Here is a 288,358-nt window from a genome sequence, read left to right on the forward strand (position 1 = left end):
TGATTTGTTTAATTTATAGTTTATTTGTCTAGTAAAAAAAATTGAAAAATAATGATTCTATGTAGAAGTGAAACAATAGTCTTTTAAAACCAATTTTCGTGCCTAAATTTTTGTATAAGTTGCATCACTATTTTAACTTTAAATTATTTTTTAAAAATTATTATACTCGCTAATGAATTCAATGCATTAAGTTTTGCTTAATTTGGAATTCATTTGTCTAATGAAAAAATAATAATAATGATTCTATATAGAAGATAAATAATAGGATTTAAAAATAAAAATAAAAATTATTGTACTCATTAATAAATCCAATGCATTAAGTTTTGCTTAATTTGGAGTTCATTTGTCTAATGAAAATAATAATAATAATGATTCTATGTAGAAGATAAACAATAGGACTTTTCTACACTAATTTTTCTTTATAAATTTTTTGTATTAATTGGATCACTATTTAAGTTTAAAATTATCAATAAATTCAATACATTAAATCTTGCTTAATTTAGAATTTATTTGCCAAGTGAAAAAAATTGTAAAAATATTATATATATATATATATATATTAAAATAAATTTTGGTTTTTGACTTTTTAAAATTATCGAGTGCTATAACTTTTTATTGGTAATTAAATCGGTTCTTAAGTTTCAAATTATTTTTAAAAATTAATTAATTTTGTATATGAAGTATAGTTTGATTTGGAATTTATGTTCTTAATGAAAAATTTTTGAGAAGTCAAATTTTTTTTTTTAAAAAGCATACATAATTTGAAGGAATATCATATTTGAAAAAAATATTGTATTAGTACTAGATCATGAATAACATGAGACTTGACATTTTTTAAAGAGCTTCTATAACACCTATTGTTAATGTGTCCAAGTTTGTTACATTCGATGAGTTTAGGAGCTTGATTAAAGGTAAGTTCCCCCATAAGAGGAACTTTTTTTAAGTTTTACAAAAGTAGTCTTTTCATTCATCAAAGTTTCAAACTTATTTATGTAACTTAAACCTTTTTGGTCTCCAAAGGCTTTCCCATATTTGAGTCATGAAATATTTCATTTTGGCTTCCTAGATTCTTTTTGAGTTAATCTAGCTTTGAAGAAAAGTGTTAAACAAGGGTTCTCCTAATTATATTTTAATAATCATAAAACAAGGTTAAGTACAATAACAATTTTAAATCAAGTGCATTTTTCAGATTTTAATGATAATTTCCAAAAAAAAAAAAAAACCTCAAGTACCCTTATGAGAAATTCAAATGATATGAAGAAATAAATTACTTGAAGATTTAAGGTGTCTAGAAACCATTGTAAGATGGGTTCCATTTGTGCAATTAGGTCTAAATAATTATATGCACTTCAAAACTTTGTTTTCATTCATCCTTAATCAAGCTTAAAAATGACTTTTTCTTATTAAAATGGATGAATATGTATTTTATCTCAAAACCTTATATTTAATTCTTTCAAAGCTGACTTATAAAGGTTTTAAGAAGGGATGCTCAAGTTATTGGAAGTTTAAAACCCAAATTGGAAGCTTTTTTGCGATTTTTAGGTGCAACTGGTTGAATTGAATAGGATACTAGCTCAATTGATTAGGCTCTCTTGGTTGAGAATTGACTAAGCTTGCTCAAAATTTTCTTTCTCTTCCAATAACTAGTATCTAACCAATTATCAAGGTTTGGTAGAGGATTGGTCAAGGTCCAATTGAACCTTAAAAACACTGATGATCATCTACTGTGCATCAAATGCATCAACGACTAGTCAATCAGTCAAGGCCTTTTTGTGTTGTTTTAGAGGCCTGAGGTTGTTTGCTATGAATTGAAAAGCTTCATTGCATTTATTGATAAAAGAACAATTGCAATGATTAGATATATAACTACTTTCTCTCTTTCAAAGCTCTTCACCTTTGAAATTCATCCTAATATTCTTGTGTATTGTGACTATTAAGGGAAAGAATAAAAAAGGACACAAAATGGAAAGACACAATCCTTTTCAATCAATATTTTCATAGATCACAATCAAATATTAATAATATTTTATTTTATTAATTTAGAAAATAATATTATTAAGAAAAAAGAATTAAAGAGGACTGACATAGTCAATATTTCCATAAATTAAGAGCAATAAAATATTAATAATATTTTGTTCTCTTAATTTAGAAAATAATATTTATTTTCTTAATATTTATTATTCCTTTCTTTGTATAATTTATACTGCATTCTTGGATAAATTTCTAGAAAGAAATAATAGAATGAACTATTTCTATCAACAAATTATCAAAGTCTCTATGGTATTAAATCTAGGGGAGGAGTATCGAACTTAAGCCTTCTCCAAAAGTAGGTGAATGTCATAAAAGGCTTGATTACCTTCACAAACCATGTCTTCCTCTTCAATAATAATTAATTAATTTTAATATCCAAGCTTTCTAGCTCTTTGTCATTCTACATTACCATTAATATTCTTTTTAGCTTAATTACAATCATACTAAACACCACAAATTTCCTTCTATCGAGAAATAAAATCATCCTCTTAACTTGTTGGCTTCGGTATTCTAGCCTTTCATCAATGTTCTTTCTAGTTTGATTTTAATCAAGCCAAAAACCACAAATTTTCTACTATGATGAAATCAAATCATCCTCTTAGTTTGTGGCATAGTGTTCCTTAACATTTCTTAGGTAGAGTAAAACCTATTAAAGAAATTAAAGATGATGAGGGAAGCAAAAGTCATATCCTACGATATTAGTTATCAATTGACAATGATAAATTTGTCACTTCATGAGTTCTTGGAACCATGAAAGAAGACGTTTTAAGCATAATCATTGGTGTTGACATGGTGTATAAGGTATGAACTTCTCTTAAAGAACAATTGCTTCCTATACCAGTTGAAAAAAAATGATTTACTCAAGAATATTTAAGAGACTTTAAAAATATATGTGACAATCTCATTACAATCAAAAGTCAATTTTAGACTAAGACAAAGTTTGTCAATTTGACTTAAATATGTATGAATTTTTTTTTTCAACTACCATACCTTTCTAGCCAATTCATAGTAGCTATTTAAGGACATAAGCAATCACTCACTACAAAAAAGGAGAGAAAATATTCTTAGAGTATGCACACATTTTTATTTGGATAATATAGTCATAGTCAGAATGGTTGATAATGATAACTTTTTTTTTTAAAAAAAAAAGATAATAATTTTAAGTTTTTATTGAGTCTTTGTCAAATGATGTTTTTACCATCTTTTAAGACAAGCTAAGCATCCATATTTATTCTTACTCTAGCTTGAAAGGGCATATTAAGAGAAAAAATAAGAGATAATACAAAATAACAAGATATAAAATAATAGGACATAGAATGTTAGGCATCCACTTTAGTCAATATTTCCATAAATCAAGAGTAATTAAATATTAATAATATTTCATTGTCTTAATTTAGGAAATAATATTTATTTTCCTTATTTTTAGAATATTTATTATTATTTTCTTTGTATAATTCAAAATACATTCTTATATAAACTTTTGGAAAGAAATAATAAAATGAGTCCCTTTTATTGACAAATTATCAAACTCTTTAGTAAAGCTATATTTATATTAGGATCACAAACATTAAAACTCCATCTCTTTATTCTTTCTTGAGTGAAATCAACTTCAAGTTGGTTGAAAACTTGAATAGATTGTAGTACCCATTAGAGTCGATGAATTCAATTGTAAAATATCCCCAAAGTTATAATCTTTATCCTGATTTTTTAATTGTTTTCACAAATACACCGATAATGAGTAAAAATAGATCAATTGCATGAACAATAAAAATCAATTATAGAGAGTACATAGGATTTACGTGAAAAATCTTCCTAGAAGCCCCTTGGTATAAAAAACGATGGATGGTTTATTAATCACAAATAATCTATTAAATATGAGAAAAAAGTATACACATTTATATAACCAGATGTCCCTACTCTCGAGGGTCTTATACCGTTAGTACCTATACTCTTCGTTCATGTCCTTGATATAACACTCCTTGTGGTCTTTGGTGGATCACCTCGAAAACCATATTGATATTTTAATAACTTAAATCCTTGAACTTTAGACCATAAGAAAGTTAATTTCAAGAATAATCTTAAAAGATTGAGAGATGAAGTTCTTAGGTTATAGAAAATATTTATTTGAAAGCTGCTTGTTTCTATTTTTTTTTATTTTTTTGCCCTTTACAGAATATAGACAAAAGATAAGGCTGACAGACAACAAACTTTCACAAGGCTGTGACCATACTCAGTGACAGCCCAACTGGCAAAGCTGTCGCTTGAAATGAAGGCAAGCCTGGCAGAAGTCCGTGGTTGATAAAGGAGGCGTGAGCAAAGCAGTCTCACCGACTTGTGAGAATAGCATAGAAGTGGACCAGGTGGCTAACGTAGGGTGGGGTTATCGACACGAGAAAAATGTTGTCTGTTCCCGCCTTCCCGCCTAGTTGAATTCTTGACTGAAAGAAACTAAGAGAAACTGCGAGAAAATGGAAGAGAAAGTTGCAGAGAGGGAAATTGAGAGAAACATAGGGATGTGAAAGTGCTCTACGAGCTTCTCTGGAGATGGATACACCAGAGAAGTACCAGATCGCAACTCCTATTTCCAAATATGAGGTGATTTCTAAACCCTACTTTTCATTTTTTTTTTTCCTTTTTTTCCCCACTCTTCTCTTATGTTACCTTCCGGTCGCGAAGAAAATTGAGGAAAAGAGAAAGGAAAGAAAATTTTGATTACTGATTTTTTTTTTTTTTCTGGAGTATCTGGCAAACTGAACGAAATGAGCTATTTTTATGGCTCAATTGAGTGGGAGGAAAGTTTTAAGGTTTTAAGCTACATTTTTTTCTTTTCGATAGTTTTTCGGGGGATAGAACGGGGGTATTTTGGAATTTCTCCTGATAGTGTATATCAGTTTTCTTGGGGTTTTGTTTCAGTTTCAAGCTTCTTTTCCCTGTGATTTAGCTTGAACATTTGATGTGATTCTATGAATTAATTTATCTTTTGTTTTCTGTACATGTCCTTCTGATCGGAAATTTCCTTCAAATGCTTAATAAAGTTACTGGGTCTTTTCAAAACCACAGCCTTGTATGGGAGTCAAAAAATTATATGCATAGAAACTTCTTCATGCATGCTTGGTGATTATCTTGCAAACAAAATTTGTACCTTTTCTGTCTATGTTTGGTCTGGTTGGAATATTTGGTAGTTTCTTTAATGAGGTATTATACAAATAATTTCAAAAATACGCCTTCTGCGTCCTTTTCAGATCTCAGTTATGGTAAATATGGTCTTTCTTTCTTTAGTTGAAGGCAAATGTGTGGACTTTTGCTTAGATTTTGAAATCTATTCTCTTCTGATGATTCTTTTTTTATTTTTCCCATTGCTTAGTGGGTTTATAAGGTCATGCCCTAAAAAACAATCCTTATCCATATGCAGGATTCTCCTGTCTTTAATTACATCAACAGTCTCTCACCTATTAAGCCAGTCAAGTCCATACCCACTGATCAGACATTCAGCTCACTTAGTTTTGCATCTCCATCATCTGTGTTTACTTCACCACATATCAATCCCCAGAGAGAATCAAGGTTCTTAAGAAGGTAATTTAATTTCTCCATTTTTCTGCACTGAATTAAATTAAATCCATATTAGCTGTAGTTCATGGATTGACTTCATTAGTGTCTGTTGTTTTTGTTTCAGGCAACAATTTACAGACCCATCAAAACCTGAGTTCTCTCGCCGTGATAATGATGAAAATACAAGTGAAGGTGTTTTGGATGCTGTTCATCAATTGGATTATCTTGATCCAGGGAGTTCAGATACGGGGATTACTATAGATCCATCCAACAAAGACCCAAAATCAGATGCTGGCTTGCCACAATCCCTGAAATATGATTGCACTAGTCCGGAGGATAACAGAATTCCCCACAATGATATTGAGACAGAAACTATGCCAGAAGTGGCAATCAGGCCTGCTTCACATGTTCATTTTGTTCAAGGTGTCTCAAAAGAGAGACGACAGTCATTTGAAATTGAAACAGAATTACGTGGAATCTGTCAAATTGGGGAAAGTAAGGAAGCAGCAGGATGTGATTGGGGGAAATTGATTTCTGATGATACTGATCAGTTGATATTTGATTCTTCCATCAGCAAAGAGCATTCTGAGGTACAGGATCACAAAACAGTGGATCCTGGGACATACTCCTTTATTGCAACTGTGCTACAACTCCCTCATGATGAAATTGATGATTTACAGAAATCACAATCTATGGGTTCTGTTGATTCTTATGAACAATGTGAAACTGAAGAAACAGTTACTAAATCAAGAGATGTTGGAGAGATAAAAGAAACAGATCAAACACCAGCAGTACCTTCTAGCACTCTACTGGACAAACTAGTTGTTAGTGATTCAAGGGCTGAAGTGGATGACAAGAAGGGCAAAAAGTGCATGCAGTCCAGCTGCAAGGTAAAAAAGCTCAAGAGTATTTCTGTTGAAATATCATGAATACTTGACTTTGTTTAGTTCTAGAACAAATTGTTGACATCACAAATAGGGGTAAATCTTGAACAGGCTCTCCCTAAATCTTGTAGTAAAATGAACTGAAATAGAAGGTCAACTTGGGGAATCAAGCCATTAGTCAGCTTTTTTCATGACTTCATGGTTCCAAATGAGACAAGTGAAAGTTCTGCCATCTATTAATAATGATGTTGTAATGAACAAAATAGATTTTTTTTTTTTTTTGTTCTTATTTTTATTGTGAAGCTTCAGATGAAATTTCTTGGTTTGTCATACCATGTACATGTACTTTAAGTGTATTGCAAAATGAAAACTCCATTTAAAGTCAGGCAAAAAGATTTTTGTTGGAGCTTCTTTCTTCAGTCTATGATTCCATTAATAGCCAAATCAAAAGAAGCAGTTTCTTATTCTGTTCTATAATTAGGGGCCTAGTATATTATATATGCGGTAATTGTAATAAGGAGTACAACCCCTCTCCTGCTTCATTTTTTGGGTTTGTGTGTGTTGTTGTATTCTTTCATAGCTTTTTTTTTTTTCCACTCACTGTCGCACTGGTTATTATATTCTTTCTTCTCATACAACTTAAAGTGCCTATATTGTATATTTTGAACTCATATTCATTCATCAGTCAATTTATTTATTTTTGTTTAGCTTGGTTCTCAGCAGCAGCTTAGTATACGAAGGCGCTGTTTACTTTATGAGATGACAGGAGCTCATAAAAAGAAATTGATATACAATTCTGATAGTGGTTCTTCAGCCTCATCACAATCCGATGGTAAAGTTTCCTCTGATGAAAAGCAGTTCATGCCATTTAAGCCTGGAAATATTCATCCATCATCCATGTTAGCTGGAATTGGTTTGCACTTGAATGCTCTTGCAACCACTGCAGAGGATGGTAATAAAGTTGTTAAGCATGAGCCTTTGGCTTCTGAAAGGAAACCAATAAGTATGTCAAGATCCATCCCCTCTTTGAATTCTATGTCATTAGGTCAGACACCTCTAAACAAATCCTTGACTCCAGACCTTTTGGAAAGGGATTTAGTTCGATTTGACAGTGAAGTTCAGGCCACTGAAGATGCTTCTCAGACATCAGAATTTGGAGTTAGCGAAGAGTTTAACCATGGTAGTCCAAAAAGGAAGAGGTATATTGCCTATTTCTATAGGTGCAATTACTATTTCTCATCCATCTGAATTCATTTTTGAGTATCATGCTTTGCAGGCGCAGGTCAGAACAAGCTGCGGAAAATGAGGCCTGTAAGCGCTGCAACTGTAAGAAGTCAAAATGCTTGAAGCTGTAAGTTTATCACCTCTATTCACATTCATGTCCAAGGCCAGCATTGCTAGTTATTCACCAATTGATTGCAGGCACATCTTTTGCTAGTTAACAGTCCTTATAATATTTGGTTTTCTGAATCTTCATCTTAAAATGGAAATGCAAATTAGACATAACATGTAATCTAAACGTTTGGAAAAAATTTGTTTCCAAATCTGGTCAAGGGTTCAGCCTTTGACGCTCAAAGTCAAATCTAATTGGAACCAGATTTAGCTGAAACTTTTCCCCTGCTGGCAGCTTCCAATAGGGGGGTAATCATTGAATTGACCAGTATGCCTTCCCCTCCTTGCGATTAAGAACTCATGGTTTGTTGTTATATAGTTGGTGTTCTAAATTGATGTTTCATACATACATCTGTTATTTTTCATTTACTTGAAAGGTGGACAAATATGATGCTTTTGAAAATTTAAGCTGCAGTGGTATGTGGACTACACCTTATGGCCCTAGTGACCTCGCTTCTACATTTATTTAGCTTTCCCTAAAATGGGAAGAATCCATTACTATTGTTAAGGCCAATTATATGTTTATGGCAAAGCAATTGAAGTTGGTTGATGCTTTAATCAGAAGAAATGAGAAATGCCATACAGACAATGCAATTTTATTTTTCAGTTACTGGATGCAAAATTGATGACTGCCTTGATTTTCCCTTTGCGTATAGGAAATTTTCCAAAATATTTGTATGATGCCTGCATATAAGTCTTGAATTTATATTGCTTATAATCTTGTAAAAAAAAATTATTATGCCTCTAAACAGGCAGCTATAGCTCAAAAAGAGCAAGCAGATAGTAAGACAGGATTGAAACTTCATGCTTCCATTTTGATGTTGTGGACCAGGTTCAGAAAGGACTGAACTGACCTTATTCTCACCCATGAGTGGAACAATATGAACTTATAAATATTCTTCTTAAATTTCTTGTATTACTTATTCAGTCATTCCAAAAATGGTATTCTAAAGTTGCTTTTCAATTATGCATTATGATCATGGAATCTTATTTATTTCAATTCTGTTTGCTAGTTGTCTTGCATTGTCTGATTTATGTTGCAATTTATTTGTTGTCGCCATATCAATTTACACCATGAATGGTAGGTTTCATTCCCTATTGGGATTATGCTCAAATTTTTCATTCATGTTCTCTAATGCAGTTATTGTGAATGCTTTGCTGCTGGTCTCTACTGTGTTGAGCCTTGCTCATGTCAAGATTGCTTTAACAAGCCTGTTCATGAAGACACTGTCCTGCAAACTCGTAAACAGATTGAATCTCGCAACCCACTTGCATTTGCTCCTAAAGTGATTAGAAGCTCTGATTATGTTCCAGAATTTGGGGTAAGAAATTATCCCCAACTAAAATTTTAGTGATCTGGTAATTTGTCACTCTTTGATCATGAGTGCACTGTTTTTTTGCTCATGCAGGACGAATCTAACAAGACTCCAGCTTCAGCCCGACATAAGAGAGGATGCAACTGTAAAAAATCGAGTTGTTTAAAGAAATACTGTGAATGCTTTCAGGTTTTATCCGCTAGCTCATTCTTTATGCTTTCCATTCTTTTACCATCTGATATGGACTTAATTGGTTGTGTTTAAAGGGTGGAGTAGGATGCTCTATCAGCTGCAGGTGTGAAGGATGTAAAAATACTTTTGGGCGAAAGGATGGTGAGTGTTTATCTGCTGCTTTAAAGATGCAATTGAGATCTTAACCAATTGCACTACTTTCATTTATATTGTGACCCATGGAATTCCTGAAGTTAGTTCCATGAAGCTATCTTCCAATTAACGTGGACCTGTTTCCAACATGGTTCCTGCCTTTTTACCTATAAATGGTCTGGTATTATGTCTCTATTTGGCCTTTGTCATTACCGAGTTCTATTTCCTATAGCCCAAAAATGTATATTGCTTACCCTCTAAATGGACTCTTACATGGTTAATTCATCTTTTCATTTGGTTTCAAACTTTACCATGTTTTATTAGTAAAGCATCTAAATTCTCTTTCTGTTTATCTCATTCAGCACATGCAGTTTCTGTTTTAGACTTTTAGTTTTGCTTTTCATCTGATTCAACAGGAACAGAAGAAGCTGAACTAGATGAGGAAGAAACAGAAGAGACCTGTGACAAGAATTCATTGGACACAAGTTCACAGTATGATGTAGTCCTGAGGGGTGAAGAGGAGCATTCAGATCTTGTTCCTCCAGTAACGCCTTCTTCTGAGATTAGCAGGTTCTCGTTTTGTTATTTGTTCGTTTCTGTGTTCTAATTTCATTCTAAATTGGTTCTTAAAAAGATTATTTCATTTTTCAGACCTCTGGTTCAACTGCCATTTACACTTGGTGGTGGGAAGCCCCCACAATCATCTCTACTATCGGTTGGATCATCTTCTCAAATGTATACCAGTCAAAAATTTGGACCATCGGGTTTCATCTGCCGCCTGCCAAAGTTTGAGAAGCATCTTGAGATGATACCAGAAGATGAGACTCCAGAGATCCTGCAAGGCACTCTTGCTGGTGGTGTGAAGTCTACCTCTCCAAACAGCAAGAGGGTTTCACCTCCTCATCACAAGATTGGGTCAACTCGTGCTTGGAGGAGTGGAAGGAAGTTGATTCTAAGATCTATTCCATCATTCCCATCTCTCAATCCTTGCCAGGAGAGCAGTGACCGTTCCCCAGGAAAGACCCAGTGAAGCGCTTTCAATTTTCCTCATGAGGCTGAGGTTTGTTTTCCAGTATGTATATGATAGTACCTCCCCCACTGGTATTATCCAACTGTCAATGTAAAATAGAAATCACTCCTGAAGCACTTCTAGTTTTCTTGGTTGTTTTGTGAATCTAGTTGATAAAAGGCATTTTCCCTTCAGTATCTAGTTTGTGCAGAGATATGTTATGTTGTACCAGTAGGTTGAATTGAAGGCTTTGGTGTAATAATACTGTATTTTCTAGTTCACTACTGTAGTTGAGTAAGTTCTTATTCTATTATAACCTTTCTTTGATCTTTGGTTATTTGTGAAATTTGCTATTAGACACCTTTGTTGTGTACATCCTAATAGAGCTTCGGTGCTTGTGGAATCCCAAGGATCAAGTAACCTTGACTAACCAGGAGAAATAAGTCCCAACACTGGCCCAAAACATTGTTGCTTTGCCATTGATGTTTACTGTTTTGGTAAAAACACTCATCCTACTGAATGCATGTTCCCTGTTTGGCCGCCTCGCTTGTAGGGTGCCTACAAGATCATTCTGACTTTATACTAAGTTTCCTACACAAACAATGAAAAGCAAAGTAACAAATTAAAAATTAAAGAACTGTTGTAAATGAGGCGAAGAATCATTATTAAAGTTCATTTCATAAACTTTGATTTACTATGTTAAAGATGAGTAATGGAAGTCATTTGTAAAGCCTATAAAAGGTGCCACTCGAGTAAGTAGTTCTCCTGCTTCGTTTTGTTATTCCCTCCTCCTTTATACATTTTTTTTTTTAAGGTATTTATATATTTTTCTTTATTCTTCTTTATAATCTGCATTTTGCTTATTCTCATTTTATAATATATTATCAGCATAAATTGCTTTAAAGGTAAATTTTTTATCTTTAATTCGGGATTATTAATAAAAAAAATAGATATTACATATTTCTATTAATATTGATTTTGTTATATATAGTTAGAAGCTATAGGTAAATTATTTTTACTTGGTCAATTCTCATTTAATACCATCATTGCTAGATGTCATGTACAAAATATTATGTTGTTAGAAGCTATATGAAAATCATTCTTATAGTAAGAAACAATGTAAAAATCATTATAATAGTGAGAAATTATTTTCAAATTATAACAAGAAGTAATATAATGAATTATTTTGTTGGTCCTAGCCAAAAGCTATGTATAAATCTCATTTAATATCATCATTGTCACATGTCATATACAAATTATTATGTATACAAAAATTATTTTTACAGTCTGAAACTATGTAAAAATCATTGTTATAATTAGAAGCTATTTGTAAATTATAACTAGAAATTATGTGAAAATTATTTTAAATTTTACTTATAGCCAAAACCTATATAAAGATAATTTTATATTTTTCTCATAGCCTAAAGCTATGCAAAGAAAAGAAGTTTCATATATTGATATAACCCGAAACCACACAAGAAAGCAATTTCATTTTTTAAACTAATGTGTAAGGATTCTAGCTATACCAACCTAAGGTAATACAAATGGTTTCTTTTTGCAAATTCAAACTATATGAATGCAAAATATTTTTATATGTAAATATATAATAAATATAATAGAAAAACAATTACATATAAAATAAAATAGGGAAGAGAATGCAAACACAAGATTTTATAGTGGTTAGCACTATATAACCTACATCAACTCTCTTTTAGCTTCAATTTTAAGCTTGATGTTTTACTATATCAAGGCTTCTAACACAAACCTTCAAGCTTTACAATTAGATTCATTGGCTTCAATGGGTACTACAAAATTCCTCAAGAAAAGCCTCATTTTTTAACTTCCCAAGTGATACCTCACACTTGACAAACATTAACTAATACATCCCACTTAGATTTTTCCCTCAAGTGATACCCCATACTTGAGCTCACCTCACAAAGGTTACAAAAAATATATTGAATTAAACTTATGAAATCCTAATACAAAACTTAGACTCAAATGATATATGATAAACTAGAATTGAGGTGCACTAAAATGAATATACAGGTAAAGTGCAATAAAAGACACTCTCAAAGCTCAAATATATTCCAAAATGATTTTGGGATGTTAACCTTACAAAATAATGAAGTTTGGGACTTTTTTTTTATATATATATATAGAAGTTTGGAACCCAAATTAGTTGTCAAGCACAATTTGGGATTCTATGGTCGACCAACTAATCAAAACTGCTACTAGTTGTTGGGTGGCATAATGTGTAAATAGTGACTATTAAGTCATAAGAGCTCGATCGGTCTAACAACTTATTCAACTAAACCTCGACTGGTCAAGATTATACCTCAATCAATTGAGACAAGCTTTTGCCAATTGAAAATTTTATTGAACCAATCGACCTATTAGTTCAACTTATCAACTTATTGGTTCAATTGGTTAACCTAGTGGTCAACGACTTGTAAAAAAAAAAAATCAAAGGAGAAAGGGAGGAAATGATGTATAAATGACCTTTAATGACTCAAATTATTTCAATATAAAAACTTAAGATTGAAAAATCATTTTTAATTATGAAATGCATCTTGGAAAATAGGTTTTTATCCTTGAAACAATCAATCTCATTCTTTTTATAAAATCATTAAAAAATAACACATGATCCTAGTGCACCAACAACATGACAAAGAGATCTTATAGAAAAGTCTTGATTGATCTTCTCTTTAAAGTCCTCTTCTTCTTCTTGATTTTCCTTTGACTTGATTTGACTTTATATTGACATTTTGGAAGTCATCTTGCCTAAACACATTTAAAATAAACTATTGGTTCAAAATCTTATTTTGTTATCATCAAAATCGAAATTAATCAAACTTTAATCTCACATAATATAGTGTTAATTTTAAAAGAAAATACAAATCTCTCTTGATTATTAATACTAAAGTGAAAGTTGATTAAGAAAACAAGTCATTATATCATCGCAAGTGAAACAATATTGAGAATTATTAAGAGTGTGGTAACAAAGAGTATTGGTCACATTTGTGTTGTACACACAAATATTTAGTCAACTTTACTAAGTATCAAATGAAGTAAAAAGGAAGGGATGAAAATGAAATACACTAGTAATGATGGATTGGATCTAACTTACTTTAATATATATTGATTTTTTTAAATGTCCTAGTGGATTGATCTTCAAGTGAAGAACGTAAATATTTTTATTGATTCATAATACATTGTATATTGTCATTATTTTTATTATTTTCATTTACCATGTGTTTTTCCCAAATATTATTTATATATGAAATTGCATATGCTATTTCAAGATGAATGAGAAATATGTACATTTCGCAAATTGTGCAACCACTCACATAATTCTTTGAGATAAAAGATGTTTTTTCAATTTGACATTAGCAAATGTTAATGTTAGAACCATATTAAGTATTACAAACTTGATTAAAGGCTCTGAAAGAGCAGCAAATGTTATGTTACCAAATAAAACTAGATTTCATATATATGATACTTTATATTCTAGCAAATTTAGAAAAAAATTGCTTAGCTTTAAAGATATTAGTAGAAATGGACATCCTTCGAAAATTATGGAAGGGGACAATGTAAAATAGCTTTATATTACTTCTATAAAGCTCTCAGCTTTCTCCTCTAGGTTATATCATATAACCATAAAACCTATTAAGTCATATGTTGTTGTGAATTAGAAGTTCAACAACCCAAAAAATTTTATCCTTTGGCATAATAAGTTAGGTCATTTGATGTCTTCAATGATGTGTCAAATAATAGAATAATCGCATGAATATTCATTAAAGAACCAGAAGATTCTTTTGCCCAATGAATATTCATGTGTTACTTGCTCACAAAACAAATTGATAGTTAAACTATCTTTTACTAAAGTCATATCCAAGTTAACAATCTTTTTTAGAAAAAATACATGGAAACATTTGTTAATTTGTCTACCCACCATATGGACCATTTCATTATTTTATGGTCTTAATAAATACCTTTACTAGGTGGTTACACTTCTATATCCGTTCGACACACAATATTGCTTTTACTAGACTCCTTGCACAGATAATAAGATCATGAGTATGATTTCTAAATTATCTCATCAAGACAAGATGTCCTAAGAATGTTGACAAATTTAATTCTAAAACATTCATTGACTATTACATGTCCATTGAGAATGATATTGAGCATTTTGTTGTTCATAGTTATACCCAAAATGGTTTGGAAGAATTTGTCATTAAACACCTCAAATTAATCGTTCGACTATAACCAATAAAAACCAAATTACCTACTTATGTCTGGAAACATGTTATCATGCATGCTACAACTTTAATCCATATTCGGCCTACAACTTAGCATAAATATTTCCTTCACAACTTGTACTTGGAAAATAATAAAATCTCTCACTTACAAATTTTTTATTATGTCATAGATATACCAATTGCACCTACACAACGTACTAAAATGGGTTCCTAACAAAGACTTGAAATTTATGTAGGTTTTGATTCTTGATCTATTATAAGGTATTTTAAACCCTTAACAAGTGATGTTTTTACAAGTCTCTTTGTGAATTGTTATTTTGATGAAAGTATTTTCTCGCCATTAAGAAGAGAGAAGTTGATTCCAAAAGAAAGATAATAAATTACTTTGAATGCATCCACTTTGTCTTATTTTAGTCCTCATATAAATCAATGTGAATTAAAAGTTTATAAGATCATTCATTTGAAAAATCTTGCAAATTAATTACGAGATGCATTCATTGATACAATGAAAGTGATAAAGTCACATATCTTAGTTGCAAATACTCTAATACAGGTTAATGTCCATGTAGGTCAGTTAACAAATGAATTTAGATACGCCTAAGTATAGTAAACCTATCAACTCAAAGGACATAATGCCTTAGAAAAATAGAACATAAGGAAAACTTGACACTCTCGAAGAGACGATGAAAATAACAAATTGCTCTAAAATTAATGAACTCATAGCCCTTAAAGAGGCATAATAGAACAAATAACTCCTTAAAATGCATATATTGAAAAATAACTCAAAGATACAAATTGAACAAGTAACCTTGGAATAGGCACATGTACCTAAAAATAATGAAATCTCAATAAGTTAAGTATATAGGGGACAAAAATGAGATAAAAATAATATTGTTATTAATAACAATTTCACTTTTCAAGTAACCTTTGACATCATAAGAAATAATAAAGACCTTGAACTACAAAATATGGAAGAATGTCAACATTGAAATGATTAACCAAAAATGGAAAGAAGTCATGCATGCAAAATTAAACTCGTTCATAAAATTAGAATTGTTTGAACCTATAATCCAAACACTTGAAAAGTAAAGTCTATTAGGTATAAATGGGTATTTGTACGAATGTGCAATAAGAAAAATGATATTATAAGATATCAAGCATGATTAATAGTATAAGGTTTCCTACAAAGATCTTCTATCAACTTCCATAATGATTTAATTATATGATCAATAGTCTCTGAATGATTTGATTTATGGTTTATGATGTAGTTACTCTATATTTCTATGTATCCATAAACAAGTTAAAATCCTTGAAGGATTCAAAATGCATGAAGCAATCAAATCCTTAGACAATTGAAAAAACATTTTTAGTAGATAATCGCCTGTAGGATTTAAAATACATCAAGCAAATAATCACCTTAAAAAATAACTATTAGAAGAAGGATGTGTGAATAACTTCATAACTCTATGCAATTTCACTAAAAAAACAAAAATCAAATTTACAATTATTATAGTGTATGTCGATGACTTAATCTTGTTGAAACTCTTGAAGAGCTTACAAGAACATCAAATTATTTGAAAAATGAAAAATCATGAAAAAACAAAAAAAAAATCTTATCACTTTCAGACATACATAAAGAAAATCTTGAAACATTCTCATATGGATAAAAAAATAACCTTAAAATTCTTTGATGGTTGTTCCATCACTTAAAGTGAAAAAAAAAAAAAAAGAATTGTTTTGCCCTCAGAGGTGATTAAGAATCACTTGATTTTGAAGTATCATATCTTCAAATTGTTGGTGCACTTATGTATCTTGCCAATTGTATACATCCAAACATTGTTTTTTTGTCATGTATTAGTAAGATACAGCTCCACTCTAACTCGAAAATATTGAAATATTATCAAACATCCAATGCACCATCTTCGAAAAATTATTGATATGGGTTTATTTTATTAAAAAAAAAAAAAATATTACAATTACTTAAACATGTAAATGCAAAATACCTTTTAAACCCACATAAAGCTAGGTCACAAACATGATATATGTTCAATTGTGATGACGTCTTTAAATCATTCAAAAACACTTGCAATTTATGAAGCAAATTGTAAATGTATATAACTAAAATTTATGATCCAACATATTCAAAAAACATTGTACTATCCTTTATCAAAGACAACTTGATAATATCATAGGAAAATAATGTTGCATGTATTACACAAAGGAAATAGGGTTATATTAAAGCATGTATAAGCAAACACATTTTACCTAAATTCTTTTATACACAAACTCTAAAAGAGTTATAAAAATAATGTTTAACAAATACATTTAAATGATAATATAACAGATCTGTCCAATTAGGTTTTACTAACAAAGTTTTTAAAACAACTCTACCATACCAAGACCAACCTAAAGAATTACAAGAATATCATACTATTTTTCCTTCACTAACAACCACCACTCAAGCTCATTTATAAAGCCTACAAAACACTTTCCATCCTTTGTACGAATGACATCCCAAATAAGCATTTATCTTATTTTCTCCCCTCTTTTATACATTTCTGATACCATTTATTCTCGATTTATAATTTCCTTTTTGTTACAAATGATACTTTTTTAATAGCTCATGAAAAGGGTTTGAAACAGAAGATTATTAATCACAACCACCAAATCTCTTTCTATATCCACCATTTTTTCATTTTTTTCAAATAAAGTATAATTGTAAAAAGAGAGGATAAAGAACGAAAGAAACAGAAGCAAGGGAAGGGAAAGCCGAAGAAAAATGGGAGTTAAGGGTTAAACTCAGTGTGGGAAGGGGAAAAAAGGGCAATATCAGTCTTGTGGTATACCACTCAGGTTTGGAACCAAGCAGGCGGCAGCCATTGCCATTGCTATTGTACAATTGTAGTAGCTACCACTCTCCCATCCTTTGGATTCACTCATATCCCTTAACCATAGCTTCCCCGATTTTTCCAGCTATATATAACAGAGGTCATGCTTGACCTCATCAAAATTCAAAATCCACCACTGGTTAGGAGAGTGCTTTCACTGAGCCCCTGAATAGGGCAATTTTCTAATGACCACAAACTTAACATACCAGACACAATGCAGCATGATGATAATCTTCATATATTTTAACAAGTACTGACCACTAAAATCAAGGCATGGCTTGCTTTAACGGTAAAGAAGCTCCAGCACCAGAATAACAAAGATCCCAATAACAACTAGAAGGTTACTGGGACACGAGTCATTCAGCTGCTAACACTATCACAGGCACTAGAATAATTCTTTCAGTCTCAAGCATGAAATTGCATAAAAAGTGACAGCATCATAGTAAAAGAACATCATGCAATTGGCAGAAAATAGAGTTATATAAATGTAATTTATGAAAAAAGCACATGTAACCATGAAAGCAAAAACCATGTTCCATAATTTCTTTCAAGTCATGCTAGTCTGCATCTCAATCTCAACAAAGAAAAGGGCAAAACTTCATCTAGTTGAACTTCTAACTGAAAATGCCAATCCAGTCCGAAAATTTAATTAGGCTCCAACAACCTCAGTCTCAACTTCTGCTACTGTTTCCTCAGCTGGCCTCTCCATCTTCACACCAACATCTTCAGAGTAGTCACCATGAACCTACACAAATGCAATCCAACAAACAAGTTCAAAAATCCACCCAAAATTAGAACAAATCAATTTAAACATATTCAGTGTGTGCCTTTGCTGGGACATGGGGCCATCAGGTGCTATACATCCTCATGATGCAACAAACTAAGTTTTTCTATCAAAATAGGGGGCAAAATGGAACTCAAGGAAGGGTGTGTGATACATGCCTCCATCAACTTTCCAAGATCAAATTTGGGAGCTTTCAAGATCTTGACTTTTCGAATGAAGACATTCTGTAGAGGATAGATGCTTGAAGTTGCCTTCTCAATCTCTCTGCCAATCATCTCAGGGATGAACTTTCTCACCAACTCTTTCAGATCACAGGATGCGGCTTGGGTTGTCATAATCTCCCTCATCTTGCGGCGGATCTGCCATTAAAAGAAGTACCAGCATTCTTTATCAGTACCATTGCAAAGTCAAACCACAAGGAAAAGATAGAAGTTGAATGGAATTCCAACTAAACCTGACGGATCTGACTGGATTGGGCATATGAAGTTTTCTTGTTCTGGTTTTGACGCTTCTTTGTGAATGCAATGCAGAACATCCTCAGGGTGTAGTTATCTGTTGTCTTAACATCCACATGAGCCTCAATCAATGTCTGCCACTTGCGCACCAAAGACCTCAGCTTGTCTGTTGTAAAGTCCATTCCCTGAAATTATTAAAAAAAATGAGAAACCCCAATTTTCCTCTTTTGCATGTAATTAAAAAAAAAAAGGCTAACTGTCATGCTATGCCCACCCAGAAGTTTGTGAGGACATTCTTTCCTTGCACATCCTCAGCTCTCAGTCGGATCTTCCTGTAGGCATGATCCTCATCGTTCTGAAGATCAGCCAGGGAAATCTCAAACACTCTGTGCTTGAGCCCTTCAGAGGCAATCTGTCACATAATTCACATAACATATTCAGTAAACATATGTAATAAAAGGCATGTAAACGTTTTTCTTTTAGAATAAGAACAAATATTTCCTTAAATTAAAAATACTTTACAAACAAACATTACGCTATCCACATCTACTTAATTAATTGATTGATTAAGTGAAAGGCAAATCCAAAGAAAAAGAAAAACTTCAAGCTCTTTTATTAGGGCATCATCACTCACTGATCTACTTTGACACCCAAATAAACCGATAACTGATCTATAGATCTTGAGTTCAAACAATAAAAGAGGTACAGGTCAAAACAACTTTCCTTGTATATATTCCCAATTTATTTCTCTTTTATTCTTTATTCCAATATAACCAAACATAAAATAAATGCCCTGAACATGGTAGTTGCTATCGAATGAGACTTGAGCAGTTCCAAACAGAGCATAATGGTGGAACACATTGTACAGATTGCTAGAAATTTTTTTTATATCAGAATCCCAGAAGTACCGAGCATCCCCTATTCTACTCAGATTTATATAAGAAACAAAATGAAACTGAGTAAGCTAGTAGCAACATTATTCCACTCGCGTTAGACTCAGGTTTGAATAAACTTTGCACAAATGTTTGACTGGATCTGATGGTGTAAAGGAATAATGGCTTAACAAGAACCCATGCGGAATTATTACACATTAGGCACACAATAGCATCCACCGTGACAATTTAAAAATCTATAGCTCTCCCAGTTCAAACCCAAACTGAATTATTTTCACTCAATTAAAACTCTTGTTTTATCACCTCAAGCTTTACCCACCAAAGTTCACCTATCCTGTAGTAATCAAATCAGCCAAAACTGATTCCATAGCAGGTCAATCAGCCAAATAGGACTCTTAAAAAGGTATTGTTCTTTTATTTTTGCTTCCCATAACTTCTAGGCAATCAAACAGGCACCCAATAAAATCCCACAAATAATTTAAAAAACCCAGACTGGCTACAAATATACTCATATTCAAGGAACAAATATCAAACAGAAAAATAATAAATAAATCGAGAGAGACCTTGGTTCCCTGAGTTCTGCTAACAAGGGTTTTGCCAACATTTCTGACGCTGAAGATCGAAGGCGCCTTAATGTCATACCAGTCCTTCTTAGCAAAAGGGTCGGCTCTGCAGCAAAAATATCAAATCCGATGAAATCCAAATAACCACCAAAAAAAAAAAACAAACAAAACAAAACACGATAACAGATTTGAAACGTCAATTCAAGACAATGAAAATCAGAACTCGTTGTTTTTAGGTTTGTGGAACTCACGCCTTCTTCTTTCCTCCCTTTTTCCCCTTGGAAATCCTCTTGTTTTTCCTGAAAAGTCATAAACAAACAAACGTGAGATCAGAAAACGTGGGTAAAGAGAGGAAGCTTGGAGGGAGAAGGCAAGAGAGAGGAACGGACCCGACGGCCATTGTGAGCTAGCTAGGTCTAAGGTTAGGGTTTGGGAGCAGGGAGGCAGAGAGTGAGAGAGGAGATGAAAACCCTAATTTGTATGGCCTAGCCCTCGGGAGTTTAGGGTTTGCTTATAAAGGGATTGGGAATGCCTTATATGCCCTTCTTTGTATCTAAATTTACGAAAATACTGAGACCTCATTTCTTTTGTATAAAAATGCCCTTCAATAAATTTTCAATTTGTATTTTCTATCAGACACTTTTTGATAAAAAATTTAAAAAAAAAATCAAAAATAAAATTGTTAATCAAATATTTTCAAATAATAAATCAAAGCTAAAGAACTATGGTATTAAATGTGAATTCTATCATTTTTAACACTTCTTGATTTTAGAAAACATTTTTAATCTAAAAAATGTTTTTTAAAAAAATTAGATGTTTGAAAATTTTTTAAAAATACTTTAAAAAAAAAAGTCATTTATAAAGTAAAAAAAAAAATCACTTATAGTGTTTTTTTTGTAGAAACACTTTCAAAGAAAATATTTCTAATAAAAATATTGTCAAATATATTTTTACTTTAATATAATAAAAATTAGAATTAATAGATTAAATAATTCTTATATTCATGAATTTAACTTTTTTATGTTTTTTTTAAGTATAAATATTCTTGACTATTTCAAATATTTATTTGTAGATTTTAAAGAAAATTGTTGTTTTTACAAGAAAAAAATAAGGGTATTTTTGTCAAAATGTGATCAAAAAATGATAGAATTCCAAAATTAGGTTTCCAACTACCCTTTTACTCGAATAACCTAAAATTTATTTATAATAAGAGAATCATATTGTTAATCACTTCAATTTTATTTTACAAATAAAATAAAATAACAAGGATTAATGGGTTGGCCCAACTCAAATTAGATCAATGGGTTGGGCCCAACTCAAATTAGATTGTTGGGCTCAAATTGAGAATTCACCCAGTGAACTTACAATAAAATATGATAATATATTTAAAATTATGATAAATCACATAATAATGTGACATTAGTTGATTTTGAACATATTATATTTTTTTATTTTTTTATTAAAATAACTGATGGAAAAAATAAAAAATAATAATCAATAAATGGAATTTAATTCTTTTTTTTTTCATATAAAAAAGATAGTACTAAATAAGGTTTTTTATTTTTTATTTTTAAAATAATTTTCATTTTTTAATTAAAAAAAGGGATAATATAGAAAATAAAAATTATTTTTAAAAATAGAAACTAAAAAAATATTTTTAAACCAAACTCAAACATAAGATAGTCTTTATTCATTTAAATTAACATATTTTTTTAGAAAGTATATTTCTAAATAGTTTTTTGAATCATTAATGTAATTTTTGTTTATTTATAATTTAGAAAATAATATTAATTTTCAATTATTTATAAAAGAGTTCAAAAAACAATAAAAAAATAGTAAAAAAAAATGCTAAATAAGGGATAATTTATCAAAGGTAACATGTGAAGAGTAGTGGAATAAAAATAAGAGAGTTTCATAAAGGATAGATGTCACAAACACCACATGAGTTGGTACAATTTATTATTTAAGAAAAAATTTATAATATTTGATATGATAGGTGAAATGGGTATTTTCGTCCATAAGATTTTATACCATTGTCATCAATTAGAGTCATACGAGGATCTTGGGCTAATTGTTGGGCACAACTAGCCTAAAAGCACAATTCTCTCTTTTCTTAACGAGGAATGATGATTGGATCATTATTTTTACTAAATAATATTAGCATGTCATAGGCTAAATAATATTATTATTTTTCTAATAATTTCAAACTAGAATCCTAATCTTTATTAGACCCAATAAAATTTGAAAAAAATAAATCTTAGTTTAAATTTAACAAGAAGTTATTTTATTTAAATTTATTTCTCTATTTTTTTTGTCCAGAAAATGAAAATATACAAACTTCTATTTATTTTGATTTAATAAACTAACTTAATAACTTAATTTAAGTTATTAAATAAATTAAGTATGTTTAGTAAAATAATTTAATGATATAACTTAAAGTCAAAAACAACTTTAAATAATAAGTAAAAATAATTAACTCATTTTTAAGTTTGCATCCTCGTTTTACCTTTTTACGATTTCTTTTGTTATTCTACGATCTTTATTATTACTCAACCACCTTTGTCCTCATTATAATTTATGAGGATAAATATGTTAATTTGATCACTTAGAATAAATTTTAAATTAATTTTATTAAACAATCTTATTACTTAAAGTAAGAATTAAATAACAAATTTTAAGTCACCAATTTAAATATAATTTAACCTAAAATCAATTTAATTTATTAAGTAATAAGTATTAAATTTTACTAAACAACCCAAATTTTAATTGAGAGGGTATACTGCCAAGTGTAAAAAGGCTAGTTTTACACTTAAAAGGTACTTAACTGCCAAGTTAAAATTATAACCGTACTGTTATGAAGCACACATTATCCTAAATTTCCTGCTTCAAAATGGAAAGCAAACAACATGACGGAAGGGAGATTTCATAGACCATAATCCTAAGAAGTACATCATAACTTCTTCATGTTTAGGACTTGAAAAATCAGAAGAAATACAAGGAATTAATTAATATTTAATAAATATCTGAAACATTTGCAAAATCTCAAGTCATTTCTGCTCCAACTACCTTTGGATTCGGAAAAACCAGCCAAACAATGAGAAGGTTGCTTCTGTTAATGGTGAAGGGAATTAAATTTTCAAGCCTTTTAAGGCTGAATTGAGCAGAGGGAGTTTGGTGGGAGCTCTTTGCTTGTAGATCTTCTCCAAGGCTGTGGCTGCCAGTGAATGCAACTCTGGGCTCTCCTTTTCTTCCTTGTTCCGCCCCTTGGTCAGCTGTCCGATTGCAGACGTACACTGTCCAATTGGCAAGTAAGAAAGAAAGATGGAATCCAGAGACAGTCGAGAAAGGAAAACTAATCAGAAGAAAATGCCCAATTGAGATTTTTACATTAATCCCAAAACACCCACATGTGTGCACACATGAACAGACATAGAGACATAGGACCTTACCAAGCATATGCCAAAAAGCGCTCTTGTGTTCTTGCCCCCAGTCAAATCTATGGTAGATGCATAGTATTTCTTAGCAGTTTGGAGGTTTTCAAGTCCACCAAGTGTGTAGAGCACCTGTTGATCCAAGGAAAGCAACGCAAGAGGTGATCATCACGGTGGTTAAAATTAAAAAGCATGGAGTCTTTGACACATACTAAGTTGCAACCATACTATTCTTCCATTTATAGCAGGACACCGAAGTTTTGTTTCAGGTTTCCATGAGGAAAATAACATGGAAAAATGAATTAGAGACAGGCTATGCAATCTGATACTGGATGAAAATTGTGATGGAACTGATAATTTTCAATCGACCATTAGCTCCTCCCTGCCTAGGAATCTCAAATAAGGATGAAACCCACTCAAATTCTCCTAGCTTCACCTATTTATGCAAGCATGAATATCAAAATGTCCCAAACAGAAGATTAGGTTCTGCAATTGTCTAATCCTTTAATTTTTGGCCTTGGAGACTAAGGGTAGCAACATTTGTCCACCCGGTCCCACCAACCAGGTTCAACTGGCAAAAGGTCCAGGTTCAGAGAGTATCACAAATGGGCAGATTACTAAAGCTGTACTCTTTCCTATACTATAACCTGAAAACATCCATTACAAGACTACCATTTTTTGTTCCAGCCACTTCCAGCTCCTGATATTGAAAATTGAGCAAGGAAAAGCTTACTATTCTTTTTTGGAGCCAGGAGAAGCCGGTGTCTTTCCAGCAAAGGAAGTTTGGGTTCACAGGGCTCTCATGAAGTGGGTTTCTTTGTTTGGTGGTGGTGTAGAGGTGGATTCTTGATGAATCAGCTGAAAAGGAGAGGGTAGATCGTGGTGAACCATTGTTTTCGCTACAAGTGGGAAGACATGCCAATCCATCATATTCTCTTAAATTGAGATAAAGCAAAGAATGTTTGGCATTTTTTCTCCCTGTTTGGTACAGAGTGGGTGCTCCCCTTCTCAGTGAAACAGAGCATAGGGACTTTGTGAGTGGAAAGTGTAGAAAGGTTTGGAGATCTGGGCAACTGTATTTGTTTTGGACTATTTAGCAGGAAAAAAATGGAAGATCTTTTGAAGATGCAGAGCATTCTGTCCAAGTGCTTAAAGAATCCCTTATTTACCCTATATTCCTTTGGTCCGGATTCTATTCATGTGGGAGCTTTGTTTACTGGGGTTCATCACTTGGCTGGGCTCTAAAGGGAGGGTCTTTTGTTGTTTGCCTTTTCCTTTTAGCCTTTTGGCACTGTTTGTATACTTCTAGTGCTCCAGGGTTGCCCTCCCCCGCCCCCCCATTTTGGTGCTTCCAAATAATTTCATTTTTGCCTATCGAAAAAGGAAAAAAAAAAATTTGAATAACTGATAACATCGGATTCCAAAACAGAAAAGGATCATCAAGTACTGAAGGTGGGAAGTGGCCAGAGCTTGCAATGTTGTCAAACATAATGGCCATCATAAGCAAGCTCTTATGATGGACATGGTGGCAGGCATAAAGAGGTGGTGCATAGGAGGTTTCAGTTCAATCATTTTATACAACAATTTGAGACAGAGGCAAGCCATGACTCCAACCAGTTTGAGCATACTAACACTGCTAATGGTTCCCCATTTGCTTTATTAGAGGATTTTTATAAGTAGGTAGCAGGTGGTTGAGATTGCAGTAACCAAGGCATCTCCTTGTGCAGTGCTCAATGACATACAAAATCTAGTTTCTTTTATATCGCTAGAGTTTTTTCTGCCATGGTATTTTGCCCAAATACCAACTCTGATTTGGGATTGTATCAAAATGAAGAGAAGTTAAAGCTAGATGAAAATTTATACTTGGCTGTGCTTTGGTGTTTTTAGAATGAACAAGCAGTTTTATCATTTAAGAATAGGCAGAGCTAATAAAGGTGCAGCATGTTTTGCATATGTTCACTTGGATAATACTATATGCTCTCTATTGTGATTCCCAACAATTTTCTTTACCTTCAGAAATTATTTTCCATTTGACAGTTGACACAGAGAAACTACCAGAAGTTGAATTGCCACTTACCTCAGCATAGGCTAGGTGATACAGTGGAAGTGTTGGTTGAGATAATATTAGCTCCTCATAGCAGTATGCTGCTTGTTTGTACCTAATTTAAAAAGAACAGAACAATGTAAATACAAGGCAATACAGTAAAGAGGCAATTCAGTAGCCACAGATCTCTGCTCAAATAAAAACAAGAACAAATAACTCACATTTGCAGCGAGACATATATTTCAGCAAGTTCTCTCCAGGCATCATGATCTGCCATAAATCTGGAATAAAGAAAAAAAAATATAAACAACTCAGCCAAGCTTGTTTTGTTGAAACACTAGTAGAAAAAAAATTGACTCTGGGTTTCTGTCTCACGTTTCAAGATATTTATTGAGCCACTCAATTGCCCCAGACATATTGCCTTGTGCCTTTGCCATAGCTACCCTCCTCTTAAGTACTACCTGAATAAGAACGGATTGATCATTAGCATTAGGAATATTTCTTTATTTATTATGAAATGCCAGATTATATTACTTAAATGAGAAAATGAAACCTATTCCTGCAAAAACGAATGTGTGATTTCATAAAAACTGTGCTGACAAACTTACTTGATCAAATGGATTTTCCTCTAGAAGGCTTGAGTAAGCTTTTTCTGCCTCAGCCCAAGATCCCTTTGATTCAAGCAACATCCCTTCTAACCTGCCTGTGATTTCATGCCAAAACATTAATTTAAGCATAAAGGGTTAAAAGATTATTAAGATATTATCTACTCCAAGTTATCGTGATCCTTTGATAACATCAAAGGACCAAAATAAGTTTAGGACAAACCTACAATATCAGTCCTATATGCATTCACATGATACATGTTGGGCTTGGCTGAGCCCATTTAGAAGGTACTCCAGAACCATTGTCTAATATACCCACCAATACTGTATCTCTCCTTACTGGCAGCCTCAGCAAGGTTAGATACACCTTTATCAAAGACACGTCAGGGCATTACTGCCACATGACAAGATTTACTTTTACTATCTCCCAAGAACCATGAATGACAGCTATAGCATTTAGAGGTTCTAGACCATGGTTTTTCCACTTCTCATTTCTATAACCTTTCTAGGTTCATGAGAGTCAAAAAACCAAATAGAGACCTAAATCTACAAGCAGAGGAGATTAAAAACAAAATTTGAAATAGAGACAAGATTGGATCTCTCAAATCTTTGATTTTTGTTTGATGTAATAAAAACTTCAAAAAAAAAAAAACCCTCTCTTGGTTTTATTTGTGAAGAGGGTGGGAGATGGGAAGGATTCTATTATAAGTAAAGACTTCATCCAGTTGCTTTCAATGAGTTTATCGCTGCTTGATTTGAATAACAACAAACAAAGCCATGATCATGCATCACACATCACTAAATGATACACTCAAACAAGTGTATGCACCATCTTTCTCCATAAACATAAATACTTGGACAGCTAACTTTCTGGGCTTTTTTGGTTGAACTCACCAACCCTTTTACTCTCTGGAAATCTCTTCTGTAGAACTTTTATGCAGTCCTGCAAAAGATTACAGAGTAAAATTGTATTAGCATAAAGAATCTCATACCTAACTTTCTGTCCACCAAAATAGCATAATTAGATGAGTTTGACAGGCTAACCATAAAAACAAAAACATAAGTAAAGAAATCCCTGTCCAAACAAGGAGAGGACCAAGAAAAAAAGGATTATGCCAGAACAGGTTTTGCAGTAAATGGCTTTGCAACACTATAAAGAGAACTATGAGAACATTGTTCCTCAATGGTTCATCTTGCATGCTCTGAAGACATTAACATGATAAATGAAGTTAGCCTACTGCTCAAACAAACTAACGAATCTCCAATCATGACCAAAACCCACACTTGTAACCTAGAAACTAATTTGATCTGATAAATAGGACAGCATCCAAGATGCATGGGCAAAAGTGATATTTTCTGGACAAAGAAAGGAATATAATTAATAGACTAATGTGATCAGGGAATTATATGATGGGTCTATAACTTGTAGTCTTGTACAACAAAAAATTGAAGGAGAAATAAGTGAGTTTCTAAATAACAATACACATCCATTAACCAAAACTCCATTTGCTATGGAAATATCAATCATCCATATTTAGAAATTGGCCCCATTTGTATTTTGTTTGCCGACAACATAGCTTTACAGTTTATTCAGGAAAACATAGAGCATATTTGATTTTGTTTTTGATCTTACAGTTTCCAAGGATAGTTTTTTCAAAACAAGAATAAAAAAATATATAAATTAAAATTCCTAATTCAAAAACATGTTTGGTTAGAGAACAATTTTCAAAAAACAGATAACAATCAAAATATTAATTGGTTATAGTAATTGAGAACAATTCCAAAACTATAAAAACAAAGAAATTGTTTCGTAAAAGATGTTTTTAGAAGTTAGTTCATATTTTCTTAAGCTTTGCTAGCTTGTAAATTGATTAAGTTGCAACGTTTGAATAAATATTTGAATATTAACTTGGAGATTAGCCCTTTCATAATTTTCATTACTACAATATAAAGCAATAAATCATGAATGGTACATGAATATAATCATTAATAAAAAAAATTTAAAGTGGTGCGGCCTATAATTAACTATTGCTAAGTTTTTTTCCGTGGAAATTATCTAGGTTTGACTTTGGAAAAGAAAAAGAGATACTAGATTAAGAGAAAATTGTAAGTTATATACTTCTAAATATCCTTTAAAAAAGCATCCAACTAATTAAGAAATTGTTAGCTATATAAAGCTCTAGTAACTCACTCATTTGGAAAATTCTTCTCCTTAAAACTTTCAAGTTTCCAAATGTTTTTGACAAATACACTCACACACACAAATGATTATTCTATTCACTCCAATGAAAATCTTAAGTCTATAGAGGGAGAAAAAAAATCCAAATGTTCCTAAAATTCTTTCTTTAAGCTTCTAATAGTTCAAAAGATAATGCTCTGTAAAAGTCTATACATTTTAAAGACTTCCGCAATTAAAACTACTAAATTAGTTAAAAATTATTGTAGATATTATAAGATTATCAAACAAATTCATCTAGTATTTGAGTATAAAACACAAACAACAAAACCAAATTCAGATTTATTTTTAACTGTCATATCAAATTTGCCTAACCATATAAATTTGAAACAAACTTATAAGCCACAGCTGTTAAGTATGTAAATAACCAAGACAAGAAGGAAAAAGAATTCAAACAAGTGGAACTTAAAAACTAAATTTAGCATAAATAATCAACCTTTGAAAGAAATCTTTTTCTTAATTTATATAATTTATTCATGAATCTTGAAGCTTTTAGAAAAATTACAATATGCCTTTGAGACACTTTCACAATTTATGCCTATGAGACAAACCTTTTACAGTTTTCATTTGTTCAAAAAGAGAAAACTCTAAGTTACCTGTTGCTCCAAAATCTCTCTACTCTGAAACAAATAATCCTCAGTGAAGCACTCTCTTCCTACTGGAACTTACTTTACCTACAAAATTGACTTGCTCCAATGTTGCCAAGTATTATAAATGTCGTCAATTCACTTATTGCTCTACATGTTTTTAAGTATGTTTTCCATGTCTTTATCTAATTCTAAGAACAACTTTTGAAAAAAAAGAAAGAAAGAAAGAAAGAAAATCAATTTACTGTTTCTTGAAATAGTCTAATTTATAACTTAGTTTTCTAAAAACAGGAAATGAACACACTATTTTATTTTCTTCCTTTACATTTTCCCCCTTGAAAACAGAACAGTTCTCAGAAAACAAAACAAAGCCAAACATGGTCATAATTTTCATAGAAGACTTAAGTAGGGCTGCAGTAGAACAGCACTTAAACCTTGAATAATGCTGCCTACCATATCTCTCCTGGTAGTCCAAGGTCTAGGAGAGGTTATGGTTTTATGGTCTAGAAGAAAAAGAAACCAGCAACTGTGCCTTCAATAATTAAACCCAGACACTCAAAATTCAATTAACTTACCAAGCCAACTCAAGTAATAACTCCACCATTTCCACAGGACCCCACACCATATCAAACAGAACAAAAAACATTGACCACAGATCTTGGGCCATTGACAATGGACCAAAAGATGATTGAAGGTATCACAATTGCTTCTACTCATAAAACACCAATTTGCAAGATTCCTCACTCTCCAAATTAAATGATTGATTTTTAAGATCCATTCCCAAGCGGCTGCTGAGAAAAAGAAAGTCATTTTTTATGGTGCTGCAACCCACATATAACTTTCTCCAGTAGCCTATCATCTTCCTCTGAGACACAACTTTGAAGATTGATTAACTGAAAACTGACCATTAGCCATCTTTGCTTATCTTCCAACCTATAGACTTGGCCATCACTCCAATTGCTTCCACTGTTTATACATGCATATATACATACATGCATACATACATACACATATATGTGTGTGTGTGTGCGCGTGCGCGTGTTACTCTACCATCTCCAACTTCCAGTCCTTAAAACTCATAATGAACATAAGATTCTAAGTTTCAAATGGGCTTTGTCTTTGTCTACCTCCTAGCCTGCCATAAGTGTCTCTCTAATGTCCAATATTCTGGAGAAAGCAAGAAAGCTCACCTTCAACTCTTGATTTCCAAACCACATGACAAGCCAGGACTTCACTTTATGCTTGTTCCCATAAAATGAACTTCAGAAATCTTCCCATCCTCTCCTAATGCTCCTTCATAAACCTTTTCCCTATGGACCCTTCACCCCTTTGGAATCCATCCTTTCAGAAACCTCACCTTCAACTTGTGATTTCCACACCGCATGAAAGCATAACCTCACTCTGTCTGCTCCTCAAGAATTAACTTCAAAAAATCTCCCCATCCTCCCCAAACACTCTTCCAACCCATACAAACCCTTCAACTTCTCTGAATCTAACCCCCACTTCCCTCCATAATCAATCCCTTTTCATTGCAAACCTAAAAAATACATTTTTCTAGCACTTTTTTTTCTTTTATAGGTAAACACACAGATAGAAATATATTAGAAAAAGGGCACCTTGAGGCTAACCCAAAAGCATACAAGGGGTATACAAGAGGCGCCAAAAGGCACAAACAAAAGAAGAGGGGATACAAAAATCACCAGCCCTCAACTAGCTCCTAGCCAATAAAAAAAACTTAATAAAGGAAGAGGGCCTTCATTTACAACCGACTTAGTCCACATCCAAAGATTACATACAAAAGAATTTTTCAACCTATGAATCGAAAGCTCCTCATTATCAAATGCAATCCTATTTCTTTCCTTCTAAACCGCCCAAAAAGACACAAAAGGGCTACCTTCCACACCTTTCTATGTTTCTTGCCCATGTTAAAGCCGCGCCATCCAAGAAGGGTATCTCTAACCGAAAGAGGGAGGACCCAAGTAACGCCAAAAATAGCAAACAATAACTCCCATAAAACTCTTGCCCTGGTGCAATGAATAAGAATATGATCGATAGACTCTTCTTACTCACAACAAAGGAAGCATCTATTAGCTAGAATTCGTCCCCTCTTTTTAAGTTGATCCAAAGTTAGCACATTACCCCAAGAGGCTTCCCAAGCAAAAAAACCCACTTTGGTAGGAACACATGGACTCCAAATAATGTTATTAGGGAACTGAACAACTCTTCTTAAAACTAGAGCACTATAAAGAGATTTGACTGAGAAAATCACATCCTTAGTCTCCTTCTAAAAGAGGATTGAGTCTCCTTCCCCGGATTGTCAAAAGCAATCTCTCCACCTCCCAGTCATTAAAGGGCCTAGAGAACTTAGGGCTCCAAACCCCTTCCTCTCCCGAAGGATCCCACAACTCCACTAACCAAGCCTCTTTATAAGACGCAAATGCATACAAAGAAGTAAAAGAGTTACAAAGAGCAAAGTTCCCACACCAATTATCTTTCCAAAACTTGACATTTCTGCCATTCCCCACAGAAAAACAACTTTGTTTTGCAAAAGAGAGCCTTCCTTCCTTATTTCCTTCCATAAGCCTACTCCGAAGCCCTCCCTAACTTCTCTAGTATACCAACCCTCTTCTTCCTCCCCAAACTTCCTAGTAATGACATGCCTCCAAAGAGTCTCCCTTTCATTCACAAAGCGCCAGTTCCACTTACATAAGAGGGCCCTATTGAGAGTAGAAAGACATCTAACTCCCAAACCACCCTTCCTTTTGTCCAAACAAACGGTACCCCACTTTACTAGATGAGGCTTCCTCTCCAAAGCTCTCCCTCCCCACAAAAAATCCCTTTGAATTTTTTCCAATCTTAAACTAACCACTCTTGGCATTCGCAGTAAAGACATCAAATATATGGGCATATACTTGACAAAGTGTTACGAATTGGAGTGATTCTCCCTCCTTTGGAGATAAATTGCCTTTTCCACATGGCAAGCCTTTTCCGAAATCTCTCTTCCATCCCATTCCAAACGGCCACAGACTTGTGATTCGCACCCAAAGGGAGCCCCAAGTAAGAAGTTGGCAGCCTTCCCACTTTACAACCAACCTCAAGAGCCAAAACCTCCAGATTTTCTACCCTCCCAACCGGCAAAATTTCACTCTTATCCAAATTGATTCTCAAACCTGATATGGCTTCAAACTACATCAACAACCAGCTTAAGTACGCCATCTGATCTTGGGAAGCTTCACAAAAAACTAGAGTATCGTCAGCGAACAGCAAATGAGAGACCAAAACCCCATCTCCATTTCTTCCTTTTATCTTGCAGCCTGAAAGATACCCCCCCCCCCTCCCCTTTTCTCTCTCTCTACTCTAAGGATAAGCCTACTAAGAGCCTCCATCCCGATCACAAAAAGGTAGGGAGAAAGTGGATCCCCCTGACGCAGCCCCCTTGAACTATTGAAGAAACCCGTCGGGGTGCCATTGATCAAGACAGAAAACGTTGCTGTGGAAATGCACCAGTAAATCCAACCAATCCCCTTCTCCCCAAAACCCATACTTTGCATCCCGAACAACAAAAAATTCTAGTTTAAGTGATCATATGCCTTCTCTATATCCAGCTTGCACAACACCCCATTCTCATTCCGCTTCAATAAAAAGTCTATTGCCTCATTGGCAATTAGGGTAGCATCAAGAATTTGTCTTCCTTCAACGAATGCATTTTGAGCTGAAGACACCACCTTTCCCACTACCTTCTTAAGTCTATTAGCTAACACTTTTGCCAACAATTTATACAATCCTCCCATCAAACTAATCGGTCTAAAATCTCTAAGATCCTTCGCGCCTGCTTTTTTTGGGATTAGGACCAGGAAAGTGGAATTCAGACTCTTAACAAATTTGTCATGCTCATGGAACTCTTTCAAAAAACCCATAACCTCTTCTTTCACAAATTCCCAGCAAGACTACCAAAAGCTTAGAGGGAATCCATCTGGACCAGGAGCCTTGTCCCTGTTCAGATCTAAGAGAGCGGAGAAAACCTCTTCCTCTGTAAATACCTCCTCCAATCTAGTTGCTTCCTCAACATCAATTCTATTAAAGTCTAGACCTTCCATAGTTAGGTGCCAATCACCAGGATCTGTCAGAAGGTCTTGAAAGCTCTAACCACACCCCCCTTAATTTCTTGATCTTCTGTTAACCAGGTTCCATTTATTTTACTCTTAGACAAACAATTTCTCCTTCTATGGGAATTGGTCATCCTATGAAAGAAGCTTGTATTTCTGTCACCCTCCCTCAACCACACTTCTCTTGATTTTTTTTTCCAAGAAATCTCCTCCATAAGAACCCATTTCTCAAAATCCTCCTTTGCTTCCTTTCTAACTTCCAGCTCCTCCACTGATAAAGAACGCAACTTCTCCTGAGAATCTCAAAAATCCACTTTGTCCAAGGCCAATCTCTTATTCACTCCCACCTTCCCAAAAACATCCTTGTTCCAAGTTTTTAAGATATCCTTCAAAGCCTTTAATTTCTTTGCAAGGACGAAGCTAAAGGATCCACTGAAACTTAAACCTTGCCACCACCCCTTCAGCAGATCCTTAAAACCCTCCTCCTTTAGCCACATGTTTTCAAACCTAAAAGGGACAGGCCCCCTCCTCACCCCTCCCCCATCCAATAGGATGGGAAAGTGATTAAACATTGGCCTAGGAAGAGTACACTGCACCACCCCATTAAAATTTCCCTCCCAGTCCTCCGACACTAAAAACCGATCCAGTCTTGACATGGCTTGGTTGTTCAACCCTCCACTCCAAGTAAACAGGCCCCCCTGAAGAGGAAGATCCCTCAAGTCCAGATCATCGATCACCTCCGAGAATCTTCTCATTGAAGGAGACACCCTCCTTCCTCTTCTACGCTCATTAGGAAATCTAATCATATTGAAATCTCCTTCAATACACTAAGGGTCATTCCAAAGCCCGCGGATGGCCCCTAACTCTTCCCAAAAAAAATTCTCTATATCTTTTCAAAGTAGGACCATACACTCCTGAAAAAATTCATCCGAAACTATCTTCACAATTCTTGAACCGACAAGAAATGGAGAAAAGACCCACCTCCATCCTTACCAGCTCCAACACTCTGTTATCCCATAAAATTACCACCCCTCCAACTGCACTGCTAGCATTCAAGGCTCCCCATTCTAAAAAATCTCCCTACTCCTAGGCTTCACACCACCCCTAAAGACATCTCTGTCATTTTAGTCTCCTGCAGACAGACCAAATCCACTTTTTGGGAACTTATTAAGGCTTTAATTATTTTCCTCTTATTTCTGTCATTTACCCCTCGAACATTACAAGATAAAATCTTAATCTTCATTTAAAACACAAAGCTCTATCCCCTCCTCTTCTGTCCGGATCTTTCTTTCTGCTCACTCCATCATACTTAATTGAACATTCTAATTTTTTTACTTCCCGATCAAACCTAGTCAAACCTAAAGTTCCCCTCTTCTTGCCTTGATCTCTTCTATTTTTCAATCTTAGAAGCAATTTTAGGATTTCCCCTTCAACCCCTTCTATCGTGAACCCCAAAGATTTACTGAACTTTACCAGGCTACTTTCATCCCAACTACTACCAAGAACCTCCCTTTCCTGCAGTGCCTCACCAACCTCAGGCTTATCACCCAACAACTTTTCCCCCTCTATGTCCATCACCCACGAAGCCTAAAACCCAACTCCTTCAACAGTGTCCACCCCTTCCGATCCAGAAACACCCCCCACCACCAAAGCCTGATCACACCCAGATGAAGGAGTAGAAGAGAAGATGTCCCGATCCCCCCCAAAGATAGCGGGAAAGGAATCGTACCTGGATGCCTCGGCTGCCAACGCATCATCAGTCATCATTGCTCTAGCATTCACCGAGAAAACCTCTAAATCCCTCAAATCCCCTCCGTGAAAGCAAGCAACACCCTCATCCTCACTAACTTTAGCGCGCGATGCCTCCTCTGTAGCCCTAACTTCCATCTCCGCAACCTCAGAATGGGAATGAGCCCTATCTCCTTTTATCCCCCTTAACCCAAGCCCAAAGCCTATTCTGGACAAACCCCCGCAGCCCACTAACGAACCCTTAAGGTAAAAAGGCCTCTCTTCACAGCCCATCAGCCATCCTTTTAACAGAATGGGCCTTGACTCACTAACCAACCCATGCAGCGGGATCTCCACTAAGGCAGTCTCGTGGCTATCCTCCCCAAGCCCGCTTCTAATCTGGGCCTCCCAAAGAGCAGGCCCAACTTTAGGACCTTCAAACCCAAAACTATGGCCACCCACTTTGACTACTTCCCCTGCACCTTAACCCTTATTCCTTAGGTTATTTTCTCCATCAGTCACCTCAGGACCATGCCCCCTTTCAGCGGAGTCAAAGGAAAAGCTTGTAACACTTTTTGAAGAGCTTCCACAGGATGGCACAACTTGTACTCCAGTCTGCTCCTTGTACTGAACCTCCTTTTCCAACACGCTTCCTTTGCACGCGGCACGTGATCCTCCCCCTACTTCTTCTTCGTCCACTGAAGGCCCTTTCCCGAAAAGACTTCCCGCCGGCACCACCTTAGAAAACCAAGGCAGGGTTTCCCACCATAGTTGGACTGAGAAACACCCCGACCCAACCACAATCTGAACAAAGGTAGGCAAGTCCTTACCGACCACCTTCACCAACATTCTAGCCCATTGCAATTCTGCCATAGAATCCATATTTTCGTCCACTGCAATGAAACCACCACAACCATCACCTATCAATTTAAACACCTCACGGCTCCATAGGTGAAGAGGAAGACCCACCACTCTCACCCAAGCCTCGTTAGCATTGGCTCCATTACAAAAACACCCCACCTCCGGGTGCCATTTTTCCAAAAATAAGACATTATCTTTAACCCTTCTCTTCCCTCTTGCAAGAACACACTCGGCCTCACTTAACTACTCAAACTCAAAGAGCAAAAGGCCTCTTCCCAACACAACTATATTCAACCATCCTTTGAGGAGCCAAGCGTGAAAAGCCCAATTTTTCAGAAAATCCAACTCAGGGAAAGGAGTCGAAACATTTTCCCATCTACCCACTAAACAGCGATCCAACTGCTCTAGTCTTCCAAGCATCACTCTCCTTCCCAACCCCAACCAGACCTTATCTCCTAACCTACCCGTTTTCGATTTTGCTACATCTGCATAGGTCCTTGGTTCAAGATCCTTTTCCTTCTTAAGCACTTCAATGGATTAAAGGACCCTCTTTCTAGCACTTTATTCCTTATGTTCAGACTTCTAATATGTAAATACCCAGTTTTTGAGAGAAGACACCATCCCCACCACAACAAAAGCATGAATCCTACAAAAGATCCTTTACAACTTTTCCAATATTACAAAGCTGGAATGACAAAGGTGAACATGATATTAACCAACAAACTCAATAAGTTGATATTAGCAAGCATTGATTTTCCCCATCTGAAAATCTCCACCTCTTCTGGCTTGCCAACTGCTTCTAAGTCTTTTCACCAAATCTGGCACTATCTTACCTTACAGTGGCTCCTAAAGAAGCCTAATCAGGTAGAAGCAAGGCCGCAACCTTACATCTCAACCCAGCTGCTAACCCATTAAAATTCTCCATAATCCCCATTAGGATGATTTTGCTCTCCCAAAAAATGGGCCACAAATTTCAACCATGTTAATCTTGCACTCAACAAGATCAAGCATAGGGTCATAGGCAAGCTTGCCAGTGTGTCAAGCATACCCCATCCCTAGTACATGCATATGAGGAGTGACTGGGATTAAATCTCTGGTCTTGATGACCTTCTGAATTCATATTTGCATCTGTATTTTAATGCAACTAAACAGTTGCTCGTATCAAAGTTCACATGCAACACCACTTTCAAGTTATATCATGTGCAAGTGAACCTGTTCATGATGATGTTATAGCTTCTTTACTGGAAAATTCAACACCCGTAGAAAGACTTATATATCCTCGAACTATAAATTCATGTGTTGAATGCATGGACAAGGAGCTCTTGATAATTCTGGAAAAAGCAGATCAAGCAATCCAACAATCCTTTTTGAATTATTTTTTGGAGTGGATTAGAGGGTACATAGGATGTCCATGTTGGACTTTATTGATTGGCCGAGCTCTAATTGAAGTGGGAGAGTTGTTTTTTGTTTATCCCTTAGCCTTGGTCATCTTTTTGGCACCTTTTTATACACCATGTATACATTTACACACATTTTTGTTAGGCGATTTTAATATATTTCATATTTACCCATCAAACAAAGAAAAAAAATAAAAAAAGATAGCCATAAACCTACTGATGTATCATTAGCATATTGATTTTGTTTTTTCACTCATCCATATAAGTAATTATCTCATGTTTTGCAATGACAAATGGCCAGTATTAAAGAACCATATGCATAACAGAACTACATTATAAGGATATGACTTTTTAGATGCATTTTCTATCGAAAGGAGTCAAATGTGAAATTTTCAGTGTTCAATAAACTCAATAAAAAGGTTAGCAGTCACAAGAGCATCCAAATGGAGAAACTTAAAATCAATTCCCAAAGTAAAACTACAAGGAACAGGCTTCCACCTTTGCAACATCAAGACATTGGCAGTCCATAGCAGCAACTGCTACTTGCTCATATAGAGTCCATTCTACATCAAGAAATAATACTCATTAGTCTGAAGTTCAACTCAACAAAAGACGACTGCAAAAATAGAGTACGAAACTTGCAAGAAATAAATTTTCAACAGACCCATTTCGTGCAATAATTCACATATTCAGGTCTAGAGACATGCCACTTTGCACAAAAATACCAGATGCAAGAAACACATCTAACTCACCCCTCCTAGAATGACTTACTCAGACCAGCATAGGAAAACGGCCTTGTTTTACCCATTGTGTTAGTGGGGGACAAGTAGTTTTGTTAATCCTTAACTTTGATGTGCACCAGTCATTTACTTTATTAAAAATCTCCATGATTGTGGACAGTTCACATTCATCAAGAACAAAAGAAAAGAAACAGATTTGAGCAGCGTCTACCCATTAAATTCACCAAGAGTGTCAAACATGTCGTCTACAACTCCTTAAAAATCAAATAGTTTTTAATACTCTTTTGGCCTGAAAGACAACAAAGGACATTGCTAGATTATATATCCACACCAAATGATGAGGTTGCATTAGGTGGTGCAGAACCAAATTTAATTTAGCAAAATCTAGTTATGAGGATTTTGAAAATCTTGCTTTTACTATGGCATTGGGAAATTCTCCTAATTCCATTGGTATAGAAATCAACCAAACCTTGGATTTGAAGTTTTAATACTCGGTTCCAACTCCAAACCCCCAATATCATGCAGCCAAAACGCAGCCTTTACATACATACCACAATACATAAAGAAGTGCATCTATCCTATGATTATAACCATAAAATTTAAAATACTCTTATCTTTATAAATCGTAAATAATAATATATCAAATTAATAGATTAAAAGGAAAAACTACCATAGACCACTACAAGATCCAAATATTTGCAATTTCCATTCTCTTTTGGTGATTCTTTTTCATACTGAAATACAGATAAGTATCCCAGACAGTTAGATCAAAAATGAAGGAAACAACAAAAAATTAGAACATTGATTAAAGAGCATCACCATCACCCACAAGCCCTAGAATCAAAGAATCCACATCAGATACACTCCAACACATGTTAGTTAACAATAATGTGAGCATATCAAACACAACCCAATTAAATGAACCAAAAAGACCCAGACTAATCCGTTACAAAATCCATAAATTTCCAATACGTTGTGTTGAAAACCTCAAGGTTTTATTACAGACTTCTAATAGAAAGGAAACCCAATGATTAGAAACCCATTTCTAAATTAAAAAGGGACTGACATTCTTAAACATAAAACCCAAAGTTAGTGTTTTTTTTTTTCCACCCGAATTCCCAAACGACCTTCTTCAAATACCATAATTAAAGTGATAAACAAGTATGAAAAATCATCATATTTATACCCAAATCCATATCAAGGAGAGCCAATCGCCTACTACAAAAATTCAAAGTTCTCTAACTAAAATTCAAATCAATCTTCTGGGTATTATAAATTACCCCAAAAAGGAAAAAAGAAAGAAAGAAAGAAATCTCACCTTCAGGGCCAAGATTAGATCGCTTCTTGGGGTCGTTCAAAATGGACAACCCGTGCTTGAGAACCTTATCAGAACGCCTAACCTTGAGTTTGCGGACCAAACAGAGGTACTCCCAGGCGCCGCCTCCGCCATTATCGACCTGAATCTCAAGCCTGTTGAGCTCTGTTTCCTCAGTTTTCGTCACCATCGTCGGAAAATTCCCTGCACCCACTTTCTCTCTCCCTCTGAAGGGCGGCTTTTGGATCTATCGTTGGTATAGAGAGGCTTGACTAGGAGAAGCACTTTGTGACTCCCTACATACCAATTTGGTGGGACCGTTGTACCCTTTTTTTTAAATTTTATATAAATTCATAAATTAAAATTTAGAAAAATAAAAATAAAAAGTATTATTGAGTTTGTTAATTGTAATTAATTTATGGAATGATAATCAATTCCTCTTATACACTGTGTAAATTTCAAAGTATAGTTTGGTTGTCGAGAAATATAATAGGAAAAAGTAGAGGATAAAGAAAAAAGAAATAAAAGTGAAGAAAAATAAAAAATAAATTTAAAGTTGATAAATTATTTTTACATTTTATTTCAAAATCAATTCATTTATTTTTTGTAGTGTCAAACGAATAAAAACTCATATAAATATTGTCTGCTCTGAATCCAAATGAGATCTCGGGACTTTAAAATGCATTTACATTATCAAAATGAGTCTATATATATATAATGTAAAAAAAATTTATCTCCAATCCAATATGGTTTTTATTTGAGAGATGTTGAAAATTTAAATTTTTATTAAATTATCTAAAAAATTGAGAAAAATATATTTTCAAATAATTTAATTTATTATAAAAAAATTATATATATATAAAAATTTATTATTTTTTCTTTTACCTATTTTCTTGATTTTTATATTTTTTTCTTAATTATTATTTCTATTTTTTCACTTTTCCCATTTTTTTTCAACCCAACATAATCAAAAGAGTAATAGAAAAAAAAATGAATAGATGATCAAATTGGGAAGAGTAGATTTTGATTCACTAATTTTAAAAATATAGAAAAAAAAACCTCAACTCTTATAAATTAGTTTTATATTCATCCATTTAAAAATATTTTAAAATACTTGCACTTTTTCACAAGTAAAGTATTTTTTTTCCCTAGAATCACATTTAAATTTTCAGGTTAATAATACTAATTGACATTTTTTTTTATTATGAGAACCTATTAAAATAAGAAATTTTAAAATTTTAAAATACAATTCAAACTAAAGAAAACTTTATAATTAAAAATATAACAATAAAACATTAACTTTCACTTCGCTACATGACACTAGTAAAAAATATAGATATAAAAAAAGAATTGGAAATACAATGAGAGCCAATATTTTATTTTTTTCAAGATTTTTAGTTTTAATTATATTCAATTTTTTAAATTTCCTATTTTATTTTTTAAAAAATGTTGCATTTATATAATACAATGTATAAAATCATTATTAATTAAAAAATTTTAAAAAAAATTATTTATCACTTGAAGATCTTAAAGAATGTATTATATAAGAAAAATGTATAATATATCAATTTCTAAAATACTATTATCAAATTAAAATGATAGATTAATTTTTTAATAATTTTATTTAATATTATCAAGTAAAAAAGTATTTTAGAAAATAAATTTTTGACTTATGAAAAAGTACAAATATTTTAAAATATTTTTAAATGAATAAAAATAAAACTGATTTATAAAAGTTATGTTATTTTTTTTATATTTACTTTTCAAATTAATGAATCAAAACTCACTTTTCCCTCTCCAATTTGTTTTCAATCCTAGGAAAACAAAGAAGGAAAAGAAGGTTGAATAAAGGTAAAGTTATCATGTTGGATCATTCACATTAATATTTAAGGGAGAATTATGTTTTAGGGGTAGATAGGCCCCCAAATTAACAAAAGATCCATGTATAAATGATTGGTATCTAGCACATCATATTCTACTATTTTCCTAATATTAAACTAGTCTAAGCTAAGACTAACTTTAACGGTGTCTTAACCCACCAATCCCATGAAGCAAGCCCAAGCCTAAGCCTTGAATAACATGAGTTGGTTTTTAGTGGGGGTGCAACTTTAGCGGATTGGCTTGATCTAACCCAAACCTAACCCGATGCTCAGATGGGTTTTGATAATTATTTTTAATATTTGGATTATATTTAAATTAGGTTTTTTTTCAACCCAACTCACTTTTAATTGGGCTTAGATCAAGGTTTAAGCAACCGAACCTAACTCAAATCCAATTTAATGTTTTTATAATATAAATTCTTTTATATAATAACATTTATTTTCTTTTTAAATTTTTAAGAAAAATGATCAAATTATCTATATCATATACTTTTCATTATTTTAGAAATATATATAAGTTTATTTTTTTACTTTTTTTGTTGTTATCTTGAAATTTTGTATTATTTACTATTTAAATTTACACACACACATATATATAATTAAATAAATAAATTTAGAATCATACAACTCGATTAACCCAACCACTTAGAATTTAACTCATTCAACCCCAAATTCAACTCAAGATTAAAAAATTAAATTGGATTGAACTTGGATTTAGTGCCTCATGTTAGAGATCCAATTGAGTTAGTCTCATATGAATTGTTTTTTTAATTTAGATTGAATACATGTTAGCCATCAATCGGCCAATCCACCCTAATCATAACAATTTTTTCATGCTCATCATTACAAAAATAAATTGAAAAAGCATTTAGATATGCTTTCCAAGGATTCTAAATATTAAAGAAAAATATTTCGACATGTCTCAAAATCTCTCTAAATATTAGTTTTAATTAAAGAATAATATTTAATTAGAAAAACTATTCCAAATTTTTCTCACAATCCTTATTAATAGAGGGGGCTCATTGACTTTCAAAATCACATAAGTAGACACAAGAAAACTTCTATGCTCAAGATATCTTCGATCTAAGATCAAAAGTTTGTACCCTTCACGAGCGTTAGCCAAGCCAAAGTCCAATAAGGACCTAGCTAAGCTATAATCCAAGCCTAAGATCGAAACATAGGCCCAAGCCAAGATTCAAGTATGGGCCCAAGTCAAGCCAATCTAAACCCAAGTTCAGGCATGCCAAGGTCCAATCAAAATCAAGACCCAAGTCAAGTTTCTTATCAGAAGAATTAAGAGCACAAACCAAATTTTGCACCCCATTCAATTTCAAATTGGCCATACTTTTATTCGAAGAGTAATTTGTGATTACTAAAAATATAAAAACAATCATTATAATTTTCTTAACAAGTTTTTTTATAATAATTAAATATTTTAAAAAACCATACATTTATCTCATTAATCTTATTTTTAAAAATTACTATCATTTCACTTTTAATTTTTTTATATTTATCTTTCTAATTTTATTTAATTTTTAATATTTTTATTTTAAAATGTTAAGATACAAATTTGTTCAAAAATGGCTAAAATATAAAAAAATAATAATAGTGAAGATCTAATATTTTATAAATTAAAATTAATTTGATAAGATAAATTATTATTATTATTATTATTTTTAATAATTTTAATTATTTAAATAAATTGATATCAAAGGTTGTTACCACAAGTAATAAAATTTTATAAATTTAATCTTAAATAAAATATTTATATAAATCAATTTAATTTTTTATTTAAAATATAATAAAACATGTTTCAATAAAAGTATTTTTAAAATTTTAAATTAAATGAATATGAATATATTAAAGGAAATGAAGCTAATTTTTTATTTTAAAAAATTGATAAATATTATCTTTAATCATACTTATATCAATTATACGTACAAAATAACTTTAATATGTTTAATCTTATTTATTTTATCATTTTTTGAAAGTTTTTTTTAAAAGTATTTTCATGAATTTTGAACAATATTTTTATCAAAATATTCATTAATATTTCTCCGATATTTCCAATATATTCATAAAATCCAAGTATCAATATATCCATATTTACTGATATTTCAAATATTGGTTAATATAAATCCAACCCAAAAAGAGACTAGCAATTAGATTTAAGAATGGATAATTGCTTATCATTGTCCTTCTATGAAGTATTTGGATGAGTTTTTGAAAAGTCAAAGTTTTTCTTTTTAAGTTTAACAAAAATGCATACATAAAAAATAAAAATAAAACAATAAAAATATTACTTCTCAACATACCTGTCCATTTTTAATTTCAACACAAATACTTCTTTTATACTAAATAAAACTTTTATAATATCAGTATCATTGTTAAAATTATGACTTCAATTTTAATTTTAACTCTCAGATAAAATCAAAACAAAAATAGCTTCAATGAATTTGATAGAGTTAAAGTCTAACTATTCATATTTAAGTGCTTTCTTCATCGGACTTGGTCTTCAAAATTGTCATTAGAAACTTTATAGATGTTAAAAGTCATAAGTATTAAATACATCATGCTTATATATATAAAATAAATAAGTTAAAAACTAAAAATAAAAATAAAAATAAAATCTTAAAATACAAATTTATTCTTATTTTTAAAAGCAACAATTTTCAAAATGACTTGAAATGGAGGGGTTGTGTTTATGTTTGAAGTTTGAACTTATTCAAACGTTTGAATATCATATCAAAGCTATAAAATTTGCTTGTGCTTAGTTTATAATTTATATAACATATTTGCAAAAATACTTTATTATTATGGTTATTAATTTAATAGAATAAACTAGTATAAATATGGGTTTGGCACCTAAACAAATAAAAATGGAAATACAATATTTATACAATTCATAAACAAATAAAAATGAAAATACGATTATAAAAATCTAAAACATTCCAATTACTCTTAAAATGGAAAATTAAGGCTTTTTTTGGTAATTGTTTTAAAAAACAATTATGAAAAATAGTTTTTGAGAGCTATTTTTTTGTATTTTGTAAAATAAAAGTTTGCTTGAGAATCTGAAATGTTTTTAATCTAGTTTTAATATTTTAAAATATATATTTAAAATAATTTTTATATCTAGTATTTTACTTTTAATCATTCTACATGTTTATATAATTATTTTTCAAAATAACCCTAAAAAAACAAGTAAAAACAATAAAATAAAATTAAACGATGTTCCTTAAAAACATCCAATTTTCTATTATTAATATGTTATTAAAATTAAAAAACATAAAACAGTCATTGTCAAACATGTTTTATTATTTTTTTGTTTTAAATAATAAAAAACAATTATCAAACAACCCTAAAAGTTATTTCTTAGTGAAATATATTGCAAGAAGTAATTATTAAGAAATTTTTTATTTGAAGGCAAAAACAAAAAATAAAAATTTGGGTCATGGTATGATACCCCTAAAAAACAAGACCTATCATAATGTCATACATATAATTCAATCTAGTCGTTTTATACCCCATTTTAGTCCCATTTATTTGCACTTGATAGATCCTTTTGAACTTTAATCACACTTGCCTATATTCTAAGTAGGATCCCATACATTTGCACCCTTATTTATCAACTTATATTTCATCATACACTTTCAATAGGCAAGATTGCAAGTTCGATAGTAACCTATCATTTTCCTAAAATTATATATACATATATAATCCTTAAAAGCATGTCTCATTCGATTCTATAGACAAAGTAGATCAGGGTTCATGAACCATTGACCATATCATGGTCCTCAAGGAACATTTATAAATCCAGTAAAACAACTTCAAAAACCAATTGAATTCCATTTCTACTCACTTCTCATGGCCCTGATCAATAAATCACCATATCTACTTTGCTCCAAATATATAAACATAAATTTCACTCTACTTCCCTGCCAACCCATTGGATACACAACCATTCTTGCAGAGCTCATCAAGATAGACAGACCCCAATATGCAAAACATGTCAACCAAGTATGCTTAACTTTGATTTTAACCCATGTCTATGACTTCTGAATTATAATCAAAATAAGAAAATTTTTCTGCAATTCAAGAGAAGGATCTGAATCTGAGCATTTTATTGTAAATGCTCCAGCAGGGCTGGGTAAGGCAGAAAAGTTTGTAGACAGGCTCTAATGGCAGCTTCTCCGCCTTTAATGCTGAGTATGTGAGTTGGGGTCATATGCCCCTCCCCAGGCAGCACCACTACTAGCTGGTGGGATGGCTACACTGCCGTATGGAATCATTCCTGCACTAGGTGTCCCAGCAATCATCTGAGCATGAGGCCTCCCGTAGCTGTCAATATAGGCACCACTGCCTTGAGTAGGAGGTGGGTATGAAGGCTCTGGATAGGAACCACTGTAAGGGTTTGGAGCTGCATATGGATGGGATTAGTACAGGTACAATGAAACCTTTAAGACGGATTTCAACTAAAAAGAACTACAAATTTACATCAAAGAAAAATTACCATGTGCTCTCTTCTCAGCATTCAAGACCTCTGCACGCAGCTTTTCCACCTCTCTGGCCATGACCACCAGATTCTTCTCCATTTCTTGCATTTCCCTCACTTGGTCCACATTTAGACCTTTTTCATACTCAAATGTAGAACTTTTTCCCCAAACAACAAATCAAAACAGTATCAGACTGATATTTATACTATTTGATGCATCATACATTGCAGAATCCATCACAACAAAAAGGAAAAGAAAAGAAACAGAGAGAGTTAGTTTTGACTCTTGATTGTCTAAGCAGCAAAATTTCTCCAGCTTATATCTAACATAACCAGCATCATTCAAAGTCAAGTGACACCGAGTATGAAGTGATCAAGATGATTATGATGTCAGCCCTACATATTAATGCAGATGCAAGTTTGATCTCCAAGCCCCATGTTACAAATTACAGCATTCTATGTAATGCCAACCAGGGGCTGTTTAGCCATTCCGGCTGAATATGGGACATCAAGTAAATCCAAATCTGATTCCTTTCAAAATGTAACCATATCTCTCTGCGTTTTCACTGAAATGACAAAGCAACTCCCAGGTACCAAATACCATTGAATTGCACCATGCAATTAGCAACAGCAGATTGGAAAGTATTCATATCATTATTGATAAAAATTATGGGTCCAAGGATCTGATCATCCAAGAGAAAATGCATATTTGAAGAGAAATTTGGTACTTAAATTTATGGTGTGTGATTCAGTTGCGGAGCTAGGAAAATCATTTGGGGGGCAAGATTTGAGACTTTCAGGGGGTGCAAAAACAAGCCAAAACTCCTTCATGGAGTCTAGTGGTAGCCATAAAATCCTTCAAAACCTATGAGAAGGGGTTCCACAACTCATATGATTGTCAAATGAAAACATCAATAGAAGAATATTAAAAGCCTGCTTCACTCACCGTAACCTCTGGTGTTCCTGCCCCATACTATCAAGTTCAGCATGCAATTCTGGGAGCCTTTTAACATCAGCATTGGCTTTCTGCAATTCCTGGGTGGCCTGTTGAACTTGAGTGGTCAGTTCTTGTCTAGCAGTGACCAAGCTCTGTGCCTCTATATGTGCCTGTTGCAGTTCCTTCTTAACATGCTCACCAGCTCTAATATCTCCTTCCATTTTTGCAATCCTCTCCATCAAAACCCTAATTTGAATATCGCTTTCTGTCTCAATGCTCCTTATTTGTGCCTTGATTCTTGATATTTCATGCTGTGCAGCAACAAGCTCCTGCCTTAAAGCCCCATGAGTAGCAGCCAGTCTATGGTTATCTCCTGCAAGTCGTTCTATTTCTGCTACCTGAGCAAGCATTTTGTTCTCTGCAATGTCAGGATGAGGAGCTGTCTCCAAGGAGCGAAGGCCAACAGTATGCCCCGATCCAGGAAACGGACCATGCCGCATCATCCCAGGAGCTTGGGCAGCTCGTCCTTCAAAAGATGGTTGTCGGTGTCCTCTGGCAGCCATCTGTCTGACAATCCAATCAGACTAAGATGAGCATTAACAGCAATTCAGAACAGAGATGTCAGGAGCAGATACCTGCAATTTAGCATGAAAAATGAAAACAAAAAAGAGGCTTGATTACACCAAACAAGAAAAGTAAGTCAGCATGAATGCATGATTAAATTAAAGCAAAATTCCTGCTTTAAAGCAATATCTAGTTTAACTGAAAAAAAATTCTTTTGAAACCCTTTTCAGAGAAAACAGTCAGCTTTCTATTGAAATCAGTCATTTAACTTAAGCTCTTGAGTTATATTATGTGGAGATTCCAAAAGCTTAGAATGAAGATTACATTGACAAGAAACTACTAGGCATCCCAAATACCAAATATCGATATTAAACAGAATTAATCAGTAATATATGCGATACCATCAAGATTCCTATGCAATGACTCCTATAAAAGTAGAACAAATCAGCAAAGCAGGAAATACCATTGTGATGACTATTCTTTGCAATGACTTCAGTCTTAACTCTTGTCACATATTAGTCCATTCTAATTGATGAATATGTGCCTTCAATAACACTTTCATTTCCACAGAACATCCAAATGTCCCAAATCAATGGCAGAAGAATAAATCATGAATATAATAACAGAAATTTGATGACTAGGTGGAGCACCAAGTACAGTTTCCCATATCCCATAAGCAGAAAAAACCAAAAATATGTATGTAAGAAACAATTTCATGAATTAAAATAGAAGACACACTCCCACACGACTAAGGAATACAGAGGAGAGGGAGTGATAAAAAAAAAAAAAGATTAGATAATTGCCCATTGGCATTTGCCGGTGAATTTATTCAACTGAGAAAGACCAAAAGGGGGGATCATTAGATGAAAGAGAAAAAACACAGGTCTGAAAGTAGCTAGAATAAAGGAATATAGATTATTCTAGTGAGATGAAGGAGCTTTGGTGAATCCAAGGTGCAAGGCACACCTATGGGACAAAGGTATCTTGAACTGAAGACCCAACCCAAGATACACACCTGAGCTAAAAATGGCACAACCAAGTACTAGTGTGATTACATAGAATTTGACCAGCCAACTATATAGAATTGGTAAATTTGTATGCATTAAAAAGAAATAATGCAAAAGGGGTGATTTAAAATAATTAATACAACATAACACAAAGATTGAAAACAACATCGAAGTTACGAGCCTACCAAACAATTAGATATTTAAATGGAAACAGCCAAACAAGTACCATTGAAAGATACAAATGGTATCCATCAAAATGATCAAGCAGATGCGAGAAAGAGCACGTGTTTTCGGCAGGTTTCTTTCAAAATGAGACATAAGTCACACACTGTAGCTATGGTGGGTTAAATTTAAACATAGCTCCCAAATGGCTCAAAGCAAAACACTAGGAAGAAAAGGACTGAAACACCCAATCAAGCTTGGGTGATGCACGGCGCTGGGATAAAGCCTTACCTTTGCTGTGCACCTTTTTGGTGCCTAGGCCATCTATTACTTATTTAAAAAAATCTACTAAATTTCCATTTTATCAGAATTTTAGCTTGAATAACAGGAAGCAAACAAAAGAAATCATGTTAAACATTCAAGATGACAAAATAGCATTCATGTTAAGTCTTCAAAAGGGGAAAAATCTTGCTCATGTTAGACCTGCAAGAGGACACCAAATGGCGTCCTTTGGTCATGAATACAATCGAGACACAAGCTGCACATATCACTGAAGCCCTCTTCAGTGAGGTTTGAGGGCTTTAGAGTTGGTCGGGACGTGTCTTAGTTTGAAGGGCCCAAAATCTTTGGAATTAATCGAATTCTAACAAAAAGAAGAAATGTGCCCACTAAAAGAAAATGCTCATCTCTCCCCATAGGCAGATTTCTGTTGATGTCTTTGCCCCACAAACGACGAAAATCCCTCTTTTGCTAGGTGAAGGTGCAAGGTAAAAGGTAATTCACCAGTGCCGCAAGAGAAAAGAAAAAACCCCTGAGGAGGAAGTATGAGCATATTTGAATGGTTATCCATGTTCCAAGGGATCAACAAGGTGGACCCCTAAAACCGAATCAAACAAGAATAATACAATAAATAATTATAGTTAGTAACCAAAAGCTGCCAATTTTTTTAATAGGCAACATTTTTTTTCCCTTTTTGTTTTTTGTTTATGTCTAGGGAGTTGATCTTGGAACCCGCCACACCCCCAACCCAACCCTTGGCCACTTGAGCTCATAGTTTTAAAAGGCGCACCTAAGGCACAAGAGTCTCCTACAACTTATGCACAAGCAACACAAGGCACACGCTTGAGTGGAGTAAAACATGACTTAAGATGCATATTAATTTTATAAAATATGATTCAAAATCTAATCTAATCGATGAAAAAATTAAGATTCCAAACATTTAAAAGAAACATTCAACACAAAAGTAATAAAATTATATAAATTTCAATATACAATAGAAACTTCAAGAATAAAAATGTTTAAAAAAGAAAATTAAAATAGACAAGGTGAGCCTCTTCAACAAGGTGTGTGTATTGACGAGCAAGGAGCTACAACTAGAGAGTGGTTATGCCTTGGACCTAGGCATGCTTTAAGCGTGCCTTTTAAAACCATGCTTGAGCCAAGCCTCAAGGGTGAAAGCCTTTAATTTTAATTTTTGTAATTGATTATGTATTTACTCATAGAAAGAAGTCATATGCCAATAAAGTTGATTTTTCATTTGGCAGTAATTTTATATTCTAACTGTCAATAAATAATTTATATTTTGGAAGGAATAAGCTAAAAATCTTAGTAAATTACATTTGACTGTTATTTTGTTACTCTACTGAATGAAAAATTTAAGGACAAATATGTTTTAGATTTTGGATGCTAGTTTTAATACACAATAACTGCACAGGAACCTACATTTTATGCTTTGAAATAGATTTTAGACAAAAAATTATCAATGATAAATAAGGCAAAAATATCCCTTGATTTTGATAAAAATCATCCAAAAAAGCGTTGATGATTATGTCAAGATACCATTATTGCAGAGGTCGTGATTGAATATGCAGATTTAGAAAAAAACAGAAGAAACATGAAAGTAGATCACTTCCAAAGCATTCTCATCACATTTAGTTTGCAAACTGCCATCATGATTCTTTTCAAGATTTAAAACTATGGACAGGGTGTTGCAGAAATTTACAGATGTGAACAGGTACACAAGAAAAGATGTATTGTACCTGTTCACATCTGTAAATTTCTGCAACACCCTGTCCATAGTTTTAAATCTTGAAAAGAATCATGATGGAGTTGGCGTTTTGCAGTTGAAAGAGACTCATATTGGAAGCTTATTATTAGTACGAAGTATGGGATTGAAAGAGGAGGGTGGAGCACTTGCGGGGCTAGGGAGGGCCATGGGGTAGGGCTTTGGAAGGAAATCAGCAAGGAAGGTTTGTTACTGCTCAATAATGTATCATTCTCGGTGGGGGATGGTAAAAGGGTGAGGTTTTGGAAAGACATTTGGTGCGGGAACACCCCCCTTTGCGAGGCCTTTCCCTCCTTGTTTGATTTAGCGGTTTCTAAAGATGCGTGGGTTGCGGACTATTGGGACCCAATGGGGGAAGAGGGAGGGTGGACTCCACTTTTCCTTAGACCCTTCAACGATTGGGATGTGGAGGAGGTGGAGAGACTCCTTTCGTCCATTCAAGGGAAGAGGTTGAATGCTGATGGGGAGGATAGGATGTTGTGGAAAGGGATGAAAAATGAGATTTTTACTGTAAAATCTCTCTATAAGTCTCTTGCTCATAGCTGTGCAGTCTCGTTTCCGGACAATATTATTTGGAGTCCGTATGTTCCTACAAAAGTGAGTTTTTTTGCTTGGGAAGCTTCTTGGGAGAAGGTCCTTAGTCAAGATCAGCTCAAGAGGAGGGGCTGGATTTTAGCCAACAGATGTTGCTTGTGTTGCGTTGAAGAGGAAACAATAAATCATATCCTTGTTCATTGCTCTAAGACGAAGATTTTGTGGGATCTTGTGTTTTCTCTTTTTGGGGTTAATTAGGTTCTGCCATTTTCGATGAGAGACACTCTATTAAGTTGGTATGTTTCTTTTAAGGACAAGAAACATAGAAAGGTTTGGCGGGCAGCTCCTCTTTGTTTATTTTGGACAGTTTGGAAGGAAAGAAATAGGATAGTCTTCGATAATGAGGCTTTGTCGACTCAAAGATTGAAAAACTCATTTGTTTGTAATCTCTTATCCTAGGTTAATTCTTCTATAGCTGTAGGCCCCTTATCTTTGTTTAACTTTGTGGATTGGTTGGGTTCTTGTTGAGGGTCGGTGAGTGCTTGTGTTTTTGTTGTTTGTTTTAGGTGTCTCTTGTATACTCCCTGTATGCTCCGGATTGCCTTTCAAGCACCCTTTTTCTAATATATCTTTGTGCTTTTGCCTATCAAAAAAAAAAAAAAAAAGATGTATACATATAAAAAATAGATTATTAGGTTCATAAGCACCACCTTAACGACAACCTGTGGCCAAAAAACAGTATATTCTAGCTAAGACAAAAGTAACTCCAAAATTTGGTGAACAACCAAACCAACCCTTTCCCTCCTCCAAAAGAAAACAACAAAACATGAAAGAGTTAAAAGATGTTTAATTGTGAGAACTTTAAAAGGAGAATCCAAACACATACATCAACCTAACAAAAATTATAAATGATCATTTCTTGCCATTTCTAATAATATGCCTTTACGTATCACAAGAAAATAATAAATTAACATTGTATCATATGTGGGAAGCAAGAAATATAACAAATAATTTATGGGAAGGAAGATACATTTTTGTGGATAGATTATGGGAAGGAAGATATATAACAAATATAGTATTCATACTTCCATTCAAATAAACCTGCATTCATAACAAACTATAAAGTTTCAAGCATGAAAAAAGGAAGGGACACCCAAAATATCAGACCTAAAACAGGACATTTGTTTCAATGATTGCAAAGTTATGACAGAATGAAGAGGAAGTAACAGAAACATGGTTAAATGGCATGGAAAAGAGAAAGGAAACACAATGGTTGTTTCAGTTAACCAAGTTATTCCACCATTATATTACACAGAACTCCAAACTATGTGACATACCCATAGATATCGCATAGGAAGGAATGGGTATGGAACTTGTGTCCAACATGCCCATTATTCATATATTTACACAGCGTATGTGTCCAGTGATTAGAAAAAAAAAAAAACAAGTTCTTAGTTCATTCTAGATTACCTTACACTCTTTTAATTTGTTTTTTTTTTTTGTAGCATTGATATGAATTAAGTACCTCTTTCAAACACTCTACATTAGATATATACTTCAAGTTTAGCGTCTGTTATAGAGTGACAAAAAATGGAAACTGGATTATTTAACCATGTCCTCATGTTCTAGCATCAAGAGATTAAATAACTTCGATACCTAGACACATACCAAAACTTTGATACCTACACACATACCAACACCTAATGAGCATATCCACATGCATCTAACACAAGTCTCAACCTCCAATGCCTTAAATAAAGAATAGCTATTCATCTGGGCAAAAGAATGATTTAGGACAAAATTCACCTCATGTGTATTTGTAAATAATACCTTGATTTAATTATTTTTTTTCTTTATACGGTTTGTCTTGTGCTACCTAACAGAAAGTTTTCTGCATGGGCATGAACATGAGAAAAAAACTGGCATGGGTTCAAGGACCATCTCACTTTGCAGTGGCATAGATAATATGTATGTCCACAAGCATGCATGCGTGCATGAAAGATAGCAAGCATGTGCTTCGGGAGAGAGATGCCTTAGCTATGTTGAGTTCTAGATGGTTATAACATAGTTACCACAAAGTTCATTGGCAAAAGATCATCCTTCTTTGCTGTCATTGTTTACCATGCAAATCATTCCCATAAATATTTTAGCAATATCAATGCTATTTCGACCGAAAGAAATCAAATTTTTTGTATTCATGCAATCAAATCAACATTTTAACATAACAAAAAATGCCATCGATTTTTAATCTAACTAATGAATTATTATCATTATTTACTTTATTTGATAAAGGGTGGGATTGCAGATTCAATTCATGACTATTGCGGTAACCTCCAAAACAGCATACTCTATTAACAGTAAAAAATCATGCCAGAGTACACAAAAGAAAGTATAGCCAGTTTTCACAGTAAATAAAGCAATAATATCGTAAAATTTGCAATAAAATGCCATCCACATATTCTCTGATGTAATTTCAAGGCAAAGATTTTACTAGGCCTTCCAATTATAGTTATTCCAGGAAATCTCATTCTCATCATTGCTTCCACACAGGGCAAAATTAGTCCAAAAAAAATATAAAACAATACCAATTTCCAAGCATAAGAACTGTTAAACATTCCATTTGAATCCCATAAAAATAACTGAGATGGAAAAAAAATATTCAAAGGGCTGTTCTTTTCATTTTTCTCACTAATTCAGGAAGTGAAATGGTGCCATGAGTTGTTGGATGTTGCAAAAGCAACTGATCATCAGAAGAAACAAAAGCCCATATAAAACGAAATTGATAATCGGGACTATTTATCATTCATACCTATGCCCTAATCAATGGACTCAAATTTTGTAACAAGCTCCAAACCCTTGAGCAAAGGCTAGTATTGACTTGTAAAGCAGAAAGATTAAGAAACAATCCAGCACCCGATATACCAAAAGCAATACATTATCCAAAACTGCACTCACGACAGCCAAAGAAAAAAACTTTAATCTATGGGTGTATTGAAAACAGATAAATCTAAGCAAAACTCAGAGTCTGCCCCCCAACGTAGCCATTGGTGGTGGCGATTTCAATAGACCCAAAACCCAAACACCAGAAACCCACCATTTTCTCTGAATTCCAATCAACCCCTACAAACGAACAAGGCAAACGCGATAGCAAGAGAGACAAATAGAGAGATTATAGCATTTCAAAGAGGAACGAGCATCGGAAAGATACGTACAGATAGAGGGAAAGAGAGGTGGATAGAGAGCACAGACCTTAGAGGGCAGGAGTAGTAGAGAGGCGGAGAGGGGCAGTGAGTGGGGTTTGTACTAGGGAGAGAAGGGCGTTATAGAGAGATGTGAGAGGCCCTGGCTTTCTTCCCATATGGGGCTACCATTGTCGTCCAAGCGGTGGCTGCCAGTGGAATTCAAGTCCCCTGTATATAGTTTGGTTTCAACTATATGGGCAATTTTTTTCTCAAATCTCCTTCCTTTCATCATTTTCATTATTTATTTATTTATTTATTTTTTAATTTATGGAGAATCTTTTGGTCGAAACAATAATTATACTCTTCAATGATTTTTCATAAGATTATTAGCTAATCAAATAAAGGAACTGTCCTTTACTACCTTTTTACATTTTTTTTAAAATTAAAAATATAAATATTTTATTAAAATGGATGAAATAATCTTTAAATCAGAAATCTAACCCTTCCTATGTTTTTTTTGGAAAAGTAACTCATTTTTTTTTTTTTACATAAATGTCATTTTCTATTGTAAGTATTTACATACAGGTCTTAAAATAAATGATTATTTTTATAAAAAAATAATGAAAACATTTTTGTCCAAATGATGCCAAAAAAGGTAGGAAGTTAAATTTCAAAAATTGGGTTTTGAGAGGTCCTCTTAATCAAATAACCCTTAAAAATATTACATTTACTCTTTTATGAAAATTTCAATCATTATATCAAACATTCGATCTTCGATGGACTTCACCATATCACGAACATATAATCATAGATTTTCTTTTTTATAAATTTCTTTTTTGAATTTTATAGTTTTACCTTGAACTCCAAAACCTATCATCATGAGTGATATGTATCACATTAAACCTAAACCTAATCACTTCTCCATTAAATGCCTATTGTTTACCATGCAAGCCATGTATCATGATCATATGTTTTTCTTAAGCATCAATCTAGTGTTCATACAACTCAACAGACTTGAAGTTGATAGCTCAACTTTACTCCAAACCAACAATGCTACCAATGAACAACAATAGTAAGTGATGCTCATAGCAATCCAAACCTAAGCCTTGCTAGTGAAATATTCAAAGAAAAAACTAAAATGCTCAAGGGCATTCTATATGCTTTTCATCCCTACGCTACTTTAATGTGTTTAATAGAGTATTTCAAATCACCCCATGAAATTTTAGAGAGTTGCATCAAATTTTAAACACACTCACACACCTCCAAATAACTCTACACTATTTTGGAAGGTTTTAAAATATGTCCTATAGCATCATGAGCAATATAAATATACACATCTAATAGGGACGGAGTCATCTATATAATGCATTAAATACGTTCATATACGTCCGAATAATTCTATATTACTGGTGGTGTATGGTTGCATGAATATCCCATATTTTTTCACACCTTCAAAGAACTTTATGTTGTTTTGGAAGCTTTTAAAAGATGTTTCATAATATCTTGAGGATATATAGAATACGTTATATATATAAGGCATGACAAAATTCAATAGGGTGTTATTTGTAAAAGGCATGACAAAAGTTAAACAAATTAATTATTTTATTTATACCATTTTACTTGTTTTTTAAGAAGTTAAAAACAAAAAAAAAAAAAATGAAGAAGGTTAGGGGTTTCCAAAGGGGCAATAATGGTTGCAAAACCCATGACATACGAGTTATGAGTGCCAACAATCATGATTAGTAAATGTTATATCTTATTAAGAAAATTGATGAAATAAATATTGAATTGCATTTGCTACATTAATTATATGTGTGATTTTATGAAAGTTTATGGGAAGAAAAAAGAACAATCTAAGAAAAAAAATGAGGAAATGAAATGATTTTGACCAAGGATGTTGTAATTCTTTTGCCTCTTCTATTAATAGTGTAATAGAAAAACCTTTTCTGATTATGGTTGTCATGTTTCAACATAGCTTTCGAATTCACGAGCCTTCAAAAACTAGGGGTCCTTTAGCCCGTTGCCTATAATTAGCCAACCTTGTGGCAATTAAGCTCGTTTTGTTATAAATATATGAAAGATTATTATATTTTTCATTTTAAATAGTTGGATAATTATTAACAAATGTTTGAAATTATGATATTAATAAATTTCAAAACATTTTATATTTTTAAAGTCTTAAAAAAGTACTAGAATCTTTTCTTGTCCTCGATATCATCAATTGAAAATACTATGTTTATTTTCACTTTCATGCTCTTTATATTGACCTCTCCATGTGATGATGCATTAGATTTATTATTATTGATTTGTAAATTACCACATGACCCCTTAATAAGTGTCATTTATATTGAATAATAATTTGTTTATATAATTCAACATGCCTTGCAATACCATATATGTGTTGATTTATCTCATGTTGATACAAAAGTTGATGTTAATAATTTTACATATGTTAAGCTAAGATTTATCCAATCAAATAAGGATAAATATGTCTTCCAATGAACTTTAAAAACCAAACCCTTTTGAACCAAAAATGAATAAATTCTTTAAAATGCTTTTTTGAAAGAAGTCATTTATGCATTATTGATGATTTTTATAAAATGAGGTTTGACATGTTTTATATATATATATATATAGTTTGATTCTTCAAAGATTAAAATTCATATTCTAACATATTTTTCATCATTAAAAAGTGTTTTCAAATTGAACAAATTCTAGTTATTAAAATGTGCCTAGCAACTAGTTTTTAGAAAATGCTATAAATATGAGTCTTGAAACTCATTTATGGTAGACCAACAACTTGTAAAATCATTGTTACTTTTGAGCTAAAACCTCTTTAAGCATTTTATAATTCATTAAACCTCAACTTTCATGCCCTTTGTTTGCACTAAAGTAAACTTCTTTCACTTATGTATCTACATTAGAAGGAACTTCTATTTGATTTTTTTTTTTCCAATTATACTCTGAAAAGGTTGAGATAACCTTGTGAGAGTTTTGTTAAAAGGTTATAACAGTGTGAAGATAACATTAATAACTTGTAGAAGTTCCTTGGTGCTTGAGAAACCATGCAAGTGTGAATATGAGTCTTGGTTATAAGATTTTTGAAGGAATTATGAAAATATTTGTAGGCGTAGAAGAAGTTTGGGAGAATAGACATGGGTAAGATTTTTCAAACCATAATAAAATCTTTGTTTGCTTTTTCTTTCCTCATCTCTCTATTATTATCTTGTTCTTCCTATTGATTTATAACTTTATGTTATTATTTTTATACGTTATTTTGTAATTTGATAAATAATTTGAAAAGTGACAATCACCTAATTCACCCTGTTTTTTGGGTGATTAGCGTAGGTTCGCTATTAGTGAACTTTACAATTGGTATAAGAAATAAACCTCTTAAAATGGCTTAATCATGTAAGAGAGCTACTTTTTGAAGTCTATTTCATAAATAGACTTCCTTTTTTAAATGGATTTAATTATACTTTTTGAAAAAATAAAATGATATGGTTTATAAAATCTTTGAACCATGAGCTATGGAACATTATTAAAGATGGAGCGTATGTTCCTTCAAAAATTGTTGATAGGGTTAGAATTAAAAAAAATAAAAACAAAAAATTGTGGGATGATCTTAACAAGAAGAAAATGCAACTCAATGTTGGGACTGTTAATGTTTTATTATATACGAAGTGAGTATAATAAAGTTTCAAATTGTGAATCAGGTAAGGAAATTTGAAGAATTTTAAAAGTTATTCATATATTTATTCATAGTCATGAACTTTTTGAAATCCAATAATATGAATCAATTGCTGATATGTTTACTAGGTTCATAATGATATCAAAGACTGTTGATTGCCGTGCAATGATTCATGGTGAAAAATTAGAGAAAAAGAAAAGAAAAGAAAACACACAGATTTATCGTGGTTCGGCAAATTGCCCACGTCTACGGGAATAGGGAAGAAGACTTTTACTATATCATAAATTAGGGTTTTATAAAAGGCTATTTATACTATCCCTCAGGTAATGAAATTCCATAAATACCTATCGCTCCCCTCGTTCCACTCCGACATTTGCCCATTTTTCTCCATATGTCTTTCACTCATTATGAGTCACATACTACAATAAAGACCTTCATGCTTTAGGGAAAACCTTCTCCAAAGTTGAAAAAAGTGATGAAGATTTTGAAGTATGTGCCAAAGAAATGAGAAATGAGTGAGAAGCTAAAAATATCTCAAAGCAACCTATTGAAAAATTAATGGATTCTCTCATGACCCATGAAATTGCAATGAAAAATTAATGGTGCATAGCATGCGCTTCTTGGAATTGAAGAAAATAAGGATGAGGTAAATTTTAACTCTTACAATAATGGGTTGTAAGAAGCTTTTGAATGATTCTGTAATGATTTAGATTTGGTTTTAGAAGTATCACTCTAAAAAATAAATTGTTTTCTTTTCAAAATGAACTTAATAATTTATAGAAAAGTTTGAAACTTGTGATAAAACTTTGAAGGGCATGAAAAATTGCATATAATAAAGTAGGGAAGAGAGAAGTTCAAACTCAAGATTTTATATTGATTTGATGCAACTTAGTCTGCATCCACTCTCTTTAAGTTTCCAAGCCAAGGGTTTCATTATAAATAAGGTTCCAACACAAGCCTTCAAACATACAATTGAATTATGATTTCAATCAAGCTTCTTAGATATGACTCTAAGCACCTTCTTGGATTATGGTTCTAAAGGGCTTTCTACATACACCTCAAAAAGAACAATTGTTGAATCCTCTACATGCTATACCAAACTTCAAATCCTTTAAATGTTATTCCACATTTGAGTCCACCTCACAAGGTTCATAAAAATAGATTTGATAAGAATATAACTCGTAATTTACAATGTGGCATGAGGAAATATAAAGAAACTAGGATTGAATGGTGCATTAAGATAAAATGCAAGTTTAAGAACAAAGTACACTCAACACTTGTCTTTAAAACTCAAATTAAGTGAACATTGGTCAAACATAATAACAAATAAATAAATAAATAAAATGAGAAATTGATGCACCAATGACCTTTAATAACTTGAGCAGAAAACTTATATTGAAAAACTTTTTTATGATGAAATACATGTCAAAATGTGAATTTTATCCTTAAGATAATAATTATTTTTTTTTCTGTCTCTTTAAAGTGCATAAATAAACTCTATAGTTTTTATAACTTTTGCATTGTTAATATAAAATCGCTGTGGAAACTTAATGTAGAATCTCAGGCGTTACCAACTCTCCTAAAAACAATTATTGTTAGGAAATGTGTATACCCTAATCTTATAGTGCATTCACTTAAGCGCCTACGATGAACACAAAGGGAGTTGATGGAAGTGGCTAACCCTCCGATCTACCAACAATCTCCCCCCAGCGACACCTCTGGGGTTCCAACCTGTGACCTTGGCTCTGATACCACTTGTAGGACCTCAGACGTTCAATTTTCCTAAAGGCAATTGCTGTTAAGAAAGGTGCATACCCTAACCTTATAGTGCATTTACCTAAGCACCTACGATGAACACAAGGGGAGTTGATGGACGCGACTAACCCTCCGATCTGCCAACACTTAGCTAGTTAAACTCCTTAACATTTTGAAAACCTTTCAATCCATGAATAACAAAAATTAAAGATGGTTTTCCTTTAGAACAAAACTCCATTCAATTTATGAAAGAATAAAATTGATTTAGGTACTTGAAAAATTTTAGTTGTTTCAACGAAAAAATGTAATATTAATATAAACGCTTCAACAAACTTACGAAGAGATCTTAAAATAATAATAATAAAAAAAACTTGGAATGTCATCTCTTTGAAATCTTGTCCTTAATTTCCATTTTAGGTTTGATATATCTTCTTAATTGCTTCTTTATAAATCCATTTGTCTAATCATGATTAACACGTAATCATTAGTTCAAAATATTGTTTTGTAATCTTCAAACTCAAATTTAGTTCATTTAACATATATATTTTGTTTGTATATCGATTAAACAAACATTTTACTTGGTTTCAACAATATATAGAGATTCTATGAGTATAGATTATAGATGACTTGAGACAACTCTACAACTTTTAATATCAAATAATTATACAATTACAATTATGAATTTTTATGGTAGCTTCCTAGACTTAGTGTTTAAAAAATCAATGAATCTAGTTGAAAATATCATCGAAATTTCAATTATCCGTTGATAAAGAAAAAAAACGGTGGCATGGAAAATTGGAGATAGTTTCAATAAAACCACGATAAAATCGACAAATTATCACTGAAATGAAATAGACTCCCAATTACTGTGTGCCACATTGTTCTTTCCCGATTTTCAATAATTTATTGTTGATTTTCGCTTCCTCCAACATTACTTTCTTGCATCCAACGACCAAAAACACTCATGATCATCATCCAATGGCCATAAATGTTTTCCAACATGTTCAAGTTATCGTGCAATGGCTAGATTTGAATCTTGATGTAATCCAAAGACCAAAAGTGTTTTGCAATGGTTTTTTGCTCTTCCAATAGATGTTTTGCACCAAATTTTTTCTATAAATAGTTGATTTTCATCTCATTCAATCCACAATTCATTAGAAAGGTTCCTTGATCCACATTTGTTGATTTTTTTTGTCATCCTTGAAAATTTTCATAAATTTGAGGGTTATGTCATTGTTAATTAAGACCTACTTAAGGTATGTTAGTCAATTAGTAAGATTTAAATTTAAATTGTGTAATTAGTTTAATCATATTAAATTTATATTTGATTTAATTAAAATTAATTATTTATGATTTATCATTATATTTTTAATTTAAATTGTATATTTGTATCCATCTTTGTATATTATATTATTATTAATTGTCATCAATTATATGATACATATATTAATTTTTTTTTTAAAAAAAAACAATATATGAATTATTTACTTATTATATATATATTTTGTGGAATGTTTCCTTGTATGTTTCAATTCCTTATATTTTGATAAATATATTTAATAAATTTAAAAAAAAATATTATTTATAAACTAAAAAATATTTAACAACAATGACTTATTTTTAAATTAAAAATAGTTTTTTATACTTAATAGGTAATAGCATGTTTAGCAAATGCTATTAGGAGTAAAAAATATGTTTGATAATTTTGTTGCTAGAAAATGGATTTTTAAAAACTTATTCTAGAAGTAGAGTGTTTTTCAAAACACACACACGTGTGTGTGTATATATATATATATATTTAAAATAATAGTATACATAAAAAAGTATGATTAAAATTAAAATGTAATTTTTTTACTTTAGAAAATATCAAATAATTATTTTTGAAAATAATCAGAGTGCGTTTTACAATGTTTTTAAAAAGTGTTTTTAATATTTATGATACTTAAAACAAGTATTTTTTGTTTTTTTTTGGAGAATAGAAAATTATTTTAAAAAATAGTTACAAAACATATTTGAAAATAAAAAATTGTTTTTTGATATTGAAAATAGAAAATATGGTATTTTCATATAATTATTTTAAAAAATAATTATATAAATATATAAAATGATTAAAAATAAAACACTTCACATAAAAATTATTTTTAAAATATTAAAAATAGATTACATTTTTTTTATATTTTCAAACGTACTTTTATTCTATAAAATAGACTTAAAATTGTTTATCAGAAAGGTTTTTAAAAACATTTACCAAGTAATTCTCGTAAACTTTTATTAATTATTTATAATGAATACAAAACGCTGCGTTTTGGGAGTAAAAGATACAAAACGCTGCGTTTGAGTCACTAAACCCCTAGAATGTGGCACAGGCAAACCGCATCGTCATGATTCTCTGGCCTAAAACCCTACTTCCTCTGCCACGGTTTCAGAGCTTCGCATGACAAAGCCCTAATCGCTATGAAACACCTAGAAGAATCAGACGTTGGCATCTCCTTCTATATCTCCCAGCTTCCTGGTTTCCGTGGCATTCTCAAGCAAAGGTCTTTGAGAATTCTCCTTGCTTTTCCCTCACTTTTGAATTTTACCTATGTTTGGTTTCCGGAGAAATGTGGATGGAAGAAAATATTAAATTTGAATTTCGAAAGTTTATTGAAGGACTTGAGGAAACCGAATCCTCCAATTGATGTTTTTTGTGTTTTCGATGTTCCGAAATCAAACTAGGATCAAGGGAACTACGATTTCATTTTCTTTTGAATTCATTCATTTTTTTCTTCTACTAATCAAACTAGGTTGTTGAGCTGTGCTTGGCTGCTTTTTCGTTCTTCATTTTCATGTACAATATTAAGCTCCTTGATGAGGAAACGAGGGAGAAGAAAACAATTACAATTTTTGATTCTCGAAAACCTGCTTTATCTTTTTTACCCTAGAAAAAGAATAGAGCAATTTTTTACTACAGAAAGGACTCTATTTTCAATTTTCAGAAAAAGGAAAAAAGAACAAAGAAAAGATAGTAGGAACCATCACTCTAATCTTTTTTTTTTTTTTTTTTCTTTTAAATTTTACTTTGTTTTCTTGGCAGCCAAACGGATGGTTTCTGGTGTTTTCCTTGAATTTCAGCTGTTTTTCTATCTCTATTTCTACGTTATCGCATTAAAGTTATTTAAACTTCTTCCTTTTTTTTTTTTGTTAATTTTGTTTTTTTAATGGGATTTCGTTATCCATTCCAGAGCCAATTTAATCAGAATTCAATTTGATAGAATATTTACTTCAGTATATCTCTTTTCTGAAATTTGATTTTGTTTATTTTAGTATGCATTCTTAGACAAACTTATGGGGAAGCACATGTAAACTGTGTTTAATTTTGTATTTTTTTTGTTGAAATTCCATGTAGGTACTGTGATTTTATCGTTAATGAAGTAGATTCTGATGGGAATGTTGTTCACTTAACGTCCCTAGATGCTCCTCCTGAGGTAATTTAATTTGGTTTGAATTTACTCATGGATTCATATTATTTTCTATATACATGTTTTGACGATATTTGGTTCTTTATATCCAGAGTATGGAGAAAAATGAGACAAAGATATCCGATCAATCAAATAAAGGTTATGCTTCTGAAATTGAATTGTTTAGGTCTCTTGTGGGAGACTCCGATGTTGAGTGCCTAAAAGGTCTCATTGATCAAGTAGCTTCTGGCATTGAAGATGGTGTCTCCCCAATTGTTCTTTCTTCCAGTTCTGATAAATCCCATAGAACGGTAGTTTTGACTTTTCTCTCAGTAATGTATGTGTGTATATCTATAATGTATGAAAGCATTTATTTAAGTGTTGGACAACCAATTTTCTTAAAAGCTTAAGTTTGTAGGATTTAAATTCACAATGTATATCGTGCTCTTTAACACCCTCCCTCACCTGTGGTGTCCCATATCTGTACATGGAGGGATATACAAACTCATAGGCAAATAACCACAATTAGCCTCTTTTGGACTTACATAATGAAGTGGAGAAATAAACATGAGGTGAGGCTTGAACACATGGCCTCCCGCCAAACAAGGCTCTGATACCATGTTAAACAACCGATTTTCCTAGAAGCTTAAACTTGTAGGATTTAAATTTACAATATATATCATTCTCTTGTATAGTAAGGCACCATATTTGGGTGGGTTGGTGCCATGTCAAATTGTTCTACAACTTAGCCCTACTTAAAAAATAAGAACTAGAATTACTAATTTAGCTTGGAACTAAAAGTGGAGGACTAATCGATTGCATAGTTGGTTGTTTTGTTTGCTTTGTGTCTATGCTTTGTTAGACTAAACTTGAGATGTTTGTACCAAGTTTTGCCCCCTAATTTATATCAATCATAAAAAACGAGAGAAAAAAAGAAAAAGAAGTTTTTCTCTTGATATCTCTACAATTGATTATAAATTGTTTATTGTTCTTTGCTTTCAGGCAGTGCATAATTTTTTCAAGGAGAATTTGAAATTCCTTGTTACCGATACAATAGATGGACCAGACACCTCGTCAAAATGCATTCGTGTGAGGTTAAATTCGGGGGGGTCTCACAACAATGGTAGAAACTCCAGGAAACGGAAAGATAGACGTGATAAGCCCTTTGATAGTAGAGGTTCAGACAATTGGTCAGAGCATGTTGGCAAGTTCCTTAGGTAAAAGGTCAATCATGTTGCTATTGCATTCTTTGTATATGGAAAAAAGTTATTTCTACCATATAGAAGGAGAACCATTGAATTACAAGCTAAGAACTTGAGTTTCCTCATTAGTCCTCTCTGTTTCTGAAGAATTTGGATTCATATCAAATCATTTGGAGTGGATTGCATGGAAAAACTATTAAAAAAATGAGGTATACAACTTAAATTATAATTATATCTTTTTTCTCTCCAAAATATGCACACTTCCATAGTACCATTTTTCAACTTGTATATATAGTAGATAGGTAAAACCTATAATTATAATCTTACAAAATATGAGAATCCATGATAATATTTTACCTCGTATGAAAATTTAATGGTTGATTTATACTTAGGCTAGGATTAAAACAAGCTTAATTTGAGAGACTGTTATTTTTTTAGTACCGGTTCCTTCTTCCCTATCTATATCTTGGAATTTTAACTTTCATCTTAGAGCAAGAAATTAAGGAACTAGCTCTTCTTATGTTTGCTTAAGCCTATGTGTATCTATCTCCCACTTTTTATGAAGTGAGATTTTGGTCCTTGTCATCCTTAGGATTAATCTCATTTAGTTCCTTCTTTAGTGCTCTCTTTGCTTCAATTAACTCGGTTCCTTTTATTCATTCAAACTTCATTTGGAAATCCCAAACCTCACCAAAAGTAAAGGCATTTATATGGTTTGATGCAAATAAGAATGTCGATACTAATAACTTGTTTCAACATAAAGGACCCATATAAAGCTCTTTGCTGGGAATGGTTTAAGAGTAGGGGGGTAGTCTAGATCATGTATTTTTACATTGCCCCATAGCCTTGGCATTGTGGTGTAGATCAAACTTGCAAGGATTGATTAGGTTCCACCTATAGGGTGGAAGAGATAGTAATTATATCCTTTATAGGTTTTGGGGTCGTCCTTGAGGTAAGACTCTTTGGTGCATTGCTAACCTCACTTTGATTTGGACTATTTAACAAGAAAGAAACACTATAATTTTTTAGGGTAAGTGAAAAGGTCTTTGGAAGCAGTTTGAGACTTGTTTTATTTCTCTACTTCTCTTTGGGATTCTTTTAATGAAGTTTTTGCAAGCATCCCTTTGAGTGTCATTATGCTAGATTGGAACCTAGTTTGCAAAACCATGAGGTTGAGTAAGAATAGTTTCCGAATGTTTAGTGGCTCTAATGGGTTTTGTTGAGCTAAATTTTGGTAGGTGTTCTTTGGCATAGATGTAAAAGCATTCTCTAAGTTTGGAAGTTAGGTTTAATCATTGATGTAGAGATTCTATCCATTTTGGAAGGGTTGATGTAGGCAAAAGCTTTAAGCCTCTATAATTTTTTAGATTTTGTAGTTGTCATGTCATGGGCAACTAAGAAAGAAAAAGGACCATGGAAGTTAACGGGTGGTTGTGCCAAATTATTGATATTTCTTTAGAGTTGAGATGTTCCTTCTCTTAGGCCCCTTGTTTAAACAATAATGTGGTAGATGCATTAACAAAGCATGGAACTAGATATTTGGTTTTGTTTGTAGGAGATTTTATTTGAATTATAGCTAGCATTGCCTTAATCATTTTGATGTGTACATGAAGGAAAATATGATTTTTTGTATATTGAATAATCTGTACAAGGGGAATATATATTTATATATACCACAAATCAAGGGACAACCAAACTAATTACATAAAAATTAGGAAATTGTTAAAATTAAGAAACTGCTTTAATTTATACAAAATCTCTATAGTTGTACATTGATTCCTGAAAGTCGAAGAATCACATGGAATCTCCAACACCCCCTCTCACTAGTGAATGGAAATTATCTATTCCTAGCTTGCTTATAATCTTTTGAAATGAAGATCTTACCAATCCCTTTGTTAAAATATTTGCCAATTGTCCATGTGTTGGGACATGGTGTACATATCAACTTACTCTTAAGCTTCTCTTTGATGAAGTGTCTATCTACTTCAACATGTTTGGTTTGGTCATGTTGAGTTGGATTATGAGCAATGGTGATGGTCGACTTCTTGTCACAATACAACTTCATTAGTTCTTGCCACTTAATTTTAAGACCATCAAGAATAATTTTAACCGCAAACGTTCATAGGTACCATGAGCCATGGCTTTAAACTTTGCCTCAACACTTGACCTTGCCACCACAATTTGCTTCTTACTTCTCCAAGTTACTAAATTTCCTCCAAGTGGTGTGCAATACTTCGAGGTTGACTTTTTGTCCATAACTGACCTAGCCTAATTAGCATCTGTTTATGAGTCAAGGCTTAGCTCTGCACCTTTCTTAAACAAAATTCCTTTCCCTCGGGTACTCAAGATATCATAAAACTCTATAGGCTTCTTGAAAATGAACACCTTTTGGATTGTGCATGAATTGGCTTATCTCATTCATGATATCTGCTTATCTGGCCATAAGTATGAAAGGTAAATTAACTTACCAACCAAGTTCTGATATCTTCCTCAATCCACTAGTGTATCATCATTGGCCTCACTTAGCTTTTAATTTGGTTCAATAGGTGTATCAATAGGCTTGCATCCTATCATTTTAGCTTCTTTTTGGAGATCAAGTACTTACTTTTGTTGTAACACAAATATTCCTTCCTTTGATCGAGCTTCTTCAATTCCTAGGGAACATTTGAGCTTTCCAAGTTTTTTATTTCAAATTCCTTGGCCAATCGGTTTCTAAGTAGTTGCATTTCCATTTACCCATCAAAAAAAGTAGTTGCATTTCCATTAGATTATTACCCTTTACAATTATATCATCAATGCATACAATCAATGCTATAACTCTCCTTGAAGTTGAGTGTTCAATGAACAACGTGTGATCTCTTTGACTTTATTTGTACTTCTTGAACATCACCTTTGCGAATCTTCCAAACCATGCTCTTGGATACTTCAACCCATACAAAGTTTTCTTCAAACTACACACTTTATTCTTGTCCAAACCCGACAATGCTTTCATATACACATCTTCCAAAATCACGACATATAAATGCATTTTTCACATCAAATTGTTGCAAACACAAGTCAAGGTTACTTGCCAAAGATAAGAGCACATGGATGGTATTCGATTCTTGCCACAAGTCCAAAAGTTTATTGATAATCAACTCCATAAGTTTGAGTGTAGCCCTTGGGTATCGATCTTGCTTTATATTTTTCTAGAGACCCATCGACTTTATATTTAATCGTAAACACTTAGTTGCAACCTACAAGATTCTTTCCTTTTGGAAAGTCCACTATTTCCCAAGTCTGATTTTTATTTAATGTCTTCATTTCGTCATTCATGGCATTTTCCCAATTCTTATTTGTAAGTGCCTTATAATGATTTTGAGGAATTTGAACAAAACTCACTTGGGTGAAAATTTTTTTTGTGTTGAGGAGATGGTTTGTCTAAAGAAACAAAATGGGATATTGGATGTTGAGTGCAATTTCCAATTCCCTTCCTAAGTGTTTTGGGAACACTAGATTATTTATGGTAAGAGAAGTTGTTTCCATACCTTCTCACAAATTGGATTCTTGAACTTCCATAGGTAGAAGACATCCTTCTCCTAGAGTACACTTGGAGTGGCTGGACACTTGCAGGAACAGAGGTTGGAATTTCTGTTTCAGGCTCTATTTCAGGCTGAATGTTGATTGGATTTTTAAGAAATGGTAACTCGGGTGACATAGGAGAAGATAGTTGTTGCTAAGGTGAAGTAGAACCTAATGTACCTGATGGAAGAGGAAGATCAAACAGAAACAAATCCTTATCTTCCGTAGTGACTGTCTCTCCCTGAAGGTAAGGATTAAAGAAAAAAATATTGTCTTTCAATGAAGGTAACATCCATAGAGATAAAAAAATTTCTTTAAGGTGGGTGATAGCACTTACATATATATATTTTTTTTTGTTGGCAAAATAACCTACAAAGATGTACTTTAGGGCACATGGATCAAGTTTTCCCCGATTATGGACATGAATATTGATGAGGCTAACACACACAAAAACTTTAGAAGCAAGCTTGCAAGTGATGAGAATTTGGAAAATGGTTGGAAAAAGCACTCATAGGACTTTTGAACCCCAAAACCCTTGAGGGTGTTCAATTTATCAAGTGTGCATTAGTCAACACGACTTCTCCCTAAAGATTTAGGAACATGTGTTTGAAACAAAAGGGCTCATGTATCCTCAAGTAGGTGTCTATTTTTTTGTTCAGTGGCTTCATTTTGTTGTGGAGTATCCACATAGGACGAATAATGAACAATACCTTCTTTTTGAAGAAAATGTGAAAAAGTTTGATTGAAAAAGTCCCTCACATTATCACTTCTTAAATTCTTGATGTAGACCTCAAATTGGTTTTTGATCATTTTGAAAAAACTTGGAAAAACTTCACTCATTTCGGATTTTTGTTTTAGATAAAAACCCTCCCTCACATTATCACTTCTTAAATTCTTGATGTAGACCTCAAATTGGTTTTTAATCATTTTGAAAAAACTTCGAAAAACTTCACTCATTTCGGATTTTTGTTTTAGATAAAAACCCTTGTACACTAGTCAATAAATGAGACAAACCACTTTGCACCTGAAATATTAGGAATTTTAGATGTTCCCCAAATATTAGAGTGAATCAAGGAACATGGAGAAGATGACCTTGTATTACTCAAAGGAAAGAAAACATGATGATGTTTAGCAAATTCACAAATATCAAAATGTAAATTGTTAACATCAACATTTTTGAACAATAAAGGGAACATATCTTTGAAAAACTAAATGGTGGATGTCCAAGACAAAAGCGTTGAATCCGGAATGGAAGAATAATTTGTCAGTGCTTCTGAAAACATTTTTTTTTCAACTTCCATTGATCTTTCATTGCATCAACTTTGCACTTGAACACTATCTGATTAGTACTGTCAGTATAAATTTTCAGGTTTCATCTTTACAAGGAGAACAAGGATACCCAGGAGGCCATAGGATTGATTGGAAAGATGCTGGGCATCCAGGTAATTCATGGGAAATTATAGCCATTCATTTCCAAATATTTGTGATCCTTTGTAGGTAATAATGGGGATGGCAGGTGGCTGTATTAGTCATATAGCTGTTGTTGGATGTTCTATCATATTTTGAACAGTTTGTATCGGTTGTATATGTAGAAGTGTTAAATATCTTTTATTTACATTGATTGATGTTTCTGTTTCGACAGCCAAGATCATTTGGATTTGCAGGCACAAAAGACAAACGCTCTGTATCTACACAAAGGGTAAATCATTCTCAGCACTTCTGTTGCTTTTGCCGTTATGTGGTGTTTTTTTGCTTATTTGTTAATGATAGATTATTTTCTCAAACCTGGACCACACTTAACATCTTGGAGGTGAGTCATATGATTGTTGGTTTCCTCTTTATCACTACTTGTAGCCATGGAAAATGAGTGTATTTTCTGAATTGGATTAAAACCCAATGGTACAACAAATTATATTTCAACCACATACAGAGCATGACAAAATAAATATCAAACAATGCTTGTGAAGACTGATTTCCATAAATGGCCTTTTTCGACTGACATACTGCACGTGACTACATACCCAGGATCTTACTCAATATACTTGTCTCTTAAGTATCAGCATACAAAAATCCAATTTTTGGGTATCAAGTTTGAAGAGTGGCCAAGTTTTGTTAAACTATTAACATGGGGCTCGGAATTATGCCAGGCTACTAGGGAAGGAGTCCCAAATAATCAGCCACTGAGGCTTTGGCTAAGGTGCCGAGGGGTTGGATGGGGAGATCCCAGGTTTGACATGCACCAAAAATAAATTAATAAATAAAATTACCTATGCTGAAAAAGAAAGGGTCTCAAAGTGATAATCCCCAATAGCTTGACCTTAACCGTTTTGTTCAATAAATGGGCTTTCAACTGCTCAGTAGAGCCATCCAGTAGATATTCAATGGCATAAGCCCCACACACTGGGCAGCTTGCGTTCTTTTTTTTTTCTTTTTTTGATGGGCAAAAGAACATTTTATTTAAAAAAATGTGAATAAAAAAGGCGTGAAACCCAAGAACATAGGAGGTGTGCAAAGGGTGCTTTTTATTATTGTTGAGAGAGAGAGAAAGAAGAAAAACCTTAATTCTCATTCATCTATTTACTTACAATTGAGAAATATATATATACAAGTCTAGGAGTCCTAATTAGGCTCGTAGGTAAATTGAACTATCTCACCATTACTCGTCCAGACATTTCTTTTCCTGTGAGTGTTGTTAGTCAATTCCTACAGTCACCATGTGATAGCCATTGGGATGCCGTAATCCGCATTCTTCGATATATCAAAAGTACACCAAGCCAAGGTGTGTTGTACGAGAACAGAGGTCATACTTAGGTTGTTGGTTACACAGATGCAGATTGGGCTGGCTCACCCACAGATAGACGTTCCACTTCAGGGTCCTGTGTTTTTACTGGAGGTAATCTAATATCTTGGAAGAGTAAGAAACAAGATGTAGTGGCCAGATCTAGCGCTGAAGCCGAGTATCGAGCTATGGTTTTGGCAACATGTGAACTCATATGGTTGAGACATCTTCTTCGAGAGTTGAGATTTGGAAAGGATGAACAGATGAAACTCATCTGTGATAACCAGGCCGCATTACATATTGCATCCAATTCAGTCTTTCATGAAAGGACCAAACATATTGAAGTTGATTGTCATTTCATTAGAGAGAAGATCGCATCAGGATGTGTTGCTATAAGTTTTGTTAATTCAAATGATCAACTAGCAGATATCTTCACTAAATCTCTCAGAGGTCCTAGGATTAAATATATTTGTAACAAGCTTGGTGCATATGACGTATATGCTCCAACTTGAGGGGGAGTGTTGAATATAATGTATTTATAGTATATAATCTTTCCTTGTTAATATAGGTCACATGTATGGTAGTTAGGACTCCTAGACTTGTATATATATATTTCTCAATTGTAAGTAAATAGATGAATGAGAATTAAAGTTTTTCTTCCTTGGCTCTAATACCATGTTGAGAGAGAGAGAAAGAAGAAAAACCTTAATTCTCATTCATCTATTTACTTACAATTGAGAAATATATATATACAAGTCTAGGAGTCCTAACTACCATACATGTGACCTATATTAACAAGGAAAAATTATATATTATAAATACATTATATTTAACAATTATTATGAAGAGAAACGCTACCTATAAAAAAAAAAATTATTATGAAGAGAAACACCAAAAGAGTGCTCCAAAGTACACAAGAAGTATACAAAGGATGCCTAAAAACACAAAAAAAAAAAAAAAAAAAAAAAAAGGGTGAGGGACAACAAAAAGTAGCACTTCCTGTTCTCCAATTGTTTGGGGATGCCAGTTTTGAGCTTCGAAAAGGAAATCAACTCTCTTCTAAGAAAACTGGAAGTGAAGAAAGGTTGTGGGGTTAAGGTGTTTGGGGGAAGGCGAAAATCCTTGTCCTCTTCGCAACTTGAGAAGGAAATCCGAAGGCTCGAGTGCTCAGTCAATTATAATAGCGTTCCGTTTACACTAAAAGGAAAGGGGAGGGGGTGGGGAATTAGTGGCAGGGGTCTTTGTTGGCCACTGGTGGTTTTGCTAGGGGTTCTTTGTTCTTTCTAGGTAGGGGTTTTTTTGTTTTTCTCTTTTTTGGTTTTACGCTAGGGGGTTTCCATCCCTTGTGGGAGTTGGGTGTTGGTGGGAAGGTGGGATTTAATCTTTCTCTCATCTTTTCTTGCTTGCCTATGGGCCATATCTGTATACTCCGTGTGTACTTTGCTGCGCCTTTTTGCAAGCGCTTTTAATATATTCTGCTTATTTACCTATTAAAAAAAAAACAAAAACAAAAACAAAAAGCAGCACCCCCTCAACCAGAGCCCAACCAGTCACAAAATATACAATGAAGGTAACGGAGTTAATTTCCAGTTGTTGTTGGTAGTATTTCATACATCATGTTGCTAAGATGCCCAACAACCTAATCATAAAGCCTTTTTTCTTCTTTAATGGAATCATCATCTATTATTCTCAGTGTGATAATTGGTGCAACATTGCTAACCATGGTTCAAAATATCAGCCGAGTTTGGTAAGACTCTGTCAAGTAGCATTCGCCTCGGCCCTTTCCGCGTCAAGTTTGATTCCTGGTACCATGAAGTTACTGAAAGAAATCATTTTTTCCCTTTCAAATCATAGCAAATAACAACAAATGGGATCGAAACCTAAAAAATCTCTGAAAAATCGAAGATTATCTTCAAAAGTAATAGATTTTCAAGTATCAAGGCCCATGATCCATGATGAAAAGAAAGAAAGTGACATCAGTTAACCTATCACCAAGTCTTGGACTGTATCTGTGTACAAGAAGAGGAGGTTGAGGCATTTTATCACTAACTTCAGAATGATCATGGATGTGGAGCACCTCCGTGTTGGCGGTTTCGCTATGGTCTCCTCTCTCTGCTTCTGGTCTCTGTGGTGTGTGGGAATGCAGCAACAGTTACCCTTCTCTCTCTCTCTCTCTCTGTGGTTTGGGTGAGTAGGTGTGCACTGTATGTGAATTGGGGATTTGAAGAAAGGATGGTCATATGTTATTTTATATAAGAACTGTTTATCATTTGATATGTTAATGTGTAATATGAATCATTAAATGTAGTATGAGTTGCATTAACTTAAGGTAATATATTACCGGATTTTATAATCTATTATTTTATATGATAATAGTTTATTATTTATATGTTAATAGGTTATTATTTTACATGTTAATAGTGTGATATAAATTGTATTAGTTTAGGTAATGTATTACTTTATATGATAATGGTAGCATATATGGTGTATTATTTTTTATTAACAATAATTGAAATCATTTAATTCATTATTATATTAACATATTAAAATAATTTAATTAACAACATATTTCACTTTGTTTGATAAATATATATTTTATATTTATATTTAATTATAAAGTGTTGTAATCATTTAATTAAAACTAAAAATGGAATTAATGATTGAATTGTATGTCTTTTAGTAAAAATATCATTGCATTTGAAATAAAATAATTTTTAGTTCTTAATATTATCATAAATTACTTTCTAAAGAGACTTTTATAACTATTGAAATAATGTTGAATGTAAGAAAATTTTATTTAATTAGTTTTTTAAGCTTATTTAATTATATCTATTTTTTTTTTTAGAATTTTCACAATATTTTTATGATTTTTTGAACTTTTTAATTATTTTATTTTGCGTATTGTCTGATGCCAAGCCAAGATGCTGAGAGTAATGTGCCTTGAGATCCTCCAAGTCAATGGCGATACCGTGACTTTGAACCATGTTGCTAACTGCTAAATATTTTTTATGAGTTGAATGTTAGACAATCTCAATTTTAATCAGCAGTACTTTAGAAATATAAACCCCCCAAGAACATGCTCTCATCTGCTGAGATGCTTATATATATGTTCTTTCCCTCTGGATTTTACCCCTTGGGAAGAATGGTGGGCAAGCGAGTCTGTCCCTTTTTTGTAATTCTGATAACTTTTTAAAGAGTTCTGATTGTGGAAATGGACACAGATCATTGAGAAAACATGCTATATCGTAGACAGGCAAATAAATTTGCAGTGATCATGTCAGCTCTGTGAGAAGGAATTTCAAGTTTTTATGATGATGATTTGATTTTTAATGTACTTTTAGACTGTGGAACTAGCATAAATGGTCGCTTGATGAAATTGTAAACTAGTTGATTAAGTTTAAATTCCTCAATTCAATTGGAAACAGATGTCTCAGTAGAGTATTTCTGTTTTTGCTACCAGGTAACTGTTTTCAAGCAGCATGCAAATAGACTAGCTGCTCTAAATGAAAGGTTGATTGGTATCAAAGTTGGTGACTTTTGGTAAGATCAATGGGTTTCAAGTTCTTGGTTTTCCTGGTGATTCATTTAATGATACACACAGATGTTATACCTGCATTTTTTGTGCAGCCATGTCAGGGAAGGGCTTGTTCTTGGACAGCTCCTAGGTAATCGATTCACAATTACACTGCGGTAATAATACTTCCCTATGTACTAATTAACTTTTCATATCACATATTTCTTTATTAAATCATATGTCATGTTTTCTTTCATTTAATTTCTTGTGACACAAACTCACCACATGCATATATCTTCTCAGTGGAGTTGTTGCAGATTCTGAAGAGACCATAAAAGCATCTGCTGATGCATTGGGAAGGCTTGGATTTATTAACTACTTTGGTTTGCAAGTACGTTCTTTTTTTTTTTTTTTTTTTGATTGGAAACGACACAAAGATTTATTGATAGAAAAAAAGTACAAAAGAAGGATGAGGAATCCTCCTGCCAAAGACAGCTAAACTATAGAAAAATACACTGAAAAACAAGCTATCCCTCTAAAAAGACCACTCCTTAAGGAGTACATACAGCTATCCAATCAAGATGTATCGCATTAAGGGGAGTCCCCTTAAAAAACTTGGAACAATAGGCCCAAAGAGAAGCAAGGAAAACAATAGAGTCCCATAGAGACTCTGAATTCCTTGCTTTATCCTCAAAAATCCTCGCATTTCTTTCCCTCCACACAATCCGAATAAGAGCGATGTTTGCAGCTTGCCACAAGGCTATCCCCCTCTTAGTCGAACCAAATCCATTGAATTTTGATGTACATCATGTCAAGGATGCTTCTCGGGGGAACCCAATCCATCTTAGCTAACTGAAATAACCTGTGCCATAACCCAATCGTCAAGGAGCAATGAAGAAAAATATGATCAGCTGATTCCCCATGCTTCATGCACAGAATACAAATATCTGGACTAAGGGCTTTGTAGGGTCTTCTCACTTGTAGCATGTCATTAGTATTCACCTTCTTGTGTGCCACTAACCAGATGAAGGACTGCACTTTGAAAGGAATTTGAGAATTCCAAACGAATTTAGAAGGAAAAACCTGAGGAGATCCAGAAATTTGGGATAAAGCTAGAAAGAAAGATTTAACTAAAAAAAGCCCTGAAGAAGACAAGGGCCACAATCTGGTATCTGGAACCGAAGGAGATAAATGCACTCCATCAAGAGAACACATGAGGCCTTCTAAGTCCTCAATCTCAGAATCTGACAAGTTACGACGGAAATTTAAATTCCAAGAGAAAGGACGAGTAGGACCGAGAACTGAAGAAATAGGTATGTTTTTATCCAAGACTACTCTAAATAGACTTGGATATTGGGATCCCAAAGGTTGGTCCCCCCACCACAAATCTTCCCAGAAGCGAATTCTTTCCCCATTTCCTACCACAAATCGAGTAAACGAGGAAAACTCTTGAAAGACTTGAGAAATAGCCTTCCAAGGACAACGATGTGACCATCTGACTATTGTGTTAGCATCCCAACCATTGGAGTGTGAACCATAGATGCTTAGTATGACCTGATGCCAAAGAGCTGAACCCTCTCTAGGGTACCTCCACAACCATTTCCCTAAAAGAGCGAGATTTCTCAGAGAAATATTCCCAAAACCCAAACCCCCTATTTCCTTCGGTTTACACACGACATCCCACCTGACTAAATGATCCTTTTTGCCTTCCCCAATCCCTGACCATAAAAAATCCCTCTGCAACCTCTCGATTTTTGCAGCAACTGAATCGGGTAACTTAAATAAAGAAAGATAGTAACAGGGCATATGGGTAAGGCAAGATTGGATGAGAGTTATCCTCCCTCCGAAGGATAGGTATGCCTTTTGCCAACCATCTAATCTTCTTGAAATTCTCTCAATCACAGGATCCCAAAAACCACCTGCCCTGGGGTTCCCGCCTAAAGGAAGACCCAGATATAGTATAGGCCAGCCAGAAGCCTTGCATCCAAGTGTCTCAGCCAATCTTGAAATATGAGCATGATCCAAATTGATGCCATAAATATTACTCTTGTCTAAATTGACCTTAAGTCCAGAAATATGCCCAAATGCTAACAAAAGACTCTTGAGAGTCTGCAAGTCTTCCTCCCTAGTGTTAGAAAAGAAGATGGTGTCATCGACAAATTGCAAATGAGATACCCTAGTTCTGTTTCTACCCACCCTGAAACCCTCCAACATATTTCTCTCCTTTGCTCTCACAAGCATCCTACTCAATACATCTGCTACTAAAGTAAACAAAAAGGGAGATAAAGGGTCTCCTTGTCTTAATCCTCTCGATGCCTTAACCCAACCTTTAGCGCTACCATTCACCAATACTGCATAAGATACCGAGGACAAGCATCCATTCATCCATTTCCTCCATTTAGGACTAAACCCCTTCTTCTCCAACACTTGCAAGTACGTTCTTATTCTTTTCTCTTTACTTCTTGAACTTCATTCTGCCAATTAGTTTCTCTATTTGCTATGATGAATACACTACCTAGAATTATTCCATGTAATGTGCAAATATATAGTGACAATCACCTAATGAGTGTGGAGGCTACAAATTGGCATTTACCTATTTGTATCTCCTTTACAATATCTAATGACATGGAAAGGTTCTATAAAAGGTTTACCAAATTTATTAGTGGGTTTCAATGAACTGGGTGTCCCTTTCATTTATGTTCTCTAATTTTGGGTCAGAAGGAGAACGATGCCTTTAGTTCTCCAAATTGAAGGAGAAGATGTTTCATTTCAGCAATGCCTGCCTTGCAAGTTCTTCCAATTGTGATAAGTCAAGGCAAGATTTTAAATTTTGTTTCAGGGTTGTGTCTATTGGCCTAGAAACTGAAACATTTTGGAAATGCAACAAAAAATGCAAAAAAACTGTGAAACACCTGGAAACTTGAAACATTATCCGTTCATGTCCAAGAATTAAGTCTTCTAAATAATTAGTTATGTTGGAGCCCTGTACTAGATTTTCTTACGCTTATATCCATTGGAATGGCTTTTCCATCAAAACACAGTGCTACTCATTAGTATGCATTTCCTTGATAATTTCACTTCTATTGCTCCTTGTTGGCGTCTTGTACTAATGCCTTTAGAGGCGTTCCACTCAATGTTATTCAACTCAGTTGAGATTTGGTTTGTAAATCAAATGGGTTGGATAATCATGAGAGGAGCTGAGTCCAGTTTTGAGGAGATCACCTTTGTTTATCCTTAGGTAGACTAAACCTTTGTGTAGATTTCTCCTTGTATAATGGAGTTTAGTCATACTTTGAACAGTTTCTTGTATTTTTTAGGGAGAACCCCTCATCCTTCTCATGTACTCTTTTTTCCCCCATAGTTAATACATCTTTTGTTTCTGATAAAAATAACATCTTGAAATGGACTGCGCGCTATGTGGCATGTTATTAAGAATCTCATTGCTTAAGGTGATACCTAAATTGCTGTTCTTGCTGTAAATAGGTTCTGAAAGTCCTGTTGACATTCTTATTTGGACCAGGATATCTGGTTCATGATTATTAAGTTAGATATTTTTTGCTTCTTGGCAATTTTTAAGGAAGCAAATAGGCTAGCTGATAATATTGCTCATCTTGACAGTAATATTGATGATACATATATTTCTTTGTTCCAATGAAGATGCTTATATGAAGACACTAGGAATCATACATTGATGTTTTAAATCTCATTATTTTCAGATATATGCTTTCTTCTGTTACACCCCATCCCACCAAAAAAAAAAAAAAAGGAAAGCTTCAAAGTTTATGATTACCAAATTTAACTCATTGGAACAAATTGCTGCAGCGTTTTGGAAGTGGTTCTGTGCCAACTCACCTTATTGGAGCTGCATTACTCAGAGGAGAGTGGGAAACTGCTGTGAGCTTGATTCTGGATCCAAGAGAAGGGGATATCCTTTTATTGTTTCCATATTTGTGAAGATAATCCTTTTCATCATTAAACACATTTTTAGCTCAAATAGTTTGTTGCATGCAGCTCTAATGCAACATCAACATGATGAATACTTGTTTTTCTTAACATAGTTGACATACAAAGGGATGCGATAAGGAAGGCACGGGAATATTATAAGGAAAGTGATGATATTGAAGGGACCCTAAGGCAATTCCCTCGTCATCTGGTTGCTGAAAGAGCTATAGTAAGTCTCCAACTATGGGTAATGGTGCATAATTTTTTTCCCTTTTGAATTCCTTCTAAGGTTAATGCTTCCTTGTATTGTTGGAAGGTAAATTTATAGTTCCCACATAATCATCAAAATGGTTTCTTTTATAAGGAATTTTTTTTATCTCTGTGACTTCAGTTTTTTGGACTGAAGAGTGTTTTGTAGTCTCTTTTAGATGTACTACTTGTTTTGCTTTTATCTAGATCAATCTAGGCTTGTTTTATTTCCTTTGGATCATGTTTTGTACATTTTGGAAGGATTTCTCTTCCTTATGCTAATGGAATATCCTTTTTTTGGAAGTTATGGTCACAAAAATTTTGGTTTTTCTTTTTCCTTCTTTTTTGCCTTTGAACTTACTAATTTTTTTTGTTGCACAGCTAAGGAGGAACAAGAAACTGAAACATACTTTGAGAAGCTTAGGGCCTGTGGGTATGGATTTTTAAAAAATGTTCTCATTTGAGAAATGAAAACAAAAGACATGTTCGCTTTTGGATTATTTTCAAATGTTAAAGTGCTTACATCTCTGAAAACACTAAAATAATATTTTGACCTTTTCTACAAAATGGCCTATTTTCAGAAATGTTTTTGAAACAGTTCTTGAAAACATGCTACCTGCATTTTTTTTCTGTATTATTTTCATTTTCTTTATTCTTGAATATGGACAGGAGTTCCCATTTCTATTAGCAAACAGACCCTTAGTATTTAATTAGCTACTGATTTTTTGCTTCTTTTATATAGTCCTTTAGTTTAATTAATGTGAGAGCAGATAACTTTTAACCAAGGATAAAAATATCATAAACTGACAGAATATCAGTGACTAGATTTTATGGAGAATTCAGGAAATATCAGACAGAAATTTGGAAAACAATATTAGTCAGATCGAAATTGATCAAAACTCGTAAAAGAAAGCAATAATACACATATTAAAGCTGTTTTTTTTAAAAAATAATATTCTGTAACTTTGGACAATAATATGCAATACTTGAAAACACATTTATTACCAAAATGATGATCAATTTAGTTTGGATGTATTAATCACAAGTTTATGTTTCTCTTATATTCATCATTTTTATAGTTTGAACAATCAATTTATTGGAATTTGAAAATAAGATAATTAAAATTAATTAATTTATTAATGTTTAATTTTTATATTGATATAAAATTAATAATTTAGGTTTAAAAAGTTATGGTACATATATTTGTGTATAAATATTTCATTGAAGGCCAACTTGACCTGATGGCAACAGGCCATCCTCTGCACCTGGAGGTCAGGGAAACCCCAGCCTCCTCTCCATTTATCTTAAAATGGCTCATGGCATGTGGCTGGCAGTTTTGCAAAAGAAAATCGTAAATTCATGAGAAGTCGATAAATTCGTGAAAAATCTCAAGAATTGTCAAACATTGGCTGGTCGATAATCTGTCAGTAATATCATTTTGACGGCCACTGAAATCCAATATTTTGGTCAGAATTTCGCTGATTTTTGGTGATTTTTTAACCCATGCTTTTAACATATGTATTAAGAAAAAGAAGGGTGTTTGTTTTCCCTAATTTCCTGTGTGGCTGCATAAATATATTTCCTAGTCACTCCTAGAGGCAAATAGAACCTTTCCATGTGGTATGACCTTTTTGGCTGATTTGTTTCCTTGATAGAATTATCCAGATGGTGTATGGTAATTTGATGGTGAATAGCAATTTCTCCTTTATTTATGCAGTTGGGAAGATCCCCATATTTGTCCTGATGTTCTTTTTTCTAGTTTAATACTTTTAAATTGAGATTGCTTCTGTTGTTTATCATGTTTAACAGTATTATAATTTTTCCCCAAATTTCATCCAGCTGCAGTGTTTGAAGAAATATCCTGGGAATTACTTGCAGGCCCTGAAGGCTATACCTAGGACTTTGAGAATGATGTAAGTGATTGATCCAGTAAATATTGTAATTAATTGCTTTTTCTCTGCTTGTTAGTTTGATAGCCTTAAGGGATAAAATTAGTGGGGATGCTCTGATTTGTGTGTTCATATAAATTGCATCTTTGTTACTTTTGGTATTTTCATTGTCACTGTATATTACTTACTTTAAACTTGCCTATCCCCCCAAAAAAAGAAGAAGAAGAAGCCAATGAATAGATCAACCCTTTTTGGCACCTGAAGTTTCCCTCACTTGGGAGACTTTTTAACATTTTCACAGGCATTAGAATATTATTTTTGATGCCACAAATCCTTGGGTTACTCAATGTAATCTTAAAATGAGATTGAATGTGTGTACAGTAAGATGTTAGAAATAAAATCTTCTGCCAAATGCACGCACCCACTGGTCTATTAAATTTTGAGAGAAAATAAACTACCTAAGAAATATGAGGGGATACTTAACAAAATTCTAAAGCATACCACTGGGACTGGAACTTTTTACACTGATGTCAACATAAACTACTCCTCTGGGCTTTGGGCTTCTCAGATCAACCACTTTCTTTACACATGGCTAGACGCTGGTGTGATGATAGCCTATCAAAAGTTCTGATGCATATGTCAATTCACGGAAAATAAAGGATAAAGTAAAGAAGGGGTGAAGAAAATGCCTCTCCTTGAAGTGAGAAAACTTCTCTTTGTTTGTATGAAAATAAGAACCTGCTTATATTTTGATCTGGACTATTTCTACCTTCGTTTACATGGAGTACAAGTGTCAATTTCCTTCTGCCAATGATACAGTATTTTGCATTTGGCTGAAGTATTGTTGGGCTGTGGCTCTGTGGGGCTGCCATGTAGCTTCCATGCTGAGGCTAGTTTATTTGGAAAACCTTGTTTGTTAGGTAAGGGGCTCTAATATACTCTCAATGAGGTGTCCCTGAGAGCTTAGGGTTTTTAAGGTGCAGGACTCTTATCCTTGTGGTACATCTAAATGCATCTGAAGAGGTCTATGGAAGAACTAGATGAGCTCTAACTGGTATTCATTGTTCTGAACAAGTTCAGGAAAGAGGACAATAGTTCAGGGTAAACATTTAGAGCTGTACAGCCCATTTGGTTTTAGAGCTCTGAGCTACCTAGAGGGTGTCATCAATGGGTTTCAAGTTCAGGTCACTAGGTGGAGCTGAGTTGGATTAGCAATGATATGTCTCAGGCCTGGATTTACCATCATGATCTCTCTCCCCTATTAATCTATATTCTTCCTTTCTCTCATTGTCTGCCACATACACAGACACATTCATAGACACACACAAATATGAGAGAAATGAGAGGTGAATACTTCTTTTCGACTCCTGTGGACATGAAACTTTGTGATTTTAGACTTCCAATTTGACCATTTTATTCTGGTTCTACTTTTCAGGTATGTACATAGTTACCAAAGCTATCTGTGGAACCATGCAGCTAGTATGAGAGTGCAAAACTATGGTATGACGTCATTTCAGTTACTGTTAGTACAAGATATATGATAGGTGTATTACTGTTGTGGTCTAGTCCAAACTTGATCCCTGCTATTTGAGAATAACCATGTGTGATTTTTCTGTTGTTCAACCCCATGGCAGGAACTAAACAAGTTGTATTGGGAGACTTGGTGTATTGTAAAGGAGATAATGCTGAAAAAGTGACAAGAGTTGTTAATTCTGAATTTGATGATGATGGCTGTAGTGATGCATTTGATTCTAGCCATTTCGATGAAATCTCTGAAACAGACCTTCCTGAAGAAAGGAATGATCCAGTGAAGGTCAGTTGCCTCATTATTTCCCACTCCCGAGGATTTCTAATACACAATTTATTCCAATAGCGTCTACCTTCAATGCTAACTCCTCTGGATTAGGTTGTTTTTTCCATGCCTCCTCTTCCCTTCCTATCCTATGGTACATTTTAGTTAGTAAGTCCTTGATAAATAAATTGTTAGATGTTTCTGCTACTTAAAAAGATATTATGTTATATTCACATGAAAAAAATTGGCTCATGTGATTTCTTTTTGAAAAACTTAAGCATGTATTTGACAATGTTTCATTTATATCGTACAAGAAAACTAGTTGCTAATCCATTATTGGAAAATAAATGCATTCATATGTTGACATGGTAGGGGGTACTTTTGTTCCCCACAGGTAGCCTCAACTGGCTGGCACTGTTACTCAAGAATGGGAGTTCCTAGGTTTAGCCTACCTGATGCATGATTCTTGAGGGGGTTTCATGTGTTTGTGGTTTTCCCCATCCTCCAAGTGGGGCTAGTTGGTTTTCCCATTATTAAAAAAGAAAAAATAAAAAAGACATGGTTAGTGGTTACTGGTTAGTTTATTCCTTAGAAGAATAATGAGTGTCAAGTACTTTCATGTGTACTCCCTTGAGCCTCTTTATGCTATATTGGAACCTTGTTTATGGGTCCAAGATGTTTGCTGGAAAAATGTCTTAGGTGTGGATTCCACCTTCAGAGGGTGTTCTTGAGGGATGTTTCTTATTATGTTTAACTTTGCTTAGATTTCATTATGTAGTTCATTCATTATGTTTACCATTGCTTAGATTTCTTCTCATCTCTCTTGTTTTAGTTTGGGGTCTTTACTTTTCACTATGTATTCTCTCTTTCTTTGGGAATACCTTATCTTCTTATGCACTCATTCTCCTTTATTAATACGACTTCTTGTTTCTCATTAAAAGAAAAAAAGGAAAGAAGAAAGAAAGAAAAAATTAAAGGAATTTCTGCACACTCCTTGTCACAGATGTTTGTAAAGACTGCCAACTCCATAGACATCTCTATCCTAAAAAGTCCTAGTGTCCATTCTGAACTGATTCAATGTTGGTTGAATTAGGGTGCTTGGGTTAGAGCTGTATGTTGTGGATCAAGATAATCAATCATTAGTTTCTCACTTTCGTGTGGAATTTTCTGGATTGAGAACCTGAGTGGTGGAAGAGCCTCGGACATTTTTTCTGAGGCCATTGGGGCTTGGGACAGTGATGACTGTTAGACCGTTGATCAAATTACCCATCACCACCCCCAACCCCACCAATCCTCTATAAAGCAAGAAAAACATATTAGAAACATAAAAAACAAGAATACATGGAAATCCTCAAGAAAGGCAAAAAGGAAAAAAAGATATGAAAAAGGAAGAGGAAATACAAGGAATCTAGTAAACATCAAATACTTCTAGATTAAACCAACCCACAACTCAAGCAGGAATAAAATCCATGAAGGTACATCTTGAGTGTTCAGTAAGGTCAAAGCCCAGAGGAATAAGAAATTAAGCAGGATATTCTTTAGCTCAGGATCGTGTGTTATTCTTCCTGAAGAAACTACTGCTGTGCTTCTCCTAAAGGTGCCAAACTAAGCAGAGAGGGGCCACTGGAGAACAGATGACATGATGGACTCATTCCTTATTTCTTTTATGCAAGCTGCACCTGAAAAAGTTGTTTCCCTGAGAACCTCCTGTCCTGGTGTGGTGAGCCTGTCAGATAGGGGTTTGATCTTCTTCATCATGCTTGGCTGCATGATTTTATTGGGACTTTCATATTCAAATTTAATGTTCTAAGACCCATTTATTACTAGGTTGAACAGAATTTGGAATTTGTCTTAACAGAAATGATCCCTGTATAGCCTGATGTGGTTCTGATTTATATACATGCCTAGTTATCACCTCTCCTTTACTCTACTAAGCAGAAAGTTTGAAAAGATATGTCTGCTGGTAATGCCTCATACTATTCACCTACTGTATATTCCATTGAGAAAAAGGTAGGAAACCCCTGGTCTTTGTATAATGTCAAGAATCTTGTGATAGCTTCCTTCCTTCTGGCAGGCTCTGGATGCAGAAGATTTACTTACTGGGAATTATACAATTGATGATGTTGTCCTTCCTTTGCCTGGGTAAGGATGACCTACAAAATTTAGTTGCTTTTATTTCATAAAGACCATTTTTTGCTTTTCTCTCTCTTCTAACACTGTTATTTTGACAGTTCAAGAGCAATTTATCCGACAAATGATATTGCCCAAGTTTATCATGATTTTGCAAAAAAGGTTCATTGTTTCTTACTATATCATCAAGCTTTTTTAATCCTGCCGTTTGTCTGCTTCTTTTTCTCTTCCTTGACGCTTGTTAATAGGAGTAATATCTGCATGACTGGCCAGGCATAATCTCAAACAGATTAAGATTCATCTTTTGGCATGAGCCTTGCTATTTTGCAGTTAGGGTTTACAAGGAAGCCCTGGTTGGGACTTATAATCACATAAATGTTCCAAGCTGCCAGCCTGTCTTTTCTAAAACAAAAGGTCAAAATTAGATAATTTTATTACTTTAGGCAGCTAGAATCTAAATTCTCCAAGATGCTAATGTAACTTTACCTGTTTGGCTGGATTCTTTGGCCCATCTGTTGCTGTAGATTAACATGTGTTCAACATGGGAAACATAAATTATGATTTCTGTTTATTGACTCTTAAGGCCAAGCCAGTCTTAAATAGGTCTTAAGTTTTCAAGTTATTGTCCAGTCTGTTATTGTGCCTGAATTTAGGCTTGGTTCTGCCTGTCATTATGGGCTCATCCAAACTAGGATTGAACCTTAAATAGAAACTAGAGAAACCATGTAGGACATACATACCATGTGTTTGCAAGAAAGGGCTTTGCAAAAAACCACCTTCAAAGGAGCTGAAGATTACTGTACTGCTTAATTGATAAACTATATAACAGTTACAACTTGTGGGGCCCATATAAGAGTGCCCTTTGCCTATCCTTTGTCACACTTTGTTTCTCTGTAAATACTCCTATAGTACAACTTTTCAAGAAAATCCATTAAAAATAAAGCTTGGAGCATTTGCTAGCCCACATCCTTGTGTAAGCTTCAGTTGAATACTTGTCTGCCAATTTTTATTCAATCGGTCATACTTTAATTTCTATTTTTGATAACTGAAACAAAAAAAATAAATTGTTTGTTCATAACAGAATGGTTGAAATGGAGGACATATTACAGTGTTCAGATAGATTAAGGTGCTGCCCTGTTTCCTGGAGGAAAGGCAAATTACATTATTTGCCATGTTTCCTAGATGAAACAATGGCTTCAACCATCTGTCAGGATGATGCAAACTTTAACTTTCTGAGATGCTTAAACAAATGTGATGGAGAAGTCAATGGCATTGCTAATGTGGTCACTAACCATAGCCTGATATTTATGGACTTATGGTTGAAGATGCTCATGGTGTACGGTCTCCAATTGTATTTGTGACACTGGGAACTCCAAAGAATGAATATTAATATTCCCAAGAAAAGAAAGATAGAAAGCCGAAAAAGCTTACTTCTAGTAGTTAGGTAACGATGGGGTCCTGGCAAGGGGCAATGGTTTGAACCTAACTGCATAAGTCATTTATTGGGAGTTTAGAGACCCTAGTTATTTCAATTATTTCTTAACCAGTGAAAGAAAAATGACAAATCAGCCCACTTTGTTCTTAAGTTTTCACAAAGTGGGAAAAGGGAGAAAAATGACACTTTGGGGTTGACCTGGTTTGTCGTCTGGACTGCTGCCTTATGTCACTGCTTTCAAGTTTCACCCAGCTTGTTCACCAAAGTTGAATATGGATCATTTTCCTGTTATTTGATGTTTGTTGGAAAGAAAAAAATGAGCGAATGAATATAGCAAGAAAGCCTAGTAAAAATAGCGGCAAGTTTGATCAGTAAACAAAATAGATACACTCTTAAGTATGTTTATTTTTCCTGTAATTTTATTCTAACTTCATTTTTGTTTCCTGGTGGGTGGTTGACATTGATCAGGATGCTATCAGCTTGACAGAGAGTGCACATAGTGTCAAGTATATTACTCAACTTTTCCTCAAAATCCTACGTCACTCCCCCATCCTGGTCACTGTAGTTATTCATATGACTGTTTTTCTTAGGGAATTCTCAATAACCAACATGACTGGAGGTTTTAGGAGGGTTTTCCAAAAGCCAATCGACTTTGAATGGTATTGTATTCCTTTATGTTGGCAACTTTTATGTCTGAGATATTCAAATAATATTGTTGACTAATTATTTTGTTTTCTATTATTGCAGGGAACTACTCACATATACTGAGGGAAACATACCATTGGCAGAAACAGATTGGGACAAAATCACCAAATCAAAACCATCGAACATAATTGGAGGAGAGGATTCGAGGAATGGAAATGAAAAAGAAAATTCTTTTCAATGCATGAAGCAATCTGAAAGCTTTGAACATAATGTGAATCTTTCAACGGATAACAATGAGCCAAATGGTGTGACTGAAATAGGCCTGCCACAAGTTGAACCTCAGTTCGAGTCTGGTGCTCCAGAAGCCCAGAGGGCTCTTAAATTAAGCTTTACACTCCCAGCTTCCTGCTATGCAACAATGGCAATTAGGGAGCTTCTGAAAACATCAACCTCGGTATGTACTAAGATTAAAAATGAAAGTTCTCATCTGTCAATCCACTAGCTGAAAAGTAATATCTTACTGCTTACAGTGAAGGTTAATCTGGCCTACTAGTGGGCTTGAAATTAGGAATTAAAATTCAAGCTGATCCGAACCCACATATATGCCTGTATCAAACTCACCCCAGAATGGGCAGGGCCGGGACGGTTACTCCAGAAAAGATTTTTATTATATATGCATAAAGTAGATGGTAAAAGAACATGCATATATTGCCCTTGAGGTCTGGCTCAAGTGGTAAAGGGTTGGGAAAGGTTTGTGGGAGGTCTCAAGTTCAAGTCCCAATTGGGATGGAAATTTACCGACCAAAAAGGGAAAAAAAAAAGAAACAAGAACATGCATATTCAAAACTTCATTTGTACAATAGGGTGCTCTGACCAGCAAATGATTTGAAATCCTAAACTTGTCCATTGGGGTGGGTCTGGTTAAATGGTGCATTTAACTGACCTGATTATCATACCCTAGTTGTTATGCTACAAGTGAATTGTGAGAAATTGAGCTTTATTATAAGACCATGTATAGGTATTCATCTATTTATCATTTCCTTGCATGTGCAGGTTGCATTTCAGAAAACCTTAAACACGTTGAGCTAATTTCTAGACGTAGAGATATGCAAAACCTGGGACATGCCAACAGTTTTCTTTGGGGAAGAAGTCCTGAAAATCATCAAGAAATACATGAGCAAATGAGGTAGAGTCTTCTCCCCTGCATTGAGGAACTTAATGTATCTGCAATTGATTGGATGATTTTTTAGCTTTGTCGATACAAATTGACGCTTATATTTTAACATTCATGGCCCTGTTCTACATTCCCCACTTTTTAGTTGATGATTTAATCTAACCACCGAGCTAATCCAGTCAACTGTATCCTGGACCAGCTTTAGATCTGGTAACCCCCAATCTGGAATGGGCCTTTTAGGGATGGTTACTTAATCAAATTGGTGTATTTTTAATTTTACCTGTGTCTGTGTTTGTATGACAAATATGTTAGTCAGAGAGTATGTTTATACATAAACGATCCAGAAGAGTTTCTAACCCAGGCCATAACCGATCCAAAACTATTAAATCTCAAACCTGCTACACAATTTTTTCTCATGAACTTACAGATTTCATGCATATGCAGCGCATTACTAAAGTGCTTGTAGCAATTTAGTGACTATGGGGTATGCTGCTTTTGGGAAGAAGATGTTGTACGGATAAAGACATACAGTTTGAGTAATTGAGGTTCCCCCTTGTATACTATACATTTAGAACTTTACCGTATTCAAATATATAAGCAAACAGGAGCAGAAGATGGAGGTAAGCTATCATATTTCTGACTCAGTACAATATTTTTTACTTGTTGAGAAAGATCAACTTTGGGCATTTTGATGTTTTTAATGCAAGAAAGTGTAAGGAGAGTTGTCTGTGTACCTGGATTTGAAATTTTTTGCTTGCATTTGGATGATGGTAGGAAGCTAGATATCATGAGGAGCACCAAATTTTCACCTTAAGAACTTAAATGCTTGAGTAATGAATTTTAAGAGTTTTTGGGGAATTAATAGGCCATCAGGGTGTTAAAGGTGTTCAGTTGGTTAGGATGAATACTAAGATATGTGGAAGAAGCACATGGTCCTAGGTTTGATTTCTGCCGCTGATTTAGAGTTCCTTAACTTACCTGGTGTTGGTTGCCATAGGCACAGACAATATCCTGAGGTTTGGTCTTTGGTCCCTATGGAGAGTCCAAAGGGTTCGGTCATGGAAGGTTTCTCGGTTATATATATATAAGAGTGTATATTTAGATTCGAGGGTGAGAAACATTAGATGGATTGCACAATTCTTTATCAGAGGTAGGAGATAAGATGGGTATGGAGTCCGCTTGGCACATTTCAAGAACCAGAGTGCAGCTGGGAAGAGGAATTTCCTTTACAATAGTTATAGCATATTGGGTTTGCGTCCTAGTTGGAGATGATTATTTTCTAGGCAGTGTTTGGGTGTTTGGAGATTTAAAAACATAGACAAATTTAAGCTAATATGAGGCTCTCTAGGATATGATATTTTTCTTAAATGAAGGGAATTTAGGTTTGTTTGATGAGGTTTTAAAAAAACAATCCTTAAAAAAAAACAAAAAAAAAAGTTTTGAGAAATTTTCTTTTATTTTTTTAAGGAAATTTACGTATAAAAATGAACTATTTTCGACTTGTTTTTTTGTAAGAACATGTACTTATTTACAATGCAAAGACTTTGGATCTACTCTTCAAAAAAATTTAAATTTTGTAATACTTCAAATTTTTTTGAATAGGTTTTAGAATTATAAATTTTTTAATATAATTTTTTTAGAGTTCTTCTATTTTATATAAAAGTTAATGCTATTTATTTTTTTTATTTTAGAAATAGAAAAAATAGGAATTGCATCCCAGAGACTTAGTGGGTATTTAGTAAATCAATTTAATAATTTAATTTAAGTTAGTGAGTAAATTGGGTTTGTTTGGTAAAATAACTTAATGGTATTACTTAAAGTCAAAAATAATTTTAAATAATAAGAAAAAATAATTAATTTATTTTTAAGTTCATATTTTTATTTTTACCTTTTCACACTTATTTGTGTTAGTTATTTCCATTATCTTTTTTGTTATTTTATAACTTTCATTATTATTTGATCTTTTTTTATCTTATTTATAATCTATAAAAATAAATATGTCAATTTGATGATTTAGAGTAAATTTTAAGTTAATTTTATCAAACTACTTTAATGCTTAATGTAAAAATTAAGTAATAAATATTAAATTTTACCAAACACCCTAATATAACGCTTCGAATTTGTATGATTTTTTACGACAACTTATATGTTCAAAGAAAAAAGATATTACATAATCATATGCTCGACATTATTTTGATAAGCCAATTTTTACCCTAACACCCAAACTCATACGTATGTGGACGGGTAGGCCCACAAGTTTGTATCAAGAGTAGTCTTCCATGAAAGACACCATGTAGGTTATGGACAACAAACGGGTTGGGCCTTTTAGGCCTCCAACTCAAAGCCCAACTCAAAGTCGACCCCATCTACTGAATTGCAGACCTAATTTGGTGTATCATGTATGCACCCACTGCATACGTAAAGAGTGCACACATGAAACACAACGCTAAATTTTTCAAACTTGTAATTTAAAACGTTTTATAAAAAGACATGATACCCATCCCTTCATCTTTCTTCCAATCCAACTCCATCTTGAAAGTTGTAGGGAGGAGGGTGTACGTTGCCGTGTCCAAATTATCATCTCTTAAATCACTACGTTTCTCTGTTTTGTACCGCCAAACACGGTGGCAAGTGACCCCCAAGCATTAAAACCCTCAAAATCTAATATTCCAAAAGATCTCCTTACATTATTGAAATATACTATTTTTTATACTTATTGAAAAATACACCATTAATTCAATAATACCATATCCACAACTTGGGTCGCTAATATCATATATGAGATTTCATTTGTTTGCATCTTGATTTTTGTTACGTCTACTTGAATTTGTTATATATCTTCGATGATCCGAATTCGAAGTTTGAAAACGAATTGATTCGAGTCTTAGAATTTTTCGTAAAATGTTAATGGTTGAAATTTGAAGTCGGAGTGGTATCGATTTGGTACGTGAATATTTTCTTATTCCAAAAACATTGAGGCATTTAAAAACAAGCTCAAATCTCAAAAATTCCTGACAAAACCTGAGGATGATAGAGAGAGAGAGAGCACAAAATCCGGAAAGAAGAGGGGGCAGAATACAAATACCAGAAAATAGCCACGAAAAGAGAAAGATGATAGGCAAAGGCTCAAGGGGAAATATTCCCTTTGTTGAGAAAGTGGCGTGGGGCCAGAGAGGATTTCAAATTTACAATTGACTTTGAGTGTGATGAAAAATGATCCGAAAATGGAAGGGCCCCCATTGGGGTGGAGGAAAAGGGGGAAACCAACTCGGGGGTGGTATGGGAAAGTTGCCATCGCAATCCCTTAAATAATTGGTCCCCAGTGTCTGCATGTTTTCACGTGTCCTGCTCTCTGTTGCCGTTAATTGCACCATCATGAGCAGCAGCTACTGCATAGGATTCTAAGGACCATGATACCATAAATATAAAACTTCTTTTTTATTTTTATTTTTTTCTTTGATCAGTATCATTTTCTTGTGTCCAATCCTGGATGCAAGACAATTTGGGCACGTGCAACTCACGGCCCAATGAAGAGAGGAACAGTACCCTTCACTTGTCTGTTTGGCTGGAGGGTACCCTACACCCCCTCACTTCCTTTTCAGTTTTGAAAAGGGTCATTGCTAGAATACAAAATCCTTGATGAATGAGAGAGAGAAGCTGTTATTTTTATTTATTTTTTGGGTTTTTTTAATTCTTTTTTTTTTTGCCATTTTACAGTGAACTAACTAAGGGAGGAAAGAGAGAGAGGGGGTAAAGAAAATTAAGAGAAAGAAAGACACAAACAAAGATGTTTGATGGAGTCCCCTCAGACCAGTTCCACCAATTCGTAGCTGCAGCAGCAGCAGCTGCGGCTTCTTCAACAACTTCACAGTTGCAGCCTCCTCCTCCTTCTCTCTCTTTTCCTCTCCATGTATCCTCCTCCACCTTCCCTAGCTTTGATCTTTACCCTTCCGGTAGTGGTGGTGGTGGTGGTGCTGCTGCGGCTGCTCACCAACCCCTCCAAGTCCCCCACCTTCTTCATCCATTGCACCACCACTCTTCTGCACCCCACAAAGATGATCAAGACAAGGAAGAAAACGCCTTGGTTTCTATAAATTTGGAGCCGCAGAAGGAGAGATCCATGCTTGACCTCATCAATCCCTGGTCCAATGATGAAGTGCTGGCGCTGTTGAGGATCAGATCTAGCATGGAGAATTGGTATCCAGACTTCACTTGGGAACATGTGTCAAGGTCACTTCACTCTATATTCCATTCCGCGTTTCACTATATCTATATACATATGTATACATACACCTTCCATATATCAGGAGCTCCCTCTTTCTCTCTTGTTATCAATTGAACATGAGGTGAAAGCTGTAGCTAGGGTTTTTGCATCCCTATCTATCTATCTATCTATCTCTCTATATATTAGTGTGTTTCATATACATATATAGGAGCTCTAAATCTTGGAGGTCTGAGATGCATATGATTGAGGAGTTTCTGTTTGATTAATTAATGGATCTTCAGCAATAGTTTCTTCATGAACTTAACCCCAGCTTCCTTTGTAGGCCAGCAGGATCTTCAATTATATTTGTTTACTCTCTCTTTCTTCTCCTCTCACTGTATATTTTATTTGTGTAGAGTAAAATGGAAGCCGATAATGAGGTGGAGTTGGTTTTTTTTTGTTTGTTTGTTTATGGTGGGAACAGGAAGCTAGCAGAGCAAGGGTTCAAAAGGAGTGCTGAGAAGTGCAAGGAGAAATTTGAACAAGAAAGTAGGTACTTCAACACTACTATGAATTACAGTAAGAACTACAGGTTTTTCAGTGAGCTTGAAGAACTGTATCATGGTGAGAGCCCTCATCAGCAGGATGTGGCTGAAAAGAATCAGAAGGTGGTCGAGAAACCAAATGAAGAAGACAGGAGTTTGGAAGAGGATTCAAGAAATGAAACAGTGGTGGGAAACCCATGTTTGGAAACTGAGAAAGTGGAGGATAAATCCAAGGGCAAGAAGAGAAAAAGGCACACCCAGAACAAGTCGTTTGAAATGTTCAAGGGCTTTTGTGAGGCTGTTGTGAGCAAGATGATGGCCCAACAAGAGGAAATGCACAACAAGCTTCTTGAAGATATGGTGAAGAGAGATGAAGAGAAGACGGCGAGAGAAGAAGCTTGGAAGAAGCAAGAGATGGATAGGATTAACAAAGAGATTGAGATTAGGGAGCATGAACAAGCCATTGCAGGTGATAGGCAGGCTACAATCATTGGATTCTTGAAGAAATTCACATCGAGTAATCCTGTGGAAACCCCATGCTTTGGCAATAATGAAGGTGAACTTTCTAAGGTACCAAGCAGGTCCAACCCACCAACTTCACCTTCCTCAATTCTCCCACAAAACCCTAATCCCACATCCCATCTCAGTCCCCAAAACAAACAGCTGGAAGCACCTACTTCATCCAGGAAGGTTATAGTACCCCATCAAAACCCTTGCTCTTTGACCACCCCAACCAACCCAAATGCTCCCATTGATGAAGCCCAACCATCTCAAAACCCTACTTCCATGGTCCTAGAGTCCCAAAACCCCAATTCCCTCAACACCCAAAAGAGGCCATCAGCACCCACTTCATTTCCATCCATTACTGATCACAGAGATCAAGAACTTGGGAAGAGATGGCCAAGAGACGAAGTGCTGGCACTGATAAACCTAAGATGCAGTCTAAATGTAGAAGACAAGGAAGGCGCAAAGGGGCCTCTATGGGAGAGAATATCACAAGGGATGCTAGCTCTGGGGTACAAGAGGAGTGCAAAGAGATGTAAAGAAAAATGGGAGAACATAAACAAGTACTTCAGGAAAACCAAAGATGTTAGCAAGAAGAGATCACTTGACTCTAGGACATGCCCCTACTTTCACCAATTAAGCACTTTGTACAGCCAAGGAACCCTGGTAGTACCCTCCTCCGAAGCCCCAGCCCCGGAAAACTGCTTGAATTCATCGGAAAACCACTCATCATTACCGGAAAACCAAGTGGGTGGATCATCCAGCAATACCAATATGCATGCTGCAGATGAAGGTGAGGAGAATGCGGCTCAACTACCAGCTTATGATTTCAAATTTTAGTGTTGGTTTTGGTGTGTTATGCTTCCTTATAAGTTCATATAAGCAACTTTTTTTTCTTTTTCTTTTTGGGTTAAAAACATTGAGCACTAGAACCCTATATTTGCCATTATTTTCCTCTACATATATTTCATGGAAGACATAAATACATACATGGGCATATAATTGAATTTGTCCTGGTGCACCGACAAGTATGTATGAGAAATAGAACCAGCAATAATAAGAGGCATGGTTGGCACATATACCATTGTTATTTTTACTCTTATTTGTGCTACTTCAGGAGAAATTGTTTGCCATATATGGAAGAGACACTATTTGGAACTCTTCACTGTTCTTTACCATATAAAATAAAACAATGTGGGGAGATGATCCTCTTTCAGCTAAAACAAAAACTTAAAGAAAAAGGGGGGTTTGTATTCTAGCTACCACCATACACCTGCTTGGAATTTATATATAAATATTGCTTCTCACAAAATTTCTTTTTTCAAATCAAATCTTCACTACCCATGAGACAAAAAAAAAGAAGAATTATATAAACCCCAGTGGGGATTCAAATCAAACCCTAATCATGTTTTATTATTATTTTTTTTCAATAGAGATGGATAGATATTTTGAGGGCAGATTGGTTTTAATTTTTACAAAATAATAATATATTCAATTAGTATTTATTTTTTGGCTGAATATAAAAAGTCAAATATTTTTATTTTTTTTATTCAGATAAAAGTAACGTGTTATTATCTTATAATATCAAATAAGATAATAAAGTGAACTTGTTATCAATAGATTCGATTTAGTTGTATTGATTGATATCTAATATATTACATTTAAGTGAATAAAAAAATTAAATATTTTGATTTTTTTTCTATTTCAGTCAAAAATTAAATACGATCTTGTATGAAAAAATTAATGAAAAACGAATCCAAATTTGGATATAAACGGATTTTAACTAGTTTTAATGGGAATAAGTATTTATATTTATTCTCATTTTTTTAATAAGTAATTTAAACAATAATTAGAAAAAGAAATAAAAAATATTTCATTGTTATTTTTTATTCAAGTATTTCAAACATGCCCTAAAAGTTAAACACCCCCAATCACCCCAACCATGTCTAGTCTTAAGAAGTGTGATATGGTTATATATTTTTTATTTATTTATTTATTTTAACTAAATAGACAATAAATAAATATTTACTATGCATGCATGTTTGTTAAATAATAATTAAAAAATAATATTTTAATATAAAATTAGGATATCGTAGGGCCTTCATAGATTCCTAAAGAATAAAAAGTACAAGAGACAAACATAGTTAAGAGAGAAAGCAAGAAAGAAGGGTTTTTAGTTTTTAGTTATAATTAATGTGGCATGGCAAGTTTAGGTGATTAATTATTGAATTATGTCTAGGAGAAAAATGAAAAAGTCAAAAAAAAAAAAATCTCCACCGAATTGATGCCTTTGGCCATGATTCATGAGGGGGAAGAGGTGAAAAGGGGAAGTGGAAATAGCAAATTAAGAAGAAAAAGAAACTAAATAAAATAAATGAGGATGGGTAAGAAGGGACCCACTCACATGAGGGAGGGTGCATGGGGGAGATGAATGACTCCAAAACTGGGAAAGGGCGTTATCTGAGGAGGTGGGGGTGGGACCCCCACATGGCTAGCAGATTCACATTGATAGACTGCCACACATCAACGTCACATGCGATGGCCCATTGCCTCTCTCACTTATCCCTCTCTCTCTCTCTCTCTCTCTCTCCATCTCTCTCTCCTTTCTAATTCATCTTCCTTTTGGTTTTCACTTCACGCCCCCACTCCTCAATATTCACTCATCCATCAACTTATCACCCATCATGTCCTTTTGATTTTCCCATTTTAAATTGGGTCCCGCTAATGTAGGAGGTTCCTCTTGATCTCTCTCCCCTTTCTAATTCATCTCCTTTCAGTTTTCACTTCACGCCCCCATTCCACAAGATTCAATCATCCATCAACTTATCAACTATCATTTCCTCTTGATTTGCCATTTGTAATTGGGTCCCGCTAATGTTGGTTCCCATTGAAAATAAACACCTATCCTATATATACTATATTATCAAATGTATACCTTTAGACTTTATTGTTTCATATTTCATATCTTTATCCTACTCTTTTGTTATTTAATTTCGTACCTTATTTCATTCTTTTATACTTCTATCTTATTATTTATATCTTTATCCAACTTTTTACCTACTTTTGATAGTGAAAATTAAGAATTCCATCTAACTGACAATTATAAGTAATAATAAAAATAATGGAGGAAGGAAGAGAGAATATAAACATCGATTTCAGTGATTGTACTTAATCTCGATCTACATCTACTCTGCTCAAACTTCAATTAAAAGTCGAAGTTCCACTTATTAAGAGTTCAAATCAAATCCTTTGATTTTGTACACTTTCATTATTAGTTCCAAGACTTTCAAAAATCCTTAAAAAATGTCACATTCTTAAGTTCCTCAATTAATACCTCTCTCGTGACAAAACCTCAAGTAATGCCTTACACTTGAATTTTTCCCTTGTATGATACCTCATACTTAAAGTTTACCTTCACAAGGTTCAAAAGATTAAGCTTACAAAAATAAAAATTTATGGTTTACAATTTTATTCAATGGATATGACATAAATTAAGTGGGTATTTGATAAAACTTAATCTTATTATTTGATGACTCAATTTGACATTAAGTTAAATTGTTCTCGAGTTGTTGACTTAAAATTCATTATTTCTATTTAATTTTAAGTATTAATGTTGTTTGATAAAATTTATTCTAAATTATTAAATTGATATATTCCCTATCATTAATTTTAATTAATATTTATACTTTCACTAATATTAAACAATAAACTTACTTTTTAAACATTCAAATATTACAGGTATATAAAATAGTTACAAAAATATTAACTATAAAAGATGTGAATGCCGGTTATAATTGTAAAATATACTCTCACTAAACATGAGTACATGAAAAAAAAATTAAAAACAAATTAATTATTTTAACTTAATACTTAAAGTTATTTTTCTACTTTAAATTATAATATTAAATTATTTTATCGAACATGCTTAATATACTTAATGACTTAAATTAAGTCATTAAATTGATTTACCATAAATGAAAATTTGAGCTCAATGGATAATTCAACAAGGTTCTCTATATGTACAATACATAAAGTATAGAACTTTCATATAAGAACAAGACTGTCAAATCATCCATTAGATACAAATAAGTTTGATTAGTTAACCTTTTGATTGAACAGACTCACTAGTCGAAGGCACAAAGCACAAGAGGTGACCGTGAGTCACTGAGCTTGACCAATTGAGTCACCAATTCTATTGATTGAGTTAATAATTCAACCTATGATCATTGATGAAGGATTTTGGCAAACCACCCCAACCAATTGACCAGGCAGTTGACTGGCCTCCCCCTTTGTTTTTGATATCTTGAAAAATATGTAAGTTTTAGTGCAAAAAGAAAAAAAAAATATTAAGAACAAACTAGTTTTGAAAAAGCCTAGATTTTTTCTATAAAAAAAAATAGATCAAAATTGTAGAAGTATAAACCATAAATTTAATTATACAATTTATCTTTCACTTTCCCGATTGACATTTTTCTTTAGGTTATTTGATTAAAAGAGCTTAAATAATTCATAATTTGTAAATTTAACGCTCTAATTTTTTTCTAACCTAAAAAATATTCATTTTTGACAAAAATATTATTTTTTTTTCTATAAAAATAATATTTTCTTTTAAAATTTACATGTAAATAATCAAAATATTGAAGGACGTTTTTATTTACTTGTTTTAATGGAATAATTTTTGAAAAAGTCTCATTCTAATAATTAAACTATTTCATAACGTATAATTAGATGCTTGTATAGAATAGATCATATGATGAGAAATATTATAAAATATAAATATATAAGGTTAATTACATTTTATCCCCTCAATTTTTTATGGGTTTTATATTTTGTCACCTCACATTCAAAACTTAATACTTTGTTCTCCAAATTTATTAAAATACAATACTTTGCCCCCTAAAATTATTAAAAAATCAATAAATAATTTGTTAAGTAAAGAAAATATGCTAAAATGTAAAGAAAAATGGTTGAAATACAAAAAAAGAAAAAGAAAAAAAAGACATTTATTACCTAATTTTCTAAGCTGTCATAAAATCACAAATAGTCATGTGAACATATCTTTGAAATAAAAAAATAAAATTGATAATTATTATATTTTGAAAGCATTTGAGAAATTTTACTTCATGACTATTAATTCAAAGTTGCTTTTGCTCAATTTCAAAATAGTGTTGGAATCAAATTAAGAAAAAAAAGATCAATCACTTTTATAATTTTATGAAGTGTTTATAATTTAGGGTAAAGTGTTAGTAGTTAATAAGTTTAGATGACAAAATATCGGTTTCGAGTGTGAAAGGATAAATCGTAAAATATACTAAAATTGAGGAGTAAAGTATACTCAACCCAATATATATTAAATAATAATCTCTTAATTGAAAATTTCTTTTCAAATTGGACACACCCCGTGATCAACAAAAGAAAATAATATAAAGTCAAAACCTTGATTTGATTAAGACACCAATCATATTCAAAGTCTGAAGAAAATTCAAATTTTTTTAGTCAAAGTACAAACTCTCTAACTTTGAAGATGATGCAAGTGATAAAGAGATAAAAGCAGGAATTCAAAATTTTAATCAATTTTAGTCTTAATGAAGGTGGATGATGATAAGATCAATGGAAAATGTAACATCAAAAGCTTTGAAATAGCAATGGAAACTTTGACAAATAAGACATTTAAAGAAAAATAATAATAATTGAGGAGAGATGTTATCAAACTACTTTCTAAGGGTTTGGAATATTTTGATATATTTTCTCAAGATTTTTCAAAATGTTTTGTTTTGGGTGCTTTTTCTAAAAGGGGTTCTTTCTTTAAGCAATTTTATTAATAGCTTTTATATCAAAAATATTTTTATAAGGAATAAGTGTAAAAAAGGAAAAATTGTCAAAGATGTCCTATAACAAAAAATAATTTAAAAATAAATATTGGCACCTACCAATTGTGACTTAAAGCATCAATTCAATTCTCTAAATTTGTGAAAAACAATTTTTAAAATTTCTAATTCTATATGCTTGGAAAACACTTCTTTTTCTCTAAGTATGAAAGTTATTACAAATTTTAAAAAGACAAGTATTTTTCATTCAAAGTGAATTTTGGAAATAACTAAAAGTAAGGGCATGTTTAGCAATTATTTTCCAAAACTATTTTCCATTTTCTTAAAAAAAATACATTTGAAAATCAAAAATTATTTTTTTAGGGTGTTTTTAAAGGACTTTTTTTTTTCCTGTTGTTTTCATTTGTTTTCTTAGGGCTATTTATATATATATATATATATATATATATATATATATATATATATATATATATAGAATGATTAAAAATAAAGTATTACATATAAAATTTATTTTAAAAAAAAATAATAAGTTAAAAATATTTCATATTCTTAAATAAACTTTTATTTTATAAAATATTATAGAACAGTTTTTAAAAACCATATTTCAAAATAGTTTTAAAAAACAATTACCAAATAAGGTCTAAAGCTTTCGGGTTACCTTTTAAAATATTCAAAAATCTCGATTGGTTGTTTTTTTTTCACTTCAAGTTATGAATAAAACTATGAATATGTGTACCATTCTATTTTCATAGTACAAATGTTTTGACCTTCGTTTTTACGAAGAAAAAAAAGAAGAACAAAGATATAAGAAATAACTTTATTCTAAAATAAAAAACCATATTCTTTATGATTGTTTTAGAAAGAAATAGAAACTAGAAATACATTCTTTTTTTATTATTATTATTTACCTTTTTCTAGGAGAGAAATGCTCATAAAGAGAAAATGAATTCTCAAAAAGAGATTTTTTTTTTTTTAAATTTTAATAGTAGCAGTTTTTGGGTAATTTTAAAACTCCTAAAAATTATTCCCCTATTTTCTCATGTATTGGGTCGGATTAGCTCATTTGGTCACCCAAACCTGACCTAACTCGTATAATTTTTCACGCAAGAATGGGGGCGAAAGAAAAGAAAAAGAGAAGGACAGAAGGGCAAAAATAATACATTTTTCTGTCTTTTGTCTTGGAGCAAAAATGTTCAATGACTTTACTTTGGATAAGGATAAATTTACAACTTCTATGATTCTATCATTAAATATAAAAAAATAGAATCCATATCCATAATGGGTTGGTTCAATTATTAAACAATAATTGAACCAAACAGGGCTTGATAGTGCTCTATAGTGGGCTGGGCCAACGTTTGGCCAACCCAGACCCAGACCCAGTCCAAGAAGTTGAGAAAACGCTTTCCATTGAAACTAAAATTGTAAAAACACAATGACAAGACTTTCCATTTCGAAGAAAAACACTGTGACCAAACCTTTGACAACTCTCCCAAATTCAACGACACTAAAAAGTAAGAATAGACCACAGCATTTTCCTTTCTTCTCACGTCATTTTCATTGTGGCCCCCACCTTCCTTACAAAATTTTGGTCCGGGCTTAGGCCCAATTTGAGTCCAACGAAAATGGGCAAGCCCAAACCCAGCCCATATAAGGAATAGTGGGTTGGGGCCCAGCTTGAGTTAGTGTAGCTCTGTGAAGTCATAAGTGTGAAGTTTAAGCCAAACTCAACTTCAAACCTTAAAAAGGTTGGGCCCAAACCCAGGCTGGCCCAGTAACATTAATTTGGTAGGCCTGAAAATTGACAATTTGACACTCACTCCTCCCACTTCTCTTAATTGAAGTTAATTCTTTGAGGACATGTACCCACAAAGTCATCACTAGGCTTTGAGTGCTTACTATCACTTTCATCTCCAATTTGAAAAAGGTGGCACTCCCCTTGATGTCTATAGGTTTAATACTTGCCCAAATTTGGGTCTAAAATCTCACTAAACTTAGCCAATGAAGATTTTTCAATGAAAAAAGTATCCATTTTGAAAGGTATTATATAGTAACAAAGCAATAAATTTGTTCAACAATTTGTCCACTTGTGAAAGGGTAAAATTTATGTTCATTATCGTTTAAGCGAGCTTTTATAGTATAAATCATCTATTTGCATGTGCCCGTTAGCATCTTATAGTTGTTTCTCAATTATTTTGGCAATATCTTGAGTTAATAATGTGATTGGTTCAAGCATGATATTGAGATCGTTGATATAGGCCATATCTAGCATGTTCAATTCTAGGATGTAGTCTTTTTATCCTTTTAGGGAAAGTTGTAACTTTTAACCATAATTTACTCTACTCAAAGATGACTTATGCATGTACATGGTTCACGAGTGATGATGACGATGTTCCTTTGTTGATAGAGATTGACTTTGTGCTCTTTGTGCAATTGTGCAAAGATTGAATAAGGGCTCGGGGATGTATTTGATTTTTCTTTATCATTTTGTTGAGTACTTTAACCTTTTTCTATCATTGCAGTGTGTAGTTGTACTAAATGAGGTACTCTTCGGCTCTATATACTAATGACCAATAATAATAATTTACTCATTACGATTATACATCGATTTAAAGTTTATGCATAGAACTAGCAAGCAAAACTCTTCTGAGAACTTGGACATAAATATGTAAACATCAAGAAAGGGTCAGATGTTAAGGTGCGATGTTTGTTTATGAATTTTCCTATTTTGAATTCATCGATGATATGTTGTATGAAAGACAACTCTCAAATTATTACGCTAATAGTATATGTTATATAAATTTTCACAAAATTAAAAATATTTATAGATTGTACTTATTAATTAGCACAATTTAATAAAATCTAAATAAGTCATAATCTTAAATGGAATTCAAGATATACCATTGACACATTTAGAAACAAGCTAAGATTAAAAAGGAATTTAACCTCATGATCATTAGTTACACAAATAATAATTATCCAACCAAGAATGTATATGGGATATGCCTCTTGGGATGTTCCAATCATCATGTGCCCAAAAAGGTAAATAGACAAAGTAGCCCCACCCCACAATCATGTGCTCTTTATCATCAAGGAAACACTTCTTCTCAAAAGTAGCCCATTATTTCTTGTCTTCTAGTTCCCTTGTGTCAAACCATACCAAAATTGACACCTATCTTTATAGGAAATAAATAATTATATGGCTTCTATGATTTCCACAAAAAATAAAAAATAAATAAATAAAATTCAAACTCAAGTTATGCCATTTTAGATTAATTTTAAGGCATGTTTGGCTTTTGAGAATTAAATTTCTTTTTTTCACTTTAACTTTTTTTTTTTATTAAAAGAGCTTTTTATTTAACAAAAAGTCATGAAAGACAGGCATATCTTATTATATATTAAAATTTTAAATAATTATTTTAAGTTTTTGGATGTTTTTATAATAGCTTGAAATTTGGATTTTTTTTTTGTTTTTTTTATTAAATTTTAAATAAATATTTTTTAAAAATGACATGCACCTCACCTAGTTTAAGTGTACTCCTTCAATTGGTTGTGCTTAATAGTGTATTTAATAATATTTTTATTTGAATTGTTTTTAATGAAATCTTTTTTTTTTAAGTGTTTTTAAAAAAATTAGTCTATCTTTTTTCTTTTTCCAAACAACAATACCAATGATTTTTTAATATTACAAATAATTTTTCAAAATTTTAAAAGTATTTCATAAATTTTATCAAACACTTATAATTCGTTTTGACCATATTTTTAAAAACTATTTTAATTTCTCATGTTTTATTTTTATTTATAAAAATTGATTAAAACAATTTCTATTTTTTTTAAATGTTTTCTATTTTACTTTATTTTTAAAAATTATTTTTAGATGACAACAACCAAATAATATCATAATTTTTTTAAAAATAGTTTTTAAATCACACAATCAAATAGACTCTTAAGGCGCATTTGATAGTGATTCTAAAAAATATTTTTTGATTTTTTTAACACTTAAAAATTTTTATCTTTCAAATATTATAAATTTTAAAAATACTTTTTAAAATAACTGACAGACACATTTTTAAATATTTTTTTCAAAAATAAAAATACTTTTTAAGTTAAAAAAAAATTTCCAATAATCATTATCAAAAAGACTTTAATAAGACTTATAACGTGTAAAGCCTTGTAACACTTTTATATCTTAATATATATATATATATATAAACCTATTACCTTTATCCTATATTTGATTATTAAACATTTAAAAAAAAAACAAGAAAAGTTAATAAATTATTTTTATATATTTCTTCAAATTTATTTCACTCTTTTTTTTATTTCTTTATATATAAAAAATAAATAAATTTAAAATACATCTATTTCCAATTAATATTAATTATATTTAATTTTTTTATGATAAATTAAACATGAGAAAATTCTTCTTTTTTAACAATTTTTTTTCTTTTTTCAACTTGGAATTTTTTATTTCCCAAAAAATCCTTGTCCTTGAGCACAACAAAAAAATCATCAAAATTATTGGATTATGCAAATGTCGATAAACAAAAAGTGGGAATCCCTATGATTTTTTTGGCTTATGAGTTGAAACTTGTTGCCTTCTCTTCTTAGACTTTAGTGGCTATGCATGAGCATGGATATTCGGAACACGTTCACATTTTTTAGAAAAATATTATTAAAATAAATTATTTAAAAAATAAATATAAAATATAATAATTTTAAATTACAAAAATACAAAAAATAAATACAAAAATATAATACTATTGGCTCACCCTTTTTATGCCAAACTTGTATTTTAAAAATGAAAGTTTAGCTTTATTTCATAAATATAAATTTTATGGGAAATTCAATTGGACATAAATTAAGATATTATTAGAATAATTTTCATAGAATGGTTTTTTCTTTTAAAATAATAATTAAAGATTTTTTTGATAAATGTTTTCGTAAATAGTTTTTTAATTATTTATAACAAAAACTAGGAAAATACTTTTTACATCAAGAAAATAGAAAATTAAAGTTTGTTTAATAACTATTTTCTGTTTTTTTTTAAAATAATTTGTAGTTATTTAAAGTTGTTTTCATTTGTTTTTAAGAACCGTTTTAAAAAATTATACAAACATGTATAATAATTAAAAATAAAGTAGACATAAAAATTATTTTAAAAATATATTTAAAAATATTAAAAACATGTTAAAAACATTTAAGGTGTTCAGATAGACTTTTATTTTACAAAACATTAAAAAACAATCTTCAAAAAGGGTTTTCAAAAACTATTTTTCAGAACTATTTTAAAAAGTAATCTTATTTTTTGTTCTTGAAAACAAAAATATGATATTTTCATAAAATATTTTCTTAATTATTTTCACTTTTATTTTTAAGAGTGTTTAAAAAAATAATAATACAAATATATAGAATGATTGGAGATAAAATATCATGTATAGAAATTATTTTTAAAAAATATTTAAAAACATAAAATAAATAAATAAATAAAAACATTTCAAGGATCCAAATAAATATTTATTCTATAAAATATAAAATAACATGTTTAAAACATTATTGAAATCAATTACCAAACATGTTTAAATTGTTGTACTAGTCCAAAAGGGGCCTATAAACAGTGACCCACCAAACCTAAACCAATTTGTTTATTAATCCTTTTGCCCTAAAATTTCGGTGGAGGTCTTAACTAAAATTTAATAATTTGACATCAATTTCATCATAACACCCTAACAACTTTTATCTGACTACCCCCGCCTTAAACAACCACAACGTTGTGTTACAAATATTTTCAAATCCATTTCATTGATCGGAAATGGTACTACTGGTGTCACCTGTCCCAAAATGAATGCATAATTCCTCTTTGGAATTGGGGAGAACCACCTTAGTTGGTGTATGTAGTAATAATATGACTTGTATATTTCTTTAAGAGTTATTATTTGGGTGATCCATCATCGGGTTTAAAAAACGACATTGTTGTACTCCATCAATCCCTTTCCCAATACGAGGCTCTCACAAATTGAATCTATGATATTGACTTTAATATCAGTTCTTAGATCGAACTTTAACCATCTTATCAGAAAATCAATTGGTGATCAATGAAGATAAATCAAACCTTTTATGATATTCGATATCACATTTTACGGGCTTATTCTAAGAATCATTATTTAAGTGATTCATTATTGAACTTAAAAGTGTTAAGTCTCGGAAAATTTGTCTTTGCAAAAATTATTTACCACCAATTTATTTTATTTTAATTTTTTACATTTTTTAGGTACATCTTGGAGAATTATTGTAATGGAAATGCTTGTAGCTTTTTTTTATGGGTAAAACCCTTTTAGTATTTAAATATAAGTCAATTTTTTTATTTAATGATTATTTTTAAAAGTAAATTTTTAAAGCTCTATCAAAAATTAATTCATAAAATTTTCAAATGTCACATTTAATTTTTTATTTTTTATTTTAAAATAAATAAATAAATGGTGGTAAAGTTCAACTTGACCTGTCAAATACATCTCTAGGACATGCTAGTTGCTATCAAGTCTATAATAAAATTATATATCCAAAATAATAAACAAATAAATGAAAAAGTTAATAATTATTATTATAATTAATAAAAAAAGATATAGGGATGGAAGATGAAATGTAGACCAACCAAAGCGCGTCCACAAGACTCTGTCCGGTCAAACTTCTTTATTTCTTTCTTTATTCATCACTATTAAAAGAATAATAGAGGGCATTTTAGTCATTAAAATAATGCGTACGCTCGTGAAACAGTAGTCCGTTGCAGACGGCGTGGGATCCACGATGCTTCTTTTGGTCGGCCCCTCTCATTCGTCGCTGCCGCATTCACCCATTATTACGAAAAAGCCCCTCTAAAGCCGACTTATTTACCTCCCCCCGCTCCCTTCTTTTGTCTTTTGCAGTCTTTTTCACTGCCGTTCTCTTTTTCCTCCTCTCACAAGACTCTCAACACAAAGTAGATATCATCCTTTAATAACCCCATCAATCTCTCCTTTTCTCACAGGACTTTCAAGGTGGGCTTCATAAATATTTTTCTTTATTCTCATTTATTTACATATCCAAAATTTGGTGGGTTGCCTTTAATTATTAATTAATTAATTATTATAAATTTTATTTAAATATAAAAATTATTTATCAATTTTTAAAAGTAATTATCATTTATATTTTCTTCATTAATTCTTTTAATGACTCGCCATAAAAATGGATTTCAACCCTTTATTTCAAGACATTTTTTGTTATGTTAATTTTTTCTTTGGACCACGAGATTTCCCGACAAAATGAAACTTAATTGTATCTTTAAAACTTTATTAAGATTTTATTTAATAGTAATTTTTGGAAGGGTTTTTAATTTTTTTAAGGTTTAAATTTTTTTAATTTTCAAGTATCAAAAATATTGAAAGTGCTTTTAAAAATCATTGCCAAATACGCTGTAACTTTGTTATCCATTTTTCTCTCAAATATTTTCATATTTTTCTTAAATGCATAATTTTATTTCCAATTTTAACATATTTTTCTTTTAATTTTTGTTTTTTTTTCAAAATTATCATATATTTCCTAAATATTGATATTGAATCAGAATACTTTTTATTTATTTATAAATAAATTCATTTAGAAAATTGGGAAAGGGATGATTTTATTATTTTATTGTAAAAATAGTTTTAGACTATGTTTGGTTACCAAAAATTTTGAGGTAAAATGCAAAGGAAAAAAAGGTGAAAAAAAAATAAAAAATAAGTTTTAAATTTAATAAATTGTTTTTATCCATTTCTTCAAATTCATTTTACTTATTATTATAACAAGATTAAATAATTTGAAAATATATAAATTTCAAATTAATTTTAATTATATTTAATTTTTTATATAATAAAATCAAATATGAGAAAATAATTTTTTCGTAACAATTTTTTTTAATACACACTAAACATTGTTATAATATTGCCTCAAAGTATATTTACAAATATGATAAATCACATCATATCTTTTATATGTACTTATTATTTATACATGGTCCGATTTTTTTTTTTTAATTTAAAATTTTCCATATATTTTTAATTATCTGTTGGTATTATTTCTAATTTATATATAAATAAATACTTTTTTTTTTTAAAATAAGAAGGAAAAAGGGAAATTGGTAATGGTAATTATGAATAGGACAATAGGAGTAGAAATGGACAGTAGGTGTTGGAGTATCTCTCACATGTCAGAACTGAGAGGAACCGGAGATGCATCTCCATCTTCCACTTCTACTACTTCTGCTTCTGCTACCTCTTCCTTCTTCACTTTCTCTGCAAATGTAGTCGTCTCTCTCTCCCTCTCCTCTTTCTCCTTCTGCATTCAGGTACTTTCTTTTTCTCTTCTATTTTCTTGCATTTTCCTTCTCAATTCCGCATTTCCCCCCTCTTCATTCACTCCAGTTTCGCACTACTTTTCAAGCCATTTTACTTCATATAAAACGGAATTACGTGTTTTTTTGGAGAAGGCGCTTTAACTGGAGCCAAACAGTTCTCCCTCTGAGGCTCCCGTGAGTGACGCTTTCGTTTTCTCATGTCCTGAACAGTGAATTTTTTTTGAGATTGAAGATTTCCTTTCGTTTTCTCGGCATCCAAACGGAGCATTGCTTTTTTTTATGGAGTTTGAGGGTGCATTTGCCGTTTTCAGTGTCTATTCAGTGATTTACTTCTCTATTATCTTTTTTCCTTTTCCTTTTTCTAATTTTTCTCTTGTTAGAAGTGATGAATCTGCGTCTCGGTTAGGTTGTTTGTGATACATGTTGTGGATTTTCTCTGTGATTTCATTTTACACAAACGCTCGATTTTAATATGAGAAATCTGTGGTCTGAAACGGCTTCATTAGTTTGACATCTTTTGCTTATGCTGTTTTCTATTTGCTGAGAGAATGTGGGATAAGAAAGAAAAATGATGACTTGGAAGATTGGATTTTTTCTTTTCTACTTTGCTCTGTTTCCCGGGCATGAAACTTATCCATTTCTTTCATTCTTTTGTTAAAATTTGTGTTTATGTATACAATGTGGCATCATAGACTTGTACTTTTGTTTGATATTTGGGGAACTTTTATATCCTTATGCCATATAGATTCCATTTTCAGTTGTTTTGTTTGCATTTAATAGTTTTTAATGAAATATATTCCAATTTATTCTACTGTGAATATGCATTTCTTGGGTAGCTTCATTTATGATTCGCTTGCTTTCTTTTTCGTTGTTCCTCTCAAAATTTTCTCATGTTTACACACATTTGAGTATTTTTGGTATAACAGATGATTTTGTGAATGTGTGATAGGACTAGATCCTTTTGGTCTATATCTGAGAAAGGGGAAGTAATCATACACCACATGGAGCAATACGAAATACTTGAGCAAATTGGGAAAGGGGCTTTTGGTTCTGCTCTTCTTGTGAGGCATAAGCATGAGAAGAAGAAGTGAGGATGAAACTAACACATTCTTATTTTTTCTATTTTTGTATATTTGCTTGATGTTACTGAGTGATGGTAACATTAAATCATATTTGCAATTGGTTTATTATGTTTTACTTCTTTTTTAATTTTAAGGTATGTCCTGAAGAAGATTCGTCTTGCTCGCCAGACTGATAGGACCCGCAGATCTGCGCATCAGGAGGTTCTTAGTCTTTAAATTGATTCCTCTTAATGAACTAATTAGATTAATATGTGCCAGTTAAGTTTTGAAAATTGAACACCAGACCCTGTACCAGTTCTTGAACCTCTGAGGTGGTATTTTATAGACTAACCTTTTTCCTGCTCTCTGTAGATGGAGCTTATTTCTAAAATGCGGAATCCATTCATTGTTGAGTACAAAGATTCCTGGGTGGAAAAGGTCAGAAAATATTATGTATTCTTCTCTCCTATTCTGGACTGTGTTCATCTAATACCGGTTTCTGTTTCCATCCTTTTCTTTCTTTATTTATTTTTTTTTCATTTGTTTTTTAAATGATCTGCATGCACATCTGTTTCTGGTCGTGCTTTTGGTTCTTCTTCCTTTTTGTATTCTTTCCTTGAAGTGCTGATGGTTACTGTAAGTCTTCCTTGTTTACCCTAGTTAAGTTGTTGCTCTTGACATAATGAAACTGAATGGAATATTGTTAACTACATTGGTAAGATATATATATATATTTTGATTATAATACATATAAAGAAATTATAGAAAGAGCTAACTAAGGCACACCAGAGTACACAGATGGTTTACAAAGGACATTAAGCAGAAAGATTAGAAAAAAAATAAAAAAAATTAGAACAAGTAGGGCATGAAACCTTCTCACTCCTGTCTTGAACCTAACCAATCAATAAATTCCGTCATAGACATAGATATCTGTTCTATACAATGCATAACACATTCCAAAAAATTATGCATGAAGAAAGAATTTGATAGATAGTTCCAAATTTTCCAAATTTTTAAATGCCCTCTGAATTTTTTCAGGCCAAATTGTCCAAAAAAGACACAAGGAGCCATCAGCCATGCTCTTTTTCACCCCTTCCTGACATAGAACCCATTCAAACTTGCAACATTGGTCTCACTGAAAAGTGGATCACCGATTTATCCCAAACATAGAGAAAACCAACTACCACAAAATTCTTGTTGACGCGCAATGTAAAAACATGTGATCAACGGATTCTTCTTCCTTGTGTACCCCTGTGTTGTTAAGATATATGCCCAAATTCTTTGGGTTAGATTATTTTATTTTTTGTTATTCTTCTCAATTCTCTTATGGGAAAGATATTTGGGTATTCGATACCATCTTTTTGAAGATGAGAGAGTTCAGTGGTAATCCATGATAACCATAGGACCTTTGATGGATTACCCAAAATATGCTAAATGTTTTATTACCATTCTATTGCAGGATTTGCGTTTTGACTTTGTGTTTAATGCCAGTTTTGGGCTTTATTAGTTATGACACTAAAGAATTTCATATGGCAAATTATTGTTTGGATTTGCATATGATGACATAAATCTTTTCTGTTCAGGGTTGCTATGTGTGCATTATTATAGGTTATTGTGAAGGAGGAGACATGTAAGTTCCCTTTCTTGCTGAAATTAATATTTATGGAATGGTGGATTCATCTGCTTTGACTTAAAGCCTGTTGGAACCTCAGCCATTTTTGTCATTTCTTTCATGTCATACAGGGCTGAAGCTATAAAGAAAGCCAATGGCGTTCTTTTCTCTGAAGAGGTTTCTATATCTTTTCTTTTCATTTTCCCTTCTGTAGCAACGTTGATTTTATTTTTCACCCTTTTTGCACAGTTTTTGCTTTTATGCATTACACACCTATTAACCTGCTAGTCCTTTACACCTGATTCTTAAACATTGAACTGTATGTAGAAACTCTGTAAGTGGCTTGTTCAACTTTTAATGGCACTTGAGTACTTGCACATGAATCACATCCTTCATCGCGATGTTAAGGTTAGCAACATCTTTGTGTGTACTTGGTGGAGATATTAATTATCACTGTCCAAAATCTCTGGAGCTCTTTGTACTGATAGTGTTTCATGATTCCTTCAGTGTTCAAACATATTCTTGACAAAAGATCAAAATATTCGTCTTGGTAAATGATACTGTCCTCCTTTTTTCTGATTCTCTTCTAGCATATAAAAACTTTTACTAAACATGAGTGGTCAATGCTGGTGCAGGTGATTTTGGACTTGCCAAAATGTTGAGCTCGGATGATCTTGCCTCCTCTGTAAGTAATGTGGTTGAAAAATTCAATTTGTTTTCCAAGTTCCAGGCTTTGTATAATCTGTCTCATCAGCAAGGAGTATTGTCTTTTTGTCCAGATTGTGGGAACACCCAGCTATATGTGCCCTGAGCTTCTTGCTGATATACCTTATGGCTCAAAGTCAGATATTTGGTCATTAGGTAAATATGCATAATTATGTAGACATAGTGCATATATGTTGTGCGATTATGTGTTTTAGTTATTTGGCTTTGATTTATTTTGTAATTCCTTATCTGAATATGAAAATTTACAGATCCTAAAAATCTGTGTTCCAGGATGTTGTATATACGAAATGACTTCTCATAAGCCTGCATTTAAAGCATTTGTAAGTTCCCAACCTGAATTTCTGTAGGCATTAAGTAATATATTGCTTTATAATGACTGTTCTTCACTATCTTCTGATGCACTAATCTGTTACTATCTATATGATGGTGACACTGCTATTTTCCTAATTTTCCATATTTCACTTTCATATTGGTGTTGCATATTGATTACAATGTTTGTGTTATTAGAATTATTCTACTTTGTTCTTTCCATACCCAATGGTGACATGGTTTTTCCTTGCCTGGTTGGACCAAGCATTGACTAGGCAAAATGCCTTATGGACATGTATACTGCAGTTCGATTTGCTCTTGCTGGTTGCTCATATGTATTCTTTAGGCACATGAGTTCTTCAGCACCTGATTAGATTAATGTTATCAAACATAGACTAGCGATGCCTGTTCTAAAGGCCAGGTCACAGGCTAGACCAGTTGACTTGCGGCGGCTTCTTTTTTTACTGGACAGACTGGCTAGTCCAACCTGGGTTTGGTAACACTGCATTTGACACATTTAAACTTTCATGAGCTCATGGTCTCCATGGTCATTAATGGGGTAATCATATAGGTCAAAATCAAGGTGATCCGAAGTTCATTGAAATTGCCAACATTAAGAAAAATTCCTAGTCCAAAATAACCTAATTATCCTCTGTTCTGTACACTCTTTCTGACATTTATCACTAATGTGCTATTATGTTGATTCTTTTAAAGATGTTTCCTTTCTATAGATGTTTGCTAGTCTATGCTTTGCCTAGGGAGGAACTATAGTCTAGATTCTGTGACTGAACAGCAAACATCTTGCATTCTTCTTGGACACTGATTTTCTTGTTTATGCTCCTTTCCATTACATACACATGACTTGCATATATCTGCTTAAATGCTTTCAGTTTCATTTAAGTATCAGTGACTTATAACTATGGCAGTTCCATTAATAAAAATAGTTGTGGTATTGATTTGTCATTGAGTTATGTTGAGCTTTGGGTAAATGCTTGATTAACAATTTGATATAATATGACAGTTCATGTCATAATAAACTATCACATGAATATTTTCTCTCAGAACTGCAAAATTTTCACAAACCCTTGCTTTCATGAATGCCATTGCCATGGAATCTTATGATAAATAATTGTCACACTTCCTACATTTCTCTTGTGCCTTTAAAGTTTCAACTATATTTTTTATTGTGTTACAATGACTTAACTGATACATATATTTTTTTTCTTAAACTCTGTTTTCTGAGCAGGATATGCAAGCGCTGATCAACAAAATAAATAAGTCTATAGTGGCTCCACTTCCAACTAAGTACTCTGGTGCATTGTGAGTCCTATTGCCACATAATTTTTGTCACTACCCTCTGCCAGTTAGTAAGCTAGAACTTGCATAACAAGTACATTAATCAATCAAGGGACTTGTTCTCAAATCAAGTATGTTAAATGATTCAAGATTGATTATGAGAAAAAGGTAATGCAAGGTTAAGTGTTGCAACAACATAATGTGAGATAACCTATTTTTAAGGCTTGTGACGTTTTCATGTTTTGTTTTTCAGAAAACTTTTCCTTTTCTATGCAGGCTAGCTTATCTAGTGTTATTTTCTTATCTGATTTTTTTTCTCACTTCTGTTTTCAGTCGGGGTCTTGTTAAAAGCATGTTGCGGAAGAACCCAGAACTGCGGCCAAGTGTATGTGCTATTTTTATTCTACATTTCAAACATGAAATCCATCTATAGGGATTGAGTGATCTGCCAAAAAATTTATAACCTAAAATCTCATAACATAATATTCATTCTATCCATCATTTTTTTTGTTCTCTAGTTATAGCTACACCTAACCCATTGATAATAACTATGTGCTGGATCTTGCTGTAGGAGTGCCGTGGTTGCTATCACTTAATTAAAAAATTACAAACATTTTGTAATTACGACTTCTTTACCTCAGTCACTATTTCCCATGGTTATAGTCAGTTTACCTACCATTCTGCTGTGACGAATGTTATTTTTTAAATTGCCAGTCTCCATGGTTATTCCCATGCCTATAAACGATGTTATGCCAACACATGCCTTTTTGTTATCTTAAATTTTCATAATATCTCGCCAAATATTATTGTTTTACTTCTTTTTTGCATCAAGGCAAAAAAGGAAAGAAATCAATTATTTTTCTTGCTTCTTAAAATTATTTCTGGAGATCAGAACCAAATGCTGCCTAATACAACTGGCATTTGTTTGGTAAAATGATTACAATACCTTTTCTATTGTGCTGTGGCATTTCTGATTCTCAATTGACTGTCAATTGCAACATTTAGAGGGAAGCCTTTGGTTTGTGTTTATTTGCATTTATGCTCCTATGTTTATGCATTTTTGAGAGATTTATGCATTTTCTTATTTGAAATTTGTCATGACAGGCTGCAGAGCTGCTCAGGCACCCGCACCTTCAGGCTTATGTCCTTAAAATTCATCTTAAATCTAATAGCCCTAGGTATAATACTTTACCTATTTGCTGGTCTGAACCCAATCACTCAAAAAAATTTAGATTTCCAGAGCCAGAGGATGCCCCTATTTCAACGTACAGAGAGAAGAGGCAGTCTTTTTGCAATGACAGGAATTTGAATCCAAGTATATCTGGAGCTGAGCAAGACTTTTTGAGTTCTGCCCAAAGAAAACATAGTACCCCAGTTTGCCTGAACCAAAGGTTGGTAGAAATATCTTTTGGAAGCACCCATGAAGAGACAACCATTATTAGGTCTGTAGCTTCAAAAAGTACAAATATCACAAAGACTCCAAGACTGACTCCAGCTAAAGCTTCAGCCACACCTAAGAGATGGACGGAGCCATCAAAAGATCGTGAACTGGTAAGCTCATGTTGAAATTTAATATCTAGAACTCAAGCAGTTAGTTTTCTAAAAATTGATTGAAGTGAACCCTGGCAGAATATATATAGTAAAGATGGTTATCATGGGAAAAGTTCAAAGATTAAGCTTTTGAAATGTAGATGATATTTCATCTTTTAACTATTTTATGGAAGCTCTCTCTCACTCTCTCTCTCTCTCTCTCTCACACACACACACACTCGATTCACACAAATAATAACTGATTGAAATGCACAAACTAATTCATTAAGCTCTCAGAACCAACTCTCTCTCTCTCTCTCTCTCTCTCTCTCTCTCGCACGCATACACACAGACATGCGCTAACTAATTCATTAGACAAGCTTAAGCTCCCGGAATTATCACTCGCTTGGTAAATCCTGCTGTTTTACAATCTCTATTTTCACCAGATGTTATGGTTAAAGTTTCTACATCCTGTATGCCTTTGTTTGCAGTTTCGAGCTTCACAAACTCCTGTGAAAAAATCTGCCCCAGCAGCTCGCAGAGCATCTCTACCATTGCCAAGGAGATCTACAGTTAAAGAATCCGCTTGCAGGTCCAAGATTGGTCTCCTTCACCACATAAATTCCCCAGATGTTTCTGTCAATGCCCCTCGAATTGACAGGATAGCTGAATTCCCATTGGCTTCATACGATAGTCCCTTCTTTCCTGTTCCAAAAACTTCATCAACCTCAGCACAAGGCTCCTCTAACTCCATAATTGGTGATCATTCAATCACGAAGGATAAATGCACAATTCAGGTTTGTGAAAGAGCTCTTGCCAGGCTGAGTTTCACTAATGCTTGGCCAGTAACTCAAGGCACCATGTTTGAGGTGGATGGGGAGGATGCAGGTAACTGCTCTGATCAAAATGCCACAGCTGGTGCATCAAGCCAGGCCTCATCAGACTTACGCCGCCGTCGATTTGATACCTCATCGCACCGGCAGCGTGCTGAGGCTTTGGAAGGGTTGCTAGAATTTAGTGCAAGATTGATGCATGAGGAAAGGTATGAAGAGCTTGGGGTTTTACTGAAGCCATTTGGGCCTGGAAAGGTTTCTCCTAGGGAAACTGCTATCTGGTTAACTAAGAGCTTCAAGGAAAATACAGGCAAGCAGGAAGATCAGTGTCCATGAACAGCTGACATCAGTACTCTAATTGTTTCTGTAACAAATTTTAGAGTTGGGTCTATAAATTTTCATTATGTGAAGGCACCAGGCAGAGGCTAATGTCTAGGTTATAATTAGATTTTCTTGTTTTTTCTTAATGAAGTTTCCCTTGTAGCAATTTTATCATTTTCATTGAAGTAGACATTCTGTATCTGAATTCTTAGTTTGGAGAATGAGATGGGGGTTACTAGTTGTCAGGAAATTGCATTTGAAAAATTATGACTTTAAGTTAAATGGCAACACAGGCCTGTTGTAGGGTTATCAGTGATTGCCATGGCAACCCAGTTGTGCCATTTCTCGTTTCTCTGTTTTCAAATTCTTAGGGAAACCTTTGAAAACAATATCCTTGTTCTGAAAATTTTATTTTTCTTTTGAAGTGTTTCTGCAGAAAAAGTAGGGGTCCTACCAAAATGTCACCTACTCCTGCAGCTCATCAATGGGGAGAACATTTTGTAAGTCCGAATTTTCTGATTGATATGCTTGCATGTTTGCACCCTCTTTGGCAATACTATTTAAAAACAGTTTTTGGAAACCGTTTTCCGTTCTTTAGAACAAAAGAAAAAAGGAAAAAAAATTGAAACTAGTTTTGTAACTTTAAAAATATATTTGATAAATTTTTTACTGAAAATTATTTTTTGAAAATCTATTCTGAAAATACATTTCTTTTGAGTGTTTATATGATCTTTCATTTTTCTACAATATTGTCTGATCAATCCCATTACTGTTGCTGAAGTTGGTTGGTCTTTGCTGAAGCATATCTTTACATATTTATTCAGTTTGAAAATAGATTGGTACCAGCACTAAATGTCTCAGTTATTACAATGTCATGAAATTTGTATTAATTTTTAAGAGCTCTGTTTACAGATTCATGAATGGAGTCCAGTTAGTAATCTTTATCACTCTTTTCCATCTCTGCATCATATATATAGCCTTCTTGTTCTTCTGTTACTCAGATCAACTGTGTGGTATTCCAAGTATTCCTTCCAAAATTCTTTGACTTTATGGCAAGTGATGAGCAATTAGAACATGGTCACATGGGGCTGCATTCATAGTTGAAACACATTAGCCATCCAAAGATTGAAAAAGGAGTGAGTAAAGCATTCATCAGTGACTTACCTCATAAGCAACTGCAGGTGTGCAGTAGTTGGAAGTGCTGGTTACCGTGCTATTTGAATCGCACTCACTGTCTTTGAGAGCCATTGTTGATTGATAGAGCTTGATTAACCAGGGCTCTGGGTTTTCAATAGAAATACTTCCTGCATGTGAGGTTGGATGTTGTCTCTGAACATGTTGTGAGCCACTTGCTTCTCCCACTAATGTTGTTTGTCTGCTCTTTTGCTTGTTGCCCCATTTGGGTCGTTGTTTTGGTTCACTTTGGGACCTGGCCTTTGCCTTTGAACATTCAGTGTTGGCCATGTAGTTTGGTAAGAAAGGGTAGTGAGGAGATGAGTCTGCATGGCAGTCTGCTTGAGGAAAACAGAAAGATTTTCTTGTTGAGTTTGATCTGTACATGGGAGAATCGTGATGGGGAGTAAGCTCTCCAGAATAATATTTGATGATCCCTTGCTCTATTCTTTGTATTTGTGAGTAATTCAGAAAGCCATGTCTATTATTGGAATCTCCCTGTGTTCCATCCTGATTCACTTTGATTTTCTCCTGCAGACACAAGACCAGATGGCATATGAGATGATGAAGTCAGATCTCCTTCTTTTAATTCCATATTCAGGCTACAAGGCAGCAGGTAAGCAAGTTTTCTTCCTGGCACCCTTAGCCTCTTTTCATTTTCTGAGAGAACAATGTGAAAAGAAAGAAAACAAGTTTTGATTTTTGAAAATGATGTTGATAGAAATAGTTGCAAGGCACAGTAGTTAAGTGGAGATTTTTTTTCTTCTCTAGGTTCTAAAATGGCAGAAAATCTTTAAGTACCTTTTTTCTACTTCTATATTTCATAAGTAACCAAGTTGAATAAATTGAAAAGAAAATTCTGAAATTGGAAAATGTTGTATATGATGACTAAGACATACCCCAAGTCCTATCCTAAGCCAGTTGTCCTGATGGAAATTTCTGTGAACCGATGATTGCCTATTCACAACAATCTGTGCTTCCTCAGCCACCTGAATTCTCTGAACCCGTGCCCTAACTTGAATCGCCATCAGTGCATGCATGCGCCGCAGGGTCGTATTGGCTTGTTTTCTCACCTGATGACCCCTCACAAGTGCTTGTAACTTCACTAGTCCCCTTAAAGCACACAATGCTTTCCTGGCCTGTTAAAGCAGACATTCAACCCATCATTTCATTTACATACAATGAACTCTCAGCAAACTGGTTTCTTTTCCCATGGAAAATCATGTAGGTGAGTATGACATACTGCACATTCAAAACCTGTGGTTTGACACGAGAAATGAGATTCAATCCAAGTTTGAATTAGTACCAAATAAGAACGAAAAATGGCTTGAATCTTCGTGGCAGCAGCGTGTTCAACCTCGCTGTGTTTTCCTGCTCCATTTGTTTCTGCCATAGTTGTTTGAGCAGTTGCAGTGGCTGCAACTGCCACAGCCATGCCAAAGCTCTGCTCATTCTTCTGCTTCGGACTGCCCTCGTTTACAAGTGGGGGAAAGACAATTGAGCCCAAGGCTCTTGAACTCTTATGTCCGAAGCTCCATCTCCGCTTCTCCTTTGGAGTTACTGGTACAATTGCAGTCGAGATCTCCACATTCTCCCCAGAAAATGAGCCATATTTCTTCTTGTATTTCTCCTCCTTTTTCCCTCCCAAGAGGCTCCTAATCCACCTACCGGCCTTTCCCATCTTAGTCAAGCAATCTAAGCTCTCATTCTACAAAACCACATCCAATCTCATTTATAAACAACTCAAAACTCCCTTTGACTTATCCCATGTATACTACCTTATTTATTTTTGGTTCACCACTGACCCTCACCTGCAATGAAGCTTTCTGGCCTTTTGTGTGATTGTTTAATGGGCAAGGCCTGCAAAAACCCCCCAAATTAAGCCATTTGCCACTCTCACAGATACCTCTCCTTTTTGTAGCTTTCTCAAAGACCCATGTCCTTTTGTTTCTTTGTAGTGTCCTTTTCTACATTTTGAGGTGTAGTGGTCTCATAGATTGCTGTTTTCAAGGTGTCTTGTGTATCATGCAATCACTTTTTTTGTGTGTTACTTGTGATTGGTGATCAAGTAACTCTGGTTTGGACTTGATCAGCATTGGGTTTTGAGTGATGCCATAGACTTCTCAGTTTTGTTTTTGTGTTTTTGTTTTGAAAATGCAAGTGTGGGTGGTATGTGACTTTATGATGGTTGTGGAAATTTAGGTTGGAATAAAGGGGGATGGGATTATTTTGGCTTTATAACCACTCCAATGTCATCCATCTTGGGTAGGTACTTTTTGACTTATGGATTTGTTCAATCATGCCACTCCCTTTAAAATTCTTGTGTAAACTCATCACTCCCAACAAAAAAAATATATATCATAGGTTGATTGTGGTTATAATAAAATATGAAATCATTTTTTAATGCTTTCATCAATCAACTCGCTTCTAAGGTCTATCTTCTGTAGCTATAATAATGTCGGATGAAATGTTGCTTTAAAATGAAAAGAGACTTTTTATTTAATATGGAAAATAAAAAATTATATAAGGTTTTTTTTGTGGGATTTGGGACGTTTGACGAAAAAGACAAAAATATAGTGGAAAGAAAGTTAAAATCTTACAAAATTCTTCATTCTAAACAAAAAGACAAATCAATTTTAAAAAGTGTTAACAATTTTAGGGTTGTTTGAAAACTATTTTTCAAAATAGTTTTGAGAAATAATTTTTAAAAATTATTTTTAAATGTGATTTAAATAGCTTTTATAAGTAGTTTTTTTTTTAATTATTTTTTATATTTATATAACATTTTTTAAGCAATATTAAAAAAAACAATTCAAGAATATTATCTGAAAATACAATATTTTTTGTTTACAAGAATAAAAAATTGTTTTTGAAAATAGTTATCAAATAAGACATTAATTAAGTATAAATTTTTTTATTACTTTTCCCATCCTTTTACTTTGCATTTTATTTTCTTTCTTTGATACTTTTTCTCAAACATTTCAATCCAATTAAATGTAAAACTTCTTTATTCAAAATTCTTATTAAAAAAATTTCACTTTTAACTTGTTTGAATTTCATGTTACTAGTTAAGAATTTTTTTTTTCTCCTTTTTTTTGGAAAGTCAATCAAAATCCTGGAATTAATTCTAACTTATTGTTAGTGTACGAAGTCTTAGACCCGGTGACTAGTTAGTGAGCGAGCAAGCAAGTAAGCAAACCCAACAACAATCTTGTCATACTTTTGGGCGATCGAGCTAAGTTGATCAATCTGGATGAAAACAATCCTTACTTATACCATTTGGATGGTTCAAGTTAGTAGGGTGAGGAGCAAAGAAATAGACGTGAAGGATTGACTAAGACTAAAGGATTATCCATTGTGATACAAACTTTTGTGATGAGCTATTGGAATAATGTTGGTTTGTTATTGGTTGGTTAACCTTGCTCTCACCGCAGCATCATGGTAACCATACTTAGTTTATTATTAACTAATACAGATTGCCCAAGCGGTGGTTGGTAGATGATTGGGAATGTCTCATACCAATAGAATGTATCAAAGTCTTGATAGGTGTATATCGTGGCGACCCATGTGATGCCAACTTGGCTATTAGGGTGGGATATATCTTAATTTCTTGTTAGGTGAATGCATGTTCCTTCTTGTGAATGCTCTAGCCACTATCCTAGGTGCCCTCTTTCGGCTCGGGCCCTCATGTGTATTAGGTATTTTGAATGCTGTTGGTTGTTGGTCAAGGGCTCACCTTGAGTGCCCTCTTAATTGGGTTCGCTTTAGTTGGACCTATACCCAATCAGGCTAGGCCCCTTTAAGCTACTATCCTAGGTGGCCTTCTTTTGACTCGGGCCCTCATGTGCAATAGGTGCTTCAAGTGTTGTTAATTGTTGCCTCAAGGTTATTGAGTGGTATTGCATGGCCATGCCCACTTAAGCAAATACAATTTCACTTAATGAAAAAGTTGCTTAGTCATTCTCCATATCTCATTTATTTGGAGTTAGTGTTTCGCTTATTATGTTTCTATCATCTCCTAATTGCTATAAAACCCTCAAAAATGGGAGTTTAAGTCCAATTATCTTTCATGGCGCTTGTAGCCTATGTGGTCACCATGACTTCCTATTCATTCTTATAGGTGACACTTGTTGTTGGTACGTAAAGTCTTCGATTGAGTAAGTGAGTCTAACAACAATCTTATCCTACTTTCAAGTGATTAAGCTAAGTTAAACTATCTGGATAAACCTCTATAAATAAGGATAATTAGACAACTTTCAACTAAGGCACTTTAGTGGTCAAGTTAGTAGGACAAAGAGCAAAAAAGTAGACGTAAATGATTCATTCAAAGTTATAGGGTTATTTGCCCTAATATATGCATTTAAGCTTCAAGGAATATGAACACGATAATCTTGTAAGCTATTAAAGCCACTATATGCCCTAATCTAGGCCTTGGTGAGCTATGACAACAATACTAAGTCATTATTGGTTGGTTAACTCTAACCTTGCTCCATGGCAACGTGATGCTAGCCATGCTTAAGTTGTTATGAACTCATTAGGACTACCTAAGTGATGCTAAACACATGATCAACAATGCCTTGAGTTGATGGAACACACCATCTCAACAAGTGTCCATCATGGTGACCCACATGATACTAGCCTAGCCTCTAAGGGATGAACTCATGCCATTCTAGCAAATGCTCCAATAATTATCTTGGTCTCACACTTGGATGGTACTTCCCTAATTGCGCTTATCTCCAATTTGGGATTATACCCGATTGGAGTTGACCCTTTCACCTAGAAAAGATTTATCAGTATTAGTAAAGTTGGGTCCCAAATCAATTAAGAATTTCAATTTAGATGAGGTTTTTTTTTTTTTTTTGGCTGAAAACAATTTGTTTTTAAAATTTAGGTTGTTTGTTTTTCTACTTTTTCATAACTTATTATAAACTTTTTATTAAATAAAAAAAATCAAAATATATAGCTTTTTCTAAATAGAAAAAATAACATATAAGTTTTACTTTATTTTTTAATATTTAATATAAATAAAATACTACAAAAACAAATAATCTAACATTTAATATTATTAAGCATTAAAGTTATATTTAGAATTAAGTAAAAAAATAAATACTTAATCAGTCTTACCCAAGTCATTACCCATTGTATCAATAATCGAATACTTCCTCCACGTTAAATAACACATCATTTAAAAGATAGTTAATAATTCAATACTTCACAAGACACATTCATGACAACACCTTTGACTAATTGAAGGATTAGAAGTAATAAATCTCTTCTAAAATTGATTCAGGTGTATGAATCCAGCTTCTTTTCTTGACTAGCATTGTGGTTGTTGACTATGGATTTTGTCTTTTTGCAACTGTTCTCTTCTTGCATGATTCTTGTCTGTTAATGTGGAAGACAATGTTGCCAATTCAGAAAACCTCTCCTCAACATTGACCAAACTATCTTCCAGTAAAAGAAACCCCAAGTATTGAATCATGAAATTGTGTGTCCCATAAATTAAATATTTGGTGGATTAGAGTAGTGGGTTTTTATAATGATAAGGGTTGGTTTCATTTCTCATGATGAATACCACTAGATTGGGATTTGGGCCCTCTTGCTTTTTGAATGGATTAAATATATGATAAGGAGTTTTAAACCAAAATATTTTTTTTGTAGAAAAACTCACTTGTTGATTCAAATATGAAATAATCATAATTTAATTTTTTTATTATTATCATTATTATTATTTATATGAAATTTGGATGTGTTGCAGCAAAATCTCCCCCATTTCTTCCCTCAAAGACAATGTTTTCTCCCTTGTAAGGGAGAAATAAAATATTGCTTTCAAATTGCTTCCCTCAAAATCTTATGCAAATCTCAAACTTAACTTGTAAGCAAGCTATGAAAACCCTTCTTCTTTTCCCCTCAATTTTTTAATCTTTGTTGGCCCTTGCAACCAAAGACACCTCAACTAGATATTTAGATTATAATACTACTATAATTAAAATTTGATGACTTGTTGTTTATGTGAAAGTCTAAAGTTTTGAGTTAAATTTACTAAATGGAAAATATAATGTTAACGAAATCATGATAAGTAAATATGATAATAGCAAAGTTTATTAGAGATGATAAACAATTCGTCACTATAACTCAAATTCAATATAATTTTTATGGCTTTAAATGGAGCATAATTGTATTTAGATTAAACTTATATCGATATAAAAAATCTATTTAATAAACGAGTTTTTTTGGGCTAATATTTATAATACGAATTTGATTGAATTCAACTATTTTAACTCATTTAAATTTAAATTTTAAATAAAGAGATCAATCAAGTCATAATCATATTATTTACCCAGTTATTATTCAGATCATATTTGAATTAATCAATTTAATCGAATGTTTGAGTTTTAACATGTCATAAACATAATACGAGATTATCTCGTACCACTTTCAGGATTTATTATAAAAAAATATATGAAATAAATAAGATATAATGTACAAAGGAACTCAAACAACAACTCATTGTCAACAAACAAACTCTAAACAAGATTGTCTTAAAATAAAATCTCCCCAAAAAAAAGGGGTTAATCCAAAAAAAAAAATAAATGAAAGAATTTTGGACAAGTTACTATAGTATAATGTCAAAATAGAAGCTTCCATGTGAGTCAACATCAATCTTTATAACTCCTCATATTTCGTTTTGGTCAGGAGAGGTGAAGTTGGGCCATCATGCACTTAATTTTTCTTAGAATGCCATTCATCTTATCTGCAACTTTTTGTAGAAAATTGTAGGGTCAAGTTTGTATGATGTTGAGCACCGAAGATTTTAAGGCATTTGCTCTCTCTCTCCATCATTTTCATGGAAGGAATTTCTCATATCAAGGAGAGTTTTCATATTGAATGTCTCATACTTGGTTTGTGGGTTTGTAGGATTATGTGGGTCTTATTTTTAAAATTTGTATATGTTTAAAATATGATTAATTATTCTTTGATTATAATTTTAATGAGATAATTTTTGTATAATTAAATAAGAAACAATATTATGCATTAATTTTTTTAAAAAAAAAGAAAGAAAAGAAAAGGCATTCAAATGATATTGTATTGACTTTTATACTACTTTTTTATATATATTTTAATTTTTTATATTAAATTACTTAAAATATATTAAAAACTTTTATTGAGTTTAAAAAAATCTTCAATTTCCTTCCCTTTTATTACACTAAGTAAGAGAATTTATTTATTTTTAAAATTTAATTGATTGGTCAAATATAGTATGAATGCTTATTAGGACACCTTTTTTTTTTTCTATGCTTTACAATAGAAAATAAATATAAATTGATCAAATTTATTAGAAGTGCTCCTTTGCATTTCTAAAAATGCTAGTAACTTTCTTGAGTCTTAGAGTCTATTTTGATAGTGTAATTTAAAATTAGTTTTTTGTTTTTCAAAATTTTTAACATTGTTTATCTATAGTTCTCGATAAACAATTTTTAAAAATAAAATAAAATAGAAAACAACTTTTAAAAAATAAAGAAAAGTTGTTTTCACCGGTTTTTACAAATAAAATAAAAATATTAATTCATTTTTGAAACATTTTTTTAAGTTAAAGAATAAAAAATAGCTTTTAAAAACAAGATTTAAAAAACATGACCAAACAGGTCGTTCAAAGGATAATGACTTTTAATTATTTTTATTTAAATTGAGATACTAAAAAATTTTATTCCCTTAAATTTAAAAATTATATATATATATATATATATATAAAAGAAGCTTCTGATGACATAGATTTTGTTGACTTTTTTCACCACTCAAGTACCCAAAAATCTCAAAGGTCACAATGATGAAAAGAGTAAACTTATCTAGATGAAAACCTGGGAAATGCGGAAGGTGGACTTAGCCTCCATGCTTCTCAGTCATTTGCAGGCAACTTCTTTCAAAACTAAACCCAAAAGAAAAGACAGAAAATCCATGATTGATCAATTCAACCCACATAAAATAATATAGCATTGACAAGTGAGCAGCAGGGTTCAGTGAATTAATGGACAAGAAGAAAAAAAATCATAGTGGTGGGCCAATTGACCAGCCATGTAGAGAATTAGATGATATAGTAGAAGCTTCCACTGAGAAAACTTAAATCCCACATTCTTATAGATGGCAAGCAATTCAATACAACACCATCTCCTTCACCTCTGCTCTCCCTCCTTTTCTTTCTCCCATGGCTTCCACTAACCTCATGGCTTCTATGGCTTTGCTTCTGCTTCTGCTACCTTTGAGTGCCATGGGAGATGACTGGTCTCCAGCTCTCTCCCCCTTTTTAGGTACTTGCAATCAACTATATAGATATATAAATTGAGAGAGAGAGAGAGAGCTCTGACATATATGTTTATGCATGTATCTGTAATATAAGTGTGTTTTGTGTGTGCAGACAATCTATGTGATGAAGTGGAATGCGGGAAAGGAACATGCAAAGCCAGTCTTGAGTATAAATTCAACTTCATCTGTGAGTGTGATTCTGGTTGGAAGCGAACCCGTGGTGATAATGAAGATGGTCTGAAGTATCTCCCTTGTGTCATTCCAAACTGTAAGCACTTCTGCCTCAGCTTTCAAATGGAATTCAGTCCCCTGGGCAGCACTGCTGACCATGATCGTCTCTTATCTATTTGCCTTGTCTTTTCAGGCACACTGGACTACTCCTGCATGACAGCCCCGTCTCCTGCTCCAGCCGTTCCACATAATGAATCGGCCTTTGATCGTAATCACTGTTACACTACCATCATCTTCAAAATCACGGAAGCACCGGCTAGAATTCCTTCTAACATATCGTTTATTTGGTTCTGTGATTTTTCTAGCTTGCTATTGGATGTATTGTGGAGAAGGTAAATGCACAAGGTCATCAGCATATGGTTACAAATGTGAATGCAATTCTGGTTACCAGAATCTTCTTAATATCTCAGTCTATCCCTGCTACAGTGAATGTAAGAAAATATTAATCCTTAAAACTCTTAAGGTAATCAATTAGAAGTTTGAAGTATGACAATCTGACTTTTGGGCTTCTGATGTTTAAGGTGCACTTGGAAGCGACTGTGAGAAGCTGGGGATCAAGGTTTCGAATTCGACGTCCTCGTCAAATTCAGGTGATGGGAGTGGAGGTGAGATTAGCCATGCAAATAACACTTCATATCTTCTCTCTCCGTGTTCTTTCTACCAAAACCTATGGGGTGTATCATAAACAAAGTGACCCTAATCATAAGACCAAAGTGCCATATATAGACATCATAAGACTTGGAGATAATTAGTCCTGTCTTCTAAACCCTAATCAGAATAGAGATCAATCCTATATATTCTAAGCAAAGACTTCAGTTGTGTGCTCTAAATTCCAGTGAAAATAAGACTGCATATGCCCACGTAGATGGACACTGAATTCAATGTGTCCTCATCTATTTTGACAACTAGTTTTCTAAATAAATGGTTTAGATAGGTCCAACCCATTAGCCTTTTGGAAACTAACACAAGACTCCATACCTAAAGCCAAGTGGCTGGTATTGCTTGAAGAAAAAGGACTAATTAATGAATTTGTATTCAAAGTTTAAATCTCTACGCAATTGACTCAAGGCCTGTGTTCTCCTTTTTCTAAAGCTGCCAAATACATGTTTCACCTACTATTAGTATTAGTATTATTTCTTATTTGTTTTGGGAAGACTGGTATGAGTACTGATTGAGGCATTGAAAAGTCAAATTACTTTTCATATAAATGACTTAAGCTTCAAGCAAATCTGATGTTCTTCCCTTTTGCTCTTGTTCTTCCAGGTGGCTCGTTTCTACCAGGCAAGGCTCATTGGGTGGCTCTAGTGCTGATCTCCATGGGTTTACTTCTGTGGAAGTAGGACTAGGAATATTAATTGGACCCATATCTTAGGACATTGGAATTTAGTTATGTCATACGAGATTTCATTATATTGTCTGATTCATGTGTTTGGTTTATTGCTCTTCCGATTCCATCTGATTCTTGTGTAGAATCCAGTTTGTAAAAATATTATAGACAGTCATAGGTGATGCATAGGACCACTATTGAATAAATATCATGAGTGTGTTGTTTTGTTGTTTAGTAGATGTAACAGTGTCACTCTCTACTCGTTTGCAGTCTACCTATGATCAACATATGTCTCGTATGATTAACCAACTGTAAATCTTTTGGCAGCTAAATAATGTGTTCCTCTAAAGGATGATATATCCCTCCCCAAAAGTTCAAGCCATTAAACAAGATTTGTCCTAAGAACAGGCAAGGCAAATGCTGGTAAAGAAGTCTACTGTGATACTGTCCAACTAACAATTCCATCCCAATATATTCCAATCCCCAACTAAAAGGAATTAGGTTCTAGATCTATTTCTTAGGAACTCGATCCATTTTTTTTTCGATAAGTAAACACATATAATAGCAAAAGGCAAAACGCCGCATAACATACAGGGAGTATACGAGGCGACGAGGGCCTCTCAACAAAAAAGCAAAAGGAACAAAAAACCCACCAATCCTTAACTAGAGGCTATCCACTCCAAGAAACCTATAAGGAAGCGAGGCTCCGCACCACTATACAGTTTTGCCCACCCCCGCGCATTACAAACAAAATAATTCTTAACTTTCTGTATAGCTAACTTCCCCCCCTTGAATGCTAATCTATTCCTCTCCTTCCAAACCGTCCAAAAAATAAATAACGGTATGGATCTCCAAATTTTCTCCCTCTTTTTACCCACAAAAGAACCCTTCCAGCTAAGAACCACCTCCTTTACAGATTCTGGAAAGACCCACTGGGCTCCAAACAAACTAAGAACAATCCCCCACAACACACTAGCCACTGTACAATGAATAAGAAGATGATTTACGTTTTCCTCATCACTACCACATAAATAACAACGATTAGGAAACTACCATCCTCTCTTTTGAAGCCTATCAAGGGTAAGAACCCTCCCCCAAGTACCTTCCCACGCAAAGAATGCTAGCTTAGAAGGAACGTTCTCCACCCAAATGCCCTTTTTAGGAAACATAGGAACACTAGGGCTGATCATCAAACCATACGCTTCCTTAACGCCAAACTTCCCATTTTTTCCTCCCTTCCATAAGGCTGAGTCCTCCTCCAAGGTAATTCTTTGACTCCTTAAAATTTGAAGCAATTCGTCTACCATGTTCAGCTCCCAATCATTGAAGCCTCTAATGAGCCTTAGATTCCAACCTCCTTGGCCAGAATTCTGGTCCCACATATCCCCCACTGTGGCACTCCTTTGGGAAGCCACATTGAAGAGTTGAGGAACTCCATCCATGCCAGGCCATTGTAGAAATTCACTAACTGATGATCTCTTTGCTAGTGGCATTACTTCTATAAAATTCCAGAAATCTCAAATATAAAAGCATTCAATGATGCTGCTTATTCTTTAAGGAGAATTGCATAAATGCCAATGAGAATTAATGCAAGGCCATATATTTCAACCAAATAGGGGAACAAACACAGTAGTAGTTCTTGTTTTAATAAAATATCCAGACATTGTCATGCCATACTTTGATCAGCCCTCCAATGTGGATATGATTATGCTTGTGTCCTTGGGTGGTGATTCAACTAGGGGTTCAATAAAACAGAAGGCAAGCCTAAGCAGATATAGCTGTGGAAATATACAATTACAAAATATACTTTTCAAGAGGTAGGGGGGTTGAGCTAAGCATTGCATCAATTATCCCAAAACAAACAATTTGCATCAATTGCCATGGTTTTTGAGTCCAAGTTGATGATCCTAAGGTTCACATCTGTAACTAACAACCACAATCAGCCTCTTTCGGGCTTATTTGTGGGCTTAATAAATTGGAGAAATAAATATGCGGTGACGCTCAAGCACATGACCTCCCAAACGAGGCTTTGATAACATGCTGAACTACCAATTTTCCTAAAAACTTATGCTTGTAGGATTTGGGTTCATAATGTATATCATGTTCTTTAACAGAGCTCAATCACATTACTTAAAACAGCTAAACCAGCAGCTCATATGCATGTTTATAGGTCTTCCCGAATCCCAACATGCCATCGCTTTCATAGCTGGATCTGGTGTATCAGGACCATGGTTATTGCAGTGTTTTCTTACAATGCTAAGTCGTCTAAAGTCATATGCACTATATAGAATATATGAGATGTCGAACCACTACTGCATAAAAAATCTAGAGATTAGGACCATGGTTAATCAGTATTTCCTTAACACTCAAACCAGAAACATGTCACGGGCCTTTTGAATTAAGTAATATAAATAAAACTTAGAGCTGCTAGCGCATGATGGATCCTCATTCTTGAATGTGTCCATTTGAGTCATGTGACTCAATTCATTATTGCTAATTTGCCACTACTTAAGAACTTCAATATAGAAAATAAAAGATGCTCCAATTTTCTAAACATCTATTCCTAAGCTAGTGAATTCCCAGAATAGCACAAGCCCCTTTCAAGTTTTTCATCCCAAATTGCTTTGATAACCAAAAGTCAGTAGATTTTTAAATAAGAAATCTGAAAGTATGTCAGAAAATGCCTACAAAGGGGCTCCTAGTACTCAGGAAGTACACAAGCAACATGCAAAAAGGAAGAAGCATAAAGTAACAATTACAAAGACAAGATATAAAGGGCTCTAAGAAGTCCTCAGCATACTAATGAACTCTATAAAGGATAAGCTTCCTAGAGAGTCCATAGACCAAATGAAAATCATACAAAGATTTAAGATAGACTTCTTTCAATTTGAACTCCAAAAGTTCCTTCTGTGTGTGTGTGAGAGTTTTTTCTTTTTAATTCTCAAAAACAAAATATATTCATTTGATTGAATGGTAAAAATAAAGAAAGATGAACAATTCTTTGAAGATGTGCAATTGTTAATCAAAAAGTAGAAACCTGTACTGCTCCACAAAAACTACAATTATATGCACAAACTATAAGCAGACAAAGCAATATATTTACATTGCAAAAGCTTTGTATGCTTGGGGGAGAAAAAAGGCCTCCAACAAATGAAGCTAATTGTTTTACTTCTTGCTTAGCTATCTGGTCTGAAGCTTGTTTAGCTGAGTAAGGAACTTAAGAGAAGGAGAATCCCACCTTCATAGCAACATCTAGAATTTTGCAGAGCTGAATGTCGAAATTCCATGAGCCTCTAGCCCTAGAGATAACCAAGAGATAACAACTACAAAATCTCCTTCTACATTTGGGTTGGAAAAACACCTTTAGCTTACAACAAACCCTCAATTTAAGCTACTATCTCTGCCTCAACAGTTGAACCAACTCCAACCGGTTCAGGGTAAGCCCTCATTATAGTGCCTGAATGATCTTTTATCATGACTCCCATACCCAATTGTTTTGGCTTACCCAAAGAACATCCATCAAATTTCAACTTTACCAAACCTACAGGAAGAGGTAACCATATCCTGTGTTTTGTAGATGATACATATATGATCACCAAAGAATGAGATACTAATAAAATGAAGAACTACATAAAGGACTTCCCTGCTACTCATCTTGATCTATGACATTCCTTTAGGCCCTTCACTAGGCTCTCAAAGAGGTGAAAGAGGGATTGTTTGACCAAATTAGTAACCTACTTGCATGTTCCATGCACATATGGGTCACCAGTCACTGTAATGCAAGTTGTCAATTTCAAGGATTGTTTCCCATACAAGTACAGGTGTGTAAAGGTAACCACTGACTGGACTTCTGAAGATCATTTCCAAAAAATACTGTATAAGCAAGTAATTAAAATCTGTTTTCGATAATGTTGTGACCTAGTGTGTTCATGAACTAAGGATATTCAGGTACTATAGAGTACATGGATTATATTAAAGAAAACTTATGTAAACCTGAACCAATCTAGGCAAAATGGGTACCTAAGCTACTACAGAAACCAGCAACCACTAAAGATTTTCCCATATTCAACCTACCAGTACAAGGACCCAGATTGAGTTTTTAACTATCTCACCACATTGGCACCTAATAGTTCCCATGAACAGAAAACAGGGTGCAGACAAAAAAAATGGTTAATAAGCGCCCAAATTTTCTACAAGAAAATTCTGTTATATTTTCCTCAACTGCATTTACTAATTACACAAGATTCTTAAAACTAAATACATAATTGAATAAAAAATAAAAAGCATTGCTCGGAAATAAAAAAGACAAAAAAAGAAAGAAAAAATAAATGATTATAGTGATAAACTGATAATGGCCACAATAACAACTCAATTCTAGGTCTAGTGAAGCCAGAGAGTGGAACAATTTATTCTAATTCCTACCTCAGTTAAGAGAAACTCCTACCATCAAAACCCCAAAGCGGAATTCCAAGACCATATGAGCATAGAAACAACACATTTTCAATGATTTCACATGCCACTGATTTTATTTATCTTTCTATGCTAGCACACAAGTACAGCCTACTCAATAAACCAGATACACTGATGGCGCACAATTTCTTAAAAAAAAAATCTAAAATTACTCATCTAAGAATCAAAACCAAAGGAAAAATTATCAGGACAAACTATTGCTTATGGACATCAAAATCAAAACATTTTATTTTGATTATTTCACATTTCTCCAATCCCACCTACACTGTTCTTGTACTTTATCAAATTCAAGATGCCCAATTCACCATTGAGAACTGCAAAGTTACAAAAACTCCCTCTGATAGATACCCACCATCTAAGAGTTACACCAAATGAACTCAAAATCACCAAGAAATAATGAACAACAAGTATATAGAACCCGAAAAAAAAAAAAACCCAAAGTAGGGGGGCAAATCAATTCTCACCACCACCAAAAGATCTCTCACTTGGTCTTCACTGTCACTCCATCCTTCCCAGCAATAATCACTGCAGTGGCCATGTCCAGAAACAACCCGTGCTCCACCACCCCTTCAAAGGATGAAATCTCCTTCCCTGCCGCAATTGAGTCTTTTATCGGCGTCTTGAAATACAAATCCACTATGTAATTTGAATTATCGGTCACATAGGGCTTCCCATCCGGGTTCAATCTCAGCTTCGCTTCACACCCCTCTTCCTTAAACAGCTCCTGCAACCTAACCAAATTGTATTTCCAGCAAAACTGCACAACTTCAACTGGCATTGCTAAGCCGCTCCCACCAAGGCCATTAACCAATTTGGTGTCATCCACCACCACAACAAACTTATCCGAGGCGGCCTCCACCATTTTCTCGCGGAGGAGGGCGCCGCCGCGTCCCTTGACGAGGTTGAGATCCGGGTCCACCTCGTCAGCGCCGTCGATGGCGAGGTCAATGCTGGGGTGGTGGTCGAGCACGGAGAGAGGGATGCCGAGAGAGAGGGCTTGCTCTTCGGTGCGCTTGGAAGTGGGAACGCCGACGATGTCAGAGAGTTGGCCGGTTTTGAGGAGGTGGCCGAGCTTGGCGACGACAAAGGCGGCGGTGGAGCCGGTGCCGAGGCCGAGGACCATGCCGCTTTTGACGTAGTCTACGGCCTTATCAGCGGCGAGCTTCTTGAGGTCGTCTTGGGTGAGGGCAGGTGCAGAGAAGGCTCTGATAGAGAGAAGGGGGCGGGTGCGGGGGGTAAGGGTGGAGGAGGTGCGGAGGGAAAGGGCATTACGGTGGTGGAGGGAGGAGAGGGAGTGGGACTTGGGTGGAGAGAGGAGGGATAGGGTGGCCATTGGTGGGTGATGGGTGGCGGTGGTGAAATGGGAGGTGGTTGTGCTGCTGTGTATACTATGATTTGATCTATCTTTCTATCCCCTTTGGCTTTGCCTTTTGAGGGATGGGGCTGTTGGAAGCTTTCAGGAGTGAAAATAAAGTTTGTCTGTTATTCAACCTTTGGACATGCCTCAGGCGCGCTGACCCACAGCTCTCATCAGTCATCACCCCCAACAATCAGATCTTCTCCACCATGTCAAGATAAAGGATCCCCATTGGGTATTTTTAATTTGGCTATGTTCTCGCTATGTGCTAGGGAAGTGGTGGCCCCTTTTTCCATGTTTTGAAACTTGTTTTTAAAATTTATTTTTAAGTTAAAAAAAAAAATTAAAATAAGTTTAAGAAAATATGATTAACGGGTTTATTTATTTATTTAATTTTATAAAATTGTTGAAAATAATTCTAACTTCTTGTTTAAAAATTGTTCTCCCTTTCACTTTGTTTTTAAAAATTATTTTTAAATAACAACGATCAAACAAATTAGGAAATTTAAAAAACGGTTCTCTGTTTTTTAAAACAAAAAACCTTTTTTAAACCATAAGCTCAAACATACTAATACTTTTTTGATAATTAAAAAATAAAAATAATAAATGATATCACATAGATATTTGTTACAAAAAAAAGGATAATAGATATTAAAAATAAAAAATAAAGACACATAGATTTTCGTGAAAAATTCTAAAAAAAAAAAAAAAAAGTAGAGTAGAAAAGAAGAAGATTCACAATGTCAAAAATTGATACAAGATGTAAGAGTTGTGAGAGGTTATTATTTAAATAAAGTAGGTCCATATGCACGGGCAAGACTCAATATGCTAGTCCACCACTTATCCCCTAATTATTTTTTTTTATAATTTTAACTTCATCACAAATGTCGCACTGGACACCTTAATACCATTTATTTATATTCTTATATTTTAAATCCATTTATTTGTAATCTTATGAAGGATATATTTAATTCTCTAAATCTTTTATTCGTGTGGTATCATTCATTTTTCTTTTAATTTATCCCTTGGAATAAAACAAAGTTGAAAGTCAATAAGATAAGTGGGCATCCTTAGAATGTATCCCCTGAATATGTACTTTTTTAAGTATCCCCATTATATGGATATTCGTCTAATTATTTTTGTATTTATTTTTTCAAACAATTATTTTTAATACTAATGTTAAAATATATATATATATATATATATATATATATATATATATATTTGCCGCTAAAAGTGTGTAATTGGAATGACTTTTCTTTTTTAGTTGAAAGGTTGATTTATTTTGAAATAACACCTCAAATTTGAACCGACGTGAACGTAACGGGTTGAAAAAAAAATTCTTAAAAATTGGTAGTTACAAAAATATTGACAAATTTACGACATCTTTTACCATGTAGGAAGGTGCCTCTTTAATAACACAATTTTCATATCAATAATACACATTAAAAAAATTGAATTTATACTTAATGTGTCTTGAAGACCTTCTATAATTCTACAAAATTGAATTTATAAAGATATATCTTTCTATAGTGTTTTTTTTTAATCAATTATACATATTCCATGAAATTAAATTTATACTAAATGTGTTTCTTAAATAGACATATTCCACAATTCCACAAAATCGAATTTATACTAAAAATGTCTTTTTAAAAGACACATTTTATAATTTTCATATCAGTCACACAATGAAGAATTTTAATTTATACTAAAAGTGTATTTTGAAGAGACATCTTTCACAATTTTATAAAATTAAATTTATTCTAAAAGTGTTTATTTGAGAGACACCTTCCATAATTTTTTTTATTAGTTATACATGTAAAAAAAAAAAAAAAAAAAAAAGAATTTCAAGTTATTTGATTAAAATGGTTTTTGAAAACCCAAATTTCGAAATTTGACCTCTAAACTTTTTTGGCTTCATTTGGACAAAAATACCATCGTTATTTTCTTGTAAAAATAACTCTATTTTAAAACCTACATGTAAATACTTGAAACGGTAAATGACATTTGTGTAAAAAACAATAGCTTACTTTTCAAGAAAAAATATGTGATTGGTTAAATTCACATTTTGAGAATTATTTTATTCATTTTAACTAAATATTTCTTGAATTTATACTTAAGGTGTCTTTTAAATACATTTTTTTATAATTTCACAAAATTAAATTTATACTAAATATGTCTCTTTAAGAGATATCTTTCATAAAAAAAAAAAAGAATTCATACTAAAGATATTTATTTAAAAGACACTTTCCATAATTCTACAAAATTGAATTTATTCTAATGGTGTCAAGACACCTTCAACAATTTTCATATTAACCACAACAATAAAAAAAAAAAAATTGAATTCATACTAGAGGAGTCTCGTCAAGAGACACCTTCCATAATTTTCATATCAGTTACCTATAAAAAATTAAATTAAATTTATACTAAAGATGTATTTTGAACTGACACCTTTCACAATTCCATAAAATTGAATTTGTATTAAAAGTGTTTCTTCAAAAGACACATTCCATGATTTTCATATCAACCACACAGTGAAAAATTTTGAATTTATGCTAAACTTCCATAATTTTACAAAATTGAATTTATATCGATGGTGAAGAAACACCTTTCACGGTTTCATAAAATTGAATTTATACGAAAGATGTTCATAATTTTTTTTATTAGTCATACATGTTAAAAAAATTGAATTTATACTTAAGGTGTCTCTTGAAGAGATTCTTTCCATAATTTAAAAAAAAAGTGAATTTATACTAATGGTCTCCTAAAGAAACAACTTTTTTTTTTAAAAAAAAAAAAAATTAAAATCTATCGCTGGATTAGTTTTATTACAACTAGATGTTTAACTTTTATTACATGTATATCATAATCAATATTTTGACTTTTCAATCCGACATCAATTAAAAGGAGTAAACCAAATGACAATTAAGTCAACACCTTCCAAAATAGTAGCAATACTATTTTGTCTAAAATAATTTCAAAATAGATACATTACTATAGAACTTATGGTAATCAATAATAACTAAATCCAAAATATAACAAGTAATAAATACATATCATGAATATTTGTCCAAAATAATAATATAAAAAATACTAACAACCAGTCATATATAGTAATATCCTCAATGTGTATGGCATGAAAGAATTTTTATCTTTCTGGACGTTGATAATATGTATGTTCCACTATTGATTCTACGAGACATGTGCTCAACAATCATGTCTCCTACCATGTCCTCATCCACAATAATCCTGGGAATCAACTCCTCATCAACCGAGGTAATCTCTAATGATTATGGTGATGATGTAATAAATGGTATTATAGGTGAGGTGGATGACACCTCCACAAGTGTAATAGGAGTCATCTCATGTTAAAAATTATAAAACAATAAATAAAATGCAATTTAAAAAAAATTCTTATAATAATAAATGTGTAAATAATATAAAAAATAAAATAATATTTATAAAATTTATAAAATAATAAGACATATAACTTTTTATATATAGGTAAAATTATATGGAATTATTTTTTCATTTTTAAAAAGTACTTTCATATTTAAATATTATAAATATTTTATTTAATAAAATTTAAAATATTATTCATTTAAATTTTTTTTATCAATTTTAAATTTATATATTATTTTAATTTTAATAGAAAATAAATTATATATATAAGTATATAACTTATCCGATTCAATTATCGCTTTGATTCTAAAATCATTGCTCGTAAGTCGTAACGTGTCTGATAAAATGGAGTCTGTAGACGCCATGCGTACGAATTGCAACGAGGACTCGAATTAGACGTAGATGGCTTCCTCTGAAACGACGCCGTTTTAAAAGAGATCTTTCCAACTTCCAACCAAACGATGTCGTTTACATGAGATCTTACCGAACCATTTTAAGTTTTAACTTTTAACCACTGTCTGCTCCGTCGCCCTCCCTGCTACTCTCTCGCTATCTCTCTCTCTCTCTCTCTCTCTCAAGTTCTACTTCATCCAGCATGTCTGCCGAATCTGCCACTGCAATTCAAAGAAACCAAGCAAGTCACTTCATTCTTTTTTTCTTTTTCTTTTTTAACAAATTTCTTTCCTTTGTTTGGTTGCCAAGAAAACGTAAAGTAAACCATAGAAAAATCCGAGCCCTTTGTTTGAGTTTGGAATACTTGTTGTTTCAAAGATTCCAAATTCTGTCTTCTTTTCTTTCATTTTCCCACGGTTTCTGAGCAATCAAGCAGAACTTTATATTATAGAACTGTATTCTGATTATATGACTTCCGATCAGGCTGACCTACTCGACTTCATCGACTGGACTGGAGTCGAGTGCCTCAACCAAAGCACCAGTCAATCTCTTGCCAATGCTCTCAAGCAGGTACCTTTTCCATTTTGTTTTTTCTCGTTTCATTTACACTCATCTCTTTGATGATATGCCACTCGAAGATTCATTTAATAAGGATTTCGCCTTTTTATGTGGAATTAATTGAGATTTACATATAAACAAGCCTGGGATTAATATTATTTTGTTTCTTTTTTCTTTCTTCTTTCTTCTTTCCGTTGTCTTACAATTGCAATACGAAATTAGGGTTTTTTTCTTTTTCTTTTTACTTTTTTCCATATTTTTTAAAGATCTAATCTGGTTTCTTGTTCCAATATTATTCTTGAATACTTCACTATTTTTTTCTTTTTATGTGGAAATATTCATGATTTCTCCCAAAAGCAAGCCTAAGTTTTGTTTATTTTCCTTCCTTCCTGCTTGTATTTTTCTCTCGTTACTATTACAAGGAAAACTAAGGAATTTGATTTAAAAAATTAGGGTTTCTTTTTTTTTTTTTTCCTTTGGATAAAATTATACAATATTTCCTTTGATTCTTGTTTTTGTTTTTGGGTTGTATCGCTCTCCTCATGTTTGGTTGTATTACTATATTATCCTATGCATTCCTTAATCTATATATAACTTATATTAGGAGGTTTTTGTTTTCTTGGTTACTAAATAATACGAAATAAAAATTCAAAAATCATTATTTTTTCTTTTCCTGTACTTCCTCGGAAACCAATTGGAGAACTAAGGTTTTGTTTAATTAATTTGTTTGTTTGAGTTAGGGTTACAGAGAAGATGATGGTTTGCATCTGGAGAGTGATGCAGATGAGCAGCTTTTGATCTATATACCGTTTACACAAGTTATTAAACTGCATTCTATTGCCATCAAAGGACCTGAAGAAGAAGGTGAACATAAGCCTGTTTGTGCTACATTTTATTCTTATTTAATTGCTTCTTGTTATCTCCAATCTTCTTTAATGATAGTATGCAGGCAATCAATGATGAATAAGCCTTTGAACATTTATTTTTTTTGCTCTACTTGTTCAGAGTGCATCCCTCTGCATAAAGTCCTAGACTGTAACTGACTTTATGTCTTCTATAAAGATATTTTTTGCAGCATTATTTTATAATTAAATAACTCTTATCCTCTAAAATTCTGCTTGCTTAATTTCCTTCCCATGGATAGGTTGAAGTTTGACTTTCATTCTTCCATTATGATGATTTTTTAGTGATCTTTACCATGATCCATGTTCTCCAAGGCCCAAGTGACTTTTTTAGGACTTTTAAGACACTCTGATAACCTTTGACTTCCTACTTCCCTTACAAGCATCAATTCTTTATGCTCTTGGCTCGAGCTTTCTCTTATCTTTTTTTTTGCTGCCATTGCTTTTGCTGTTAAGGCTGGATGGACTGGCCTGAATCAAGTAACATGTGTTACAATAGGTTTACCTTGTAACTTTCATATTTCTAAATGGAGCTGCACTAGGCAGCATTAAATCTGGCAAGGCACAATTTGAGATTTCAACTTGGCTACTCCTTTTGCATTTGACTCTCCTGCCAGTGTTCTCAATTTTGTCATATTGAGAATGGTGCAAACAATCTGGTGGTTTTCTCCATAATAGAATGGGGTTTTGTTTGTTATGTCTGGAACTAACTTCATGTTCATAGCATCATAAGTGCCATGGTATAGAAAGCTATTAGATGTGTGTAAAATGAGAGTTGGCCCAGGACTAGTATCTCTTTTGGGAATGAGCTAATAAAACCAAGTTCTGGTTAGATAGGTGGAGTGGTGATTCTAAGTTGAAAGATCACTTCCCTTGTTCCTAGTTGCTTTTAATAGAAATGTTAAAAGTAAATGATCTGTGTGTGGAGGATAAGAGAGGTTGTTGGAACTCTTGCTTTTGTATGGATTCTCTTCTTTGGGGGGATGGGGAAAGTGAAGATTTTTTAAGCACATTCATGCAGTGTCTAACCAGGGTTTAGCAGAGGATAGATTGGTATGGAAGGGCTAAAGAATTGAGAGTTTTGTTATTATTAGTATTAGTATTATTATTATTAGTATTACTACTACTTAGGTTTTGAAATCTATAAGAAGTTTATAGCAAAGAAAATATGGAATTCTAGCCCTTTTAAGGGTATGTTTCTTTGCTTGGGAAGTTGTTTGGAAGAAGATTTTGATTGCCTATGAAGAGGGGTTAGATGTGGACTTTGTTTTTATAGGTCAAGGAAGTGTTGACATGTCATATTTTTGTCCATTGTGTCAAAACTGGAAATCTTTGGGGCCTTGTTTTGGCTTTGTTTGTCTTGCAGTGGCATTTCCAAAGTTTGTTAGCATGCTTCTCTTAGATTAGAATACGACAAGAATGCAAAAAAGATGAAAGAGAACGTGGAACTTGGCCACTTTATGCTTCTTTTGGTGCATATGGAAGGAGGCTAGGAACAAACAGCAGAATTTTCAGGGGAGAGGAGCATCCAAATTAAGTATTAGAAGACTTTTTCTTGAAAACTTTTGGAATAAGAAATCCCTTGTGGGGCAAACCTTCTGATATCATTCAGGGCTTGGATCAAGATTAGGTTGTATCTGTTTTTTTTTTAAGTTTTGGTTTTTCTGTTTTTTCTATACTTCCAATGTGTTGGGGTTGCACCTTTTTTTTTGGTTAAAGGCATCTTAATCTATGCGACCTTAAAGTATGATAATCTAATTTAGGATATCACATACATAATAATCCAACATAAGATGATACATACTTGCATGATAATGTAAATCTTTTATGCAGACAATAAACAAATCACATGATAATCTAATCTAGAACATCACATGATCGCATGATAATACAAATCACAATAAGTAATAAACAATAGAAACCAAGGTCCAAGATGAATAGGAGGAGAGTTGCTCCTTTATGCATTTTTGGTCCATTTGGAAGGAGAGAAATAGGAGAGCCTTTGAGAATTGTGAAAGTTTGGACCAAATAATTAAAAGTTCTTTTTTGTATCTTTTTTGGGATTGGGTTAGATTGTACATTGGAGAATAAAATATGAAATTTTGAAAAAGCTGACTTGACTAAGTTCAGTTTGGTGCAGTTGTTTGTTTTTTTCCTTTCTGAATTCATTAGTTTATTAGATTTTTTGTTCACCTACTTGATTAGCTAAGAGAGGCACCAAATGAATATATCATCCCAACTTTGTAACGATTTCAAATATTTGGGGGAGCCACCCATGGACCTATTTCCTTTTTAGCCACCTATGAAATAACAACAAAATTTCCTACACTACAAGATTGGACAAGCCCAAAGCTTTAGCCTACATGAGGCCTTGCAACATAGCTAGGATCTTAGCTTCCATGGTAAAACCCTTACACAAGTCTAAAGTAACCTTTTATCACTTTACCTCGATGATATTTAATCACTCCACTAATTCTAATTTGCTCTAAGGTAACTAAAGAATATCTATCAAATTTCAACTCGACAAACCCTTCAGCTGTGGTGACCATACAAAGATCTTCTCAACCAATCTCTTCAACTTGCATATAAGGTGCCAATCTAATAAAATAAGGCTAAAAGGAGTGCTTGTGGTTACTCCACTAGCAGGGGCCCAATGGAGGGAGAAGAGTAAAACATGTCCTAATTGTATTTGATGTCCTCAAAACATCCTTAAAAATCCTTGTTTTTTTGTTCCTCCATATTTTCCAAGTCAAATTGAATTTAGCAATATTGTACCTTACTTTTAGAATGTTCGTTAGAGCCTTTGAAAGACCATTGTACAAGGTGGGACCCAGTCAATCCAAATTAGGATGAATAATCTATGCTACAAATTCAAATCGATTGGCAATGAAGGAAAAGATGATAAGTCGATTCTCCACTCTCTTTTCCCATGGCGCACCACTTCAAATTAAGAGTTTTGAAGGATCTCAGTTTTTAGAGGAGATGATTGGTACTAACACTTTTACTAGCTAAAAATCACATGAAAGTCATTATACTTGGAGGGGGTTTAGACTTCCAAATAAAATTAGCTAGAGCAAAAGAGATAGAGGTGGATGAATGATAAGGATTTTAGATGATAAAGAGCTTTAAAGAATGAACTAACTGATGACATTGTTGAAGAGCTCAAGGACTGAACTCTCACATCAGGGTGGAAAGGTGATAGACACACATGGGGCTTAGAAAACATCAAGAGATCTAATTCCTCAATTTCCTTTATTAAGAGGTTCAGAAAAATTTAAAACTCCAAGACAAGAAAGGGAAGGAATGTACGAAAATAATAGATTGGGGAATCTCTCTATCCCTACAACTTCAAGGAGTTAGGGTTATTGAAGATGAAAGAGCAAATCACCACACCAATTGTCCTCCAAAATGTGCATCTTTTTACCATCACTGGTAAAAAAGCAAGTGAAACGAGGAAAATTATAGAAGATTTGAGCAATTGCCTTCTAGGGATAATGGTGTGTGTGACCACTTAACAATAGTGTTGGCATCCCAAGCATTAAAATGTGGACTGGCCATAGATACTCAAAATGACATTGTGCTAACTAACATTGCTCTCCCTAGGAAACTTGCGCAACCACTTTGCTATGAGGGCTCTATTTTGCAGGGAAATCATACATACACCTAGAACCCTACACACTAGGTTGCATCCAACGAGGTGATCTCTTTTTACTTTCCCCACTCCTAATCAAAGAAAAACATCTCTCTGTTAATACTCAATCCTTGAAGCCACTTTAATTGGAACTTTGGGAACAAATAGGAAATAAGTGATAAACACGAGTTCATAGGAGTGATTCTACCACCGAAAGATGAATAGACTCTTTTCAATGATCCAAATGTTTATAGAGTGTTCGCTTGTTTTTCAGTGTAATTTCCTATAGTTTAGTTTTCTTTGGCGGGAGGATTTCTCATTCTTCTATTTGTACTTCTTTTTATCTATCAATATATCTCTGTGTCATTTCCAATCAAAAAAAATAAAAATAACAAATTGGATACTAAAAGGAAATAGCTCTTGGATTCCCCTTCACATGGCAAGGCCCGCAATCTAACAGGGAAGCTAAAGCCTGAACTTGGTCCTGCTTCACTGTGATCCCAGCAATCATCTATTATCCAAATTTATCTAGAGCCAGATGCACACCCAAACATCATAGGAATTAGTTTAAGGTTTTGCAAGTCAAGTGGCAGAGCATAAAGTGGCTAATTAAACTACATGGAATCTTCCCTTCAAACTTGGGATGGTGGAATATTTTTAGGATGTAAGGATGTAATCTTCTAGTGGTTAATCCCTTTGACATTGTCTTCATTAGTTCAGTGTTCCTAATAAGACATTTTCTTAAGGTTTTGTTGTAACTTCTTTTCCCAGTTTTCTTTTAATTTGCTTTTTAAGTCTCTTTACATTGTCTCATCTTAAGTTGATTATATTCATGAGTCTAATGCAGAGTTAATTTACAGGTCCCAAGACTGTGAAACTTTTCTCAAATAAGGAGCACATGGGATTTAGGTATTGTTTGACAGATGTTCAGTTTCATTTTAAAGATTTGATGAAAACTGTACAATGTTTTATTTCATTGTGATTTTATTCAGATGTTCTTATTTGTAATGTTGATATCCAGTAATGTCAATGACTTTCCTCCAAGTGATACAGTTGCTTTATCCTCAGATAACCTTAAGGTAGGGTTTGGTACATACATGAGGGTTCCATTGCTATATTGTTTCTTCTTAATGAAAGAGAACTTGTTTAGTATGTCATGGCTTCAATATTATTTTATTGAGTGCATTATGCTACAATTATTTCTCTTTTGTAGGGGAAGCCAATAGTTTTGAAGTATGTCAAGTTTCAAAATGTTCGAAGGTATGTTGGATCTGTTTGTGTTCATATATTTTGTTATGGTCTCTTGGAGAACTGTTGGTTGATCTTACATGTTCAATTGGATCAGCTTAACAATTTTTATTGAGGACAATCAATCTGGTTCTGAAATCACAAAAGTTCAAAAGATTGTCCTATATGGATCCACGTAAGTTTCTCTTTTCTAAAACATATCTTTTCTTTCTCCACCTTTTTCTTAGTGTTTTTTTTTTTTTTTTTTTCATGCATTGCCTTCTGTTCTTTCAGTTTTTGTTTTAATTTGCTATGTTTGCATTTCAACTAGTTCACTGTCTTATAATGCTTCTTACTTAATGTTTTTCCTTGTATATATATTTTGTTGGGGTGCAACAATGCCCCTTTTAAGCCTAGGGATGACTCACCCAAATGATGACTTTTAGAATAGGCTTGAGAGGTGTGATGTCAAATGCCGTAAATGGTGTAACCTTCTTTCATTGAACATCAATTGGTTTTCAGACGAGATGGTCAAAACTCGATCCAACATGGTATTGGAGCCAAAGGTCGTGGGTTTGATTCATGAGTGTGTCATGTTGGGGGAGGGATTATTAGGATACAACAATGCCACTCTTAAGCCTAGGGATGGGTCTCTTAAATGATGACTTTTAGAACAAACCCGCAGGGTATGAGGTCAAATGCCATAAAAGGTTTGGTCTATCCTCGTTAGACGCCAATTGGTTTTTTGATAAATGGAATTCGTTTAACAGTTTAATGTACTATGACTTTGAACTTACTATTATTTTTAATAATATAAAACAGAAATATATTAATAAAATGCTTAAAAAGGGCATCACCTTAGTATAGAAGTATACAAGCAAAACTTCAAGGAACAAAGGAAGAAATATACAACACAAAAGACCTAGGCCTCCACCAACCTATTATGAATAAAATCTATAAAAGGTGAAGTATACAAGCAAAACTTCATGGGACAGAAATTACACAATACAAAAGACCTAGGCCCTCACCAATCTGTTAATGAATAAATTCTATAAAAGGGCAATTTCCCTCTCCAAAAGAGTCCCTTTTCCAATAAAACAAGGATTTAGGAAAGGTCATAGGTTATTCTATAAAAGATCATAGGTTTTCCAAAAGAGTCCTTTTATGAATAAATTCTATAAAAGACCATAGGTTGCAAGCCATTGAATGATGGATGTAAAGGTGGTTGGTTGATTCCTCACTCTGCTTACACATGTTGCACCAGTCCAGAGGGCGCTTTCCCCTTCTCATCATTTGGTTGATGATTAGGTTATTCTCCCATGTTTCTGAACAAAGAATTATCTTAAAAAGAGCACTAAAAACTCACACCATCATTTTTTTTTTTATCAGAAACAAAGATTAGTTTTTACTGATAAAAAAAAGAAGGATGAGGGGTCCTTCTCACAGAATACAAAACCTGATCAAAGTAAGAGTTTACTCCTCTACCATGAATCACAAACCGAAAGCCAATTTAGTTGAATTACAAAATTCACACCATCATTGCTGCAAGTAATTATCATAATTGCCCTCATTTTGTGACAGAACCAAGGGATGCTCCTGGGAGTTGTTGAATTTTATGTGGTATAAGATGTAATTTATGAATTCAGAGAACCTTTGGGACATGATTCATTTCCTTGCTTCTCTTTGGGTTTCTTGTTCTAAGGTTTTTAAGGGGATTCCCCTTAATGTGATTCACCTTGATTGGTTAGCGGCGTGCAACTCCATTGGGTTGGCCTAACTCATAGTAGTTGTCTGTATCTACTTTGTATTTTCTCGTACTTGTTTCATTGTAGTTCTGATTTCTTGGGGGGGAGGATTCCTCATCCTTCTCTTGTACTTTCCCTTATATTAATATATGCCTTTGTCGTTTCCTATCAAAAAAAAAAAGATGTAATTTATGAATGGTAGTGAAAAATGCATTTTATCTTTTGGGATGAATTTTCATGTCGTGTGAGATATGTTGGCCTTAGCCATTCGGTTAAAAAAAAAAAAAATGTTGGCCTTGACCAACCAATGGGCCTATCAACTAGGTTGAGCAGTAATTGCCTTCTGAAAGGAGGTCATCTATACCAGATATATAAGGCTGCCTAAAGTTCCAAGTATGGAGTTATCTTGCGACAAGTCCTAATTTCTGATTTGTGGTGGTTTTTGTATTAGTTATTTTATGAATAGGATGTATAGGAGTTTTCCATACTGCAATATCTTTCCCGTATGTATGCAGGCTTTTATGAGGAGGGGCTAGTTCTTGTGGTTCTAGTTTTGGATTACTTTCTGCCATATTTTGTACATTTTTGAAAGATAACCAATCCTTCTTGTATTTATCAATTGATCATTGAATGCAAATGTTTGTTTCTGATTGTTTGCACCTCAGGAAACTGCTATAGAACAAGAATGGCATCTTCTAGTTCTGATTTTAGATCAATATGGGTGCAATTTAAGCCCAATAACTACATTTTGTAGTTTGTATATTATTAGATGATGGTAAATCGTAAAAGCTTAAAAAGTAAATTGAAATGGATTCATTAAGTTGACAATCTGATCATGCTATTATTTCTTGGAGATATCACAAGTTGTTGTGTTAAGACAATGCACATGCTCTTTATGATACAGTATAGCTCGTTGTTCTCTAAGCCAGTGGACAATGTCAATTTCCATTTACGGTGCTTAATATAATGAGGGATGCAGCTAAGACTTATTCTTCCTTTCACGTTTATGGTGGAATTACACTGCATCGTTACATGTCCTATTTTCTTTCCAAAATCAGTAAATACATGTCATAAATATATATTGCTAGTTTGATTGACTTCTTGTTTGATGTAATTCCATTCAGAGCTTTGGTTGTCTACAATGTATATACCTTAGTAATAGGGGATGGTTTGTAATGCAGGGGGAAAACTAATATGGCATCATGGTTTGTAATGCAGGGTGGAAACCACTGATATGAAGGGATTGAAGAAGATTGAGGACCATTGAACCACTGACTCAAAAGGAGCAAAGAAAAGAAGAAAGATGGTGATTACATTTGAGTAATTTGGAATTATCATTAACCTGTCAATTTTAATCTTTCAGAATTTTGATTGAATATGCAGTTCACAATTCTATGCATGAATTATGGGGGTTCTATGTCAACACCTTTCTCAGAATTCCTATGGGACACGCCTTGTATTCAAATGTTCAAATCATGAAGTTCCTTTGAAATCTCTTGTTTGGCCGACTCAGGTTGCAAATGCTAGTACCTTGTGGAAATAAAAAATGGCTCTTTTTTTCCGTCTGTAATGGAAAAGGGGCCTTGGAATGATTAAAAGGATCTCACTGTTGGGATCAACCTTAATATCCTGGTTTTCGCTTTATAGTTCAGACCAATTATTGGACATTGAGATTGACAGTGAACTTGATGGTTGGGAGGAATTGGGAACCATAACTTGGAAAGTGTCTTTTCAAAACAGAAAAGTCACGACAATTCTGAGTTGTGGACTTAATTTTCACATGGCCGAAGTGGTCTTGTGTAGGAACTCTCCATATTAGAAGGAATGCACGAGTTAAGATGCATGTTTCGGTTTGGTTTATTTTCATGCTGAAAGGGTTCTTGTTTTATTTGGCATTCTAGGTTGAGGCTTGGCATATTTTCAGATGAATATTAGGTTGGCTGGCAGTGAAAACCAGGTTAACTTCAAGTTCCAGGCTACAACTCGTTGTTTATAAAGATATCATCCCTTTGCCCCTGGTAGCATCCCAGGACCTGTGGCTAGAACCTGATTTGTGACTCAGATGAATCTATAACAAGTCCTGGGCATACATGAACATAAAATAGACTTGAAAATATTGCTGCCCAAATGAAGAATATGGGTTGACAATCACGTGTTGCACAGGCACAAAAGGTTTGGAACATAAAGGGTAAAAAGCTTTTCCTTGCACTATATGCTAGTAGTCCAGTTGTTCACTTCAGAAGCTGCAACCTGTATATCGAAGCTTACATCATTGCAGAAGCGGTATTGCATAGAAATGACAATTCAATTTACACTCTCAGGACGCCATTTTTGAGGCACATTCCAGGTCCCACATCGAACATGATACAGCTTTGAAAATCTGAACGAATGATCGTGACGATCAACAACCAAAGTAGTTTGAGATATTGAGATATCAATTGAAAATTAAGTATGACTAATTATTCTTCCAGTTCTCTTTTGCTTTTGCTTTCTGAACCTTTCAAGAAATATGATCAAGAAGCAACATGGCCTCTACTGAAACTCCAGATTGTGGGACCAGACCCTTTTCCTTTGGCCGCACAAATATAATTAATGCAGGCAGATGAATTATAATAACCATTCATAACTTTTTCTTTAGTCGCTCTATGGAACGTTTATGACTTTCCCAACGAAATGACAAAGCACCCTGGCTCCCAATCTCAACTGCAGGCTCTTAACTGCTTCTTGCATAGAGGTCAATGCTACCTAGTTGCAGACGAGAAGTTGCTTCAACATCTCGTACCTTCAGAAACCTGAACCTGCCATGCTTATCCACAATTAATGCCCATGAAAAATTAGATCCTGTATGCACATTCAAATGAATTCTGTGAAAATGTTTACCTGAATGCATTGGATGAAAGACCCACTGAATTAATCTTAAATGTTTTACGCTGGAAACGGGTTTCAAACCTCTGAGAGAACTGCTCATCTAAAACACGCCAGCTGGATCCCCCATCATTGCTTCCCTCGACAACCCTGAAAAGCAAAACGCTAATGGCTCAAGAAGACTGAGTATACAGTATGCAAGACCTTAAAGCAAAATAATTTCTAACAGAAATGCACACTAGCATTAAGGGGTAACTGCCATAGAAAAAACATGCAACATGCAAAAAATAAAATAAGTGGTGACCCCAAATCAAAACAACTAAAATAAACTTTCCAAAAAATAGATAAATAATTGTTTTCAAATAAATAAAAACCAAAACCAAAGGGCGTGCAACACCTGTTATGTGGCAAGATCCACACAAAGGTATTGAGCCTTAGGTCTAGGGCTTGGGTTAAATCATTTATAAAACAAAGGTTATAATTTTATACAGCACAAGAAGCACCTAAGAAGCAAAGATCTCATAGGGCCAGGCACAGTGCCAACCCAAAGCACTCACTTGAGTGAAGTAAGATGCAATCTAGAGTGCACATCAATTTATAAAATACTCTTGATTTGGACATCCAAGCATTAGCATACACTCATATCATCAAATATGATCTAAATTTTAATCTAAGCAACCAAAAATAAAATAAAAAAAATCAAGACAAGTATCCAACAAAAAACTAATGTGATTATATAACATTTCAATATACGGTCATACATTTCACGAATTAAAGTGTAAAGAAAATAGAAAATAGGCAGAAGTGTGTGTATTAGTAGTTAAGGCACCATAGCTAGGGAGTTGCTAGGCCTAGGGGTTAGGTGCACTTGAGGTGTGCCTTTAACAACTATGGTAAGGGTTTTCTTAGCTTTCGCTAAATCTTTTAAAAGAAAAGAAAAATGGGGAGAGATTGAGGAGAAATAGAAGGGTTAATGACTGTTGTAATGGTTGGGCTCATAGTTATTATTTAATTATTGATAGATAATGAAAAGAAAATATTGCAATTGTCAGATAAAGAAGAATGAGTGGACATCGACACTAATAGGGAGGATGATGGAACAATTAGATGTGATACAATTCTTTGGATGATCCAAATACTGATAGTGATGATAGGGTTGAAGATTATTTCATAGCAATGAGAGTTAAATTTTGCAAGAGAGAAAAATGAACTAGATTAGAAACTATTAAGAATAATCTCAATTTGGCAAAACACCTCAAGACTGCCTTTAGGTTTGTAAATGTTGGTACCTATAGCTAATACTAAATAAATAGGGAACGGCATCTAGAGGGTACATTCTGACACCAGATACCGTGTTCAGCAACTTCATCCTCATCCTCATCCCAAATCCGGGTTCCCTTAATCAAAGAAGAGATCATTTTTGGAAATGCTCTTCCCTGAACTGTATAAAGACCTGAAACTTGCGGGAAGGCCCAACCATCCCAGTTTTCACCATACTTTTTTGATGTTGCCTTCATCCACAATCTTCATCTGATCACCCAAAATCTTGGGAGTAAGTTCCGGAATAGGGACTTAAGTTTAAAATAGGCTGAATATCCAATCATCTTATTGCAAAGTTCTCTCCATCATCTTTAACTGTCTAAAGAAAGAACCTTTGACTTATAATCTTTGAACAGGTAAAGTTGGAAGCAGAAGATGAGAAATCAGCATGCAAATTTGCAAGCAAGCTTTTAAAAATAAAGCTTATAACCCTTCAAGACTAATGAGAATTTCACTGAGGTCATTTTTAGAATGCTAGAATAGAGAATGAGAATGAGAAATCAGTTCCATCTCCTATTCGCTAATGCGTTTGGATTGTTTTTGAGAATGAGAATAGGAATAAAAAATTCATTGTTATGGAGACCAAATCTCACTTCTCCTAGGATTTTGATTCCTCTCTTCTGCATGAGATTATGATACACCTCCATTCCCATCATATTTCCAGTCCCATGCCCATATACTAAACGCATCCTGAATCTAATCATTTCTGACAATTTTTAACAATTGCTCTTGAATGACCCTAGTTCAAGATAGGGCTCCCAGAAGAATACCAAAGATAGGAAGAAGGAAACAACCCTTCTGGGAGAAACTGCCCTGTTTGCTCTGCTAAACTAGGAACCTCATCCATTGCAATCAATTAAGAGTTACCTGGAATGATTTGTAACCAGGACGACACCTAAAATATCTAGACATCCATCTAATAGTTATTAGAGGAACAACATAATAGAAAGATAAATTGGATTCGTATAGATCCATCAAAAGCTTTCCTCAAAATAAGAACTTACCAGGAGATAACAGATCACCTGTCCTAATCACACGAATTCCAGAAGATTCCAACGCAATTTACTAACAAGCATGTAAAAGACTTGACTGTAAAAAGTTTAACTTTGGACTGAGTTCGTGGGCCATAGCTGTTGCTCTTGTTGGCTTCTCTCTTTTGTATGTTTCCTTGTTTACTTTCCATGTATAAGGTTTGCCCATACTGGTTGTCTTCCTTTGATAATATCATTTTGCCAATGGACTTATCTGTTGAGCTTATTTCCTTCTCCTTTTTGGGTGTTTTCCTTGTTTATCTCGCATGTATGAGGGTTTGCCCCAGTTGGATCTCTTCTTTTGGGCAAAAAAGAGTAACAATGAGATACCTTTCCATCTGATTTAGCCTAAACCTATCCACCTCAAGATATATAGCGAACCCTCCAAATTTACATGGTGATTTTGCTGTTGGTTTTACTAAAAGAAAGCACTCCTCGACCTGACTCCAATGCACTCATTAACAACAATCTAGAATCTTCTACCTAGAACAAAACTCACAAGAGGACCTGAGATAAACAGAAACAGGACCACTCCTAATTTAGCCACACAATGTTACTGCAGAATTAATTTGCCACTCCATTTTATTCAAAGTTCCATTATCTTGTCCCCTGCCTAGATACATTCTTGTGTGGGTATATATATAAATCATATTTCCAGAGATTTGGCTCCAAAACCACCTCAGAGATGAGTGGCATTAAGTTGATAATCATCTTAAAAGAAAGACTGATGAGCATGACGCTTGAAACAATGAAATACTCTGGATCTATACCTTTTAAATTCTGGCAGTTAATTAAATATCTATATTTTAAAATTTTAAAACATAGTTAACTTCCCAGTCCTGTCTGCATCTGTAATTACTCTTCTTGAGTAATCTGCTAATCTTTCTTATTCCTGTCATTTGGCTACTGCAAGATTCTAACTTTCGTTTCTTAAAACTCCGTTTGAATCTTAGAAAGTATCAAGAAGAGGGGAAAAACAGGATGAACATCAAAATTCTTGTTTGTTTTAGAAAAAAAAAGGATAGAAGGTAAAATATAGCTAAATTATTTTAAAACTTCTACATTTTCGAGTTCTTTGTTAAAGGAAATAAAATTGAAGTAACATTGGAGAAAAAGATAAACCATAGCATTATGTTTCAGAAAAGCGTACCAATCCATTGGATCTCTCTCTGGAGCATCATTAGCTGACATCAACTCATATGCCACAAGTTCTTGCATCTTATTGTTTACTTTGTATATAATCCAACAACCTACAAGACCAAATTCAATTATTAAAACACATAATATAATAAACGTGAGTTAAAACTTGAGGCTGTGCGGATGATAAAGAGAGAAAAACTCTCATATAAAATTTCAGTTCACTTGAGTGTGATCATTTTCATCTCCTTTTTCTTCTTCTCTTCTTCCTCGTCTCTTCTTTTTCGTTTATATACACACAAACACACACACACACACATACATATTATTATTGTTGTTGTTGTTTGATAGGCAATAATAAAATTTTATAAAGAAGCATCTCTCCCTTGATGAAAACCCAATCAATCAACAAAACCAATTAAAGGCATTAAGCCTTCACCTATGTACACCTTTACCCACAAAAAGAAATTACCAAGGAATAGGCTCTTTAGAACATAGATCACTCCTTGCTCTCAAATGACCATTAATTTCTCTCTTTCCAAATTGTCCAAAAAAGAAACTCTCTGAATAACATGAACAACACCTAAGGAACACCAAACCAAAAGAAAAACAACTGCCAAAGAACCCTAGTCTTGGTACAATGAAAAATATGATCAATTTATTCTTCTTTAACTTTACATAGCATGCATCTATTAACCAATGTCCATCCTCTTCTATGAAACTAATCAAGAGTCAAAACCTTACCCCAACAAGCTTCCCACACGAAGGAACTTGCTTTAGATGGAACCCATGGATTCAAAATGACTCTCACCAAACAAGGAATTGACCTCCTTGACTCTAAGACAACATAAAGAGACTTCATGGAAAATTTATTTATCCTTGCGTCCATCCACACTACCCTGTCCTCCTCTCTATTCACCACCTTACCTAGCAATCTAGAGAAGAAAAACTGTACATTATCCAGTTCCCAATCATTTAAATGTCTAGTTCCAATGACACCTCTCACCTGTCTGGTCCCAGGAATCTACGACGTAAACCTCTTTTGATAAGGTTAAAGCATACAAAGATGTTAAAGAAATGTACAAGGGCACATTCCCACATCACCTATCTTTCCAAAACTTCAACTTTCTCCCATTTTCCATAAAAAGAGGGAAATTCTACAATTAAAGATATTTGTATTCTTCTTGATCGATTTCCATAACCAAACACCATGCCCATTTCTCACATCATAAGACCCTCTTTGCCTTCTTCCTGCCCATATTTTCCACTTATAAACCATCTCCAAAGAAAACTCCCCTTTCATATGCATATCACTATCTCCACTTACACAAAAGAGCCTTATTAAGTAAAGAAAGACTTCTAACACCAAAAGCCCCCCTTCTTTTCTTTGTGTAGACAATTGACCACTTCACTATTCTCCAAAGCCCCTCCTCCCCAAAGAAAGTCTCCTTGAATCTTCTCAAACCTCATTCTCACTTTTACCAAAATGGAAAACAATGACATAAAATAGATGCACAAGTTAGATACTGTGCTCCAGATGAAAGTAAGCCTCCCCTTTTAGAAACATAGTCTTTGCCACATCGATAGCTTTTTGCAAAACCGCTCTCCCACTCCATCCCAAGCCATCATTGATTTAAAAGAAGTGCCTAGTGGAAGCCCCATATAAGAAGACGGAAGTTCACCTACCTTACACCTTAATTCATAGGGCAACTTCTTTGCATTATCCACCCTTCCAACTAGAATTAACTAGATCTTTTCTACCCTTCGCATAGTTATCATTATGATATAACTTGTTGACTACTATCAACCTCTGGGTTTGGGTTGGGGGGGGGGGGGGGGGGGGGGGTGTGGTTGGGTTTGGTTGTGTTAGTGTTGTGCAATGCTCAATTTTGTTTTGAGAAAATGGAAAAAAATGGATGTTCTGAAAACATCTTTGAGAGGCAGAAGTAAGGACATCCTTGTACCCTAAATCCTAATAATCAAATGCAAGGTGTATATTTGGACTCCCAAGAACAAAGATCAATAAATTTATATTTCATAGAGATTTAGCAATATAAATTCCAAAAAGGAAGCTAAAGGTACATTGCAAAAGAAGCATTCTAAGTCAATGAATCAAAATAATTGCAGGGGTTTTCCGTCCAGATGCTACATGAGCTAGTTGCACCTTTACCGACACATTATTTCTTCTAGTACATTAATGATTCTTGAATAAAAAAACAAGTTTTGTTTATTAAAATAGTAATTTTGCAACTGTCACCTTTTGCATCCTTAATGTCATCAGAGCCAGTTTTTCTTCATGAAGTCATTGAAAGGGATTGAACTTAGCTTAAGAAACATGATGCTTGCAGAGAGCACAAGTTACATCATCTGGATCATTTGTTTTGTTTTCTGTTAAGGCTTTAACCTAAATTGACTTGATATATGCTATTAGCCTATTACCTAACAACTTAAACTTTTAAGTCAAATTGGTAGCTAACATGGCATCAAAGCCTTGTTGCTTGACACACATTGTTGGCTAATTATCAAACAACTTAAGTTTTTTGGGTCAAATTGGTAGCTTAACATTTTCAATTTAAAGCTCCTGAGATTCTACCACATATCAATCTGCAAATGACCCAGGATATAATAGCTTCATCAAAGTTGTTGATTGATTGAGAGAGAGAGAGAGTTGTTTTTTGTGTTCTCTTATGTAGCCTTGCCTTTTTGTGCCCATTGAATACCTTCTATGTACTAAACATGATTGTATTAGAGTTATTCTTTTAAGAGAGAATATGGTAAGAACGCTGAAGGTCTCCGTGGAGAGGAAGAGTAATATTTACGGCATCAATCTTGAATAGAATCATCTTTCTAGGTTGGCCGAGTTGCTTGATTGCAAGGCTTCTGTTTGGCCTATACTCTACCTGGATCTTCCTTTGGGAGGGAATCCCAAGGCTTGTGGCTTTTGGGATCCAGTGATTGAGAGGATCTCGAGGAGATTAGATGGGTGACAAAAGGCTTATTTATCTTTTGGAGGTAGGATAACTCTTATCCAATCTTGCCTCACCCACATGCCTAGCTACTTCCTTTCCTTGTTTAAGATACCCGCTTCAATGGCTGCAAAAATTGAGAGATTGCAAAGGGATTTTTTATGGTCAGGGGTTGGAGAAGGTAAAAGAGATCATCTTGTTAGTTGGGATGTAGTGTGTAATTCGAAGGCAAAAGGGGGATTGGGATTTGGGAAGATTTCTCTAAGGAATCTCGCTCTCTTAGGGAAATGGTTATGGAGGTACCCTAGGGAGGGTTTAGCTCTGTGGCATCAGGTTATTTTAAGCATTTATGGATCACACTCCAATGGTTGGGATGCCAACACTATAGTCAGATGGTCACATCGTTGTCCTTGGAAGGCTATTGCACAAGTCTTTTAGGAGTTTTCCAAGTTTACTCAGTTTGTGGTAGGATATAGGGAAAGAATTCGGTTCTGGGAAGACTTTTGGTGGGGGGACCAACCTTTGGGATCCTAATATCCAAGACTATTTAGAGTAGTCACGGATAAAAATATTCCTATATCTTCAATTCTCGGTTCTACTCGTCCCTTCTCTTGGAACTTTAATTTCCGCCGTAACCTTTACGATTTCGAGATAGAAGATTTAGAAGACCTCATGCGGTCACTTGATTGTTTGCATTTATCACATTTGGTTTTAGATGCGAGATCCTGGTCTTTATCTTCTTCAGGGCTTTTTACAATCAAATTTTTCTTTCTTGCCTTATCCCAATTTTCTAGTTCTCCTCTAGTTTTCCCTACTAAGTTCATTCGGAATTCTCAAGTCCCTTTCAAAGTCAAGTCCTTTTTCTGGTTAGTGGCACACAAGAAGGTAAATACTAATGACTTGCTACAATTGAAAAGACCCTACAAAGCTCTTAGTCCTGATATTTGTAAGTTGTGCATGAATCATGGAGAATCAACAGATCATCTTTTCCTACATTGCTCTTTGACGATGGGGTTGTGGCACAGATTATTTTAGTTAGCCAACACGGATTGGGTTCCCCCGAGGAGCATTTCCGACATGATGTCCATCAATTATAATGGTTTTGGTTTATCTAAGAGAGGGATAGTTTTGTGGCAAGCTGCGTGCATTGCTTTAATTTGGGTTGTGTGGCGAGAAAGAAATGCGAGGATTTTTTAGGATAAAGTAAGGAATTCAAAGAATCTTTGAGATTCTATTCATTTCCTCGCTTCTCTTTGGGTTTTTTGTTCCAAGGTTTTTAAGGGGATTCCCCTTAATGTGTTACAACTTGATTGGCTAGCAATGTGTAATTCCAATGGTTTGGTATAATCTAGAGAGATTGAATGTTTTTACATTGTATTTTCTTGTTTTCGTATTCTTGTAGTTTAGTTTTTCTTTGGTGGGAGGATTCCTCATCCTTCTCTTGTACCTTTTTTTTCTATCAATATATCCCTTTGTCATTTCCTATATAAAAAAAATAATAACTTCAAAGCTCCTGAGATTCTACCACATATCAATCTACAAATAACCCAGAATAGTAACTTAACACAGAAATTAGATTTGTACAACGACCTCTGATTGTTCGAGCAGGTGTGAGATCAAAACTCAGTTGTCAATGCTATCAAGAGGATGGCTTGGGTTGGAAATTGGATATGTTAGAGAATGTCTATTGAGAAAAGGTAGAAAGAAATGGAAGGGAAATAAAAAACAAACAAAGCATTTGACTTTAAATTCCTAAAAATCATCATATATCAAACTTCTCATGTTCATTTTTATTTTATTTTTAGTTTTCTTTTTCTCTGTTTGGTTGTCTCATGATTATGATGACAAAAGGAGTTTCATCATTAATTTGGTCAAGAGTACCTCTTGCACCATTTGGTTCTTCCCATTTAGACTTTTGAATTCCATCAAATGCGGATGTGGCCTGAAAAAGAGGAAAAAAAAATCATTTTCAAGATTGGATTAATAAATAAACATTTAAGGATACACTCCATATAACTCAAACGATACAGTGAAAAAAGACACCAGCAAAAATTTTACTTACAATTCCAAAAGGAAGCTCCTCGCCACTTGCAAGGACAAAACCAGAACATATTCTGTTTAACTTCACAAGTGGCAATGAGAGGGAATCTTTACCAAAGTTCTCACAGTTGCTAAAATTGTGGATCGCATCATCTAACCCATCCAACACAACAGGCAACGCTAACGAGGTTTTAACAGGATCACCAGCCAAACAAATTTCAACCCTCCCATCTGTTCCCAACTCACTCTTCAGGCTAAGAGCTTCAAGCAACTCACCAAAAGAGGGCAGCATCTGATCCACGAAAAATTTTCCACTACTAGAATCTGACTTTATGGAAGTTTTCCTCATTCGAAAAGGGGAATCCCTGAGCTCCACAACAATCCTTTTGAACATCTTGAGGATTTCAACAGCTCTAGATTTAGAAAGAGAGTTCAAAATGAATGAATAAAGGACAGGATAAAGTGCATTGTAAACTCTTGTCACATGCTCATCAATGCACATACGAACTGGGCAAGAAGAACTACTCAAAGAGGAATTGTCATCAGAACCAAATTCTGATCTTGAAATCCTCCACTCTTTGTCCCCACTCTGTCTTCCAGGTAACAAGGTTGAAGCATAATCTTTAGAATGGTACTCTCTCTCAATTGCTTCCATTTCATTCCTATCACGCTCCTCAAGTGTAGAAAGCACTTGAGATGTAAAACCTTTTCTACAGTCCTTTGTTATAATAGCAAGAACAGCAGAGAGTTCAGCCTCTGTAGTAATATTTCGCCTGGACAAAACCTGTAACATGAAAATATTCGTGCCCCATCAAAAACTGAACAAAACAGCAAGCATGCACGTATGCGAAGGGCAGAATAAATAATTGCCCTTTACTGAAAAACTGATGATGAATGAATGTTACAATAATCTTATTACCTCATGCCACTTTCTTGTGTAGCGTTTAGTGACATCATAAACTCCATCTTTTGCGATAGCAATTATATAATTCAATTTCTTGTTCCAGCTTTAAGAAAAAGTATGAGGTTAAACATTTAATACTGAGAAAGTTCAGAGCTAAAAGATTTGTCCAAGATTAAGAAAAACAATGAAGAGATAATTCAAGAAATATATCCATATCTGTGACAGAGAAGTACCCCTTTTCATATAACAATGGATTGTCAAATATTGCTTCACAAGGATCAAGATGCATCCATCTGTAAAATGATAAAAGCTCAACACATTTTTTACTATGTAGTTTACATCGGCCAAAGAATCACAAGAATTATAGCATGGTTCAACATAAATAAATAAATAAATAAAGATCTCCATCAGGAAATGAAGTTTACCTTCCAAAACAATGTGAGAAGCATTCCGTCCAAACGTGATCTGTGAAATCCAGAATCTGGAATTGAAACACAAGAAAGGAAGCAGAGATATGACTTCCCTTGAACTTCAGGTTATTAAAATTCCCTTTATATTTCTTTCTATTGTATATGACTAGAAGTCCCATTAAAATTCCCTTTCCATTGGTCGATACAATAGAAAGAAATATAAATGCAAAAAGCTAGAATTTCTACATTAAAGTTGACATTCCTACACGTATATTTAATTTTAGCTCACATCTTTCTTGCAATTAATCAATTTTTAACAATATATCCCAGAACTATCATATAAAACTAGAAATATGAATTTCCAAAATTGAGAAGGCATTATGAAACATGCCAATTCGCCACCGCTGGGGAAATTTCAGTGATTAGAATTAATGAGTACTCACATTATAGAAACTTGTCACGGTGAAAACCAAACATGATGCCATGGTCTTTAAATTCTAGTAGATAAAATTTATAAAATTCAAATAGAAAAACTAATATGCCTTTAGATTTATATTAATCATGTTTATCATACAGAAAAACTATTAACCTCCTTTTGATAAATTGTCATGAATGTTACAAATATATCAATGAAACTTTATTTAGGATCAAATTCTTAATATGTATGCATCAAAACCAATGGAATTTTTTATCCATGGAGAAGGTTTTGTTGGAGAGAGCATGATATGTATTGTGGAACCAAATCCTACAAGCTTAAGCTTTTAGGAAAATTGGTTGTTCAATATTGTAGTAGAGCTGCATTTGGCGGGAGGTCAAGTGTTTGAATCTTATCACTATATGTTTATTTCCCTGATTTATAAAGCCCAAGTGTATGCTAAAAAATGGAGGCTACATTTGAGGGAGGTTGTTGGAAAGCAAGCTATATAATGTGGACTGAAATCCTACAAGCTTAAGCTTTTAGAGAATTGGTTGTTCAACAGGTTTTTTTATGGTTGAAATGCCTAACAAATTGTGTTACAGAGGCTAGGGTACGCATCTCAGGTGCTAGCTTGTCTAACTCTCAGATTTATGTCAGATTTGTTTAATCCCCACATCTTAGGACATGGGAATATGGATAAATAATCTAATTGCCCTTTCTACTCATTCTATTCATCAAAGAAAATTAAATATGTACAACTAAGATAAACTATCCAAACAAATCTGAAGTTACTTATAATAAAATATGAAGTCATTCATTATTGTCCTTGTTAGACAATACCAATGAGTACAAATATGATCAATAAGCATGTTGCACACATGCCTTACCCGAACCCTTCCTGATGTCATGTCCAACATGGATACTTCACATATTGTGAAGTTTCCATGTAATTTAGCTGACAAATACAACAAAAGGAAACACCATATTTACATATTATTTCAATGTAACAGCTTTCAAAAGTCAGTTTGTTGGAAGATTTGACAAATTATGTCTAGAATTGAATGACTATAACTTGTTTGTAAATATTGTAATTGATTTGTATGGTTGTATATTTTTTATTACTTTCCTTATTTCTTCGCTAAAAATCTGCCTAGGATCCCTGATTTAGTCCTAAATTAGCTATAGCCTCGTTTCTATATAAGTTGTACACATCCTTTTTGAGAATCAAGAGCGAGAATTTATCCATTCCTTCAAGGTAGAGCAGGTAACAATTATGCAATCTGTATCATCTTCTTCTAGGCCTTCATTGCCATTTTTTCTTTGGCCCTTTTGGCCAACTGTTGTGCTTAGCCTTCATTGCTGAGCCTTATATCAGCCCCGTTTTCATCCAGTTTAAATCTGTCATCTCCTCTTCTTATATCTTAGAAATTCCCAAGAATGTCAGAAATCTCCGAAACCATATGTTAAAACTTCTTGGAAAGCCCCAATATGGGATCAAAGGAACCAGTACAAGAGGAGGAAATCAAGAAACTAAAATGGATGTGAATACGATTGTCAAATATTGATATGGAAATTCATGTGAAATGCTTGTGTTGAACAAAATAGATTGAATGTGGATTATCTTGTAAATAAAATGTGATACTTGTGATGTAGCATCCTATTTAGTGTACTAAAGCATGGTGCACACCTGCACATAAAAGTAGGAATACATATATTTTGTCATCATAATGAACAAGGAAAAACATGATACAATTGCTAGATTGTTTTCTTGGAGCCTAGCTTTAAAATGCACAAGGCATAACACAAGGCGCACGCTGAAGCAAAGTGAAACACAACTTAGGATGCATATCAATTTTATACAATATGATCAAAATCCTATCCAAGCAACAAAAAGTTTAAGAGCCCAAATATTTAAAAAAAAACATTCAATAAAAAAGTAATGAAATTATATAAATTTCAATATATAGTTAGAAAATTTTAAAATAAATGTATTGAAAAAGAAAAATAAAGTAGACAAGGCATGCTTCTCCAACAAGGCACACAACTTGTCAAGCAAGGCACTATAACAAGGAAGTGGTTGAGCCTTGGGCCTAGGCATGCTGTAAGCACGCCTTTAACAACTATGTCTTAGAGATTGTTGCATTCTCTTGGATTTGTGGTTGGTATAAGAGATAATACTCCCCAAGTTGATATGTTGATTTTATTTTAGATGGTAATTTCCATATATTATTTATATGCAGGACCATTGATTCTTGGGTGAAAATCCCTAAATCCCTTCGGGAAGACACTTTGATGTGAGTGTGAAAATGGTTTTGCCCCTAGATTATAGTCTCTAAACGTAAGAGGTTGGTCTTGCTCTTGGGTTATGAGTTCTAAAAGATATGATATAGGTCCAGTCCTTGAGTTATAAGTCCCAAGATACACAGGGTATGGTCTTAGGTTGGAATCCTAAAAATATAATTCATTGATATGGGGGTCACCTCTTATATGGCCTTCCATCGAGTACTTGTTAAGATTGGTCATCCCCGAATTGCCATGTCCTAAAGGTGTGGGAGCTTTCATCTTTGGGTTGAAAGTTAAAAAAGATATGGATTATTCGCATGAGCTTCTACTAGTAGTGAGCAGTTTATGGGAGGTAACACACATGAAACACAATATGCATGAACATTGTTGAGTTATATTATTCATTTTTACATGAATTGGAGAGCATGATGTGCATGGATATTGTTGATTTGTATTATTTATTGTTACATGTATGATACTTATTGATTGGTACACTATCATTTTGTTGTGTGAATCATAAGAATATAAATCCTTTTCACTCTCCCATAGTTAAATGTTTTGTAATTATTGCTAAGAAGAGGTGGGAACTAAAAAGATCGACACATCCTATGTTGCAAAGCTTTCCTCTGAACAATAATATCAAAATTTTAAATGGACATAGGAAATTATACACTTGCCTTCCTTTGAGTCCATCTTGGGTTTCAAAAGTGTGATTTAAATCCCTATCATTTTGGATTAAGTCATGAATTCAAAAGTAAGGTGTAATAATTCAATTATTAAACCATTTCTTGGAAAAAGAAAAAAGAAAAAAGAAGACTAGACTCTTTTGGAGCATTATGCCTCAAGAGGTTCAAACTTGAATATTAAATTCTCCAACACCAGTATAAAAGCCAAGTAAAAAACAACAAATAATTTTCACAGGATTACTAACCAGGCGAGATTCATAACCAAAAGCTCGACAATAGAGTGTAAAGCAATTTGCCCACTCCCCACAGCGCCCCTTTCTTGTTTCCACAAGCTGCACAGAAAAGGATATGGGGAAGTATATGAAATAAAAACTTCTTAATCAGATAATGAAACTTCAATACCTTTAATGGATCATTGTAGCGTGGGAACCGAGTGATTGTTGAGCAGGAGTTGCACCTGATGTTAAAAAAGTGAATTAATCTAGTAAGAGCAATGAAAGAGAAAACAAGAACATCACATGCAAACAGAGGAAACACTAAGTGCAGATTATTTTTAACAAATTGTCTGTGAATCAACTAAGGATGCAAGTATTTTTGGACTCAACCAAAACTATAACCTTATTTGTCAATCTTTATAAATTTCAAAATCTGGATCACCCACATTTAAAAATACTTGTCACAACATTTCAAGATGTAAACCGCTAAGCAAACAGCTTAAGGAATTAAAAATTAGAACAGGATGAAGGTTCATAAAAAGGTTCTCTAATTTTCAAACTTTAGGTGAATATTAAATCATATTTATTGGTCAAAAAATGAATAACAAAATTTAAAAAATTTTGAGAATGAAGTCTAACATTATAAAAATTCACAAATTTTAATTCAATTAAAAATAAATCTTGAATTATTCAAAATAAATGCAAATTGAATGGATAATAATTTTTTGAATAAATAATGTAATAATAAATTTCATAAATAGTAACATGAATAAGAAAAACAGAAATCATGTTTAGAAAGGTAAAAGGGACAAAAGAAGAAAAAAAAAAATTAAAAAGGGATGCATTTAGTAATATGGATGGATTTGTAAAGTAGGTGAGAAGGACGCTTTTGGTGTAAAGAGTAAGTCAATCATTTTTTAAATAGGATAAATAGCAAGCAAGGGTGAGAAGTGGGAGTTGTATTTGTTCAATATTTTCAAAAAAGGGCCTGAAAGCATAATTTTCCCAAATAAAAATCTAGCCACTGAAAAGTCCATCCAGAACTTTAATTTAGAGAAAGTTAAAGCTGTAACTTCTTTTTCTGTGACAATTACCACCATACAAGTGACATAGGAAAATAGGATAAATGTATCAATAAAAGTGCCTAAAAACAAGGGGTGGGTGCAACCCATGTACACCTGATGTATACAAGCAAAAAGGAGAGGGGAACCAATCAACTAATTCTTTCACCTAGCTAGCCAACAACCATACCACTAACAAAACCCAAAAAGGAAAAATTAGCTACATCAATCCCTCACCTGACCACAATAACAAGATCTTTAAAAACACATCTTCTACCACCAAGCTGGACCACTCCACAATTTCAGAGGTTCTACCATTGTGATCTTTCCAAATGACCTAGAAAAGATACCAAGTAATTGACCTCAAAACCACCTTGAACCTGATTTCCACAAAAGCAACTTGCCAGCTAAGCAGATAGCTCTAACTAAGTGGGGGAAATCTCAAGAAACACCAAACATAGAGAATACAAGGGACCATAACCCAAAAGTCCAGTTACAGTGCATGAGGATGTGTTATGAAACCTTGCATTTGAAGTTCAATGGAACCTTTCTAGGTAGAAAAATATTACTGAACAAAGATAAAGAGAAGAATGAGAAGAAGGAAACAGAAAAAAATGAGAGCCTAACAACAAAAACTGAGACTACAATCATGGGGATAAAAATTCCCCATAACAGACTCAAGGATGTGGCTCTTGCAAAAAAATTTAAAGGGACTTTTGATACAAGGAAATTTCAAGGGGAATGGGCTGCTAAAAATGTCTTTATGGTCAAATTCTCTACAATTTGGAAGTTTCTTTTAGCACTGCAAATTAACATCCAAATAATATTCAGTCAAGTTAGGCTAGAAGAAAATGGATGCACAAATATGATTTCTGCTCAAATATCACATGTTATTTACTAGAAACATGTACTTGATATTTGTTGCATGTACGAACAAACTTTAAGGTTTTTATGAAGAATTCAAATTCTAGAGAGTTTGAATCCCTGGAAGTGCAATTATCGGGATTGAAATATCAGCAAATAAACAGGGCCCTCAACCAACGCAATTGATGCTGAATTCCAAAAAAGAGTTTTCTCCAACACAATGCAATTCCTAAGGGAATTATCATTATTATTGGATTCTAGCTAGAGACATCTGGGCATGAAAAGAAAATCTAAGAAGTACCACTGGATAAACATTCAAAAGAGACATTTGAGCCTAGGGAAGTGTAGCCCTGTAAAATTCTAAAATCACTGCAATGACAGTATATGGGAAGCAGAATAAATTTCAATGAAGAAACTTCTGAAAATTACACCATCTTACACATTAACCTAAAAAGATAAGTTAATTAATGCCATTCATATACTTGTTCTTGGAGCTGCCAGGAGATTTCAAAACAGATGTTGAGCAAGAGAAATCTTTAAAATTGTTCATGTGTCAACAAATAGTTAAGTGATAGATGTGTCTTTGTTCCTACGAGAATCATCCTGATGAATTTAATCGAAAAAAGGAACCAAAAGTGCTAAGTTTTTTTATCACACCTAATTCCACAATGCATGCCATAATGGAAGCTCAACAGCCAAATATTGGTAAAATTTTTGGTGTATGCTTAGAGAAGGGAGGGGATAGGACCATAGAAATCAAAAGTAAACAAGGAATCCCAGAGAAACCATAAGATAGCTGAAATTAAAAGAGAAAACATTGACACAAGAGGACAACTTAAGAATGGAAACATTCTCACTGCCATACCGATAAAGTTCAACTCGAGAACCTCCAAAAAGAGCTTCTGAAGGAAGTGGGCTACCCATGCCATAACTTATGGTTTGGTTGCCGCAACTATCACAAGGAGGTGCATCGACCCACCTACAATATCACAAGATGAATAGACATACCCATGATATTCAGTCTATCAGCAATTAATGGTAAAATGGAGCACAAATTCTTTTACAACAAAATGCATTGAAACTCTGTGCAACAATAGATACAAGTTCAACCCAAGGAAAAGTTATTTGGAATAAAATGTGATAATACATAGTATGTTCTATATTGTTCTTGAAGACAATTATAAGCGTATCATTCAAATTCTTAATCAATTTCCTAGTGGGCATTCAAGTCTAGACAACCAAAACTTAGTTTTCTACTCCCTGAACCTCTCTAAGTTTTCATGTTATTTCTATAATGACTGAAGCTTTACCCAACATCACTGTCATATGGATCAAAATATTTTTGGGTTCAAACTTCCAAGAATTGATTCCATTTCTGAACTGACCAAAGTTTAAAGGAAACTTAAATTTCAACTTAACCATTTCAAGGGGTCATTTGTCAATATTTTACTAAATCATTCCAATAGAAATCACCTAAAACTAAAAACATCCCTAACACAACCCCTTCTTGGGAAGCTAATTTATGTAGAATGCTCACAAGCATATCTGCAAAAATGACCACTAAAAACTTCATAAATGGGGGGTGTTCTAGAGGAACAAAAACCAATAACTTAAAATAAATAAACATTTCTGTCACCTTTGGAAAGGTTTTTCAAGAATGTCACCATTTGTACAAGTATGCATGTAGACATGATAAGAACAAGGCGACTGAGTGAGATGTAAAAGAAAAAACATTAAAATAGAGGATTGGGTACACCTAGTATCTTCAATTTACACATGAATATTAAATTATAAAAAAAGTAAAGAAACACTCAATGATGAAAACACAATTCTAGTGAATAGGGCTGCTAAAGATTGGATTAAAGCGTCTAAAGGCTTAAGACAAGGCAACCCTCTCTCCCCCTTTCGCTTCATTATTGTTGTGGATGTTTTGAGTATGATGGTTGTAAGAGCTGAAGATAGAGGCTCTTTAGAAGGCTTTTTGGTAGGGAAGGATAGATAAGGGTTTCCCTCTTTCAATTTGCAGATGATACAATTTTTTTTTTCAAGTGCTAGCCATGAGGAGTGGCAGAACAGTAAGTTCAGCTTAATGGTTTTTGGTTGCATGTCATGCTTAAAGATCAATCTAGGAAAAAACTCCTTAGCAGGTATTAATGGAAGTGAGAACTCTGTTCAATAATTAGCTTCATTGTTGGATTGTAGTGTCTTTGCTTAGCCCCTACCTTTTTAGGTCTCCTTGTAGGTGGAAATTTTGGAGCCGCTTCTTCCTGAGATCTAGTGTTAGATAGGATCTCTTGTCATTTGGATGGTTGAAAGAAAGTGTTTTTATCTTTGGGAGGTAGAATAACCCTTTTGCAACCCTATTTATCTCTTATCCCACTTATTCCCTTTCGATCTTTTAGATCCCAACTAAAATGGCCTATAGGATTGAGAAATTACAAAGAGACTTCCTTCAGTCAAGGTTTAGGGAAAGTAAAAGACATCGCCTTGTTGAGTGCGATCTCATGTGTAAACCCAAGAGGAATAGAGGATTGGGTTTAGGAAGATGTGAAGAAATCATAGTATTTTTTCTCCTTATGAAGTGTTACAACCCTAGGCAATATATAATACATTTAGTAGTTTATAGGTGCACGATTTTAGGCTAGAAAATAAGAGCAGATTCTACCCTATCTAGAATATTAAATCCCTATAATTCAGGGACTGATTCTATCCTAATTTGAATCCCTAAAAATTAGGGATTACTTCACCATTGAAATAGCCTAATCTAGGTTAACAATATATACAATTGCACACAATCTACTATCATGTGAAATAAGGTTTTCTCACAGGAGAATCTCTTGGAGGAATAAAAGCTCTTCTTGGAAAGTGGTTATGGAGACTTCCTAGAGAGAGCAATGCTTTTTGGCATAGGGTCATCCTAAGAATTTGTGGTTTGCATGCCAATGATTGGGACACCAATACTATTGTTATGTGGTCACATAGTTGCCATTGGAAAGCCATTTCTTATGTTTCCAATGATCAAAATTTGCTCAATACTTGGTGAGAGATGAAAAAAAAAAACTCACCTATAAAAGGATACTTGGCTGGGCGAGAATCCTCTCACACTTCAATTTCCAAATCTGTTCCTAGTCATAAGGACAAGAAATATGCTTATCTTCTCTACCATAGATCAATCCTTTATCAATCCACCTTGGAATTTCAATTTTCGTCGAAAGCTTTTTGATTCGGAGAGTAAGGAACTAACTAACCTCCTCTCTTCTCTAGGTCATGTGTACATATCTTTTTCCTTCACAAATGAAAGGGTTTGTTCATTGACATCCTCAAGACTTTTCACTGTCATCTTTTTTACAAAGCTCTCTCAATTGCTCCCCCTTCTCCTATCTTGACTTCTTTTGCTCTTGCTATGTTAATCCAAAACTCAAAAGCTTCACCAAAGGTTAAGGTCTTCACTTGACTTGTGGCTAATAAGAGGGTTAATGCTAATGACATGCTTCAATTGAGGAGGCCTTACAAAGCTCTCAATCTAAATCATTGTATTATGTGTACGAAGAGGAGTGAATTGGTCGATCATCTCTTTCTTGATGTACCACTGCAACAATTCTTCAGTAAAGATTGTTTTGTTTAACCAATCTTGAATGGTTCCCCTCAAGAGGCATAGTAGAAATGATGGGAATCTCTTTTAAGGGCTTTAGAAGTCTTCCAAAAGGGAAGATTCTTTGGAAGGGATTATTTTATCCTTGATATGGTTTATCTGGTTAGAGAGGAACACAAGGATTTTCGAGGATAGATGAAGATTTATGGATGCCATTTAGGACTTGATTTACTTTACTATTCCCTTTAAGCCTTAGTCACTAAGCCTTTTACAAATATTCCTTCGCTTCTTTTAATGTTGGACTAGAAGAGTGTTTGTTTCTCAAATAGGTTTATGAAGATAGTGTTGATTGGTTGGTCTTCCTTTCCCGCAGGATTGGTATAGTTAAAGTTTGATGCATGATCCTTGGTAATCCTAGTCAACTAGGTATAAGAGGAATGATTAGAGATCTCTCTAGTGCAGTGTTGAGAGTCTTCTCTAAACAGGCAAGGGTGGGGTTGGTAATTGAGGCAGAGATATTGCCATTGTTAGAGGGCTTGCTACAAGCTAAAGCTTTAGGCTTTCCTACCCTAACTGTTTCAACTATTGTCATATCTTAGGTGATTAATAAAGAAAGACTCAAAGAGGTTCATGGAAGTTTGACAATTGGATGAAGAAAATCATAGATGTTGTCAATGAGCTACATTGCACCCTCACTTGGGTTCCCTGTTCAACCAACCAACTCGCAGATCAGTCAGTTAAACAAAGAGCTAAGCATTTGGCCTCCTTTGTAGGAGACTTTCTTCCTCCTTGAGTGTGCTATGTTTCTGTTCTTTGTACCTTGGTTTTTATTTGTAAAGTTAGGTTAGTTCTTATGGGGGCTTGAAACTCGGTCATTTTAAAACCTTTTTTGTACATCCTTGAAGGATTGCTCATCCTTCTTATATTTATCTTTTAAGATAAATGAAGTTGTTTTTGTTAAAAAAAGAACGAAAACACAAGTTCTCATAGCCACATGGCATTCAACATCAATTAGTACTCACAAGGTTTGGAACTTCTAAGTTATACCTAAAAGAAGTTGAAAACCATCTTCTAAGTTATAATAAACCTAGGGAATGGGGAGTTTTCAAATCACCTCTTTCTTTGTTGTCCCCTTGCTCTTGAATTATGGCAAAGATCTGTCTCAAAAGCAAGGTAGCATGGGAGCTCTCAAATATCCCTGATTTGATGGTTATTTCTTTTCAAGTCTTGGTAGGAGCCGTAGACCCATGGCCGAGAGGCTCTTTCTTAGCAACATTGTGGATTATTTAGCTGGAAAGGAAAGCTAGGATCTTTGACAATAGTAGAGATAAGTGCCTAAATTATGGGAAAATATTTGCTACTTCATATCTTATGGATGGCACTAACCAAGGAATTCTCCAGAGTCTCCTTTTTTAGCAACAATTTGTAGGATTAGAGCTTAGTGTGATTATTAATCAAGAGAGCAGTGGACAGATGAGTTGAGTGCCCCCTTACCTTTTTTTATTGGTAAATAAAGAGAGTATTATATAAAAAGAACCCTAAAACAAGCGCATCAAAGTATATAGGATGTATACTATGGCAGCTAAAATGCGTAAGCAAAAAGCAAGGACAAAAAAAAAACTACTCCCTCCCTCAACAAAAACCCAACCAATTAATGAAGTCAATTAAGGACATTGAACCTTTATTTATATACAACCTTCTCCAAGACAACAACTTACAAAGAAAAACACTTTTCAGTTTTCTGTTAGAAAGCTCCTTTTTTCCAAATGATCTTGTATTCCTCTTCTTACACGCTGTCCAAAAAAATGCATAAAGGAGTTACTCCCCACACCTTTTTCCATTTCTTCCCAACAAAGTAGTCACACCAACCTAAGAGGAACTCTCTAACCGAGGAAGATAACACCCAAGACACTACAAAAAAAGAAAACAATAGCTACTACAAGACCCTCATCTTGCCACAATACAAAAGGGTGTGATCAATTGATTCCTCCAAGATATAGAAAATGAAACATCTATTAGTCAATTTCCAACCTCTCCTATGAAGTTGATCCAAGGTAAAAAAAATTTCCTCAAGTGGCCTCCCAATCAAAGAAACTCACCTTAGGTGGAACCAAGGAATTTCAAACGACACCCACAAGGAAAGACATCGATCTTCCTGGCTCTAGGATAAAGCAAAGAGATTAAATGGAAAAAGTTTTGCTCTTTATTTCCAACCAAATCAGCTTATCTTCTCCTTCCCTATTGATCACCTTTTGTTGAAGCCTCGAAAAGAATCACTCCACATTCTCGATCTTCTAATTGTTCAAATGCTTAGAGAAGCAAGGATTCCAAAAACCCCCATTTATGAGACCGATTCCACAATTCCGCCATCCATGCCTCTTTCAATGCAGCTATGACAAATAAGGAGAGGGAGGATAACACAAAAGCTCATCACCGAATCCCCTATCCTTTCAAAACTTTACCCTTCTCCCATTGTCCATTGAAAAGGAGACTATTGTTGACAATCTCCCAATCCTTCTTGATAGCTTCCATAACCTAACCCATACTTGTTTCTCACTTCCTGATAATGCCACCCCCATTCATCTTCTCCATATTTTCCAATTATGATTTGTTTCCAAGAAGCCCCCATTTCTGACACAAACCGCCATCTCTACTTGCAAAGGCCTTATTGAGTGAAGAAAGACATCTAATTCTCAAGCTCCCCTTTCTCTAGTCTAAACAAACAATAGCTCGCTTTACTAAATGCGACTTTCTTTCTAAAGCCCCAATGCCCCAAAGAAATCCCTTTGAATATGCTCCAATCTCAATTCCAAAACATCTAAAGCAAAGACATAAAGTAGATGGGTGAGCTAAATAAAATCCTCTGGATCATACTGAGTCCCCCCCTCTTGGAAATATATTGCTTTTTCCACATTGCCAATCTTTTATGAAACATCTCTTCCACCCTATTTCAAGCTGCCATTGATTTATAAGGAGCACCCAAAGGAAGACCCAAGTAAGTGAATGAAAAATTTCCCACCTTAGCGCCTAATTCAGAAGCCAAATCTTCCATATTTTCTACCCTCTTAATTGGAATCAGCTCACTCTTGATTTCGTTTATTCTGAAGCCTGAAATAGCCTCAAACTACATAATAAACCAACTTAAATAGGATATTTGAACTTGAGAGGCCTCACAAAAACCAAAGTATCATCAACAAACAATAGATGGGAAACTTTCACTCCATCTCCGCCTCTACCCTTTACCTTAAAGCTCAACAAATAACCACCCCCCTAGACCTCTTAGGAAGGTAACCAAGTGCCTCCGTCGGGAGCACAAACAAATGGGCAAGAGTGGGTCACCCTACCTCAAGCCCTTAGAGCTTTGAAGAAAGTTAGACAAGGTGCCATTAACAAGGACCGAGAATCTAGTTGTTGATATGCACCACTTAATCCAAATGATCTGCCATTGCCCAAACCCCATCTTATCTAATACCGAAATCAAAAAGTCCCAATTAACATTATCATAAATCTTCTCAATGTCAAGCTTACACAACACACCATAATCATTGCCTTTCAACTTAGAGTTACTTGCCTCATTAGCTATACGCACAACATCTAGAATTTAGGCTAGCTATGAAGATTAATTTTGATGGGTGTACCTTCGTCAATCCTAGTGAAATGCATATCAAGGAACTCACGTGAGATCATATATGTAAGATTATTCAAAGTTTAAAAAGAGGGCAAAGTTTGGGTTAGCCATTAAGGCAATACTTGCATTACTGGTTAGCATAGAGAGTCTTGGAGATATATTCAGTAGATGAGGAGGATAATGGATTACTTTACAGAACTATTTTGCTCTTCCTCGTGGGAGCTTATATCGACTAACTGAAAAGCTGATAGATTGGCTAAAAGAGAAACATCTCTACTAGTTCATTTTGTTGGGTATCTCTTAAGCCTTTTGAATTTTGATACTTCATTTTCATAGGGTTAGGAGGCCAAAGGCGTGCAAGGAGTTTTGTCCATCTTTTTATAGCCATGTACATTTTTCTTTTTAGAAGGATTTCTCACCCTCCTTTATTTGATATATATTTACCTTTATCTAATATAGTACAAGTATAGTTTTTTGAGTGAGTGAGAGAGAGAAATAGAGAGAATTGTAAAAAATAAAAAAAGAAAAAAGAAAAATGATTAGAAGAAAAAGGGAAATTATAAGATTAACAACACAGGAGATGCAGTGTGGATCAAGTTTGCCAGGTCTACTTTCATTTTGAAAAACAAAAATCTTCAAGAGTCTCTCTTTCTACTGTTGGTGTACGGTTCATAGAACAACAAGGAAAAACATGGAAACTTTAAAAAAGAAGGCCTGCATTGAGGAACAACAGATTACTAATTTAAAACTCAGTTAAAGACAAGACATCCTATTTGAAGTGCATCCAAAAATGTTTGGAAGAGGAACCAGGTTTAGAATTAGTCTAGGCCAGCATCCAAGTTAAGAGGATCAATCTAGGATCTTTCTCACTTCCTTGAGATTCTGCTAATGCTATGTATTGGGTGATAAAGATTTAAAGCAGAATGGAAGTCCAGACCCTAAACTGCCACAAAATGCTACAACCACAAATACAAGAAAAGCAATTATTTTAAAACAAAGTTTGATATTTTGTATGATCCTGATCAAAGATTTTTAAAAGGTGGATGCTAATAATCTGGCCGATCATTCACAATAGGGTTGAGAAGAAAAATACACACACGCATATATATAAAACTTTGATTAAAGGCGCATACAAAAATAAATGCACCCTATGCACACAGGGGTTTATTGAAATTCTAGATCATTTCTATGGATCATTTACAGAAGGGTTTAATGAAAATCTCCTTTAGCTTTTGATCTCAATGCTCTTCTCCATGAAAAACCTGATCCTCACGCTCTCTCTCCAGATGTACCAAAACAAGTAAAGAAGAGCCAATCTTCACACCATTTATGCTACAGTAAATTAGAATGTGATTTGCGTCTTTTTTTTTTAATAAAAAACAAAAGATGATTAATTATGGATAAAAAGTACACGGGAAGGATGAGAAATCTTCCCCACAATTACAAAAACTGATCAAAACATAACTGAACTCCACTATACAAGGAGATTTATAAAAATGGATTAGACCATATAAGAAAATACATAGATATCATCTCCTCAAACCCGGATTAAGCTCCTCTCATTGCTGACCAAACCCTTTGCTTATTTTTTTATTTTTTATTTTTGATAGGAAACAACAAATATATATATTGAAAGAATAAGAAGTACAAAAGAAGGATGAGGAATCCTCCCACCAAAGATAAAACTAAACAACACAATAAAAGAACAAGGAACTACACTATGAAAACTACGAACAAGCTCTCTTGGCTAGACCATCCCATTGGAACTACACACTGCTAGCCAATCTATTTGTAACACGTTAAGGGGAATGCCCTTAAAAACCACGCAACAATAAGCCCAAAGAGAAGCTAGGAAGTGAATGGAATCCCATAGATTCTCTGAATTCCTAGCTTTGTCCTCAAATATCCTAACATTTCTTTCCTGCCACACAACCCAAATTAAAGCAATGCACGCATTTTGCCACAAAACTATCCCTCTTTTGGAAGTCCCAAAACCTTTATAATTGATAGACATCATGTCTGAAATGCTTCTCAAAGGAACCCAATCCATCTTGGCTAACTGAAATAATTTGTGCCACAACCCCATGGACAAGGAACAATGTAGGAAAAGATGATCTGCTGATTCTCCTTGCATCATACACAACTTACAAATGTCAGGACTAAGAGCTTTGTAGGGTCTTCTCAATTGTAGCAAGTCATTAGTATTTACCTTCTTGTGTGCCACTAACCAGACAAAGGACTTGACTTTGAAAGGCACTTGAGAATTCCATACAAACTTAGTAGGAAAACAAGGAGATAAATCGGGCACTTGGGACAAGGCTATAAACCCTTTGCTTATTCATTACTAGCTTTACAAAGTTTGCATCTGTTCACTAGAGTCTACCCCACCCCCACATAAGAAAACTTATGGTGAGATTTTCCCCAAGCTGGCTCCCATGCCCAGAGATAAAAAAAACAGATTCTTATTCTTGTATTAGTACCCTAAACTTTCTGAACAACAAACTCCTCCCCATCCCTCAAACATGTGTAAGGACAATCCTTGTGGAAACAAGTCCTCGTAGGAAAGTTTGGAGAAGAGGAAGGAGGATGGTGTTCAAGGGATGTGTGGGATGGTTATGAGGTAGGCGCATGCAAGGCAATTAGAAACAGGTGAAATGATGTTAAAAGTAGGTCTTGCTTTATTGTCGGGAATAGCAAAAAGGTAAAATTTTGGGAAAATAGATGGTGTTGTGATATGACATAGGAAGAGGCTTTTCTAGTGTTATTTTCTATAACCATCACCAAGGATAATTGAGTAGCAGAGGTGTGGGAGCAGGCTGGGGATGGGGGCCAATAGAGTCCCCACTTTTCAAGACAATTCAATGAATAGAAACTTGAGGGATTGGAAGCCTTTTGAAGAAATTTGCACACGATCTCAATTAGAAACGATGAGGAGGATAGGATGGGTTGGAAAGAAACCAACAGTTGTTAACTTCTCAATCAAATCTCTTTATGCTTCCTTAGCCTACGGTAGGAGGGGATTCTTTTCCTGCAGATATAGTTTGAAATCTTTCGATCCCTTGAAAGTAGTTTTTTTTGCATGAGAAGTTGTCTAGGGAAAGATTCTGATGATTAATCAACTTAAAAAAAGGGGATGGCTTATGCCAAATAGATGCTACATCTGTAAATGTGATGAAGAATCAATTGATCATTTACTCCAATGTGCCAAAGTAAGAATGTCATAGTAGCTGATTTATTCTCTATTTCGTGTGACATGGGTGATGCACTTTACAGTTAAAGCAAATCTTCTAAGCTAGCATGGTTCTTTTGTGGGGAAGAAATGGAAGAAAGCTTGGAGGATTATTCCCCTGTACATATCTTAAACTCTATGGAAGGAAAGAAATAGGAGGCCATTTAAGATGTTGAACAGTGAGATCATGCAATTAAATATTTTTTTATGAGTATCTTTTTGGAATGGGTTAGAGCATACATAGATCATCACTCAATGTCCATGGTAGGCTTCATTGATTAGTTAAGCTCCAAGTAAGGAGAGAGAGTTTGGCTTTTGTTTTCTCTTTCGTTTGACAACCTTTTCACGCATATTGTATACATCGTGCATCTTGGGGTGCCCTTTCTAAGGCACTACTAATATATTCTCTTTTATTGCCTATTCAAAAAAAAAATGCACAAGGAGGTTTAAGGATTTACCTTAAATCTCTCTTTATTACCCTCCCTCCCAAACAAGCTACCCTCTCCCCTACTGTTTGTAAGCTCACACATTAGCTAACTTTAAAAACTAGTTGAACTCTTCTATTTCTGATCCTAAAAGTGCATTTGAACATGCAAGGACTAGTGACCTCCATCCACCTCTATCTCTCACAAAATTGCCACTCTTAACATTTCTCGAAGAGGCTAGAATGAACAACATAGGAAAATCTCTTTCAAAGGTCATTCCCCCACCAAGTTATCCAAACAAAAAACAATCTTTCTATTATTCCAAATAAAAATGGAAATGTTATGTCTGAACTTTTTTTTTTTCACAACCAGGAAATGTTTTGTCTGAACTCTTCCCACCCCCTCCTAATGTATTTCCACATGCCCACACCAAAAGCTTCTCTCTTGTTTAGTGCACTATCCTCCATCCACTTCACCATATGTTACACTTACAATCCTTCACCACAAGCTATCATGCTCATAAGCTTTTTTCAACAATCATTTGTTAGGTAGCATCTTATTCGAAGTATCAAAATTCCTAATTCCTATCCTCGCCATACTTTTAATCTTTGCAAACCGTCCTCCAATTCACAGGATGTACCTTTCCCCTCCAAGTGATTCCCCCACAAACAATCTCTCTAGATCTTTTCTAGTCTAATCTTTACTTTTCCAAGGAATTACAAATCAAGACAATAAATAAATTGGAAATTCAAAAGGGTGCTTTAATAAGGGTTACTCTCCCTTCCTTCGACGAATTACTACTTTCAAGAGGCTAATCTTCTTTTAAATCTTACCTCACTACTAGAGCTATGAGACGCTTGTAGAGGCAAACCAAAGCATGTAGAAGGAAGACAACTAACCTTATAGCCAAACAAGCAAACAAATCTCTCATCTCCAACACCTTGCCAACAAGAATGATTTTACTCTTTCTATAGATAGATCTTGGGATGCTCCACATTGGCATCACAGAACAGTCCTGCAACATTTGCAAATACTAGGTGAGAGATTTCCATCCCCTCTTCCCACCTCCCATCCGCTTTAAAACCACTTCTATAACCCCTTTCTATTGCTTTTAATGTGAAAACAACTCTACTTCCACAACCAACACAAAAAGGTAGGTGAAAAGAGGTTACCAGAGGCCTCCAAAACTCGAGAAAAACTCCTATAAGTATCATGACCAATATCAAAATCTCATGGCGGAAGTACAGAGGGCATCCATCTCAACTAATTTTGTGCAGTGTCCATTTTTCCCTAAATTGCAAGGAAAAAATCCAATTCATAGAACCATAGTTTTTTTTCTAATGTCTACTTTGCACACTAATCCCCCTCTTGAGATGTTTTTTCCTAGAGTCCATAGCCTCATTAGGTGCGAGGATCAAGAATACCTATAATGTGAGAGGCGAAACTCAAGGCATGAGGGTTCAGCAATGAGCCTGGAAAATTCTTACATGGAGCCACATACACGTCAAAACTGTGTCAGATACAACAGTCCTCTAACATGCATGGACACATAATGACATGCCCAGAATTTTAAAATAATTCTTTTTGATGCTGCATACATTTTTAAACATAAAAAATGCAGTGTACATGTCAAGGCACAACATTTTTTTCTACTATGGATCAGTTGTGAGGAAATATAATATGTCTATTTCCATTTTAATTTGATAACCATGCAATTCTACTTAGCTTTGGTCGATCTTAAGAAAAATAATTATTCTGAGACTCAAGCTCTATGCAGCAGGTACAAAATGACAGGATACACTACCATGGACATTTTTGAAAAGACAACTATCTAGAAGGAGATATTTATACAGTTATAGTATATGAGATAAATACATAGTATAGACAAATTTATTTACTTTTGATACTAACAATTTCCTGAGTGTCGAAAAATGAAGCTCAACAAATATAATAGATGCATCAAATATTTGTTGAAAAGACACACAGCATTTCTGCACTGATTGGGTGAGTATTATCATAAGCCAAAGACATCTCATCTCCACCTACACTCAACATCAGACCTAAACTTGAGCTGAAGCTTGGATATGCCAAAATACTGGTGTGCATAATCCTTGTTTGGGAAAGTTACTAAAAGCAGTCTGCATTGTGAGGTACACCAGTGTAAATATTGCTTCCCTTTCTTGTTCCTTGTCTTATACAAAATAGCATACTATGATATCACTGGAGGTAGAATGACTATTTTTAAGGAACTAACGTTGTCACTCACTGTTTCTGTAGTGAAACCCAGGCAACTGTAACTACAGCAGTATTCTACCAAAATTTTGGGCAGACCCATGGTAAAAAATAGCAAAGTTATGAAAAAAAGAAAGAAAGAAAACCTGAAAGATTGTTTGAACCAGAAAAGCAGCTGCAGCAGGAAAGCATGATCTTGTTCTGTTTTTGATGGTTTGAAGTTCCCCTCCTAAAACATATTTGTCAGAAACACTAATTACCAAGGCATCATTGCAGAATAAATATCAGAGCTTACAGGTTTCCTTAATACTACTATTTCAAGTCCTGTGACATAAACTAACGTAATAATAGTACAGTAACCATATAATAATCAAAAGAAAAACACCGGGGAACATAGAACAAGAAGTGGGCCACTTTCATGGCAAGTAAAAACCAAGAGTTGGAAAGCAAGTTTCTGTTGAAAAGGAAACTCTTTGCAGAAGAGAACAAAACAAGAACATGAATTAGCATTGTCAAATAATCACACTAAGCTCAGAGAGATCTGCAAAAAATTTTATAACAAAAGAATTGTAATAACAATGTTAACAAGTACCAAGGACATTTGAGAAACCAAGACTTGAAAAGAAGTTTTAGTTGAGAAGGAAGCTCTACATAGAGTGATAAAACAAGAAAATTAATTATCATTGTCCCATAATTATATCAAGCATAGCGGGAATGCAAAATTTTATAAGAACAGAGCTGCAATAACAATATTAACAAGTACCTAGTACAGAGCAAACTGCACCAGGATTTTTTTCCTTTCTTTTCGTTCATATATAGGACAAATGGCATCAATTCAGGACCAGTTATGTATATAGGTAGGATACACAAAACAACACAACCAAAACACCAGAAGGCATAAACAGGAACAGCCTATAAAAAACCAAATTATCCAAAGAAAAGGGTATCTAAGAGATCCATCATTGAGAAGCTCTCCATTTTCAAAGGAGCATGAGACCACTCCAAAAGGGATCTAATGAAGACCTCCTTCAACCTTTGATTTGAGAACACTTCTTCATTGAAAATCCTTCAGTTCGCTCTTTACATAAATCAAAACAAACAAAGGGAGTCATATGCCAAACAGTTCTTCTCTTCTTATCCAATGCTGTGAATTTCCACTCGAAGAGGAGATTTCTCACTAAAGCTTGAAACACCATATTCAAGCCAACAATTGCTAAAAGAAACTTCTGTAGCACTCTTGTCTTTTCACAAGATATGTTCAGTTGATTCCTTGTTGTCTTTACAAAGACTGCAGCAGTTAACCATTGTCCAACCCCTCTTCATTTAAATATCCACAGTTAAGATCTTTCCTCAAATGGCTTCCCATGCAAAAGAAAAAAAGCATTCTTAGAGGAGCTCAAGACCCCCAAATCTCTTTGGCTAGGAAGACTATATTAGTCTCATGACTCTCATCACATAAGGAGTTGTGGTACAACTTAATACTAAAGTTGCCCCTCTTATCCTCTCTCTAGAGTAAAGTATCCTCGTCTACTCTTTGCACTCTCAAAGGGTAAATAAGATCCGAAAACTCTATTACCTCCCCCAACTCCTAATCTTGGAAGGGCCTTCAAAATTGCACCCTTCAATGGCCTCCACTTATTTCTCCCTCCCATAAGTCTGCGACTATGGCATTCTTGGAAGAAGCTATTCTGAAAAGCATATAGAAAAGATCTTTTAACCAATTCTCCCCTACCCATATGTCCCACCAAAATTTTGTTCATCTACCATTTATAATTCAGACAGCTAGCTTGAGACTAAAGTATTCCCAACCTTTTCTAAATGTCTTTCCACAAGCTCATACCAAAAGACTCCCTCACCTACTCCACCCCACTCTTCAACTCCCCAATTTTACCAAGGATTACCTTTCTCCACAAACTCTCCTGCTCAATACTAAACCTCTACAACCATTTTTGCTTAGTAAGGCTTGGTTAACCTCTAATCTTCTAATCCCAATCCTCCAAACTTCTTATCCTTGCACACATTTGACCAACAAATAAGATGCATCTCTTTTCTTTCCCCAAGATCTCCCCATAAAAAGTCTGTTTGATTTTTCTCTAATCTAATGCTCACTTTTCTGAGGATTGCAAAGAGAGACATAAAATAGATTGGGAGACTCATGAGAGTGCTCTTTAAAACGACTAACCTTCCTTCTTTGAAAAGGTAATATTTTGTCCAATACACTAATCTCCTTATAAATCTCTCCTTTATTGCCTCCCAAATAGCACAATGCTAATGAGGTGCCCTAAGAGGTAAACCAAGGTAAGAAGTAGGGAAAGCTTCCCACTTTGCATCCAAATAAAGAAGCCACTCTATCCAATTTCTCTACCTCCCTCACTAGAATAATTTCAATTTTTTTAATATTTTTTTTAAACTTGGCACAAGCTCAAAGCAAGTTACAAACCATTTCTAGTATCACAACTGATTTGTGTTAACCTCATAGGAGAGAAGAACATCGTCTCCAAACAAAATATATGCATTCCCTCTTGCCCTCTACCCTCAACCTTAAGCCATTAATGAAGCTACCAATGAAGCCACCCTGCTCAGGCTGGAATATTAGACAATTAAGCGCTTCCATGACTTAGCACAAAAAGATAAGGTGAGAGAGGTTCCTCCTGCCACAAGCCTCTAAAGGTCGAGAAAAGTTTGTGGGAGTACCATTGACAAGGATTGACATTCACATGGAGGATATGCAAAAGTTTATCTACTCTATCCATTTAAGACCAAAACCCATCTTTTCCAACATCAAAAGGAGAAACTTCCAGTTCACATGGTAACATGCTCTTTCTATATCCAATTTACATACTAAGCCCACACTTTAATCTTCTCTTCCTCGAATCAATGGTCTCATTTGCGATCAGAGCAGCATCAAGAATCTGTCTGCCCCCCACAAAAGCATTTTGGTTATCTAGCACCACCTTTCCAGCCACCTTTTTCAGCTTATTAGACAAAACTTTTGTTAGAAGTTTATACAGACTACCACAAAACTGATTGTGCTAAATCCTTCATGTCTTCCGCACCTCCCTTTTTAGGAATGAGAACCAGAAATGTAGCATTAAGGCTATAGACAAAGGACTCCTTTGGATGAAATTCCTTGAACAGCTGCATCACCACCCCCCACCCTCTCCCCTTTTCTACTATCAACCAACAAAACTTCCAAAATGCCATTAAAAAACCATTCAACCTTGATGCTTTATCTCCCCTAACTCTATAAAAGCTTATAGCACCACCTCCTCCAAGAAGGGACTCTCTAAACTTTCTCTATCTTACGTTTCAATAAATTTAAACAGCTCAGCTGTCATGTCAAATCTCCTCACTTGGGGACTTTCAAACACGGAATTAAAGTAGGAAAAAAAAAGTCATCCTTGAGCTCCTCTTCCTCCAACCGAACACCATTAATTTTAAGACTGCCAATGAAATTGCCATTAATTTAGGAAATTCAATAACTTTATGAAAGCATCAGTTTAGGAACCACTTTACTGCTAACCAATGATATCAATTCATTATTAACATAAATTCAGCGTAAAAAAAAATGTCTATGACTATTGTTCATGTTAACATATGGAATTATGGAAGTTTTAACAGCATAAACCATGCTGGTAAGACAGTATTTGATGGATGTGCCTCTTCTCCAAAGAGGTACATCTTATGTGGCCTAGTTTGCACACTACTAGACCAGAATAAAAGATGAAGGGTGACCCCTTCGATTTTCAGAAAATTATCTGCTCCACAAAATGGGGGGGAAAAGCATCACGATTTGACTATTTAACCGGTGAGTTTCAATAAAATACTTTTGGACCAAACAAGTTTTGACAATGCTTCAAAAAGTTATGCAAGTCAGGCAATACTCGTGTAATCAGATTAAGATGCACAAAACAGCATTATCAGTTAACATATGCTACATATCCTGAAATTTTTTTATGTTTACATGGTCAAACATGAAATGGTACCATGTTGTATATCTGGATGTAACTCTTGGCAATAGCCAAACTGATAATCGATACATACAGAATAGATTTAAGTTGCCACTGGGAGAAGAAAGGGGTGCTGCAATTAATTCCAAGAAATTGGATGAGTTGAAATTATGGTTCTACCTAGTGTATTTAAGAAATAAAAGCATTAGTTCCATAGAAGGAACATTACTTTTGCAGTTTATCTTGATTTTCTTTGGAGTATTCTGGTCTTGTTTGTTCATTTTTTTAAATCATTTTTTTAATATATTTTGGACAGATATTTCATCCTTCATTATACTTACTAATTCATTTCAATGAGTTATTGTTTCTAAGGTATATTACAAAAATCACCCATCTTTCCCTCATGTCTCAATTTAACCCTAAAACTGTTTTTTTTCCCCTTTGGAAGTAACATCAACCCTAAACTATGCCCAATATCCAATAGGCCCTTTTGTTAGGATTTTCCATCAAAGATGGATGCAGAAATCCATGAGACAAGAAAGCGGACAAATTAGACATATCTAAATATATCATATACAAACTTATCTCAATATCCACATGTTTGTCACATGGGAATCTCCATCAATTTTTGATGGAAAATCCAAATAGAAGAGTCTATTAATCATGCACAGTTTAGAGAAGAAATTGCTTCAAAAAAAAAAGAAGTTCAATATGTATGTGTGTATTGGATTACCCACTATGGAGACTTTTCGCCTTGGAACTTTTGTGAATCAATGGAAATTTATGATACTCGTTTTTATTTTGTGGTGATTTGAGAATTTTATGTATTTGTTTATTGTTAGAGTCAAATCATATATATTGTGGGCCCAAATCCTACAAGCTTAAGTTTTTAAGAAAATTGGTAGTTTAACATAGTATTAGAGCCTCGTTTGGTGGCAATCATATTTACAAACCTTAGTACTATATATTTATATTCACAATTTATTAAGTAAGCCCAAAAGAGGCTGGTTGTGGTTGTTTGCCTGTGGGTCTGTGTGTCTCTCCATATGCAAGTATGGGGCTGCATGTGAGGAGAGGTGTTAAGAGTGCATAAATACATTGTGGGTCAAAATCCTACAAGCTTAAGCTGTTAGAAAAATTAGTACGTTCGACAATTATAATGTGAAGTATACATTGCAATGGTCTTTTCAATTCTAAATCATTGCTTATATGTTGTGATGTTTTTACCATTGGTAAATCAACTTATTAATATGTTTAATAACTTAATATAAGTCATGAAATAGATTAAATATTAACAAACAAATTTATTGTTTAAGATTAATGAAGGTAAATAGTAGTTAAAAATAATAAAGGTAAATATTAGTTAAAATTAATAAGGGTAAATGTGTCAATTTGATGATTTAAAATAAAAAAAATATAAGTGAACTTTGCCAAATAATCTTAATACTTGAAGTATATATTTACTTTAAGTATATATTAATCTTAATACTTAAAGTAAAAATCAAGTAATAAGTTTTAAGTCAATATCTTATGAATGATTTAGCATAAAGTCATTAAAAAATAAGTATTAAATTTTATCAATCACCCTCTTAAATTGCAACATGGGTGAAAATACAAGGCTGATTTCATAATTTACCCTTTTTATTAAAGAACGATACCACAAGAAAAATACTTTGAGAGACTCCATACCTTTCTCCTTTCATGTAACAATACACGCATGTCTAGTCATTATTTTTTTAACTGTGGTTAATTAAATTTAGCACTTATGATTTAACATTAAAGTTTTTGGTACTTTATTTTCAGTTTTATTAAGTGCCACTTAAGTTTTTGTGCTTAGCAAAGCTTGGCTTGGGAAGCTTGTTTAGCAATTCTTCATTTTATTACTCATTAGACACATTTTTTAGCACTAAAGCAAGAAAATGAAGATTGGAAATATACCTCCATATTTAAAAGCATTGCATGTTTTGCATATGAATCTGGTTAGTTAATTATTAGTGGAGTCAATAGCATGAATTTTGTGTTTGAAGAAACCATTGCAAGGCTAAGGTTGCCCTTAAAGCCACATCCTTAACCTTAGCATCGTTCAACAATATTCTAGTCTAATAATAAAACAATGTTTGGTTTCTATTTCTTAAATGGTCATTATAATGATTCCATTTGATATGATATTGTCCGAATGACTTTAATACATATATTACCTGGCTGGCTGGTTGTATAATTGAAATGTGTGTCATCATGGAGGAGCAATCAAATATTTTTTTTCACATTCAATAAAAAGAACATTGTTTTTTGAAGCCTATGAATATGAAAAAATGAAGGAACATCAAGAAGAATCCAAAGAATATCACTAGAACTTAAAAGAAGTCTTCATCCATTCTTACAAAGGAGTTTGAAAGAGAAAGTAAGAAAAATGAGACCATGTATGTGGCCCTAGCCAAAGAAACAAAAAAGGATCCAACCTTGTGTATCACCTCAAGAAGCACATCTTTACTTGTCCAAATTGCTATATGATATTTTAGACGTTGCATCAAATGGTTTAACCAAGGAATTGCCACCGATATAGAGTGTTCAACATCTCATTCATTTGATACCAAGTTCTCAATTACCTAACCTCCAGCATGTTAGATGAATCTATAAAAGCATGTAAATCCAAAAAGGAAAGTTAAGGAGTAGCTTTCAAAGGGGTTTCTGCATGGAAGTCTTATGCCATGTGCTATACCTGCTTTGCTCATGCCTAAAAAGGATAGTAGTTGGTGTATATTTGTTGATAGTCATGCAATAAACAAGATTACAATTAAATACAAGCTTCTAATATCTTGAATTTATGATATATTAGACATGATGGTGAGTTCTACCATCATTTTGAAGATTGATTTGAAATATATGCATACATACATGCATACATATATGTGTACACACACTCACACATCTATATATCATATTGCATCCATTGAACTTCAATGTATCAGAAATATCATTTATTTTACTTGCCATAGTCAAGTTTTTCCAAGTCGGGGAGAGATCATGAACAACAATATTGAAGCAACTTTTGAAGACTTGTGAAAAAAAAAAAAAAAAGGAACAAATATTTTCAGGGACAGTTTAGTAATTTTTTATTGTTAGTATGCATTAGATTAGGAGCCCATTGTATTTGAATCTTTTATTTCATTAGGATTAGTTTTTTCTATCAGATTATTTCATTAGGATTATTTCTTGTTTTGATGTCAAATTTCTATTTATTTTAGCTTTTGAGTTGATTAGAAAAGAAAGTCATTCCTACTAGGAAATCCATTCTTTAATCTTATTAGAAAATCGAAGTCTATGACTTTATAATAAGCTTATGTAGTCTTCAAATTTATTTATGAAGAATTTTTTATAGCTATCAAGTTTCTACAAAAAATGCGTTTGACTTTTCCTCAATGAAATTGCTTAGAAACCCTAAGTGTTCTAGCATAGGAATCTTGATGTGATTGCCACTGAATTTTTTTTTTTTTTTCATTTTTAAACTTCTTGGACTCAGCATCCTATTTTACAAGAAACTTTTATAGTGATGGAAATTTAATAATCTTGCATCATATTAAAACTCTAATTCTTTTTCTAAAATTTCTAAGCCTTCTAAATAATAGAATTAGATGAAAATATAATTTAAAAAAAAATAGAACTAGAGAACAAGGGGTTTAAAAGTATTAGAACAACTTATGCATGGACAAGTGGAAAGGGAGTCGAGCATAAAAAACTAAGCCATCCTTAACAAGACTCTTCTCAGAAAATGGTGTTCTAGATTTGTGTGTGAAAGAAATGCTCTTTGGAAACAAGTGAATGTGGGGAAGTACATGCAAGAAGAAGAGGATCGATGTACTAGAGAAGTGACGGAGACTTATGGAGTGGGTGTGTGGAAGGCAATCAAGGGTGGTTGGGAGGTCTTCAAGGGCAGAACAAGTTTTAAGGTGGGTTTTGGAAGCAGGGTGAAGTTCTAGAAGGATAAGTGTTGTGTGGACACTCCTTTGATGGATACTTACCAAGAGCTCTCTCTATAGCCTCTACTCAAAACGCATGGCTAGCTAATGTATGGGATGAGGGTAGCTAAAGCCCTAGGTTTATAAGACAATTGCATGATTGGGAATTAGAGGTAAAAGTCATTTTCAGGAGGTTGCATGAGCATTCCATTAGTATGAACACCAAAGATAATTTAGTGTGTTTAATTACAAAGAATGACATTTTTTAGTTAAGTCCTTCTATTCCTCTAAAGATAATTTAGTGTGGTTGACTGCAAAGAATGACATCTTTCTATTTAAATCCTTTGATTCCTCTTTATCATATAGGAAGGTGAAGGCATTCCATTTGGCACAATTTGGAATTCTTAGGTGCCATTGAGGGTTAACTTTTTTGCTTAGGAAGCTACTTGGGGCAGGATTCTAACTTTGAATCAGCTCAAAAGGAAGGTGATGTAGGACTTGCCTACAATCAAATAAGTGGGCTAAGTTTTTTATCTTTTAGGGTTTAAGGAGAGGAACAAGGGATAAAGCTTGTGGCAACATAATAAAATAAAATAAAAAGCTAAAAAGAAGGATAGAAACCTTAGAGTTGCACTAAGGCCTTCTAGAATTTTGACCTAGAAAAAAATCGATGGAGTCTCGCCATTGAGAATCACAAAGCATGCAAAAAAATGTAATATCATTAACCATCAATCAATACTTTCGTTTACATCAATTAGAATTATACGCTTCTCTAAGAAATTCAAATTCTACTAGGATTCTAATAACTTATTATGACTCAAATTCTAATTCTTCTATAACCTAGTTATGATTCTAATAATTGACTACTCTTAATTTAACTCCAACACATACTAATCCTAATTTAATTTCAACTAATATTAAGAGGGCATTAAGTAGATTGAGCATGTTTAGTAAAATAACTTAATATCACAACTTAAAGTTAAAAATAACTTCAAGTGCTAAGTCAAAATAGTTAATTTTAATCACAAATCTTTTGTGTCACATTTTGCCCACACTAATGAGAGTATATTTTACAATCGTGGCTCCACATCCATGATTCATTCTTCATTATAAAAATTTCGTAATTATCTTATGTATCTACAATACTTTAAATATGAATATTTAACAAAAAAATTAATTATTTAATATTAATGAAAATTAATGAGGGTAAATATATCAATTTGATGATGTGGGATAAATTTTAAGTTAACTTTACCAAATAACCTTAATATTTAAAATAAAAATTAAGCAATAAATTTTAAGTTAATAACTTAAAAATAATTTAACTTAAAGTCAACTTAAGTTATTAAGTAATAAGTTTTAAGTCTTACTAAACACCCCCTTATTCTCCTTCTTGATATAAATCTTGGAGGTACATCCTCATCAAAAGGGTTCAAAGATCCCAAATAGATGTTACATGTGCAAAGAATAAGAAACAATTGACCATATTCTCCTTCATTGCTCAAAAGCAAGCTTTTTATGTTAGTTGATTTATACTCTTTTTAGTGTGCAGTGGGTGATGCAATCTTCAATTAAAGATGCTCTTTTAAGCTAGCACGGGTTCTTCATAGGAAAGAAAATAAAATAAAAAAAAGGCTTGGAAGGATGCTCCATTATGTTTGTTTTAAGCTATTTGGAGGGAGAAAATAGGATAGCTGTTGGACAAAGCAAATAAACATTTTTTTGATAGGCAAAAGCACAAAGATATATTAGAGAAAGGGAGCTTGAAAGGCAACCCAGAGCATACAAGGAGTATACAAGAGACACCTAAAACAAGCAACAAAAACACAAGCACTCACTGACCCTCAACAAGAACCCAACCAATCCACAAAGATAAACAAAGATAAAGGGCCTACAACTATAGAAGAATTAGCCCAAGATAAGAGATTACAAACAAAAGAGTTTTTCAATCTTTGAGTCGACAAAGCCCCGTTATCAAAGACTATCCTATTTCTTTCCTTCCAAATTGTCCAAAATAAACAGAGAGGAGCTGCCCGCCAAACCTTTCTATGATTCTTGTCCTTAAAAGAGACATACCAACTTAATAGAGTGTCTCTCACCGAAAACGGCATCACCCAATTGACCCCAAAAAGAGAAAGCAAAAGATCCCACAAAATCTTCGTCTTAGAACAATGAACAAGAATATGATTTATCGTTTCCTCTTCAACGCAACACAAGCAACATCTATTGGCTAGAATCCAACCCCTCCTCTTAAGCTGATCTTGAGTAAGGACCTTCTCCTAAGAAGCTTCCCAAGCAAAAAAGCTCACCTTTGAAGGAACATACGGACTCCAAATAATATTACCCGGAAACGATACTGCATAGCTATGATCAAGAGACTTGTAAAGAGATTTTACAGTAAAAATCTCATTTTTCGTCCCTCTCCACAGCATCCTATCCTCCCCATCAGCATCCAACCTCTTCCCTTGAATGGACGATAGGAGTCTCTCCGCCTCCTCCACTTCCCAATCGTTGAAAGGTCTAAGGAAAAGAGGAGTCCACCCTCCCACTTCCCCCATTGGATCCCAATAGTCCGCAACCCACGCATCTTTAGAACCCGCTAAATCAAACAAAGAGGGAAAAGCCTCACAAAGGGGGGTGCTCCCGCACCAAATGTCTTTCCAAAACCTCACCCTTTTACCATCCCCCACCGAGAAAGATACATTATTGAGCAGTAGCAAACCTTCCTTGCTGATTTCCTTCCAAAGCCCGACCCCATGGCCCTCCCTAGCCCCACACGTGCTCCACCCTCCTCTTTCAACCCCATACTTCGTACTAATAATAAGCTTCCAATATGAGTCTCTTTCAACCGCATAACGCCAACTCCATTTGCACAAGAGGGCTCTATTAAGAATGGAGAGATTTCTAATCCCCAATCCACCCATCTTTTTGTGAGTACAAACCACAGCCCACTTAACAAGATGGGGCCTCTTCTCCAACGCTCCCCCTCCCCAAAGAAAGTCCCTTTGTATTTTCTCAAGTCTTAATTTAACCACTCTTGGCATGCGCAATAATGACATAAGGTAAGTTGGCATGCTCGCCAAAGTACTCCGGATAATAGTGAGTCTTCCTCCCTTAGAAATGAATTGCCTCTTCCACAAGGCAAGTTTCTTCCTCATCCGCTCTTCCACTCCGTCCCAAACCTTCACAGACTTATGCGAAGCTCCCAAAGGGAGCCCCAAATAGGTGGAAGGGAGAGATTCCACCTTGCAGCCCAGCTCAGCTGCCAGTAACTCAGCATTCTCCACACAACCCACCGGCAAAATCTCACTTTTGTTCAAATTAATGCGCAGTCCGGAAGTGGCTTCAAACCACATTAATAACCAACTTAGAAAAGCCACTTGCTCTTGGGAGTCATCACAGAAGACCAAAGTATCATCGGCAAACAGCAAGTGCGTGACTTGGATCCCGACACCTTCCCTTCCCCCTATCCTACAGCCTGAAAGAAAGCCCCCTCTCACTGCTCTGTTGATGAGACTACTTAAGGCCTCCATTCCTAAGACGAAAAGGTAAGGAGAGAGTGGATCTCCTTGCCTTAACCCCCTGGAACTCCGGAAAAAACCGGTAGGAGAACCATTGACCAAAACCGAAAACGAGGCAGTGGATATGCACCATCTAATCCACCCAATCCATTTCTCCCCAAAACCCATTCTTTGCATCACTGATAGCAGAAAATCCCAATTAATCCGATCATAGGCCTTCTCTAAGTCCAATTTACACAAGACCCCCCTTTCCTTTCTTTTCAACACGGAGTCTATGACCTCATTAGCAACTAATGCAGCATCAAGAATTTGCCTACCTTCAACAAAGGCATTTTGGGAAGAGGACACCACTTTTCCCACCACCTTTTTCAATCTATTGGCTAAGACCTTAGCGAGCAACTTGTAGAGACCCCCCACCAAATTGATTGGTCTGAAATCACTTAAATCTTCGGCCCCACACTTCTTTGGGATTAAAACTAAGAAAGTGGTGTTCAGGCTTCTTACGAATTTACCCCTCTCATAAAACTCCTTGAAGAAGCCCAAGACCTCATCTTTGACAAAATCCCAACAGAATTGCCAAAATGCAAGGGAAAACCCATCCGGACTAGGGGCCTTGTCCCCATTCAGATCTGAAAGGGCCAAGAACACCTCATCCCCAGAAAAACTCTCCTCCAGCCTGGCTGCCTCTTCATCCCCAATGCTGTCAAACTCAATATTATTGCAGCAAGGGCGCCATCCTCCAGAATCTGATAAAAGGTCCTTAAAGGCCCTCACCACACCCCTTTGGATGTCATGCTCTTCTGAAAGCCAGATCCCATTGATTTTGATTTTTTTCAAACAGTTCCTCCTTCTGTTCGAATTTGCCATCTTGTGGAAGAATCCCGTGTTCTTATCACCTTCCTTCAGCCAAATTTCTCTCGATTTTTGTCTCCATGAAGTCTCCTCCATTAGAGCCCATTTCTTAAATTCCTCCCTAGCCTCCTTTCTCGCTTCTAGCTCCTGCTCATTTAAAGCTCTAAATTGCTCCTGATTATCCCAGTAGGATACTTTATCCAGAGCCAGCCCTTTGTTCACCCCCACTTTGCCAAAGACTTCCGAGTTCCATTCCTTCAGCTTAATTTTCAGAGCCTTCAGTTTTTCTGTCAAGATGAAACTATAGGACCCACTATAACTAAATCCTTGCCACCAGCCCTTCAACAACTCCTTGAACCCCTCCTCCTTCAACCACATATTCTCGAACCGAAATGGAATTGGACCTCTCCTCGTCCCACCCCCATCTAACAGGATTGGGAAGTGATCGGATACCGGTCTTGGGAGAGAACACTGAGACGCCCCACTGAAGTGATTCTCCCAATCCTCCGAAATCAGAAAGCGGTCCAGTCTGGACCTTGAAAGACCATTCAGCCCTCCACTCCACGTGAATAACCCCCCATGGAGAGGCAAATCTTTTAAAGCCAACTCCTCAATCACCTCCGAAAATCTTCTCATAGAACCAGTCAGTCTTCCTTCTCTACTGCGCTCGCTAGGAAATCTGATCACGTTAAAATCCCCACCAATGCACCAAGGGTCAGACCACAACCCTCGAATGGCTCCTAGCTCTTCCCAAAACAACTCTCTATGCCGTTTTATAGTGGGTCCATATACTCCCGTGAAAGTCCACAAGAAGCCATCTTCACAATTTTTAAAGCGACAGGAAACTGAGAAAAGGCCCACCTCCATGCCCATTAACTCCAGGACCCTGTTATCCCAAAACACTACTACCTCACCGGCTGCTCCCCTTGCACTCATAGCACCCCAACCTAAAAATCTTCCCAATCCAAGACTGTGGACAATCCCTCTGGATATATCTTGAATTTTGGTCTCCTGTAGACACACCAAATCCGCTCTTTGCGACCTGATCAAAGCCTTAATAACTTTCCTTTTATCCCTATCATTGGCCCCTCTTATATTCCAAGATATGATCTTTATCTTCATCTAAGGTTCGAGATTCTGTCCCCACCATCTCTAACCAGAGATTTCTCCTTCCTCGCCCCTTTGTAATTGATGGACCACTCTAATTTCTTCAACTCACGATCAAACTTAGTGGACCCCGAAATGTCTTTCTTAATGTTCTGCTCCCTTCTTCTCTTGTTCCTTAGAAGCAAGTTCAGAATTTCACCTTCAAACCCTTCCGTCGAAAAGCCCAGGAACTTGCTAAATCTCGCCAGGCAACTATCATCCCATCGACATCCTCTTCCTTCCAAGTCTTGTAATAATATCTCGAACTCATCCCCCCTTCCTTCATCACCCGAGGGTCTCTCCCCCCCAGGGCCCATCTCCCCGTTGCAGCCATCTGCCAGAATAATGCTAAGAGGGAGCTGCTCCTCTCCCTCAATCTCCGAAATCAAGCCCGACGAGACTCCCTCATTAGTCCCCGCCCGATCGATCCCAGAAGAAAGAGAAGAAGGAGAAATTTCCCGACCCCCCACAGAAGGTAATCCGACATACCTGGAGGCTTCATCACGCAGCGCTTGATCAGTCATTTTCGGCACTGCAAAGGCAACCGACTGCGACTCAGCTCTCAAATTGTCGACGATGGGGTCCTCCACTATAAAAGCTCGCCTCTCCGAGCTAAATAACTGAGCCAAAGGGCGAGAGGCCGACGGTGCTTCCCCACGGACAAGAGAGTCAGCATCTCCTGATCCTTTCTCCACGCCTGGTGATTGTGCCCTAGCTCGAGGACTCAAGAATCCTTCCCCCTTTAAATCTCCTCCTTCCGCTGCATCAGGCCCTACAGACCCAAAGCCCTCACCTTTCTCCCCGTAAGAGACATTGGGCCTTAAGTCACAGCCCAAATCCTCCTGGGTTCCTTTAAAAGACCCCTGCCTTAACCCACTTAATTGAGGAAGGCCCAGCGACACCCCATGGGCTGGCCCTTTTGGCCCGATACTTGGCCCAAGAGCTGGGCTTTCCAGCTTATTCAAAAAGAACCCGTCTCCCTCTCTGACCTGTCCATCAGCTGACCCTACTCTGCCCTCCACTGCATCCCCTGCCACATAGAGCACATCGGGACAGAGAGTAGAATCGCCTTCACAAGCTGACACGGCACTCTCTCCCTGCTGCAGCCTCAACTGCTCCACCTTCTCCCTTTGACTTCCACGACCAAGTTCACGAACAGTTCCACCAGCCTCTTCTCCTACCCTTGAGCTACCTTCCCCGCTGAAGCTTCCCGCCGGCACCACCTGCGTGAACCAGGGAGAAGACTCCCACCAAAGTTGAAGGGAATAACAACCCGACCCCACAACAATATGGGCAGTGCTGGGCATCTCCCTGTCCACGCACCTCACCAGTAACCGAGCCCATTGCATCTCATTCAAAGATGATTTATCCGCAGCTATGAATCCTCCGCATTCATCTCCAATTCTTTTAAACACCTCCGAGCTTCTTAAGTGAAGAGGGAGTCCAATCACCCTTACCCAAACATCTTTTGTCGTGGGCTCCTTGCGAAGACACCCCACCTCAGGGTTCCATCTCTCCAAAACTAAAACATTCTCCTTGAAGATTCTCATACCTCTGGCTAAAACACACTCAGCCTCGTCTGGTATCTCGAAGTCAAATAGCAATAATCCTCTGCCTAGCGTGGCCACCCTCAGATTCCCCTTCAAAGCCCAATGCTTCGGTGCCCAGCTTCTAACGTACTCCATCTCAGGGCAAAGAGCTGAACTAGGACCCCACCAGCCTACCAGACACTGACTCATTTGTTCTATTCTTCCACGCACTTCTCCTTCCCCCACCTCTATCCAAACTGAATGGCCTACCCTTCCCGGGCTTTTCCTTACAGCATCAGCATATGTTTTCAGCTCCACCCCTTTCTCCCTCCATTGGACCTTCGAACCCTCTTTCGATCTCAACAAGTCCTCTGACCCTTTAGGACCCTGCAAGCCACCTGAGGGGATCACACCAAGAGCTCTCAACCTCTCAGCCAAGGAGTTCCAACCAAAAGACTGACCCTTTCCCTCAGGGACAATAATGCTATACTTTTTTGAATCAATGTCGCGAACTGAGCAGAAAATGAACCTTCCTGCCCCATTCGAACAGCGCTCCAACCTATACTTTCTATTCCCCTCCTCCCAGCCAGTAGCCCAAACACTATTGTTTACCTCTCTACAGCAAACTTCCACTCCATCAAGTAAACATCTTAAGCTAGCCTCCCCGAATCTAATCCATGAGGAGACCTCTTTGCTTCTCTCCCAAATGCAACCTCTCAGCTTGCCTCCCCACTCATCAATCAAGATTTCGAAGGATTTGGCCTCCACCACGAAACAACTTCTTCCTCCCCTTGACCCACCAGCTTCACCCCTTGCTCTCATCACAGGAAACTTCCTCCACATCCTGTTAGGTAGGCCCTTTAAACTTTTTGTCCATTTTATCTATCAACAAGAACATTTCTACAAAGCAAATAAACATTCTTTTTTGTATATCTTTTTGGAATGAGTTAAAGTATCTATAAGGGATTGTTCCTCATCTATGGTGGACTCTGTGAATTGGTTAGGCTCTAAGTAAGGTGCAGTTCCTTTCTTTGTGTCTTCGCGCCCTTTTTGAGCCTTTTGGCTTCTTTGTATATATTTTTTTTTGATAGACAAAAAGAAAAATAAATTAAAACATGTCAAAACAAGGGGCGCTCCCTACGTACACAGGCAGTATACAAAGAAAGCCAAAACAAGGCAACAAAAGAAAGAAAAAAACCTAGAGAGGAAAAAGTTAACCAACAAGCCAATCACCTAAAAAATTCAGAAAATAGAGAGAGTCCAAGTCCAAAAACTGTTGAGACCACTCAAGAAGAGACCGAAAAAAGAGGTTCCTCAAGCAAGTATCTGACATCTCTTCCTCTTGGAACGTTCTTCGGTTTCGCTCTCCCCAAATACACCAAAAAAGACAAATAGGCCCCAATCTCCAAATTGCTCTCGTTTTCTTCCCTAGCCCCTTAACTTTCCATTCTAGAAGCAGATTTCTCACTGAAGCCGGGAACACCCACACCACCCCAAAAGAAGAAAGCAACAAAGTCCAAAGCTCCCTTTTCTTACCACAATGAATTAGGATGTGGTCTGCCGATTCCTCATGCTCTTTACAAAGATTGCACCTATTAACCATGGACCAACCCCTCCTCATTAACATATCTACAGTAGAAATTTTACCCCAAACTGCTTCCCATGCAAAAAAACGAGTTCTAAAAGGGCATACGAACCCCAAACCTCTTTGGCTGGAAATAAGGGGCTATTCTCATCCTTTAAAGACCTATAATAAGATTTAACATTAAACTTTCCCCTCCTCTCTATCTTCCAAAATAAAGAATCATCCCCTTCTTGAACCTTTACTGCAGAAATATGATCCAAAAAACGAGTCACCTCCTCCAATTCCCAATCTTGGAAGGATCTTCTAAAGTGCACCTTCCAACCCCCGCTTCCACCTCCTTGTCTCCCCCAAAGATGTTGCCACTACAACAGAATTATGGGTTGCAATTCTAAACAGCAAAGGGAAAATATCCTTCAGCTTAGAATCTCCTACCCAAATGTCCCATCAAAATCTCGTGCGTCTACCCTTTCCAATACGAATACTAGTTCTAAGAAGGAACTCCTCCCAACCCTTTCTAATGTATCTCCAAAGGCCCATCCCATAAGACACCCTCACCTCTCTAGTGGTCCAACCCCCTTTCTCCTCTCCAAATTTACCAACAATGACTTTCCTCCAAAAACTCTCCCTCTCTAGAGGAAATCTCCAAAGCCATTTTCCTAGCAAAACATGACTGAAAACCTTCAAGTGCCTTAACCCCAACCCTCCATGCCTCTTATCTTTGCAAATAACCGCCCATCTTACCAAGTGGATCTTCCTTCTCTCCTCAAAATCTCCCCACAAAAACTCCCTTTGAATTTTCTCCAATCTAAGTCTCACTTTCCTTGGGATTACAAAAAGCGACATAAAATAGATGGGGAGATTTGAGAGAGTGCTCTTAATGAGGGTAAGTCGACCTCCCTTAGAAAGATATTGTTTTTTCCACGTAGCCAATTTCCTCTTGAATCTTTCCTCTACAACATCCCAAACTCTACATGAATTATGAGGAGCTCCAAGAGGTAAACCTAGATAAGTAGTAAGGAGATTCCCTACTTTACACCCAAAAACCGCAGCTACTCTGTCCACATCCTCCACTCCCCCAACTAGAATAATTTTACTTTTTTGCATGTTTATTTTTAGGCCTAATACCACTTCAAAACAACTAACAACCCATTTCCAAAAATCCAATTGGTCCTTGTTATCCTCGCAAAAAAGAAGAGTGTCATCTGCAAATAACAAATGGGAAATTGAAACCCCTTCTCCACGTCTCCCCATTACCTTGAAACCCTTAATGAAACCTTTCTCCTCAGCTCTTGATATTAAACTGCTAAAAGCTTCCATAATTAGCACAAACAGATAAGGTGAGAGTGGGTTTCCCTGCCTTAGGCCTCTAAACGTTGAGAAGAACTCTATGGGAGTGCCATTCACTAAAACTGCCATTCTCACTATTGAAATGCAGAATAAAATCCAGTTCGCCACTTGGGTCCAAAACCCATTTTCTCTAAAACTAACAGAAGGAACCTCCAGTTTACGTGATCGTAAGCCTTTTCAATGTCCAATTTACACACTAAACTTGCACCGGCGCTTCATTTCCTTGAGTCAATCGCTTCATTAGCTACCAAAACTGCATCCAAAATCTGCCTACCTCCCACAAACGCATTCTGACTGTACAAAACCACTTTTCCCATCACTTTTTTCAGCTTATTTGCTAGGATTTTAGTAATAATTTTATAAAGACTCCCCACAAGACTGATGGGCCTAAAATCCTGCACGTCACTAGCCCCTCTTTCTTCGGGATAAGCACTAAGAAGGTTGCATTAAGGCTTCAAAAAATAGCGTTCTGCGAATGGAGCTCCTCAAACACCTGCATCACTTCCCTCCCAACTATAGGCCAAAAAAAATTCCAGAACGCCAACGTAAAACCATCCGGCCCTGGTTCCTTATCTCTCCCTAAATCTGAGAGAGCTTTGGAAACCTCCTCCTCCAAAAATGGCCCCTCCAAAGTCTCATTATCCAATGAGTCAAGAGTTCTAAAAAGACCTGACTCCACAGCAAGTCTTCTCACTAGAGATTCTTCAAACAAGGATTTAAAGTAGGATCCAATCCCTTCTTTAAGCTCCTCATCTTTATCCAGCCGAACACTCCTAACTGTCAGGCTATTGATAAAATTTCCCCTTCTCCTTGCATTAGCCATACGGTGAAAGAACTTGGTATTGCTATCCCCCTCCTTCAATCAAAGAGCCATTGACTTTTGCCTCCAAGATATTTCTTCAATGATGGCACAATGACTAAATTCATCTCTGGCTATCCACTGACTACTCCTATCTTCCTCAGATAGAGATCCAAGCCTTTCTAAGCTATCCCAATAGTTTAACTTCTCCAAGGTTGCATCCTTCCTAGCTGACACATTGCCAAGGATCCCTTTATTCCACATCTTCAAGTCGTATTTCAAAGCCTGTAGCTTCTTCACAAGCACAAAACTGGGTTTCCCCCTAAAATTGTAAGACTGCCACCATTCTTTAATCTTATCCATAAAACCGTCCACCCACCCTTAGCCACATGTTTTCAAATCCAAACGGGTTTTTACCTGTTCTTATCCCACCACTGTCTAACAAAATCAGGTAATGGTCATAAACAGGTCTTGGAAGAAGAATTTGCATTGCCCCCGACACAAGGTCCTCCCAGCCTCCTGAAAACAAAAAGCGGTCTAACCGAGTCTTTAAGGAACCTCCTTCCCCTCCACTCCAAGTGAATGCTCCATCTCCCAATGGTGGGCCTACTAATTCAAACTCGTCAATAAAGCCTGAAAACTCTCTCATCGCGGTTGACATCTGCTTGCCATTGCTTGTTTCAACTGGAAACCGCACCACGTTAAAGTCCTCTGCTATACACCAAGGTTCATTCCAAAGCCCCTTAACAGCGGCTAGCTCCTCCCACAACTCCTTTCTCTTCCTTCCTTTGAGCGGGCCATATGACCTAGAGAAAACCCAAACAAAACCCTCCTCGCAATTTCTAAAGCGGCATGAAATAGAAAAAGAACCCACTTCGACCTCCAACCCTTCCAAAACTCTCTTATCCCACAGAACTAGCACCCCACCCGTCGTACCCCTTGCATCTAAAGACACCCAACCCAAGTTCCTACCAATCCCTAAACTTCTAACAATCCTATCAAACATTTCCTTCATTTTTGTCTTTTGAAAACAAACCAAATCTGGCTTATGTTTTCTCACCATCAACTTAATGACCATCCTTTTATCTGGGTCATGCATGCCTCTAACATTCCAGGACAATATCCTAAGCTTCATAAGGGACCACAACAATTTGCCTTCCCAACTCCCCTTCCTCTGCCACTCTTCCAGCCAATCCATCATAATTAATAGTGTTGACGAGCTTCTTCAACTCTCTATCCTTCCTTGAAGCCAGCAAAGTTCCCCTTTTGCTCTCATTAGGCTTACTAATAAAACATCTCCTATTCTCAATCTCCTTAAGAATTCTCAAAATATCCTCTTCGAAACCTTCAATCGAAACCCTCATAGACTTACAGAACCAAAGGAATTTCTTGTTCACCCAAGGGGATTTGTCCTTTTCCACTTCTCCTGCTACAGTGATATGAAGATGTGGCGTATCCTCCTTTGATGAAACAGGAAAATCGTGCAACATGGGAACCTCATTATCTCAAGACCTAAGGGTTACCGCCTCATCCCCTCCCTCTAGGCGGCTGGCCCCATCATTACCTGGCAGGGTGAAGGAGCATCCATCCTTGAGAACCATACAAAGCGGCAACTCAGGCTCCAAAGGGTTTTTCAGATGTCCCCTCAGACTTCCTTGTCCGCGAGTACCCCACAAAATCCCCCAGCCCCGAAAGAGAAGGAGAAGAAAGGCTAGAAGATTCCCCGGATACCCCCCCCAAGAGCAAGAGAACACGAGATGGGGAACATACCTAAGAGGTAACTCTTTAAAAGCGAACGGCTAAGGCATTGGTCCAACGGGGACGCCTCCTACTTTGAAATCTCCCCAACAGAAACTGGCTTCGGGATCTCCGACTTGAACTCCCCAGACTCAGAAAAATGGAGCCCTAGGAGAGAAGCTTGCGCCAACCCCTTTTTAAGCCCTTTTTTTCTATTGGGCCTAATAGAAAAACCCAACACCCCACCTTATTAGAGAAGCCCAACCCCACTTTCTTAAATGAAAACTTGGCCCGATGGAGACTGGGCTTCCGAGTGCTAGTAGGCCCTCCCAACGGGTCCCTAGACACCGGCTCGACCTACTTGGAAATTTGGCTACCCTGTCCACCCTCAAGACCCCTTCCACCACCAAAAAACTTCTTTCCATCCAACCTTACAAATTCAGACATCCCACTTTTTGTCACATCAGAAGTCTCTTTCACCAAACTGGCTTCCTCTTGCAGAGAAACAAGACCTTCATAGTCTTTTTGCCTAGCTTTTTCCTCGAGAATCCGTAACTCCAAACCATTTACCCTAACACCTACGCTTGCAGCAAGAGTTCCTTCTCCACAGAGCTCCCTTTCCATGTGCACCATAGCACGTGACGCGCACCATAGCACATGACGCGCACCATAGCACGTGACGCGCACCACAGTACGTGATGCGCACCCCCCTTCTTCCTGCTAGAAGGGAACCTTGCTCACTGGTTCAACTCCCCTTTGAGGCTTTAGATCAGTCGCCACCTGAAGGGCCGAGAACCACACCGAATCCTCCCACCACAACGGGATAGAGAACGAAGCAAACTCAGCTATCCCCTCTAACCTTCCAGGCACCTCCTTTCCATTATTTTTAACTAGGATTCTAGCCCCCTTCCTGTAACAGGGCTCTTTGGTCTCCTCATCCACAACTACAAAACCCCCACAAGCATCCCCCACCTTTTTAAAGAACTCCATACTCCAGAACTATAAAGGCAATCCTGGGATTCTCACCCAGGATACATCCCTCTGGAACTCCATCCTAGAACACCCCATAGTTGGAGCCCACCAGTCTAGGGATAATCGGACACCATTGAGAAAGTGAATCCCCTCCTCCAACACTTTTTGAGCAACACTCGCAGTAGAAAATTCAAACAGAAACAAAGAGCCTCTTAAAGCAACAACGCTCACTTGACCGCAGACACTCCAATGGGAGTTTGCCCAAATCTCCACCACCCTTAAGTCAGGAGCTACCTCGTCCTCAATATCCCATCTGCCCACCAAAAATTGGCTAAGATCTTTCAACTTCGAAGTATAAGCCTCATTCCCAACTTCAACCCAAACTTCCTCACTCCTCTTTTTTGCCTTGCTCTTGGTTGCATCTACAAAGCTTAAGTTGGGTTAACAAGAGAAGGTCCATGCCCTCTACCATAGGTATAAGAGACCTCTGCTCCAATCTTAGAGTCACCTCCAATTTTAGCTAACTCCCTTAACTTTCGTCTCATGAAGTCCCAACCCAAAAGGTCAAAACCCTTTGGGATAATAATGAAATATCTCCTATCATCCTCTGAAAGGATAGAAATCAAAAGGTAACGTCCAGCTTCATTTTGACGCATTTCTATCCTGAACCTCCTACCTCGATCATTCATGTCTCCCTTGAATAGCTTCTTCCCTCTCCATTTGCAGCAAACTTCCAACGACTTCAGAATCCAACCCACTACCCCTCTACTCACTTTGATCCACCTTCGGAAACCTTTGCCTTTCTCCACTATCTGCACCTCACCTCTACTCTTTGTCCAATCAATCCACAACTCAAAGGATTTGGAGTCAATGAGGAAGAAGCATGAGCTTTCCCCCATGTGTGATGAGAAGATGATGACTCTCTTAAAGATGATGACAACTCTTCCAATCAAAAAGATGATGACAACTCAAAAGCCCATTTCAGTCATCTTGGGTAATGACACCTCTTTGTCTTGGCTTCTTTGTATATATAGTGTATACTTACCCGTGTTTTCTTCTATTGATAATGCAATCATTATTTACCTACAAAAAAAAGCCTAGAACTTACAACTAGACACATGGCACATGACTAAATATCTACATGTCATGCGCATAAATGGACTAACCATGATTAAAACTTTTTTTGCCCTTTGGGATAGGTTAATAAAATATTATAGAAGAGCACCTAACAAAGAAGGGGCATCCAAATACACAAGAAGCATACAAAGTGCACTACAAGGTTGCACAAAAAAGAAAAATGCAATGAGCTAGAAGGCAAACTATCTCATACCAAAACAGTCAATCAAATCTAAGAAAGACGGCTTAGACCCCTCCCTCCCAACTCTCTTTCCCCAAAAGAAAAAAGTTTTATGGAAGTTATCTCGAATACTAATTCCAACTGCTCCACACCTTGGAATATCCATCTATTTCTCTCCTAAAAAAATCAAAGTAAGCATGAAAAAGTGCTAGTCACCACATCTTTCTTGCATCTCTTTCCCACAAACAGGAGAACCCACCTCACGCCAAAGAAAGAGAGTAATAAAACCATAGTCTACAATCTACTCATAATGATTGAGGATGTGATTGGTTGTCTCCTCCTCCTTTTTACACATAAAACATCCATTCACTGGAGGTTACCTTGTAGTTATAAGTTGATCAATGACAAGAATCATTCCCCATGTAGCCTCCCACACAAAGAAGCACAATTTTAAAGGAGCAATTGAAGCCCAAATCTCTAGTAAGGAAAGAGCATAGTGAAACATAAAAGAACATCACAAAGAAAATACCCTTCTTAGTTGCCCACCATGCCCACCTATTTTCATAATTATGCCTAGTAATATAAGGAAGAATAAGGTACAAAAAGGACTCCACAAATGTCAACTCCCAATCCTGAAAGTTATTTCTAAATCTAGGCAACCAATGACCAAGGTTCTTTTATTATATTGCTCTTTATTCATAAAAAAAATGACCAAGGTTCCCTTCTTCCACCTATAAATCCTCAACCCAAGCATACAAAGATCAAAATCTTCTTTAAAAGAGAATTGCCTTAAAAATTAGTGAAATGTTTGAAATTGATCACATTTAATAACAATGACCATTCATCAAATGGCCCAATTGGACTGGATTTGACACACTAAGTTTAGAAACTAAAAAAAAAAAATGAAGAACAAAGTGCAACTAAAGAACTTCTCAAAGTAAGGATAACTTGAATGGCGAAATTGAGCAAGGGATTACATAAAAATAGATACCCAAAAGAAAGAGCCATTTTTTAGAATTGCAATATAAAGAAAAAAAAAACTACATTTGTTTCTAGCATATACTTCAGCTTGACCTCATGTTTGCTTTTAGATCACAGCCAATCAAATGTATTTTTCTTTGTGTATAAAACTACACCAATACTTATCCTTAAATTATGCATAATTATATTGTCCAATGAATATTTATATGAATAAAATATTAAAAAACACGAGAGAAAAAAAAAAGAAAATAGTTCCAACCTTAGCTAAAGAAACCAATGCTTTCTCCTCAAGCTCAAGCACAGGAACTGTTTTCCTAGCTGCCTCCTGGCGCTTTGGATCTTCATACTAGACCAAGAGCATGTCAAGTTATCACGTTTATTTATTTTCTAAAATAAAAACATAGTGCTCCATTTTTTTTACTAAGGAAACATGAAAATAAGTAACTACTTTGAATATTAACAAAGAAAATCAAAAGTTCCCACTCAATTTAGGTAAAACAAAATGGCAGAAAACATGAACAATAAAAAACTCAATTTTAGCGCATCCTCAACAAACAAAAAAACAAAAAAAAATACCAAAATAAAATAGAAGAAAAGAAAAAATGATTTCAATATGTCAAATGGCAGTGCATTCCCAAAACCATTCTTGCAATAATCACCTCAGCTTTATAGTGCGTAAAGTATTAAAAAGGTATTAAAATTGCCACCAATTTGTTTCCGAAAGATAGGCAAAACACGTTACAAATGTTTGATTTTCCTTTTTCCTGTTTTCTCGGGAACCAAACAGAGAGCAAAGAAAATTTTAATCAAAAAAAGAAAAAAGAAAAAAAAAATGAACGAAAAGGAGCAGATAATCATATTAGAATTACCATGAGAACCTGCTCCACATAAGGCCGTATTTTCCTCTTCATTTCGGCCCCATTATCATAGGCAATATATTGCTGAAACATCAGTGCCTCCTCTTCTGCCTAACAATAAAAAACACTCCCAAAAGTCAAAATCAAAACAAAAACATAATCAACCAATTACTCAAAATTCATAAAATTGCACAAGAGACCTGTAACATCCGAGCCAATTCCTCATCGGATTGCGCTATACCAGAGCTGCAAGTCACACCAGAATTCCCCAATTTCTCCTCCCCCTCTTCGCTGAGAGATACCAAAAGAAGCTTCTCCGAAATTGTGATGAGATCGGAGTCATCCGACACCGCCCGATCACCATCTCCTCCGATGATCTTCACACCACCAAAAATGTCAAAAATAAAAAATTGGATCATCAAATTCATAAAATGTAATAGTTACAGGAAGAGATTGTGGAATGCCTTCTGTTCATCGGGAGGAATATTGGTGAGAGAGAAGAGCTGGAATTTGAAAACCTGGAAACGGGAAGGTGTTAGAGAGATTTGGTGGGTGCGGGTGTTTTAGAGAAAGGAGAGAGTTTGAGAGAGGAACTTCGAAGCCGTCGTCGGTGTCGTAGTCAACGTGGAAGTCGGAGTCGTTGTGGCTAACGATGAACTTCCGAGCCACCATGTCGGTGTGTCTCGCCGGCGGGAACGTGGCGCGGACCACACTACACGTTGAGAGAATGTCTGAAAAAAGTACGGTTAGCTGGATTAGAAAGGAACGAATACAGCATCGAGTCTTGACTTCGTGTCACCGTAAGTCGTTCGGTCCTAATCGGGTCGGGTCTATTATTGATTCAAATAGACCCGAATTTGGCCAAGTAAAATTTAAAAAACAGTTTTCTTTTGGGAGTATTGTGTTTTGGGTCCAGCTGAGCCCAAAAATTAACATTTGGTCCATAAATATTACAAAATTAATAGAAAGGCTATGAGATATTAACTGACCAATATACCCTTCAATATTTCCAAGTCAGATGATTGTAAATTAAAATAAATTTCATAGGTGTTAAACTTGAAATGTCATGTCATCTTATTAAAAAATTTGAAATAAAAGGCAAAAAGGGTCACCACCCTCCTCCTCCTTTCTCTCCCTCCGTAAACACCATGGTCAAAGACGAAGCCAACTGTGAATGTCCCCCAATCGGTTTCTTCAGAAGCCAAGGATTATGAGCAACTCAGAAAAGCCTTTGAATGTATTTTATCATCATCATTCCCAAATTGAAATGAGGGTGGGTGTGAATTATTTTTTCTCACATTTTGATTTGATCATGTTGGTTCCTTTGATGATGTGGTGGATGTTTGTTTATTTGATTAATACAAGGTTTGAGGAAAGACATCTGTTTTGATCTCGTGTTGGGGTGTTCTTAAAAAATTTTGAACTTAATAACAGAGTGTTTTTGGGTGCAGGGTGGGGTATAAATGAGGCTTTGATCATATTCATCTTGGCTCATAGGAATGAAGTACAACCTAAGTAAATTGAAGAAACTTACAATTAATCTTTTGGAAAAAATCTCCTAAAAAATGGCATTTCACCTGTTTGACAATTCTTCACTTTATAATCTGGTTGTTGGGTTTATAGTCTAGAGAATAAATGGGTATGGTGCAGAAGATGAGCTGTGGGGATTAGTTAGTGCACTTATGATGAATAGGAAACTAAATTGGGTTTCATTTTCCCCATTTTCACTAAGTTATGACATTGAGAAGTGGTTAACCGGCCCATATGCACTCGTTAAGTTGTACCTAGGTCGAATTCCTGCAACTGTACAAGGCATTTACACTAAGTGTACAAGACCAATGTACTAAATGTACAAGGGTGTACAAGGGTGTGCATCTTAAGGGATTTCAAGTGATTTTAAAGAACTTACCCATTTACTTTTTCCAATCGTGGGGGACATTCCTCACACATATTGCTTGACAACACACTCATTGCACGCATTTTATTTGATGTCTACCATATTAATTTATTCTATTAGCTCCCCTACTAATGATGCATATGAACCGAAACGAGGGTTAACTTTTTCCTCATTTTCCCTTATCCATGAGAATAACACCATTGTTTACCCATCCATATGCACTTGTTGGGTCGTCCCTATGTTGGATTTCGTTATTGTACAAGACATTTACATTAAGTGTACAATGCAAATGTGCTAATTGTACAAGTGTGTACAAGGCTACCTATCTAGAAGGATTTCAAATTTTTTCAAAAAATTCTTTGCTCATTTCTTTTTTCATAGGGGGACATTCCTCGTAGTCATTCCTCATTTCCCTTTGTACACATTCATTGGAATGTGCTAGCACACTTATGATGAATGGGAACCTAAATTGGGTTTCATTTTCCCCCTTTTCACTGAGTCATGACATTGGGAAGTGGTTAACCCACCCATTTACACTCATTCAGTTGTAGCTATGTCGAATTTCTCCAATTGTACAAGGCATTTACACCAAGTGTACAAGGTTAATGTACTAAATGTACAAGGGTGTGTATCTTAAGGGATTTCAAGTGATTTTGAAGAACTTTCTCATTTACTTTTTCCAATCGTGGGGGATACTCCTCACACATATTGCTTGACAGCACACTCATTGCACGCATTTTATTTGATGTCCACCATGTTAATTCATTCCATTAGCTCCTATACTAATGATGCATATGAACCAAACGAATGTTAACTTTTTCCTCATTTTCCCTTATCCATGAGAATGGAACCATTGTTTACCCACCCATATGCACTTGTTGGGTCGTCCCTATGTTGGATTTCGTTACTATACAAGGCATTTACACTAAGTGTATAATGCAAATGTGCTAACTGTACAAGTGTGTACAAGGCTACCTATCTAGAAGGATTTCAAATTTGTTTTAAAAAATTCCTTGCTCATTTCTTTTTTTTATAAGGGGACATTCCTCGTAGTCATTCCTCATTTCCCTTCGTACACATTCATTGGAATGTGCTAGCACACTTATGATGAATGAGAACTTAAATTAGGTTTCATTTCCCCCCTTTTCACTGAGCCATGATATTGGGAAGTGGTTAACCCGCCCATTTACAGTCATTCACTTGTAGCTATATTGGATTTCTCCAACTGTACAAGGCATTTATACTAAGTATACAAGGCTACTGTACTAAATGTATAAGGGTGTACAAGAGTGTGTATCTTAAGGGATTTCAAGTGATTTTGAAGAACTTATTTACTTTTTCCAATCGTGGGGGACATTCCTCACACATATTGCTTGACAACACATTCATTTCACGCATTTTATTTGATGTCTACCATGTTAATTCATTCTATTAGCTCCCTTACTAATGATGCATATGAATCGAAACAAGGGTTAACTTTTTCATCATTTTCCCTTATCCATGAAAATGGAACCATTGTTTACCCGCCCATATGCACTTGTTGGGTTGTCCCTATGTTGGATTTCGTTAATGTACAAGGCATTTACACTAAGTGTACAATGCAAATGTGCTAATTGTACAAGTGTGTACAAGGCTACCTATCTAGAAGGATTTCAATTTTTTTTTCAAAAAATTCCTTGCTCATTTCTTTTTTCATAGGGGGACATTCCTCATAGTCATTCCTCATTTCCATTTGTACACATTCATTGGAATGTGCTAGCACACTTATGATGAAAGGGAACCTAAATTGGGTTTCATTTTCCCCCTTATAATGAATAGAAAGCTATGTCATATGCTTATTGGCAATTCAATAATGGAGCAATGATGTCATGTTTTATCATGCCTCATTGAGCGTTGAATTTTACATAGCCTCCAAAATTAAGTTCTTGTAGTTGTAAAGTTTCCATTAGTGTCTACATAACCATGCATGCCTTCATGAAGTTCCTAGAGTTTACACCTGCAAAGGCAATGGTCTATGTGTAACTTAGTGTGCTGTTGTTCAACCTGTGCCTAGGATCATGGATTTTAAAATAGGTTGTTTGTAGGTTTAGCATATCATCTTGATGCTTTGGTTGGTTATTTCTAGATTGATGGTTGGACCAAGCTTGGTTTACAAGCTAGACCAGATTGTACCATCGCACCATGCCCAAATTGTCCAAATTGAGCTTATTTAAGGGTGGTATAAAGTACTGAAAACTTCCAAAACATTGTAATGTACCTTTGATTAATTAAAACTATATTATTTCAAACCTCTCTTCTTCCTATGTTCATCCTCCTTAGCTTCCATGTTATATAATCTTGCCTAGCATGACAAACTAATTTCGAGTGATATAGTAACTTCAAAATGCCTTGATTTATCTAAGTGTTGTATGTGCACTTAAACAACGGCAAGAAATCACCCAAGTTGTGACAGTAGGCCATATTAATTTATTATGACTAAGTTATTCCTACAGTTTCAAGGCACCTTAGAGGGGCGAGACTAACATTACCCTCTTTGTTTTGTTCCCTTTCAGATTGAAATTTTGCTTGGAAAGACGCGGAACTTTGATGAGTTGATGGCTGCTGCAGCTAAGGAAAGGGAAATTGGAGACTACAAGAAACAAAATTAAATTAAGATGTTCTGATCATACTTGTTTTAAGAGTTTTTAATTAAAGATAAAAAAAACACTATCAATTGATATAAAAAAAGTATGTTTTTTTCATTATTACCATTACTTAAGTCTTCACATTTGCATTATTAATAAAGCTTCAATCCCACATAATGGACATGTTGATCGATTACTTGCTGTATTTAGAATCATGAAAATTTATTTGAATGCATTCTATAACCATACTATAATTAGATATAATTGGAATGACCTCTTCCATATACGATTGCATAATTGAAATAACCCATAGCCATCGTGTGAGGGCAATGATAACTTTCGAATGGTGCCTTGTATTATCCTCTTCACCAGCCCTGCGTCAGGCCCTTCTGACATGGATCCAAGGCCAATCATAGTGAAAACTTAAAAAGCCATCTCATTTCAACAGCTAGACCTTCATCACATTCTTCAATTACTAGTTCATAATTTAACCCAATAAAATGCAAAACCAAAGTCATAAAATATTGACTCTCCAACCATGAAAAGGAAGCTACTAGATGAGAGAAATGGATTGCGGCATCATCGACCAGAACTCGACCGATCAAGGGTAACCGGTCGACCGGTTGCTCATACCCTCACTTGGAACAGCCTTCCTCCACTAGAGTCCCCCTACCATGAATCATATCCATTTTCATCTATTAACAACAAGAACAAGTTTAAGTCTTGAAATAGAGTTTTATTTTAAAATTTTTATTTTTAATTTTTTTTTTAAAATTATTTTCAAAAATATTTATCAAACAAAACTTTACACTTGTAACCTCCTCGTATCCCTCCCATTCTATGGTGCAAGGCCATGCTCTTGAGTGACTCCACTCTGAAATGATCCCTAGAAAAAGGACTTTGGGATCGAATCCTACTTTCTACTAGAGTCAGCCTTTATTGGTTCGTCACTACCTCATTTCGTTTGTATCTCTGCATTATGCGTTATCATGACCCTTGAGTAGGCCAATTGTTAAAAGGCCACTTTCAAGCTAACCGTGGCAATGGCTTGTGAGATGGGGCTCCTGATGAGCAAAATAAATGCATTGTCTTTTTGGTCAGTTGATTCGTGCCCAGTTGGGTATTTTAATAAAAAATATTTATAAATCCTATGACCTCATACTAGCGTAGCAAAGCTACTATAGTATAGCAGCTCTAGGGTCGAACTCTGGGATGTGTTTTCACTCTACCAATGATAGACTCAAGATTAGAAATTGAATCTGATGATTTCCTTTGTCAAAAACTTAAAGTTTAAAAGAAAATAAATTTTTTTTTGAAAGTGGTGTTTGAAACTAAACTAACATAAAACTAGGTAAAAATGGAAGAAAGAAAGTCTCCCGGAGCTTAAGGTTGCTAGGATCAAGTTCAGAATGCAAAGTGGGAAATTCCGGATTTTTCTCCTCGTATTGAGGACAACAACATAAAGGATGGTTGTTTCTCGAACCGGTATAGGTTTAACAATGAAGATTTAATCCATAAAAAGTCAATAGAAATGGTAGTCAAGTTCCATTAATGGCTTTAGACACTATGGGTCTTCACCTTGAGCCACTTTCCAATGGCTCGTACATGATAACTAATGGTCTGATGTGGATCTAGCAATAAGTATCCACAGAGACCTAAAGCTTATCATGTATTGGCCATTCAAAGCGATTCTAAGGGATTTAAAGCAAAACTTTAGATTTAAAAGCCATTTATGAACTCCAACTACCTGTATTTAATGCATGAGAGTTTTCCACTTTTGCATCTGGACTTTTCACCTAGCTTCCTTCACTCCAAGAAACTAAAGGTTTAGCCTCTCATCCTCTGGGAAAACATCCTCAGAGGTTGTTTGGCTTCCAAGAAAAAGAAAATAGAAGAGAGAAAAGGAAAGCAAAGAGAACTCTAAATTCCTCCCCGAGAGGAAAATTTCATTAAGTATAAAATATACAATATATGTTTCGAGAGATGATTTCCACCCCTCTTATAGTCTTTACATAGAAAAGCCTATGATTGGCTAATCACAAGGATAAGAAAGGAATTTACATCAAAAAATACAAAAGAAAAGATCTCATGTGGAGTCGGCTGAATAGAGGAGATTTCGCACCAAAGTCGCATGGGCTGGTGCGAAATTCGCACTTGCTTGATGCAGTTGTCTTCCGAAGGCCATATCTTCCTCATTTTAGCTCCAAATCGTACACGGTTTGAAGCGTTGGATTCTTGACTTCCTGAGATTTGAAATGGTATATAGCATGTAGAAAATGAACTTCGGAAAGTGTTCCAAAAGTGCAAAGGAAGACTACAACTGTTGTCCTCTATTTTCTTCACTCTGTTTTCCTCTTTGCTTTTCTCCTTTACTTGGCTTGTCTTAATGATCCAAAAAGCTGTCAAAACACTAAAACTAGCCACAAATATGATTAGAAGTCATTGCTAGGTCCTTAACATGCCAATTGAAATAAAAATGGAGAACTACTACACAAAAGTGCTTAAAACATAATGAATTAAAGGCGCAAAATAGTACTTTTTGGGTAGTAATCATCAGTTATCAATTACCCTATTTGGTATGGTCTCTTAAAAAGATTGATGGCATCAGCCATCAAAATGGAGCATTTGCCCTCTTTTAGTCAAGGACGAAAATGTCGGATAAAATCGACGATTTATCATCGAAATATCAGGTATTGGCGACGCCAGAAAACTAATAATTGTTGCCGGAAAAGAATATTTTCAAATAAATTGTTGTCGTTGACACCTATACCTTATAATTGGCATTAAATAATTTGAAATCATATTAGTTTAAATAAATGGAGATTTGGATCAAACCACAATTTGTCTATTAGCAATTATGTATATTCTACACACCTTCCTGCAACTTGGTATTGTTATCATTATTGCTTGTCTCCTGTATTACTTGAAGATTAATTCAGAGGACTTGACGTACAATCAAATATAGATGATGCTTCCCCCCTTTGCCCTCATTTCCGAGAAAGTCTTCTAATTCAATTTCACATACCAAAAGGTAAAAAGAAAACTATCAATTTAGGAAAATTCTATTGGGTATAATGGAATAGAGATGAAAAAAATCACAGGAGGATATAAGGGATAACGACTTTCTGGGCTTTTTTTTTACTTGGTCCCATGAGAATTTTCCTTTTGTTCCCAAGGTAGAATCTTTGTTAAAAGGGAACTACATAAGCTTTCCATCTTATTGGTGTTATTTATTACAATTTAATTTTTTTTAGGGCTTTTTCTGTTATGGCTTATCATGAAAAGTATTTGAAAAATAAATAAAATTAGAAAAAAATATTTTTTAATTGATTTATATAAAAAAAATACAAAGATAATTATTTATTTTTGTGAAATTAAATAAATAAATATATTTGAATAAACACGTATATTTATTAGGAATATTATTTAATTATTAGTTTCACTTTTTTTTTTCATTCTTTTTACTTTTCTTACCTGCTCCAAAAATAAAACCAAATCTTAGAGTTCATTTGATAATGATTTTAAAAAACGTTTTTAACTTAAAAAAATTATTTTTGAAAAGACATTAAAAGTTTGGTACAATTTTAAACACATTTTTAATTTTTTTTAAAATTACTTATTCTATGGAAAAATTATTCATAATGAAAAAACACTTCCATTGAAGTATAGTAGAAATACTCTCAAACACACTTTTAGCTTATTATAACTTTCATTCTACTTTATTTTTCTTAAATGAAGATAAGAAAATTCGAGATAAACTGCATTCCTTGACAATTAAATTCTCTTCTCCTTATAGATTTCTCATGTAAATAAGAAAAATTTATAAATTTTTTATTTTCCTTGAAATTTTCAAAGTCAAATATAGCATTTTCATTTAAACTTCCCCCATGTGAATACATTTGTGTCCAATCATAGAATTCAAAGAAAACAAAGGATGAATGAATCACATGTATAAATTTTTAGTGTATACTTGTATATATAGTTTTAGTTGATAAAATTAATGTTCGTTTAAAGGATTTGTAAAACAACGTAAATCATATAAATAGGATATCATATATATATAGTCAAGTCAAATGTACACGAAACATAGACATATGAAACAAATATGACAATGATCTGCATATACGTATGCTAATCCTAAATATTTTTCTTTTTTGCAACATAAAAAATAAACGACGAGGTCTCGATGCTATCAAGGCTGAGAAGGTGGTGGTGGAAACACGGAGCGGAGGTACGCCATCATGTCCTCATGCTGACTCTCCTGGCGATCAAGCCTCCGCAGGATATGCTCAAACGTAGCCTACTGCTGATCCATACGATCCTCAATAGTCTGAAATCTCTGCTGCAGACACTCGAACTGATCGATGAAGCCAATTTGATAATGATCCATGCGATCCTCCATGGAGTAGAATCCTGTATCGATGACAACTGCAAGTTCTTCCATGTGAGTGCCAAGTGAGCTGATCTGAGCAGCTAAATCCATCCAAGGCGCATGATCAGGAGTGTAAGGAGCCTAATGAGCTGATGTTTGGGCGTGAGGAGGCTCAATGGATGATGGTTGAGAAGATGGTCTCGCTGTGTAAACTGGCTCAGACATCATCGACTCTGATAAAGTCGCCCCCAATTGGCCACCCTTGGAGTGTTGCGGAGGGATATCAAACTCAGTCTCTCTATGGTCAAAATATCTCTAAGGGTCGAACCCACCCTCCATTTCTCAAATCTCAGCCTCCTCCTCTACTGTAGGATGCACCTCTCCTTGTCCCCGAGGCTGAGGTACTGGTCACTCCGCTCTCTTGATCCATGAGCCATTGGGGACCTTCTCAAACTTCATTTGTCCTAATGACTGCTCATCATAGGTATCATAACTACTCGGGGCCTCGAAGTCTGCTCCCTGCTCAAATCAACCCCTTCATCCTTGAATACTCGTGAGAGAAAGTGGCCATAAGGGAGAACATAGGTGGAACTCTCGTAGCATGCTATCATGTGCATCATCATGAGATACCCGACGTCAATCTGTCTCCCCGTCATAATCGAATCAATGAGGAATGCCTCAAGATAGGAGACCTCATCTCTGTAGCCGCCTCATGGCAGGAGGATGTACAAGATCATGTGGTGAAGGACTCGACATCTCACTATCAGGCTATGTACAAATGGTTTGCCTATCCCCTAGGCATCTGCAAGGCCGCACATCCTCTGAACAACCTCTGTAGGCTCGAAACTCTCCAGGGTGGGCCAAGCCTTGGATTCATAAACTCTAAGTCCAACTGGAGCGATGTCTAAAATGCGGCATATGCTCTCCGAGTCCAACTTGATCTACACACCTCTAATGGTGGAAATGATCGGTCCTCCATGTCCATATGTCACTCATGAATAGAATGCCCTCACTAATGTCGAAAATATCGGCTCTGAAATAGTCACTAAGGGCAGCCACCCCATACGTGCGAAGAATCCCTCAAAGCCGAAATGCTGTAGTTGGGATAAATTAATATTTCTCCATATAACCACCTTCCATTGGGCGGACTTCTGCTTGTACCTCTGATATTCCTCCATGGAAGTGAAAAGGCCGGTGTCAAACCTCGCCTTTCGACGAACCTTCGCCTTACCGGGCTGAGATGGCTTAGCAGGGTGCTTGCCTTGTGCCCTAGAGGCAGTCGTCTCTCTCCTAAGTGCCATAAGAGAGTCAAATAGAAGGGGACGAGGGTGGTAGAGAAATAAGCGAGCACACCAAAGTGAAAACAAAGCCAATCAAAGAGCCTTGGTGAGCGGGAACAGGTGAGAAACCGGCTGTGACGTGCAATGAAGGAGGAGTCGTTCCAATACTCATGCACTACCTCCTAAATATTAGTCTGCACCCTTCAAAAGTCACTCTGAAGCCATGAAATAGTTGTAATGGCGTTGAAAGTCGGTGTTTCGAAGCTGAATCGGCAAAACCCTTGAAGCCTGAGAGGACTCGACTGTAAAAATGACAAACGGGAGGGGTATTTCAAAAGACAACCCCATGAAGAACTCGACCGGATTACAATCGGTTGACCGTCTATTTGATCAATTTATTTGTTTGCTTAAAATTAATCACTCGCTTTTATTTTATTATATGCAAAGAGGTAGTTAATTAAACCTATTTTTAGATTTCTATATTTTTTGTAAGTGAATGTGAGAGAGGGCGTATTTCATAAATATAAAAATTGAAATAAAAATAAAAATGAAACAAACCACAAGCATGAGTAAGGTTTTGAACATTTTGAAATTGTTTTAAAAACATTAAAAATAATAATAAAATTATAAATTTGAGCAAAATCCAAGACTTCAACATTAAACCAAGTGAGAAGAACAGGGAAAGTTGGGGATGGAATGAGGAGGCTAGGATGTGGGTGGCAAGTCTCTTTATCATTTTTACAACCCCATGTGAACCAGGGCCTCTATTTGGTACCAAGGAAAATGAAAATTCAATAATTTTCCAGGCAGTGGCATATGCTAGTGTAAAATTGACAACACCTAAATTCTCCTTGCCATAAAGGCTTGCTTGGTGGACCACCAATTAAATAGGAAATTGTTATAAAATTGTGTTGAACAATAATGTTGTAAAATTGGTCCACCAAACATTTTCTAATAATTAAAATTCTAATTTTAATAAAGATTTGGCCCATTGTTAATCTAAATTTGTATCTTTAAAACTTGATTAAATGCTCCATTTAAAAAAAAAAAAAAAAAGTTAAAACACTTTAAAATATTAAGAAATATTTTTAATCCTTACGTTGTGTTTAGTTCTCGGAATGTATAATGAAAAATAATGTTAACGAAACTTATTTTCTCGTGTTATATTATACTATAAACAAGTAAAATAATCAAATATAATGAAAATTAGTTAAATATTTATGTATTTTTAAATTATTTAATCTTTATATAAAAAAATTAAAATGAAATTTATTTAAAATGATTTATAAAAATAATTTATTAATTTTAAATTCTATTTTTTATTTTTTTTCTTATTTATTTATTTATTTATTTTGTCTTTATTTTGGCAACTAGACAAAGTCTTATAAAACTATACTTGTAAAAGAGCTCTAGAGCAACAAATATTTTTGAATACTCGTAAAGGTAACAACAAAATGGGATTGGGATGAATCATCCCAATTCCAACTTCATTGGATTATTTGTATTAATTGACATCCCCATCCTAATAATAAATAAATAAATAAATGGGATGGATATGAGAATTCCCAATGTTTATTTATTTATTTTAAATATTAAGAATAAATAAAACTTAACATTAGTGTTTTAAAGTAGTGATTTCAATAATGCTTTCCCATCTAAATCTGCCCTTAAAATTAGACTTTGAATATGAAATTGAAGAGACAAGCGGACAAAAACATGTGTAGAAGAGGGATAGGGCTAGGGTGTGTTATCCTAAACCGGTTTATCTTTCTCAGTCAAGTTCCGCTCACGAATCGGTCGAAAGTCCTGAAATAAAACTCTCTGTCCTCCAGTAACCCTCTCTGCCCGGTCGATGTACCCTCAAGACTGGTTGAGGTTTATGGAGGATGTGTTCCAAATGTAAAAGTAGTGATTTAAGTTCAAATGTAAAATGAAGTAGCAATGTTTGACTCTAATGACCCATCAAAGTACGAGTCCTCTTCTTACTCAACTTTGTATACTGTATACATTTCAAGTATCAACCCAATTTCATTTGTGAATAATTTTGAAGCCAATGGATTTTCCACGCTCAACTTGTTTGCTTTAAATATGAATCATTCTGTTGTTAACCTTAGTTGTGAATTCATCACTAACTTCTATATATAAGTCATTATATTTGCAATACAGTGAAAGGAGTTATGTTTGAGCAAACAATGTACAATCATCTAAAAATATCCTCGTCACATCCAATTTAATAGTCTCCCTCAATCCGCCATAAATCGATGTCGATGTGCATTATGTGATGAAAGCAACAATTTCCCCATTATCTTCAATCTATACTTCTTAGTCTTGCCCTGCATTCATTCATGTTTAAAAGACATATAAGGAAATGTTAAATAATTTTCCCATCATATGCAACTTTTATACAAATGATGGTATATTAAAATCGTGTATGTACATACCACATCGATGGATTTGGAGAGTCCTCCATTCGACCAGTTGTCCATGAATTTCATAACAAATACTCCGTAGTTATTGCTAACACACAAAATAACGGGTAATTATTTATTATGCGTGACATGGCAAGTATAATATACTTAAATTGCGTTGCAATCAATTTAAACCTAATTACGGACTGCAAAGTAACCACTTACTCATTTGGTTGGCATGGTACATCTGACATGACAAAACGGAACATCTTGAAGTCTACATCCACCATTTCTTTCTTGTAGGCAACAAGCCATAGAACAACCTTCGCCTTAAACAGTCAAACAAAGTACATTCAAACTTCCCATCTTATGTACAATGCAAGCAACAAAGATTATGTAACTACAAGCTACTTTACCAAAATTTGTTGTATTCCACTCATACAACTCATTTTCCTTCCAGGTCGAGAATCCAAGAGTTGGATTCGTTTGTTATGCAAGTCATACACATAACCGGTAAGTAAACCTACATGATGCCACTTACAATGGATTACAACATATATTGGGTCAAGGAGATTACAAGTGTACCAACATAAAACAATGCATTTCAACTCACCTCATTAGCATTCTGATACGAAACAACTAAGGGATACAAATATGGCTCAAAATGGGCAATTACTGCGTTGTGCATCAAATGTTTGGCGTTGGAATGCATGACCATTTCCTGCATATCATATGAAAAAAGTTAAAGCTTTAAAAGATATCCAAACTTCTCGACATGTTATAACAACAAATCATTCAAATGTAGTGTCCATAAAAGCCCTTCATTACAAATATGTATGGCGAAAGAAAGAGTTTGGTCCTTGATACATTGTCGAATTGCAACATTCTATAATACACATCCATGACCTAAGACAAGAAATGATTAATATGTAAGCAATATTTAGATTGACTAATGACAAGATGTTACATGAATATTAAATTAAAAATAATGCAAACTAATGGAGAAATTGATATATTAACATCATTGCCAATCCAACTATCTCATTGGAAAGAGGCGAGGTTATCTCTGCTTAAACTTGTGTCATGCATTGAAACAAGTTTCTTGTTGTCAATAAAACCATATATGTTAGGGTAATACCAATTTTTTGCAGGTTAATACATTTGAAAGTGGAGTATTATATGCTATAACATACCTTGGGTCCAAGTCCCCATCAAATACAATTGCAGCTGCTTGTTTGAGGTCCATCTTGAGGGCAGATTGTCGGGTTTGTGGCTGCACTATGAATGGTGACAATAGATTGGGAGCCATCTGACGCACTCTTCGTCGCTTCCTACTCCTATCAGATGGAGCCACAAGCATATAACGCATAGGAAAGTGGTTAGAGACGACTACTTCTTCATCAACTGTTAGTTTGGAGTAGCAACAGTTTAGTTAAATGAAGGACAATATAATATGAGTTATTATGTACGCATTGATGCAGTAATGAATGTCCCCTAAACTGTTACCAATAACTGTTGGATGCCGAATTGGAGTGTCTGGTACATCTTTAGTGCCATGGCATGCCATGTCATCTCGGGCATAGTCTGAATGCTGTTTGGCCTCGGGAAAGTCATAGGCTACATAGCTTGAGTGACCAATAGCAGGTGAAGGTATACTTCTTTCTCTTCGGGCATCCAATCTATGCATCAAACCATGCATGATGCCAAGCTACTGCTGAATGCCCTTTTGATATGCATTTATTGCACATTCTGTTGCATAGTACTTCTCCAATATTTCTTGTGACATGTTAACGAATTGCCTAAAGATAAATTACTATAAAAATATTGAAGAAAATATTTATAACCAGTGATTTACAATATTCCAGTAAGTAAACCTAATTGTAATGACATTTAGACAGATTTAATTCGTAAAGTAATAAACAATATGCGTACATGACTACTTGTCGGGCCACTCTTAGCCTTCACATGTGTACGGGGCGGTGATGAATCATCAAACCCCTACAGTTGAGAACATGACGCTTGTTACGAACACACATAAACCTTGAAGGTATTCAATTTGCATGTCATCAAATTACATAACAAACTGCATGTAGAGTAAATGATTACCTCGCCATGTTCGAAACTACCAAACTCACAAATCTCAGTAGCTAAGCGCTCCTTTATCAACTCATCTAACCATGCGGAGAGAAGGAGCACTGTCATGGGAACATGAACGGAAGGAATCTTGAATTTAATTACGTAATGGAGTTGCACCATGGAAATAAACATATGTGCATTCGTTACTTGCTGGTAGTGATGTTAACAATTAAAAAGTGACCAAGTAATCAATGTAAAAGAACGACAATACTTGGAGAAAAAAAATGCAACCATGTACCCACACGCTGTTCCGTTGCTTAAATCGTCTTATACCCTCAACAAGTTGGTCAACAACAAATTGGCCCCAATTTACATCGTTTCTAAAACCATCTTCATGCCACAAGTTTCGACATCCATCTATTCTTGAGGTTGGCGCCAATATCGTCACACATGCGTAGTAAAGGAAGCATCTATGGAACTCCTCCCCAACAGGTAAGTTGAGGAATCTCTCCTCACAAGTGTTGAGTGTACTGAACGGATAATTAGATGGGGTTGATGCAATTTGTAGAATCCGTTTGGTTGTCGGGAGGCCAAAGATAAGGCCCACATCAACAGTTGTCAGATCATAGCTTTTGTCGAATGATATGTCTATGCATCTAAAGCCAACATTAAAATGGTCGATCAGCCATAGACATATATTATGTCGTATCTCCTTGCAATTTAAGTTTAGAAGACCTCCAAACCGAAGGTCTCGAACCACTTCTGATTCATTGCCCAGCCGGGTCTTTTAATCAAAAACATTTATAAATCCTATGACCTTATACTGGCGTAGCAAAGCTACTATAGTATAGCAGTTCTAGGGTCGAACTCAGGGATGGGTTTTCACTCTATCAGTGACAGACTCTAAATTAGAAATTGATTCTGATGATTTCCTTTAGCACAAACTTGAAATTTAAAAGAAAATAAAATTGTTTTGAAAGTGGTGATTGAAACTAAACTCACATAAAACTAAGTAAAAATAGAAGAAAGAAAGTCTCCCGGAGCTAAAGGTTGTTAGGTTCAAGTTCAGGATGCAAAGTGGGAAATTCCGGATTTTTCTCCTCGCATTGGGGATTTAACCTATAGTTATTTCCCGAACCGGTATAGGTTTGACAATGAAGATTTAATCCATAAAAAGTCAATAGAGATGGTAGTCAAGGTCCATTAATGGCTTAAGACACTATGGGTTATCACCTTGAATCACTTTCCACTAGCTCGTACATGATAACTAATGGACTGATATGGATCTAGCAATAAGCATCCACAGAGACCTGAAGCTTACCTTGTATTGGCTAGTCAAAGTGATTCTAAGGGATTTAAAGCAAAACTTTGAATTTAGAAACCATTTATGGACTCCAACTACCTGAATTTAATGCACGGAAACTTTCCACCTTTTAATCTGGACTTTTCACCTAGCTTCCTTTACTCCAAGAAACTATTGGTTTAGCCTCTCATCCTCTGGGAAAACATCCTCAGAGGGTGTTTGGCTTCCAAGAAAATAGAAAATAGTAGAGAGAAAAAGAAAGCAAAAGAGATCTCTGTATATCACTAAGTATCAAATTTACAATAGTTGGTCTCCTGGAGAAAGCTCCCCGAAAGATCATTTTTCAGTGATTACAAGAGAATTTATATAGGAAGGTAATTTTACCCTTCCTTGGATACTTCCTAGCTAAGGAATTACATGATTGGCTGAATACAAGGAGAAAATGGAAATTTAAACACAAAAATATCAGAAGAAAAAGAGTCGGCAAAAATATCCAATTTTCGCACGTTGGAGTTGCAATTTCGCACTTTGGTTTGAGGTGTGCGAAATTCCCATGCTTTGGACTGAGGAATTCGCACCTTGCTTTCCATCGTGCGAAATTGTCCCTCAGCTTGATGCAGTTGTCTTCCGAAGGCCATAGCTTCCTCATTTCAGCTCCAAATTGTACATGGTTTGAATCGTTGGATTCTTGACTTTCTGAGCTTTGAAATGGTATATAGAATGTAGAAAATGGACTTCGGGAAGTGCTCCAAAAGTGCAATGAAAGACTGCAGCTGTGTCCCCTATTTTCATCACCCTGTTTTCATCTTCTCCATTGTTCTCTCCTTGCATACTTTGAACTACTAAGGCAAAGGATTATGAGGCTCCAAAGCTTGGTTTCTTCATAAATTTAAGCTTTCCAAAAGCTTTGTCATGAACCATATATAGCTCTCCCTCATTCATAAATTGCTTTGGTGAGTATAAAGCTATCAAAAAGCACCAAAACTTAACACAATTGTTAGAAACGATTGCAAGGGTCCCTAACATGTTAATTGATTTAAAAGGTAATAATTACTACTCAATGTTGTTTAAAAGAGCTAATTACAAGCTACTAAATAGCATGTTTTGAGTAGTAATCAACTTCCAATTTCTCAACTAGGAGCCTGTTGCATAGTTTTAGTCATCTTGAAGATGAATAACGTGTGAACAATCTGGTGGTCTGTATTAAAATTGTTGGAGATCATTAGTATCTTACACATGAATTTTAGTAATAAAAAAAAAAAAATCAATATGAATACATAAACGTGGTAAAAAAAGCAATACAATTGAATGAACTAACAAACAAATTAATGTGGATGAATAATTTACTAGTGGATGTTTATGTAATAATGAATCTTTAACACCCGTAACAAGTGACTGTGTTAAGTAGGTTAAAATATCAAGTATTCGAAATAAGTGATGAAAATTAAAAAACAAGAAAGAATGCATTACCTCTACAGTGGCCATTGAAGAATGAAATTATTGTTGTATGCTTGAACCTTGGAAGAACCGGTAACTTCAAATGGGTGCTATAGTAGTTATCCCTGACTTGGAGAAACTAATAATAAAGGGAAAGGTCATTTGACTATTCGTACCATTAATCAGTTGGATAAATTTGGTAATGGTATACCATATTCAAATTTATAAGGTAAAAATAAATGAAATAAATAAAAATGTGGCAATTTAGGAAAACGCTAACAGTTTGGAAGGAAACACGTGTATGAACTACTATCCTATTGGCAACTGATCATATAAATTACTAGATAATAACTGGAATGGTTATAATGTGCGTATCAAGTATATCTCATTGAAGATAAATTGAAAGACAATTTCTATTACATGTTAGGAATTCATGACACATTGAAATAGGTGCAACCAGAAATGCTTGATAATGTAGACACACTGATGGAATTAAATAACAAGTGAAAAGAAACCACATTCAAATTGCACTTCAATTAATTTGGTTAATCAAAGCAACTCTAAATCATGAAAATAACAAAATAGTGCATCGTGCCTATAACGAGGCCAATACATAAGAACGAAAATCAATAACCCCGTACCATATACCCTACAATAGAATGTATGAGATGATACAAAATATGAGAATCGTACAAGCACAAAAAAGGCACATGTCACGACAACGGATTATTACACTTAAAGCGGTTGTGACCTATGCCATTGCATCGAGAGCAATGAATTGCTCTCTTATGACTAAATTGTGACTCAATGCGTCTTTGGCGAGGTCTTCTTGGAGGACGTCTCACGTGAGGGGGTTGGAGAGAAGGAAAGACGTTGCCCGCGCAATCTTGCAAACTCCCATCGTCACAAACTTTCAACATATTGTGTGTTGGTAATGGTTGAAACTGACCCAAGTAAATCAAATGTTGCATGGAGACATGAAAACATGGGTCAATATACTCATACACGTCGTGTCTCAGTGTGCGGATGACAGCACATATGTGTGAACATGGCAAGTCGGACATTTGCCATGTCATGCAAGTACACGTATGTTGATTGATATCGACAACCAAATAAACCTCCCTAGTAAACACCTTAAACATCCCCCCCCCCCCCCCCCCCCCAAATAGGGAAACACACTAATCGGACCAGATCTCATGATGTTTGACATTAGTTTCTCTTCAGTTTTTGGTCCGACCACGCTCTTCCACTTTTGTGTACCACACATATGGGTGTCCAACATGGCTACAAGTTTATCCATGTGCATTAACAATAACGTATAAATTTTTTGGTGACGCTCATATCTTAACCATGTATTGAAGGACGCTATAATGTTAGTTGTCATTTTATCCCATCATTTTTGAAGAAACTTTGACATTGCCTAATGTTCAGGATTGTTTTCCGCAACCCATTTTGCGAGGTTGTCATTGAAGCGCACAAGTTTTTCAAATGCCTCGTTGTAGTCTATATCCAACCTAGTATACGCAATGCTGTCCAAAAGTAACAAAGCATCTTCGTTCCCTTTCTTTCCTTTAATATTTTGCTTATTCAAGAAGATAGAAAAGTTTTCCTTCACATGTCGATGATAATATGCATGATTTCCTGCCCCAAACAACTAGGAAACACTACGCAAGATTCCCTGATGTCAATATGATATAATAACAACTTCTTTACCATCTAAGACCCCCTTTAATTTCTCCAAAAACCAATACCAGTCCTCATAATTTTCTGAACTGACCACATTAAGGGCTAAAGGGAACATTCCATCATCTGCATCATATGCAATGGCGGACAAAAGAGCTCCCTTATATGGTCTGCTTAGGTGGCAAGAATCAATTGCCAATACTGGTTGACACCCCATGATGAACCCTTGAATTGAAAATGCATAAACAATGAACAATTGCATGAAGTGACCTTCATGGGAAGTGTACTCCGCAATTGTGCCAGGGTTAATTTCCCTTAGCCTATGGCATAACCAAAAGACAAATGTGTAGGACTCACGTGGAGCTCCATATATGCACTCTTTTGCCTTCTCTTTAAGGTGCCATGCTTGGTTATATGTCAATTGAACTCCATGATCACATTCAAAATCCTTACAAATTTGACGGGGAAGATAGTTTAGAGTGGTTCTAAACACATCTTTAACAACAACCGTGCCTCTCTTCGAAGAAACCTTGACCTTAGATGAACACTCATCCTGAGTTATATGATTATGATTCACTTGGTAAGTATGAACTCGCAAGATGACATTTCCCTTTACATCGTGAGCTGTTATTTTCCAAGGACAACTCAACCGAAGAAAGTTAACAAACAAACTATCGTACTTAACTAGATTGCCACACGAGGAAGTCAATATAATGCTAAAAGATTTGATTTGAACCAAATGAGGAGAAATATGTCTACAAAAGGAAAATCAATTTGCATTGACTAATCATATATTAGAATCAAATTGCATGTATAAAACAAACTTCTTAAATGAATATGCAATGCTAAATCAAACAAACATCAGTGAACCAAGTAAAATGCAAGCAAAATCAAAAAATATTTTTATGTCATCTTCATCATCACCATTATCGTTCATGCCAATCGCGGGTTGTCATATTGATGGAGAAACAAGTCAATCATGGTGACATCACAAGTTAATAAAAAGAAGTGGGTTTTCCATGTTAAGCCCTATCAATCATGTAAATTGAACACAAACGTAATTATCTAAACAAAAACTATTGATACCACGACATGCAGCTGCAATTAACCCATGAAGATCCTCACTATTTCAAATTGTGAGCCATATCTTAGAAACACCATAACCCATAATGAAAGATGGCTATCAAGAGATCAAGTCATCCACACAAAATAAAGAGTTTATAATCATAATGCTAAATAAATAAAAAAACCCATAAAAAAATATATGTTAAACCAAAAAAATCAGTTACGGGGTTTAAGCTTAAAAAAAAAGGACTGCTTTACCTGATGGTAAGAGAAGCTCCCTCCTCAATTCAGACAACAAGCAACCTCTAGAAAGTCCCACCTAACATCAAATATCCAACAATGCTCAGCACGGAAGGCACCGCTGGTGGGGATCGATGAGGGAACAATATATGGCAAATTGAAATCGCGAGATAAATTAGGGTAATGTATTTGGGCTAAAATCAAATGGTCCGGATAGCCGAAATGAAGCATAAAATGAAATTGTTGAACCTACTAACCTCAACTATCAACTACTTCACCACGGAGGCTAAATCTAGTGGTGATCGTCGACGACAATGGATCGATAGAGATGAAAACTCCACTGCCTACACCTAAAATCAGATGGTCGGGAAATACGAGATCGAGAGATAACGAGATTGGCATAGAGGATTAGGGCATTCTTTGGGCGGAAGCGATGGAGGAAGTCGAGAATGTGAAAACGCCTAATGCAGACTCCAATTTAGGGAAAACAAAGGGAGAAATCCAATGTGGATTTTAGTTTTTTTTTTTAATCCCTAGCAAATGGCATTTTCTGCAAATTATACATTGTATATCCTTCTTATCAATTTTGAGACTTTGTTTGGGTGGTGGGCTTAATTTTGTAACATCTATGGACCAAATGTTAATTTTTGGGCTCAGTTGGGCCCAAAACACAATTCTCCATTTTCTTTTCTAGAAAAAGAAAATTGTTTTTAAAAATTCTAATATTGTTTAGTCATTGTTATCTGAAAATAATTTTTAAAAATAAAGTGAAATAAAAAATAATTTTTAGAGAGCAAGTAAAAGTTGTTTTCACCGATTTTTAAAAACCAAAAGAAAACATAAATTTAAAAAAAAAACTATTAAAAAAACAAATAAAATTGAACATGATATCATTTCATTTATCTCTCCACAATCTAATTTCGATATCAAAAATTTAAAAATATGATCTTGAAATTCTATATATTTTTCTAAATTTATTTAAACTTCTCTAAAAATTTTCATTAAACAAATACATTTCAAATCAAACTGTATTTGATACACAAATGCTATGTTTGGTTCTCAAAAATTTTAAGGCAAAATATGAAGGAAAGAAAATAAAAATGAAAAGTTAAATAAAAGAACAAGGAAAAGAAAATAAAAAATAAATTCAATGTCAATAAATTATTTTTATATATTTTTTCAAATTCATTTTACTTATTTTCCTCTATAATATAAATGATTAAAAAAAATTAAAATGTATAAAATTCTAACCAATTTTAATTATATTTTATTTTCTTTTATATTTTCCATTGAAAAACCAAACATAAAAAAAAATCACTTTCCCTAACATTTTTTTTTTCTTTCCGTGGTACTTTCCATGAACCAAACATAACCAAAATTTATTAATTTTCAAAAATAATTTAACACTCAAAAACCAATCAAAGAACTTAATAACATTAGTAAGTCATAACCCAAAATTTATACATATGCAAAAAAATTTATTAGGCAAATAAACTCTAAATTAAACAAGATTTAAAACATTAAATTCATTAACGAGTTTAATATTTTTTTAAAATAATTTAAAACTCAAATAATGAATTAATTAATTACATAATTTTATGGATAAAAATTGGTCCAAAACAACTTTATCGTTTCTCTTTTACATAAAATCATTATTTTTTAATTTTTAATCGGACAAATAAGCTCCAAATTAAATAAGACTTATGTGTTTGATTCATTAATAATTTTAGTAATTTTTAAAAATAATTTGAAACTCAAATAATAAACTCATTAATACCATAAATTTATGGATAAAAAATCAGTTTATAATGGTTATATTTTATGTATATAATTATATTTTTATAAATTTTCTCACTATAAAAATAAACTTCAAACCAAGTGACAATTTGTATTGAATTTATTAATGGGTTCAATAATTTTTAAAAATAATTTGAAACTCAAAAAATAGATCTAATCATTAAAAAAAAAAAAGAACAATAGATCAAAACCGATATATTATAAATCATGACATTACTATTTCTTCTATATAGACACATAATATATAACTTAAATTCTTTAATGATTTTTTTTTAATTTTTAAAAATAATTTTGAATTCAAAAAACTATTTAATTGATTGCAAATTAAATCAAAATATTCTAAAATAATATATTTTTATTTCAATATTAAATGTGTACATAACATGAAAAAATTAACTCATTTTACATGTTAAAAAAATATTATTAAAACTATTATTATTAATTTTTAACAAAAATAAAATAAAATCTATAAAGATGATGTTAATATTCTTATGTTTCTAACATATACTAAAATAGTATTTTTTTTATGAAAAAATATAATTTATGATTTTATTTTAATTTTATTATTCATGTTTTACAATATATATATATATTAACTTTTTTGTAATTACAAAACTATTTTCATTTTTAATAAGATTTGAATTAAATTAAATTTATATAATATAAATTGAATTTGCAATGTTTTTACAAAACCAAAAAAATAATTATTTTTTAAAAAAATTTATCTAAACAATTTTTTTTTTGTTTTTTATTTTTAAAAAATGGTTTTAAAAAAATAATTTTTCAAACACCCTTATTTTTATAAAATACTAGAAAACTATTTTTTGTTCTTTAATTTAAATATAATTTTTAAAAACAAGTTTCAGAAAAAACAAGGCCAAATGGGCCCTAAGCATCAATGTCCATGAAATTTTTTTTTTTTCATGGCATTGGCTCCAATAAAAGCATTGAGATTTAAATATGATTCGGGTTGATTCTAATTTTAGTGATTGAATCCCATGTCAATGGCAACTTAAGCTTCGATATCCATGAAAGCAAAAAATTTCATGACATTAGTTCAAATAAAAGCATTGAGTCTTGACTTCCCGACTCTTTAGGCTATGTTTAGTTCTCAAAAAGTTTGAAGGAAATTGCAATAGAAAGAAAATAAAAAAAGAAAAGTAGAAAAAAAAAAACAAAAAATGAAGGAAAATAAAAAATAGATTTAAAGTCCATAAATTATTTTGATATATTACTTCAAACTCTTGTCATTTATTTAACTCTTTTATATAAATATTAAATAATTTTAAAATATAGAAATTTTTTAATAATTTAATTATATTTGACTTTTTTTCCTATTTTTCAAAACAAAACCAAATATGAGAAAATAATTTTTCTTAACATTTTTTTTCTTTCTTTAGTACTTTCCTAGAACCAAACATAGCCTTAATTCTTTGTTCCTAATTATGTCGTATCGGTTCATATTTAAATATGATTTAGATTGACTGAAATTTTAATGGTTGGAGCGTATCTTAATAACAACCTAAGCTTCAATGTACATGAAAAACAAAAATTTTCATAATGTTGGCCCTTTGGTTGAGGAGTAGTGTTTGATAAATATTTAATTTGATTTAATTTAAGTTATTAATTATATTAAAGTTATGTTTGGTTTCCGAAAAGTATTAAGGAAAGAAAAAAAAATATTAAGGAAAACAACGTTCTCATGTTTAGTTTTCCTTAAAAATTCCAAAGAAATTTAAATATAATTAAAATTATTTAGAAACTTATACATTTTTAAATTATTTAATCTTTATATTTATGAGTTAAAATGAATAAAATGAGTTTAAAATAACAAATAAAAATAATTTATTAACTTTAACTTGATTTTTTATTTTACTTCACTTTTTATTTCCTTCTACTTTTCCTCACATTTTCCTTCAAATTTTTTGGAACCAAACATAGCATAAGTATATTTGATAAAATAATTTAATACTTTAAGTTAAAATTAAAAATAACTTTTGACAACTTAATAAGTTTATTAGATGAATTTTAGAAAATAACACTTTATAGAGAAAAAGAGCTCAAATTTTGTTGAGATATTAGGAATGCTTTCCTTATATCATTATTTCCTTATATCATTTAGTGTTGAGATATTATGATTGTTTAGATATTAGGAAAGTTGAGATATTAGGAATATTGAGATATTAGGAATATTGAGATATTAGGATATTAGTTGTTATTTCCTTATATCATTCTTTCCTAGTATCATTCTTTCTCATTCTTAGAATGGTGATTACCCTCTATATATACTCTGTACATGAACGAATGAAAGAATGAATGAAAAAAACTATCGTTTATCAATTTGAAGATGGTATCAGAGCCATGGAACTGAAATCCTGGATATTTTGTCGCTATGGTAGGCCGACAGCGATCAACCATCCTAAGACAAACCCTAATATTGATAAGTCAACCTTCAAATGCACTCACTGCAATAAGACTGATTCCACCAGTCTGAACATCCCACAATTTCAAAGCAACGACTCTTGGTATGACCAGGAAAAAAAATGAGGAACCGAGGGTTTGAACCATGGACCTTTAGATTATGTTTAGGCTATCAACACTTTGTTATTAATGATAATAATCGTGATCAACGGAAGAAGGATTCCAAGAAAACCTCAATTGGAACTGTTGCCGAAATAAAAACAAAGGCTAATGTTGCTGAGAAAGCCTCTGCATTGGTAGTTGCTACAGATCATGGTGGTAAGTTTTTAAATACTTTTACACCTTTTATTAATAGTGCATGGATAATTGATTCTGGTGCTATAGATCATATGACTTTTGATTTTAGACAGGTTTCACCCCTTAGACCTTCCTCACAAAAAATTATTTCCATAGCCAATGGTAACACAACTCCAGTCATTGGGGAAGAATCCTTAACTCTTACTGATACTTTGAATTTGGATTCTGTTTTAGTTGTTCCATCTTTAGATTACAATCTTTTGTCAATTTCTCAAATCACTACAACCTTATCTTGTATTGTCATTTTTTGGCTTGAATTTTGTGTGATTAAGGACATCTAAACAAGACAGACGATTGGTTGTGGTATTAAGAGGGGAAAACTCTATTACTTGGACTTGCAGTCAAAGGATTCAAATAAGTTGCAACAAGCCTTGATGGCAGATGGATATGAGGGAGAGAAGAAAAAGTCTGAAATTTGGTTGTGGCATCGACGTTTGGGACATGCTTCCTTTGGTTATTTAAAAAAATTGTTTCCTAGTTTGTTTGCAAAGAGTGATATTTTTGGTTTTCGTTGTGATATTTGTGAATTGGCTAAAAGCCATCGTGCTTCATTTCCGTTAATTTTGAATAAAAGTCCGTTTCCTTTTATGGTTATACATTCTGATGTTTGGGGCCCATCCAAAGTCCCAACTTTGAGTGGCTCACGTTGGTTTGTTACTTTTATTGATGATTGTACTAGAATGACATGATTATGCTTGATGAAAACCAAAGATGAAGTGAACTTGTTGTTTCAAAAATTTCATAAAATGATTGAAACTCAGTACAATGCAAAGGTTCGAGTTCTGCGTAGTGATAATGGTGGAGAATATCAAAATTCTAATCTTCAAAAGTATTTGGAAGGACAAGACATCATTCATCAGACTACTTGTTCCAATACACCCCAGAAAAATGGAGTCGCTGAACGAAAAAATCGGCACTTGTTAGAAGTTGTTCGTGCTTCCTTGATAGCAGCAAAAACATCGATATTTTATTAGGGAAAAGCAATCACATCTGCCACATACTTGATCAATTGGGTACCTTCCAGCTCAATTAACTTCCAAACACCTCTTCAAACTCTTACTAATGTCGTAGTTGTCCCAACAGTCCCAAATCTAACTCGTGTTTTTGGTTGCGTGGCATTTGTGCATCTACACAAACACCAACACACCAAGTTAACTTCTCATGCATTGCAATGTGTGTTTGTTGGATATGCATTGCACAAAAAGGGATATTGATGTTACCATCCTCCAATTCGACGAATGTATATTACAATGGATGTGGTGTTTCATGAAGATTTGATGTATTTTTCATCTGAGTCTGAACTTCAGGGGGAGTACCATAAGGAAATTCAGACTCTCGATTATGATTATCATATCTCTGAGGAGGATGAATTTGGACAATCTGAACTAGTGAACCAGGAAGCGGGTGAGTTGGATATGAGTGGTCAACAATTTGGGTTCGAAGATGTCTTCACTGAAATACCAAACCAATCGTCGTCTGTTGAGGGTGTTCTTAATTTGGAACCTGATCCATTCATGAAACTGTTACCACACTGTCATAATAGAGGTATTCCTAAACCCACATATGAACCTGAATTGTCTACCAAAGTCAAATATCCCATGAACAACTATGTGTCTAACCATCGTTTGTTTGAATCAAATAAGTCATTTGCTATTCCTAACAGTGTGCAGGAAGCCTTAGATGATCCAATGTGGAAAGCAGCCATGAATGAAGAGATGAAATCATTGTAGAAGAATGAAACATGGGAATTCGTAGAATGTCTACCAGGAAAGAAGTCAGTTGGGTGTCGTTGGATCTATACTGTGAAGTACAAGACAGATGGTAGTATTGAACGATTTAAAGCAAGACTGATAGTAAAAGGGTACACTCAAACTTATGGAATTGACTACACAAAGACATTTGCACCTATAGCTAAGATTAACACAATTCGAGTATTACTGTTTTTAGTTGCAAACCTAGATTGGCCATTACAACAGTTCGATGTGAAAAATGCCTTTCTGCATGGCGAGTTATCTAAAGAAGTATATATGGATCTTCCACTAGGATGCATGGTGTCAGAAAAGCAATGTCAGAAGGTGTGCAAATTGAAGAAATCATTGTATGGGTTGAAGCAATCCCCAAGAGCATGGTTTGGAAGGTTCACAAAGTCAATGAGAGCTTTTGGCTATCGTCAAAGTAATTCAGATCACACTTTGTTCCTGAAAAAGCAACATGGTAAGATTACGACACTCATCGTATATGTGGATGACATGGTAGTTACAAGAAATGATCCTGAAGAAAGAAACGCTTTGCAAAATTATCTATCTAGAGAATTCGAAATGAAAGATCTAGGTCATCTGAAATACTTTCTTGGGATTGAAGTTTCTCGATCAAGTGAAGAAATTTTTCTGTCTCAAAGAAAGTATGCCTTAGATATTTTACAGGAGACTGGAATGTCGGGATGTCAACTTATTAATACACTAATAGAAGAAGGTCTGAAATTGTGTGTTGAGCCTAATCAAGTATCAACCGATAAAGGAAGATACCAGAGACTTGTGGGGAGATTAATGTACTTAGCTCATACAAGACCAGATCTTGCTTATGCATTGAGTGTAGTGAGTCAATACATGCATAATCCTGGAGAGCAACATATGAATGCAGTCATGTGTATTTTGAGGTATTTGAAGAATGCTCGTGGGAATGGAATTTTGTTCGCTAAAAGTGTTGATCATCAGAGTATAGAAGTATATACTGATGCTGATTAGATCGGTGCAGTGGATGATAGGCAATCTACATCTGGTTACTTTACCTTTGTAGGTGGTAATCTTGTGACATGGAAAAGTAAGAAGCAGAATGTCGTCGCTCATTTAAGTGCAGAAGCGGAATTTAGAGGTATGACTCTAGGACTTTGTGAGGCCTTATGGCTAAGACTCCTCTTATTGGATTTAGGTTACCTATCTTGGCAACCAATCCGATTATTTTGTGACAATAAAGCTGCATGTGACATTGCTCATAATCCAGTACAACATGATCATACAAAGCATGTCGAGGTGGATAGATTCTTCATTAAGGAAAAGTTGGATGATAAGATTGTGGAATTGCCTAAGATTCGATTAGAAGATCAATTGGTCGATATCCTCACCAAAGCTGTCTCAAGTCAAGTGTTCTCAAAATTTTTAGACAAGTTGGGCATGTGTGACATCTATGCACCAACTTGAGGGGGAGTGTTGAGATATTAGGAATGCTTTCCTTATATCATTATTTCCTTATATCATTTAGTGTTGAGATATTAGGAATGTTTAGATATTAGGAAAGTTGAGATATTAGGAATATTGAGATATTAGGATATTAGTTATTGTTTCCTTATATCATTCTTTCCTTGTATCATTCTTTCCCATTCTTAGAATGGTGATTACCCTCTATATATACTCTATACATGAACAAATGAAAGAATAAATGAAAAAAACTATCATTTATCAATTTGAAGAAATTCATCCTAATGGCTCCAAAATCTATAACCTATAATCCGAACCTTTAGACTATTTTGGTTCCCGAAAAATTTGAGGGGAAATACGAAGAAAAGAAAATATAGAGGAAAAATAAAAAGAAAGAAAAAGTGAAGAAAAATAAAAAAAAATAGGTTTAAATTTAATAAGTTACTTTTATATGTTTCTTTAAACTCGTTTTACTTATTTCTCTCTATTATACAAGATTAAATAATTTTAAAATATATAAATTTCAAATTAATTTTAATTATATTTGATTTTCTTTTATATTTTTTATGATGAAACCAAACATGAGAAAACCATTTTCCTTAATATTTTTTTCTTCCCTTAGTAGTTTCCGGGAAACAAACATAACCTTTAGTTCTCAAACAAGTTTACAATCCAAAATCAAATCCAAATCCCTCCATATGAATTCTAACCTAATCCCTCCCTTCTTAGAAACCCAAAAAATAATTGTTTACAAGAATCTATATAGAGTAGCAATTCAAATAAAATATTCATTAATCTAAGAGATAAATGCCGAGAAATAAAACAATGAGACCTAAAATATGAAATTGATAAAAATAGGTTTTGTCAATTGAATGTTACCAAAGCAATATAGGTTCATAAATATGAACTAACATTCTACACCAATATTGAATTCCAACCTATCTACTATTTGACAAGGAGAGAAGAGGAATTGATACTATGTAGTAGCAAACTTAATTCTTTAGGTTATATCTGGTTCAAGAAAATTTGAGGGAAAGTATGAAGAAAAGAAAATAGGAAGGAAAAGTGAAAGAAAAAAAAAAGTTAAGGAAAAAAATATTTTAAATCCATAAATTATTTTAGGATTAATTGATTAAAAAGGATGAAAAAGATCTCAAATTTGTAAAATTAACCTCTCCCATGTATGAACTCGAACCATAACCCATTTTTTTTTTTTTTACCATAAATACCTTTCAACATTTTCATTATTATGTTTTAAAAGAAAATGTTATTTTTGTAAGAAAAAAGTGATGATATTCTTGTCCAAAATAAATATATTTTTGGGTAAAAAAGACGTGGAAGGTTAGATTTGTAATTACATGTTTCTTTTATCCCTTTTAATAAGTTATCTCATTATTTTATATGATTCTTTAAATTTATTTCACTTATTTCCCCGTTATATAAACAAAATCCAATGAAAGGGTGCATAGAGACCGATCACCTATTGCATAGGTGGCACTTATAGGCTACAACATATAAAGAGACTTTGGTTGAGAGACATTTTTCATTGAAAACATAAAGAAAAAAGTAAACATAAGAAGTGCAATAAAATTAGCCTTCATTAGCAATGCTCTAGCATGAAAAATTGGTGTGACAATCATTTATTGTCTAGACTGTAGCATTAATTTGCATATCTACACTTTTAAAATACCATAAATTTGAATGTACTTACAAAACAATTTTTTCTTTAACATTTTTCATCTGCTTCTGACATCAATTTTATTTCCCCAATTCTTACCACGAGTGTCAATTGGACGAGAAGAAACATTTTTGATGTTGACTAAGAAATATGCAAGCAAAACCTAAATTAATATAATGAAATATAATTGAATTATTGATATGTTATTTTAATTAGTTTAAATTATTTAATATGGACTTAATTTCCCCAACTATATGACATATTGACTTGATTTCCCTACCAATTAGGAATAATATAATTTAAAGAATTTAAAACACATAATTAGTAATTATAAAAATTAATAATTAATTAAAATTAGTTGATATAATGATGAGTTAAAAGTTTGGGCTTGGTTTGAGAATCATTCTCAAAAGAGTAGAAAAAGTTAATGAATAGATGACTTCATGAAGGAAAAATTGAATGGATGGGAGTTGACATTAGGGCGTGGGATAATTTAATTAATTTTTAATAATTTTGGTTTTTCAGTTAATTGACATAATCCTCTCTATTCTCTAGTTTTCACTTTCTCAATTATTTTATTCAAAATTTTAGGTCTGGGATAAAATAATTTATTTTAATCCTCTAAGTTCTATCTAAATTTATTTAACTTCAAACAATAATTAATTTAACTTTGAAGTAATAAAATTATTTTTGCACATTAATAAATTTTAATATAAGCAAATATAATAAATACAAAATGAGAGAGACATTAGTACATAATTACATACTTATATTCTATTTTTTTTTCTGAAATCATTTAAATTTTACAAAAGCTAGATTTATTAATGAAATAATATCATATTATTTCTACTAACATTTTAGTTTATTTTCTTTTCATTGCTTCTACTTCTTTTATTTTATTACGTTTAATTGAAAATAATTAAAATAATAATTGTTCCATCTACCCCTTTCTTCAACATGATCATTTATTGCCTTAATCATAGCATTAAGTAGAGAAATTACATAGACCTTCATTTAGTTAAAATTAAGATCATTTAGTTTATATATATATATATATATATATATATATATATATATATATATAATTGAATTATTGGTATATTATATCATTTTATATATTATTTAAATACAATATGCATAATTATTTATTATAAAAATTAATTTTCAAACATTAAATAATCTAATATGTAGAATTACCTCGAATATAATGATGAGTTAAAAGTTTATATGATTATAAAGTAATATTACATTTTCATATTATCTTAAAAATGAACAAGGAATATAGGTTTAATTTTATTTCTAAATAAAAACATTTTTTTAACAGGTTCATATTTATTTATAGTGGTGCACTTAGGGGCTTGGTTTGAGAATGATTTTCAAAAGAGAAGTTTTCTTTAGGTTTCACAAAAGTAATCTGAGATCAAAATGGCTGAAAGTTTTTATGAAAATGGAAGAAATGATTGAATTAAAATCCAACATGGGTAGACCGCTGGAAACTAATAGGAAGCTAAGACTGCCATGAATATGGAGAATGGTATCAAGAAAAAGCTTTTGAAAGGTGGCAAACTAAAGGTAAAGGCAAAAATAAAAAAATAAAAAAAATGGTTGACTCAAGAAAATGAATGAAAAATTAAATTGATAATGCATTCACATTAGCATGATAGAGGAAATGGAGATACCAATTTGATTAATTTTTAATCATTTTGTTTTTTCAATTAAATAACCGAAACCTTTCTTATCCTTTAGTTTTCCTTTTCTTTGTTATTTCATTCAAAATTTTAGAAATAGGATGAAGTACTTTATTTTAATTCTCTAAGTTTATTTAAATTTATCTAACTTCGATTTAATAATTGATCTAGCTTTGAAGTAATGAAATTATTTATGCATATTAATAAATTCTAATGTGAACTAATGTAATAAATATGAAGTTAATGGACACATTAGCACATGATTAAATATTTAAATTCAAATCTCACACACTAATATTATTATTATTATTATCATCACCGCCATCATCATCAATAATCTATCAACTTAGAATAATATTAATAATAATAATAATAATAGTATATAATATAATAATTTTATAAATTATTATTACATTCCAATAATTAAAAATATAAAGTAAAAATATTATCTTTTATATAGATTTCATAAATTTTGAAATGCTTAATTTTACAATAAAAATATTTGTTTTTATATTTTTTATTAAATAAATTTCATAAATCCATTACTAGTTTTACAAATATAACTATTAAGAAAAAGGAACAAAATAGTACGTTCCTATCATTTCACACCATAACCAAATATGATCATATATTGATCGATGACAAATTCTTTAACAATTCTTGTGTCACCATCATAGACCAAATGCAATGATCCAAATTCAATCAAATCTTAAATATATATCATAACTTGGATGAAAGATTCAATTGTTGCAAGCATTATACATAAATAAATTTTTTACTTTAAAGGTCTCGTTTAGACATGGGAAATCAAGATGGATTCCATTTTGAAGGATTAGAGCCCTTTGGCCTTGCAAGGAAACTCTATAAATTAAGAAAAATAAATTTAATTGTACCGTGAAATTCAAAGTCATGATCATCTTCCAACAACCAAGAAGTTAATATTATGTTAAAATAAACAATTTGATCCTCAAAACCTAACTTATAAAGTAGCTAAAAGTTAATATCAAGCTAGCTAATTTAAGTTACACCCTTGACAATACAATAAATTACAGTTCAACTAATTTCAATGTCAATTTTTCCTTTAAAAAGCCAAAAAGGAAAAGTGGCTTCATTTGAATAATCTAAGCTAATTAACCACTTTTTCCACTCCCAAAAAAGATGGAAATAGAGTAATGCAAAATGGATACTAATCATCACTGTCACCATTGAGTCATTGACAATGTTGACAGAATAGGCCAAGGACCCAACTAACCACTACAAATTTTTATTATTTATATAAGATATTACATCACCAACACAATTACATGAATTATGATGCCCTCAAACATTAATATCCTATGTAGTTTCAAACAACCATCTTGATGATATCACGAGCTTTGCACATGGCCTCCAATGGTATAGCCTTAGGCATGGTGAGTCCTAGCCGTTCCGCCAGATCAACTTCTTTCTCACTAACCCTTTTCCACTCATAACATTGAATTAATAACCCTAAAGTCAAACCGATCACCCTATTGGCTAGACCACTCCCAGGACATGCCCTCCTTCCAAGCCCAAATGGGAACAATTTGTAATTATTATTTTCTCCGCTATTAAATCTCTCTGGCTTAAAACTTGTCGGGTTATCCCACGCCTTAGGGTCCCTGTGAATAGCCCATGCATTAGTAATCAACATTGTGCCTTTTGGTATATCAAATCCTCCCACTTGACAATGACTTGATGTCATATGGGGTAGCAAGAGTGGAGCTGCAGGGCACAATCTAAGGGTCTCAGAGATGACATTTTGAAGGTACCCCAATTTGGAGAGATCTGATTCTTCCATCAATCTTCCTTGTCCAACGTGAATGTTTATCTCTTCTCTAACTTTGTTTAACGCATCTGGATGATTGAGTAGGAGAGCCATCGCCCATTCTATTGTCACCGCTGTACTCTCACTTCCACCGAGGATTAGAATCTACATGTGATAACATACAAATTTTAGAAAAATTAAGACTTGTTTATTAACCTTTATTTAAAAAAAGAAAAATTATACATAAAAATGATTTTACAGTATATCTAAAAATATCAAAAATAAATTAAGAATATTTTGGGTTATTGGATAAACTATCGTTTTAGAAAACATTAGAAAATAATTTTAAAAAATTGTTTTTAAAACTATTTTAAGAAGTATTTTCCATATAGACTCTAGATGTGTCAACTCATCCAATCCTAATCTTATCCCAATTGTTTAAATTCATTTTCATTTTGATTGGAAACTTGAAATGAATGGTTAATTCTTATCCCCATCTCCCTTGACCCATTTACAATTTTAGGGTTTTTAATTCTATTATCATAAATTTTTGAATTTTACTAGAGGTAAAACTTACCAATATTTTTATTTTATTTACGTTTGGAGGGAAACAAAGATAGAACAAAATATATTGTGTGGAAAATGTTAAATACTGAGCCACAAGATTCACTTACCAGTACAAGTCCTTTGATGATTTCATCAGTGTAGTACTCTGGTTCTGATTTTTGCAATGAAAGCAGATGGTCGATGGTGGTGCTATCCTCTAAACCCCTCTTCTTGCTATTTCTATGCTCATCAATTAAATATTGCAGCATCGCCTCTGTCCGTCTACTGATCTTCATCAGCTTCTTCTTGTAACCCCCATAGTCAACCCACTCCAATATGGGCAAGTAGTCCATCGGGTTTGAATTCCCAGCCAACTCAAAAATCTCCCCTATGATCTCCCGAAACTGCTTAACCTCCTCCGTACCCACTTCTTCGCCATGGTATCGCTTCCCTGCAATCGTCCTCGTCATAGTATTAAACGTCAGATTTGAAAACAATGGTTTCAACTCTACCTTTGCAAACTTATCCCTGGAATCCTGAGACAGTCGGCGCAACAGAAGCTTGACTTCATCACTGCGGATGCCTAGAAACATGTTAAGGCGATTGGAGGAGAGGATTTCGATTGAGCAGAGGCGGCGGAGGTTGCGCCAGTCTTCGCCATATGGTAAGGCTTCCACAGTGGTGTGGTTGTAGCAAAGGTGCTTACCGGTCAAGAAGTAAGGACGGTTAGCGAGGACGATGTCGTTCTTGGTGAAGCATTCTTCGACGGCGGAGGGAGAGGAGACGACAACAACTGGGCGAGACCCGAGGCGGAGGGCGAATATGGGACCATACTTTTCAGAAAGAGTCTGTAGAGCTCGATGGAAAGGTAATTTCATCAGGTGGAGATGACCTAGTACAGGAAAAGCAGGCGGGCTTGGTGGGAGATTTCCATGGTTTCTTCTTCTGTGAAGCAAGACTTTGAAAGCAAACAATAGAAAGACGACGGTAAGAGATGTGTATAGCCAGATATCTTCCATGGTTTTAGTGAAGAAAATCTTAGGGACGACTGCGTAAATATAGATTAGGGCCTGTCCGTTCAGCCGCCAAGCAAAATTTTTTAGAGCCGAAAGCCATGGGTCCTCCAATGAGGTTTCGGCCGCCTTGCTGGTTCGTAGGCCATGGCAATTTTTAAATGCATGCTCCTGTGTTTACGCTGCCAGTATTCATGCGTAATGATGGAGGCTTCTATGATTTTCTATTTTTATGCAAATTAATTTTTTTATCGAGGGCTATTGCTTGGATGATTAGAATATGGCAAACGTGGAAGTGTCTCACCAGCTTCTCTAGAAAACTTCAACAAGGTAAAGCATAAAAATATTTCATGGGGTCTACTTACTAATTTATAATTAAAACAAAGTATTGACTTTTAACAAATCATTGACCCCGTCACCCACACATTTGATATCTACATTGATCGAAATCTACATTTTGTTAATTAAGGTGGAGGTAGGTGGTGAATAAGCTTGGATGTTTCATAGACTATTCCTCCATGAAAATGTTATATATAAAAGTTATTTTTAAAATATATCAATAAAAAAAAAATATTATAAAATAAATATTTATTTTATAAAATGTTAAAAAATAAATTTCTAGAACTTTTTTCTAAAATAGTAATCAAATAGGACTTTACGTCTTTTGAAAACTATTTTTAAAAACAATATTCTTCCTTTAAATAAAATAATAAAAAAATACATCTGACAATTATAAAATCAAAAGTGACTTTTTGTTTTAAAAAATAAAAATATAATATTTTTAGATACCATCTTTGATTCGTTTTAAGTTGTTTTCGTTTATGTTCTAAATAATGTTGTCAGAAATAATTATATTGAGAATGATTAAAAATAAAATACAATTACTAAAAGTTATTTTAATTAAAAATATTTAAAATTTTCAAATACACTTTTACTATCAAATAAAATTTTAAAAAATAATTTTCAATATTTATTTTTTATTCCCAAACATAGTCTTCTATTTCATGAAACTTCACTTATAAAGAGATCCATTTTTTATGCATCCGGAGGATTTTCTTTTATATTTTTTTCCAGGAAAAAAAGATGTTGACTGACTTTTATTGAGGGGCTATTGCTTGGAATATGGTTAGAATATTACAAAGTTGTAAGTGTCTCATCAGCTTCTCTAAAAAACCTTGTCCAACAAGGTAAAGTTTAAAAACAATATTTCATGGATATGTCAACAATGAAAATATATTTTTAAATTTGATATCTACATTAATCCAAATGTGCATTTTGTTAAGGTGGTGCATTTTGTTAATGAATAGATGACTTGACGAAGGAAAAGTTGAATGGATAGAGAGTTGACATTAGGGCGTGGGATAATTTAATTAATTTTTAATAATTTTGTTTTTTCAGTCAATTGACATAAGCCTCTCTTATTGTCTAGTTTTCGCTTTCTCAATTATTTTGTTCAAAATTTTAGAACGGAGATAAAATAATTTATTTTAGTCCTCTAACTTCTATCTAAATTTATTTAATTTCAAATAATAATTAATTTAACTTTGAAGTAATGAAATTATTTTTGCATATTAATAAATACAAAATGAGAGAGACATTAGTACATAATTAAATATTTATATTCTTTTTTTTCTGCAATCATTTAAATTTTACAAAAGCGAGATTTGTTAATGAAATAATATCATATTATTTCTACTAACATTTTAGTTTATTTTCTTTTCATTGCTTCTACTTCTTTTATTTTATTACATTTATTTGAAAATAATTAAAATAATAATTGTTCCATCTACGCCACTCGTTCCATCTACGCCACTCTTCAACATAATCATTTATTGCCTTAATCATAGCATTAAGTAAAGAAATTACATAGACCTTCATTTAGTTAAAATTAAGATCATTTAGTTTATATATATATATATATATATATATATATATATGTATGTATGTATATATATGTATGTATGTATATATACCTTTAAAACAACTTGAATGCACTCCCAAAACAATTTTATTTATGACATTTTTTTTAATCTATTTTGATATCAGTTTTATTTTACCACAGCTTTTGTAGTGATGTCAATTTGATAAGAAAGAAACTTTTTGCTATCGAGAGAGAAATATGCAATCAAACGCTAAATTAATGTAATGAAATATAATTGAATTATTGGTATATTATATCATTTTATATATTATTTAAATACAATATGCATAATTATTTATTATAAAAATTAATTTTCAAACATTAAATAATCTAATATCTAGAACTACCTCAAATATAATGATGAGTTAAAAGCTTATATGATTTTGAAGTAATATTACATTTTCATATTATCTTAAAAATGAACGAGGAATATAGGTTTAATTTTATTTTTAAATAAGAACATTTTTTTAATAGGTTCATATTTATTTATAGTGGTGCACTTAGGGACTTGGTTTGAGAATGATTTTCAAAAGAGTAGTTTTCTTTAGGTTTCACAAAAGTAATCTAAGATCAAAATGGCTGAAAGTTTTTATGAAAATGGAATAAATTATTGAATTAAAATCCAACATGGGTAGACCGGTGGAAAGTAATAGGAAGCCAAGACTGCCATGAATATGGAGAATGGTATCAAGAAAAAGCTTTTGAAAGGTAGCAAACTAAAGGCAAAGGCAAAGGCAAAAAAAAAAAAAGGTTGACTCAAGAAAATGAATGAAAAATTAAATTGATAATGCATTCACATTAGCATGATAGAGGAAATGGAGATACCACTTTGATTAATTTTTAATCATTTTGTTTTTTCAATTAAATAACTGAAACCTTTTTTATCCTCTAGTTTTCCTTTTCTTTATTATTTCATTCAAAATTTTAGAAATATGGTGAAGTGCGTTATTTTAATTCTCTAAGTTTATTTAAATTTATCTGACTTCGATGTAATAATTGATCTAGCTTTGAAGTAATGAAATTATTTCTACATATTGGTAAATTCTAATTTGAACAAATATAATAAATATGAAGTTAATGAACGCATTAGCACATGATTAAACATTTAAATTCAAATCTCACACACTAATATGCACCCTATATGCAAAACACGTGACACCCCATTAGTTTCATATAAGAAAATTACCATCTAGGGTGGACTGAATGTGATAATGACTAATAAAAGCTATCTACTACAAAAAAAAACCTCAAAATGCAAAAGTCAAATATGCCCTCATACTTTTCATCTTAAAGTCAAGTATATCCCCACTTTATCTACTAGGAAAAAACCTCAAAATCCAAAAGTCAAATCCTAAACACTAACATGCACCTTATGTGTGTGACATCCCGTTAGTTTCATGTAGGAAAAATTACCATATAGGGTGGATTGAGTGTGATAATAATTGGTAAAAGTTATCTGCTTCCATAAGTTTTCAAAAGGCCTCAAAATACAAATGTCAAATATTTCGTCATACTTTTTACATAGGGGAAATTATCATATAGGTGGAGTGAATGTGATAAGTAAGACCTTAAAATTCAAAAGTCAAATATACCCTCATATTTTTCACTTTAAAGTCAAGTATATCCTTACTTTATATTTTCTCAGTTTTATTCTTTTTCTTAGTACATGATTAAATATTTAAACTCATATTTTACATGCTAACGTACACCCTACGTCCAACATGTGACACCCCATTAGTGTTATAGGGAAAATTAGTGAATTGAGTGTGATAATGACAGGCAAGGGTTATCTACGATGATAAGTCTTCAAAAGCCTTAAATACAAATTTCAAATATACCCTTATACTTTTTATTTTACTCAAGTATATCCTTATTTTTTCTCTATTATATCTTTTTCTTTTATAATAATAATAATAATAATAATAATAATAATAATAATAATAATATATTATTATTATTATTATTATTATTATTATTATTAACCTATCAAATAAGAATAATATTAATATTATACATATAAATAATATAATAATTAATCATTAATTATTTTCAATAATTAAAAAAATATTATATATTATAAATATCTCATAAGAAAATATTAATATATATATATATATATATATATATATATATATATATATATATATATATTATTAAATAGATTTAAGAAATTTTGAGTTATTTAACTTTATAATATAATAATTAAAAAATTATTATAATAATAAATTATTTTGGTAATTGTTAAAAAAACGAAATTAAGGCATATTTAATGTATTGTACTTTTTGTATATTTATGCTGTAAGTTTAATATTAAGTATCGTAACTACAATTCATGTCTTTGTCTTTTCTAATTATTATTATTATTAGCGTTGTCATCATCATCAATAATCTATCAACTTAGAATAATATTAATAGTAATACGTATAAATAATATAATAATTAATTATATATTATTATTTCATTAATTATCATTTTAAAAATATTATAAATAACTTATCCAAAATAATAATAATAATAATAATAATAATATATAATATAATAATTTGTAAAATTATTATTTCATTCCAATAATTAAAAATATAAAGTAAATATATTATTTGTTATATAGATTTCATAAATTTTGAAATGTTTAATTTTACAATAAAAATATATTTTTATATTTTTTATTAAATAAATTTCATAAATCCATTACTAGTTTTACAAATAAAACTATCAAGAAAATATTGTAGTAAAAAAAAAATTTTATAATGGTTAAAAAAAGCAAAATAAAGGTATATAATAATGTACCATTGTGGACCCCTCATTTTTCATGTGTCTCCATTCAATGGTACGATTTGCTTTTTATTTGTGAAAAAATAAAAATAAAAATAAATTTTGATTTTTAGAAAAGACTTGGAGTTGTCACTTATTTTTATTTTATTTTTTTAAAGGGAAAACCAAATAAGAAAGAAAACCCCAGGTGTGACTCCTAAAAGGAAAATATGGTTTGTGAAAACCGGGTTGGGATTCGAAGGTCATTTTACCTATTGGGAAGGTATAGTGATAAACTGTAATACTCCTCTAAGCCCTTAAGAATGAGTCTCTACTAATCAGTTAGACAAGTATGACAATTAACTAACTTGTGAATGGATACTGAGGAATGAGAGATCGAAGAATAAACAAACGAACGAGAGAGAAAAGTAAGCGTACCTGAGTAGTGAGTTGATCTCTTCATGAAAAATAGGATTAGTGTGCAACGACCAGTTTAAGATATATCATGTAGCAAGGTAAAATCAATACACATCAATCAAGTATAACAATTGGAACTAAGAGTGCCACAAATGTTGGGCCCCACCATTGCACAATTTATCTTGCATAAATTAATCATCTAAAATTCTATTATTTCTAGAATGAGAGAATCTATTCATGCTTATTAAAAATAAAGAAAAAGGGAAAATTATTAAAAGAAACGAAGTAAATGCATGCTAGAAGGGAATGGATGAAGTTTAAAAACTGAGAATTATTTCAGTAAAAAGATTTTGAAGACTTATTTACAACATATAAGATCATAAGGAAAATAAAAGTATTAGAAGAACGAAGATGTACACCAGGGTGGCCAATGCTGGAATGGGGGCTTGGGGTAGGTAAGCATGTACATTTCCATATCAAAATCCCTGGGTTGCTGCTCATTCTCCAGGAGTCTGTAAGCTAGTCGCTTCACCCTTATTCCCATGCAGGAGATGAGTGTTTCATGATGGTTACTGAGTACATGGACAAAAAATATCTTCTGAGAGGCTCTTAAACTCCACAATGGCAACATGAAATCTTACATGGGTTAGCGTTTAGCATCAATCCAGTCACACATAGTCTCACTAGACATATCATTTTCTATGGAACAAGATTCTTGTTAAGAGTAGGTTATACTGACAATCGATTATAGGAATCACTTAATGATGGATATAGTATTCCATGTAGATCCAATATTTGAGACACTTCTTTGATTTGTCATCCCAAGGGCTTAATAACCTTTTCAATGAAAAGAACAGCTTCTGCCTTTGGCGAGTCCGTGGATGGTCTACACCCTACCTTGAACCAAAGTTTTCTTTCATTGTTAAATTTTCATGCATAATATTATCTTGTGGCATGACTCCAATGATTTTACTATGAGTGGATTGGCTCATTCACTTAATTTATGGGAATCAGGCCAACCATTCTACATCCAATCACACCTCCAAAGCCACCTCTTCCATTCCTAGGTAGAGTCGATTGAAGATCAAGACTATCATTGAAACCCATTTATTCAAAATACCCATTCCACATAGTTTCCATAGAAATCAAATCCAATCTTAATTGAACATCGTATAAGTCAGCTCTGATTTCTAATCAATCTTTGATCTTCACAAGCAACATTACTTGCAGATGACTAACAAATTGATTGCAAGCTAAGATGTATGCACTTGAGGAAATTGACTAAATTCTATTATGTCTAGTTCTTTTAGGTTTTGATTTCTTAACTGAAAAAACCACAGCATGAAGCTTCATAGTAGATGTAACAGTGGGCACGACCGAGTACATTGGTTGTAGTTATCTCAAGGAAGATGCAAATTGAATTCCTTCTCTAATACCAAATTGTTGTATTAGTGGCATGATTGGACTAGCTGATTCACTGAGAAACTATGAGCATGTAGGGAATTGGTAAGGAACATGGTACAATTTCTTGATTTTCAATCATCAGGTACTAAATCAACCTTTTAAGCCATAAGATAGCTTGTGAGGCAATATTGAGTAGGGTCACTGTTGATGGAAAAATTCCCCTGCTACAGTAGTCATGACCAGCAACGGAATCTCGATCAACGTGTTACAGTGAATCCTCCTTCTTCTTGCAAAAAAGATGACCGAATGGGTTGTCCGGACACACCCTTTGATGATTAAGTTAGTATTTTGGAAGCTGTTGGAAAATAGGGTTTTCCTTTGGGAGTGTTGCTCCGTGATTTTTTGTCAAGGATGTTTATCCCTTAGCAGGATGTTTATCTCTTGTTTCTTCTCTCTTACCTTCCTGAGAGTCTTCTTAGAGTTTATATACGAGTCAGAAAGTATGGCCTTGCTGTGCTAGCGGGTCCCATCGTCATGATTACAGCTCATAAGGTGGCGAAGTAATCATGACGTTTCTGGTGCGAGGTGACGGTTGTCAGGAAGATATTTAGGTGGTGGATGTCGCCTCAATTTATGACTTTAAATATCGGGGATGTGTCAGGAGACCTGAGAAGACTTGGGAATGTCTTGTCGAATGTATCTTGCATTAAAGATGAGTGACAACTCAGGAGACTTGATCGTTAGTACTGTCGGTGCTTTTTGATTGTGGGCGAAATAGATCCGGCGAATCGCGAGCGTCTGACGAGCCAAGCTGTCCGGATAAGCGTCACCAGAGTATCCGGACATGTCTGTCAGGGGAAGTTGAATCGTCCTCCTCTCCCATCCGGCGGTAGGTGCCGGATGTGAAATATCCGGAGAAGGTGGAACGTCGGCCGGATCCGGATGTGAGATATCCGGATGAGGTGGAACGTTGGCCGAATCCGGATATGAGATATCCGGATGAGATGGAACGTCGGCCAGATATAATTGCGGCTGTGAGATATCCGGATAAGATAGAACATCGGCCGAACAAAATTGCGACTGTGAGGCATTCGGGTGGAATGAGTGAGAATTTCTGTCTGGGTGGAATGAGCGATGTCACGCGTCATAAGGGGGTCGTCTGCGTGTGCAAGGAAGAGAGAGCCACGTGACACTTTTTGGGGAGGATCCCACAGTCACTAGCAGTTTTTCATTAAATACCAAGTCCACCAAAGCTTTTGATATAAGAACATGAGGATATAAATTGCTTTGGGTTCGACACCTTCTGATGAAAGACATGACCAGAAATGGGTCCAAGGCATCTCCAGTATTTTCGGACCGTTCATACAAGTGAATCAATAGCCTATGGATTTCAGAAATGGAAACACCCTAAGGATATTTGTCTTTGAGTGGCAAACCAGAATGACCTTGGGCGAAAATGCACTACTCGGTGCACGCCAAAGATAGTCATCGAGAATAGAGGGAAACCGCAACAAAATACAAACACAGAAATAAAGCATGTAAAAAAAAAACACAAAAACACTAAGACATTAAATGAAACCTTATTTCATCTATTATCAATGAGCTTGCAAATTGGTGGGAGAGACCATCTCAAATATGAATTTAGACATGATTCTCAAGCATTTCACAACAAGGTTAGAACAACGTGAGATTACTTTCCTGCAAGAAAAGGGATAACAAATAAAACAATGATAACAATAGTAGATAAAACAATAATAACAAGTCCAAAGTCATCTTAGAAATCAACAAAAAGATCAAATGTGTGGCTTAATATCCATACCCAAACTAAACATCAATGTTGTAGAAATCAGTAGAATAGAGAGCAGGTTTATGGAGAAAACAGAGACATGAAATCTAGGTTAATACTTACCTTATGTTCCTCATCTCAAATAGTAATCTCTTTCATTTTCTGTTTTGTCTCCTCCATGAAGTAAGTTAGCTTTCCTTATAGCTTCCTACTACTTAGTTCTCCTCTCGTTTCCTCTTTAGATCTCTTCTCCAACACCCCATGCTCACAACTCTCAATCCAAAATTTCCTAGAAATCAACAAACTTCTCTCTCACATCTGGCTCTACTCTCTCTTATGCTTTGTGCTCCAACTATCTTTTTTCTGTTCCCTCTCCTTTTTAGTGAAAATTTCTTGCTTCCCCAAAACACTTTTTCTGCTCAGCTCATCCTTGGTCTCTTCTCCAGAATCTCTACCTAGCTCACCCTCCATCGGTGTCTTGGAGACTCCATTACCCCCCCCAAAACCCTTCTCTATGAACTTTTTTCCTATGCAAGTCTCTCCCAAATACCTCTCATCTTCTCCCTCTCTCTTGCTCTCCCAAAAACAAATATCATTCTTCCCTAAAAAAAACCAACCCACCACTCATAATAGAGTTTTGGGCTAAAATGAGTTTTTCTCCACATTCAACATTAAGACTAGGTTTTATCCAAAAGAATTATTCAAATAGCCCTCATCTATCCACATAAGCACAAAAGATCTTTTTTTTTTATATGTTTTTTAGATTAATTTCCCATCTACTTTCTCATCTTATGGTCGTTCTCTCGAGTTTTTCGCTTCAAACCCTAGCCCCACCAAATGGGCCACTATGAGAGAGATATTGTTGGAGTTGCAAAACATCAAGGTTGAGATTGGTCCCAATCTTCCTTTTAACTTGTTATTATGTAAATTTTTTGGCACTTTCCTATTTTCTTCCCCATCCTGTGGTCACTCAACTTTTTTTTCTTTAAACTCTAGCCCTACCAGTGGCTTACTATGAGAGAGATATTGTTAGAGTTGCAAAGTATTTGGTCCCAATATTCTTGTTTCTTCAAACCCGAATGAAAAAAAATTTCAGCGTGTTTTTTGGGCATTCTCTCAATTTATTAAAGGGTTTACTCATTGTCAACCAATTCTTAGTATTGATGGAACAAGTTTGTATGGAAAATATAAAGGGACTTTGATGATTCCTATGGGATGTGATTGTAATAACCAATTGTTTCCACTTGCATTTGTCACTACATAAGGATAAAATACAGATTGTTAGAGTTGGCTTTTAGCATGTATCAGAGTTGGAGTGACACAAAGGAAAGACTTGTCTTTTATCTCTAACCGTCATCTTGACAATATAACTGTTGTAAATGAGACATATTCAGGATGAATCGAGCCAGATGCTTATCATAGATTTTGCATGTGTTATTTAGTGAGTAACTTCAACACAAGGTTCAAAGATAAGACTTTAAAGGATCTCATGTGTAGGGTTACTATGGAGAAGCTAAAAAATTTATTTCTCACATGGATACAATTGGGCAGATAAATGTCAAGGCTAGAAATTGGTTGGAGCAAGTTCCTCTTGAAAAATGGGCACTCTCACATGATGGTGGGCGAATATATGGGATTATGACAACTAACATGTTTGAAGTTTTTAATGGTGTCCTTAAGGATGCTCGTAACTTACCAATAATAGCTTTAGTCTAGTTAACTTTCTATTAGGTTAATAGTTACTTCATAGTCAAGTGAGAGCATGATGCCAATCAACTTGCTTCGGGTGAAGAATTCACTCCATATATTGACGCCAAGATAAAGGCTAATGTCGTTAAGGTAGGTTCACATGAAGTTGTTTTGTATGATTATATGGAGGGATGTTTTCACGTTAAAACTAGACGCTTTGTTGGAAGCAGTAATAGGAAACCTCACACATATCATGTTAAACTTTGAACGAGGTCTTGCACATATAACAAAACACCTTTGTTAGGATTTGCGCACATTTTTGCTGCTTGTCATTGTCAATTAATTGATTTTTGACAATTCGTGCAAGGTTATTACACCACACAAGCGTACTTGTCAACATGGGCTCCCTTGTTTTATCCCATATTTGATGAGTTGGAGTGGCCTCAATATAATGAACTAGTAATTTTTAGACTGAATGAAACGTCTAATTTTTGGTTGACAAAAATCAAGTTGTTTGCATAATAAGATAGATGTAAGGGAAACTAAAACTCCACAAACATGTGGACTTTACAAGCAATCGGGTCACAATCGACGTTCTTGTCCTAATAAAAAAACCACTTATAGGAGAAGTTGATGTACTTCATGAACATCTTATTGTACTGTTATTTTCTTATTTACTAGTATTGACCTTAATCATTTTAAAATTGCAGGACCTTAGGCGCTACCAATTCTCCTAAAACCAATTGTTATTAGGAAAGACACATATCCTAACATTATAATGCATTCACCTAAGCGCTCACGAAAAACACAAGGGGAGTTTATGGATGCGACCAACCCTCTGATTTGCCAACAATCTCCCTCCAACGACACCCCTAGGGTTCAAACCCTTGACCTTGGCTCTGATACCACTTGTAGGATCTCAAGCACTACCAACTCTCCTAAAAACAATTGTTGTTAAGAAATCCATATACCCTAACCTTATAGTGCATTCACCCAAGTGCATTCACGACAAATACAGAGTTGGTGGATGCGGTGAACCCTTTGATCTACCAACAAAAATATATGTAGTTGACGTCTTATTGAACATCTTATTAACGTTTGATTGTTAGAAATTGTTGTTTGTTATCAAGTCATTCATATTTTGCTTATGTCAAGTAACTTGAAAATAATTATAATCTCCACTGTTTAAGAGAGATACTGTTGAAATTTTTAAAATTTTAATCATAAAATCCATGTTGTTAGAATTGTTTGTTGTCAATTCATTTATATTTTGCTTATATCATGTAACTTGAAAAAATTTGGAATCTCCACTGTTTAAGGGAAATGTTGCCGAAATTTTTAAAATTTTAATCATAAAATTCATGTTGTTAGAAATTGTTCTTTGTTGTCAATTCATTCATGTTTTGCTTATATAATGTATTGATCTGCATACAGACATGGACACTCAGTTGTTTCCTGTTCATCCTGACCTTGAGGATACATCATCTGTGATTACTCTTCAGCATTAATATCGATCATCCACCATTCGTGTTGATTCGGATATGGGTCATGTTTTGACTTGTTGACATAGATTATTTTGAGAGTGGCTTTTGGATGATCGTGTTCGGCTATACATTATTTAGTCAAGATTTTATGCTTTCCATCGAGTAGGGCATGTTCAGTTTGATTGACCTTTGATTATTGCACTAGTAGAGAGGTGGCACCTAGAGACACACACATTCTACATGCCAATTAGTGAGATGACCATCACATTATAGGACATTGATTATGTGTACATGGTCATCCTATCACTGGTACTACAGATATCAATTGGCATGTACTTTTTGAGGAGTTATTAGGTTTCGACTGACAGAAATTGATATTCATGGAACATTCCTTAGAGTTCATTTAATTACTATCAATTTCTCTCACTTACTATCAGAGGTTTTAAATGAGGTTACATAGTAGCGCCATGCCAGAGTATATATTTTATTGTTAGTGGGTGGTTCATTATTTCCAGATAAGAAGGGAACCTACCTCTAGTTAGCAATTCTACTCATGTTAAAAGATTTTGATGAGACTGCACAATATAGTTGGTTATGGTCATGGGAACGATTACACGTGGGCCATCCTTGTAGATCACTTCCCCATGTACTAGTGCCCATAGATGAGAGACTCATGGAAGATGCACTAGGGAGTAGGTTGAGGGTTCCCTTATCTCATACAGACACTCCTCATTATGTGTTGGTCACATACAAAGATGAGTTTGATAGACAATGATCTGATTGGGTTTGAGTTAAATACTAATTTTGTTTAATAAGATTATTAATATTAACATTATAATTTAAACTTTATTAAATACATACTAAAATTTGAATATATCAGATATTATGACAGTCTTACACAAATGATATACTAGCATTCCTTCTAGACATTTGTTTAGTTGATCAAAATATTTAGTGGACGGTGTTACCACTTATATTTTTTTATATTGTTGAGTGGCATTGTCATGAGCGTGTGTTGCTACAATTTGGACTCATGCAGGGTATTCCATCGACATCCTCCATAGATATTGATCTCACTCCATAGATTGACGTAGTTGAGCCCAGTATGATTGGGGGTTGTATCATAAGCGCTATATAACATTATGGGATGTTAGGGGGGACCACATTGTCACTATGAAGGCTATAGAGCCTCATATGGATTACCATGCTTTATACATGACATGGTACCGTCGTATTATACGTCGTTTTATTACACCTATGGATGATGTTGGACCTATGTAATACTAGACTATTGCCTTATTTGCTCACTTATTGGTTTGTATCACTTTAATATTATGTACATATTGTGTATAGTATTTATTCCAATAAATAATTACATATCATTTTATGTGACAGATTAAGACTATGACATCAATTATATCTCGATGAGGTCATGCATTTGAGGACTTTGATAATGATGGTTGTTGCACTGGTATTGTTGATATTATTCACATGGGTACTGATGTTATTTACATTATTCGGGAGGATTATCATATCCCACATGTAGAGGATGGAAGAAGTAGGCCATCAACTCTATCGATAATTCCTTAACTGCTACCTGTTTGAGGTTGATCGACATCTCGAGAGGGAGGTATATATATTAGTCGTGAGCCCATCACCTCGTCAATGTTAGCATCATTACAACCTCCTACCTCTTTATCCCCATGATCAGTACAGTCACCTATCTCTTCAAACCTACCATCTGTACAACCCCTTACATTTTCAAACCCACCATTAGTGCTCGCTATCCCATATGTCGATCCTTTCATTGCACCTAGATGTTTCCTTAGCTACTCCACTAGGACCTAAGTTTAGGACATCATTTTACCATCACAAAGTCATTTATATTTGTCTTTATACCTATGCAGACCGATACATCTATTAAGCTAGATTTACTCTCAACCATTCCGAGGAGTAGGCGCGGCCTACATCGACTTAGATTGCTACCTCCACTACTAGTATTTCCAACTCCAACTCCATCACAAACAGGTGTTCTTCACGTGTCACATGCAATACCTACTTCAGTTAGAGAGGAGTCACCAAAAAGGAAGAGAGTACCGGTTACACATAGATTCTCTCATTATGGAGGCATGTGATATTATATATACTTTTTTTTCACACATAAATGTTTAGTGGGTATTTTTTGTGACTTTAATGAAACTATTAAAAATTACATTTTGTAGTAGACTTTTTCTATGTAATTTCATTAACTAATTTTGTCAAAAAATCTATATATGGAAACTTAAGAGTATACTATTTTTTCGACAAAGACAAATTTGTCAAAATACAAATAAATTAATATATTAAAAAACAACAAATTAAATATCTTAAATTAATAAATTATATAATTTTATATCTTATTTATATATCATATAATTTATTATTTTAAGATTATTAATTTATTGATAAATAAAATATTCATTTATTAAATTATATTTATCAATTTATCTTTATTAAAGTAATACTAGATTCTTAAATTTAAATATAAATAATTTATTATTAAAGTATATATTTTTTATTTTAATAATAGGTTGTAATTTAATAGTTTTTTTATTAAATTTTAAAGTAAAAGAAAAAATAACCGAAGTCTCGGTTTTAACTAAAGCCTCAATTGACAATTGCAACTTCAATTAAAAAATGAAACCTTAGTTGGCAATTGAGGCTTCAATTAAAAAATGAAGCCTCAATTACCAATTGAGGCATCAATTAAAAAAATGAAATCTCAATTAGGAATTGCGAACTGAAGCCTAGTTGACAATTAAGGCTTTAACTTACATTATGAAAAAATATATATTTTTATGACATAGTTCTTACGTAGCAATAAATATGTCAATTTGAATATAAGTTTTATAAAGTGGTTAGATATTATTTTTTTTTTCTATAAATGTGTCATTTTGGCCCAAAACTTCTCAAAATATCCTCTACACCTTCTTCAGGTGACGCATGGCTCCTCTCTTCCCCAACAAACATTGACCCTTCTAGAGAGTGTCCCCCACTGTCCTCTTTGCTCCCACAAAAAATGTGCTCTAAAAGGTGGGGAAAAAAAACACTACAAAAAAGCCAAAAACGGCCATTTAAAAGAGAAAAGGACGATTAGGATGAGGACACGTGTCCTCATCCCAACCAAGCTACTCAAAAGAGCTCTAAAGCTCTAAAAACACAAAGTTTTTTTTTTAAAAAAAAAAACAAACAAACAAAAAAAAAACCCAATCCTAATAGGGTTCCAATAATCATGCTCAAACCCAAAATAATCCTCCAATGGTCCCCAAAATGTAGTTCAAAAATCTATGATGAGTTGAGTAAACACAGACCAATAAGGAGTGATGAAAAAGTGAGAAAAAAAAAGGTCTTAAACACGCACTAAAAAAAGAGTGGGATGTGAGGAAAAATGATAATAAAAGTATGTGTGTGTTAAGGACAAAATAGAGGTCTATAATCATACTTTTAATTTATTTATATTATAAGTTCAATATATAAATATTATAACTACATTTCAAACAAATCTAATAGCATTAGAAACATTATTTTATTCTACTATATTAGTAAGATCAATATATTTTTGTCATACTTATAACTTGGATATAATATTAGTTCTATCAAAAATGTTAATAATAAAATCAATAATATAAAACTAATATCATAAATATTAATGAGGTGCTAATAATAATAATAATAATAATAATAATAATAATAATAGTTTAATTAGTCTTAATGTATCATATAAAGGGTAAAGAAAAAAAAAAGAGGTATTTTTGAGGGAGCACTATAGTTGAACTATAGCGAGGGCACTATAGCGATTGTAGCAGAGAATTGTAGCACGTTGACCATCCAATATATCATGAAAAATTGATAATTTATCGTCAATATATCAGCAAATATCCTCGATTTTTGGCGATTTCTCTTGAAATTTCACCAAAACGATATTTCTCCACCAAATATCGTTTCCATACCCTCCGATATACGAAATATCACCGACATATAGTGATATTTTCTTCCATGAGAGAAAGTACGGATAGAGTTGGTGGGGGAAGAGAGAAAAGAGAAATGATGGAAAATAAAATAAAATAAAATAAAAACTAAAATAATAATATAAAAATATAATAACAATAATAATTAAATATAACAACGAGAAGCTTAAATAGGGGTTAAGCTCTAACTACCTTCTCATATTCTACCATATATGATAGTTGTAAAAACTGAGCTCTAACCATCTACCCACTAAATACAACAACCAGAAACTAATTACAGTTGGTTTTGGACCAAAAAAAAAAAAAAAGGACTTTTGAAATATAACAATTTAAAAATTATTTTTAAAAACAACTTTAAATTTTAAAATTCAAGACTTAAAATATTTTTTGAAGTCTTATGTTTCAAAAATATTTATGAAAAATACAGTCCCAAAAACAACTCAAACTGAAAACAACTCAATGGAATAGCAATGAGAAATTCCATTCCATGAGCTGGTGACAAAGCCAGTTTCCACTTGAAGCAGCAGAAAAGTTGGTTGAATAAGAGTTGAAAATGAAAACTGCTCACACCTCCGCATTAATGAACTCAACCAACACCAGTTTCCCACTCCCTCTCTTTAATCTCTATCTTCTACATTCAATTCCCATTTCCCACTCTATATATTCCTCTAAACTCTCCCTTCAATCTCCACTCTGCCCTCTTTCTCTCTTCTCTCTCATTCTTCTCAATCTTTGGTTTCTGGGAATGGGTCGGGTCACCGTGAACTCCAGGCTGACTGTGGTGTCCAGCAAGCCAGTCGGGCCGGGTGTGACCCACAAGCTTTCGGGCTTGGACCACGCGATGGGTCTTCACACCATCCACATGATATTTTACTACGGAAACAACCCTGCCACGTCCTTCGATTTGGATCCGTTCCGGGTGTCGCTGTCGGAGGTGCTTTCGATGTACCCGGCAGTGACGGGTCGGTTGATCCGAGGGGAGGATGGGAATTGGGTGGTGAACTGTAATGATGCCGGGGTTCGGGTTTTGAGGGCCACGGTGAGGACCACTCTGGATGAATGGCTGCGATCGGCTGATGGGGCTGAGGAGAGGGATCTGACGGTCTGGGAGGACATGGCCCAGGATCCGACTATTTGGTCTCCTTTCCGGATCCAGGTACATTTTATGGTTCCCATTTTTTTTCTTCTTCTGAATTTCCAAGTTTGCCCTTTACTTTTACACATCACAGTTGTGCTAAAAGGGAGAAAATAATCTCCATTATGAATATAATCTTAATTTCACATAATTATTCCTTTTTTAATTCAAAAAGTATTTTAAAATGACATGAAAATAAAAATCGTATGAAAAAGACACGTGAGTGCATACAGTTCACTGGTGGGGCCCAGACAATGGCCCAGAGCCATTACTGACTGTGTCATGTTGGTTATTGGGCCTAGATCCAACTGGTCCGGTCAATCAACAGTCCTTTTCCAATTCAATAAGTTTTTAGTTTCACTAATATTTTTCAATAGATATTATTTTTTGCCGATGACTCAGCCTAAACATAATTATCTGAGCCGTGACATGGGGCCCATGTTTGTTGAGCATGGAGTCCATTCATGTGCTTTCACAAACTCATTAAATCGCACATGACTCCATGTGCAAGATTTTTAATAGAATGAACTGATTGTTCCTGTGACCCTTTTGAACATACTCCCACCTAAAAAGGTTTGCGCCTTATTTGTTAATTATTTTTTTAAATGATTTTTTATTTTTAAAAATAAAAAATAAAAAAATATTTTTGATATGTGACGACCATGACATGTATCATGTGACTTGGCTTCCACGAATTACTCAATCCTGACACGGGAAGATAGTGAAAATAAATAACGGGGCTCTTTGAGTTTGATAATTGAAACGAGGTAAATATGATGTTTTAAAATATAGTTAAAAATATTAAAAATAGATTCAAAATATTTTAAGTTATAATATGTTTTTATTTTACATAACATCATAGAACGGTTTTTAAAAATTATTTTTAAAAATTGTTTTAGAAAACAGTTTCTAAAAAAAAGCCCTTTCTCTCTTTGTGTTCACTTACAGGTTTCTTTCCCATTTTGTAGATAAACGAATTTGAAGGAGGCGGCATAGCCATTGGACTGAGTTGCACCCACTTGCATGCAGATCCAACCTGTGCAACCTTACTCTTAAAATCATGGTCTGAAGCTCACCGCCGGGAAGCCATTGCACACCCGCCCTTCTTCCACTCGTCAGCGCTCCGTGGCCGGCCAGTGTTGAACACCAAGACAAAGTCTGCCAATTACTATGCAGCCAAGTCCAAGGCCAAACCTCCATCTGTGAAAATGGCTGCAACCACCTTCAGGTTTTCTGATTCCAGTATCAAGCAATGCCTTGAGGAGGTCCATGAAAGCTGCCCAGATGCTACACCCTTTGATCTCCTAGCAGCACTCTTTTGGACATCTCTTGCGCCCATGAAGTCTCCTGCACCTGACCACAAACACTCTCTCTCAATCTGTATCGACTTCAGGAAACTCATGCATGCACCTCTCCCATATGGCTATTTTGGCAATGCCCTGCATTTCTCACTGTTGTCACGGGACAGGGAAGAGATCGATAATGGGAGGTTAGGCCATGTGACGGGGCTCGTCCATGAACATGTGTCGAGCATCAACGAAGAGGAGTGTCAATCAGTTATAGACTGGCTTGAATCCCAGAAGGGAGAGGGAGGGAAGTTTGGAGCACCCTTTAGAATGTATGGCCCTGAGCTTACTTGCGTTAGCATGGAACACATGGTTATTCCGCGAGGGTATGCAGGCATGTTCAAGGATGCAAAGCCCGTCCACATTGCTTGCCATGTGGGAAATGTGGAAGGTGAAGGGTTGATTATGGTGCTGCCTTCACATGAAGAAGGGCTTGCAAGAACAGTGATGGTAACATTGCCAGAGGAGCAAATGGCCAAGCTATGCAAGGATCAAGCTATTTTGCGCTTGGAACCAACAGTGGTTGCGTGTGGGAGACAATAGTCCATTGGTTTCTGAATCGCAATCAAGGTTCTAGAGTTCTTTATTTGAGCTTGTTGACATCATTTGTATGGTACCATGCTTAATAAGATTGTATTAAAAGTCTCAGATTGAGATTTCCTGGTGTAAATCATGAAGAGGTCGACGAAGCCTCTAACCATTTGCTACTAGCTTGGTTAATGTCTTATAACTCTATCCTAAGGGGGGGAGTTAATAGTTTTTCCTTCTCGATTTCACTAGAATAAAAAATTTCTATCTTGAAATATTTTCCTTTTATGAAATGAATCTTGATAATTTGAACAAACATTAGGAAACATTTGAGGGTTCAATGATCAAGTCAGTAAATTGCTATTGAACAAGCCTAACAGAATGCTACCCTAAACGAGGCCTTATGATTGGGTGCTTCCCCCATTATGTAGGCTTAGGGCTCTTCAATTGGGTTTGGCACTATAACCTCCCTAGTGTTCATATTTGGATCCACTCCATCAGCATACTTTCCAGGCAAAAGCCAGATAACCAGAAGTGAATGGAGGGAGGGAGCATGTAGCTACTCTCTGTCATGCCCAATGAGTTTAAAATATACATGTTTCTGAGGTATATTTACATAACAGAGTAGGGAAAGTTTTGGTAATTCAATAGCTGATGATCAGTGGACTGGTTTCTCATGCTCTCTGCTGTATAAAATTCCCAAAGGAATGAGAAAGGGGAAGCCCCTCTCGATATTAAATCCCTAGAAAACACAAATAAAGTAATAAGGAACAACGTGTTTTAGCCTCAAAGTTGTCTTCTTTGTCCCTTCAAAGATCCTTCTTCATTGATCTCTTCCCTACAGACCAGATTAAGCTCAGAGGTGTTGTATAGTCCAAACTGCTGCATCCACAAATAGGACTGCAGCCATTAGGTCAAAACCTCACAATCTTTTGCTGGTGTATTTGCATACTTCCATGATAAATGACCCGCGTTTTCAAAAGTTCTAGAACCCACAATCTCATCAACAGGTACAGCATCAGAAATTTCTTTCAAGTCATCTTTTGTAAGTTTCAAAGCAAAGGTGCCAATGTCGTCATTCAGGTTCTTAATTTTAGTTGTCCCTGCAGATATTCATTCCAGGAAAACAGAAATAGTTTCACATTATTATACTGCAACTGTATTAAGATTCACAACTAAAAATGAAGATGTCGCAAACCTAGATTTTTCATTCTAATTAGGATTGAGGCACTTCCATCTAAAAATATAATCCAGAAACAGTTGATGAATTGAATTAAAAGTATGCTCCAGTAACAGTTGATCAATTTTATTATATGGCAAAATGCAGCAAAGAAGATAACGAACAAATATTAATCCAGTGAAGTAACATATATCTACAAACTTAGAGCGAAGCATAATAGTTATAAGTAAGAATACACTTGTGCTAGCTTCATGAGATACTTTGCTACCATGAAGAAGAATTTCATAAAGGTTTCAAGAGAAAGTAATGAAGCAAGACTATATTCTGATACAAAGTACACAGAGCACTGAAAACTATATTTCTTAATCACCCAACTTCTGCTTCTTTAAATTATGGACAATCATATCTGCTTGCAGCCACATGTTACTCTATCAAATGGGTTGATACAGAGATCTAATGCAAATTCTCAAGAAGGGGATGCTAGAGAGTGTCTGTGGAGGATATTAGCAGGCAGGGTCAAGGATTCCAAGTATATCTTATCAACAATTTGACAGATTTTTTAGGCCCTTTTTGTCCTCGTGGAAACTTCAACTTGAATCACTTCTAGCCAATATGGTAATTGCCTAATTGGTCTTTGTTGCATGGGCCAAACCATCAATGTCACTATTCTCATCATTTCTTCAGGTGGTGCTACCGAGAACTTTGCACGGATGCAGCCTTTTTCTATTTTGTTTTTCCTTGTTTTGGCTCTCATATATGATCCATCTCAACATCTCACCTGTGACTATACTCATTTTAGGTACACATCATTTTACAGCCTAAATTTTTCCTCCTTTTAGTTTGATTAACATTCAATGTTTCATCCAGAATACTCCTTAGTCACTTATTCATCCATCCATCCTATTAATATCACTCCTTGGGAGTGACCATATTACACATTCAGACAACAAATAAAATCTAATCTAACCTAACCTTTTGGTTTCATTTAATGCTAACCTAAAATCTAACCTAGAAACAGACTGAACCAACTACAGGAATTAAACCAACTCAGAAATAGGAGGATCTTTTCTGGTTTGGTTGTCAGTTTCAGTATTTCTCCCTTAAAACATGTTGATCAATTTCTTTCTTTGCATTCTCATCTTCTATAAAACCCAAGCTCACTTGCAAAGGCGGCTCTTCATCGTCTTGAATTCCCAATCATCTTCTCCTTCTCTTTCCCTTTCAGATCTTCCTTCTTTATTAATCAACACAATTTCACCCTTAAAAGACAGTCGATAGGTCCCTTTTCTATAGGAAGACATGCACTACTATATCAAAGAATCTTATTGGACAATGATGTCTGAAGTTGCTTAAGTAGAAAACTTCTTCAATTTCTTGTTCCGAGATTTTTCCTGAAAATCCTCTATCATCCGTTTACTAAATTCAACGATTTTTTATAAAGGATTTGTTGGTCTTGTGGCAGGCTTTTTGTTTATTATTTTTAACCTTTTTACAAAGATACAAGAGCCAGGATACAAGAGTGGTTAGCTCTTTTTTTTTTTTCCTGTGTCAGTTGCCATGGCAGGTTACTTCTCGATGTAGTTCTGTGGTGAGGTAATGCAACTGTGTATCTTTTTAAGGCAATGCAACCACAAACCCAACTGAGTCTATGTAGTCCCTGTCCTGAAAAATGCCACCTCTCTATGATGAAACTTCGAGTTTCAGACTAGGAAATTCTTATTGTATGGTATTATGAAGTTTTTCTCATCCTTCTTTGTACTTATTTCATGGTAGTGAAATGTTTTTGTTTTTGATATATATACATGTGTGTGTGTGTAGCCAAATTACAACTCTACACGAATTATTGCCTCTTGCATTTGAATTGTTGAGTGCATTTATCTATCATTTTGCTGCAAAAGAAGCCAATCAGTATTCTAATATACAAATTATCTTGCATGAATATTAATCACTAGTCCAGCTCAAAAGGGAAAAAACAGAACACTTTCCATTTTATAAGCTTTGGATTTGATAAGAATCATCGGCATGTGACGAAACTTCAGCCCCTTGTTTATCAAAGGCTCTTTTCTTATTTCCTTAAAATCCAAACAGGATATATATGTACATATATATCAAATGACATGGCCTGATTAAAATAGATTAATAAGGTAGAAAAAGAGGAAGTGACTCACCAGGTATAGGTACAACATCATCCCCTTGTTGGAGAACCCATGCTAGTGCTAGTTGAGCAGGAGTACAACCATGCTTATTTGCAAGGTTTTCTATTCGAGTATAAAGGTTTTTGTTCTTCTCCAAGTTCTCTCTTCGGAAACGAGGATGCAAAGCCTCATAGAAGAAACAACTAAATATCGGTTCAATAAAATTATTTATCTATGCAAAAGGGAAAATTCTTGATATTCTCAAATTCTTCAAAGGTGTTTCTAATTTATAAACATGGAATCAAATAAATGAATGCTAAAAAAGAAACATGTGTAACAATTTCAGCAATATTAGAAAGGACCCCATTTCCTTCAATGGAAAATATTTCCAGGAGAAAATATTAAATTTTTGGTAACCCTGAGGGGTAGCTCAGTTGGTTTGGCCTTGGATTTGCTCCCTAATGGTCACCAGTTCGAGTCCCCTCAGGGCCACTGGAGGTTTACCCGGTCGTTAACTTCAGGGCCCCGTGGGATTAGTCGAGGTGCGCGTAAGCTGGCCCGGACATCCAAGGTTATCAAAAAAAAAAAATTAAATTTTTGGTGCAGTGAACTATTTTATCCCAAACCTAACTTAAAAAGGAAAATTAAAATTCTCCCAAGATTGCTGAAAAGATCCATCATAATAAATGGAGCATTCAGAATATACTTTGTTTCCTGAAGAATATTTCTTTCAGATATTTTGCATTAAGAAAACAGAAACAAAAAAAATGACAAAATGTATACCAAGTATGCAGGCAAACTTTCCACAACTCCCCTACCACCAAAAAATCCACGACCAAGAGGACAGTATGGAACTATTCCAATGCCAAGCTCCCTGCATATTTAAATAAATGAAAACAGCATGTCATATTTATAATTAAGAGAGAGAGAGAGAGTTGTAGCCATACAAGAAAGGTATCAAGCATATAATCCTTTTCTATGCCAAATTTAATCTAATAAAAAATTAGTAGAAAACAAGTTCTAGAAAATCAGAATTAAAATTCCAGGTTGCTATCTTATCTCCAAAATAAAATTGTTGGACATTGGATAAAAACCTGTAAATAAATTTAAAATTTAAACTTTTACATGAACAAAACATGCTTCCAGATATTCTTAAAGGTTTTAGAAGTGATCTCCTGCAAGAAAAAAATGAGAAGGTGGACTAGAATCTGAACAAACCTGCAAAGTGGAATTATCTCGTCCTCAATATCACGACTCCAGAGTGACCACTCCATTTGTAAGGCTGTGATGGGATGAACGGCATGTGCCCTCCTTATTGTGTCTGGGCTGGCTTCAGATAATCCAATGTATTTGATTTTTCCCTCTTCCACTAGTTTCTTAAGTTCCCCCACCTATATTACAAGAAAATACAGTTTCAAAGTCATCCTTCCAAAAGAATCCCACTCTCATTTAGAAGAAATATAAGTTCAAATAAAATTTAAAATTTTAAGTAGACTAAGACTAAGACCTAGCATGTTCAAGAGATCACCAGCATTGACATGTAATTAACCAGGAAGAGAATCACTTACAGTGTCCTCTATAGGTACTGATGTATCCACACAATGCTGATAATACAAGTCAATATATTCAACATCAAGACACTTCAAGCTAGCTTCACAGCAGGTGCGCACATATTCTGGGGTACCTTTCACTAACATAGGTTGCATTCTTACATAACCGAACTTTGTAGCTACTTGAACTTTTTCCCTTGGGAGCTGCTTTAAGGCCTTCAAATATATATTTTTTTGCTGGTTACAATAACATTAAAGAAAACCACACCAATGGAAAATAAAATATTCCTAATCTAGCTATTTCCCCATTTATTGCCCATAAATAGAAATTTATGTGCACAGGAAACCATGTATCTTTTCCTTATCACCAAAAGATAAAGAAAACACTTAGAAAAATGTTTTGAGGCTTATAGAAAAATGTTTTTAGGTTTATCACCATAAGCACATGTATTATCAATCAGTCAAAATAGAAATTTATAAAGCTTTGAAGCCAGTATAGGTACCAGCTTGATGAGATGAAATGTAGATATATGTACCTTTCCAACCAGAACCTCGTTAGCATTGCCTCCATATACATCAGCTGTATCAAAGAAAGTGATTCCTTTGTTGAAGGCATCCTTGATTATTGAAATGCCATCCTCATCAGAGAGAGGAGAGTTGTAGGCTCCAGTCAGGCCCATACATCCAAATCCTAATTTTGAGACCTGTAGAACAAATGTAAATAGCAATTACAAATTAATCTGGAAAAATAGAAATTCTACTTTTTGAAAAAGAAAAAAAAAAAAAACCAATAGAAAATTCCTTTTTTTTCCCTAACAAAACTCTTGCTTACAAACCTTGAAGCCTGAGCACCTTGATCATCAGAAAAGATTAATTTAAAGATTCCCTATGAATTTGATGATCATCTAAAAGATTTACATCACCTAGATCTATTATTAATACTACCAGATCCATGAATCTCTTTCTAGACTACAATAAAGAAAAAGTTGGGTAAGTTGAGGGGAAGCCACTGGTATAAGCTATCCTGCAGTCCAGGTTTTTTAACCATTTGACCTCCCCATGTGATGTAGTAGGCAAAAAGTGGTTGACTTGACAGCAATGTCAATAGTTGCTGACATACTGCTGCTCATTCATAAGGGTGAACCAAAGGCCAGAGAAAAAAAATTTATATACAAGAGGTGCAAGCAATAAGAGACAATTAATTTTACAGACATAACTAACTTAATTTTACTTAAGCCTTCAGAAATACCTCAAATTTTCAGATATTATCATTAGTACAGGATTCAAATAAGTTTCTTATAGGAAGGTGATTGAGATTTCCCACCTCTTCAAAGCAAGATAAAAAGTATCACCTGCATGGGGCAGATTTGACACTACCTGCCCACACCCCTTCCCTTGAGCCCACTTAGAAGCCCTCATCAAAATTGCCTTCCACTATCCTATGCACCAATCCTATAAAACCACAATAAAGAACAGGAGTAGGAATAGCACATTTCTCTAATGGCTACATCTAAGGAGTCTAAGAAACCCTTTTGGGACCCATATGTAGACAGGAGAATTTAATCATCAAGATGGACAATTTGATGGATCACAAACATTATCTCTAAAATCCAAGCAAGCCAATGACAAAATCAAGCTCACAAAACAACCTAGACTTGCCATTCCACAAATCAAAGTGTTGGACAATCAATTTTCCTAAAAGCTTAAGCTATTAGGATTTGGATCTGCAATTTATATCATACCCATTGTAGGAGACACAAATCACATTAGCAGCAAATAAATCACTTTTTTGTGATCACAAGAATCAGATAGATAAATCGATGGAGGGAGGACTTGAACCTAGTGGCTAGTATCTCTAATTAACCATGCTATCAGAGCCACATTTAGAGAAAAGTCATAAGTTTAAACCTCACTGCATATTGATTGCTTATCTAGTGCGAATTTACCAAGCAATAGGAAAATTACACATTAGTTTCCTTCCTTTGGCAAGAAAACCCTGGAATTTTTCCCAACTAGCTAAATGATGGGAAAACTATTTATCATTGTCCCCTGCTTTAAGCCAAAGAACCTTGGACTTCTGCCTCCAACTAATCTCTTCCATTTCTGCTAGTCATTTTCCTCTTTCTCCTCATCATGTTACCAAGAGAGCCCTGGAATTTATCCCTAACTAGCTAACTGATGGAAAAATTACACATCATGGTCCCTTGCCTTATCTAAATAGCTTTGAACTTCTATCTTGTCATCCATTTTTGTCAGACTCATATATTCATCTCTCTCTCTATTCCTCCAAACCACCTCCTCAAAGGCCCCTTTCCTCCTCCTTCTCCCAAGTCTTTATTTTTCCCAACAACCTTGCTTTTGAACAATTACATTACCATAAAGTTCTTTATTCCATTTCTTTAGGTCTTCATTCAATGTTTTCATCTTCTTTGCCAACACAAAACTTAGAGTACCATTGAATTTATAGATCTTGCCTAAAGCTCTCAGTCTTTACCCAATCCATCCAACCTGAGCCAAGTGTTTTGGAACTGGATGGAACCTTTTTCCTTTTCTCAATCTGTCACTGTCAAGCAAGATTGGGGGATGATCCAAAATTGGTCAAGGAATAACATATTGGAACACACCCTGAAAACGTTCCTCCCATTATGGAGTAATCAGGAAATAATAAATCCTGGATATCAATGGAACTATTTGTCTTAGTAAACTCTCTTCCTTTAAGCAGAAAAACCATCAGGCTGTAATTATAAATGAAATCTAAAAAACTCCTCATAGCTGAGGATATTCTGTCACATTAGATGGTTCTTTTGTTCCCTGAGATTAAAATCAGTGCACTCCTTGTGCAAACCCTTTCAGTTCATGAATCGCACAAATAATGGTGTGCAGGAAAATCCTTTGCAGGCGCATAATGAATTTGAAGGGATGCAGAATTTTTGTCACATCTCATCCAACTAAGTATTCTAACTCTTTTTTTGTTTTTTTTTTTTATAGGTAAATTTTTGTCCCCATTGGGACTTGAACCCGAAACCTCACACAAACCCTCCCCATCTCTTAACCACTTGAGCCAAGCCTCAAGGACAACCAAGTATTCTAACTCCGTATCATCTTCCATAAATCTTTTCTTAATCTATACCTAGAACTCATCCACCTTAGGCACATTCGTTCTGATTAGTGATACAGTTGTTTCCATTGGTAGCTAGATATACTCGACTCTTATTGATCTAGCAGATCATAACATCATTTCTACAATTCATCCATTATAGTACTTGCACAGAGGCTCTTCTTGTCAAACAATACCCAAGAGCAGTCTGAAAAGTATCATTTGTATCTAGCATATCCACTGAAGTTTTCTTGGCCAGGTATATGTATGTGTGTATTTGTGTATGCATAATTCTTATGGGAATATGTATATGTTGTTTCTGTCGGAGAATAAGTGGTAGGGGTATTAGTATTAAAATCACCATAGTGTGGAATCTCCTTGATAAACACTTGATTTTTTTACATCCAAATAATTTGAAGTTTTTGGTTATACTCTGTGTTGTGTCTAACTAAACTTAGGAATCGAACAGAACATTGTAAATCTTGTATCTTTTATCATTGTTCATGACCAAGCTGAATTCAACCTGTTGGGCTTAGTTTAGGTGAGTCCTAATGTTGCAAAACCAAGACTGCACAAACCACAAAATTCAGAAATTTGTTTTTGTTTTTGATTTTTCTCAGTTTCTCACCAACCAAACACATCAAAACTAAGTTGTATAATGCATCAAAATTTAAATTATAAAATGAGACCTAGATTTCATAGAATGCTAAAAATTAAAACCCCATTAACGGTTCCTAATCACAACTGATTGGACATGTTCATGCGCAGCCAAATGCAGCAAATCATGGTACCCAAGAAGATAATCATCATTTGATCACAGACCCATGATTTATCCCCCAAACTATAAGATTCTTGCCACCGTTAACTCAAAATTACTTGCCATGATTTCATAGAAAACACAACAAAACAATTGGGAACCCAAATTGGCATCCACAGAAACAAAATAAACTGAGAATTTATTGACAGAAACGAAATGAATGTTGGAGTAATCAAAATGGGTTTTACCTCAAATCCTTGATTACCCAGTTTCACCCTTGGAATTGGCATCTCCTTCTCTTCTCACACTTTCTTTTGACAAGAATTTCAAGATTTTAAGGGTTACAAATCCGTTGGAAGAGCCTTGATTTGCCACATGTTTGGCGCAACGGTCACGGAAATTCTCATGAAATGTCACCACAAAGCTCATGCTTACCTCTCTTGTATTTTTCATACACGAAGAATCTAACAGCCGAATTTGTCTACATGGTAGAAATTATGAAAAAATACTATTCAGATTTTAAATAAAAATTAAATAAAACTTAGAAATATTTGTGCTAAGGTTCAAAATATTACCTACACAACAAAAGTGTTTTGATGTAAAATAAGTATAGAAAGGAGTTTTGGGTCAAAATGGCCCATTTTTGAAAAAAATTGTAATATCTAACCACTTTTTGAAATTTATGTTCAAATTAACCTCTTTGATGCCACGTAGGTGCCATATCATTTAAATTTTTTTTTTTTTGTCATTTTAGTGAAAGCTGCAGTTGCCAACTACGGCTTCATTTTTGAACTAAAGCCGTAGTTGGCAACTGCGGCTTCATTTTTGTACTAAAGCCGCAGTTGTCAAACACGACTTCATTTTTTAACTAAAGCCGCAATTGGCAACTGCATCTTTAGTTAATTTTTATTTAAATTTAAATTTTAATTAAAAATTATTAAATTATAATTTATGAATGAAATTTAAAAATATACTTAAATAATAAATTATTTATATTTAAATTTAAAATTCTAGTATTACTTCAACAAACATAAATTGATAAATAGAAGATATTATAAATGAATATTTTATTTATTAATAAATTAATAATTTTAAAATAATAAACTTATATAACATATAAATAATATATAAAATTATATAATCTATTAATTTAAGATATTTAATTTGTTATTTTTTAAGATATTAATTTATTTGTATTATGATAAATTTATCTTTATCGAAATAATAGTATACTTTTAAGTTGCAGTTAATAACTGAGATTTCAATTATAATTTTTTTTTTACTTTCAAATTTAATTAAAAACTATTAAATTAAAATTTATGATTGAAATTTTGAAAATATACTTAAATAATAAATTATTTATATTTAAACTTAAAAATCTAGTTGTGGACCCTGCATTTCTACTCAATGCGTTTCTCACTCAATGGCGAAACTCGATTTTGATTTCGAAAAATTGATCTTTATTGATTAAGAAAAATTGACTTGGAGTCGCCACTTATTTTTGTTTTATTTTTAAAGGGTAAACAAAATAAGAAAGAAAAACCCTAAGTGTAACTCCTTGTTTTGGAAAAGGTGGTCTATGAAAAACCGGATCGGGTTCGGGGGCTAGGTTACTTATCAGGAAGGTACGGTAAAAACCGTAACACCCTTCTAAGTCCCTAAAAACGGGTCTCTACTAATAAAATGAAGCAATCATGGCAGTGGACGAGTAGATCAATGAGTACCCAGGATAAATCATGCATACGTGAGAATCAAAATATGCTGGGACAATTACCAGAGTGAAAGTAGGTGCGTACCTGGGCGACGAGCCACCATGCGCTATCAAGAGAGAGGTTAGTGCACAAGTAAGAAATAATAGCATGCATGTCGGAGAGCAGGATAAATAAATCATGTATGATAGCCGAGTCAATCAATCAAATCAATCAATAGATCATAAGATCATGTATGTGGGGCCCCCACCAAAGCCCGATTAATCTTGCATGAATTAATATCACAAATTCCATTATTTAGGAATTATGAAGATTCATCATTCTTGCTTGTATAAAAATTAAAAGAAATATAACATTATTTAAAAAAATCGGAGTGAAATCAAAATTTGTTCGAGAGAAAATTAGATTTTTGATTATTTGGAAATTGAAGTCTCGAAAATTATTTGAGGACTGGAGTCTTGTGAATTAAATTTAAGAATTAGAATTTTGGATATTAAATTTGAAAGAAATTAGAGTTTTGGAAATGGGAAATTAAGTTCAGAAATTGGAATTTTGAAGAATTGTTTAAAATGGAATTTTGAAATAAATAACTAAAATAATAATAATTAAATAGATTAATGTGAATATCGGAATTTTCAGAAATAACGATTTAATTCGGAAATCGAAAGTTTTAAATGAATTGTTTAAAATGGATTTTTAGAATAAATAAATAAAATAATAATAATTAAATAAATTAATGTGAATATCGGAATTTTCAGGAATAGAAATTTAATTCGAAAATCGGAAGTTTTAAATGAATCGTTTAAAATGGAATTTTAGAATGAATAAATAAAATACTAATGATTAAATAAATTAATGGGATTATGGAAATTTTCGGGATTAGGAATTTTCGGAAAATTAAATTTTAAAAAATTGATTATTAGGAAATTAAATTTAAAATTAGAATTTTAGAAAATTATTTCGAAAATGGCATTTTTAAAATAAATAAATAATAAATAATAAATAAATGAATAAATTTGGGACTTTGAAATTTTAGGAAATTTTAAAAGAGTTAATGGAGGATATATATATATATATATATATATATATATATATATATATATATATATATATAAAAGAATAAATAAAATAATCAAAGAAACAAAACTTTTAACATTAAAAATAATAAAATAATAAAAAAAATGATAAAAGATAAAAAAAAACCAAAATGATGGCACGTGGGAGAAAAGAGAAAAAATAATAATAAATCACCTTGAAGCCTGCTGGAACCATGCCACTAATGGAGAATAAAAAAAATAATATAAAAAACTCATATCTTTGACTTTTAATCACCAATTTCTTTAAACATGCCATCAAAACAAAAGGGCTTCAACAAATATTTGCCCGTTATCACTGTTGCTCCAACCTGAACTCAAAGAATAAATTTGAGTTCCCTCTACAGAAACATTAAATAGAGGTTCCCGGTCAAAACTAGGTTCATTAACCAGTCCAAAGAATACTCTCACTGAATAATGCTCCCTGGGGCACTCCATTGATAATGCAGAAATTTTCAGGACCTCCAGATGGAGGAAAATAATGGAGAGTTTTAGGAGGAGGAGAGATGAGACCGGGAATTATTGCATTAATCTTTCAAGAACTATCTGAAAAAAATGAGACTGTGCTGTTCGGAGACGACAGCACTCCTCCGTCGTCCGCATCCTCAGCAGCCGCGACAGCCACCGGAAACCAGTTCACGTTCCGCGCCCTCTCGGATCCATCTGATGAACTATGTTCAGACATCAGATTATCGGCGAGCCACGGGAAGCGAAACTGCGAAGAAGGATGGTGGCGAGAAACAGGGGGAAATGAAGAAAAACAGAGTATGTGCATAAAAATATAATATCATCAAATCTCACTCCACTTCACCAAGGTAAAAAAAAGGCTTATCAAACAGAATGGTGGGAGGGTTCGAGCGATCTCGACAAACAAGCAAATGGTATAGCCATTACACAGCTCATATATAGCATGGTCATCATACAGCTCACATGGGGAAAACAGGGACCAAGCAATACATGGAATGAGGAGCAGATTTAACACATTAAATAATCCGAACAAGCCTCCAAAAAATCATAAAGAGTTAAGGTATGGCTGAAAATAGAACGAAATGAGTTAAAGATGGAGAGCCTAAGGTGCGAAATAATCAAACCTGAGCGATTCCTCCCTTGCTCTTCTCTTACAGTTTTCTTGAAAGACTCCTCTCCAGTTGAAATCCGCAAGGAGATTGCTGCGTTTCTCCTCCCCTGTCGAACCCCTCCCCAAGCTGAAGGATCCCCCTTTTTCCTTCCTTCCTCCTCTCCCTTTCTTTAGCTTCCTTCCCCTGTTTTGAGTCTTCCTCCACAAGCCATCCCGTACCCCGTCCCATCTGCCGCCAAAAAAAAAACAGCTCACTTGAGAGGCCCCTCCTCAAAAGCAGCAAAAAAAAATCATAATAAAAAGAAAACCCCCAGCTCCTCGGGGGGGTATACAAATATGCCCCTCTTCGGTAGAGTTCACGAGTGCAAGGAATATGAATACTGGAATGAAAAGAAAGTGTGAATAGTGAGTGTAATGAAGTGAACTCTATCGAAGAACGAAGGAGACCCCCAAAAGGACACTAGTAAAATAAGAACTCACTCGAGCCAACAGATGAACACAAAGACCCTAACCCTAAAAGAAAAGCGCATCTCAAAACGCCTCTAAGGTTGCACCAAGGATCCACACTCTCTCTACGATGTCTCCAAAAGTGACCCAAGAGATCAATGTCAAAGATGAGTAACGGTCGAACCACCCTGGAGTACGAGCAAGAATGCGCCCAAAGGGGACTACCCTATGTGGACTACGAGATGAATAGGCGATAAGCACAGGATAACGGAGTGAGGAAAAACCGAGGGAGAATGTAAAACCATGAAGGCAAGATGCGCAAAGCCAGCGGATATGAACGCCAGGAGTTGTGACTCTGGATGACAAGGCCGACTCTAAACACTTAAACGAAGAAAATAAAAGCTCTGGAAGCCAAACCAAAAAGCTAACTCTAATAAACTAGAAAATAACAGCTCTGGAAGCCAACCAAAAACTAACTCTAAAAGCTAAACTAGAAAATAACAACTCTGGAAGCCTAAACGAGACAACAGTGATGGCTCTGGAAGCGTAAACGAGACGACAGTGATTGCTCTGGAAGCCTAAACGAGATGGCAGTGATGGCCCTGGAAGCCTAAACGAGATGGCAGATATGGCTCTAGAAGCCCAAACGAGACGACAGTGATTGCTCTGGAAGCCTAAACGAGATGGCAGTGATGGCTTTGGAAGCCTAAACGAGATGGCAGAAATGGCTCTGGAAGCCTAAACGAGATGGCAAAAATGGCTCTAGAAGCCTAAACAAGATGACAAATGGCTCTGGAAGTCTAAACGAGACGACAGTGATGGCTCTGGAAGCCTAAACGAGATGACAGTAATGGCTCTGGAAGCCTAAACAAGACGACAGTGATGGCTCTGGAAGCCTAAACGAGACGACAGTGATGACTCTGGAAGCCTAAACAAGACGACAGTGATGGCTCTGGAAGCCTAAACGAGACGACAGTGATGGCTCTAGAAGCCTAAACGAGATGGCAGTGATGGCTCTGGAAGCCTAAACGAGATGGAAGAAATGGCTCTGGAAGCCCAAACGAGACGACAGTGATTGGTGGCATTGAATGCCTGAATGAGTATGAAGACGATGGATTTAACCGTCGAAACTGGAAATGGTGATGGCTCTAAACTTCGAAACGGATGAGTGATGATGGCTCCGAACGCCAAGACTAGAAATGTCGATCGATAGCTCTGAACGCTGACTGAAAAGTGATGATGGCTCTGAAAGCCAAAACTGAGAAGCGATGATGGCTCTGAACGCCAAAACTGAGAAGTGATGAAGATGACTCTGAACGTCAAACTGAGAAGTGATAACGACTCCGAACGCCGAAACCGAGGATGCGACTCTAAATGTCGATCTGAAAACTGATGATGGCTCCGAACGCCAAAACTAAAAAGTGATGATGGCTCTGAATGCCATACTGAAAACAGTGATAACGACTCTGAACGCTGAAACTGAGGATGCTACTCTAAATGTGGATCTGAAAATCGATGATGGCTCTGAATGCCGAAACTGAGAAGTGATGATGATGACTTTGAACGTCAAACCGAGGATGCGACTCTGAACGTCGATCTGAAAACCGATGATGGCTTTGAACGCCGAAACTGAGAAGTGATGATGATGACCCTGAACGTCAAACCGAGGATGCGACTCTGAACGTCGATCTGAAAACCGATGATGGCTCTGAACGCCGAAACTGAGAAGTGATGATGATGACTCTGAACGTCAAACCGAGGATGCGACTCTGAACGTCGATCTGAAAACCGATGACGGCTTTGAACGCCGAACTGAAAACACGGTGATGGCTCTGAACGCCGAAACTAAAAAGTGATGATGATGACTCTGAACGTCAAACCGAGGATGCGACTCTGAACGTCGATCTGAAAACCGATGATGGCTCTGAACGCCGAAACTGAGAAGTGATGATGATGACTCTGAACGTCAAACCGAGGATGCGACTCTGAACGTCGATTTGAAAACCGATGATGGCTCTGAACGCCGAAACTGAGAAGTGATGATGATGACCCTGAATGTCAAACCGAGGATGCGACTCTGAACGTCGATTTTAAAACCGATGATGGCTCTGAACGCCGAAACTGAGAAGTGATGATGATGACTCTGAACGTCAAACCGAGGATGCGACTCTGAACGTCAAACCGAGGATGCGACTCTGAACGTCGATCTGAAAACCGATGATGGCTCTGAACGCCGAAACTGAGAAGTGATGATGATGACCCTGAACGTCAAACCGAGGATGCGACTCTGAACGTCGATCTGAAAACCGATGACGGCTCTGAACGCCGAACTGAAAACACGGTGATGGCTCTGAACGCCAAAACTAAAAAGTGATGATGATGACTCTGAACGTCAAACCGAGAAAATAATAGCTCTGGAAGCCAAACCAAAAAGCTAACTCTAAACACTAGAAGAATAATGGCTCTAGAAGCCAAACAAAAAAACTAACTCTAAATGCTAAACTGAGAAAATAATAACTCTGGAAGCCAAACCAAAAAAAACTAACTCTAAACACTAAACTAGAAGGCCCATAGGTGAAGACCCACGGTGGTGATACAATAAAAATGTCCACAGATGTCTGATCTATGGTGGCGAAACTCTCAAACGCCCACAGATAAAAATCTATGATGGTGATAATCTCGAAAGCCCAAGGATGAAGATCCATGGTGGTGAAATAACTGATATGCCCATAGATGAGAATCTATGGTGGTGATATGACTGATCAAAGCTCATAGATGAAAATCTATGGTGATGAAAATCTATGGTGATGAAATAACTGATATGCCCACAGATGAAAATCTATGGTGGTGACATGATTGATCAAAGCTCATAGATGAAAATCTATGATGGTGAAATAACTGATATGCCCATAGATGAAAATCTATGGTGGTGATATGACTAATCAAAGCCCTAGATGAAAATCTATGGTGGTGAATCTGAAACAAAGGGGAATGCCCTAAACAATATGACAATAGGGGGATGCCCTAAACAATATGACAATATGACAATAGAGGGATGCCTTAAACAAGCTGACAATAGGGGGATGCCCTAAACAAGATGACAATAGGGGGATGCCCTAAACGAAATGACAGTGGGGGGATGCCCCAAACGAAATGACAGTGGGGGGATGCCCCAAACGTAAATGACAGTAGGGGGATGCCCCAAACGTAAATGACAGTGAGGGATGCCCCAAACGTAATGACAATGGGGGGGATGCCCCAAACGTAAATGACAGTGGGGGGATGCCCCAAACAAAATGACAGTCGGGGGATGCCCCAAACGAAATGACAGTGGGGGGATGCCCCAAACATAAATGATAGTGGGGGGATGCCCCAAACGTAAATGACAGTGGGGGGATGCCCCAAACGAAATGACAGTGGGGGGATGCCCCAAACGAAATGACAGTGGGGGGATGCCCCAAAATGTGAATGACAGTGGGGGATGCCCCAAACATAAATGACAGTGGGGGGATGCCCCAAACGAAATGACAGTGGGGGGATGCCCCAAAATGAGAATGACAGTGGGGGGATGCCCCAAACATAAATGATAGTGAGGGGATGCCCCAAACGAAAATGACAGTGGGGGGATGCCCTAAACAAGGTGACGATAGGGGGATGCCCTAAACAAACTGACGGTAGGGGGATGCCCTAGGTGATAACTCGCAAAGATCGACAAATGCGTCTGTCAATCATGAAATCAGCACGAGACATGGCAAACCCAAAGAGAGGGGTGTATGACCTAGTAGGAAAAACGCTAAAGGGGGTATGCCCTGGTATGATGACTCACAAAGATCAAGAAATAGATCGAGTAGTGAGAAAGTACACAAAAGACCTGATAAACTCAAGGATAGGGGGTATGCCCCAGTGTGATGACCCATAAAGATCAAGAAATAGATCGAGCAGTGAAAGAGTCTGCAAAAGATCCGATGAACTCAAGGATGGGGATATGCCCTAGTGTAGGATAGAAACTAACATAAGACACAAAACCTCACCATACAAGACACTCCGGGATATGCTCAACGATGATGCAATGGACAAGATATACATAGCCTCAATGAACAAATGCTAAAGCAAGACCAAACATCACCAAAACTATGCTGACAAAGCAAAACCAAAATAATGGATCAAACAAATGCTGATCAAGACTCTTAAGTCTGAAATGTAAGCAAATCAAGACACGACGTGTCAACTATCAATATGAGAACATCATCACAAATACATCATCAATCTAACAGGCCCTACCATCACAGAAGATGTTGAACCTAATGTTCAAAGGCGTGTGAAAACTCAACTAGAAAGCTCAAGACTAGTCCATATCTTCCTCTGATCAAGATAAGAGGATAAGGTCATGTAAGATGGTGAAATATGTGGGCTCAAAAGATGTAAGGCTCTGATAAGATGAGTGCAAGTATAACAGAGTCCAATGTAGGATGTATAGGTATGTAACAAAGGAAAGTGGGTACCCAAGTCGGACCAAGTACGTCGAGAAGATTGAACCCAGGGTGCCAATGACTATAATCCATCGAGAGCAGCGATCATAAACAGGAAGTGGAGTCTCAATGTCAAAATCAGCAAGGTAGGTATGCCCCCAGTATGAATGCATCATCTCAAAATGGGTAAGTCCTCAGTGCAAGATAAACCCTGGGAAGTATGTGTCTGGCCTAAACTGTCATCTCACAAAATCATCATCGATGAGTGGGCTATGCCCCGGTGTAAGCATCTCTGAATCAAACATCAATAAGAGGAGTACAACCAATCATACATCATCTGATCAAAATGAACATCTGCTCATCAAAGCCATCGTGGTAATGTGAAGAGAATATCTGACCTCCCCCAAATAAAGAGCATGTCCCAATGTGAACTGATATCTCTAAGATCAACCGCCAATGAAAGGGTTATGCCCCAGTATAGGGCAAACCCTGAAATGACTAAACTCCGCTGCATGCTCTCATAAGTGTCTGTGTCCTGATCCAATCATCTCAAAAATATGTCAACAATGATGAGAAGGCCATGCTCTTGTGATCACATCGAACATATCACCCAATCATATCTCATACTCCAATGTAAAATGAATCTAATCGCCTCCAAGGAACAACTATGCCTAAAAACCATCATGGACCGAAAGGGGTATGCCCCTGTGTAAAATACACCAGATGAAACGCGCCAATCATGTCTCATGCTCCAATGTGAAAAAAGACATCTGATATTCTCTTAGGAAAGGACATGGCTCAAAAATCCGTCATCGACGGAGAAGAGTATGCCTCGACATAATGGTCATCCGATAATAAAACTCTCTGAGATGACTATGCCCCAGTGTAAGGACATACCATAACTCCCGGTCCATCACAATCAGAATGCTCTCGAATCAATCCCAAGTACCGCTCACATAAAAGCTATCCAACACAATGCATGATGGGTCAAAAGAACCAAATGAGCTCAAATCACCCGTCATCGAATGCGCGATCCAAGTCACCCACGTGTATAACTGAATCAGACCCATAGATCAAAGGGGCGTCTCTCGGAAGGAAAGCATGATGACATCGAAGCATCGCGAAGTGCAGGCCTAACTGGGTAACTCCCAAGAGGCTCCACGGAGGAAACATCGTGTCAATGTGTATCTCGTAAGTGGGGATGAGCATGCAACTCCATGAAGATCCGTAAATCTCAATCGAAACGGAAATATGCCCCAGTATGGCATCAAATGTATGATAGGTCGAAGATCGGGTGGCATGAAATCGTCTATCCTCGATCATGTGACATAAGTGAAGATCCATAAATCTCATCTGAAATGGAAAATATGCCTCCAGTATGGCATTAAATGTGGGACGGGTCAGAAGAAAAGGGACAAGAAATCATCTATCGTCGAGCACGTGACCTGCGTGAAGATCCGTAAATCTCATCCAAAACGGAAATATGTCCCAGTATGACACCCGATGTACCCGATCTGCCCTGATGACCCGAGAATAACACCAATGGGACGCGTAACAGATCGTATCCCTCTGAAATGATGACGCGGGAAATCCAGGCACTAGAGACAACTCCATACAACTATATCAAAGGGTATGAATCTGGCTGAATGACTCAAAAGAGGCTCCTCGGAGTAGCCGGACAAAATGATATCAAACATCGACCTGGCATGTATCTCATAACCGTGGATGATCATGTAAACCAGTGGGGATCTATAAATCTCGATCAAGATGGGGAATGTGCCCCAATGTGGCATCGAGAATGCAATACGTCGAAAAATCCGATGAGCTCAGGTCATCCATGCCTGGCTAGACGGCTCTCGATAGGCTCCACTAAGGAATCATCGTGAGGATAGCAAATATATCATCATCTCTGCATACGTCTCGCCAAATAAGGCTAAGCACGCGACTCCCTCATGATCTGTAAATCTCATCCGAACCGAAATATGCCCCTGTATGGCATCGAAATGTATGATAAGTCGGAGATCAGATAGCATAGAATAATCTATCCTCGAACATGTGACCTTTGCGAAGATCCATAAAGATCCTCTGAAACGGAATATGCCCCCGTATGGCATCAGGTGCGCGATAGGTCCGAAGAACAAATGTCATGAAATCATCCATCATCGCACATGTGACCTCCATGAAAGTCCGTAAATCTCATCCGAAACGGAAATATGTCCCAGTATGGGCATCGGATGCACGACATGTCAGAAATCGAGCGACACGAAATCATCTGTCATCGAACATGTAACAATGGTCGTCCGAATCCATAACTGAAACATGCACACATATCCAAAATGTACCTCCCAGGTGGAGAGGTATGATGGAATCCAAGTGTCGAGAAGTGCGGACCCGACTGGGTGGATCTCAGAGGCTCCGTAAGGTAAACGATCATGTCCACGTCTCGATGAGCATCCAGTAAGTGATGATCGCGCAAGTCCGTGAGGATCCATGAACCTCTAAATGAAATGGGATATGCCCCAGTGTGGTACCAGAGGTATGATAGGTCAAAAATCAGGTGACACCAAATCAATCATCATCAAACTCACGATCCTGGTAATCCGAACACAACTGAATCAGACCTACACATCAAAGAGGCGACTCCCAGAAGAAGAAGCATGACAATATCTAAATATCAACCAGATCTCAATCACCTGTCCAAGTAGAGGCTGCCGAAGACGACATCTGATCCCATGGCCTCAGGGTGGTCTTAAGACGCGGGACGTAACGTAGGCCAAGGTGATAGGGTGATAGAAATGAAAGGAAACTAGGCTCAAATACCCAATGATCAAAACTCATGCCCTCATATATGAAATGCAACATGTATAGTGAACCCCATGAGCCATGGACCTAAGAATGTCTAACGTGAATATGATATCGACAACGAGACAAATGAAGCAAAATGAGCTGGTAGTGATATGTGTAATGATGATGCGAAGTATCGAACCCGAGATGGGTCGCTGTAAGGGGAGAATAAGATGTGAAGGGAATGAGATGAATCACAAGCAACGATAAAAACGACAGCGAAACAATGGATATGTGAAGAAAGGTAATGATCGACTCAGATCAAACATGAAGTGAAGTCACATCGATAATGAACGTAATGATGGGAAGGACAATGACTCGGAGTCCTAAGGAGAAGGTCACTCATCTCTCTCACAAATGGATATGACGAAGCAACACAAATAACATGGGATCTCAGAGAGCTCACATACGAACTCCCAATAACGAACATACTCGATAAAAATGACCCCCAGACATCAATATACATACCCAATGATCGAGAACACTATGCACATACACACATGTGCTAATAATAATAATAATGATTTTTTTTTTTTTTTTTTTTTTTTTACATATATACAAATACGCGTACCCTGAACGTGAACAAATGAACCCCAAAGATGATATCGATAACAAATGAACACCGACCCAAGTGCTAAGGCAACCCAAAACTCTCTCTAACGAGATGACCTTCTCAAACTAAGGATCTCTAAACCAATGTCCGTGAGATAGATGGTGGAAATGATGTGACTACCCTCCATGTGATGAGCTGAGGAGGCTCACCACTCAGGGTGGAGAGAATATGAGACAAACAAATAGCAGATAGGATAAGGAAAAAGAGATGAATGACATAACCAATAAGATGAGATGAAAATGCAGAGGTGCAGTGATAGGAAAAGATAATGGGAAAAACATGCCCCTAGGTCCAAAGCTCATGAAACTACCAAACAATGCATGCATACATTAAAGGGCCCCTATCCCGGTGTGAAAATGTGAGCAAGGTGATAAGAAAGAAAGGTTATAATGCGCACGCGAGGCTCAATGGGCTAGCAACGGACTATGTATCAAAAGGGAATAACAAGGTAATGGCTAACCAAATGATGGCCACCCATCCTGCGACCATGGTCTCAAACATAGTACCTCTTTAGCTGATCCACATTGATTGGCTCTGAGAATCGGTTTCCATCTAAATCCATCAACCATGCAGTGCCCTCTGGGGTCAACTCCCTGATGAAATAAGGTCCGCTCCAGTTGGGCCTGAACTTCCCCATGGGATCTCTGATCAATCCTCCAATGACCCTCAAGACTAAGTCATCCCTCTGTAATGGTCTATCAACAATCTCTGCTATCTTCCCCTGCCGATGGGAGATGAAGGGAGAAATGAACTCATCTGATCTCTGTCTCAAACCCTCAAGCTCTCTCCTCGACGCCTCTGCGACAGTTTTAAATGAAAACTGTCACAAAAACTCCTGAGCTAGGTCATCTCATATCCTGCCTCGTAAGGACTCCAAAGATGTGAACTAGCGCTGGGCTGCACCACTCAGAGATAAAGGAAACGCGGTGATCATCTATGACCCGTCTAACCCATGGGCCCTCATCACAGTACTGTAGAATTGCAAATAAGTGCAGAGACAACCAACGACCATGTACCTCTCAATGTCAGGCATCCTGAACTCGGCTGGTAGACTGGCAACTGGTATACTATCAAGATCGTCCCAAGTCGATGAACCATCAAATAATCTTGACTCCCTGATACGCTACTCAATACGATCTATACATGCATGAGCATCCTCAAGGTCTGCGGTCTAGACTACCGCAGGTGAGGCAACCTCAAAAGGACCATGTAACATATATGGTGAGGCTCGTGGCACTGTCGAACCAAGTGGTGGCGGTAGATGTGGCCGTGAATCACAAGGCGTCTCATCCTGAACTACAAACTGTCTACTCTGCTGACTGTCTATTTCCTATCTGGGACTGGCCGAGGCCTCCTGAATAGGAGCCATGGCGGTCACGAACTGATCAACTGTGACAACCCGCTGATCCATATCCGGCCTCTAAAAAAAACCGAATCAATCTCCCCTCTACTCTGATCCAATGAGGTAAATCCAGACTGAGAACCAAGACCCAATCCAGAAAGCATGAAGAGCGGAATAAAAACATGCCCCAGGGAGAGTACGAAAGAAATGATAATCTAAACAGAAGCAAGCAAGGCATCCAAGTGAAGACGGACTATCCGATAATACTCAAACTCGTCCTGATCTCAGCGCACTCTCGACAGGAGACTAAAAAGATGGAGTATCGGATCCAAACTGTGACTATGGAGGCTTTGAACGCCCTCAGATGCACCCACGTGTAGGGAGGGAGTCCTAATCGGAGGATCTATGGCTCAACCTACGAGGTCAAGGTGGCTCTAAATGGATATGGGTGGACTTTAAAAGATCCCTAGCAGAAGCGATCGTACCCTCCGGCGGTACGCAACCCTCTGCACGTCTCCGAAGAGACGGGGCGCTTCCATGCAAGGTGGTCATCACCTCCACACATGCACTACCTTGACATCCTAGGGGGTTTCCTATGGTGAAACCTCTCAAACTCTCGACGCTCAATGGTCAACTAAAGTGCACAGTGAAAGGTGTGGGTGCATCCAAAAACCCTAAGAATCTAGAGCAGAAGAGAAAACACACTGGTCGCACGACTATCCATGAAACCTAGCTCGGGGCTATACAGGTCTTCAATGATCGGACTCCAATCGACATCAAAGTGTCGCTCTCCTCCAGAATGCTCCCGTGCATCGATATAGCCTGTCGCTAGACCCTACTCCTAATCTCTGGCTCGATCAGAGAGCAAGCACACAGAAGGTCTCGCACTTGCAATAGTGAGAACCGAGATGAAAAGAATGACCGAGACCAAGAGATTTGGAAGTAAGGGGATAGAAGTGAGACCCACATAGACAAGCGACATGCAATCATGCAGAGGGAGGGCAGTCATGCATCATACAGTCAGGTAGAGCAAAATATATCACTCATGTACACACAAGATAAGCGAGAATACGACAATCAAGACGAATAGTGATACAAACATCATGCTCAAAGACGATCAAAATAGTATACAAGTCAGAGAATCAACATGTCAAGCCGAGTGATATACAATGGTGAGTGTATGCATGTGAAGTGATCAGAACAATCATGCCAAAATCAGAATCAATACGTTAAACAATGCAATAAGATCAATCATCAATAATCCAGCATGTCAAAATCTCAAATGAATACGACATCTAAGCATGCATCAAGAAATCCTCAATGTGCAATGAAGAGATGAACATCCACTGATCGTCCAATCAAATGCCACGTTTGCTTCACTCTAAGTTCAAGCTTGACCCTCTAAAAAAATTCCCCAGTGGAGTCGCCATTTTGTGGACCCCGCATTTCTGCTCAATGCGTTTCTCACTCAATGGCGAAACTCGATTTTGATTTCGAAAAATTGATCTTTATTGATTAAGAAAAATTGACTTGGAGTCGCCACTTATTTTTGTTTTATTTTTAAAGGGTAAACAAAATAAGAAAGAAAAACCCTAAGTATGACTCCTTGTTTTGGAAAAGGTGGTCTGTGAAAAACCGGATCGGGTTCGGGGGCCAGGTTACTTATCAGGAAGGTACGGTAAAAACCGTAGCACCCTTCTAAGTCCCTAAAAACGGGTCTCTACTAATAAAATGAAGCAATCATGGCAGTGGACGAGTAGATCAATGAGTACCCAGGATAAATCATGCATACGTGAGAATCAAAATATGCTGGGACAATTACCAGAGTGAAAGTAGGTACGTACCTGGGCGACGAGCCACCATGCGCTATCAAGAGAGAGGTTAGTGCACAAGTAAGAAATAATAGCATGCATGTCGGAGAGCAGGATAAATAAATCATGTATGATAGCCGAGTCAATCAATCAAATCAATCAATAGATCATAAGATCATGTATGTGGGGCCCCCACCAAAGCCCGATTAATCTTGCATGAATTAATATCACAAATTCCATTATTTAGGAATTATGAAGATTCATCATTCTTGCTTGTATAAAAATTAAAAGAAATATAACATTATTTAAAAAAATCGGAGTGAAATCAAAATTTGTTCGAGAGAAAATTAGATTTTTGATTATTTGGAAATTGAAGTCTCGAAAATTATTTGAGGACTGGAGTCTTGTGAATTAAATTTAAGAATTAGAATTTTGGATATTAAATTTGAAAGAAATTAGAGTTTTGGAAATGGGAAATTAAGTTCAGAAATTGGAATTTTGAAGAATTGTTTAAAATGGAATTTTGAAATAAATAACTAAAATAATAATAATTAAATAGATTAATGTGAATATCGGAATTTTCAGAAATAACGATTTAATTCGGAAATCGAAAGTTTTAAATGAATTGTTTAAAATGGATTTTTAGAATAAATAAATAAAATAATAATAATTAAATAAATTAATGTGAATATCGGAATTTTCAGGAATAGAAATTTAATTCGAAAATCGGAAGTTTTAAATGAATCGTTTAAAATGGAATTTTAGAATGAATAAATAAAATACTAATGATTAAATAAATTAATGGGATTATGGAAATTTTCGGGATTAGGAATTTTCGGAAAATTAAATTTTAAAAAATTGATTATTAGGAAATTAAATTTAAAATTAGAATTTTAGAAAATTATTTCGAAAATGGCATTTTTAAAATAAATAAATAAAAAATAATAAATAAATGAATAAATTTGGGACTTTGAAATTTTAGGAAATTTTAAAAGAGTTAATGGAGGATATATATATATATATATATATATATATAAAAGAATAAATAAAATAATCAAAGAAACAAAACTTTTAACATTAAAAATAATAAAATAATAAAAAAAATGATAAAAGATAAAAAAAAACCAAAATGATGGCACGTGGGAGAAAAGAGAAAAAATAATAATAAATCACCTTGAAGCCTGCTGGAACCATGCCACTAATGGAGAATAAAAAAAATAATATAAAAAACTCATATCTTTGACTTTTAATCACCAATTTCTTTAAACATGCCATCAAAACAAAAGGGCTTCAACAAATATTTGCCCGTTATCACTGTTGCTCCAACCTGAACTCAAAGAATAAATTTGAGTTCCCTCTACAGAAACATTAAATAGAGGTTCCCGGTCAAAACTAGGTTCATTAACCAGTCCAAAGAATACTCTCACTGAATAATGCTCCCTGGGGCACTCCATTGATAATGCAGAAATTTTCAGGACCTCCAGATGGAGGAAAATAATGGAGAGTTTTAGGAGGAGGAGAGATGAGACCGGGAATTATTGCATTAATCTTTCAAGAACTATCTGAAAAAAATGAGACTGTGCTGTTCGGAGACGACAGCACTCCTCCGTCGTCCGCATCCTCAGCAGCCGCGACAGCCACCGGAAACCAGTTCACGTTCCGCGCCCTCTCGGATCCATCTGATGAACTATGTTCAGACATCAGATTATCGGCGAGCCACGGGAAGCGAAACTGCGAAGAAGGATGGTGGCGAGAAACAGGGGGAAATGAAGAAAAACAGAGTATGTGCATAAAAATATAATATCATCAAATCTCACTCCACTTCACCAAGGTAAAAAAAAGGCTTATCAAACAGAATGGTGGGAGGGTTCGAGCGATCTCGACAAACAAGCAAATGGTATAGCCATTACACAGCTCATATATAGCATGGTCATCATACAGCTCACATGGGGAAAACAGGGACCAAGCAATACATGGAATGAGGAGCAGATTTAACACATTAAATAATCCGAACAAGCCTCCAAAAAATCATAAAGAGTTAAGGTATGGCTGAAAATAGAACGAAATGAGTTAAAGATGGAGAGCCTAAGGTGCGAAATAATCAAACCTGAGCGATTCCTCCCTTGCTCTTCTCTTACAGTTTTCTTGAAAGACTCCTCTCTAGTTGAAATCCGCAAGGAGATTGCTGCGTTTCTCCTCCCCTGTCGAACCCCTCCCCAAGCTGAAGGATCCCCCTTTTTCCTTCCTTCCTCCTCTCCCTTTCTTTAGCTTCCTTCCCCTGTTTTGAGTCTTCCTCCACAAGCCATCCCGTACCCCGTCCCATCTGCCGCCAAAAAAAAAACAGCTCACTTGAGAGGCCCCTCCTCAAAAGCAGCAAAAAAAAATCATAATAAAAAGAAAACCCCAGCTCCTCGGGGGGGTCTACACTAGTATTACTTCAACAAACATAAATTGATAAATAGAAGATATTATAAATGAATATTTTATTTATTAATAAATTAATAATCTTAAAATAATAAACTTATATAACATATAAATAATATATAAAATTATATAATCTATTAATTTAAGATATTTAATTTGTTATTTTTTAAGATATTAATTTATTTGTATTATGATAAATTTATCTTTATCGAAATAATAGTATACTTTTAAGCCGTAATTGATAACTAAGATTTCAATTATAATTTTTTTTTTACTTTCAAATTTAATTAAAAACTATTAAATTACAATTTATAATTGAAATTTTAAAAATATACTTAAATAATAAATTATTTATATTTAAACTTAAAAATTTAGTATTACTTCAACACACATAAATTGATAAATAGAAGATATTATAAATGAATATTTTATTTATTAATAAATTAATAATCTTAAAATAATAAACTTATATAACATATAAATAATATATAAAATTGTATAATTTATTAATTTAAGATATTAATTTATTTTTATTATGATAAATTTATTTTTATCGAAATAATAGTATACTTTTAAGCCGTAGTTGATAATTGAGATTTCAATTATAATTTTTTTTTTTACTTTCAAATTTAATTAAAAACTATTAAATTAAAATTTATAATTGAAATTTTAAAAATATACTTAAATAATAAATTATTTATATTTAAACTTAAAAATCTAGTATTACTTTAACAAACATAAATTGACAAAATAGAAGATATTATAAATGAATATTTTATTTATTAATAAATTAATAATCTTAAAATAATAAACTTAAATAACATATAAATAATATATTAAATTATATAATTTATTAATTTAAAATATTTAATTTTTTATTTTTTAATATATTAATTTATTTGTATTATGATAAATTTATCTTTATCGAAATAATAGTATACTTTTAAGCCGCAGTTAATAACTGATATTTCAATTATAATTTTTTTTTTACTTTCAAATTTAATTAAAAACTATTAAATTACAATTTATAATTGAAATTTTAAAAATATACTTAAATAATAAATTATTTATATTTAAACTTAAAAATCTAGTATTACTTCAACAAACATAAATTGATAAATAGAAGATATTATAAATGAATATTTTATTTATTAATAAATTAATAATCTTAAAATAATAAACTTATATAACATATAAATAATATATAAAATTTTATAATTTATTAATTTAAGATATTAATTTATTTTTATTATGATAAATTTATTTTTATCGAAATAATAGTATACTTTTAAGCCGTAGTTGATAATTGAGATTTCAATTATAATTTCTTTTTTTACTTTCAAATTTAATTAAAAACTATTAAATTACAATTTATGATTGATATTTTAAAAATATAATTAAATAATAAATTATTTATATTTAAACTTAAAAATCTAGTGTTACTTCAACAAACATAAATTGATAAATAGAAGATATTATAAATGAATATTTTATTAATTAATAAATTAATAATCTTAAAATAATAAATTTATATAACATATAAATAATATATAAAATTGTATAATTTATTAATTTAAGATATTTAATTTGTTATTTTTTAAGATATTAATTTATTTGTATTATGATAAATTTATTTTTATCGAAATAATAGTATACTTTTAAGCCGTAGTTGGTAACTGAGATTTCAATTATAATTTTTTTTTTTTACTTTCAAATTTAATTAAAAACTATTAAATTACAATTTATTATTGAAATTAAAAATATATACTTTAATAATAAATTATTTATATTTAAACTTAAGAATCTAGTATTACTTCAACAAACATAAATTAATAAATAGAAGATATTATAAATGAATGTTTTATTTATTAATAAATTAATAATTTTAAAATAATAAATGTATATAACATATAAATAATATATAAAATTGTATAATTTATTAATTTAAAATATTTAATTTTTTGTTTTTTAAGATTTTAATTTATTTGTATTATGACAAATTTATCTTTATCAAAATAATAGTATACTCTTAAACTGTAGTTGTGATATATAGATTTTTTTACAAAATTAGTTAATGAAATTAATTACAAAAAGTCTACTACAAAATATAATTTTTAATAGTTTAATTAAAGTCGCAAAAAATATCCACTAAACATTAATATAGTGGAAAATAAAAAACATATATAATCTCACATGCTTCCACAAGGAGAGAACCTATGTGTAACTGGTACTCTCTTCCTTTTTGGACGCTCCTCTCTAATTGTAACAGGTACTGCACGTGACACATGAAGAACATTTGTTTGTGATGGGGCTAAAGTTGGAAATAGAGGTGGTGGTGGAGGTAGCAATCTAGGTTGACGTAGGCCCCGCCTACCCCTCGAAATGGCTGGTGGTAAATCTAGCCAAATAGATGTGTCAATCTGCATTAATGATGGGTCTGAAGAGATAAGAGGTTGTAATGGAGGTAGGTTTAAAGAGGTAGGGGGTTGTACTGATGGTGGGTCTGAAGAGGTAAGGGGTTGGGCTAATGGTGGGTCTGAAGAAGTAGGGTGTTGCACTGATGGTACGTTTGAAGAGATAGGTGACTGTACTAATCGTGAAGATAAAAAGGTAGGGGATTGTAATGATGCTGATACTGACGATGTGATGGGCTGAAAACTACTATATCTACCTCTCCCTCGAGATGTTGACCGACCTCGAACAAGTGGTGGTCGAGCAACTGTCGACTGAGCTGGTGACCTACCTCATCCATGCTCTACGTGTAGGAGACGATAATCTTCCCGAATAATACACATAACATCAGTGGCCATAAAAATAATATCAACAATACCAGTGCAGCAAGCATCAGTATCAGAGTCCTCCAATGCATGACCTCCTCAAGATATGATAGATGTCATAGTCTCAATTTGTCACATAAAATGATATATAATTATTTGTTGGAATAAATAGTATACACAATATGTACATAATATTAAAGTGATACAAACCAATAAGTGGGCAGATAAAGTAGTAGCCTAGTACCGCATAGGTCCAAAATCATCCATAGGTGTAATAAAACGATGTGTAATACGACGATACCATGTCATGTACGGAGCATGGTAGTCCATATGAGGCCCTATAGGCTCTGCAATGACAATGTGGTCTCCCCTAGCCTCCCATAATGCCATGTAGTGCTCATTATACAACCTCCAATCAAACTGAGGTCGACCACGTCGATCTATGGAGTGAAAGTCAGAATCTATAGAGGTTGTCGAAGGAATACCCTGTATGAGTCCAAACTATTGCAACACACGCTCAGGACGATGCCACTCAACAATATAAAAAAAAAAAAAAAAAAAAAAAGTGGTGACATCATCCGCTAAATATTCTGATCAGCTAAACAAATGTTTGGAAGCAACGCTAGTATATCATTTGTGTAAGGCTTCCATAATACTTGATATATTCATAGATGAGTATGTATTTAATAAAGTTTAAATTATATTATTAATATTAAATATCTTGTTAAAGAATATTAATATTTAGCCCAAACTTGATCAAATTGATGTCTATCAAACTCATCTTTGTATATGACCAACACATGATGAGCAGTGTCTATATGAGATAAGGGAACTCTTCACCTACTCCCTAGTGCATTTGGTGGGAATCTCTCATCTATAGGCACTGGTGCATGGGGAAGTGATCTACTAGGACGACCCACTTGTAATCGCTCCCATGACCATAGCTAAAAATGAAATAAAATTATGTTTAAATGCACATAATTATGACAAAATTACATAATTAATAAGACTTGTAGTTATACCTGCAACAAATGTAATGGTCCTACAATAGATTCTGCACTATCTAAGTTAGCTCAACATAACTCTCGATAAAGATGTGCTAGTGTCGCACTCCCCCAACTATACTATGCAGTCTCACCAAAATCTTTTAACATGGGTAGAATTGCTAATTGGATGTTAACCCCCTTCTTATATGGAAATAATGAACCACCAACTAACAATAGAAGATAAGCTCTAGCATGACGTTGTAACGTAACCTCATCTACAACCCCTGGTGGTAAGTGGGAGAAATGGGTAGTAATAAAACGAACTGTAAGGGATGTTCCACGAATATCAGTCTCTGTCAATCAAACACCCAATAACTCCTCACAAAGTGCATGCCAATCAATATCTGTAGAACCAGTGGCAAGATGGCCATGTACACGTAATCCAAATAAGATGGCTACGTCTTGCAATGTGATGGTCATCTCACTAACTGTCATGTGGAATATGTGTGTCTCTGGGCGCCATCTCTCTACTAGTGCAGTAATCGAAGGCCAATCAACCTTAACATGACTCACTCGATGAAAGACATAAAATCTTGACTGTATAATGTATGGCCGAACACGATCATCCAAAACCCACTCTCGACGCATCCTGTGTCGGCAAGTCAAACACTACCCATATCGGGATCAACACGAATGGTGGATGATCAATGTTGATGCTAAAGAGTAAGCACAGATGTATCCTTAAGGTCAGGACGAGCACGAAACAACGGAGTATTCATGTTTGCATTTACATCAATACATGATATAAACAAAATATGAATGAATTGACAAGAAACAATAATATCTAACAACATGAATTTCATTATTAAAATTGTAAAAATTTGAACAACATTTCCCCTAAACAGTAGAGATTCAATTTTTTTCAATGTAACCTGATATAAGTAAAATATGAATGAATTGACAAAAAACAACAATTTCTAACAACATTAATTTCATTATAAAAATTTTAAAAATTTGAACAACATCTCCCCTAAATATAGAGATTAATATTTTTTTCATGTAACCTGATATAAGCAAAATAATAATGAATTGACAAAAAAATAATAATTTCAAACAAACAAACGTCAATAAGATGTTCAATAAGATAGTTTCTACATATATCTTAAAATGATTAAGGTCAATACTAGTAAATTTAAAAAAAACAGTACAATAAGATGTTCATGAAGTACATCAACTCCTCCTATCATTGGTTTCTCTATTAGGACAAGAACGTTGATTGTGACCCGATTGCTTGCAAAGTCCACATGTTTGTACAATTCTAGTTTCCCTTGCATCCATCTCATTATGCAAACGACTTGATTTTGGTCGACTAGAAGTTAGCCGTTTCATTGAGTCTGAAGGCACAATTATCGGTCCATTATATTGAGGCCACTCCAACTCATCAAATATGGGATAAAACAAGGGAGCTCATGTTGATAGGTAAGCACGTGTGGTGTAATAACCTTGTACAAATTGTCGAAAATCAATTGCTCGACAATGACAAGCAGCAAGAATGTGTGAACATGGGAATCCTAACAAAAGTGTTTTGTTACATATGCAAGACCTCGTTTGAAGGGTAACATGATATGTGTGAGGTTTCCTATTACTGCTTTCAACAGAGTGTCTATTTTTAACATGAAAACGTCCCGCCACATGATCATACAAAAGAACCTCATGTGCACCCGCCTTAACAACTTTAGCCTTTATCTTGGCGTCAATATGTGGAGTGAATTCTTCACCTGAAGCGAGCCGACTGGCACCATGTTCCCGCCTGACTGTGAAGTAACTGTTAACCCGATAGAAAGTTAACTGGACTAAAGCTATTATTGGTAAGTTATGAGCACCCTTAAGGACACCATTAAAAACTTCAGACATGTTAGTTGTCATAATCCCATATCTCCGCCCACTATCATGTGAGAGTGCCCATTTTTCAAGAGGAATTTGCTCCAACCAATTTCTAGCCTCGGCATTTATCCGACCAATTGTATCCATGTGAGAAATAAATTTTTTAACTTTACTCTCTATAGCAGCCCCACACATGAGATCCTTTAAAGTCTTATCTTTGAACTTTGTGTTGAAGTTACTCGCTAAATGATGCATGCAAAATCTATGACAAGCATCTGGTTCAGTCCATCCTGAATATGTTTCATTGACAGCAGCTATAATGCTAGGATGACGATCAGAAATCAGACACAACCCTTTCCTTTGTGTTACTCCAACTCTAATACATGCCAAAAACCAACTCCAACTATATGTATTCTCTCATTCTATAATGGCAAATGCAAGTGGAAATAATTGGTTATTACCATCACATCACATATCAATCAGCAAAGTCCCTTTATATTTTCCATACAAATGTGTCCCATCAATACTAAGAACTAGTCGATAGTGGGCAAACCCTTTAATAGATTGAGTGAATGCCCAAAAAACATGTTGAAAAATTTCTTCATTCAGGTTGTTTCTAGGAATCATTTTGGAATACATAATGCATCCAGGATTTGACTGCTCCAAGGCAAGGAAGAAATGAGACAACTCTGCATAAGATTTGTACCAATCACCAAATAATCGAGTCATTGCTTTCCTTTTTGCCTTCATTGCTTTTTGATAAGAAATTTGGTAACCAAATTGTTCCGCAACAACAGCTTAAATTGCAGCAACTGTAATGGTCATTTTTTCCTTCACCAATGTTTCAATATACTCATATACAAAGCTAGAATCCAACTGTGAATGGTCTTGATTAATACATGGATTGACACATGTATGAGGACCTTTGTACTTTGTGATTCTAAACATACCCGTATCTTTCACTGTCATTACCCTTAGTCGTCATTGGCACTCTGGTGCTTTTTTACATTGAAGAACTAACACACTTGCATTTGATCTATAAACAGTAAACTCTTAGTGCGCATTTATGGAAAACATCTTCACAGCATGTTGCAAATCTGATTTTGAGGAAAATATTTGGCCAATTGATAATTCTCTATCAACATTTCCTAAAGTTGGTTTTTTCCATGGAGTCAAATCACTTACAACACAATTAATTGCCTCGTCCATATTTAAAAATTGTGGTGTAGGTGGCATATGGTATGAAACAGGTACAAATGTTTCCTCTAGGTTGTCATTAGAGATATTAAATTGGGTGCCATGTGGAGAGGCAACTAGTGATGTGTTTTCAACCTCAAACTCAACCACAGAATTATTAGACCTATCACCAACTTCAAGGTTCACAAATCTTGTGCTTTCACATTCCACAACTTGTTGGACCATGACCAAATCAATATTTTCTCTTTGATAACAATTTTCATCATCATTAGGTAAATGAATCTCATCTATGTCGATTGCATCATCTCTATCATCTTCCTCATCTCTCTCATTTTCGTCATCAACATCAGTATCACTTGTTGATAATCGTGTCAAACGACCCATTTCATTACTCAAATGATAGTGGTTGGGAGTTTGCTCTATGAATAATTGAACTGAAAACATTCCATACTTCGATGGCACTAGTAGCATACATGCAACTGTCTGATCATTTCTCACCACTAATGGTTGAAATTTGTTCATTTTGGTTGGATGTCGACATTTCAACACTAATTGATAGTCTCTGTCAACACTAATGATATCATATATCATCTTCAATAACTCCACAAAGGTCGTATGAATGGGCACATCTATAGGCTCAATCTCTACATTATTTCCAATATATCTCAAATCCGTTTTTGTCCTCAAATTGTTCCATTCCAATAACATAGCACTTCTACTGTGGAATCAATCATAATTGCCTTCACATAAATAATAACAAAAGGTTATTACATAAAAAATAATATTTATTCAAGTAAAAAATAATACTTTATGGTCAATGATTTATAAAATACAATAATAAACCAAATAAATATTGGAATGTAACAAAGCTTCATGTCTAAATACCAAGTTCAACTCAAATGAAAGCAATTTATAAGCAAATAAGTGTATAAGAAAAGAGTAGGATGATATTATGAATTAATATTATTTTTGTGGTCCAATAAAATGTTTTACATGTGTTTGGGTTACAAACACGTTTAGTTTATTTTTCTAATTTGATAATTAGGATGAGATTAACTTTTAATATTTTTTTGATAAAATGAAATTAATATTTTTATATTAAAAATTAAATTTTAAAATAAATATATGTTAATTATATTAATTTTTTTACAACTCAAAATTATTTGTTAAATATATTTTTTAAAATAAATATATGTTAAATATGTTATTTTAAATACAAAAAATGAGATTTTCTAAAGAACCTTGTAAAAAAAATAATTTTCAATATCTCATAAATAAAAACCATATCCTAAGGTTATTATATTGTTTTATATATGGAACATAAAATTAAAAACTTTGATCTTCTATTTGGTGTTATTTTAAAAATTAGATCCTGAAAATCATATTTGATAACCTTCCTTGCTATTATGCTTGCACTGCAGAATGTAGATAGCATGTAGATTGTGATTCTAAATTCTAGTATAATAATAAAAATGCTTTTTTGGCAATTTTTTTTTATATTCCCTGGCATCACACCCTACTTGAACATCTAGACGTGTCCAAGGGCCTCACCATTTGTAATACTGTCTAGTGTACACTCACAAAAATGAAGTACAACCCAATTGACAAAGGATCACATAAACAATATGGTCCTTACCCACATTCAATTTCTCCTACCCATAATCAAAGTTTTTCCAGATGGGTTCACTTTTGGCCTCCCTTTCATCCTCCTCCACTCCCATCACATCCACAATCTAGTAGTCTAAGTGGAGTCATCAAACATGAGGTATATGGTCTATTTTAGAATAGGTTTTTTTAGAGTTGGACCATTCATTTTACACTTTTACTATTTTATTTTAATAATATTTTTATTAAAAATATGGGTAATTTTGATATCTTTAAAAATTATAATTAAATAAAAATTAAATTTTTGGATATAACCAAATACAAAAGTCTTTTTAAAGAGAAAGTGTATGTACTTTAAGAATCTGGCTTTTTTTTCTTTTTTCTTTTTTAAAAAAGTGTTTACTCATATTTGAAAAGTTTTCTTGATATCAAGGCAAAAAATTCTAGATGAGTATTTTATATTTAAGAGCTGTTGAGACAAAATTATTCAAGATCTCTTGATCAGAAAAAAATTATTTATTCATTTTTTACTTTGAAATTGTTTATATCCAAAATCATTTTTTTCCTAGCAAACATGTTAGTAAATATATATATATATATATTCATGCAAGATACATCTAGTTTATGATAGAAACATTAAATTTAGATAACCAAAAAATATATTTAAATAACCAAAAAATATATAAAAATATTTCTACAGTTAACAAAACATGTTTCCCAGACCTCAATTCGTTACTTTTAAAAAGCTAGTATTTTATATTATAACCTCAAATAGATGAGCAATTCATAACAATTCTTCCATAATAGTAGAACTTCTATCAAATACTTCACTTCAGTTTGGGAAAAATAAAATATTTTGAATGTTGAGGCCTTTCCTCCTTCAAAGACAAGGAATGAGTGTAAGTGAATGCATGGGTAG

At 34.4% G+C, this 288,358-nt stretch overlaps 15 protein-coding genes across 25 annotated transcripts; 7 read left to right on the top strand and 8 right to left on the bottom strand.

The window, feature by feature from the left end:
• The first annotated feature begins 4,426 nt into the window (after positions 1 to 4,426).
• Positions 4,427 to 10,832, top strand: LOC100265943 (protein tesmin/TSO1-like CXC 2). Of its 3 annotated transcripts, none has more exons than XM_010661598.3 (10): positions 4,427 to 4,626; positions 5,444 to 5,604; positions 5,705 to 6,470; positions 7,185 to 7,663; positions 7,741 to 7,815; positions 8,998 to 9,178; positions 9,266 to 9,361; positions 9,439 to 9,505; positions 9,913 to 10,066; positions 10,148 to 10,832. In XM_010661598.3, exons 1-10 carry the CDS (start codon positions 4,576 to 4,578, stop codon positions 10,524 to 10,526), a joined length of 2,409 nt encoding a protein of 802 aa, XP_010659900.1. In that variant the 5' UTR covers positions 4,427 to 4,575; the 3' UTR covers positions 10,527 to 10,832. The 3 variants fall into 3 exon arrangements, with proteins under 3 accessions (XP_010659900.1, XP_010659901.1, XP_010659899.1); XM_010661599.3 differs by having other exon boundaries at positions 7,188 to 7,663; XM_010661597.3 differs by having other exon boundaries at positions 4,428 to 4,626; positions 7,173 to 7,663.
• A 7,281-nt stretch (positions 10,833 to 18,113) lies between these two features.
• LOC100232969 (small ribosomal subunit protein eS1y-like) lies at positions 18,114 to 20,866 on the bottom strand. The gene is made up of 7 exons (XM_002277755.5): positions 20,737 to 20,866; positions 20,599 to 20,646; positions 20,348 to 20,453; positions 19,166 to 19,303; positions 18,891 to 19,076; positions 18,595 to 18,795; positions 18,114 to 18,397 (listed from the first exon to the last, which is right to left on the bottom strand). The coding sequence occupies exons 1-7, from the start codon at positions 20,745 to 20,747 to the stop codon at positions 18,302 to 18,304; spliced, it is 786 nt and encodes a 261-aa protein (XP_002277791.1). The 5' UTR covers positions 20,748 to 20,866; the 3' UTR covers positions 18,114 to 18,301.
• A 2,388-nt stretch (positions 20,867 to 23,254) lies between these two features.
• On the bottom strand, positions 23,255 to 39,711 carry LOC100252065 (uncharacterized). The gene is made up of 9 exons (XM_002277773.5): positions 39,401 to 39,711; positions 37,841 to 37,905; positions 27,322 to 27,370; positions 26,431 to 26,525; positions 26,198 to 26,283; positions 26,044 to 26,103; positions 25,856 to 25,937; positions 23,797 to 23,910; positions 23,255 to 23,640 (listed from the first exon to the last, which is right to left on the bottom strand). Exons 1-9 carry the CDS (start codon positions 39,585 to 39,587, stop codon positions 23,476 to 23,478), a joined length of 903 nt encoding a protein of 300 aa, XP_002277809.1. The 5' UTR covers positions 39,588 to 39,711; the 3' UTR covers positions 23,255 to 23,475.
• Positions 39,712 to 44,994: 5,283 nt separating this feature from the next.
• Positions 44,995 to 54,406, bottom strand: LOC100246931 (uncharacterized). Of its 4 annotated transcripts, XM_059742500.1 has the most exons (6): positions 54,291 to 54,406; positions 54,136 to 54,161; positions 53,851 to 53,986; positions 46,719 to 47,344; positions 45,791 to 45,930; positions 44,995 to 45,697 (listed from the first exon to the last, which is right to left on the bottom strand). In XM_059742500.1, the coding sequence occupies exons 4-6, from the start codon at positions 47,270 to 47,272 to the stop codon at positions 45,477 to 45,479; spliced, it is 915 nt and encodes a 304-aa protein (XP_059598483.1). In that variant the 5' UTR covers positions 47,273 to 47,344; positions 53,851 to 53,986; positions 54,136 to 54,161; positions 54,291 to 54,406; the 3' UTR covers positions 44,995 to 45,476. The 4 variants fall into 4 exon arrangements, with proteins under 4 accessions (XP_059598483.1, XP_010659897.1, XP_059598482.1 ...); XM_010661595.3 differs by lacking the exon at positions 53,851 to 53,986; XM_059742499.1 differs by lacking the exon at positions 53,851 to 53,986 and having other exon boundaries at positions 54,254 to 54,359.
• Positions 54,407 to 62,027: 7,621 nt separating this feature from the next.
• On the top strand, positions 62,028 to 88,140 carry LOC100260502 (uncharacterized). Of its 3 annotated transcripts, XM_002272714.5 has the most exons (20): positions 62,029 to 62,206; positions 63,058 to 63,136; positions 63,223 to 63,420; positions 64,112 to 64,326; positions 69,242 to 69,314; positions 69,515 to 69,571; positions 74,112 to 74,191; positions 74,279 to 74,341; positions 74,469 to 74,556; positions 77,988 to 78,090; positions 78,233 to 78,336; positions 80,196 to 80,269; positions 81,681 to 81,745; positions 81,880 to 82,058; positions 84,112 to 84,179; positions 84,269 to 84,329; positions 86,071 to 86,108; positions 86,193 to 86,261; positions 86,350 to 86,701; positions 87,301 to 88,140. In XM_002272714.5, the coding sequence occupies exons 1-20, from the start codon at positions 62,124 to 62,126 to the stop codon at positions 87,334 to 87,336; spliced, it is 2,085 nt and encodes a 694-aa protein (XP_002272750.1). In that variant the 5' UTR covers positions 62,029 to 62,123; the 3' UTR covers positions 87,337 to 88,140. The 3 variants fall into 3 exon arrangements, with proteins under 3 accessions (XP_059598531.1, XP_002272750.1, XP_010659896.1); XM_059742548.1 differs by lacking the exons at positions 84,112 to 84,179; positions 84,269 to 84,329 and having other exon boundaries at positions 62,028 to 62,206; XM_010661594.3 differs by lacking the exons at positions 62,029 to 62,206; positions 63,058 to 63,136; positions 64,112 to 64,326 and having other exon boundaries at positions 63,252 to 63,420.
• A 2,902-nt stretch (positions 88,141 to 91,042) lies between these two features.
• Positions 91,043 to 93,751, top strand: LOC100255432 (trihelix transcription factor GTL2). Its single transcript, XM_002272753.5, has 2 exons — positions 91,043 to 91,651; positions 92,110 to 93,751. The coding sequence occupies exons 1-2, from the start codon at positions 91,209 to 91,211 to the stop codon at positions 93,512 to 93,514; spliced, it is 1,848 nt and encodes a 615-aa protein (XP_002272789.2). The 5' UTR covers positions 91,043 to 91,208; the 3' UTR covers positions 93,515 to 93,751.
• Positions 93,752 to 106,687: 12,936 nt separating this feature from the next.
• On the top strand, positions 106,688 to 114,805 carry LOC100241803 (serine/threonine-protein kinase Nek2). The gene is made up of 15 exons (XM_010661589.3): positions 106,688 to 106,858; positions 107,817 to 107,954; positions 108,084 to 108,150; positions 108,301 to 108,366; positions 109,512 to 109,558; positions 109,672 to 109,717; positions 109,868 to 109,948; positions 110,048 to 110,090; positions 110,176 to 110,225; positions 110,320 to 110,401; positions 110,537 to 110,586; positions 111,822 to 111,895; positions 112,205 to 112,256; positions 112,976 to 113,422; positions 113,893 to 114,805. Exons 2-15 carry the CDS (start codon positions 107,869 to 107,871, stop codon positions 114,568 to 114,570), a joined length of 1,869 nt encoding a protein of 622 aa, XP_010659891.1. The 5' UTR covers positions 106,688 to 106,858; positions 107,817 to 107,868; the 3' UTR covers positions 114,571 to 114,805.
• Positions 114,806 to 115,416: 611 nt separating this feature from the next.
• LOC100245132 (protein IQ-DOMAIN 19) lies at positions 115,417 to 117,645 on the bottom strand. Its single transcript, XM_002272815.5, has 4 exons — positions 117,035 to 117,645; positions 116,628 to 116,867; positions 115,720 to 116,259; positions 115,417 to 115,643 (listed from the first exon to the last, which is right to left on the bottom strand). The coding sequence occupies exons 1-4, from the start codon at positions 117,407 to 117,409 to the stop codon at positions 115,623 to 115,625; spliced, it is 1,176 nt and encodes a 391-aa protein (XP_002272851.3). The 5' UTR covers positions 117,410 to 117,645; the 3' UTR covers positions 115,417 to 115,622.
• Positions 117,646 to 123,799: 6,154 nt separating this feature from the next.
• Positions 123,800 to 125,824, top strand: LOC100267439 (uncharacterized). Of its 2 annotated transcripts, none has more exons than XM_002272854.4 (6): positions 123,800 to 124,034; positions 124,142 to 124,297; positions 124,394 to 124,468; positions 124,566 to 124,691; positions 124,782 to 124,865; positions 125,524 to 125,824. In XM_002272854.4, the coding sequence occupies exons 1-6, from the start codon at positions 123,932 to 123,934 to the stop codon at positions 125,598 to 125,600; spliced, it is 621 nt and encodes a 206-aa protein (XP_002272890.1). In that variant the 5' UTR covers positions 123,800 to 123,931; the 3' UTR covers positions 125,601 to 125,824. The 2 variants fall into 2 exon arrangements, with proteins under 2 accessions (XP_002272890.1, XP_010659892.1); XM_010661590.3 differs by having other exon boundaries at positions 123,810 to 124,034; positions 124,782 to 124,850.
• A 4,434-nt stretch (positions 125,825 to 130,258) lies between these two features.
• On the bottom strand, positions 130,259 to 131,672 carry LOC100264080 (probable ribose-5-phosphate isomerase 3, chloroplastic). The gene has a single exon (XM_002278261.5). It carries the CDS (start codon positions 131,388 to 131,390, stop codon positions 130,539 to 130,541), a length of 852 nt encoding a protein of 283 aa, XP_002278297.1. The 5' UTR covers positions 131,391 to 131,672; the 3' UTR covers positions 130,259 to 130,538.
• Positions 131,673 to 135,125: 3,453 nt separating this feature from the next.
• LOC100258911 (PITH domain-containing protein At3g04780) lies at positions 135,126 to 144,764 on the top strand. Of its 2 annotated transcripts, none has more exons than XM_002278284.4 (8): positions 135,126 to 135,450; positions 135,693 to 135,779; positions 136,508 to 136,631; positions 141,161 to 141,209; positions 141,322 to 141,379; positions 141,514 to 141,560; positions 141,646 to 141,723; positions 144,491 to 144,764. In XM_002278284.4, the coding sequence occupies exons 1-8, from the start codon at positions 135,412 to 135,414 to the stop codon at positions 144,537 to 144,539; spliced, it is 531 nt and encodes a 176-aa protein (XP_002278320.1). In that variant the 5' UTR covers positions 135,126 to 135,411; the 3' UTR covers positions 144,540 to 144,764. The 2 variants fall into 2 exon arrangements, with proteins under 2 accessions (XP_002278320.1, XP_010659894.1); XM_010661592.3 differs by having other exon boundaries at positions 135,215 to 135,450; positions 144,454 to 144,764.
• Positions 144,765 to 145,445: 681 nt separating this feature from the next.
• LOC100253765 (peptide-N(4)-(N-acetyl-beta-glucosaminyl)asparagine amidase) lies at positions 145,446 to 199,919 on the bottom strand. The gene is made up of 17 exons (XM_002278386.5): positions 199,702 to 199,919; positions 199,572 to 199,625; positions 199,308 to 199,484; positions 199,120 to 199,218; positions 198,510 to 198,596; positions 174,725 to 174,807; positions 162,338 to 162,451; positions 159,735 to 159,789; positions 159,578 to 159,664; positions 155,961 to 156,016; positions 155,769 to 155,828; positions 155,551 to 155,638; positions 154,654 to 155,415; positions 154,473 to 154,533; positions 149,639 to 149,738; positions 146,153 to 146,287; positions 145,446 to 146,070 (listed from the first exon to the last, which is right to left on the bottom strand). Exons 1-17 carry the CDS (start codon positions 199,777 to 199,779, stop codon positions 145,986 to 145,988), a joined length of 2,181 nt encoding a protein of 726 aa, XP_002278422.1. The 5' UTR covers positions 199,780 to 199,919; the 3' UTR covers positions 145,446 to 145,985.
• Positions 199,920 to 231,854: 31,935 nt separating this feature from the next.
• Positions 231,855 to 234,088, bottom strand: LOC100241780 (cytochrome P450 81Q32). The gene is made up of 2 exons (XM_010661587.2): positions 233,088 to 234,088; positions 231,855 to 232,578 (listed from the first exon to the last, which is right to left on the bottom strand). The coding sequence occupies exons 1-2, from the start codon at positions 233,976 to 233,978 to the stop codon at positions 231,973 to 231,975; spliced, it is 1,497 nt and encodes a 498-aa protein (XP_010659889.1). The 5' UTR covers positions 233,979 to 234,088; the 3' UTR covers positions 231,855 to 231,972.
• Positions 234,089 to 250,082: 15,994 nt separating this feature from the next.
• On the top strand, positions 250,083 to 252,717 carry LOC100264063 (protein ECERIFERUM 26-like). Its single transcript, XM_002273050.5, has 2 exons — positions 250,083 to 250,587; positions 251,535 to 252,717. The coding sequence occupies exons 1-2, from the start codon at positions 250,177 to 250,179 to the stop codon at positions 252,453 to 252,455; spliced, it is 1,332 nt and encodes a 443-aa protein (XP_002273086.1). The 5' UTR covers positions 250,083 to 250,176; the 3' UTR covers positions 252,456 to 252,717.
• A 258-nt stretch (positions 252,718 to 252,975) lies between these two features.
• On the bottom strand, positions 252,976 to 261,653 carry LOC100258891 (probable aldo-keto reductase 1). Of its 2 annotated transcripts, none has more exons than XM_002273089.4 (7): positions 261,408 to 261,653; positions 257,842 to 258,009; positions 257,324 to 257,521; positions 256,974 to 257,146; positions 256,539 to 256,629; positions 255,789 to 255,942; positions 252,976 to 253,543 (listed from the first exon to the last, which is right to left on the bottom strand). In XM_002273089.4, the coding sequence occupies exons 1-7, from the start codon at positions 261,447 to 261,449 to the stop codon at positions 253,350 to 253,352; spliced, it is 1,020 nt and encodes a 339-aa protein (XP_002273125.1). In that variant the 5' UTR covers positions 261,450 to 261,653; the 3' UTR covers positions 252,976 to 253,349. The 2 variants fall into 2 exon arrangements, with proteins under 2 accessions (XP_002273125.1, XP_010659887.1); XM_010661585.3 differs by lacking the exon at positions 261,408 to 261,653 and adding an exon at positions 258,658 to 258,752.
• Between the last annotated feature and the right edge of the window lie 26,705 nt (positions 261,654 to 288,358).

Source organism: Vitis vinifera, chromosome 14, assembly GCF_030704535.1.
Source record: "Vitis vinifera cultivar Pinot Noir 40024 chromosome 14, ASM3070453v1".
NCBI lineage: Eukaryota > Viridiplantae > Streptophyta > Magnoliopsida > Vitales > Vitaceae > Vitis > Vitis vinifera.

Coding starts and splice junctions, on each gene's coding strand:
- LOC100246931 (XM_010661595.3), bottom strand. CDS start 47,272: ATGGCTGCCAGAGGACACCGACAACCATCTTTTGAAGGACGAGCTGCC. Junction 45,931..46,718: donor CAGGAACACCAGAGGTTACG/GTGAGTGAAGCA, acceptor TTGGGGAAAAAG/TTCTACATTTGAGTATGAAA. Junction 45,698..45,790: donor TGCTGAGAAGAGAGCACATG/GTAATTTTTCTT, acceptor ATCCATATGCAG/CTCCAAACCCTTACAGTGGT.
- LOC100264080 (XM_002278261.5), bottom strand. CDS start 131,390: ATGGCCACCCTATCCCTCCTCTCTCCACCCAAGTCCCACTCCCTCTCC.
- LOC100245132 (XM_002272815.5), bottom strand. CDS start 117,409: ATGGGAAAGGCCGGTAGGTGGATTAGGAGCCTCTTGGGAGGGAAAAAG. Junction 116,868..117,034: donor CCATTTTTCGTTCTTATTTG/GTACTAATTCAA, acceptor CTGCTTTAACAG/GCCAGGAAAGCATTGTGTGC. Junction 116,260..116,627: donor GGCTTAGGATAGGACTTGGG/GTATGTCTTAGT, acceptor TTGTGTCTGCAG/GAGAAAATCAAAGTGAATCA.
- LOC100258891 (XM_002273089.4), bottom strand. CDS start 261,449: ATGCCAATTCCAAGGGTGAAACTGGGTAATCAAGGATTTGAG. Junction 258,010..261,407: donor TGGGTAATCAAGGATTTGAG/GTAAAACCCATT, acceptor TTTGTTCTACAG/GTCTCAAAATTAGGATTTGG. Junction 256,630..256,973: donor GAGATAATTCCACTTTGCAG/GTTTGTTCAGAT, acceptor TTAAATATGCAG/GGAGCTTGGCATTGGAATAG.
- LOC100241803 (XM_010661589.3), top strand. CDS start 107,869: ATGGAGCAATACGAAATACTTGAGCAAATTGGGAAAGGGGCTTTTGGT. Junction 108,151..108,300: donor GCAGATCTGCGCATCAGGAG/GTTCTTAGTCTT, acceptor TGCTCTCTGTAG/ATGGAGCTTATTTCTAAAAT. Junction 109,949..110,047: donor TCCTTCATCGCGATGTTAAG/GTTAGCAACATC, acceptor TGATTCCTTCAG/TGTTCAAACATATTCTTGAC.
- LOC100264063 (XM_002273050.5), top strand. CDS start 250,177: ATGGGTCGGGTCACCGTGAACTCCAGGCTGACTGTGGTGTCCAGCAAG. Junction 250,588..251,534: donor GGTCTCCTTTCCGGATCCAG/GTACATTTTATG, acceptor CCCATTTTGTAG/ATAAACGAATTTGAAGGAGG.
- LOC100252065 (XM_002277773.5), bottom strand. CDS start 39,587: ATGGTGACGAAAACTGAGGAAACAGAGCTCAACAGGCTTGAGATTCAG. Junction 26,526..27,321: donor TCCAGAGAGTAAAAGGGTTG/GTGAGTTCAACC, acceptor ATGAAATCACAG/GCAGGTTAGAAGGGATGTTG. Junction 23,641..23,796: donor CGCTTTTTGGCATATGCTTG/GTAAGGTCCTAT, acceptor CCAATTGGACAG/TGTACGTCTGCAATCGGACA.
- LOC100232969 (XM_002277755.5), bottom strand. Junction 19,304..20,347: donor GCAGAACTCAGGGAACCAAG/GTCTCTCTCGAT, acceptor ATTATGTGACAG/ATTGCCTCTGAAGGGCTCAA. Junction 19,077..19,165: donor ATGTCCTCACAAACTTCTGG/GTGGGCATAGCA, acceptor TAATAATTTCAG/GGAATGGACTTTACAACAGA.
- LOC100258911 (XM_010661592.3), top strand. CDS start 135,412: ATGTCTGCCGAATCTGCCACTGCAATTCAAAGAAACCAA. Junction 135,780..136,507: donor TTGCCAATGCTCTCAAGCAG/GTACCTTTTCCA, acceptor TGTTTGAGTTAG/GGTTACAGAGAAGATGATGG. Junction 141,561..141,645: donor AAGTTTCAAAATGTTCGAAG/GTATGTTGGATC, acceptor CAATTGGATCAG/CTTAACAATTTTTATTGAGG.
- LOC100241780 (XM_010661587.2), bottom strand. CDS start 233,978: ATGGAAGATATCTGGCTATACACATCTCTTACCGTCGTCTTTCTATTG. Junction 232,579..233,087: donor TCATCAAAGGACTTGTACTG/GTAAGTGAATCT, acceptor TATCACATGTAG/ATTCTAATCCTCGGTGGAAG.
- LOC100260502 (XM_002272714.5), top strand. CDS start 62,124: ATGAAACACCTAGAAGAATCAGACGTTGGCATCTCCTTCTATATCTCC. Junction 69,315..69,514: donor GAAAGATGCTGGGCATCCAG/GTAATTCATGGG, acceptor CTGTTTCGACAG/CCAAGATCATTTGGATTTGC. Junction 78,337..80,195: donor TGGTTGCTGAAAGAGCTATA/GTAAGTCTCCAA, acceptor AATTTCATCCAG/CTGCAGTGTTTGAAGAAATA.
- LOC100253765 (XM_002278386.5), bottom strand. CDS start 199,779: ATGGTGGCTCGGAAGTTCATCGTTAGCCACAACGACTCCGACTTCCAC. Junction 199,219..199,307: donor AATTGGCTCGGATGTTACAG/GTCTCTTGTGCA, acceptor TTTTATTGTTAG/GCAGAAGAGGAGGCACTGAT. Junction 149,739..154,472: donor AGAACCAAATGGTGCAAGAG/GTACTCTTGACC, acceptor TTGGTCTTGTAG/GTTGTTGGATTATATACAAA.
- LOC100255432 (XM_002272753.5), top strand. CDS start 91,209: ATGTTTGATGGAGTCCCCTCAGACCAGTTCCACCAATTCGTAGCTGCA. Junction 91,652..92,109: donor ACTTGGGAACATGTGTCAAG/GTCACTTCACTC, acceptor TGGTGGGAACAG/GAAGCTAGCAGAGCAAGGGT.
- LOC100267439 (XM_002272854.4), top strand. CDS start 123,932: ATGGCTTCCACTAACCTCATGGCTTCTATGGCTTTGCTTCTGCTTCTG. Junction 124,298..124,393: donor CCCTTGTGTCATTCCAAACT/GTAAGCACTTCT, acceptor TTGTCTTTTCAG/GCACACTGGACTACTCCTGC. Junction 124,469..124,565: donor TAATGAATCGGCCTTTGATC/GTAATCACTGTT, acceptor TGATTTTTCTAG/CTTGCTATTGGATGTATTGT.
- LOC100265943 (XM_010661597.3), top strand. CDS start 4,576: ATGGATACACCAGAGAAGTACCAGATCGCAACTCCTATTTCCAAATAT. Junction 7,816..8,997: donor AAGTCAAAATGCTTGAAGCT/GTAAGTTTATCA, acceptor TCTCTAATGCAG/TTATTGTGAATGCTTTGCTG. Junction 9,179..9,265: donor ATTATGTTCCAGAATTTGGG/GTAAGAAATTAT, acceptor TTGCTCATGCAG/GACGAATCTAACAAGACTCC.